Source organism: Photinus pyralis, unplaced genomic scaffold (assembly GCF_008802855.1).
Source record: "Photinus pyralis isolate 1611_PpyrPB1 unplaced genomic scaffold, Ppyr1.3 Ppyr1.4_LG1, whole genome shotgun sequence".
In the NCBI taxonomy this organism is placed as follows: Eukaryota; Metazoa; Arthropoda; class Insecta; order Coleoptera; family Lampyridae; genus Photinus; species Photinus pyralis.
The window spans coordinates 64,712,563-64,944,284 of NW_022170249.1; the positions used below are offsets into that span (position 1 = coordinate 64,712,563).

The 231,722-nt window shown below is 35.1% G+C and overlaps 2 protein-coding genes and 4 long non-coding RNA genes across 9 annotated transcripts; 3 read left to right on the forward strand and 3 right to left on the reverse strand.

The window, feature by feature from the left end:
* Nucleotides 1-15,512: 15,512 nt before the first annotated feature.
* LOC116158831 lies at nucleotides 15,513-15,992 on the reverse strand. The gene is made up of 2 exons (XR_004142846.1): nucleotides 15,853-15,992; nucleotides 15,513-15,800 (listed from the first exon to the last, which is right to left on the reverse strand). It is a non-coding gene; the product is annotated as an uncharacterized LOC116158831 (long non-coding RNA).
* Nucleotides 15,993-18,989: 2,997 nt separating this feature from the next.
* LOC116159867 lies at nucleotides 18,990-19,538 on the forward strand. The gene is made up of 2 exons (XR_004143075.1): nucleotides 18,990-19,138; nucleotides 19,190-19,538. It is a non-coding gene; the product is annotated as an uncharacterized LOC116159867 (long non-coding RNA).
* Nucleotides 19,539-38,189: 18,651 nt separating this feature from the next.
* On the reverse strand, nucleotides 38,190-148,837 carry LOC116182758. Of its 2 annotated transcripts, XR_004147610.1 has the most exons (5): nucleotides 148,708-148,837; nucleotides 85,370-85,422; nucleotides 69,707-69,797; nucleotides 52,638-52,724; nucleotides 38,190-38,267 (listed from the first exon to the last, which is right to left on the reverse strand). It is a non-coding gene; the product is annotated as an uncharacterized LOC116182758 (long non-coding RNA). The 2 variants fall into 2 exon arrangements; XR_004147608.1 differs by lacking the exon at nucleotides 69,707-69,797.
* On the forward strand, nucleotides 117,519-137,299 carry LOC116182746. Of its 3 annotated transcripts, none has more exons than XR_004147607.1 (6): nucleotides 117,519-117,824; nucleotides 132,093-132,197; nucleotides 132,278-132,485; nucleotides 132,594-132,709; nucleotides 132,808-133,299; nucleotides 133,350-137,299. It is a non-coding gene; the product is annotated as an uncharacterized LOC116182746 (long non-coding RNA). The 3 variants fall into 3 exon arrangements; XR_004147606.1 differs by lacking the exon at nucleotides 117,519-117,824 and adding an exon at nucleotides 123,647-123,758; XR_004147605.1 differs by lacking the exon at nucleotides 117,519-117,824 and adding an exon at nucleotides 124,297-124,429.
* Nucleotides 148,838-155,522: 6,685 nt separating the features above from the next.
* Nucleotides 155,523-196,815, reverse strand: LOC116159702 (cAMP-regulated phosphoprotein 21). The gene is made up of 15 exons (XM_031472747.1): nucleotides 196,686-196,815; nucleotides 196,506-196,637; nucleotides 161,712-161,801; nucleotides 161,554-161,662; nucleotides 160,841-161,504; nucleotides 160,656-160,797; nucleotides 160,254-160,608; nucleotides 160,082-160,207; nucleotides 159,885-160,035; nucleotides 159,565-159,836; nucleotides 159,062-159,514; nucleotides 158,157-159,014; nucleotides 157,570-157,711; nucleotides 157,397-157,520; nucleotides 155,523-157,288 (listed from the first exon to the last, which is right to left on the reverse strand). Exons 4-15 carry the CDS (start codon nucleotides 161,626-161,628, stop codon nucleotides 157,249-157,251), a joined length of 3,402 nt encoding a protein of 1,133 aa, XP_031328607.1. The 5' UTR covers nucleotides 161,629-161,662; nucleotides 161,712-161,801; nucleotides 196,506-196,637; nucleotides 196,686-196,815; the 3' UTR covers nucleotides 155,523-157,248.
* A 1,852-nt stretch (nucleotides 196,816-198,667) lies between these two features.
* Nucleotides 198,668-200,102, forward strand: LOC116159703 (high mobility group protein 20A-like). Its single transcript, XM_031472748.1, has 4 exons — nucleotides 198,668-199,030; nucleotides 199,078-199,340; nucleotides 199,388-199,700; nucleotides 199,752-200,102. The coding sequence occupies exons 1-4, from the start codon at nucleotides 198,844-198,846 to the stop codon at nucleotides 199,892-199,894; spliced, it is 906 nt and encodes a 301-aa protein (XP_031328608.1). The 5' UTR covers nucleotides 198,668-198,843; the 3' UTR covers nucleotides 199,895-200,102.
* The last annotated feature ends 31,620 nt before the right edge of the window (nucleotides 200,103-231,722 follow it).

Consider the following 231,722-nt stretch of genomic DNA (forward strand, 5'->3'; position numbering starts at 1 on the left):
CTTTGGCCATTAAAACGCATTCTTATCGCTAATAAATTACATGAACCTTTTAACAAAAGTAATAATAGTGCCAAATAATTTAAACAGAACTGTCCCTTAAATGATTTAACAAAGCAAAATTGATAACAAAATAAACGATAAATTGTCCTACATTTAACAATTCTAGGAATTAATCGCAGATACTAAATTATTATTTTATATTGAGCAAGCCGCAGATGCCACCCGTTAATCGTTTTTCTAAAGAATTTTCGAACTTACTTAAAAAGTCATTTTTTTCAAGAACCCACTTATGAGCTAAAAATCCTACTGCAAGGCATCGTAAGTACAGAATTCCTGAATATACGTGGTTTGCTTCGCTGACATGAACAAGGGGAGATTTAAAAATCCATTAGAATTCAGCATAGATTTTTTAAAAAATTAATAAAAACTAGGGCATCACATTTCCAATAGTGAAAATTGAATAATTATCAGAAATTTATTACAACTTTTCATGTGACTCTCTGCAAACAATGTTAGATACTTCATTTTGAAAATGCGAAAATGCTTCAAGTACTTCAACTATAAACTTTGGTATAGTAACATAAAGTTTGTGTTCAATATGATCGTATTAAAGTTTTATAGCCAAAGCTAACACGGTTCGAGTGTAACCCAGAGTTAAAAATTCAATAAATTGAAACGTTTCAGATTTAAAAACGTAGAGCAGAAACTGTCAATTTAGTTAAGGGTGGTTGAAATAGGAGATAAACTACTTTGTAGATAAATGACACGATATGTACATCTATAAATCATAGCATCTTCCTCAACGTGACGAAACCATTGTCGCTCTCGGGATTGATTAGTACACGTTGAACGGAATTTCCTATTACTTATCGTTTCCATTTTTCACAGATAGAGATTTTTATAGGAACAAAGAAACCGCTACTCTTAGGGCGACCTTTTATTTTATGTCCACTTAGAAAAAGAGAAAATACTTAAATTTCTGCGTTTATTTACACAGTCGTAATCTGAGATTTGGATTTACGCTTTTTATGAGCTTTTGTTGGGATTCTATGTTCGATCGGTGTCAACTAAAATCATCGGAAGCTCCCTCTAAAAATTAATTTTATGGAATTAATTTACTTTTCTCTTGAAGAACCGATCGGAAAATTACTTCGTGACAAAAATGGGGACGGAAGTATTGGCAATCCAATTAAAGTGGCATTTATTCAACCAGCCGTTTTCGATTTAAACGGTCTCCAGTTTATTTGTTCTTTATTGGAGTAAAATATGTGCTCCGTGAGTGATCGTTAAAGACAGCTGAAAATATAATTTTCTGATTGGGATCTAACATTTATGTGGTTTTAAAGCAATGGATATTTTCATTGCTGCAATAAAACAGACAGCAAAATCCATGGGTAATGTCGCAGAATCAGAGAGATGATAAGTTGGGATGTTCAAAAATAAAAGCCATGGAATTAAAATGAAATAAAGGGGAAGAATGTTAAAGCGAATACCGCTGGAGGAAGAAAATATACCATTAAAAACATTGCAATGGTAATTCAAGACTGTTATGAAAAATAAAATTAATGAGAGGACGAATAAACAAAACCCCAAGAAACGACGTGACTTCGAAGAAATTGAACATCCGCCTTATAGTCCAGATCTACCACCCAGTGACTATTTTTTGTTCCCGAATCTCAAAAAATGACTAAGGGGGCCAAAATTTAGGGACCATGACGAACTTGCGCAACTGTTGAGGGTCGTTTTGGGGAAAAACCAAATGAATTATTTACACTGGACTAAAGATGTTATTGAAACGGTATTATACCTGTATTCAAAAGCAAGAGAACTATCTTAAAACTTATTCAAACCTCTATTTCCATTGCTTCTTTTTCCTTTATCTTTCCTACACTTATTGGAATATTCACAAAACATTTTGTTGAAATATAAATCGGGTGTTTTGAAAGACCATTTATAAAAATACTAAAAAAATCCCTAAAGTTTATGCCCGAACTTTTTCTAATAACCGCAGCCGATATTCATAAACCGCGATTGTAAAAACTGCGTATAATGGATTTCGCGTAGGTAGAATACACCCTTCTTGTGGGCGAAACAGGGTTAACCGAGCAAAGTGATAATGGGATATTACACACTTTGTGTCTACTTTTAAACCAATTTCTGAAAACCGTTTAATTACACCTTTTAGCGGTTTTCTTAAAAGGAAAAACTTATCATGCAGTAACAGTATAATCTTCCCCCGATTTGAAATTATAAACGTAGTTCGTTCCATAATCAATAATAGCTCCCCTCAAACATTCACAAAATTACCCCACTTTTCTTAAATTTTAATGCTAAGTAAGTATAACGAATCGACAACAGAAACTTTAATTGAACTTCTCTGAAAGTTTGACTTCAACCCCATTATACGTATAACCGGATTTAGAAAGTTAAATTTCAATTACACTTTGTAACGAAAACCTTTACAAAATACGAAAGCCGAATTAAAAGTTACTTAAAAGGTTTTTCCATAACAACTTTACTATGTTAGTGAGTTTTTGAAAGAATCTTTTTATATAAAATGTGTATAACGGCGGATTAACACATCAACGGAGCTTCCCGTGAGAGCCTTTAGCTGATGAGTCCTGCATAAAAGTAAGGTGTATGGCACCATTGAGAATTCTTGGAAGATTACATTACGAAATTGAAATTGATTAAACGTATTTGGAAGTGTAGAAAGTGAAGGATGGATGCTTTCATATTGGCTTTGGTCGTAATCGAAAACAAATTGGAAAACTAAAATTTTATTACGCCCTAAAAATATTAATTTGAAATGTTCACCGCTGTAAGATATTCATTTTCGGTGTCGTGTTTCAGAAAAGTTTTAAATGGATACACCGCATTTGTTTAAAAAAACTTTGCTTTTATCTCAAATATTTTGTATTCTATTTTAAGGGCATCCTGGAACGTGACAAATACGAAAGCCGTAATTTAACAATGGGAAATAAAAACCAAAAAAGTTGGTAAAATTTCCCCTTTTTACAACATCTTTTAAGAGGGTCCGGTAAATCTCGTTAAAAAAAACAATAAACACATCAGTTTTCACTTTATGATTCATCTCCACTGGTCCAGATGATTCGCTGAATAGTTTCTATACGACACTGACGGCATGACGAGATGAAATGTATTCTGCAGTTTTACAGTAAATACTAAATTCTAAACAAGCTCCTGTTACACAAACCCCCCATTTATTTATTTTTTTTATGCGTTAGTATGCGACCACTATACAACCCAACAGACACTTACCTAACTAGCCCATATTCCACTATTTAGTTTTTTTTCTTTTTTAAATTCTCCCTCAGGGCTTTGATTTAAAACTTGAAACAGTCTATGGACCCAATCGAATTCCGTAAATTCAAATTAATCACTACTCATAACCATGGATAACCCTCGGATAATTATTAAAATATCGAAAAGGAAACAATTGAAACTAATGAATTTCAAGGGATGTCAGGGTATTTCAGGGGCTTTTAGAGACTTCTGGAAATTTCAAAAGGATTTTTGAGGATTTTATTCATAATAAAGAGGATCTCATACAAAATCCGAAAACAATTTCACGTGTTGGGTAGTACCGATTTTTCACAGTGGAAATGAAATCCCTATGTAGACAACCTTCCAAATACGTAAACGAATTATAAATGGTGTAAAAATGCTTGAGAAATTTTTTGTTGGGGGTGGAGCGAATTATTAAATTCTTTTTGGTTTCGACACTTGGTTACTATGAAATTTTATTCTTGTTAGTATAAATAATTTCATCGAGTACTGTAATAATATTATGAATGGTTTATGTGATTATAACTATAAATGTGGATATTATACAATGTGGATTGTAGATCCATATTAATGAAGGGAGGTAAATTTCAAATTTAATTACGGCTATTTCTATAGAGTAGAGCGCATTTCGAGGCTTACCACGCTTTCTTAGTGCTGTATATTGGATTAAAAGCAAAAACGTTCGTTTCGCAAGTGAGTAACAATTAAATTTACACATCTAAATAGAAGCAAAAACAAAAACGCTTTAAACCTAACAAAGGGTCGGTTAATATAATCAATTACTTAATGTCTCAAACACATCCTTGATGCTGTCCGTTTTTTTCCCTACTATTTTTAGGGTTGGCGCTCAGTTTTTATTATTGCAGTAGTCGATGGAGTTTTCTAATTTAGTAGTTTGACGTCACGGAACGACCTAGATTTTCCGTCCTTTTACCCCACTATCTACAATACACGAATGCTAGTGACGTCACTATTACGCCTCGCTTGTGCCGTGAAAAGGGGGTTGCGAAAACAGTGACGTCGCCCCGTTAGACAGAGTTCATTTCATCCTTCATTGCCCGTTTTCATTGTCAACTGTAATTGATAATGTTTTACGTATAGACAGCGTGCTCAATGAATGCTAAATGGAAAAGTGTTGTTTTGTATCAATTACTCGCCTGGAGTTTACAGGGGTTTCATACTGTTACAGTTTGTATCCAGTTGCGCTTTATTTTATTCTGAAAACTTACATTTTCGTAACGTGAATTGGAGGGTAAAGGGCCAATATTATAGTAGATCAATAGATGAATTTTAAACTAATTTGATCCGCATTTTCTCCCCCTCAATTTACATATTGTCTACTATTTATTTATTTTATTTATTTATTATCCCTCAACAGGCTTGCGCCTAATGCTTTTTAGAGGTGCACCTGATGAAGATCTTAAATTGTTCTATACTACTCCGGTATTTACTTTACGAATTAGGGAAACTACAGGAAAACCCGAGGGAAAACCTAATTCGGAGTAGCCACCTCGAAACTGTTCTAAGGAAATTCCCATGTCTGTCAGAGATGAAAAATTCTTACCTCAGCCCTGGTTCAACCTCCGACTATGTAGCTGCCACTGAGCTACGTTGTCGGTCACTATTGAGCCAATACACAAAATTCCATGAGGTTTTTTTACACTATTTTTTATAAATTTGACGAATGATTTGAGAAGAAGAAAACGGGTGAGGTGTAGGTGAGTTAAAGTCTGGAGTCACACAGGCAAACCCCGTTTTTCTTTTTTTTTCGGTTATATTTAGAAAACGGCGTGTCGGAGGACAAAAGTAAATGGAAACTGGCACACTTTCGTTCTACACATAAATAATTTTGGCAGAAATTTCCACTAATTTATCTTGAAACAGTATGATATCCATTTTAAGATTTTTAGTTAAGATTACTCTATTTAAGAAAACCTAGGTGCACCCTATTTTTTGCACAATCTTTGACTGCAATCCTTTTTTCATGTATATAATTTTCACCACAAAATCTCCGTTTCTTCGTATCGTTAGATCATTAGCACCATTGGTCTTTAATGTATGGCAATCAATCCTTCAGATTCTGACTAGTATTCATATTCTTCCGTTTCTTTGGACTTTTCAGTTTCCTTCTGTTATTAAAAATTCTTTGAAATTTTTCATCGGATACTTGTTTATTTTACTGTTGTAGGATTTTTCAATTTTTCGAATTCTTTAGATTCCTCCGGTTCTTTCTTTTCTTTATATGCCTCAGATTCTTTGGAGTCTTCAGTTGTTTTTCCATTTTTTTCGTTCCTTCAAATTCTTTGTAGTTAAGTAGTTTCTCGGATTCTTTCCATTCTTTGAATTCATATAGTTTTTTAGGTGCCTATTTTAGAATTTCTCAGATTTGTAACCAGATTTTCATGTTCAGTTATTTCAATTCCTTAGAGGCTTCAAATTCTGTAGATCCACGAGGCCCTTCAAATTCTTATTTCCTTTTATTTCACAAGTGTTTTAGATTCTATGGATTCTAATGTTTGTTCAAATTGATCTGATTAGATTATTTTTTGTGATTGGTATCGGCTGTCTTAGTTACCATGGATACAATAAGCAAAACAAAATCTCCTTGAATCCTTGGCCTACTATTTAAAAACCGTACAATTAAGGTTTTTATTTTTGGTACATGGCCAAAATAAAAAATATAGGTTGTCATACATCAATGTAATCAGGAAAAAGAATGCAAAATTTGACAGATATACAGGGTGTTGCATTTAAAAATTACCAACATTGGGTAAAAGCTCTCGAGTGTTCATCTAGAGCGAGAGAGTACGAGTACACAAGCGCGGTTGCTCAAGAGTGAAAAGCATAATTTTTTCCACAATCACACTCATTATAAAATTATAAAATAAATTTGACGTTTGCGAAACGTTTAATACTTACTATGATTTTCATACATTAATTTTCATAGCAACCGAAGGCATAGTAACCAATCAAAAATCACTAGTGATCATATGGCCGTTTTGCTCACGATAAACAGAGAGCAAAGCATGCTATTAATTAATGATTCTGGAAAAAAAATGTTAATTGACATTCATACATTTATATTTTGAATTCATCAAATGATCTTTTAATACACGCTTTCTTCGCGGCAAAAATTATAACAACACTGACAACCAAGCGATTATTTAAAGATAAAACGTCAAATGACAGTACCTGAAGCCAAACTAAGAATTAAAAAAATTGGCCTACTGCGTCACGATCGTGAACGCCATATACTTTCTTATTTCTTATGGATGCCATATTGATTTTCACGAAATAGAGACGTTCATAAGATGTAAGAAAGTATAATTTTCCATTTAAGGTGCTAACGGGATCCGTCCATTTCCGACCTCTTAAGGTAAGGAAACTTAGCCCCCATTAAATTACATTGTATCAATTCCACCGCTACGGATGAGCCACGAATTTAAACCACCCTGTACATATTGGAACCGGCACATAAGAAGGCGAATAGTGGGGATGCCTCTTCTTACGCGCCCGTACCGATACACAATTATTGCAGGCATTAGTACAAAGTAAGGGCAATAAAATTACCCACAGAAACGTATCTGATATTAATTTTGATTAATTGAAATTAAGTCGGCACTATTGCTAACTTTCTTAGTTGCATAGATAGAAAGACCGCGTAGTTACCAAAATTGTGTATTTTGATCTGAATGCAAATACGTAATTGTAAAATCAAAACAACATCGCATTTTGCAGATAATTACAAAAATGTAATGAAAATTAGTAGACCTCTTTTTTGTGAGGGTGCACTCAATGGGGAAAGATACCTCAATTTAATAACAGACGTTTTAGAGAACTTTTTGAATGATATTAACGATTGTAACTTGTAAGTTATTTGTATATTACTTACTTATTTCACTTGTTATTCTTGTTTTGTTAACATACCTACCGAGCTACTATAAAAAGTCCTATTTCCTATGAAATAATTGAAAAATCTTGGCTATTTGAAGTATTTTGGCTATGTTACAACACTATAGTATGGTTACATTAAGAACTGTTGTACCGAGTTTAGTAAGCTGTCATATGATGATAATATACAGGGTGTTTCATATTAAAAGTCTCGTTATTATCTGCAAAATGCAATGTTGTTTTGTTTTCGCGATTACACATTTGGATACAGTAGAAAGAAATACAAAATTTTAATAATTTAACTCTCTCTCTCTCTAACTCTACAACTAAGAAAGTTAGCAATAGTGTCGACTTATTTCAAACAGACAGACGTTCACATAAAAAATCGACCCTAAATGATTAATCCGAGGGGCAAAGCTGGTGGTATAACAAGTTTTGTATTTATTGTACAAGCGTTGATTGATAAATCAATGAATGGTACGAGATAGGTATAAAATTTTGTGCAAATGATTCCGGGAAGTTACAATATTAAGTTAGACCAGAACCGCCTAACTGAAGTAAATCCTTTGGTACATAGATTTAGCCCTTGCAATTAAAACGTTTGGCAAAGTTTGTTTGTGCATTACAAATCAGTATAATAGGTATAATTAGTACAAAATGAGTATAACATTATGGCACAGCAATTTGTATAATCTGTATATACTTGGGGTTGTGGCGTCCATTTGGTAGTGGTGCACTTGTGTCCACGGCAAGGTGTGGTCTAGCGTAATTAAGTGGGACAGTTTTACAGCAATTTGACGTTGCTACTTATTTCATTCAACTTTACACATTAGGCAGTTAGGAAATATTTCATTACATTCTGTAAAACAGGAGTTTTCAACAATAAATACTGAAAAGCGGGAGAATTCCATTGTGAGATATAAATAAGAATTGCACTATAGGGTATCAATACCCAACATATAAATTTTAAAAGCTTCGAATTTCTTTTCTACTTGCTAGACGTGGGTATATGAGAAGCAAAAAATATATTCCCAATGTTTATTGTATACGTACAGTTCGAATTTTGAAGGCACATACTATGCGCATTGAATAGATTGAATGAAACCTTTTTTTGGGTATTTGAAGGTATTCTCGTCCTTCTGATATCTTCCCTGTTCATCAACTGAAACGTGTTAGCGTAATATTCGGTATTGGATTATATCGTTGAGTGAACACTCAACGATTATATAGAATAATAAATGTTAGGGCGTTTGGTTACGGAGACAAAATGTTTGATAAAGTAGAATCCCATTTACCTATAGGAAAGCAATTTCATAACTGACAGCTGTGTTTGGAGACTTTCTATCACAAATCGGTATTGAAGTTGAAGTTGTATTCATTTGTTGGGTTGAAACAGTTTATTTAACAACAATTCAACAAAAAAGCACCACTTTAGTAGGTACTAGAAATTTAGATATAGATACGCAAGAAAATATTTCAATAGGCACATTACGTTACGTATCTAGTTAGCTAAATTTGCCATATTCTTTTATATGAACAAACAAACCTATTGCTGTTGCTTCGTTGTGCTACTAGAATAAACAGGGAATGGGCAAATTAGGATTAAATGCGCTTCCAATAACACTAAAGCACGGAAGGGTTGCTGATGTATGCACGGAAATAGTTTGTATATCAACATTTAGCATAACTGCAGGCGTCATCAATTTCAGCTCACGCCAATTTCCGACCTACCGCAATATAACAATAGAACATTTTTTAACTTTGTCAACTTGTTAGCGAATGGAGTTGGCCGCCCTCCAATAAACTTTTCTTTATCTGAATTCGGGTACTTTGTCACGCTGTAAATTTTAATTTAATTTAGAACGGACTAAAAGCTGCAGTAAATAAATTTTCAACATCTTTGTTATGTTAATAACATATTTTTTTGCTCAGTTGGTACGATTTATGCCCGTTAACGGAATAATGATTTACTAGAGATATTTTACCGCTTTTTTAAGTCCATTGTAATAATAAAGCTCCTTGCCCAATCTATCTTTTGACTTCCTAAATTAATGGTCTTCTAGTTTGCTTCAGAAACAAAAAAAAACCCTTTCCTTATAGGTGTGTTGTTAAACAAACAATTTTACATAAAGATGTTTCTCGGGCTAATCCAATTTCACCGTAAGTCCATATGAGGCCGATTCAACCCTTACGATGGATATAACTTCTGTTTTAGCTTTCTCTTCTGAAACATCGCTATTGTAATCGCAGTTTGCCCAGTGACAACCTTCTTTTCGCGAATGACGTCGAAATTTATTAAGTTTCCTACAATTTCATAGTGGGGACACTTTTGATAAAACGGAATGGGCACGGGTGTCACGTAATTTACGGGTGCCCCGATGGGCTCTATTTTTTTCGGATCATAATTTCACTCAGTATAAATTTAGTTGTATCTTGAAAGATCGCATCCTATAATTCCATTTATTTTAAATAAGTCCACCCACGTATCTATTGATGTTGTGCTTGAACTTTTAATCCCCTCTCAATCAATAAGTGAGATTCTTCGCGCCCACTACGGGAAAACGTATCAAAATTTGTTTCTTGTAAATATATTCCGCCAGAATTACGTTTTGAAAGTCGATAATAGATGGCAATGTATGAAAAACTGCAAATTTGTGTTGGACCTATCTCGGATTTCTACGTATGTATCTAAAAGCATACAGATACACCAATAGAACCTAGATTGCAATTGTCGTAGATGATTTCTATATTATTAATACGAGTTTCATATTATTTTCTTGGCAGATCTGGTATAATTCCTTGTTTGTTCTTCTTTCATAATACAGCCGTTGTTGTGCTTGCCAAGATAATATTTCGCGCTTTTTAAATTTGAATTTTTAAGTAGTTGGCGTAGTTATAAGGACACATCGATATGGTTGGTTGTTAAGTAAAATAAATGGATTTAAAACCAAAGTTAAGAATTTAAAAGTGGCGTCAGAAGTGAGATTTCAAACAGCACGTGACACGACCGTAAATTGCCTTTCTCCCGAGTTCCTAGAGGCTTTGCCAAACATGCCAATGCAATCCAGGCAGCAACAACCAACGTCATTCCACCTGGCACAAACCAGAATGGACCAGGTCTGTGCACCAACCGCCTGAATCCGTTTCAAACCAAATATCGATGATATCGGTCGGTCTGTCTGTCTGCCTGCCGGTTTGTATGTTTCTATTCTAATCGCGCATGCGTAAAAGTATCGAGTTGAACCAAATTTGGTACGTATGTTCTATAGACACTTTTACTAAGAACTGAAATACATCTAGTCAAACTATCGATTGCACAAAGCCGTTAGTTCCATTGTTCTACGTCTTATTGTTGCTGATAAAAAATAGGAAAGAGACTTGGAACTTTAAACGAAACACAGTTTGGGCGGTAGAGCGCGAGCTTAGTTCTGTGCATTATGGAATAAAAACAATTTGCGGTTTTAATGTAAGCCATTGCAGAATTCCAGCATATAAACTTTTCAGTACCTAATAAAAGTAATAACTGCCACGCAGCAGTAATACGAAAGCTCATTAGCGATATAACTTTAAAAACCGCTTAAGGGGTCTGTCTGCTTGTCGCGAAACGTGTCTTGAATTTGAAATACACGTCCACTGGAAATAAATTGCAATTAGTGTTAAGTTGCCACGCGACGTGAATGAGAAGCGGCTTTGTTGTTAATTACGATAAGATTAATTTATCCAACATAAAAAATAATGTTAACTCACCACCGTCGCCAAAGCTGCCCTTGTTTTTCTTTTGCGCGATTTAATTTATGAATTGAATTAGTGAAATAAAACGTTTACTCTGAAAGGAAAATAATTGGGGCATGTTAAATACCTACACGAATACACCAGAATGTGGCACTATGCTCACGAATTGACATATTAAGTATAGGTAAAAGTTAAGTTTCGGCGATCATTTATCCTGTAGGGAAATTTGCCAATTCGCGTTAAGTATAAATATTCCAGTATGAGGGCGAAACTTAGAAGGGCTAAATTGCTTTGGGGTAATGCTCACAAACAGAATTTCCTGTTTCCCTGAAGAAGTTGCATAAATAAAATGGAGGGTTAAGCGAACGCATCAGAAATTCTTTTAGTAGTCTCTACGCATATTTTAGCTTGTACTTACGGGTTTCAACGCAGATACCTTTATTTTTATTTCTAACTTAGATTGTGTGAAAAGAAGGGAGTAGAATTGAAACCCCTCTTCCTCCTAACAACAACAACAAATTTTATTTTATTTAAATATCTATGATCGATCCTTCTTTGATTTGTTTAGAAACAAAATAAGAGAAATGTTTACGTAGGAGCTTCGATATACTGATCTTTTCTTTGGCGCATTTTCCCAAGAAAGGATACCTAGTGGAAGTAGTTACCTTTGGACCCTTTGCTCACCTTAAGATTTTTCGCTACATTCATCTGGAATCCATCTGCAATTTCTTTATTTTTTAGAAAAGTTGTATTTGCTGTTCTTCCCGTTTAAAATGCACGTATAACACAGAAGCTTAAAATTCAATTCGAAAATGTTTTGTCTTTTACAAGAAACGACCAAATAATCGGACGGCACATTGTAAAAGGTAACGTTATATAGGTACTCTTTGGGAAACATAACATTTGTTCTAATAACATCGTAGTGGTTTCACTACTAAATTAATTTAAACGTCAGTAATCAGGATCCCCATGATGAGATGCGACAAATAAGCACCCTGTATAATTTCCTTTTAGACCGTTCTCCCAAAATCTACTAAAATAAAATCCATCGTAAACATGTAAGAAGTGCGGAAGAAAGTATTTTCTTCGCTTCTGCAAGTTTAAACTAATTGAGAAAGTGAGAAATGTTTTGCATTCAAAATGGTTTAAGTGGTGCTTTTAAGAATTCTGCTTTTGCACGCGTAAACATTACTCTTCACTTCTTTACAGCCTTCCCTTTTTCCGAAAGTAATTTAATTTTGGAAGCGTAATATGGTAATTCTTTTCTTGGTCGCTCTTGTGTAGTTTTCCTTTATTGCAAACCATCAGATAATTTCTGTGAAGTTCCATTTAGTTGTTACATAGTTTGGATACACAACATTTCATAATTAACGTATGCAATTGGATTTGAACGTTTTGGGATATATATACGACTGTATGTAATACCGTGCGGTCACTACGCCACCCACAAAACACCTAATGTCCAGCTAGCTCAACACAAATTAATTGAAACTTAGAATTTTATAATCAATACTGATTTAAAACTTTTCAATTTGGGTTTTTCATCGCAGAATTCTGAGGTTTGCCTCAGAATTTGGATATTATATTTCCCAAATTCAAATTTTTGAGTTTGACGCCAATACGTCGTCGTAATTTTGGTCTTTATTATTTACTTTTCTCATTAAAAATTATTCAATCCAAAATCAACCCCTCATCTTCATACTGTGAACTAGTAGTTGTAATAAGCCCAATCCCAATAATTCCAGTACCACGGTATTGGCTTATAAATACTGACCGGGGGTGGTGAGGTAACCACTTCGGTTTCGGATCCATCTTTGAATCTACTTGCCAACCCGGGATATTCGGCCCCTGAGAAATAACCCGAACGCTGCCCGCCTGTTAGGCTTAAAATCGCAAATAGAATAATGGTCGCCACCTAAAATATAGTTTTTTTTAATGCAAATTAGGAATAAGGTAACGTACCTTTTGCATTGTCAATCACACAGATGTTGATGATCTTAATGTGAACTAAATGGGGAAACTTGATGAACCGTAATGTAGTTGTTGTCATTAGGTAGAATTCACATTAATAATCTGGTTGAATTTGTCGAATTAAATAATTTTCCAGTAGTCTAATTTCCCAAGCGACTTTCAAGCGGTTTATTTCTTTCATTCAATTTGTTTTCCATTACGTTAGACACATAGAGAAAATGCCGATCTTTTGAATTACATTATACTACCGGGCAACTACCCGTGTAGGGTCGGAAAAGAATAACCCTACCGCAGACGACACTGCCTGTCGTACGAGGCGACTAAACAACTGCAAATCGGTCGGCCACATGCGGAATGGCCTGGTAGGTTTTGATTTGGAGTGAAAGTGTATTTCACATATTTATAAGGTTTGAAGTTTAAATGCCCTATAGATGATGTTTAGGACAACACAATCGAACAGTTCTTTTGAGTTACCTCTCTGGAGCTTGACATAGTAACGTTTGCCGACCTCTTACACTTACCTTGCTGGCATTCTCTTCCAAAATTTTTATTAAACGAAGCTAAGTGTAGGGCAGAAAACGATGGGGGTACATTGTTAGTCTACCGCAATAGAATTTAGATCGGACAATAAACGCATTTATAGAATAATTGCTTTCGAAATTTATAATTTATGTGTCAAAGTTTCAAAATCAAATCACCAAAAGTTTTATTATCCTCTATCGGTAAACCACAACTTGTGTAAGCGCCCATTGTCCCTGGCCTCTAGATCATGGTGCACAAAGGAAAGTTTCGAAGTTTTATGATATTTAAGCTGTATAGGAAAGTGGAGCGAGTAGGATGTGTATTTATTATTCTACGCTGACAAGAGGCGTAAAACTGCGGTAAGGTATTTGTAAATAGCTTCATGGGGCCAAACTCAAACTACGCAGCTTAGCGCAAATACATTTTTACATTTCACATTAATTCTTTTTATAAAGGAGCTGGTCAGACTTTCGCTGATCATTTTGAGTTTCTATAATAAATGCACTATATGGATTCTAACAGAGCGATCGATAAAAACCACTAATTTTAATTCATACTTTCGGTGAACCATTTGAGTATTTCAATACTACTCCCTCAACCTCTAAGTTGGCAGTGATAATTAGAAGTGGTTTCATTAGGTCTCGCTATTTGTTATGGTTTGAAGGGGGACTTCCAAAAGGAGCCCCTAATTGGTCAGTTGGAGCGCCAGCTACCGCTTTAGATTCGCGTAACATGTCGAAAAGAGAAAAAAATATCTATCAAATGAGCCTAATGGAAAGATGCACTGCCATTTAAAAAATTCAATTGTTTTTCGTTACTAATTTGTTTTCTGAAATAAAAACAACTGAATGCTGCCTTATTATAGAAAATAAAATGTTAAGCAACTTTCATATATAATAATTTTGTCTACATTTGATATTTACCGAGATACCTATATACTATATTCCATACATAATGGGCGGCACCCTGTATTTAATATAATGTAATATAATATAATATAATATAATTTGTTTCAAATGCTTATTCAACTAACGCGCGTAACTTATTACAGGCTAAAATCGCTTAGTTGGTTCTGGGAAAAAAATAATAACATTCGACAAACTAATTAAGTACCAATGTAAAAATACTGAAAAACAGAAATAATTCACTTTTTTCCAAAAACTCAGTTTCAATCTACCTTACGTATACGTTAAAAGCACGCCTTTTTCTAACCCCCCAGATTGGGTGCGCTATTGCAGGATAAGGGCTTTTTTTAAAATTGAATAGTCAAAGATCCGTTCTTTCTCTTCGTGAAGTTGGAGGTACCAACTGAAAATTTTGAATATCTCCCTTATACGGCTTGATTACAAAATTTGCATCATACGGCCAAAATTGGCACAAAATGATCACAAAATTATTGCGTGTCTATGGCTTTATGTGGCACCTCCAACTTTACGGGCCTCCATCCTTATATCTTTATATGTGTTGGGGTTGTATTGTATCTAGGAGAATTAAAAAACGAAACGCAAATAAATTGCGGAACATTTTGAGGATTGATTCCCTATACAGAATTGATTCCCACAAGTATTTGGCCCAGAGGGAACTTCCCCCCTCTTCAGCCGAGCATGTCCAGATTCCTAACGTCGAAATTGTTCGTATCGCGGATCCGCGAACGCGAAGAAGGGAATTTAAGGGTTTCTGCTTATTGTTGTAAAGGATTTCTACGATAAGAGATGTTTTGTACAGTTTTCGTTCACATTTTCAATTCTGGCGAGTTTGTGTAAATCACTTCTCTTGATTAGAGCGGCTCTATTCAATAAAATGAGGATAAACTGTCTGTTACAATTATTATAAAGTTCAAAGGGTGAAAAATTCAAGTGGAAACCGGGAAAAATTGTCTAGCAAACTTTAAAATTAATCGACTACTTCTCTCAAGCGGAATTGGTTGTCAAAACTTTTCATCGCACTTTATAATACAACAATGCTTCAGAAATATTCAATACAGTATCCGACGATTGTTAGATTTTCTCATATTGAATGAAACATTAATAAGAAACAAAAGGATGCTCTGAAAACTTCAAAGAATTCATAAGTTGTAGCTTCAACCCTTTAAATATTTTCATTTTTCCCAGCTCATAATCATTACCGGCAATTATTTATTAGGTATGTAATTGGTGATACATTGTTTAACTAATTCAGCAATATTTCGTATCCCAATAGCACCAGTAAGGCGTCGGTCTGTAGACACTATGGGGCGCCGCCGCCGGTTCAAAGTCAACCATAAAATCCTCTTTAAACCTACTCGCTAATTCGGGATAACCAACCGGTCCCGTAGCTGGTAAGTACCCAGGTCGTTGGGCGTAAACAATTAAAATTACGCACAGCATAAAAAATGTCTAAAAATTTCGTGTTAGTTGATATGAATTATTGTATAGTAAGTATACTTACCGAGGCTAACTTCATTTTAGAACTGAAATTATGTCACTAATTCGTAAATTGAGTCTATTTATTAATGAAAATTTAATATTCATGGGCTAAATTTGGAAATTTATCGCGGTTTAATTATTGTGGGAGGATTTCTGACCGAGATCGATCTACTGAAATAATCACGATGTTTCCAATTGTAAAAACGTGTTACCCACCAGTTTAATTACTATGGTAATTAACTCATACTAGTAAATAAGAAGTTTGCAGCGCATTCTTTCCGTAGTCCTTTCATCAAATCGACGTGAAACCGGGCTAAAAGTTTGCCTTCCTTAGTAAAAAAAAATTGATCTCGGGGATCTAGGAGTTAGTTTCCATGGGAAATCGTACTTAACTGGAAGTTCCAAAGGCGACTCGACAACAACTCATTTTTGATCGCCCGTACATAAAAGTCAAGAAAATGACATATTACTGGCAAGGAAATGTTGAAATACGAGTCCCTTTTGGGGCCGAGTACTTCAATTTTCGAGTCAAGTAGTGTTCTTTTACTGACGAGTTTTTTATTAAATTTTACCCAAAATTGTATTTTAATATAAAATTTCAATTTTCATGTAGAACTTTTGATTAATGTTAATCTGTCAGTGATAACATTACCAATCTGGCAGGTGCGGCCGGTAAAGTGACTGGCGGCAAGAAGGTCCTGGAAACTAAAATGTTCTGACATAAAGTAGGCATGTAAATAAAGGTTTCATAAAATAAAATCATATAAATAAATAAATAATCAATCGATTTGGCTTTATTGAAAGGTGTTACTGTTAAAATTTCATTGGTCGGTACATAAATAAGAAAGTTAAAGGTAAAAGTAATATGAAAAATTCAACAGAAATTCTGCATCGGCCGGGAATCGAATTCAGGCCGCCCTCGTATCAGCTACGACGACTATAGCATTTTAATTTGAATAGATATGGATTAAGTGATCACTTTTAGGGCAAAGGTAGATGAGGTCAAACAAATCCTTGTGCATTCTAATGAGATTTGTCAATCTTATTAAAAATGGGACGTAAGCAAAAAATAAAATGAAGTTCAGAACATAATACAATATTGTTTCCTTAGAAATGACGAGAGAACCTATGTTTCTATTTCGTACGTCTAAATTACATACCTACAGAGTTTTCAGAAGTTTTATAATGATTTCTATGGCTTTCGCTATGAAATAAAATTTTATATTATACACGACAATAAAGGGAAGCTAACCATATTTCACTTGACGGTTAAAACACCCCTTTGTGGTCTTGTATAATAAATAACTATTAATGAAGTTGAACCAAAATAAAAGAGCTTTATTAGCGCCTTTTAAAGGATTATACGCGTAGATTCGTTATTATCAGGTCAGGTTTGAACAATTCCTACCTACGCATTCTCTAAATGGTCTCACTCGTTTCAATTACGTTCCCTAAGAATGACGGGTAAATTTGATAATTATGTTTAATGAAGTTGAGCATAACTGAAATTTAATAGCCCTTTTTAAGGGATGCTATACGTGTAGATTTACCATTAATCAGAACATTTGAACAATTCTCACCTCAATATAAATATCCACTAAACGTTCTCGCTCGTCCCCATTACGTTTCCCCAAGAAGAGCGGATAAATTTGAAAATTATCTTTAATGAATTTGAGTTTAAATGAAAGAAGTTTATTGACGCCTTTTAGAGAATCCCCTCCTATGCTGAACTTCAAAATTGCAAAGCGGTCACTCGTTACAGTATGCAGTTGGAGTCCCCCATCATATCAGGAGATTAGGGGTTGAGTCTTTTACGTGGTTTATTTTGAACTCTAAGCATACAATTGTGATTCCTTGTTTTCTAAAATATATAGTTATTTACATAAAAGTCAGGAAAATGACACATTCCTGGCGAGGAAATATTGAAGTACGAGGTCCCTGTGGGGTTGAGGTAATTTTATTTTACTGACGAGTTTTGTACTAAATTTTAGGATTCAGGAAATTTTGGGTAAAAGATATTTGATATCATATTACAGTGAGGAGATGAGTTTTTTTACTGCAACTACAAATACAAATTAAAATATTATATGTGTATCTTTGTAGTGAATGAACGAATGCGATGCCAAAGCGAGTTTTCCTGCAATTTCATTATCCGAAGCGGTTGCGTTGTTTACGGGTAACTGTACACCCTCTAAACCTAAAGTCTATACGTAGTCAATTAAACAGGTACATACTAGTTTTGTAAAACGTAATTTTAATGAATAACCATTATGATTTAAAGTCTAGTTTTAATCTATGGAGCTATTTAAAGGTGAATGTGTTTGCAATTCATCAAACAAACAGAAGAGTTCAAGGTATAAGCCCAGCGAATAGCTAGCTCAGGTTTTGATTATTTCAATTCTTGTCCATTTATGAAGTTGATGACGTCATTAATTTTATAATTTATAACAGTTAAAGTCATTTGTTACAGTAAATCCCAAAGAGTAGATTGTAATTAGGGGTAATAAAATATTTGTTTTATGGGGTTTTAACAATTTTATGGGGCTATTGTAATGGGTAGTCTATAATGGCCAATGAGCAACCCTGTATAACAATATGCTTGCTTGTACAACCTACAAACATAAGTAATTCAAGAAATAAAAACATTTAGTGTATCACAAAAGTTGCAACCCTCACAGTTTCGATCTAAAGGTGGATTTTGGAAGCCTCCTTCGAGACCAAAATTTTGATATTGGTTTTTTCGTTCTTCTAACTGAAGATGTTGCATATATTCAAATCTGATTCAGTTACCGTTTTTACGGGAATTTTTCGAAATAAATACCCATTAGGTACGTGATGATTTGTGCGTCCGTTTGTCCGTCTGTTCCTTGAGAACGAAAAGAGACAGCGATGTCAAACCTGCGCCTATCGATTTCTGCGAGTTCAAGGATCAGTGCTAGTGCATATGAGCCGCATTAACTCATGTTTCCGGAATGCGATAGATTTGTTTAGCACAAACATGTGTAGGCAATTACAAAGCAATTATCGTGTTCCCAAAATGATTGAAAAGAGACCGATCGGTATGGAAAAGCAATCATTATCCGTTTCTCTTCAATTTAACAAGTGATTCACTAATCAAAACAAGAATATTTGTTGTTCCGATTTTAATTGATCCTTAATTTAATTCAAAACTCATTGGGAAAAGTAGAAAAACCCACCGAAATTCGTAGGAATTACCGATACACTTTGGTTTAGTAATTTACTCCCATTCAGTATAAATGAATATTTGATGTGTTACAATCATTAGATGTGAACAAGCCATCATAATGGTAAGTAAGTTTCCTCTATACAGATCAATAGTTTTATTAATAAATTTGTAGAGGACTACAGTACTTCTTTTGCTTCTGCTTAGTGTTGTAATTGCACAACGTCCGGGATATCTAGGCGGACTTCCCGCAGGTTATCCAGCCCTAGCTAGTCGATTTAAAGAAGAAAATTCCTCACCGGATCCAACTTCGTCTGCACCAATATCCCCTACACCAGCACCAGTATCGAATCCACCAGCGCCTCCCTCTGATGTAAAATTCTATTATAAACCAACAAACGTTCATTATCCTCATTGGTATCCTACAAAATACCATTACAAGGACGTAGAATATAATGATCAATTTATTTTCGATTAACCTATCTTTGTGTGTGTGTGTATTAATTAAAGAGTAAGTAAACGGCTTTGCTAGTCATTTTAGTAGAAACAAAGTGGTAATTGCTCAAGGTATTGATTAACAAATTTCCCGGCTAAAAACTTTATGTTTTGACATCAAAGCGTTAGATTTAGACATTTTATTACTCTGGGGGAAACTTCACGCTTAGAAAACTTTATTTTGCCGCGCAAATCTAATTAATCAAAAGAAAAACGTCTGATGGACTGCTACATAAATACCTATTTACCTGAGTGGCAGTATTTTTCCCGGTCTTTATCTGAGCGTAAAATAGTAATTTAAGGATATGCATGGCAAATGTCTCATCAATGCTGTATGCATTTAGCTTGGTCATTTCCGTCTCATTTTCTTCTGTGATACTGTATTATTGATCCTCATTTCTAATGGCAAGATAAATGCTATTTTTCCTGTAGTTGGTTTAAGCGGATTTTTTGATTTTACAATACTATTGTCATTGCAAAATTGCAAAATGTAATACTATGCACTTTTCAAAATAGTATCGTACTATTAATGAATTGGGAAATGTAATTTAATTTGGTTGTACACCTCTTAGTACATACTGATTGAATAATCACCCAATAATTAAGCAACACTTGGACACAAGGACACAAGAAACAATAGGAATAGTATCTATTGAGGATTTGCAACATACAACAGCCATGTATGGATACTTGACGAGATTTGCAGTAAAATAAAAACATTCGCTGCTGCATATATGCCAATAAGTATCTATTGATTTCAGTTTACATAATTTCCATTCAGAAGGGTATTTAGATAAACCGATCAGTTCTAGTTGGATGGATACATAACAATTTATACAGATAATTACGAAATATTCGCGACATAAAAAAATAATTAAAAAGCGTCTTTCACAAACATTGGCGTACTCGTGCAAATAGGTTTAATTTCATCCAGTAGGTATAGTCTTATTTTTACATGTGTTGTATTTTGTTTAAATTGATTAACTCAGCTCAGGGTAATTCAGCAAAGACAAGGGCATTTGTGACTTCTAGTAATGCATGTCCCGTTTGTACAGAATTCCATCGTATTTATAAATGTCCGAAATATCTTAGAAACGCCCTCGACAATGCATCATTTGACAAAGTAAAAATGCTGGTGGGCCTTCGCTATACCAATTAAATAATGATTCTCGCAAGACAAGACAAAAAATGACCCCTTCTTAGAGTCTTGTCTTGTTTCTTACATCTTCTTTCAAATTTATTTCTACCACTTCTTGTCTTGTTTCTTGCCTTTTCTTGCAAATTGTTGCAAGAACTTGGTCACTTCTTATTTTGTCTTGTCTTATTTTGCAAATTTCTTGCAAGTCTTGCGGTGTGTGACTGTTTGGTATAGGAACTTTTACTCATATTAGTAATGAAAGCCAAGCAACCCGTTTGCCACTAATTTAGCTAATCATTTTTTATTTAAAGTAATACTTCACAAATATTTTGCAAAATTTTACGATAGAATTGCAAAAAGTCAAAAATTCTAAATTTCTTTTTAATATTTTGTTAAAAAATGCTAAAAATTGTGAATAACACCATTGAATATTAAATTCAAACCCATAAATGTTGTGAGTTAGTTTGTGGAGAAGTTAAAATGTCAATCATTAATTTTGCAAAATATTACGCTAACCGAACGTGATCGCCCTGCCGTCTCTCACGTCACATTGGTAATGACTAATGTCTCCTGCCACAGCTCCTGCCATCACTTGTTGTTCTGCGGTCTTCATTGACATTGATATTAATGAAACGTTGTATATGAACATTTTATTTTTATTTTTTATTTTTAAGAGGGCGGGGTTTCTGCCAAGGCTGTTCCACCAACCCAACTCACTATACATTTACAAATATCCATATCCGAACCCGGATTCGAACCAAAGGCCCTTAGTACCGCATTCGTGCTTCCACGGCACTGCGCCACACAGGCCGAAATTTTATATTAAAAAGACGATTTAGGAAAAAATGTAAAACAAAACTTGCCAGTAAAGTGATATTACTTGACTCGGAAATTAAGAAGTGCAAGTAATGCAAGAAATTCCTGTCTTGCAGTGTGTTTTTTGTCTTGTCTTGCAAAACCATGCAAGAATAAAATCCACTTGCGCAAGACATGAGCCGGATTAAAAGTCATCTTTCCAAATGCGAACCGAGTGTCATAAAGTTCCCCTACTGGAAATCGCGTTGACTTTTCGTATCTTGTTCAATGATATTATTATATAACATTTGTTCGTGCTTCAGATCAAAAAAAGATGTTCACATTCAATATACCACTTCACAATTACTTTCAATAGATCACATAGAATTAAAGTAATGTTTAAGAAAACGCACGAGATTCAATCTATAAATTATAAATTATTACAGAATTTCTATTGTTTTCGTCCTTTATTATTAACGTGTGCGGAAAATTGTGACCTTATACTAGTTGTAAGTAGAATTTATAGTATTTTACATTATTAGCCAGGTAAGTGAGTTTTTACTGGCGATAGGAGAAGTTGACTAGCGAGCCGTTAGGCATTAATTTAATTAATTTAACATGTCAATCAAGTGCGTAGAAGTACAAGTCAAACAGGCCGTATTTTGTTCTGTCATTGAGATACTTTCAAAGAGTAATTTCGTTCGAATTTTTTCAAAATGTGATAATTTTAGGTATGCAATTTCTCTGGAAATGGCGGATGGTGGCAATTATTCATTTTAGAGAACTTGTCTAAACGTTTATTGAGCGAAATTTCGGGTTGTGTTTTCTAAAAGTGACAGCGTGACAGTTCTCATTATTGACTACTAGTTAATAATAAAAATTATTAACCACTTTGAACAAATGCCGAGAAAGCCTACTTTACAAGTGGAAAAAAGGTTAATAATCATGTCATCAGACGCTAGTAGTGAAAAAAATATCATGTTATGCATTTAACAGAGACTTCGCATTAATTCTGGCCAATGAAATTACTAGATTACTAACTTGTAAAATTTTTACAGGTCTGCTGTCAGTTTTACAAGTCTGCTGTCAGTTTTACAAGTCAGTAGCGTTTAAACATGACGTTTACCCGTTTGCGTTTTGTCTTGTTAATCAACGTTTACAACTGAGTAACAAATAATAGTACATTATATATCAAGGTAGAGAAGTACAGTATTATTGCCTGAGCACCAAGATTACATCTCGAGGCGCTTGCGCCGAGGGGGGTAAGGTGCGAAGGCAATAATAGACTTCTCTACCGTGGTATATATACTATTTTTTTCACTACTAGCACTTGAAATCCTCTAATTAACATATTATATTGATAAGAAAGTGAACGGTTGGACAGAATTTTTTGTTTCTTAATTTAACATGTCAATCAAGTACGTGGAAGTACAAGTCAAACAGGCCGTATTTTGTTCTGTCATTGAGATTTTTCAAAGAGTAATTTCGTTCGAATTTTTTCAAAATGTGATAATTTTAGGTATGTAATTTCTCTGGAAATTGCGAATGGTGGCAATTATTCGTTTTAGAGAACTTGTCTAAACGTTCATTGAGCGAAATTTCGGGTTGTGTTTTCTAAAAGTGACAGCGTGACAGTTCTCATTATTGACTACTAGTTAATAATAAAAAATTATTAACCACTTGGAACAAATGCCGAGAAAGCCTACTTTACAAGTGGAAAAAAGGTTAATAATCATGTCATCAGACGCTAGTAGTGAAAAATAGTACATTATATACCAAGGTAGAGAAGTCCACTATTATTGCCTGAGCACCAAGATTACATCTCGAGGCGCTTGCGCCAAGGGGTGTAAGGTGCGAAGGCAATAATAGACTTCTCTACCGTGGTATATATACTATTTTTTTCACTACTAGCACTTGAAATCCTCTACATTAACATATTATATTGATAAGAGAGTTAACGGTTGGACAGAATTGTTTGTTTCTTAATTTAACATGTCAGTCAAGTACGTGGAAGCACAAGTCAAACAGGCCGTATTTTGTTCTGTCATTGAGATTTTTCAAAGAGTAATTTCGTTCGAATTTTTCAAAATGTGATAATTTTAGGTATGTAATTTCTCTGGAAATTGCGAATGGTGGCAATTATTCGTTTTAGAGAACTTGTCTAAACGTTCATTGAGCGAAATTTCGGGTTGTGTTTTCTAAAAGTGACAGCGTGACAGTTCTCATTATTGACTACTAGTTAATAATAAAAAATTATTAACCACTTTGAACAAATGCCGAGAAAGGCTACTTTACAAGTGGAAAAAAGGTTAATAATCATGTCATCAGACGCTAGTAGTGAAAAAAATTATTTACCTTGTAGTAGGGTATTTTCGTACTCTTATTGGCTTGTACTCCAACACATCCAGTAAAGCGCTCGAACCATGTTTTACAAATTGTATGCGCAGTGTAGTTTTATCTTCAGCAGGTTCATTAAATTTGCCCATTTTCTTTGTTTACACGGAAGAGTAGGTAACAAATATTGTTGGTCACGTTTCGGTTATAGTAGCTTTAATTTATTATACAGGGCTTTCAGCGGAATTTTGATAAAGTGAATTAAAATGTGGCGGTTGTATAGAATACCTTAAAACTAACTAACTATATGTATGCGTTTACAACTATAATGTAACGTGTTAATGGCGTACAAAGTCTTTTGTCCATTGCATTATACCCGTACTTCAAGCACTTAGATATCTTCAGTGAAAATTTCTGGAAATATATTGTTACTCTTGGCAATTTATAGCAAACCGAGCCTTGTTCATAGAGCTATTGAGTGGAAACGTACGTTCTTAGAATTGAATGTTATTGTTATTACAGCAATACTAGCGAATGCGTTGTGTTGTAAAACTGAACATGAGTCCTTTAGAACATTAGAATTGTAATGTTCTGCTTAGGAAAACATCAGAACTGAGCAATTGGTGACTTTTCTGCAATTTTCGGGCATATCCCCTGAAAAATACCGTCGCACTTACATTGTTTTCATTTCTTTTATACGTAACATACATAAAACGCGAGAGGAGCAATAAGCTTTACTATAGTTAAACCGGATACACGTTCAAGGAAACGAATAAAACAGAAATAAACAGTGTTAATTTGATGAAAGCTACGCTATAACGATAATCCAATAATAGTGGTAGTTACGAAATTCCAAGATTACGTCTCAAACGAGGTAAAAGTGCAGGAGAGGCCAAACCTAATCTCGATTTTCATCTAACTTTGTGGTAGTCATCATATCTGATGTGAATTAATTGGCAGTGTTTCTCTGATGAATGTGACAGTGATAAATTTTGTAATAGTATCCCCCTCCACCCCTTTTTTTTTAATGAGAGGTCGGATTAAAGCAGTAGCAAAATTTATTTTGACCGTAATTAAAATTGCAACGTATTTTTAAGCTTAATTAACTTTTAATAATGTCATAAAAAACTCGTTACGTTATTTTGTGCCGTCGGCATCGGCAATTATTGGTTACAGCCATACTCATGTTTCCTATTTAATAAGCTTACTAGCTCATTATTTTAACCAGATGCCCGTAAAATTATGGCAATCATTATCCCCTTCTGTGATTTGTGGTAGGGATGTCGCTGGGACTAATTATTCATTTATCTTTATTTAAAGTTTAAAATAAAAAACTACAAAATCATTTACATGTATAACGTGCGTATATCAAATATTCAATAAGTATAACTGCCAAAAATTCACTTGCCTCCAAGCATTCGCTTCTAGCAGTAGATGTTAACGTTTAATTCGTGTAGTATCTTAGTTTCCCATGAGAGCTTTTCTCCTTTCCTCTCGCTTCCCTCTCCTCTCTCTCTCTCTCTCTCTCTCTCTGTAAGCCCAGGAAAAATGCTACCACTTTTCCACTCTTCTCTTCTAGTTCCTTTGCAAGCAGTTCATGTAGTCTCCTCCTCCTTCTAATTGCCATTTGTATATTCCCCAGTTCTTGCTTGCTCGCAAAATCAAAAAATGAAATGTATGGTTCCAATTTTTTTCATATTTATGGTTTTACTAGTAAATTCAACCTAATTTCAATTTTCGTGGCCACGGTCTTAGTGAATTACCCTTAACTTAGTGTCAATCCTCACAACAATTTATGGCACAATTCCTTATACTTCGTTGTATACTGTTTGCTTATACACAAATTACCTTAATAATAATAATACTTGATCAATAACTTTGAGCCAACTAATAACTTTAAAAGAGAAAATGATTTTTGCTATCAAATCCAATTCTTCAATTTTCTTTGATAATTTTCCACCAAATATAATTTAAGATGATTTTCGATCTTAAACATAAGCAGTTTTTAATTTTACACAAATATAATAATGGTACCTCATATAAAACTGTCCTTCGGCAGGTGACGATGTTGATACAAAGAATAGGCTCGAGACGGTTCTCCGGTGGTTGGGGAAAATTAAATAATAGAGCCGTAGATTCGAACTTTCCTACGGTGAAATCCGTCGGTAAATTTTCCGGTGAAGCAAATGTTCTCTGGGCGTAGTTTTTGAACGGTTAATCCTGTTTTTACCGGCAAACAAAATTGTTGGAGATTATAACAATTTTATGATTAGATACGAATTCCGATGACAAAGTTCGATCCCCTTTTTTTGTTACTGTTGCATACGCACCGAAATAACTTGGCATTGAACGTAAAGAATAACCTCTTTTTAGCGGAGAACAATGTAATACCGGCAGGTTTAATTGATTTGGCCTACACTGATGGATACGGCAATAATTTTTTTCGTTGAGGTCTAACTGCGGAAGTATTTTATCGTGTTTTCTTCATACAATAAACCTTTCTTTAGCATGGATAAAAAACCGAAACGTTCGAATTAATTGTTAGTTCATTTAACTGTAAACGCAAAAAACTTACATTTAATTTAAAACATAATTTGGTTTTCTGGTGCCCCGAAAAACGGTAACTATACAGGGTGTTTTTTTGGGAGCTTTAGTTAAAAGTTTCTGGGAAAGTAAAATAGGTAGGTTTTTGAAAATTTGTACTTAGGAGTTACTCTGAAGGCCGAATCGATGTAAAATATTTTCAAAATGGCCGCACTTCCGGAAACACCGGAAGGAGATAGTAACTTCGTTATTTTAAATGGCAACCCCTATTTTTTATTGCTTTTTTGGATTCTACGTGAAATTTCACTTCTTTTGATACCCATATGTCGATATCTACCATTTATGGTTTTTTAAGTTATTTTGACTTTAAGAAAAAAAATGGCGGATGCAGATGGTACCTTGATAATTGATTACTTGCAAACGGTTGTAGTCATGGCAACCTATTTTTATCAGTGCATAGAGACTGAATAGGGCTTTCTTTTAGTGCACTTAAAAAAAAGTTAAGTTGCGTACGACCGCCCCTATGGATATCCAAATTTATGAAACTTCAAAGACTAAAACTCAGTTTTTTTTAAAGGAATGACCATGTTCTTACTATTCCATGAGATAGAGAATCGAAATGGGCATATTTTGACAATACATGTTCCTATAGCTATCTTTAACAGTTTCTGACTTATTCCCATTTTATTGATTGACACTATTTTTTTAGGATTTTCTTTTTAGTAGTCGGCCATGATTCTATAACAATTGAATTTTAAACAAATCTAGTGACACTAATCCATCACCCACTGTTATAGGTTACCATAAGTTTTTCAAAAATCGAAAAATGACTCGCAGTGGTTTCACCTATTTTGGAATTTAATTGTTATTTATGGTGAAATGGGCAGAATCGCGGCGCGTGCTTTCCTTACATTCATTCGAAAACTGGAACGAAATTGTATGAATTTTGGAAATTTTGTACCCCTAATGCACTACAAACCGTTGAAGCCCAAGTGATACAAAGCTCTACTAGAGAATATTTAAGAAAATGAATTGAATTGCAAATGCAAGATTAACAAAATAAATTCAATGCAAAATATAAAAAACTTCGTTGAAACATTTTTGGTATGTAATTGTTGCTAGAACAGATATCGCATTACCTCTCTTAATTTCCAGACTTATACGTTGTTTAAGAAATTCAGTTGAACGACTCTGTTTAGATTTTTCAAATATTTTCTGTCCTATATCCTTATTAAATGAGTTATTTATTAATGAATTATTTAGACTAGAACTAGAATCAGTGGTATTAAAGAATCCATTCCTTGATTTGTTTAAAATTCGATTCTTATAAAATCATGGCCAACTACTAAAAAGAAAATGCGAAAAAAAATGGCATCAATTCCGAGATCAATTCAATGAAATGGGAATAAATCAGAAACTGTTAAAGATAGCTATAGGAACATGTAATATCAAAATATGCCAATTTCGATTCTCTATCTCATGCAATATTAAGAACATGGTCATTCCATTTAAAAAAAACTGAGTTTATGGACTTTGAAGTTTCTTCAATTTGGATCTCCATAGGTGCGGTTGTACGCAACTTAACTTTTTTTTAAGTACACTAAAAGAAAGCCCTATTCATTCTCTATGCACTGATAAAAATGGGTTGTCATGACTATACCTTTTTCAAGTAATCAATTATCACGGTACCATCTGCATCCGCCATTTTTTTTCTTAAAGTCAAAATAACTTAAAACCATAAATGGCAGATATCGACATATGGGTATCAAAAGAACTGAAATTTCACGTAGAATCCAAAAATGCAATAAAAAATAGGGGTTGCCATTTAAAATAACGAAGTTACTATCTACTTCCTGTGTTTCCGGAAGTGCGGCCATTTTGAAAATATTTTACATCGATTCGGCCTTCAGAGTAACACCTAAGTACAAATTTTCAAAATCCTACCTATTTTACTTTCCCAGAAACTTTTAACTAAAGCTCCCAAAAAAACACCCTGTATAGTAAAGCTAGAACGAAATTATTTCGCGACGAAACTACATGATTACCTCTTGGTAATTCCAAATGCAAATTCTTACTATGCACCAATTACTGGTCGCATCGGTGACTCAAACGCGAATTACCCCTACTTAATTAATTACTTATTAATTAACTCCTTTTTAAAGACGACTTCTAGTAAAAGGAAATAATTTTTTTGTTAAAAGCAAATCTGATCGGCGAAAACCCCGAAATGGATGAGCTTTAGGCTGTACCTTGTAACTACCCGCGCTCCGAGTTCTACTGAATTGGATCTTTAAAATGGGTACGATAAACTCTGCAGCAAAACCCGATCGAGATAAATTTACGCCTTATTATCTGCGAATGTTTGGGGCCAAGAATTTCCTAAAGAGGACAACGAGCTATATAAATCAAATGACGCAGAAAAGACGATCATTAATTCCACCAATTACCGACGGATTTTTACAATTCCCCCAGCCATACAATTTATTGGAAAATTTTACCCTTTACACTTTCTAAGAACGCCTAAACCGTTCCAACCCTTAGAAAATATAGTAATATAGACTGGTGTCGCTGTTTAGTATAAATGATTGGTTAAACCTTGAATTTGTATGTATTTCTGCAATTGTAATTTCCATTACCATTAGTCAGTGGTAATGCTTGTTCATGCAACTTCAGAAAAATTAGAAATTAAGGAAAGTGGTAAAGCCGTCAGTTGTATTCTGTTAATCACCTTTTGGAACTATTTGATAATGTTTATTGTGCTTCCACTAATTTTTTGTAGGGTACTCCATTTTACTCCCAAATTCATTAATTGCGTTACGCGAATTATGGAAAATTTCACAGTTTGTACAATCTTATACGAAAACGAATTGTTCTTGTTTTCCTGAGACATTCCGACAAAACGAGCAAAGAACGCCCCTTCCATGTATGCCGGTATTTCTACCCTCATATTATAAGATAACATGTTGAAGTTCGTTTTGGCCTTCCTTGCCAGCCATCTGTCGAACTCCACGCGAACGGCTTCTGAATATTTATCTAGCAGCGTGGAAAAACATTCAGCACAACTAACTACTTGCATCAAATACAATATTTGGATATGTGTCACCAACAATTTCAATCTTTAGCTAATTAGTAATCTTCCAAACTACTTTCAGGAAACAATAAATCAACTCGGCTTGCGGAACCGCATCGCGCATTTAAAATTACTGCGGAGCGAGTAAAGCGACAATTGCTATTACTCAAATTTTTACTCCGTTTCGAGCGTAATTTATCGGTCTCGAAGACACTTCGCTTATTAGATTCATTAAAGCGCGAGTTGCCTCTTTTACATTACAAACTGGGTTACTTGTTTTGTTAAAGGGAACAATGTACATTGGTACTCCTTTTAATTTATCAGTTACATCCCACAAGTGACATAATCTGATCATTTTGCTTTGCACAATGGAGGTAATACAGCGAAATTACCTGTCTTACCCTTATTTTGTACAACGTTACACGACTTACTAATGCGTGCGTAAATATGAGAGGGTGCAGAATAGGGGTTGGTTGACGAACGGATTATACAATTTTTGTTTGTTTGCCGGATTTTATGATGATAATGTCTCGAGGGTTACATTCCCAGGCAACACCTTTACGTTAAATAAACGATTTTAAAGCGCTTTGGATGGATAACTTTGGTATTAGTAGTAAGCGTTTCTTTGTAGACCAATTTTACACCCTACGACTTTTATTCTGCTTTCTCTAAAATACAAATAATAATTATCATCATTGTACATTTCCAAACTTGGTATTATGTATGTTACCTATAAACCATGGTGTATATTATACACCATGCTATAAACTCATAAGACGTATTACAACCGTTGAGAATATCTCGGCAAATAAAATAGCTACTTTTTTAATTTTTAACGAATGTGCCAAAAACCCCCACGGAGATTGTACGTAGAAATTAAATTCTAGTTCATGGAAGAGGGGCTTTTGATTCATATGTCCTTGCGTCATTTGAAAAATTGTATCACTAATTATTATCGTTATATACTACATAATTATATAATAATGCCAGGGATTTATACATTGGATGTCAATATCATGTGTACTGGGTAGTGCAGGCATTTGACAGATAGTCAATACAATTAGTTTTCTGCTCTTCTCCTTCCTCTTTTCCTTTTTGCCTGAACAGTTCCCTCGATTACTTCCTTCAACAAACAGTTCTTTCTTAGTACATGCCAATCCAGTTCACTTTCCTTCGCTTTATGATCTTTAACATACATCTTTCCTCTCCAATTCCACTTAATATTTCTACATTATTATTATTATCTTATCCGCCCAATTGATGGTCATCATTCCTCTCCATATCCAAATTTCAAAAATCTTCCAACTCTTCCTGATCTCTTTTCATTGCTGTCCAAGGGTCCATGTTTTACTACCGTACATTAGAACACTCCATATAAAACATTTAACCAATCTCTTTCTTTCGATCTTACTGCATAAAAAACTCCTCTTACTATTAAATGCTTGTTTTGCCATCGTTAACCTGGTCTTTTACATATAAAGTAAACGCAGTTGGTGTTAGAGCATTCCTGTTTAACTCCTTATATTTCTTCATCGTCATGATCACTTGCCGACATGTATCCCTGGATGACTAATACTGTTCTTGGGATCGCATTTACTTTCATTTCTATGAAACACTCCGCCTCCCGAATTTAATCATATTTCTCCTTTTCCTCTTGGATGCGTATATTTCTCCGCCCGGAAATCCGATTAAGAAGATTTTTACTTCCGGTATTAACTTTAATATGCATTTTTACCACCCGCACGTCAGTAAGGGAGGTATTGCATTGGGGTCGAAAATAACACTTTTTTTACGGAAATGCACGTTTTAGAGCACCAAGAATCCGAATCACACAAAATCTCTCATTTCTGGATAAACTTCTGAATCAATTGGAACCAAATTTGGTACACATATTCTTAGAAATAAACGTAACCCAAATTCCATTAGAGGCAAAGTTTAATAAAACTTAACACTGTCTGCAGACTGGGCAAAGTTTGAATTATCTTCAAACTCAATACGAGTGTCCCGGGTAGGATTGCATGGGTAACTTTCTTATTATTAAAGATAGAGCAATGGGGAATCTATTCTCGTTATTTTTATTTTATTTTAAACTGGACAAATTTACCCATCGTTCTCTCACAAGATTTCCATTCCCAAACCCGACTCGAAAGTTAGTCCCTTTTTTATGTAGCAAAGCATTTAACCCTTAAAATACAATTTCCCCCAAACCAACCCGATAATTCTCAAGTTACTTACTAATAAAAAATTATGTTCGTGCAACACCGAAGGGATGCAATTTTAGACTTGTGCTTAACTGTAGAAGGTATCTGCAAACCATTCGTCGTTCTTGTGTCACTATGCGATATTAATGTAAATTACCCTAATTTATTCTTTATGCACATTTCTTCCTTGCAGCGTTGAGGATAAGTCTACGGTCTACCTATAATATTCTCTTCAATGGTAAATATTCACTATTGTCGTAACAATTTTTGTTAAAAAGGCTATAGCAAAATTTTGCATGAAAGTGGTTCCTTTAACCTTAACTTATTCAGCATTTTCAAATAAAAGCTTCCGTATGAAAATTCGGAATTGAGACGGTAAATAGGTGACTACAATCAACGGATCTGATTTCCACTGCCATCATACACCAAGGGACTAATGTGTGCGCTCTAATTAACGTGCATATGCAGTTCCCCTTTGCTACCTTGCACGCTCATGGTTTAGTGGAGCGTGTTTAAACAGACTGCTAGAATTCCATATAATGTATAATTTTGTATACGTCTGTAGCATTGCAATCCCTGAAGTAAGTGTAATGATGATGATGTGTTAACGTGAACTCGGACCAAATTTACGGGAAGGTGGGTAGGTAAATTAATTAGACATGAAACACGGTCGAAGATATACAAACATAATTGACCTAATTAACCTATTATTTTCGAAACAACCAATTAAATTGAATACCATTAACAATTACAGTTTCATAAATGTGTAGGTGTGGGCTTTATTCAAACGTATACGGTCAATAATGGTGCAGGCTTTGTAAACGTACACATAACTATATATTGGATATTCAGCTCTGCGAAATCAATTTAAATTAACGTTTAACCGTTTGGAAACTTTCGAGCGTCCCGATCTACCTTACTCGTGTCAATGGTGTTGGAATAACTGTATTTGACAAAACGTCAAATTTCAACCAATCTTAGACCTTAATCCACTCGTTAACGCCAAGCGAGGTTCAAACTGCCTTTGCCGGCCCAAGGTCAACCTTCGCCCATCTGTTTACCGAGTGAAATGCATTTTTTAGCAATCTTGATTTGTAAAGAAACACATTGTAGATGGGTTGCTTAACCACGTATAACTGTATTCGTGACATACAGCTTTAAAGTCGAGCGGTAGAGCTCAAGTCTGAAGGAAACAGGAAGTACCTAAATTTAGTTTCAAACTCTTTTCCCAAAACTTCTGTGAATCAAACAGTGAAGGATTGAGCTTTTCCTCTTCTAATACAACTGTATTTAACAGAACCATGGCTTCAGACGACCAGTTAAGGTCAAACGAGATTTCCCATACCAAGGAAGCGGATGAATTAGTGGGTATAAAGAAACTCAAGCCTAAATGAGGTAAAAGTAACCATCTGGAAGACTGGAACTAGTTGTGGCTGTTGAACTTACATAGGCAAAACAAAAACATCAACCACAATAATATATAAAACCTCGAACGCGTTTCGACAGCAAGATTGTCATCATCAGCGAACAACTGAACAATGAAATACAAATACGACCATATTTCTGTGACAACGTCTTTCTATTGGTAACGCGATTGCAATACTGGGAATCATTCCACGTTCTATTGACTTTAGTTCTATTTTCTGATTTTATGTAAATGTTTATAGTTTCCTTAATTCCTATTATACAGGGTGAATCAGAGCACCCGTCCCAGGCTTTTATCTTGGAATAGAGACGCCTTAGAGTTTTAGGAAAAAAATTTTCATTACCAAAGCCTACCTGAAGAATTTAATGGTAGTAGTCTCTATTTCCGGAATTAACCGGAAGTAGGCGTAACAGCACTCAATTTCAGAATTTCAAATGGAACCCTAGGTCTTGTGTGGTATCGTTGGATAGGTATTTTGAAAACAAACAACTTTTGTAGGAAACATTTTTTTTTTGTAAAACGTGTTATTTACGAAATAAATATTAATTAATATGTTCAAAATGTCTTCCATTTTGATTGATGCAGTTTTGTAGCCGAAGTCGGACGTTGTCGACTGCCCTAAGCACCTCATTTTCATTGAGCAAACGGCATGCGTTTCGAATTCTTTCCTTCATATTCTCCCTCGTGGTTGGGCGCTGTTGATAAACAATATCTTTGACTCGTCCCCAGAGGAAGAAGTCAAGTGGTGTCAGGTCAGGGGAACGAGCTAGCCAAGGAAACGGACCTCCTCTTCCCATCCAGCGATTAGGAAAGAGACGATTGGCAGTTTGGCGAGATACTCTCGAAAAATGTGCTGGGCAACCGTCTTGTTGCAGCCACATCTTTGCACGTATTGCAATTGGGACGTTGTCTAGAAGGTCATAGAGGATGTTCTCCAGAAAATCGTTGTACACGGCCCCGTTTAAATGGCCGTCAAAGAAATGCGGACCAATAATTCGGCCTCCTAAAATGCCGCACCAGGTATTAAGACTCCAAACATTCTGGTTATCCACTTCACGTAGCCAATGCGGGTTTTCACGAGACCAATAGTGAGCGTTGTGAATATTAACATCGCCACTGCTTTTAAACGTTGCTTCATCGGTCCAGAGAATTTTGTGATGGAAGTTTTGGTTTTGGTTCAATAACCATTCGCAAAAATCTAACCGTCTCTGAAAATCTTGTCCTCCAAGTGCCTGATGTAAATTAACATGATATGGATATAATTTGTTGCCATTTAAAATCCTCCAAGCTGTCATTTGACTCATCCCAGCGTCGATTGCAAGTCTCCTGGTTGAAACGTGTGGGTCCAGAGCAACAGCGGCAAGGATATCAGGCGCTCTTTCATCCTGTACATACCGTCCGATGCGCCGATTCTTATTGTGTTTCGGTTGTACCAGTCATCTTAACTCGATCAGCGAGGCGTTGAAACACTTTCCTCGACTGAACGGGTCGCTGAGGGTATCGCTCAGCGTATAATCTCTCAGCTGCTCTATAATTTTGACGACACTCACCCAACACCATCAGCATATCGAAACCTTCGCGGTTTGAAAATACCATGTTGTTACAATAAAAAACCCTTTGCACATGTGTGTATGGAAGAAAAATTTAAACAAATAATGTAAATTTAACATTAAAATGCAGGTGTAAAGTTACTATTACCTGTCGTAATAATGACAAAAAACTACGTTGCTATTTACACAAAACAATATCTGTCTTACCTTTTCAAACAAAAACACTTGAATTAAATCGCAGTAGCCGGGAACAGCAGGAATCATTTGGTTTTAAGTCAGCTTTTTTATTTATTTATTTTTATTTCGTAAATAACATATTTATTAATTTTATTTCGTAAATAACACTTTTTACAAAAAAAAATGTTTCCTACAAAAGTTGTTTGTTTTCAAAATACCTATCCAACGATACCACACAAGACCTAGGGTTCCATTTGAAATTCTGAAGTTGAGTGCTGTTACGCCTACTTCCGGTTAATTCCGGAAATAGAGACTACTTCCATTAAATTCTTCAGGTAGGCTTTGGTAATGAAAATTTTTTTCCTAAAACTCTAAGGCGTCTCTATTCCAAGATAAAAGCCTGGGACGGGTGCTCTGATTCACCCTGTATAGTACGAATATTAAAAAATCAAATAACCAAACATCTGCAAAAGTGTATGGTACGAGAACAAAACGACAATAAAAAATTATTGGCGAATTAATGATTTTAGTTGAGTTATTTTTGATGATAGTCTGATGGCCTCTACTTCTTCATTGCGCTTATGGGCTACAATTATTTACTTATCACGCCATCAAATTGATTTACCTTCTGCTACAAAGTACTTTTCATCTTTTAGATAATAATTTCTTAATCATTCTTGACAATGACTAGTTTAAATCCGTTTTACTGCTTTATAAAATCTTTTGGAACACAGACTCTAGAAGATTCTATAAGCAATCTGATGTCTTCTCTAGCCGGCGCGGCATTTACTACAGCAATAGGATTCCTTTCCATCGCCTTTCAGTTCCCTCCCACGGCGGTTTAGGTACTTCTCAAAACTTTTGGTGTGGATTCCATAGCTTTGAGATGGCATAGGCACGCCACAGAATGTCAGATCTTTCCAAGACGTTTACATAATCTCTTATGCTCTGGAAACAATTTTAAAAGTTCTGGAAGGTTCTTAAAAGAGCCTGATTCAGAGCTCCATAGGCATTTTGCAGAGAGAGTCTATAAAGCAATTCCAAATCATCCTCCCTCTTAGGCCACTTTATTTCCTTTCAGATTTTTTAAAGGATTCCGGAGCTGTTTAGGTCCTGGTTAGCGCATTTAAAATACCTATTTTCTATTATGAATTTCTCATTAAATTCTAGGTACGTTTCTTCGGTGTATTTTGTAAGTTCTAATATACAGTGCTATTTTATTAAGAAGTAGACATAGGGATTTATGTGCATTGTTTTTTCCTATGTCTATTTTTAAATGACAAAATCTGAAGGGCGCCTCATTAATTAATTTGAGCATTGTTGCTTTGGCTTCCGTATTTTTATTTTCGTTCGTGTACGATGTATTCCACTGAAGGTTGATACCTATTGTCAATTGGTACAGTGCAGGTAACAGGTTAAAGAGCGTAAAAGATTTATTTTCTGTTAAACCAAAGCAACAATAATCAAACTAAATAATACAACAGCCAGATACTTATTTGTTTTAAACAGTTATTGTGGATGCATAAAATTAGGCACCCTTCAGAAGGATTATGTCATTTAAAAGTAGACAAAGGGAAAACAATACACATAAGTCCCTATGTCTACTTCGTAATAAATACCACTGTATGTTATCCAGCTCTGTTCATGTGTAAGTTACCGCCATTTGCTAGGGCATTTCTCTTTTTGACATACTTTGCCTAATTAGCGAGATATTTAGTTTCTTGAAAGTCGGCAGTTTTTAGATTTTTTAAATAACTAATAAGCGGATCAAAATTTTAAAATCGGCAAAGACAATTGCAAAATGAATCTCTTTCTTGACGAATCTTGTTACTACAATGGATCATATAGGTTATTCAATTATTCTAATGTTTTAAAGACAAAGAATTAAAAGTGAGTACTTAGGCATACAAAAACTATTCGCAACCTCTTTGCAAAAACTAAATTTCCATTAACCACATAAGAAAATTCTACTGTTGTTTGTCGTTTCTCTTATACCAACAATTAATTTCAACATTAACGCCACGTGTCCTTAAATAATGGAGAGGGAATTTTGTTTATATAGGTCTGCTTTCAAAACTGAAATTGGCATGACCCTTATTGTATTACCAATCAAATGCTACTTTGTATTTTATTTCGTTTTAATAATGAGCTCGACTAAATAACATGGAGTAACTTAATGCCCGTTATTGATTGTTTCCCTGTAATAATAAAATTTGGGATGTTATTCCTTAAAATTGTTACATTATTTACGGGTTATCATACCTTTAAGCAAACTGCAACATTAAATAGAATACTAGTAAAAATCATTTGAATTTTCCAAAGTTCAACTTGATTTGTAAACAGAAATGTAAAAAGTAAAATAAAATTTTACATACGACACTCTTAACACCGTGTTACAAAAATAACAAACACCCATAGCGAATATCAATCACTTCGAATGTAAAATAAATCGCGTCCATAAATAATGTCTACATTGTGCTTTTATACTTTTAAAAGAGGAATACACGTGTGCGACGTCCCTGGGATATTAAGAAACTTTCCCGTTTCACCGCCGGAGAGTGCAATGAAGAATGAGAAGTTTCCAACTTTAAAATAAACTTTCGTAAACTTACGCGTTCGACGATTTAGGTTTCTGTATTTGGAACAAAGACTCGAGAACTTCTCCTTTGATAAAATTAAGTGAGGCATCGGCGAACATGGAAAACAAATTTTAACTTCGTACCTGGGAATCCTGGGATGAATATTGTGATGTAATAGCCTATAAAAACAAACTGCGGTTTTAAGCACTCTGACAAAATGCCAGGTGGGTTGTGAGAAACAACGATCAGATCTGCTTTGGTCGCTTTGGGGAATTATAGCTTCATTCCGAGAACACGGCATTGTTTATATTATTTCTATGATTATAATACAGAAAGAATCTACGTACCACAGCTTTGCAGGAAAAATTGTTTCAGTTATGTTACGCGCTTTAGAAACCCAAGACACGAAATTAATTGTACAGAGTCAAGTCTGGAAAGCACAAATTGTTCTTCCCAGCAAGAGATAGTCACATGCCAATTAAAAAGACAAACATTTATTTCCAAGCATGTTAGTTGCTTCACGAAGTTTAATTTCCCACAGTCGACGGTCTCACAAAGTATTTTAGTTGCAGAGGAATCAGATGGCATTTTCATAAATTAGTCAATAATCGTATTAGCACTTGCCAAGTCACGCTGTGAAAATAGCCCTTTTAATGCTTTACAAGTGGTTTTTAGACATTCCAAAAATGGATATGTGAAGTATGTTTGCAGTAGTTTTCTTTAAATCATTCTGAAAACGAGCAGAAAGTACAATTTAAGTAACTCTGTCGTGGGAATGGAACATATATGCAAAGTATAAGTTTAGCTATATTTTCCGTATAAAATATGAGAATTATACTTTGAAAAGGAATGGAGAACATAACTTACCCCATCAGGATTGTTCTTATGGGGTGGACCAGAACCACAGAATTCTTCTAGAACCTCTTCTAGTTTTTTGGTAGAATCTGCAAAGAAAAAGAATATTTTAATTGATGGAATTTTTGTATCCGCATAATCGACAAAATGTAATTTTTGCTTTATCATTAACTTTTTACGCACTTATGTTACCCTATGTTTACTGAGAGAAAAAATTCGCACATCCGTCATTCGCCCAAAGGTTAAAAATTATCAGTCACAAGTGAGAGATTTGATTTGATTAACTTTTACACTCATAATTAGCCAGACCCGAAGAATGCGAACATTAAACAAAAATTGATACCGATGGATAAAAGCTAAAAACGCGTCTATGCACAAATACGTTTTCACTGTATAGTCAATATTCAGACAGAGAGCGTTAATATTTGCAAAGATAAAGCTAGTAAATACTCGATTGAGAAGTTAAATTAAACCAAAGCGTATTTACTGATACGTTAGATCTGCGGCACTTTAAACTTAGTCACATAAAGTTCATGTTGATATTGAAGTTTTGCATCTTCGTCGAATTATCCCAAAAAGTAAGCCATCTGTTCCGCTGGCTGGTGTAATTTTGAATTTCAAATACCTATTTTTCATGTGAGAGCACATTATGCAAGTACGTGATGCAGCATGAAGCTTTACAAATTTTCACGTTTTGTCTTCCCGCGAAAGTCCAACTTGGTCAGCGTAAAAATTGACAAATTAGTTAGCGCTTGGGTGCTTTAATTATTCAAATTCAATTTAAATTACGTGTGTTGTATTTTACATATTTGAGGTAAAAACAATACAAAGAAAATCCCGACAATAGAAAATGCGGGGTCGTTACTCGTAATCGTTACGGAAACGCTGCCATAATATAATGTAGAAAGTTTAAACGCGTCTAGACAAATATAAATTATGGTATACACTATACATGCATGTTATGTATGGAATCGTGGAAGCTTGCTATCGGCTCGTTTGCGTAACGGGAGCAACATCAAAATAGAAAAAAACTTCTTTCAACAAATAATGTTGTGTAAAGCTTCTTTATAAGGTCGTGTGTCTTTATAAAGCACTTCTAAAAATGAAGAAAGTTCAGTTACTTTGACCTCTATGTCAATCCATAGTCGTATTGTAATTTGCTTGACACTGAAGCTGTACGAAATCTACATATATCTTCAGACACGTTTTTTTTTGGTTTCAAGTTACCTGTCAATCTAAATTGTGGTAGTTTACGTTTACATTGTGACACGTCAAATTTAACAAATGTTTGCTACCGCTTCCATTATTTTATCGCGTTTTGCTACATTAGCGGATAAAAACAAATACAAATGAAACGTAAACAATATATCGAAGATGTAACATGTCATGGGAGGTTTACGACGATTTATCGAGTAGGGCCAAAAAAATTTCCCCCACAGGATCTCTAATAGTTATTTATGTATCAAGGGCATTAAGGCGATATTTATGCCGAGGGCGACAGAGCCCGAGGGCCTCTGGCCCGAGGGATTGTAAGTCGCCCGAGGGTTAAATATCGAGTAATGCCTGAGGTACATACAACATTTTATTTTTCATCGTTCCAAATAATGCATTTCCAATATACAAATGTAATGATTATTGTTAGTGCTTCATACAAATCAAGTAGCATCTTTTTTTATTACATAATTCCATCAATATATTTGACAGGCAGTTTGAGGGCATAATGAGAGGGCATAATGGATTGTCATCTCATTATGCCCTCGGGCGTCATAGACTGCTTTATATATCTCATATGACAGATATAATTGGCATATAATAGGCAAATGAAAAATAAATATATTTTTTTCTGTGACGGGAGAAACGCTTGACATTTTATCTCTGACAGGTAACAAAATGTCACTTTTTATGAAATTACTTTTTTCCCCGGGCAAAAGTTTCCAAGGCTGCTGCGATTTTTTATTCCATATGCCTATATCCGGTTCCTTTTGTTGAGATCTTTAATAATTAGACTACCATGAAAGAAGAAGGGTGTGAAGAACGTGAACGTGTGTACACCCCTCGCCTCCCTTCCCCTCCGTGTTCAAAATTATTACTTAGCATCACAAAAGGCAAAATTTGAAACCAATTAGTTGTCGCATGTAAAAGGTAAAAGTTATGCATGTTTTTTATTTTCAAAAATAGCTGTGTTAGGAGTAGTTAGTGCCATTGGCATATCACTTTTGCCTTTGTGATTGAAGTGACAGGCGGATCTTTACGAAAAATGTTGATTTGAATGGGAAAATCACACCGTCATCACGCTAAAATTGTTTAAATTAATTATCTCAGCGCCTTTATTTTGCCAGTGTTGTGACTAATTGCTCTGCAGTTAATATTTTTGTGGGAATTCTTTATATTTAACAGTCCCAACGCTAAATAACGATTTAACACTGCTAATCAACTTTTATTTTAATAACATTGACAACTTTAATTTCTCATCGATTTTCATCTCCTATTATTTCGTCGTCCTAGAAACAAGGATCATTAGTATAGCGGACTACCTGGTCGCCACAATACTCTCCCCCAGACGATGCCGAGGGAAACGAATTACTCGACCAAACCGGGATCGTCGAATTTCTTCAGGCTCCGTGCCTGGTGGCGGCAAGTCAAAAGTCACCCTGCGCTGGCTCTTAAGTAAAATTCTCGAATTCTGCTCGCTTGAATTTTCGTTCTTGGCCGCCACCGAAGGTGTCTGTTTTTTACCAAAATATAACTCGGGCCAAGACGCCAAAATAAAAGCCGGTTTGATAATTAAGTGTCTTATCTTTGCCTTTGTCGTTAGTGTTAACGCGAGGTATAATTTCGTAAGAGAATTTTTTTCTCTTTTTCTCTGTAATCCAGGTTAGAGTAAGTGATACCTAGGTAAATGAGAAATTCAATTTAGCGTTAGGCTTAAATTATCTAAAGCTATCGATTTCGGCCAATGACCATCATCAGGCTAAATTATTATATGCGAAAGCATTTTGGACTGTGTTTGAGGCAAAGTATATATTTAAATATATAAAATGAAATTACGGAGCAGGACATTTCGGTCTCGCCATTTTGGTCCCGCCATTTCGGTCCCGGTCATTTCGGTCCCGGCCGTTTCTGTCCCGGTCATTTCGGTCCTACAATTTATTTTTCTCCATCACCAGCACATTGTTTAATAAATAAATTGAACTTTTGCTTTATGCGAATTGTATTCAATGTAATTAATAATGATTTTATTCATACAGGTCACAACACAATGAGGCAGATCTTATAATTATCTCAAATTTCTAATAATAATCGTTAGTTAATTACCTGGACGCCATAAACAAATAAAAAATAAAATAAAGAAAATCATATGTTTTACAAAATACATTTTATTATTTGTAATATAATATTACATGGTCAATATAATAAACATGATGCCTCGGGCGTAAATAAACCGTTATATGACACATTACACTAGTTCATCAAAAAATTGTGAGCAATTCCTTGAAGGAGTTCGTTGTGTGTTCTATTATTTCTATCTTGCAGAATATTTAGTATTCTATTGTCAGCTTGTATATATTTTCTTCTTTTTGGAATTGGCCCGTCACCACGGATATACTCCTCAAATGTTTGGTCTCTTCCCGATTGAACTTTTTTAAGAGAGTCAATAAATTTCCAAAGCGTTGGGTGATCCATTCCCATTCGGCCTGTAGTGCTCTGTGCGCAGCTTCCACAATATTATTTGTCCTTGCATCGCCATTTAATGTTCTTTCAAAAACAGTCCATAATTTCTTTTGGAAAGGTTGGCTCTCTTCGATTTCCCCTTCGATTAGGGCGCCCAATGTAGTTGTCTTCGAACCAGTGTAATATTGGTTCAAGTTCTACTGGTGTTCACTCGCTGAGTTCCTCGAATGCGTCGTCAAGATTATCGATAGGCACAAATGCCAGAGCTACAATTTCCTAGCAGCTAAAGTGAAGTCTGCATCATTATTGTACTGCGCTGTCAATCCTTCCCCCGCTAACTTTTTTTTCATATTTTTCATCAAATGAAAAAGACATCCAAAAAAATTTGAATTTGGAAACGCAGACCGCATAGCATTTATTGCTGCCAGTTCGAAATCTGTGGAAATAGAATCTGGCAAAAAGTTTGGCCAAAAATTCTTAATAGCGTCCCACATTTTTTCATATGTTCTCTGCTGTTTATTGGGTAGCAAACAGTAGGCAACCGAAAACACAAAACCTCCTCGTTCAGCCATAATGACATATACCTGGCCAAACAATTGTGGAGCAATGCGAAATGTTCCATCCACATAAATTTTTTTCATTTCTTAAGACCAATTTCCATACGAAGATCTTCCAAAAATTAGAATGCGTTCATTGTCTCCTTCGCCCGAATCATGTAGAAGGAAGTTTTCAAATTGATCACGTTGAAATTCATATTGTGCATACTCGGGTGGGATAATGAGCGCAGCAAGATTATCAGGCTGGACAGGTGCTGCCCTCAGGATGTTTCGCCTTCTCTGAACAACTTTTTTTAACGCACATTTCGAAGGAAGTTGTCCTCTTGTTGCAACACCCACATCTTGTAAAGCTTCACTGATAATATTTGCCGGTGTGCTTTGGGTTGTTTCAGCATGCCTTTTAATAAGATTTTGAATTCTGACAGCTTCAATACCTCCAGGATTGGCCCCATGTGATTGTTCGTTCAACACTTTTCGCTGCCCACCTCCATTTGCATCTGTATGCAGTCGAGCCTTACAGTTCTCGGAAGTTCGTTTGTCACATCGCCAAAAACTTAATGTTCCATCACTACTTTTCTTATGAAATGAGAACAAGTGACCGTCATGAGCAATTTTTAAACCACCTCTCTGCGATAATAATTCTGCGATCATCACCAACTAACAGTTGTAACAGAAGTAATATGATTACACAACAAACCAAGAATTTATATCGTTTATTGTTACAAACAAATAATTTTGGTGACCAACACCTAATATGCTATAAAGCATAAGTTAATAGGAGAAAGGGTCAACAACAAATTAACAAGCTATTAACTATCACTTAGTGTGCAAGGTAATTAACTAACGATTATTATTAAAAATTTGGAATAATTATAACATCTGTCTCATTGTGTTGTGGCAGTGTGAATAAAGTCATTATTAATTACATTGAATACAATTCGCATTAAAGAAAAAGTTTTTATTTATTAAACAATGTACTGGTGATAGAGAAAAATAAATTGTAGGACCGAAATGACCGGGACCGAAACGGCCGGGACCGAAATGACCGGGACCGAAACGGCGGGACCAAAATGGCGGGACCAAAACGGCGGGACCGAAATGTCATGGACCCATGAAATTACCCTCGCATTTAGCATGTCAATGTTACGATCCCACACGCTCAATGAAATTTATAGGATTTGAAAAGTGAATACTTTTGCGGGACGTAGGTATATAATGTAAATTCCTGCATCCCGACCTAAAAAAGTTTGAAACTAACATATTACCAACAAAATGCGGGTAAAAGCCAATAAATGACAATATTTTTGCGTCAGAATTTAGTGTTGACATAATTTAGAACATCCAAACCGCGGAAATTTGTGGATACGCATGCGATTTTACCTAATAAACGATGAAAATTTGCATTGAATAATGTATCGACGTTAAAATACTCTCATAAGTTCCGTAATACCATTGAATAATATTCAGATTTATTATTCAATGGTAATACTAAAAAAAATATCCAGGAATATAAAAAATAAATAGCGAACAGTGAAAACATAAACAGACTTTTGTTTCGCCATCTTCTTTTGTTTGATCGTAATACTGCTAAATTCTGCTTTTGTTGTTGACTGCTGCAACTTTCCGATTTATCTTATTTTTCGGCTTGATCTTTTTTTGTCTGTGTATGAGCTGCGGAGAAAAAGAGAATATAATCCCACACGCCAGAGAAACAAAAATTTATCTCGGTATTTTAGCGTTACTTTCTATTTGCTTTTCTGAAAGGTAGATATGCAGATGAAATTCGAGGTTTTTTCACTTGGAAAAAGAGCCTTAATGAAATAAAACTTATTTATTTATCAACTCGTTCGTACAAAGAGGAAATGTATTTAAGCGTCAAATATTGAAATGGATCACCACAATAAAGCTCTCATTTGAAAATAAACGAAACGACCGTTGTGGTTGCAGAATACGAATATCCTCGTTGAAACTTCGAACTCTGGCATTTCGCTCGTACCAAAATGGTTTGCCCTACTTTTCTTACTAACTTGCATGCATTTATACCATATTTTACGATAGTGGCGCGTTTCCCTGAAACCTCTGTGCATCCGGTATTAATGTAATTAGTCGAATGGATTGGTCCAATCCAATACCTTTAGGGAATTATCTGATCGCTAATTCGCTACCATAACCGAGTTTGTGTAACTGTAGTCTTTTTGCAAAGAATCCAATAACGATGAGGGAATAAAAACAACGTCGGGGGTAGGTAATACGACCTAATTCTACTCTCGAAGTTTGCGCCAACTGTGTTTTTAAGCGGATATATTACTTTGCATGTTTACAACAGTCCGTAATATCCAAATACATTTTGGCAAAATAAATGGCCTGTGAATAGTGTAGCCCTGTACACGATACTGAATTTCACATTTATTTTTTTTTATTAAAGGCTGATATTTTAGAAAAAAGTAATCATAACAGCATTTTTGAAAAGTGGTGGAATGTGAAAAAACCAACATTTTCACAAAAAAACATCGACGATCACATCACGATTTATCGTGCCATAAAGACCCCATGACAGTAAAATAGAACATAACCAAAGCAAATTTGTACAATACCTGTATTAATATAAACTGTATAATTTAAGGTCTTGACAATCGATTCCCTTGTAGAAATACTCCTGGTCCTGGCCGATGTGGTTTGGTACCCTTAACAGGAAAAATCAAAACGGGGCCTTCCTCTTTAACATCATTTGTGCATAAGTTATAGATATACTTTGACATATTGAAATCGTACTTCAAAAGCAAATATTTTTCGTTCGCGGAAGAAGCGCTTTTTAGAGGTGCCTCTGCAGAAGGTCTTAAGTTGTTCTATACTACTCTGGTAGTGGTATTTACCTTACGAATTAAGAAAACTGCAGGAAAACCTAATTCGGAGTAGCCGGCAGAATGCTCGAAACTGGTCTAAGGTAATTTCCATCTCTGCCACAGATGGAAAACTCACCTCAACCCTGGTTCGAAAACCCGACCTCCGTATTTATAGTCCGACGCTCTACCACTGAACCATAAAGCCGATATGATGTAATTACAAACATATGCATGTTTTTCCATCAACATTTTCTGTTTTTAACGTTTATTGAAATATCTGCAAAACATCGTCGAAAAATGTTAACTTAAGACATTGAAGTAAAGCACTCAGGAATATACGCACACTCTTACCAACATAAAAATACCTCACATTTCGATGAAATGAACTGAACTTTTTATTAAAATTGTGGAAAATTACGAGCTTCTTCTGCCAATTTTTTTGTTGAAAACGCTTAATTAAGGTACCTGTCCTCCAACAGTTTTTCTTAATTTCATACTCGTAACTCGGGGTCCGCTATGTAACCCTTCTGGGGAACAAACTAAACTCTGAATCTTCCTCGGAATCTTCCGCTTTTTCACTAATTTCGTCTTTGGATGATGGCGCATCAATTTTCAGTTCTTCGGGAAAAAGGCAGTGTCAGGCTGTCCGTGGGTAAAGGCTGGCTCCGTTTGTCACTGAGACTTAGTGATTGTCATGGAGTATGGCAAATCGAACTGGAAACTGATGTCTTCTAAGTTCAAACGGTAGATCAGAGTCGCTTGAATCTAATGTATTTCAGGGCACGAATTGGAATCGTACAGTGACGCGGATTTTGCAAGTCACCCCCATACGAGACGGTCTGTCAGCGTCCTAGTTTTCAAATTTTGTGGAGGTGCTATCGTTTGGGCGAGCAGGAAGCCGAAGAGCGTTGCTCTATCTACCAGAGAGGCGAAATATGTGGCGTCCAGCGAAGCAGCTAAAGACATTGTGTGGCTAAACCCTCTTTTTAGAGAAATTGCGCCACTAACAACAGTGCCAACGCTTCGTGTGGGCAGCACACGTGCAATAAAACTCGCTCGAAACTCAAGTTTCCATAAGAGATCGAAACACGGAGTTCTTATTGCCATTAAATCATCGTATAAATCATTTCCTGTGACCGTATCACCTGGTTCTATTGTGGAGGAAATTTGGACAAAAATTGAATTTAAACATCAGTCAAGTTTTCTTGTTTGTTGCATTTATATACCACCAAACTCATCAATATCTGTTTATCAATCTCACATAAACTCTGTAAAATCATTTCAAAATCGATATCCAAACACCAAGTTTATCCTCCTGGGCGACTATAATCTGAACAATGTGAACTGGGACTATGACGTGGACGATGCTCGATTAATAGCTGTATGTAATTACAATAGAAATGCAGAGTTCTTATGTGACAATTTGAATCTTCTTGGTTTCCATCAAAACAATAATGTGATAAATAATGTAAATAACAATATACTTGATTTGATCTTCTCAACCTGTGATATATCGGTAACCAGATGTGATGATTATCATCTAGTTAACTGTGATTCCTATCATCCACCGCTCCAAGTCGTCATCTCTCTTGATAGACAATTCTATGAGGAGGCCTTAAGAACGGTTCCATCGTACATATTTGACTTTTCTAAAGCCCCCTACGCGGTAATTAATGATTCCATCTGCGCGGTAGATTGGACTTCCCTTTTTTTAAAGCGTGATGTGGAGTCAAGTGTAGATATTTTTTACTTTGTGATTTATGATATTTTAAATGTATATGTTCCTAAAATTAAGTGTTATACGTCGACTTACCCTCGTTGGTTCAACAAACAACTGCAATTCCTCATTAAGGAGAAAAAACTTGCCCACAAGCAATTTAAGCAATCCAGAAGTGATGACGACTACTCTATCTTCTCAAGTCTACGCAATCAGTGCCGCATATTGACCAAGCAGTGTTATGAGAATTTTATCAGATCTTGTGAAGAAAATATCATTGTCAATCCCAGATTGTTTTGGAAATTTCATCATAATCTAAATGGGTCATCTAACAGCTTACTATTAATGTTTAAGGACGGTAGGTATATCTCAGATCGACATGAAATTGCCAATCATTTCGCTAACCATTTCGCCAGTGCCTTTGTGGAAAGTATTCAATCTGGTAATTCGTTCGCCACACTTGACCAAATAGACTTGGTCGAATTTGTAGTTACGGCACAAGACATTCAAGATAGGCTTGCTAAAATGAATGTGAAGGGTAGTACCGGGCCGGATGGGCTCCCTCCAGTGTTTCTAAGGAGCTGTGCCACGCCACTGTTTTTACCATTATTTCATCTTTTTACATCTTCGTTGAAAGAAGGTGTTGTTCCGTCCAGATGGAAGAATTCGAAGATTGTGCCTGTTTATAAAAGCGGTCCCAAATCTGATTTCGGGAACTATAGACCCATTACAATTCAATCTGCAATACCAAAGCTACTTGAAGCAATCGTTGCCTCACAGTTCACCAAGGCCCTTGGTAACGTGTTATCAAGCAACCAACATGGTTTCATCAGCGGAAGATCGGTTGAAACAAATCTGTTCTCCTATCTAAATTACATCTTTGTTTCTCTGGAGAAAGGCAATGATGTACACTCGATTTATACCGATTTCTCGAAAGCCTTTGACAGAGTAAACCACAAAATATTGATCTTCAAATTAAGGAAGTATGGTGTGGGGGAAGCTGCGCTTAAATGGATCTACAATTACTTGAGTAGCCGTACAGCACAGGTCCTCATTGAAGATACCTGGTCAAATTTTTTCGTAATAAGATCAGGAGTACCACAAGGCTCTCATCTTGGTCCTCCACTGTTCCTGGCTTTCATTAACGATATTTCATCAGTATTTATATCTGAACATGCGCTTTTCGCCGACGATCTCAAGATATACAGGGCTATTGGTGGTATCAATGACACTGCAATGCTACAACAAGACTTGATGCAATTAGAACTCTGGGTGTTAAACAACGACTTGCAGCTTAATGTGAATAAATGTTCCACTATTGTTTTTCAAAAAAATACAGTCCTTCTGAGCCGAATTACTACCTTGGTGGTCAGTTATTAGATAGTGTCGACTCCATCAGAGAGTTAGGCATCATACTGGACAAGAAATTAAATTTTCACCTCCATTACGACCAAGTGACATCGAAGGCAAGTAAAATGCTTGGACTTCTTAAACGCCAGTGTAACGATTTCCGTAGTATAACAGCTCTAAGGACACTATACTTCTCGCTTGTGAGATCCCATTTGGACTACTGTTCCGTTATATGGTTTCCCACATCAATCGCCTACAGCGTATTCAATCGAGTTCTTTGCGCATGATGAAGTTCAAACTATCATTAAATGGGATACATATAGATTCGACTGAACATGTTGGAATATTCCTCGATATTCAACCTCTTAAACAAAGAAGGGCATTTCTTACTTTGACTTTCGGGTATAAATTACTGAATGGTCACCTAAACTCTGCTGATATTTTATCAAAAATTAACATCAGGGTTCCACAACGTTTCGTCCGTACCATGCCCCTACTGCAAACTAGGCACAATCGAACGCTGTATTTCCGGAACAGTCCATTGGATCGGATGGTTGGCCTAATCAATGAGTTCAGTGCGAGTATTGACTTTTTCAGTCCCACTATTTTCTCGTTTAAACGTAGTGTTACTATCGAGGCTAATATTAAATAACCATGTATTTGATATTTTAATGTGTTTTATAAGTTTGTTTCTTACTTTTTACTTTGTAAAACGCCTATGGCGTAAATAAAGTTATTATTATTATTATTATTATAACACATTGATGCGCGGGCGCATTTGGTTCAGGAACGAGTTCAAAATGATGAGATGAACAGTGTACACGTTGCAAATGAAGACCAAATTGCGGAGCCAATCGCAACAATTCCATTTCAACGACTTTGAGAAAAATTGGGAATTGTAAAATATTGTTAAAGTTTGAGGGGAAGTATTGAAGTAAAAAACGGCTGTTTTAACAAAAACGTTGCTCATATTGATGTTTAATCGCTGCTTTTGCCCAATTTAATATCATGAACAAAAATCTCTTATATACAGGGTGAATTTTTTCCGATGTTTAGTAAATCGTAAGAGATACAAAGTCGCTTAAATGGGCAAAGAATTGCAGAATTTTATGTAGATTAAGTTTCCCTTAAAGAGTTTCTTCTAATTGACAAATAACGAAGTTATGGTCAAAATACCGAAAAATGTCATTTTCGAAAATGCGCTGGCTTTGATCCATTTTCAAAGATATCAAAAAATAATTTTTAATAAACCCTTAGAGCTACAAAAAGCTCTGAAAGTGATACTTAACCTACATAAAATTCTGCAATTCTTTACTCTTTTAGGCGACTTTGTATCTCTTGCGGTGTACGGGATCTCCATACTAAACAGTAGAAAAAACTCGCCCTGTATATTGTACTCGTAATTCATCATTGCCTGTAGAACGAATATCAACATATTTAAATATCAATAGCTATAGACGCTTATCTAGGGTCCCTAGGCTGTACCCTAAGCTTCTTATCTCAGATAGATTTAGTTAACTTTTTTAACCCATAAAAATTATAGATTCAAAGCAATTACCTCGGACTTTGTTTAAGAGACCACCGAAAAAAATCAAACTTCCTAATGATGGTTTATAAAAGTATTTACCATTTAAGGCTTTATCCCGTGTATTACGGTGACAGGTGACAAAAACACTCAGTCTGCGCATGCTAATAAATGGCACAGTATTATACATTGTCAACATAATCAGGAACAAAGCTTCCACCAGTCAGAAACTGTAATGATTAAACAAATGCACTAGCAATTCACGTCTGATACACTAGGCAAATATATTTCCACTGTTTGTCTGAAATGGAGAGACGTCATCCTCGTTATGTATGTAATTATACACATTTAGTCGGCATTTAATTAACAAGAATGGTGTAAATGTGATTGAACAGTTTCGTGAAATTGCGCCGGATAGGAGGGTAAGGATTCTGCACGTGTCGGCCTCTGTCAAAATGCTAAATGTTCAAAGTCTTCAGTAAACCCATTACTCACATAATGTGATATACGCACGTTTCAGTATCTATACCTAACGGTTAACCTATCAAAAAATTGTTGTCCAACATATAGCCGATCAACATTTTTCATTCTTCTGCTTGAGGGATGGCGAAGTGGTACTACCTGACTGTTGGTTATATGCGTGTTATTTTTCAAGCTTTACACGTTCAAAGGAGTTGGATTGCCGATCCATTCATTTGTGGTTGTACGTTTCGCAAAATATTCAAAATCGACAATAAATAAGTTACCGAAAATCGCGAGGTAGGGAAATAGGTAGTTCGAAACAGGGAAAGAGGCACGTATCTGCAAAGCTCCGGAATAAGTATAAGGTATTTTATAATGTTAAACATAAAGACGGCTTTCCTGTTTCCCTTTGGAAATTAAAATAAAATACTTATAATGAGAAATGCTGAAAGGCAACTGCTTTGTTTTTCTAATCTTCTTCATTATTACTTGCCGGTGAGCGGAAAAGTCATATTGAATTTTGTTTCATACAAATAAGTTTGTACTGAAAATAACGACTTTGACGAAATAGTCAAAGATGTTGAACACGCATAAAATTCAATGTAGTAATTCCCAAAGAGATTAATGTTATGTTTACAATCTGTTTATTTGTCCTGTGTCATTCGAATTCATAGCTTTGACATAAAGTTAACCAAAAAAAAATCGTTTATCATTGAACCCATGCAAAATAAAATACGAAAAGAATTTCTTTGATCTATCGGCGATTAATAACAGTGGAGACAAATATATGTTCAATTGGCAACCATCCAAACGGATCAGCTGAGTTCTTTGAAATAAAATTCAATTGGAATGATATCCATACTAATATTAATTATATGGATTTTACAGGAGGTCATTAAACATTTTTTGCGTAAAAACTTACAATTTAATTTAGGGAAACACACAAAAAATAAATGTTGGGTGAGCAAATAAAAATGCTGTGTGCATTGATCCCAGGCCCAAAAAGGTTCAAGCACAAAACACTACAGCCCTAGCTAGCTCTTCAATTTTACCGTTTTCCCGGCACAGACCTTCACCCCTGTACAGAAGAATGCGATTGTATACTCCCTCAATTATTTTTTAACTCCCAGAAGACAGTGGTCGAGCTCAAAATCTTCAGATTCCAAATGAACTGTAATTAATTTTTGACTAACACTCAAAACGAACTTTGGGCACAAATTCAATAAAATTAATCATGATTTGAACATGAAACTTCTTTGGTCGTTCCTAATGAAAGGTCCGAATTAACACACAACTTGCGTCAAATTACACAGATTTTTATTTTAATTACAATGACACGAGAGAATCAAATGGAAAGTAACCATTACAAATACACTACCAGTTAAACTTAGAATTACTTACAGTTTTGGTTTTATGAATTTTAGGTTCCCTCTGTACGTTTCTTTAAACTGGCGCTTCTTCTGTAATCAGAGCAACGTTAATTTGGTTACTACCCCCGTGTCAAGTGTAATATTTCATATTGGATTGTGGACTGGTTTCAACCTCGGTTTCAACAAACAGATCAAGCATGTAAATTGGTTTATCCCGAAGACCTGGGCTCCTAGAGATTAGGAAATTTATTTGGAAATGTGCAAACACAACCCCTAAATGCAATCAAATTCCAAAAGTAAATGTTACATTTTTTACGAGAAGAAAAGGCGAGTTCATTTATTCATCAATGCTGTAATAAAATTCTCCTTTCTCTACAACTACAGGGTAAACTAATCTTTCATCCCCGATTCTACTGTAATTACTAAACGCATTAGTGAATAAATAAATCAAAACGGCTTACAAAATAGAGACGGCATGCCAACTCCGGTATTTTTATATCACACTAAATTGGATTTCATACTACATCAATTGTTGGGACAAATAATCTCGACGAGAGAGGTATCGATGATGATACTCTAAAATCTCCCTCATAAATCGCCCACACACTCCATCCCTTCACCCCAACAAAATGTAATTTCAAAGTCCGTACATAAAATAGTTTCCATTTTTACGACTATTCAACTTCCGAAGCGCATTGTTTTACTACACAAATTTGAGAATCACCCAGTCTAAAAAAATACAAGGATATCGTCAATTTGTCACACAATAACCTTTTTTCGTGTAGTGGTAAATGAAAACAAAACCATGCTGAAAACTCTTGCATTCTAAATCTCGGGCTATGATGTAATGATTAAGTGAAATATTAACCTAATAGAGTCTTTGAGCGTTTATTACTGTGTGGTAAAAAGTCGTGGCCCATTTATTTTGAGCGCATCAGAAAGATAATAAAAAATTATACTTACAAGAAGCAAAATCCTGTAGCTGCTCAAATTCTGCTGGTGATAGTTTATCCCATTGCAGAGCCATGTTGAATAAAACGCCGTCTTCGTCTGAAATAAAAAGATACAATAATCATTCTGCGGATGAGATTAATTATAATGCAAATTATTAAAATTATACATGCCGTTAATTTTTTTGCACCACCGAGCAATACATTTTTATATATTGTCATAAAAGCGGCGGATTTTATGTGAAAATCCTGACTTCCATTTTATGTCGAGCACAATTTATTGATGTAATAAAATATTCTGTAACCAATCTCCATAATATGTGCAATTATTTGTAATTTGAACGCGTATTAACATTGAAATTAGGCGGTTCCGAAAGCCAATATTTCAAAATGGGCGATAACGTTAACTACTCCTAGAGCTAGTCAATTATAATACGCTTGCAATTGAAAACTTAGGCGGAAATGGCTCGGAGAACGTCTAATTAGTATGTGACACTCGTTGATTAGTAATCTCCTTTAATTAAAATTGCTCCTTTGAGGAGATTATTATGTGGGAAAATTGAACGTATTTTAAATTAATTAAAGGACTTTAGTTAAGATGTGTGCAAATAAACATTTAAACAGATATCGCGACATGTCAATATTTGGCTATATTTTAAATTGCATAACCAGGCAAGTAACGTATCATCGGAGTTTGAAGGATGTTTACCGTTGACAACTGGATCGTCACATGGAGAATTCGGATGCAAAGATTTTCCACAGGCACATAACCTACTTGTTCATTGTGACATTTTAGAGTTGTATGTCCGAAACGTTCACATTTGTAACATCGCATTGGTTGCGGAACATACGGTCTCACTTTCAATGCATAAAAAGCCGCATTAATCACCCTTGGTAGTTGGGGTGGCATTGAATGTAAGTATCAGGTTAGGAGTATCAATGAAGGTACCTCCACCTTGGTCCTAATTCTCTTCACAACTACAACATTTTCTCTACTCAGTTCAACAACGCCGAGTAGCCGCTACGGTCGAGTGAGGCCTGCCCGCTCGGCCTCGTTCTCAACAGGCACTGGGGACCATCCGAACTCCTGCGCCATAAGGTTTGTTGTAAAATTCTTCTTCAAATTGAAAAAAAGATGGAAATTACCTTAGACCAGTTCCGAGCATTCTACCGGCTGCTCCGAATTAGGTTTTCCTGCAGTTTTCCTAATTCGTAAGGTAAATACCGGAGTAGTATAGACCAACTTAAGACCTTCTGCAGAGGCACCTCTAAATAGCATTATGCGGGTCACTCTGTAATTGGGCGCATGCCTGTTGAGGGCCCAAAACAAGAGAGGGATAAAATAAAATAAAAAAATAAAAATAAAATAAAATATATAAATACATAAGTCTCTGCATTTTTTTAAATCATTTGTTCCCAGCAAAATATTCTTTCCTGTAAGGGTGATTTAAGGGTAGTTATCTCCCTTCTGGCAGACCTGGGCCATGTACGCCTCATTGATGCCGGCCCGTGTGGCGCAGTTCAGTTGAAGCTGGATTGCGGTACTAAGGGTCCTTAGTTCGAATCCAGGTTCGGGTATGGATATTTATAAATGTACAGTGGGTTGGGTTGGAGTGGCTGAAACCCCGCCCGCTCAAAAATAAATAAATATACGGAATCTATGTATTTTTCTGCGAATTCTGATGCCTAATAATAATAATAACACTAAGTTGCACACGGAATACTAATTCAAAACTGACTATTATTTGCGTCTAGCTTTTTACAGTGTTCATTGCCGTATTCTTAAAAGAGGTAAATATTTAACCTTCTCGTCTTGCACAAGGGATTGAAGCCTGGATTGAAGTGTAATCCATTACGAAAAGGGTAACTTAATACACGCCCTGTTTGTGTATTGTGAATGAGTGACCGTTTTATATTTGGAGCTTTACGTTAATTAACGTGGAGCTAATACCTAGATTTTCCCTCTATGATATTATTACGGTAATTTGTTAATATCAATTACCTAAGTAGAGGATTACCGTAATAAATTTGCTACAGTAAAATTCGCTCTCCTAGATTAACTAATTATTTTTTAATTGGTTTCTATAAAATAGTTCTAGCTTAGATTAATGTAACACTGCAAGCATGCTTTAGCAAAATGCGTTTAAAAATTGTTATACAGAATTAACACTACATTCAATTTCTAAAGAGCGTCTTATAATTTTATCCAATAATTTCAATTTTTTTTAATAACCCCAAGATTGAAGTTACCAACCAAACTAAACTTACGGAGGAGCTTTGACTTTGATGAAATTGGATTTGCAATATTAATCTTCCACACCTTACTACCGAAATGTACCGCTTTACAGCTCTCTATGTTACCACTTTAAAGTTTCATTCTCTTAGTATGAACTAACTCAAGGATGTTTAGAAAAAAAGTCTCCTGTGGGGCCTTAGATGTGATAAAATAATCAGGGCGATTAGCAGGTGGATGGCTATACACGCAACACACTTAATTTGGTTACTTTGATAATAAATGACGAGGAAAAATGTGAGCTCTTAAAAGCTATCGTCACGCAACACGCTATTTTGTAATTTATACTGAAAGATTGAATTTCGTCCACGTTCAAGCAAGATCAAGAATAATTTCGTTACTGTTGCTCTGGGGGAATTTACGTGATTATGGACGAGTTTTCCGGAATATATTTCGAAAGTGACTCGACCGGTTTGGTATTGTTATTACGTTCGCATATTTTCATTTGCGGTCACCAAATGAAAAAATGTAGCGTTATATACTTGCAGACACCAGATTGCATAATATTTTGCCTTCGCGAGTATTTTTAGCACATTTTCCAAAAGCTTTCTTCGATGGAAGTGGAGGAAAATTTAATATTGTTGGATTTCAGGTCTTTTATGTCATTATTGGTCGATTTTAGATTCCCAGTGTTAATTGAAAACTAGTATAAAATTGCAAGACCGTACAGTTTGCATGGATCACGTGGACCTTTGTGAAGGGCCTAAATATTACAAGTAAAAAGGAGCATAACTGGACTTATAACTTTACAAATTTCAATCCTGCCAATTAAGTGAGTAAAATTAACCGTTGTTAATTAATTGTGTTGCAACAAACGTTATCAAATGAAGTGCGCCGTCGTTTAGAGGGGATCTTTTTGCACCTTTTGGCGTCAGCATGCAAAGTGGTACGTTGAATTTTCGCATTTTACCGTGCCGTTTAATTTCAAAAACTACTGGTGGCGCTCGAGATCCCGTACCGTTCCGCGAAGACTAGCGCACTATGTACTGAAGTTGCTTTTAAAGTAAAATCTAATAAATAATTTACTTTACCTAACGTACGCGTTCATTTGTTTTATTTTCATGTAGGATATCTAGATTAATGTTATTGATGTAATTATAATAAATTTTTTTGAAAAATGTTCTTATACTTATATCTATAGGTAAGGGTACTAACATTGATGTTACATCATCGAAAAGAGAAAAAAAAATTCTATCAAATGATGCCAATAAAAGGGTGCATTCCTACTTAAAAAGACATCAATTATTTTTCGTTACTCATTTGTTTTCTGAAATAAAAACAACTGAATCCTGCCTTATTATGGAAAATAAAATGTTAAACAACTTTCATATAGAAAATTGTTGTATACATTCGATATTTATCGAGATGTACTATATTCCATACATAATGGGCACCCTGTATAATAAAATTGTACGAAAAAAATTGAAATCATCTAGCAACCATCTACAGGGATGAAATTCGTAATTGAATTTAATAAATCTATTTAACATTTTCCAAAAGGTCATAGCTACATGTGCTATGTTTTTCTTTGCTAGAAGGATCTATGGTTAAAATTTCAAAAAAATGTCTCCGTAAGTAAAGTTGGCATTGCACAGTTTGCGTATGCGCATATCTGATTTTTACAAGCAGTCGTCAGAAGGGTGAAATCACCTCTTGAATTAAAAAAGTTCATTTATTTTATTTATTTATTATTATTAAAGAGAAATTCATTTATTTTTAAAATGACTTTAATAGGTTTGAATGAGTAGGCTACGTCGCTCTTTAACCATGAGGGTAGATAAAGTAATCAATTTAACCGTTAGGATAGATAAAGTAAAACAGATGATTGTGCAGTCTTATGACATCTATCATTGTTAATTCAAACGTCACGCGATATAAAATAACGTTTTTTCACTACTAGCGTCTGATGACATGATTATTAACCTTTTTTCCACTTGTAAAGTAGCCTTTCTCGGCATTTGTTCAAAGTGGTTAATAATGTGGATATTATTAACTAGTAGTCAATAATGAGAACTGTCACGCTGTCACTTTTAGAAAACACAACCCGAAATTTCGCTCAATAAACGTTTAGACAAGTTCTCTAAAATGAATAATTGCCATCATCCGCCATTTCCAGAGAAATTACATACCTAAAATTATCAGATTTTGAAAAAATTCGAACGAAATTACTCTTTGAAAATATCTCAATGACAGAACAAAATACGGCCTGTTTGACTTGTACTTCCACGTACTTGATTGACATGTTAAATTAATAAAAAAAATTCTATCCAACCACTTTCTTATCAATATAATATGTTAATTTAGAGGACTTCAAGTGCTAGTAGTGAAAAAAATAGTATATATACCACGATAGAGAAGTCTATTATTGCCTTCGCACCTTACACCCCTCGGCGCAAGCGCCTCGAGATGTAATCTTGGTGCTCAGGCAATAATACTGTACTTCTCTACCTTGATATATAATGTACTATTAGAACATATTACATTGCTGTTTTTATGGAAACGACCGCGCCGGAAAAACCTAAGCTTGCTATTTTTGAGGTATTAATTAAATTCAGAATTGTCAGAAGCTTTACAATGATTTATGTGGCTTCTGCTATAAAATAAAGTTTTGTATTATACACTACGATAAAGAGAAACTAACCATCTCCTGAAATTAATTCACTCAATGGTTAAAACATCCCTTTATCATTGTATATAATAAATAATTATTAGAACACTCACAAATTTATTTTAGACGGACGCGTTTCAATAGGTAAAGTAAACACGCTAGAAATTCAATTGCGCAGCTAATGTGTTTCTGCTATTGAATTATTCATTTACTTGAAGCTTTGCGTTTTACTTAATTCTCCTAGTTTATGGAATGTGGAGGTGCATTTTGTGGTAGTGAATCACAGTTGTATATAAAAAAATGAAACTTAAAGAAACATCGTTCAAACTCGGGGTTGTAGAAATATTATCTCTAGTCTCTTGTCATAACTTCAACGTCTATTATCCTTTATTTCACTTAGTAAGTGCCTTGCCTAAATTTATTCTTGTTTTTATTGCTACAAGTTCTTGCCCTTTTTATGCTTTAACATAAGTTCTCTGTAAAATTTGTAAGTTAAGGTTAAAAAGTACCTAGTTCTGATGTTTTCTGATCATTACTTAGTTAGTTCAACTCAACTTTTATTCGGGATTATAAGAAAGTCAGAACCAGAAAGGTCACTTTGCATGCTATGGGTGTATAAATCGTAAAAACTCAAAATCCATAGAAGAGTTTTATCTTTTTGTAAGTGAAGCGTTGCGACAAATTAGAAGTAATAAACATTTGAAGTTATAGCATCATTCGCAATAAAAGCAACTGTAAAACGAGAAATTGACGATATCAGGAAATGGTACCCACACCTTTGTAGATGGAAAATGTATTGCGCTACGTTTTGGGGCCGATAAAATAGCTTTATTTACTTAAAAGTTAAACGAACATTAAACCACAAGGTTAACGCGATCACATGTCACAGTCATATCGTTAATTAAGCGGGCGTAATCGTTACCTACGATGTAATTTTATACCAGTGATTCTTGAGGGTGTTGCGTGATAAAGTTTCATTATAGCAGCCCCTGAAATTTTCATACATACCTATCGTCGAAATTAATTAGTTTCTATTAGCGCCTGTTATACAGATTAATTCCTTACTATTAATTGTTGCAAGCAGTGGAATTATGTAATCGTCTCTGAAAGTAGTCAGTTATTTGACGTAGGTATACAGGGTGTTTTTTTGGGAGCTTTAGTTAAAAGTTTCTGGGAAAGTAAAATAGGTAGGTTTTTGAAAATTTGTACTTAGGAGTTACTCTGAAGGCCGAATCGATGTAAAATATTTTCAAAATGGCCGCACTTCCGGAAACACCGGAAGTATATAGTAACTTCGTTATTTTAAATGGCAACCCCTATTTTTTATTGCTTTTTTGGATTCTACGTGAAATTTCACTTCTTTTGATACCCATATGTCGATTTCTACCATTTATGGTTTTTAAGTTATTTTGACTTTAAGAAAAAAAATGGCGGATGCAGATGGTACCTTGATAATTGATTACTTGAAAACGGTTGTAGTCATGGCAACCTATTTTTATCAGTGCATAGAGAATGAATAGGGCTTTCTTTTAGTGCACTTAAAAAAAAGTTAAGTTGCGTACGACCGCCCCTATGGATATCCAAATTTATGAAACTTCAAAGACTAAAAACTCAGTTTTTTTTTAATGGAATGACCATGTTCTTACTATTCCATGAGATAGAGAATCGAAATGGGCATATTTTGACAATACATGTTCCTATAGCTATCTTTAACAGTTTCTGACTTATTCCCATTTTATTGAATTGACACTATTTTTTTAGGATTTTCTTTTTAGTAGTCGGCCATGATTCTATAACAATTGAATTTTAAACAAATCTAGTGACACTAATCCATCACCCACTGTTATAGGTTAACAAGTTTTTCAAAAATCGAAAAATGACTCGCAGTGGTTTCACCTATTTTGGAATTTAATTGTTATTTATGGTGAAATGGGCAGAATCGCGGCGCGTGCTTTCGGTACATTCAATTGTATGAATTTTGGAAATTTTGTACCCCTAATGCACTACAAACCGTTGAAGCACAAGTGATACAAAGCTCTACAAGAGAATATTTAAGAAAATGAATTGAATTGCAAATGCCTGATTAACAAAATAAATTCAATGCAAAATATAAAAAACTTCGTTGAAAATTTTTGGTATGGAATTGTTGCTAGAACAGATATCGTATTACCTCTCTTAATTTCCAGACTTATACGTTGTTTAAGAAATTCAGTTGAACGACTCTGTTTAGATTTTTCAAAAATTTTCTGTCCTATATCCTTATTAAGTGAGTTATTTATTAATGAATTATTTAGACTAGAACTAGAATCAGTGGTATTAAAGAATCCATTCCTTGATTTGTTTAAAATTCGATTGTTATAAAATCATGGCCAACTACTAAAAAGAAAATGCGAAAAAAAAATGGCATCAATTCCGAGATCAATTCAATGAAATGGGAATAAATCAGAAACTGTTAAAGATAGCTATAGGAACATGTAATATCAAAATATGCCAATTTCGATTCTCTATTTCATGCAATATTAAGAACATGGTCATTCCATTTAAAAAAACTGAGTTTATAGACTTTGAAGTTTCTTAAATTTGGATCTCCATAGGTGCGGTTGTACGCAACTTAACTTTTTTTTAAGTGCACTAAAAGAAAGCCCTATTCATTCTCTATGCACTGATAAAAATAGGTTGCCATGACTACAACCGTTTGCAAGTAATCAATTATCAAGGTACCATCTGCATCCGCCATTTTTTTTCACGTAGAATCCAAAAAAGCAATAAAAAATAGGGGTTGCCATTTAAAATAACGAAGTTACTATCTACTTCCGGTGTTTCCGGAAGTGCGGCCATTTTGAAAATATTTTACAGCGATTCGGCCTTCAGAGTAACTCCTAAGTACAAATTTTCAAAAACCTACCTATTTTACTTTCCCAGAAACTTTTAACTAAAGCTCCCAAAAAAACACCCTGTATAGTAAATGCCTGCTGCTTTATTTACAGCACAAAATGGGATTAATACATAAGCAGAAACCTACCCCCTTATTCTCGGCTACTTAATTTAGTTGCGAGAATTTTCTTTTGTCCCTATTTCCTTTACCGTGCTGCATTCTGTAAAATTTAGATTGTAATTGGAATTTTAACGCTCAAAGAATTTTTGGTTCCCTTGGTTAATTCAAAATCGGGTTGTTCCTATTTTTTTATCACTCATCCCTATCGTTTCACTAGAATTTGTCTGCAGTTCACAATTAAAACAAGTCGATAAGGACATAGGGTAAGAATTTCGCTTGAAAAACCACCTTACAGCATACTGTTGACACCACTGTATGAAGAACGTTAGGTTGTGTTAATTGCATATGCCGCAACTAAAGGATCCGAAGTAGCTGATGTTCAAAAATAAGTAATTGTGGACAAGGACCAATAGAGGAAAACGAATAATTTGTGTCCAATATCTAAAGTCCCTATCTACAATTAAACATTTTCTTGTAACCACAGCAAAACATTTACTATTTGCTGCACTTATTCACTGTTCAATGTTTTATCTATGGCAATTCCCTAATTGGTTTATTTATTAAATTCCTTTACCTACCACTCATCTCATTCCTATTCTGTACAGCCCTAGTACTTTCAGCTTTCTCCCTGCAAATTCGTTTACTTATAGTGAGATTTACATATTAAAAGGGAAATTTTAGCTTTTTCCCGTTCTCAACTTCCTAGTTCCGACCTGAAGTTCTTTCTAATTGAAATAATTAATTAATTTCGAGTTATTAGATGAAATTATGTTATGTTATATAAGGAAACATTCTTAGTGGAGAAACGGCCCCTTTTCCGTTTTTGACAAGGACAAATTATTATAGATTTTAGGTATGGAATACCCCCCAGCTCCACGAAGATTTTGTCCCAAACATCTTATGATATGTGTAAGGAAATGAACATTGAATTTTTCTATTTGTTATTGCGGAGTATCCCTACATGATTTTATTTTGTTTCCCAGTAGTGTTTCCTAAAATTTTCTTCAAACGTTCATCATTAATTTTATCTTCTGCCGTATCGGACCAAATTTGAGCAGTTCCTTTCGTTAAACGCCTAATCAAATGCTCATCTAATTTCTAATTACCTCTCTACTTTCTTTGCGCATTTGCATTATCATTTTTAGACTCGCATTAATTCCTTCTTCTTTAACAGTATCAAACGAGCCTTTCATCATTTCTGCTCTTTCTTCAGTTGACAAAGTTACAATCCCACATTCTTCTCTTCTACCCTCAATTGTTACACAAAAATTATTTATTTATTTATTTATTTATTATCTCTCTCTTATTCTGGGCCATCAACAGGCTTGCGCCCAATTACAGAGTGACCCGCATAATGCTTTTAATATCAATTAATATAAAATAATTGCCATTCAATAAAACCACCCAAAACAACACCTCAATTAAACTTGCTAACTTTTTTCTCTTTTTGTATAAATTCCCCTTTAAAATACACGCAAAAACACAAAACCCAATACCCACACCCCACGCTGTTGGATAGTAAATGTAATTGCCGTCGTTGGTCGCCCAAAATAATAATACATAAAAAAACACACTAAGATTATCATCCCACTATTCGTGACTGAAAATGACTCCAAAAGGCTACAGAAACTAGATTTACATAGCATTTTTTAAATATTTCACTAGGCTTATAGAAAATACAAGACTCTGGGACATACTGGGTTCGTAAACACACGTGAAAAAATTTAAAACCAAATCTAAATCTAAAATTAAAACCCAAGTTTCCCCAATGCTACCTAAACTAAATCTAGCCACAACAAAGTCAATGTTCATCAAACCCCATAGACTAAAATATTTAAAAAAAAACAATATAAGTTATTGGTATAGCTGCAATACTTACATTTATGGTTATTTTGTTGACAAAAAATGGAAAGTGAAATTAAACAAATTGAAAGTATATTTTTTTCTTCACATTAGGATACGAAGTTTTAAAGATTTCCCAATAAAATGAGTGAAAAATATCAATTTTATACCAGATCTCATTAAAAATTCATTTATTTACTTTCCATGTCTGTATAAAGCTGATACGACCATTTTTTGAAGACATACTTCTTCCGCTTCCCTAATACTAATATATAACAATTTTAGAATTAGGAACAAAAAATAGATTAGGAGACGGTTTCCAATAATTATATTTAATACTCCTTGAATCTTGGGATTCTTTTGGGGGAACCACATTGTCATTATGTAAACATCTTATACCCATTAAATTATCCCTCTTTTTGAACAAAATCCATCCACTTCTTACGCCTGTGGAGAGTTGTTCTGATAATGTATAGGTACTTATGTAATATTTCCTATATTCGATTCCAACAGAGCTTTTAATTATTTCGTCGGTAACTCCCATATTATAGAATAGGCACCATCGTATAATTTAACAATAATTGAGGAGGATATTGTTTCCTCTGCAGTTTCTTCACCAAAAATTCTGATATGTTTCCCAGAATTTGAATATTTTTTCGCAGAATTCTAAAATTTCTCAGAATCTTAAATTTGTTTAGCTTGACCCCAATATCCTAATTGAAAAATATAGCCTTATCTGTCTTCCATTTAGTTTTAAGGATTGTTAAAGATCGGTGTGATATTAGATATAGTACTTATTCACATTTTCCACAGATGTATGATCGAGAAGAAAATTATATGAATGGTTTAATTTTTCTTATTAGATATTATTTAACCAGTAATTAAATAATCATAAATAAAAAGACTGGAATTATATTAGTCGTATTTGTCACTAGTGGAAACCAATTTAAGAATTCGACAAATGTACCTCCACTTAAATTTCCACAAATTTTAAATTGAAATGGCATCTTTTTTCCGTATCATTGTCTGTTATTCATTTTTGAAGGAGCAATTTATCTTTCCCAGTTCTCAACCTTCCACCCTTATCTTGACGTGTTATTTGAATATTTGTTCATTTTTCGGCACTACACAGTGTTTTTTTTGTTAATAAATCATGAACGAGTCAAAGTGAATATCACTTTATCCGCCTACCATTGTTCCAATTATTGCTGCTTTGTAAAGAGTGACGTTCTGCGTTGATAAACCGTGCACAAAGCCTAGTATCGTAAATGTCAACCGAAGAGACTGACTTAAACCCGTCTTGTAGTTGAAGATTAAACTTGAGACGTGCTTCAGCTACGATAATTTGTAGAGGGAAAGTTGTAAATCATTAAAAACTTCGCTCATTAAGTGGAAATGTGGAAACACTTAAAGTACAGTTTGGAATTATATCGTCACGTACTAGTGTGGAAAATGAGCGATTACAGTCAGATGTTTTGAGAACGAAAAGGAACGTTCATAATGAAAATGAGGAATCGTCATAGAAACGAACGCGTTATTCCATATTATTGGAAATGTGTCGCAAACGAAGGTAATATGTGTGAAATTATCTATCGAGTTCACAGCGATTTCATGTGGAAAGAATAGGCTTAAAGATATGTCAGCCGTGGATATGTCAAGCGGGGGTGACTACTGTTGCGTCTAATTTGCTCTTTAAAGATTAATCAATTAATATACAAGATGCCCGAGTTTGATAGATTGTGCTTGTATTTTGTAATAATTCAATTCAATTATCCCAAATTGGATACTATGCAAAGCGAGCGCGTATTAATTATATTTTTCAATTTCCATTTTATCCGTTTCTTAATTCAATAGACCTTTTTAATTTATTCCCTTCCGCCGCTTGAGAGAAAAAATTAAGTATAAGGTATGTTCCCCAGGATGCTCGGTGAAGGAGCGGGCAAACAAAATTAAGCGACTGTCAACAGAAATGATTCATATTATCCGCAACCGCTTAAGGTTTTTAATTTAATGTCAATTGTCTTTAGTCCACGATCGCATCGATATTTCGAGTTCGCTTTTCTCTGTTTGCTATGTGAAATGTTAAATTCGTATTGATTTTCAAAATACAGGATGTATAACTGGGCGACAGAGGTAGAAAAAGAAAGTTATTGATGGTTGGAAATGTTTGATGAGGCATAGCTCCAACTGTTCTTCTTTAATTCTTTTCAACAATCACCTCGAACCAAGGGCTAAAGCCTAAAACAGTCTTTATAATTCTCTTTTATTTAATGTTCATACCCCACACCCATAGAACACAACGCTCCAAACTAAACATTGAGCAGATTTTTTCACACATCTAAATCCATGTTACTGTTAAGTATTGAAATTCTTTCTATTCCAAAACCACAATATTAAAAGGTGTATTTATTCCTCGGGTAAAAAGAATACAATTCTTCAAAAATGACTAACAGAATAATTATTTTATGTGTCAAATACATCCTTCAACAATTCCTACTGCTTAACCTTATTGTTACTTGATACTTTGGCATATGCCTGGTTAAGCAGTCTTTCTCAGAATTTAGTCAACTGTTAGTTCAAAATGGCAATTAACATTTTGACTTTTACACCACTCTCTTTCTCATATACGCCTAAGTACTTACTTCTTCCAATTTCTCTTGTTCTAGTCGTTTCAACATTTTATTCAATTTCCGCGGGTTTTCAGCAAATATGATCATCATCACCAAACCTGACTGACCTTACATTTCTGGCACCTATTTTTACTCCCCTATTCTTTTCTCAGCACTTCATCTATGTAGATATTAAATAAGATTAGTGATAGACAACATCCCTGCCTATCTCCTTTTCCTATTCCAAACCATTCAGTTATCTCCATCGCCTGCTTCGTGTACAAGTTGTTGATCATTCTTCTTTCTCTCCACACCCTTGTCCCTTAAAATGAAACAGTTTTTCGTATTTCACACAATCGAATGCCTTTTCTAAATCTACTGGGCACAGACTTACAGTTCTTCCTCGTTCTATATCTTTCTCCAATCGTTTTTACTACTGCTATTGCATCCCTGGCTTCCAAACCCCTACGGACTCCAACTGAGTTCTTCCTCCACTGCTCCCTCCATTGTCCTCCTCAACCTCCTTCCAACAACCGCATCAAAATCTTAGCAGTATGAGCTATCACACTAATAGTTCTGTATTCCTCGCATTTCTTTATTCTCTTCTTTGTCTGAAACGGTATCATAACCATTCTAAGAAAGTCTTCGAACCACACTCCACTCTATATTTATTCCTTCAGGTTTCTCATTTGCTTTGTATAGCATGTATAATTTACCAGATCCCATTCCTTTGCTTTTTTTGCGAGTTTAATTTTATATCTATCTATGCCAACTAAAGGACAAGTTCACTATTAATATCTTTAACAATTTTTATTCACTTAGTCTTAGTCTGTGAATATTATTACTTGTGAATTTTGGCAACTTTGTTCTAATTTAACCAAAATTGTACGCGAAATGCGTTAATAAACGTCTATGTGGAATTTTAAACAAACATAATTAATTAAACTTTGTACATCATACTTAAGTTGTTTGACCGTAATGTACAGTGCGAAACAGATTTTAAACACTATTTGATTTCAGAATGAACCGCTTCCTATAAAAAAAGCGACACTGTAAAACACCTTTAATTTAGACTTTTAACACCGGATTCTTTTTTCCTTATCTCCATTTCCAGGATTTAAGGTTCAAAAACTCCCCACTTACAGAGATATCCAGAAAAAAATGTTATAATGTTAGTATAATACAGGCTACATTATATACCGTGGTTTACTTCCTTGTGCTGCTATTTATCCTGATGATTAGACGAACAGAAATTACATTGAAATAGTATACCTACTCAACACAAAGCTTTCGTTATTTTATACTGTCATGGAAGAACACTGTTATGAATCCCCAGAATGACATACAAAAGATTTGGTTACAAATGAAAGCATTACCGTAAAAAATCGCAAAACGTTCTCAAATTTAGTAAGGTCTAACAGTCTAAATTGCGTTTCCTCAAATTTTAAACTTATGACATTTGTTACATTTTATGGAGCAAGGAAAAAATCTCAATTTGATGAAATGTTCAAACGAGGCGATGACACCGCTGCCTTCAACATCAATTTCGCCTTTGAACCTTTTTTAATTTGGTATATGTGTAACGTTTCCAAACTTTATTAAGAAATACAGCCTACATATAATTCAGTTCAAAGGTTTATTAAAATAATTTCCTTCGTGTTTGTAATTTACCAACTTTCGCTCTCAAAGGAAAAGTTACTAAGTTTGAAAAATTCCCCACTTCTTTTCTCACTTTTGTATTCTGAAGTTGTCTATTAGAAAAGTTATCCGTTTAATTAATGTTACCACATTACCATTATAATTACATGTCTTTTTATCAATTCTAATGTGATCAATAACTGCATAAATTACGGGAAAAAGTACATTTTTACTTGTAATGTTTAAAGAATTAGACCAATACTTTCAATAGAGATGTATTCCAAACCATTGTCTCAAGTAAATTATATTTAGATTTCAGTCTGTCAGCCTTCAGCACTTGTTTTATACCAAGTTTTCTCATTATTGTGCTACTCCCGTCAAGAATCACTAAGCAATGAAAGACGTTCCACTGTGACTTTAATTATTAAATTTAATTAGTTATTAATGTTATGTATTCAGTATAATTTCAAAGTGACCACTCTTTACTATACAAAGAAACTTTCTAATTAGATGCTTGGAATCACGTTGTTTACAGTCAGGTATATTGAACCAGGAATTTCAAAATCTACCCACATAGTGTTATATTACTTTGAGTGTTGGCAAAGGGAACGGAAACAAACGTGTTTTTCAAATAAACCGAGGACGTTTCGCTTGGATATGCTCCCTTTGTAAAAAGTCCCCTTATTAATTTTTTATTGAGAATAATAATAATAATAATAAATGTCTTTATTGTCAACCGAACAAACAGCAAATAAAAAACATTTCTTTGTTGATACATTTATGAGTGACAATAGGTGCAAGTTCAGGGACAGGCACAAGCGCCGCTCCTGGTCTTCCACTTGGACCAAAATCAGCAACGGGAAGGAAGAAAATAAAATTTACAATATAGATAGAAGAAAGAAAGAGGAAAGAAATAAAATCTACGATATAAATAGGATGGTTCACGAAACGTCCAGATTGCTAACAATTGATGCGAGATAGTGATAGTTAATGTGGCTTATTGAGATTGTAGTAGGTACTGTTTACTAGCAGATTTGAAAAGAGGTAAGGAGGAGATGTTCTTGATGTTATCTGGTGAAGAATTCCATAACTTACAAACATTATAAGAAAAAGACCTCTCAAACAGTGACGTTATGTGCCTAGGAGGCCTAAGATAAAACTTTTTTCTTACATTCAGATTATATACATCTGTGCGGTATGTTAAGCGTTCCGCCAAATATGGAGGGGTTTTATATTTAATCACTTTTTAAAATAAAGTGAGAGTACATGATGTACCCTTCGATTAGACATATTTAATCACTCACACCGCTTCAATAAATGTGAGACTTTATTGTACTTTATTGTAGTGATTCAAATCAAGTACTTAGCTTGATAATTTTCCAATTTTTCATATCCCTGCCTCAATAAGCACCGCCCATACAATGGCTTCTTATCTATAAAACACGGCCCGTCTTTACTTGGTACCAATTAAATAAAATTTAAAGTACTGAATCAATTTCCCACGTACTTCTCAACTACCCCGATTCCGTATTGCTCATCGAATGACCTCACGATTCTTCAGTGGTTTGGAGCCAATTAAGATCACCTACTAATAGTGACTGCGACATCCGACCTATTATGAAAACAATGCTCTATAAAAATTAAAAGACGCATAAAAGACAATATGAATATTTTGGAGGTGCAATTTTCGGAAGAGAATCTTCCGTGGGCGACTATACCGGAAACTTTTAAATGCCTTCTAGAGTGTTCGAAGACTCTAAAATTATGACCGCCCAAATTCCTCATCGACCTCCAGTTGAAATGTTTGCAGGAATATTCACTCAATCGCAGCATGAAGGATAATACATTTGAAAAACTGTGTATAATTAACACTGCTGTAGATTCTATTGCAAATAATTAAATCGCAAAATAATTCATATTGGAATTTTTATTTACCTGTTTTTCATTCTGCAGTTTAAAATTTAATAATCATATTCGGTAATTTAAATGCTACCGCAATGCATTTTATATTTTCTATTTTAAATACATTTCATGTATATGTATAGCAGGATTTAAATTACCGTGTTATGCACTCCCATATAAATGTGTAAATTTACAATTAGCTCCGCAGATCAATAAATAATTTAATTCTACGCTTCCGCAGTATCCTAGTCGTGTTCCATAGGGAGATACCTTGAAATCTTTTTAGGTCCTCGTAAATTACATAATATCCTTGGAGATACCTTGCAATTACTTGAGATCCCCTCACATATACCTCCAACTACCACACCAGTTGCTTCCTCGGAAATGAAACTTTCAACTTTAGCCGTTGTCAAAAGTTTTATTTTCAAATTTGAATGTTGTTCAACATAGAAAAATTTACACATATACCGCTTCATAGCGAACCTGAACGAAAGTATGCGCGGAATAAGAGCAATAAGAAAGTGTGCATTTTCGAAATAAACGTTAGTGAGACCGAGTTGTGAAGAGAGTTTTCGGCAGACGAGATTAGATTTTCACGGATTATTTGTTTGTGAGAATTTTATTTTCGCATAACTGCGATTATTCAGACAATTTCCGATTTTAATGTTAGTTTGCTTATAGTTTTTGTATCAAAACGAGTCGTGCTATTATACTGGTCATGGTAAATAGAACCTATTCAGTGTAATTTCATTTAACTTCTGGGTATAAACGGAATGGTTTATGAGTCAAAACGTGTGTACAAACTTTTAAGGCGATGAAACAACATGAAGGGCACTCATGTTCACAGCGCACAATACAACTACTACTAGCATTTACAAAATGTGCTCAGCATGCCATAAAATTCTCCGAGCTTTCCGTTGTTCAAAGTATACGCTCAACACACCTAGTACAAGCGCTCAACCAACATAACGTCGTACATTATTAATGAGGGTGCAGAAATTGTACGAAACGTCATTGCTAAAAAGTGACGTAGGTAAAAAACCTTGGCACAGATTTGCAATTCATCTACAATATTTACTACGTGTGCTGTCTACAAAGCTACTGAATTTTTAAATTGGTATACAGGAAAGCTGCCTCTACAGAGTAAATAGAAGATAAAGTTCTACCCTCTACTGAATTCATACAACCGACTTACTCGATACGGGCGATTTAATAGAGAGTCTCGATGTTTTGTGCGGATTTTCACCTTCTTTCTCCATTTTTCAGTCGCGCAAAACGGATTTCCCCTGAAAAGTTGTAAGGCACAAATTAATAGTTTCATACATGTCCAGTTCATCACATATGTAAAGGCGCCGCGAGGTATCGATTGTTATGTACAAATGTAGGGAGCACGTTACGATTCTGATTTTAATGTAACAAAATCGAGCAACTGTCTACATGAGTAAAGTAATGCCCAAAAACACATGCCGAAACACAAGAAGTACACGATACTAAAATTTAAAACGTACCTAATTAAAGAATTTCCGTGGGTAATACAGCGCATTAAAAAGTAATATGTCAAAAAGCTTCCGGAACTCCCACTTTTAAAAATGGGATAAATAAAGCTTATATAATAAGGATGATTTATTGATCGAGTGCGGATAGGAATGAAATGAAATCTAATTACGTCATTAATCATTTTAACCGATCCCTAGGGATCTTCGTACGACCAATTTGCGTATAAACATCCGCTCAATTCCCTAAACGTAATTATGTGTTCGAAGACAATCGGGATCAGCTCATATATAAGGTCAACCCTTAAGGAATGCAGTCGTAAATTACCCCTCGTGTTGACAACATAAGATTAGGGCGCGCATTATGAATAAGGCTACATATGAAATTATAGGTACGCTTAGGAAGCATTTATAAACCCGAATTAAATTCCCGGATGGGAGGTAGGAAACGGTGGATGATTAATATTACCGCAATTTCTGCTGCCATATAATATAATCATTCTCATTTTGTTCTGAACGGTATTCAAATGCAGTCGGTCTGCAATGCATTATTTCGAAATATATGAATGGTTTAATTTCCGACACTATTTTCCGTTCCCAATGTCGTTTTGTAAGAGTTACCACTAGACGTGTTTAGTCATGGTGGTAATACTACGGTCTAGTGAAGTTTATCAGGCAGAGAACCGACAATCTGAATACGTTGGTTTCCACAGAAATCTTAAATTTTGCGCTCTTTTTAAGTTGTACCACCCGCACGTTAGTAGGGAGGTATTGCATTGGGGTAACAATAACTCCCAACTTTTTTTACGGAAATACACGTTTTGAAGCACCAGGAATCCGAATCAAACAAAATCTCGATGATGTCGGTCTGTCTGTCGGTCCATCTGTACTCCCACTTCCTTTATCGCCATTATTTGTAGCCGGATTTAAAAAAATCAAGGTTTTTTAATTCAACAGTTTAATATCTACAACTTTTGTACAAAACCCTCGTTTGCGACTAAAATGTATATTATTTGTAAAACTCATACAATCACAGAAGCTTTTTTTGAAAGACATCTGGAAATGTTCAAAGGATCTTCAGAGGATATGAATATTTTAGTATATATAATGGAAAATCTCTTAGGGATCTCAGAGAAACTCTGAACTTTTGGGTCAGCTCTAAATAATCTTTAAAGAATAGATGTAGAATCTTCTAGGACAAAAACATTTTACTGTATTTTTGCAGAAAAAATTTCCTAAGAAATACCCGCAAAAATTGTGTGCAAATCTGCGAAGAATCTCTGACGAATACTCGAGAACCCCCTTCCATTAAAAATAACTCGCACAAATCTGTTAAAAAATATCTCAAACATTTAATAACATATAAAGAAAGAAACATGTTGCATTCAGCCTTCAGGTCAAATGCTGACGGTAAACTTGGCAAGATTATGATACCTTCAGCGTTCAGCGGACCCAGTCTTGAGTTCTAACCCTCATGTTCTACATATTTAAATCAATCAACAGTAAACAAAAAGATAGCGGCAAACAATTGTTTATAAAAATAATGGCGATGTTTATCGTACTCTTCCGTATATGCATACACAAAATCCAGAACTGTGAAATATCGTTATTGCCTCATTTCACATTTAGAGTGCTCGGCGATTTCCAATTCAGACCGCAGCAGCACTCGTAACAATGCAAATCTTAAAGCTAGACGCGATGCATGGTGCAAAAAAGGCAAGATAAAGTGCAGAATGCGCTTCGAATAGAAAATCGATTATTATCGGTGGCGGTTGGAAACCGGCCAAGCAGTTTATAAACTTGGTGCAGAAGAGCTAAGCTTTCAAAAGAGGCGAAAATACACAAGAACAGCAATTGTTTTAAATTACCTGCCAATTTATATAATTAGCTCGGCACGGTCGAGATATTCACTTGGGAACTGCAAGTATATTACGATGCTGGGCAAATTTTCACCGCAATACGCCGCAAAAGGAATGTTTAGAAATTAATAAAATTAGCGCGGTTGGTTTTCCACGTAAAATCTCCATATAACGTATTGACTTTGGTATTCGTATTTGGTGTTATAACTGAAAGGTAAATCTTTGTATGAATTATGAAAGCTTATTGATTTAAGTAATTCATCCAATAAAATACCCCATTCGCACCATTTTCAACGCAAACAAGAAAATGCTGATTTAGTGCTACCTACACCTTTTTTTTGGCTCTTGGTGATCAATGTCCATTAGCCAATAGAATTTCAACCCAGTTTCATTTTATCTCTGGCGGGAATTGCACTTTCAGGTGTCTCAGGTATAGGTATTTCTGTGCTTGGTGTTGATCGGACATTTAAAAGTTAAAAACTCCAGTGTAAAGCCCCACTAAATGATCTGGCTTATTGATTTTGTCGCTCTTTAAATATTAAATTTAAGGGTGTAAAAATCTTTAAAAATAGAAGGGTTGATTTAGCCCCGCTATTCTTGAGCCAAGTCTGCAATTCTGTGTTTGGGTATTATTGGAGAAGTATTGGACAAGTTTTCAGCGTGCCTCAAATATCTACCCAAAAATGTCTACCAGCTCTCAGATTATCTTGTTGCATTCAGAATTTGTATTGGTTAAACTGCTTCAAGCGATCTTGCTACATTTTCCCGTAATTCTTCCTCCGTTGTAGAAGGATATTTATAAATTTCATTTTTCAAAAAAACCCACAAAAAGAAATCCAATGCATCCCCATCCAATTATTAGATACGAGATCATTTTAATTTTATATTATCCAGCAAATCCATTGTGCTCTTTGGATATATCTGTTAGATGTAAGTGTGCCTCTAAAAATATAATATTTTAAATTATGTCACCATACATTAAACCCAAATTTTCCTTGGACTCGTATAGATATAGCAAAGAATACTTAACAATTACTCTTTTGATATAGTTAGGTGGGGTTTTCCAATAGCAGTTATTTGTCTATTAAAAATTCCAGCACTTGATATGTGTGCTTCATCACTCCAAATAATGACATCGCTAAAATTTTGGACCTCATTTCCCTTCCTAAGAAACCAATGAATCTTTGGGTTTTAAATATTGGTTCTTATAATACCTATTTGATTTGTATTTCTGCGTTTTAATATTAATGTTCTAGTCATCGAAACAACAATATATCTCTTGCCATTCTCCGTGAAGAAGCTTCGTAGTTTGCTTCTAAATTTCCTACAAAAAGAGTGCAGACAAATCTAACGGGAAATCAAAAATGAGTCGCCTTTGGAAGTTCAAGTTAAGTAGGGTTTCAACTTTTTAAAAAAAAAACAAACTACAGCTGTTTTTCACAGGCGACTGTGTTTTTTGTTTGTTTACTTTCAGACAATATGGATTAATAATTTAAACTTTTTTTAAATGTTCGAAATATTTTATATAACATTTAAATAAAATCAATTGATAATAAAAAAAAAATTAATAAACAAAATTTGATTGTAGAAAACTTATCACTGAAAATAAGTATGACATATACATTTTCGGAAAGTTCGTAAAACAAGGAATTTTAAACCATGGCCAAGTATAATTTCTATATAAAAAAATCAACTTTGAGTTACAGCGCAGTTACTAAAAGGACAAGAAACAATCGACTGGCGGCATTGACTTCTACGGTAAAAAGTGTCTGAATAATGCTCAAGCGATTTTGTTTCTTCTTATTTTGTTTATGTGTTGGGTGGGTTTCCTGTGCGTCTATCCCTATGCACTCTTCTGGGTTGGGGTTTAAAAGGGGAGTATTTTGCTTTCGGGGAGGGAGGTTTTAACGGGGCGGTAGTGAAGGTACTCTTGCTGAGCATACGTGATTGAATGATGTCGATCGGTCTGTCTGTCTCTACTCTCATATCCGGCTGAACCGATTGGAACCAAATTTGGTACACATATTCTAGACATAAAAGAGCAAAATTTCGCATGTGCTGGTGGTATCTATGCTAGTCACATCAAATTTTTTGAAATATGGGGAATTGATTATAGGGAATCTGGCAACTCATCCAACAAGAGCGCGTAAAGTTTATTACCATTCTGGTCAACTAAATAGAGCGGAAATGTTTGTTGAATCTACTTGTGACAGGAAAATTCTCTTTTTTCATTTTACTTAAAATCTAAGTATAATATTAAATGAGAACTTCCGCCAAATAATTTGTCTCATAATATGAAAGTGAGTATTTAAACTAGCGGTGACATGTCTAAATTACTCAGTTTCAAAATTTCGAGTTTCTCTAATAAGAAATTTATATAAGCAATTTAATATAAGTCCGCAACGTGCCTCGATAAAGACTAAGTCAACAAAAGATACAATGTAATTTATATCAAGAATGTAATACGATGTTATTAAGCTTCCGTTTTTAAACTCATCTTCCTCAATAATAACATAAAAATTGCAAACACGACCAACCTGTCTCATATTTACGAAGTTCTATTGATGAACTTCAATGGTAGTGGGTGTGTACACAATACGTAAATATCAAATCGACTTCGTTTGCCAAATATTCAATTCTGAGGTGGGCTAAGTATTTACTATTTCAATAAAACCAAATTTGAATTTGCAAAATTGAAAACCCGTACAAACTGCTCTAGCAAGCTTGGGGAAACCTGATGTTTACTTATCAAGATGGAACGTGGAAATGGAATTAAATTCACATTCAATAATGGTCTCAAATGATAAATTCGACTTTTGCCGTTTCCTTATTAATATGCCGTACAACTTATGCACGTTGGAGCAGGGTAGATATAATCATTTATTTAATATAAGGATATTATGATGATGTTTATATGCCCCGTTGAGGACGACAATCAAGCTTATAAAGCCTCAGGGGTGTAAACATCGAGTAATACCCGTACTACGTACACAAGGGCTTATGCTTTACTAAACACATTTTGATTTTGTTTCTATGGAATTTCCTAAGTTTCTGAAGCAAAGGCGGTTGTTTCTAAGTAAAGTTCCGAAAGATTACCTATTATACTAGGAAAATTGCAACATGAAGGATTTATAGGATAATTTCTAAATAAGCTTTATAAAGAAATTCTAGGTTCGAGAATCCTAAGACAATCGAATCATATCAAATGCCATAAGCAGATTTATGCACCTACCTGCTTTTATTAAGGGAATGTCTTAAGTGAGGGTTGATTTAAAACGTATAGCGATCGCTTGCTCGTTTCCGTAAAATCAAATGAACGAGATGTGTTAAAACTGGAGGGGATAAATGAATATTAGGTAAATAGTTATAGCTTTAAACGCGCTCAGAATATAGTGGTTAATAGTAAATAGGACTCAAATGAAATCTTGCGCCATTGCAGCTATATTTTTGCACGTCTTCCATATCCATATACTTAATCAAGTTTATAGTGTAGATTTATGTGTACAATTCCTAGGATTTACAAGAGATCTCATTCTTCAACGTTTCAACCCCTAGAATTTGACATTTTTGAGAAATTTATGCGTGCTAATCGGAGGTATCAATCGAAATTATTTAGAAAATGTCAATTTATATAACACAAATTTCTAATGGCTAAATAAAAATATCCGTATTTAACTAAACAATTTTCATCATATACAGGGTGACACTTTTAAAACTTTCAATGGGCGATATCGTTTTTTATAGGTATCACAAAATGGCCAAAACCGTTTCGGTAGAATCGAGGGGGAACCAAAATGGTCATATAAAGAAGGAACCAACTTCAACCTCGTACCCCCCGCCACCCCCATGCCTAAATTTTGAATTGTGACGTATCACTTGTGATACATCATTGGAAAGCTCTTAAAAAATGCTTTTCAGAAATACCATACACTGGTACATTTAAACTGCCCATTCACAATTTATTACACCAAAATTTGAACTCCGCAAATAAACAACTTTTATTTACTAAAATGTTCAAAATGTTCACCGTTTTGTTCTAAACAATATCACAAACGGTTTTCAAATTCATTTCTAACATTTTTAAACACTTCCCTGGAAAGTGAACGACACTCCCTGACTATCCGGTAGCGAAGATCATTTATGGAAGCTGGTTCAGTTTTGTACACAACCGATTTTAAATGACCCCAAAGAAAGAAATCCAATGGTGTCAGATCTGGAGATCGTGCTGGCCATTCTATAGGACCTCTTCGTCCTATCCACTGTCCCGGAAATTTCTCATCTAAAAATTCACGAACAGCCATAGAGTAATGAGGAGGAGCCCCATGTTGTTGAAAATGTATGAAATCTTCAATCAAATTCATGTTTCCGTCAATTGGATTTATTTGATTCTGTATTTCATGAGTGATGAGAGGCTCGACGGTATTTTGTAGCATGTTTAGGTAAGTATCTCCAGTTAAATTTCCTTCGATAAACAGAGGACCAATAATGCTATCACCTAAGATACCTGCCCAGACGTTAATTTTTTGGGGCCGTTGAGTATGCCCCTCGCGAAAAAGATGAGGATTTTTATCGTCCCAATACCGGCAGTTATGTTTGTTCACATTTCCATTTAAAAAGAATGTACATTCATCACTAAAACAAATGTTTTTCACCAGTTCCGGATTATTTTGAATATTCTCGGTCATTATTTCACAAAATTGGATTCTTCGATCGGAGTCGTCTTCGGTTAGTTCCTGTACAATCTGCATCTTATAAGGGTAGAATTTGTGCACCTTAAGAGTTCGTCGTACAGTTTCTCGGGAAAGTCCGGTCATAGTCGCTGCTTTTCGAATAGATGATGTTGGGTTTGCACCAAAATGACCAAAAACTTCATTCTGAGTAGCTTCATCCATTATTCTTGGTCCGTCTCTTTTCTTATTTTCCACTGACCCAGTTTCTTCAAATTTAGTCACTAACATTGCAACATAAGTGTGACTGACACGTCGTTTTGGGTGTCGGGCATTAAAAACAGCTGCTGTTCTAAATGCAGATCGCGCTTCAGAACCATAGATGAAAATAATTTCAACTCTTTCGGCTAACGTGTACACCATTATGAAATCTTTAGTTAAATTCAAAATTTGTAATTTTCTTGCCAAGAAATACTAAAAACGAGCCTAAAATAATAATAACCGATCAACAAATAAAGCAATAGAAAATTATTATTTACTAAAAATTGCAGTCATTGTTTTTCCAAAGCATCACTAGATCTAAGAAATTTTTTTTAATTTCAAACACTGACAAATTCATCAAATACTCAAATTACTCATTTTTATTACATAAATTGTGAATGGGCAGTTTAAATGCACCAGTGTTGGTATTTCTGAAAAGCATTTTTTAAGAGCTTTCCAATGATGTATCACAAGTGATACGTCACAATTCAAAATTTAGGCATGGGGGTGGCGGGGGGTACGAGGTTGAAGTTGGTTCCTTCTTTATACGACCATTTTGCTTCCCCCTCGATTCTACCGAAACGGTTTTGGCCATTTTGTGATACCTTTAATATAAAAAACGATATCGCCCATTGAAAGTTTTAAAAGTGTCACCCTGTATAGGCATAACGTAATCTATTTTTGGATCACATAGACAGGTACGTTATACGTATGCCACTAAATCGCTCTGAAATAGGATTTACCAATACCTTCCGTCGATTTATATATTTCCTTCGGCAATATTTTCGTATCCAAGAAAATTGCTTTTTAAGTTAAATCCGCTCCAGAGGGATGCATTTTGTTTAATCGGCATAAAGTATTGCTCTCTTGCTAATCGACGATTCGACTTGGGCGTCTTTGATCTACCTAAGGGTCTAATCTCGGGTCTAATTCTTTTCAACAGATTTAGCATATAGAATACAATTTAAAATAAATATACAAGGAAGGGTTAGTATTCCAAATTTTACATAAAGAAAACGGCATTCTTTCCTATAACCGATACCTCCTAAAGTTCTCAAAGCTGTAACACAATGTTGCAATAGAATAAAGTTTCTTCAAAAAATGTTGTTTTGAAGATCTATTCAGTGTTTCAGACAAAATTTCCACCCTATAATAAATGCCAGTTCAATGTGGCCAACGTCAAGTAAGTACCTACTCCTTAAATAATTTTGTTGGTAAGAATATGTAAGGTTGCCAACTAATAAATTGCCAGATTAATGAAAGAGTTTAAGGGAATTGCAATGGATCTTATTTCCAAGAATATCTTAGACTTTCAACGGATTTCTGCGCCTTTTAAGGATCTCTGTGGACTTTTTGTACAAAATTTAATTGTTTTCAATTGATTTAAGTGAAATCTTTTACAAAACAATTCAAAATAAGTGAACTGAATGCATGAAATTAAACAAATTAGCATCATGTATATATTAATAATTGTGTTCATTGTGTTTTGCTTTAAGTTCAAGCGATCCTTAGCTGTAATTGATCGCCCGGTATTTGCTATGAGAAAACAATGTATTTTCAAGAGTTTACAAGTAATTATAAAATGCAACCTTTTTCTAATACCGTTCAGGATAGTGCTAAAGATTCTTAAGCACAGATACAAATAAAAATGTCTCAAACTTGTGCAGTGACACAATCTTCCTCTAAAATATCTGAAATGTCTAAAAATAAACCCACAATAAATCCTGCTTAAAGATCAAGGTAGTGCGTAAGAATAGATTTATTTATGTTAGACAATGAAAGAAATCTTTTATGATTTCTACTAAAAATTCAATTAACTTTTACAGCAAAAATAACAACGGCCAAGAACGCACGCTCGGATTAAATCAAATTTCGTTTCTCTTGTTCTTATAAAATCAATTTTCTACTTCTATTACGTTAATGATAATTGGATAATCCGCAACCTTTTCGGACGAAATTTCACTCAACTGTATCGAGCTGACATTGGAAACAAATTTAGGCGAAAATGTCAGGGTTTTGTATTACATTTGCGGCTCCCGATTGACCCATTCTTAAAGTAGAAAGCTCTTAAGTAAGGAATTGGATCACGTCGTAACGAAATGATTTCACGATATTACCCGCGAAGCTTTTCCGTTTAAAGGTTTTATCGGGTAAATTAACGGGTTTAATTTATTTAGGTGTGCAGGACACGACTGTAAGCCAAGTGTGTAAATCATTGCGGATCTCCGAGTTTGAATAAATGCCATTTCTGCCGTCGCTAAAAGCTTTTTCAGCTGTAGCGCATAACGCTTCATGGATAAATTCGGATGAAACGAAAATGCGATTCTGTACGTGATCGAATAATTTACGGAAGCTTTCGAGCGTAATACGATGATGTTTATTGAAAATATTCAGTATCGGAAAATGTAGGTTTTCTACTGTTAAGAATGCTAGGAGGAGGTTAGCAAAAATTGCGGAGAGCCTTATAAGATGTGCAATTCAGCGTTTTAAGGCGTTGTATCAACAGAGGGAACATTGTCTTAAACCTCTCATAAAATTGTAAACCCGTCGCCTATGTTTTTCTAGCTTTTATAAAATAACGAGAAGTTTAACTGTTGTTTTTAAAAAAAAATATGTACCTTGCACTTATTGTGAGAGCAAGTCTTAAAAATGTCGAGTCTTGTCGTTCTCGTCTGAAATTGGTATTTCATATCATCGCTGTCAATTCTTCGCCACTTTTTAGGGAACATTTACTAGAAAGCTTTCAATTTTAAGAAAGGAGGAAAATGCGGTTCAGGCATTGAGTTTTCCATTGTGAAACCGTATGATTCGTATCATATTAGAGGTAAACATAATAACGCTAATAATAAAGAGCAAGAGATTAATTTTAATAATTTGTGCACAATTCCATTCATACAGTTTCTGCACACAATTCCAATATAAAACGGCATGTGTAATTCCACCCAGTTCCTTATAATTACACCTCAATTTCATTTATTTTCACCGCAACTTCATCAACTGGTAGTCCGTCCTAATACCGTAATTTCAGTAAAATTGGACGCAAACGGAAATATACATTTATTCGAGTTAACCCTGAAAACTAAATCAATTGAGTGTGCAAGGGGTGTTTTGTACGTGTGCCTATTTTCACAATTCTTAAGGGTCTTGGGACGTAGGGTCAAATGTTATCAACCGGCATTCGACGACAATTCTTTGTCTTAGCCCAACTTTATGTTGTCACACCTTGTACCCTGGACATGCTTAAATATGTTCTAGAAACTGCTCTGAAATTCAGAGAGTAACGCTACCAGCTACATTTCGTGTTTTCAGGCACATTATATATTCTAGAAGCTTCATAAGCTTAAGACGCGATTTGGTTGAGATGATATCTCAAGGAGCAGTGTGCAGTAACCAAGACTATGAATTGCCTTTTGTTGACGAGTTGGTTTTAGTCTCCTGGAAACGACCAGTATCTCCTGGATTATCTCTGTGCAGCGCAGATTCCCACGTGTCCACCCTTTTCTGAGCTGGTTTCCTATCAGTCCTCCAGCTAGACTTGTTGGTACTCCACAGTGGGGTTCCGGTCCAATTTCGGGATGTTTGGTGCCGGCTTCAGCGAGGTGATCAGTCTTCTACCGGCTATCCCCTCATGGCTTCGCACTCACACTGACGTAACACGATTATGCCTGAATATTCTTTCTTCTAGTGTTGTGTGGCATTCCATGAGCAGCTTGGAGGTCAAAGAGAAGGCTGCTAGAGCTGCCTCACTGTCCGAGCCCATTAGTAGCCCTTTGGCCTCAATAACCTCCTCGCATCTCGGCTTGAAATACTGTAGGAGCGGTTCCTAAGGCCATTGAAACAGCGTAATTCGGTCCTCTCCCAGCACAGCTCATTTAGGTCTTGTCGACCTCCATCGTGATGTGAGGCTTCTTCCAAGTTAGCCTCTTGTCCAGTATGACTCCTAAGTATTTGCATTCTGGAGTGTACTCCAGTTCTCGCGTGCCCAATTGTAGAAAGATAAGGGTTGGGTTGCGTTGAAATATTTATACAGGGTGGCACACAACGACATGAATTTTGATTTAAATTTATAAGTATTTCTACATACCCGTGTAGGGGCGGGGAAAGAATAACCCTACTGCAGTGACACTGCATGTCGTAAAAGGCGACTAATCAATTGTGGTCTAGCTAGCAATATATTCTTGGGAAAAGAAGTAATGATAATTAGTATTGGAAATATTATGATGCTGCTGGGTTCCCTAGCAACACAGTTCCGTATAAAAAGCGTTTATTGTAGACTAAAACCCTACATATATAATACGCATAAATGTTCGGCGGATGTATTCTGCTGTATCGGTGTAAGAATATTTATGCGTTTATTATTTGCCATTGATATAGATTTATATGCGTATATTAAGGTGTTATATACGTTTATAAAACGAATGCTAAAAAACGGTTATTTATATATACGTATTATCAACGTAGAAAGTGAACTCTATGGTTTATATATATGAATAAAAAATATGAAAAAAAATAATAAAATCGGTCTACACTAAAAACGTATATCATACTACCAATATCGAATCCTTTCAAAGCACATTAAAACCGTTTTTAAACGTAAAGTGTGTTTGCTGTTACATCACGAAAGTCTTCTAACTGAGTCATAAAAGTTAATTATACATTTTCAATTGTTAAGTAAAGACCGCAGATTTGAAGCTTTATTTCCCTGAAGACTCTAGAGGAGGGTCAAATCGACTATTGCACCAGATTTCAATATATGACCATATTTTGATTTTGTAAAGTTAAATTTTTCTCGAGAAAAGTGTAACTGTCGGTTAAGACATTAACATTACTGAACACGGTAAAATATCGCAGTATAAAGTACGTTTAAATTCACGTGTTCAAGGGTACCAAACTCTTTTTGTAAGCCCAGTTACAGGGTCTTAGTACATTAAACTACCATACACGAATTAGACCACCCACAAAATTGAAATGTACTATATCGAAAGCTTCGTCGGATAAAATATTACGAGTGTTCAAAAAGCATATGCGTGTTCTTTTAGAAAACACCCACCATATTATCCATTATTTTCATGGATCTCTATAAGAAAATTTTTTTCCGGCCCCATTCTATCAGAAAAATGTTTCTCCGGGTCGATCTGAGACAATTTTCTCTTCGAGCCTCAAAAAAGGGCAGTGTAATTAATACCTTCCTTTTTTACCAAAAATCGACTACACCAAAATTTCTCGGGAAAACAGTTTTTCTTATTTTTTGGGCGTAAAATCCAAAACAATTCGTACTTATTCGATTAGACTTCTCATTCAAAAGTTATAGACTAGAAACCTATTTCGAAAGAAAATTCAAAGGGCTTTAACTTTTGATCTAGTGGCCCAATCTTGGAACTGTTTGAAATTATGGATTCTACAGGCCCCATTCTATCGGAAAAATTTTTTTCCGGATCGATCTGAGACAATTTTCTCTTCGAGCCGCAAAAAAAGGCAGTGTAATACCTTCCTTTTTTACCAAAAATCGACTATACCAAAATTTCTCGGGAAAACACTTTTTCTTATTAATTTTTGGGCGTAGAATCCAAAACAATTCGTACTTTTTCGATTAGACTTCTCATTCAAAAGTTATAGACTAGAAACCAATTTCGAAAGAAAATTCAAAGGGCTGTAACTTTTGATCTAGTGGCCCAATCTTGGAACTGTTTGAAATTATGGATTCTACAGGCCCCATTCTATCAGAAAAATTTTTTTCCGGGTCGATCTGAGAGAATTTTCTCTTCGAGCCTCAAAAAAAGGCAGTGTAATACCTTCCTTTTTTTACCAAAAATCGATTACATCAAAATTTCTCGGGAAAACAGTTTTTCTTATTAATTTTTGGGCGTAGAATCCAAAACAATTCGTACATTTTCGATTAGACTTCTCATTCAAAAGTTACAGACTAGAAACCTATTTCGAAAGAAAATTCAAAGGCCTGTAACTTTTGAACTAGTAGCCCAATCTTGGAACTGTTTGAAATTATGGATTCTACAGGCCCCATTCTATCAGAAAAATTTTTTTCCGGGTCGATCTGAGAGAATTTTCTCTTCGAGCCTCAAAAAAAGGCTTCCTTTTTTTACCAAAAATCGATTACATCAAAATTTCTCGGGAAAACACTTTTTCTTATTAATTTTGGTGCGTAGAATCCAAAACAATTCGTACTTTTTCGATCAGACTTCTCAATCAAAAGTTATAGACTAGAAACCAATTTCGAAAGAAAATTCAAAGGGCTGTAACTTTTGAACTATAGTAGCCCAATCTTGGAACTGTTTGAAATTATGGATTCTACAGGAGGGGATTCATTCCATAATCTTTAATGGGTAAAGATAGCCGTGATTTTTCGAAATCGAACTTTAAAAAAATCGAATTGAATTCAGAACTAAGTAGGTATACATTCGGTCAAGCCGTTCATTTTTCTCAGTCATCTTCACAGCTTTCAAATAGCATCCGCTAGATCTCCTCCCAAAGGCAAAGGTTAGATACACTCTGATTACCATTACAAATCGGAGAGATTCTTTGTAATAAAATTGGATCTATTGGGTAGCCACCGAGGCGGATGCGCAAATTGCAAAAGAGCTCAAATTTGTAAATGAATACGTGCTTGACGCATATAAGATTAGTTCCCATATAGGAAAGCGTGGCACATGTAGAAAATTTGGTCTTCGATAATGGGCAACTCTTTACTATCCTTAAAGCTGCCAAAGATCTTGTTCACAGGTAATCCTATTAATATTCCGGCAGAGATAAAAAAGGAAACGCGAAAAAAAAATGTATAACGAGGGTGTTCGGGCATTTTTTTTTTAGTTTGCGGCTTACCTTTCTAGGGGCTAAATTACAATAACGCCAGTAAAGGCAAACCTTTCATACTTCCTTTAGTAAAAAGAAAAGTGTTTAATCAGCAAATGGTTTAAACCTTTCAAGTCTTTGTTTTTAAACGTAGTACTTGACCCATAAAATCCTTTGAGGTTTACACAAACGAGGAGATTTGGATGAACTGGACCAACGTTAGTTTTTTTTTGTAGAGTATGCAACCTAAGCGAAATGGGGGGAATGCATCAATTAAAAATAGGCAGGGAAGCGTAATAATCATATCATATCCGCTACTGGCAATTAAAAACAAACGTGTAATTCCGCTTGTTTTAGATTTACCGAGCTGCAATTTTGTTGATTGGTTTCAGGAAGATGAAACTGGATAAACGCAAACCCGGAAAGTCGATTCGCTCTTTCGTTATTTAAATTCTCGTTTCGACGCGTACTTATTTCGCGTTAATAAAACTGACAGAGGAATTAATTAGGCAAAGAGAGAAAAAATTATGGTAAATTCGACGCTTTCTAAGGCTTAAGTGTTTACGCTTTTAATGGAAAGCTTTTATTTAGCACAAAGTTATAATGGGTCGTTGAGAAGAGTATTTAAAAAGAAGTGATTGATGATACCGGCTCATTTTATCTTAGAAATTAAATGGATTTTCGGAAAAAGAATTTTGATGGAAAATCTTTGTATTATATTATGTATTTGTAGAGATCATTCTACTTTTGGCCCAATTCAATCTGTTCTAGGGCTGGTTTTTCAATTGATAGATGTGAACGCATTTGTTTACATAGATAAAGTAACTGCCAGATAGGTTAACTAACGATTAGTTCTGATTTTTCAATATGTTGTTAGGACCCCTACCAGTAGTGTATCTTTTAGCAGTTTTGAAAGATTTGTGCTTACTTGGCAGCACTCGAAAAACCGCGTAATTTTCCCACTTGTTTTAGTTTTTTCTATACACGTCTAGACTGTGGGCTTTCGAACCCCATATCGAGCTAAATACTCATTTAACGGAAAAAGTTAATGGGAAAAGATGTGCGAAATGTAAGTAATTTTAAGCATTATTTAAGCACATAAGGACGTCTGTGTTTCTAACAAGAAATCTAACGCGGTCTCAGGCATCCTGGTGTTTTGCCAATAAAAACAAAGGTATGATTTCGTTGGTTAACAAGAAACCTTTTTTCCTATTGGCTATTGCTTAATGATCAATGATACTGAACTTGTGGTGGGTTTATACAATCATCATTCATCACCATCATTAGGTACTAATGATCGTAATGATTGTATAAATAAACCATGACAGATACTAAGATAATGATTGTATAAACCGTCCATAAATGGATAGGTTTCACCAATCTATAATGGAGCTATGAAGTTTTCATCTCAAAGTAAAAATATTTCGAGCAAACCGACAGAAACGATCATAAGAAAAACACATTTCCGTATTTATATTGCAACAAAATTCTACTATAGCAACCAACTTTTCCAGCTTTCATGTTTGAAAATTCATTTCCTGCGCAAATCGATCTTTTTAATACCTGCACCTTTCGCAATTACAGGTCGGCCAAGGGTGGCTGATGTTTTAGATTTAATATAGTTGGAATGTTTTGTTTGCCGTATATTAAGTTGGAAAATATAAAAGGAATGCGCTATATACCGAATTCGTACGGTCTTATATCGAAAGTCGTCCAAAAAAATTTCAATATCGTGCAAATGCTTTCAAGTATAAAAATCTAGTTAACTTACCCCGGGTAGTTTAACTTCTTTTAAATCATCTTTGACTGCTACGGTCGGATTTTCTGTAAAATAAAGATGAGAAACTGTTTATTAAGTATAGAGAAGGTCACGTTAGATTGATATAAATTGTTACATTAGATTAAGGCGAATAGAATCAGAGGAAATTGTTTGAATAGCACAAACTCGTTTGTCTTCATTCTTTTGACATTTATTTACATGCAGGACATTTTTAAAGGAAAAACTTGACTTGTTTTTAAGAAAGCGCTTTGAGAAAGCTTATCAGGTGCAGTAACCCGAAACTAAACATGTTTTAATTAAAAAACAAATTGCTTCTTCACGTTCTTTTCACCATCCTACATCACCAATTAGTCAAAATCGAGTATGTAAGTACTTATATTGTCACTAAAGAAAACGTTTATAATACTATCATGTTTTTTTTTCCAAATGGTTCAGTTGCTGGACCCCAACACCTCAAGGATTTGATTGGATATTCTATTGGGGAAACTGGACAGCAGTTTAGTTTATAAAGAAACTTGCCTCAAAACTGAACATTTGTGGTTAGAAGGTTCATGTGAAGAAGTTCTTGGAGACTTAAAAACAATCATTTGTGAATTCAAAAATACTGGTGCATGGTCTGAATTTTTCCAAATGTGAATTATACTTCTGCAAAATATACCCAATGAACAGATTAGTCGCTTTTATTGAAGAAACAATTCCTTCACTTTCGTCCAAAATTATGTAAAAATTTTCATCTCTGGCAATAATCTATGTAATGTAAACCCACAGATGACTATTTTTCTTTCTTCGTAACTGTTTATGGATACCAAAACTTAATTATTTTTAAGATGTTGTCCATTCTGTTATCCGATTTCGTGGAATCAAGCTGTTTCTTTACGGGGTTTAGGAATTTGTTTTGTATCTGATCTGATCTCTATTTTAGACCCTCGCGATTGCTAATATGTACAACGTGCCCATTTCCGTATAAACCAGTTTTTTTTAAAGAAAACAGAGTTAGCGGTTGCGATTTTAAACACATACACTATTAATTTATGACGTGGGGCATAAACAGAATTCGGTTACGAGACTACAGCAATAATAAAGGCGAAAAAATTACGTTCCTAATCATTTATGTTGTTCTTAAGGAATGGATATTTAAGGAAAGCATTCGGGAGGTAGTCAAACATGCCCGTTGATCAAGGAAAGAGATGTAGAAATTTGCAACTTAAGCGGGCAACTTACTTAGTTAAAAAGAAAGTACAAGGTAGTCGTTTAATGAGGGAAGTTACTTAAAAGGTACAAGATTGACGAATTTGAATCGTAAAATTGAAATGTGAAATGTAGCCAGGCAGTTGTTAATTATATACAGTTCGAATCCATAGGAATCATCGGAATACTGCAAAGGTAATATTTCATTTATATATTGAATAATTGAATTGAATGTTTAATTTAATATCACCTTTGTTTATAATTCGATAAACATAGTGTGTTAATTGCATGGGGTTCAGATGCCAAATGATTAATTAAACAACTGGAAGCTAGTATTAAAAAAATCTGGCCAGCCCTATTATAATCGCTTGCATTATAAACTAATGATTTAATATAGGTACTATCTCACTTTTCCGCAATGATTATTATACGAAGACAAGTACAAACTTAAATTTGTTTATACACTGAAGAGTTTATTTAGATATGTATATATCCTACTGCAGGATGCACTGTTTGTTTCGATTATGGAAACATCGTATAGTAGAACACAAATTGGTTTAACGTTGAGTTGATCATTTATAGTATAATATATGTAAATTTAAAAAATTTCTGCACAATAATGAGAAAACTTGCTGCGGAAAATCATTTTCAAGAAGCAACCAGTTGAAACTTTATCTATCTCATCTCGAGAACTTAGGTACTTTAACGGGAATAAATTGATCATATAACACGAGCTAGCGTAATTATATTAGACTCGTTTATATGGTAAGTTTTAGTGATCACTTAACTAGAAAGTTAAAGGAAAAACGTAACTGTTGAAACAAGTGTTCATTAATATGGTATATTATATTATAGTCGATGGCATTCATTTACAATTCCATCAGCTTGTAATGGTTTACAAAATAAAACTCATCCATAAACATAAAATGGCAGTTACATTAAGTTAAACACAATCATCGTAGACTTTTAGTCAAATTGCTATTCAGTACAAAATTAAGTTATGCCATTAGAACTTATTAAGACATTTAACATTCTACCAAAAATACCGGGTACATCCTCAACAGCAATTGGCAAGGGGATAAGAAAACCTCGAGGAAAACCTTTATAGGTAGTCTATTGATTTTATTTTTTCATGTGAAACATTATTTAGAATTCTTAAGTAGTGTCTTATTCGATACACTTTTGAAAATCTTGAAGAGCGACCCTATTAAAAATAAAAATCTATGTAGAGAAATAGATTGCCAGACAGAACCTCTCTAGACATCTTTTGAGAGGTCATGTGGAATCCCAAAGTGACTCCAGATATTTCGTTTGGTGCGTTAAACACGAGCCTTTCACTAGTATTTTTTGAATTACTTGCTGACGTTTCGTTTTTGGAGAACCATCATCAACTTCATTTTTTAAATACGGCCCTGATATTCCGATATCATATTCTTAGGTCCTTCCTATTCTGAATTCAATGATTCAATGGTTTGGATTTTTTTTTCGGTACGTTGGGAATTCCATCTCTCATTGGGGTGCATGTACTAATATAACTCAGTGTTGTCTCTCCAAAATTTAATTTTTTTAGGGCTAGGACTAAGAACATTCTTATTAAGGATCTGTACAAAGATTTTTTTAAGTAAATCATTAGCTAGGACAATAATTAACGGTTATATTATTATCTACGTATTTAATAAATGCAATGCGTGAATTGATACAACAGTTTCATAGAAAAAACAAATTAAATTATGTAACAGAAGATATAAAAATTAAAATACAACGAGCAAAGAATTTGAATAAAATAATATCTAAATTTAGAGTAAATTTTGGAAAAGTTCCATTATTTTCTAAACACAGAGAGCATCTTCTCAACGGCGATTCTAACGTCCTACTCAGCAGGAGTAATGCTACCAATACTTCCAGAACTAACTCCCGCAGTTCTTCTTCCGTTGCAAATCTCTGATGCGGCATCAAACGCCTCTTCGCGCTATATCCTTATAGCTGTAGAGAAGGAATTACCCTTCATGGTTCTCTAATGAAAGGTCTCAACAAAAGGAATTAGTTTCTACCAACCATGCCCCTCCTCCTCGACCTGTTATCGTATCGGGTATATTCCCTTATACCTCAAGAACGGATTGTCGGAAGAGGGTACTCATAAAGGGCGATTGAGACGTCTGCAAGAAATATATCCATTGGTGATGTCAAAACAAAAGCTATTTCGGTTAAAAAAATGCGCTTTATTTGCATCACACTTGTGCACAATTTATTTATACTTGTTATTTCATGCTTTAGTCACGTGTATATTGTGAAAGGAGGAGATTAACAAAAATCGTTTTAGGCACATACCTAACTTTTCGCATTTCCTGGTTTTTCTGGTTTTTTTGTTTTGTTTAGATTGAAAATGTTGAAAATGCAAGAACCACAAGGATTACAGTTTCTCCAACTAATATGCATATACCTACCCAAAATCACAAAAAGAAAATTACAAAGACTTACACATCCTACATACACGATTCGAAACTAGAACCGGGGTAGAGCAGAACTCCGAGATTTTCCGTCTCATTTGTATAATAAAAGGGAATTCAATCTGTTCATTATATAGGATTTTAGTTGTAAACCCTCCTATTTACTACAACAGCGATGTAAGTTGTTCCCGAGGAAATTAATCCTTTTGATTGAACTTGAGACCATTCTCCTTGTTTTTGCGTTAATGAATCACTTGACACCTCTACGAAAATGGCCAATTAATATACTTTTATAATCACCAATCAGTGTACAACGAAAATCTTAGCACAGTTTCAAAAGTGGATGTATTAGATGAAATGTATAAAGCATTTTTTTCTTGTATAGTGTGGTACATTTGACTTGTGCCGAACAATTGTGAGATAGAGAATATTGAGTATGCCCTTTCGGGTTTTGTAAATATTTTTCCAAAATTGAAAGTAAATGAAAAAAACCTCGACGAAATTTGGTATTTAGTGATAATTCCACATGAAAATCCCGATTGTGAAATTAGTTTCTAAAACGACTTTTTTAAATGTTACTTTACGTCCAAAGGTCGTTCAATTTTTTTAATTATGGTAGTCTGATTCATTTTATCCAACATTACCTTTTCGCATTTCAGATCATCTACGAATCACGTCTCCATTTTCATTGTAAAAGACCACGAATTATTTAATTTAGTCGAAATCAATTTTTTTTCTTACGTCCGTTTCAGATAATCTTATAATTCCCGAAAAAAAAAAATATAAAAAAAACTTCCTTTAGAAATGAGAATTTGTCAAAATTCGACAGTCAACTGCAATTAAGAAACCAGTGACGTGGTTAATTCGTGTGTTCTAGATTTTACTTGCAATGCATATATAATCTGTTCTAAAACAGGTAATTAATTTGTGAGTTTAAATAATTACCTACAGTCAGTACCTCAAAACACCAAGTTACAGCCGGTCCAAATAAATCAATATTTTAGTGAAATTTGCTAAAATTTTAGGTAGATTCATAAAATGCATAGAATAGAATTACGCTTTCCATCATATATAGGTGATTCCTACTTATGCAGGGTTAAAGTCTGCAAAACTTCCCCTTTATAATTTTATAGACAATTATATCTACGAATAAAGATGCCCCATATCGCTTTTGCATGCAAATCCGAATTTAATTTAATCCATCTCCTAAGATTGAGTATAAACCTTCGAATAATCAGGGTTTCTCCGAGGATGTAGGTAACGGGCGATTTTTATTAATTCACTTTCCTGCTCTCGTGTTTTCAGTTAACAGATCGCAATGTTTTATTCAAAAAGGGAATGGAAGCAAATGTTATGAATAAATTGTGTAGGTACCTACTGCACTCGTAAAAAAAAGAGTACCCGCACTTAACCGTGTACGTTTGTGGCCGAACATAGAGTTTATTTATACAGGGCCTTTTCTACTGCATCATCAAACATTTCTTGGGAAATACTTTAATTCGTTTAATGAAAACAGTATTAATTTCATTAGAGACGAATTGTCAACTGAATCCATTCATACAAGGAATCGCTCGAACAGACAATGGAGGCACAGGAAGTTGTATCGCTACAGCTTCCTCAAAACTGAGCAGAGCTACAATTACATGCTGGAAAATCTCTTCCTAAATTTAATCTAAACCGATCTAGTGGTCTGGAAGAAGATATTAGGGGAAACTGTACATTTCCCATTAACGAATAACTACTGAATTACGTCCAATTTATTAGATTACTTAATTCCAACACAAACGACTATTGTTATAATAAATATTTACTGAGACTTTATATAAAATGAACGGAAAAACACGAGTAACATAACATGTATTGGTTTCCTGGGAAATTAAATAAAGTAATATAATCACTACCAGTTATATAACGTATACGCGATTCTCTGCATTTGAAGCCGGCTGATCAATACTTTGGCTTTTTGAAGAAGTTTCGGATGTGGCAATCATATAGGGAGCATGGACCAGTAATTAACACGAATAACTGGCCATACTGTGTACTTTATTTTCTGTAAAGAGGGATGTACTGCCTTTGCTATCAGAAATGTGCGGTCCCCATGACCCCACATTATAATAATTATTAATTGACCTAGATTGGGGCTTTTTAATTTTAGGTAATTTATAGGCCTCAACCAAATTGACGCAAGTGTAGTTGAACAGAATTGGAAAACAGGGCGGAAAAGCGTTTTTCATGGACGCTTTTGACTAGGAAGGAGAAAGATATGGAGAATGAGTAAATAGATAACAATTTAAACGCCAGTTATATGGGAAGACAAGAAGTAGGGTAAGAATAGAAGAGAAGAAAGAATCTGGAGTGTTCTGGACAATAAAAGGACTGCGAGGCTGGAGATTTCCACTTATGAATACAATATATGAAAAAAATATTAAGACAAGGGCAAAGAACATATGAAGGAAATGATTGGAAGAATAGAGCGATACTGTGAAATAAGGAATGGAATTAAATGCCGAAAATGGTGAATTGGTGAAAGAAGAATGCTTGTCAACCAGGATGAACACAAAACCAAAATGGTGGGAACAATAAAAAAAATATTATGAAACAAACGGGTACGGATGGGCAGAGGTCGAAAGGAGGAGAGAAATATGGAAAAGGCTGTAAGAAGAACTTTAACCTCTGGACATGCTTATTTAGATTCCAGGATATGACCATTGAATGTAGAATTTAATGTTTTAATTTGTTGTGCCGTATTTCACCGGGTGAGAGTAAAAAAAAAACAAGATACCAGTTTTGTAACCGTTCCCGTGGAAATTATTTTGCAGGATCCTAAAACTCTCGTCATTCGAAAAATGCGGGAACATTACCATTTTATAATTTCAGTTCCGTTTATTAATTATTAGCCCTTTTTTATTCGTAATGTAAATTTAAAACCAGAATTGAATTATTTATTACCGTACCGTTTAATTTTAAGGTATGCGTTTTATTACCGTTTTGACAAGGGGGTGTCTTTCCTTTGTTTCGTTTTTCAGTAGCTATAGAGAAAATTAATTTTTACTTCCGCCAACCCAGGAGCAAGGAAGCAACTCCTGGTGGCGCGCGAGACAGCAACACTTACTCCGCCGAGATTAATAAAAGGTTAATCAAAAGTAAATGCTTATTACTTTTAATTATTATAATGCTAATTAAAATTTATCATTTGATCCCACTAATCTCTACTGTTTCATTCTAAATACCGTTTTGCGTTGGCATCACCGAAAAGTTTGCCACACTTGTATACTTGACAACTTTTGAGGTCGCTTTTTAGGTGGTGTCATGGTTTTCCATCATTTGTGGGGGATTTTTTTTGCCAACGATGGTTTTTTTGCTGAACCGGTGGAGCAAAGGTGCGCAAAGTTTTTTTCAAAATAATTAACAAAATGTTAATGGAAATTAACGCAGGATGCGCGGGAATTTGGAGAGTTATTCTTTTTTGTTTCTTGAACATTTTAAAATGTAAGATCTGTGTGCTGCATTTATTTGATTTCGTGTTGATATATTACACATTCGTTTTGCGTAATCGATTACAAAAATTTAAACCATGTGAAGATACTACCATTTTGTGGTGGCAAGGTAGCGAGAATTATGAATCATAAGCTCCAATACAAACGTCACACTCGCAATTTAATTAAAACTGCAGAGCAATATTGTATTTTATGGTCTAGAAACGTTTAAGTACGTCTTTAAAACTGACATATATGACTTTTGAGTGCAATTATTGCTATTTAATACAGGTCTCTTCGGATAAAGCAAGCGGCAAAGGGCGACAGTTTTATGATAAATAGGTGCAACATTATTGTACCGACGAGGTGGACTAAATGTTGTACATTTGCAACTGAGTTAACTGGTTGACTAACTTTTATAGAGTACTTTAAAGCTGATATGTCTCGGTTGTGCCTTGTACTGGAACAACATCGTATATGCACATGAGCGTTTTAATGTTTTATCTTCCAAATCGGTATATAAGCAATCATTTTTGCATCTTTGCATTCAATATAAATATAGCATGCAAACATTCTCAATTTTTTAATGCAAGGTGTAACGAATCCAGGATTTCAAAAATACAATTTCGAAAGGAAATTACCACACGTCTCTCTTTCTCTCTCTTTTTCAGGCTTTTGAAATAGCGAGACGTACCGAACCATCATCACTTACTCAGCGGTTGCGAATCTCTCCTTTATTAAATGATTAACCGATTCTCGACTAGCTGTAAATATGTTTTACTTTTTTTTAAATTGACTTAAAAATCGGCACTTTTTGAAAAGTGACTACTTGCAAAATTAAAAATAAGTACAATACGCTGTAAAATGACAAAATGCGTGCAATTAAAAAAAATTAATGTTGATCTCGGCAGTCGGATGACTCTTCAGAAATGGGACACTTTTTTACCTGCCATGCGATCTAACACTAACGTTAAACTTAACGTGTATATTATCTGTACAAATTCAGATAATTTTTCCAAAAATTTCTTTCCGGATTAAGTTTCGACAAAATTGTTTTCACTAGTTTTCCCGTTACTCAAATGCTGAAGTAGCAACCTATATACATGAACTACCCCGTCGTGAATTACGAAAATGTAAAAAAAGCTTAATTTGGACCGACCAGGGTTGCTACTTTCGTGGAACACTAACGAATGCCTTACAAAATTTCTCTCTACTATCCCTCTCTTAATTTCCTTTAACTCATTAACACCTACAAAATTGCGACTTATCGATGGACATCGTTAATTCGTTTGCTTAATTCCCGCTCTACGAATGAAATAAGAGTCAGGGCAATAAATCACATCCCACGTATTTTTTAAATATGCAAATTATACAAATTTCGCGCCACCGAGTGACCTCACGCTTATGTAGTGTTTTGAAAAGTATGGCTAATATTACGATATCAACCTTAGTCTTTAGTTCATGTTAGTGCGACATCTCCATCTCCAAAGCTCTACAGAAGTTAAAAAACACAGAAAATGCGATTTTCATTTCCATTTCCATTTACTTTTGGAATTCCACCAGTCAAATAAATCTATGGAAAATCGGCCCTCTAAATTTCGACACTGTGTAAATTGTCTAGACTTCTCTAACCCTCAAATTCTCAAAAAGTTTGTTATACTGACACTTTATCACCGTCTTGAGGAGAGTTTTTAACTTTCTGAAGGGCAAGATCAATAATCAGGACTGACATTTTGGAAAAGAGTTACCATTCTTGTTATATTTCGGGAGTTATGCCATTTGTTAGTGAGCTAAAAAATTCCATCCACAGTCCGTCGATTTGCAAGAATCATGGGACAATTTCCCACATATAACAAAAATTGAAAACGCTCTGAGAGTCGCCCACTGTGAATAAGTCTAAGCTACATATTTTTCATTCACACAAATGTACAAATCAACTGTCCCCATATAACTGTAGATAATAATTTCTGATCCAATGCTTTCTGCAAAATATCCTGTAAGTAATGGATTAAGGGATATGTTTTTAATCATTTTATTTAGATTTTGAGAAATGTTTGTATTTTTACATCTTGAAAAAGTGTAGGTATATTTATTAGCCTAGTATCACATTATCAATAAGGCTTTGTTTTCAAAACACAACATATATATGCTATACGTTTTGATACTGCATTTATAAACATAGCCTTTTCGAGCAAATTTGCAATTCTACATCATATGAAAATCGAACATGCATACAAGTAGGTATTACGTGAAAGTATAATTTTAAGCATACTGTTTATAAGAATATGAAGCCATGTGAAACCATTATTATCACTCATTCATGTAATTGGCTTCGCCAATTCGTCATCCGGCATTATTATTATTGGGCGGAACAAATCAGCACGGGAATAAAAGCTAAATATAATGTGACAAAAATATACAAATGTAGAAACTAAAAACTTGCTGTATTATAATTATTTGCAAAAATATTTGAACGATGAATCTATCCGTCAATGACCGATATAAGGTAAACAATAATAAAAAAATTTCAATTTCGGCTTATGACGTCAATTAGAATCGCATTATTTATATCAGGAACTGTAAATCAAATTTTATAGCTCATTTGACGAATTTTAGTATTCGGAAAACATACACAAAGACGCTTCATTTCCACCTAATTATGAGCGGGTTGAATTTTCCATCCAGCGTAACTTTTCCGCAACCAAAGATTTTTCAAATGAAATCGTTGGTTATTAAAAGGGGATTACTTCCACTCTGCTTTACAACTTAATGAAATTTGGCGTCTCCAGATAAAAGAAATTTAAATACATCTAAATTAATTATAACTTGTCGGAATGGGAGACAATATTATTTTCATGTCTTTTCATCTAAATTTCCATTCGTTAGGCGAAATTGACTTTTGAATAACTCTAAACTCGAATAACCTTGCGCAAATCGTCGGCTTTTAATAATTAACTTTTTATTGGGATAAACAATCCAATATGTGAAATCTTTGAAGTCTTTTTTTCCAGTTTTCTCTTCAAATTTATTTCTACGCAATTCTAATTAACTTTTCCCTTTGTACAATTTTACCGCCGTGTGCATTGCGAATCGGCGAAAGCCGCAATATGTAATGTACAAACGGCACGTTCGCTGTAGTCGGTCTTCATAAAAATAAAAAAGCGGCATTTATGCTCAATGTCGAATAAATTAGAGAAAACGCGATGTTTCAGTGGAATAATTACTTTTTATCTTTTTTAAAGCCACGCTGTAATACATAATAACAAAAATGGCAATTAGTTTAATTTTTAATTTACTTCCCCTTTTCTCTTGCTGTGAGCATCCAAAATGAAACAAGATGCTTGTCTCTGGTTTCGGTGCAAATATTGAATACGGCCGGAGACTAATTCACTGGGTGAACCTAAGTGTGACAAGTCCTAATCTTTTCTAGGATTTTTCATCAATCAGTGGGAAACCACAAAGAATAATGCACCCTGCTTAATTGGGGTTAGGCTACTACATATCACTTATTAGAAACCTCGTTTTCTTTCAATTCAAATCGAATTTCTGTTCAAATCGAGTTTTCTCTGGAACTACTGATCGGATTTGAAAAATAAAAACTGCTCAAAACAGAAATTCGTTTGGAACTATCTAACGTTTAACACCCGTTCCCATTGACAATTTTTGGGGTGCAATTCGCTCACTTCTCAGGATTAAAGTTATGGAAGTAGTATTACTTAATTAGAGTGTCCCCTTCAAAACTAAAATTGACTTGTTCGAGCGTTTCTGGCAAAACTGTCTTTAAGTGGGCAAAAATTGACTGTTTTCAGTGGGCAACCCTGTATAACATTACCTTCTTGTGACTATACATCTGCTAAAGTGCCTCTATAGTTGAATGGAACAATTGCATCTCAGAGTTAGGGGGTCTATAAATCATATCTATTAAATCTATAAAGCACACCAAGAACCAATGTCAAATTTTTAAGAATAGTTTAACCCGTAAGTGCCCAATACATTTTGCAAAGTACGCAAAATTCGACCAGATATATCTTACTTAATGCGTCTTAACTAAATTGAATAAATTACACAATTACAAAACAATTCTAGAATGGAAAAACAACTACGGAAAAAATACAAATTCAAATGAAATACACCATTTCCGTGCTTATGCGTAAATAGCTCCCCCCCCCCCCCCAATTTACTTTTATAAATTGAACTATTTCTCATGTACAGGGTATGCAGTCACTATTTTTGGTCCGATAGAACGTCTACATGACCTTGCTTACACATTATTTACATGCCTAAAGAATTTGGAAGTTGATATCAGAAAATCTCAAGTTATTCTGAAATGTGGAGACACGGAAAAATTGCGAAAATATCTTCTGTAGTGCAATCTAAAAATTAGAATGCAAAAACACAAAAAAAACATTTGATCCTTTGGTGAAAAATGTTCCTTTAAGCAACACACGAGTTTCTTATTAATTAAAAAATTTAAGTTGCGAGCAAGATTAGTGTACTGTAATTTTTATTATAAAAGTCTCTTGCTGCAAAAGCAAAAGATGTGCCTAGATATTTCGAATAGCAGTTAGAAGTTACAGATATAGTGTAAGTAAAAAGGATGTACAGATTACCACAACGTATCTTTTTAACCTAACTAATTTATGTAAAGAATATATCCTGTAACGGTAGTTCCCATAAAGTGGTGTGGATTTTTCAATTTCTTTCGTTTGAGTAATTTTAATCCGGTTTTTTTATTGGAACGTAAACTTCGGTTCTGGTTTCAACCCTGTGTGGAAACGGGAAAAGAATATTTCCACTGCAGAAGTCTACTGCATGCGGTAAGAGTCCGCTAATCAAAGGCATCGCTCCGCTCCTTTCATCCTGCTTGTATATCTGTCCAAGAGCGAATCAATCCCAAAAATCTCCCCGTAATGATCCCCACTATCCTTTCTCATTAATCAACTTCTTGTCCATGAAATACGGCCATCTATATTTACTGTTTCGTTTTCTTCATTTTGTAGTATCAATAATTAAATAAAAATTAAGGTAAGTACTAAATCAATTTCTCGCACAACCGAATAACCTCGCGCTTATTCAGTAGTTTGGAATAGTTACTGCGACATCTCGACTACAGACCAGAAAAAACTCTTGGTTGTGGTTGATCCATGCTCAAAATGGGGTGATGAACCATGAATGACTCAATTCCTCAAAAAAAATTAAATGATGACATCAATGAGTTTTTCAGATTTCAAACAATGTTAGTAATAATTGTATAGGCGGTTTCCGCTTGGCCCTCAGCTGGCCGTGTGTGTTAATGTTTGTTTAAAATTTACCCTCTTCACCATGGCCCGTTAACTAAAAATTTTTGAAAATTTAATTTAAATAACTTAATTTTACTTATAATAATTCAAATTTCAATGTATCGTCAAAACTTCAACATGTATCGTCAAGGCTTCAACAATTTTTCAACATTTTTCTCACCGTACTTATAATTTGTTACCTGAAGATGATTAACAATCGAAACATGTCGTAACATTTCACAATATATCTGTCTGTCAACAATTAAATATCCATGGGGAAGGGTTTGAGGAATTGAGTCGTTTATTTCATTCATGGTCGACTACAGACAGTAAAAGACACAGAAAAGATGATCTCCAATTCCACCAAATGCTTACCAATTTAAATTTAATCTTACAATTACACGAGTCATATAATTTATTGGAAAATCGAGCTTCCACATTTCAGCACCCTGTAATTTTCTATGATATGTAATGCCTAAACTGCCCTAGCCCTTGAATCTCCAAAAATTTCAGTTTTACCTACCTCTATAAAATTCGACAATATAAATCCAAGTTTAGATTTATTAGATGTATTTTTATTGAAACTACGATAATCCACCCCATATATTACTACGCACAAACTGGGCATAATCATATCAAAAAACAATTAAACAGCATATATCTTTTTTATCTAGAAGTCGAAATTGGATTACACTTCATATTATGAATGTAGCTATAATTCAAATACGCAAATTAAATCTGCGAAATAAATCAAGCTAGGTACACAAACCACGTTCTCATCGAGGAGTATTCGTAATGGAAAATAAATTACATTGAATTCAGTAATCAGTATTATTGTTTCGGTTCCGCCAAAGAATTACACGTGTAGAAATAGTTACAGGCACCCACATACGTTTCCTAATTAGTACGCATTGACACTGCGAGTGAGATTTTGGGGGAAGAGCTACAATTAGAATAATTGTATACATGCAAAATTAATGACCAATTCTGAAATTAATGCAATTAAACGGTTCCGATAGTGCAGCATTTTGCTTGGATATACATACAAACTTTTAGGGTTGGTTTCTGTGTCAGAGACTGTAACGCAAAATATTCTCGGTGCATTCTGGGTAACTTATTGTTTAATAACTAACTAGGATAAAGTGACACAAAATAATAAGTACCTAAGGGTTTTCGTTGTGGGCGTAAAATGTGTAGAATCTCCAAAACTTTAATAAAACCATTATCCCCGAAGAGCAAAAAATGCATATTCGGTAACGAACGACGCAATTAAGGCATAATGGCACCGGGTTAATTGCTTAGGTTTAATTTTAAGATTCCAGATCTTCCATATTTTGTACTTAACGATAAATTCCCAGCGCAGTTGCCGTCGGAGGACATTATTCGTCAGAATTGACCGGAAGGAAACCAATTAGCAGTTTTTCATATTGAAGTAAACTGAAAGTGAAGTATTTATTAACGCTGGTGCTGGTGGCCTTTATTTGATGTCGTCGTCCTGACTAGGACTTTATGTGCAAATTATTCGCATCCAAAATTCGTAACAGTGTTGGTTAAACACGCCCAGAAAATTATTTCTATGTGTGGGTATCAGGATATACAGGGTGTATCTTTTCGAGCGATAAAACTTTTCACTACATGACTCCCCATTATTATTAACGAGCTCCTAGCGAGTTTATAATTTTGTTGTGTCTGTCTGTCCGTCCGTCCGTTAGCACGATAACTCATAATCGAATGGACCGATTACGATGAAATTTTGCAGGTGGATTCTTTATCAAATTTATAGATCGGAGTTCGTGAATTGGCAATGTATCCCAAAAAATAAAGTAGGCCCTTTTGACATCTCCGTTAGTTATGAACCGAATTGCATGAAATTCAATATGCACATAGCTTTAGCCATATAAAACACAATTCCAAAAGTTGAACCTAATCGATCAGCATTCACAGTGCCCTTTGCGCATCTCGATCATTTACAGACCGAATTGCAAACTTTCTTATTTATGAAGGTATTTAATAAAAAATAAATGAAATTTCATACATAGCCACTTGGAATAAATGCAAATTTAACGCCAGTTTCAAAATTCGGTTTTGCGCATGCGCAGTGCCAACTTTCTTATTTATGGAGGGATTTAAATAAAATTTGATACATAGCCACTTGGAATAAAAGTAAATTTAACGCCAGTTTCAAAATTTCGTTTTGCGCATGCGCAGTGCCAACTTTCTGATTTATAGGGGGATTTAAATGAAATTTGGTACATAACCACTTGGAATAAAAGAAAATTTAACATCAGTTTGAAAATTTGGTTTTGCGCATGCGCAGCTTATTTATGGAGGCATTCAAATGAAATTTCATACATATACACTTTAAATAAAAGCAAAACTAACATCAGGTTTAAAATTTGGTTTTGCACATGCTATAGCCATACCCAGGAGATCGTTTGCTATATTTGTTTAATTTATTTTTACTCAGAAAATGTTGCGGAATCCCGTAGTGAAGAGTTTTATATCGCTCGAAAAGATACACCCAGTCAAATTTCGAACCTATAATTAATAAACAGTCAAAATTTCATTTGTCACACCAACTCAGCACGTCGAAACAATAACTTTTACCAGTTTGATTTTTTGTTACTTAGGTATAATAAATCCTATTTCACCGCCTAAATGCTGTCATTATTTTATGTATTGCCCCATCCCTGATCTAGTGCGTGTAGAGAACATTTTTTACGGAGTGTGGTAGTTTGTGGAACGGGCCGCAGATGAGCGTAACACGAGCGTAAAAAGGTATTCACGCCAGTGGTGCGCACTATACTTTTTCTACCACCATGTAGATGTGTCCTTGTAAGTACGAATCTCAAAAATTCAAAAACGTCGCCGATTCGAACCATCGACGCGTCGGACGTTGCAATTTATCTCAAACGACACGTTACAAAAGGTTTCGTCGAAATACGACGCCCACTTCGAAAGTTATTCGAAAAAATTAAAAACGAAAAAATGTTCATACTATCCCCTTCCTTCGAAAAAATCGAAAAAAAAATTGTCAAAAACCGTCGCTTTTTCGATGTCATCTTATGCGTTTGGGCGCGGAGATTGCAAAAACGAAAAAAATTCTCATAAATAAATAAAAAACTTAGGAATTTTATAATTGAATTGAAGGAAATTTCTATCTTTTTAGTTAAAGATTCTTCTACGTGGGCATCTGCCACTGTCAGCCGTCGTGTTTTTTTAGTGTTAGGAGATCTCCTCAATATAGTAAAGACGCAGATGTCCCGTAAATTCGGTGGAATTGGGCAGTTTCAAAAATGTGACAACTTCTGAAGAGACTTTTCCTACCTATTTATACCAATCACTTGCCGGGTACATTTCCCTCGTTGATAGTTAATGAAGAATTTATTTCTGCGTATAAGCCTTGGGAGGAAGAGCCACATATTTGTGATATATGTCCACGTGTTCAGTAATATTAAATTTTCTATTAGTCTTGTTGTCAATAAGTGACTCGACAAAGAATGTTCCCACATTTTCGAAGTCGCTTATTTTTAATTTATAGAGCTCCAGCTACCCCAAACAACAAAACAACCTAAAAATTTAAAGATTAGTATTTTGCAATATGAATACAAATTGACTTATTTTGGTTAATAAATATTTTTCGTCAGGTGTCTATTTGGGAAGAATACGTGTTCTTTCTCCAAAACGCGTGATTTTTTATAAATGTCTTTCGTTTTTTCGTTTTACGAAAGCGCGAACTGTCGGATAATCACCAATTTATAAATCACCCGCAATTGTAATATTTGTTTTATTTTATTTATGATATCTTCAAATTTACTAATCATATCTTCCTCTCGATTTGCGCCAGGTGGTAGATAAACAGAAACGACATACAATTTAGAAATACCTTTAAAGTTCTTATCTACTGTTGGAATTGTAATTGAATTATTTTAAAGTTCCTCGATTAAAGTTGGGGTTACTGCTAAACTTTGAATCAATTACAATACATGATTTGAATGTTTCATTTTCGGCCCAAATGGATGTTTTAACTATACCAAACCATAAAGAAAATCCCACAATTTCCATCATTCCAACATTTAGTCCCTGAATTAAACATATATTTATTTTTATTTTTCTATATCAAATACCAAGTTGTTAGTAGCCGCCTTGCCTTTCCTTAAATTTACCTACTAATCCAAATTTGATAAAGTTTTTACCCATAGTTAATTCTATTATTGATGTGCAAATTTCATGATCGGGATTTAAAATTGCATTATTCTTAAATAGATTGTATTTTTCCTGCATCTACCACAAGTTTCTTCCGTTTCCTTGCAGTGTTTCGGTCCGGTTTCCCAACATTTATAGCACATCATAAGTGAGAGATGGTCCTCTACTGTTGATGTCAACTGCATCCCAAACATATCTCTTCTTACAATTATTCTTCAGAACGCACCTGAAAAATAATTTCTACAAAGGAATTTGAGTCCTTTCCTCCTATTCAAAATTGTTCCCTTATGATTTCTTTTCCAAATTCGCCGATTGTTGTAACCAAATCCCCATTACATACTGCTTAATCTCATATTTGGGCATATATTTATACTACCGGTGCTGTTGTTATGCTATTTTCTTTGAATTGATTAATCTCTCTATTCTTTTTAGCACAAGATTTTCTTAATTCCCCAATTTGATCGATAAGTCACCCATTTTAATTTAAACGTGAAGTTTCGATTTGTTCCCAGTTAAATATATGTACTAGTTTATCATAATATTTACCTTCCCCATTTAAACCTTTGTTTATTATGCTCGAAATTTTAACTTTTGATCTAAATCTTAATGTAGTTTTAATGAGTCACCACCGCTCAACAAGCCAATTATCAAACAACCCTCGTAAGATGAATATTTCTTGTTTGTTTGAACTTAATGGTAGGTGTGCGTTATTTTAATTTCCCCTCTAGCAAAAAATAGAAAAATTTGATCAAAGGCCGCAGATATCTTTAGATTTGCTGAAATAAACCTTAATCCTCTCCTAAAGGGATAACTACACAGCGAATACATGGAAAATGGAATGAGCAAATATCGGGAAGGATACAAAAAAAATGACCGAACGTTTACTTCTTCTACCTATACTCATTTAGATTAGCTTACGGTTCGAAAAAACTTTAATCGTTTTCTGGAAGAAATTGCTGAACCGCAAAAATAAATAACTATCGTGGAAATTATTGTGCTTGAACATTGGGTTTCTCCCACTTTAGTAAGTTAATTGCCGCAGTCGAAGTCGTAAGTTAATGTGAAACCATTTTTACGGACCCTCCGAAGTAACTTCAAACTCCTAGCAGTACACTAATATTTCAAATCTCTCCTTTTTGCCACTGCTCAATTTAAACCTGGGCGTTCGCCTTCGAACGCTACTTTCCATAATCAACCAATTATATTAGGAAAAAACACGATTCGCTGATATTTGACATTCATTATTGCTTTTATATCCCTTGTTCGTGCGGGCCTGTATTCAATCTACGTCGCTGTACCACGTCACCACCGTTTACATTGAATTTACATTATTTATCTTGCTTCACTTTGTAGGTATAACGAATCTAATTTCAATGATCCAAAACTGTCAAGATATGCAGGTTTATTTAGTACGTGAATAACGATTTTTCCGCGTATGGAAATAGGTTCGCTTAACTGTGGAAAGCTAAAGATGAAAAGAGCGTGTTTTGAAATGCAATTTCTTGATGTCGACAGCCTCAAATAAATCGTTCGGTTCGCTTTTTTGCTTTTTCATTTCTCAAGCGCACATAAAACTTCTTCGTGTCTAATCCGCTCCTCGCACCCTACCGCGATTAGAAAAAAAAACTACTTCGTTGTGATGGACACTTTAGCGTATTGTTTTATTTCAAATATATTGATCTAATTTGTTCTGATTATAACAAAATTCATGTTTCTTGAAATGGGCGTCGGTTGGAAGAAAAACCAGATGGCCAACGTAATTTGTCCTATATTTACAGGGAGTTCTAGTTATTAATAATTTTTGAAATGATACAAAAATAAATTAATTCGAGGATATTTTTAATGCTATTAGACGCACACTTTCACTCTATGGTTCGGAAGTAACGTTTTGATTGGATTATGTAAAACTTACACAGGTTTAAATCTGCGCACATTCTTCCGTATGTTTATGTACGCGTACACGGATACAACAAAACCGCCTTGGCTATTATTAAAGATGAGAGAAACATAAATTAGATAAATTTTGTTTTGCAAAACTTAATTTATATATTTAATATACCTAAATCAGTAAGCGAACCAGAGAAAATGCGTCACGATCAGGCTGGCGTTCCGATTTCAGGAAAACAATCTACGAGAGCAGTGTTTTCAGACTGCGAGTAGAAGAGCGCCACCAAAGCATTCTTTTCCGGTTTAATTCCCGAAATTAATTTAATTCGCGGGGTCAATCACGGTCAATTCAATTGATTCGAGGTTTCGCTCACGCGTTTTCTGTGACTTAGTTGATAGTTTCTGGAAATTGTCAAACTAATTTATTTTTCGCTCTAACCCAGTAAACATAAAAACGTTAAATTAACGTTCAAATTGAGTAAAACATGCGCGTTATTTTCTGGTGAAACGATGTAGTGTAATTCACGTTCAAATGTCCATCAAATTTATGTGAAGTGACTCGTAATTAATAACGAAATTTTAACGTCGCAGAGAAATGTAGTGTATGTGTATATGATAAAGTCGTCTGCAATATTCACGTCACGTAACAAACAATGGATTATAATCGCGTTAAAAAATGTTAAACACTGGTGAAACTGAAACGTTGTTTATGTATCATTTTATTTTAAATGTTTTGCTAACATTTTCGGAATAACGTCACTTTAACCGTTATTTGAGATCGAATAATTTGTGAACATTAACAACCCATACGTTTGAGTAATCGTTCGTATCTTATAATTTTTGTTACATCTTTTATACGTTTCCACAAAACGATAATGATACGTAAGATCTAAGTGTCGAAATTCACTTATAGGTAGTAAATCAATTAACCGTCTATCCCATTGAAACGTTATTTTAACGTAAATATTTGGGAAAAACAATACGTTGCCTTCAAAGTGTGTATTTTCGTATTTGCAAAAACACGTAAAAAAAATGAGGTGGAAAACTTTCTGTTGAATTAAACGATAATTATACGTAAAAGATAGGGTAAATGTTATACGTTTGTTAAAAGGTTCCACAATACTTAAATTGTACCTGAAATAATGGTGAATTAGTTTTATTTAGAACCTACTGATTCTTTAAACATTGAAACCTATGAAACATGTGTAGAAACTAGCCCTCTAAGGGAACACCCTGTATACTCCCCAATACAGAAATAATTAAACTTCAAAAAAATAAACCTTATTTAAAGGCCCCCATTACAATTTTGAAGTTCCATTGCCTATCTCCCTTTTCGTAATATAGTAAAAATTTGCAAGGCTAAATTGCCCTTCAAAAATTCGCCACCAATAAAACTCTCCTCCAGATAAATTCGTTTCTGAGGACCTTCTCCCATAAGAAAATTCGCTCCTGAGAATACTCGCCCCGGAAAAATTTACCCCTGGAAGATTCGTCCTTGGATTATTAACCGCCGCCAGAAAAATCTTACAAGGAAAACTCAACCCCAAAAATTGATCTAAAGCCTAATTTACATTTGGCAAGTTTACTGGCCGAAAGTACTTTCTGCCAGTAAACTTGCTACCCTATTTCTATTTAACTGGCACTTTCCGCGCATTTACACGTGGCAAGTTTACTGGCCGACAGTACTTTCCGCCAGTAAACTTGCCAAATGTAAATTAGGCTTAAAGAAAATTACCTGTTGTAGTATGTGCAATGTTCTCAATTCTAAGGTTTGGTTCGGATTTTGCGATAAAAAATCGCACGCGTAAACTCGAAACCGAAAAACTCGCTTCTGCGTAAATGCCCCTCTAAAAACTCGGCCTCAGGAATAGTCGCATTCAAGAACGCTCGTCCGTTGGAATATAATCTTGCCCTTATATTAATGTACCTACCCATTTCTTAAATTCGCCTCCGAAAATTCTGCGTCAGCTGCACTTACTTGGAGACGAGTATTCCTGGGGTGAATTTTCGAAAGCCTTGTCGCATAAATAGAAGGGGACTTGAGGATAGAGTACACATCCGTTACTTCACTTGCCAGAGCTCTTCGACGGTCGATCTTGAAAGTAAGTTCATTCCTGACGAAGGTTCATTCCTGCGGGGGTGAACTTTTCCATGGTTAGTATCCTGGAGGCAACTTTGGGGTGGGGGAGGCGAATATGGTGACCTGGAGACGAGTTTTATTTAGGACAGATGTTCCGTGGAGGCGAAATTGTACGTCGTTCTCTTAACCCAAAACTTAAAATTTAAAATTCATTCCTATTAAAACTAGGTTCAGAAAAATATCATAAAAATGCGTACCGGAAATAAACGGTGCAACCGCGAAAGCATGGCCGCACCGAAACGAAGTTATTAGATTGAAAAGTAATTTTCATTTTGTTTGTATGAAGGTTTGTGTCCTTCGTTTTGTTTGTTATTCCGCCGATTGTGTCCACATCATTGACCGCACTTGCTCTAATTTATTGTGCTCGTCACAACCGTAATGGGAGTGATACCAGATGCTGAAGGTTTTTACTTCACTGCAAAATCGAATGGAAGCTTCGATTTGCGGCAGTTTCATTCGAACGAAGTCATGTCTTTTGTTTTCCTGAATATAATAATAAAAGGGTGGCGTTCGAAAATACATAAAATTTCGGGTCTGTTACACATCCCGCTTTATTTTTGCGTATGCTCTCGATAGAAGTGGGTTGGTATAGCATAAACTTATCGAGAGCGGAAAATTTAAGAAAAGGAAAATGTACACCTTAAACGCTATGCATGCCTGCTCAAGTATATTTAGAAAGAAACTTGTGGAATCTGCATCACGTAATGCTTGCAAACCACGGGTGCAGTTAAAACTAAATATATGTGAAATTACATCCTGTAGCAAAATAGCTTGTGTATGTAGCCTAACGCAATTGGATAAAGATTATTCGTATCTTCCTGGCCCTTTTTCCTATACTTAAAAATCCCCTTCAGTCGTAAATGTGGCTGAATCCCAAATACAAGGCTTTTTAGACGTCATCGTTATTAACAGATAAAATCCAAATACAGTAAAATAATGACTTATTTTTAACCAGAATGCTTTTTTCTCAATAATATTAAACCCTGAACTCATTTCAATGTGCTGGAAGTAAATAATGTGCACATATGGTTACCGGCGTTACTGGGTAGTATAATTCACATAATATTAAAATATACAGGGTGGAAATTTTGTCACGGAATCTTTCAAGCAACATTTTTTTAATGAAGATTTGTATGGCTAAAATTTAATTTGCTACCAATCCACGTATTTTAAAATAATTGAAGGCAGTGGCGTATGTCTGCAGAGTTAAGGAGAACATGTCTATTTTTTTATTATATTAATAATATTTATTTTATTATAATAATAAGTTGTGCTTTACTGCAATAAACGAAAATTGTGACAATAGTGCTGCAATTGTTGAAGAAGAGGATGAGTTATGAGGATGCCGTTGATAAAATGAATAAAGAAATATTATTAATGTGATTAAATCGTAAAGATCTCTCTAAGATACAAATAACAGGCCGAATTCAGAAAAAGGAGTACAGGCTGATGTAATCGAAACCGTACCGTAAGGCAATTACCTACGCGTTATGTAAACTATAAATGTTACGGACGACATTAGAACTAGGTAATTAGCAAATAAACGAACCGCAATCAAATGCATACAATTTACCTGTGTCATAATCCAAAATTTCACAATAAACGTTAATTGCGGTTATGTGGAGAATCACAAGGATTATTCAAAGCCAGGAAGGAATTTAATTAATGTTATGGTGGTATGTATTTAATGCATAGGTATACGATAACGCCATTTGCCTCTAGAGAGGCGCTGAAAGAACGGGATCTAATAGATGAGCTTTAATCCACTACACAAAAGCACGTAAGCTTAGCTTAGCCTCCCTTAGAAAAACACTGCTGTAAATCACTTTAACGCTTTTGGGGTGTTGATAAAAGAAAATTTCTTTCGTATCCATGACGACGGTAAAAGGAATGTAAATGTAATCTAATCTTAGTAATTAGGAACTAAATTTACTATGCACGACGAAAGGTAAAGCACATTACCTTACTGGGACTGGGTCTGCTGAGACTCACCCTCATTTCACAAAAACTAGAAAAAATAAACTGGGAAAGCGACTTCTATCGCACATTTCTAACCAAAGGAACAGGTGTACGCGCGTGTTTGTGTACCTACTGATAAACGTTATCTATTGTCTCATGCACATCTGTTTAAAAATGTACAGCCACTGACAAAATTAATGATCCTTTAATATTGTGACAACGCCCACGTGCCATATCCGATGCAGAATCTTGCGAATGGATTACAATAACATACTGAATTCTTTAATTGAAAAACGTATATATCGTATATGAAATCGCCGTGAGACAATTCAAGTGTTTAAGAATCGTTAACTTTGTCAGTTCACGTGAAAATAATGCGGATATGAGAGATAATAAATTTATTTCTATATTTCATATCTGACTTACTAGTACAGTTCGCTAAATTCACTGAAAACAATCAATGCCAGATCATGATGGAAGGTTGAGTATATTGACAAAATAAAATAAATCCTAATTCAACCCCTTACAGCTAACGACACTGAACCCATTTGTAGAAAAACCTCAGATGGAAAAAAAACTACTGCTAAATGAGTTCACACGTAATCCATTTTTATAGAATACAGTGTGGCTTCAATCAGCCAATCTACACAAAATTTTAAGATTTTTTTACGAATTTCCATCCCATATTTTTTACACAATTAGTCCAGTAAAATTAGACAAAATAAGGGCCAAACCCGGAAATTTGAAAAAAACAAGCTGAAAATTGGCAGACATGTTCAGGATAGTACCAGAACCAATTTCCGAAAAGTCCCAAAAGATCCCGGTTGGGGAACGGACACCATCTTGAAAAACCTACCCCTAAACTCGATTTCTCGAGTTTTGAGCAAAACCAATGAACCAATGGTCTGATTCTCGTTGGTAAGGTGTCAAAATGTTTGTTTTAATGTGTATTTGGAGTAAAAACATAATTCCGCACATAAAGAAGCGCTTGGAAATTCGAGCTTTTTAGGAAAATCACCCCCAACCTGGATTTTTCACGTTTTCGGCATTTGTTGCTGTTTTGTTTGCGCAAACCTAGGATTGGTTGGCCGCAGTCCTCCACCTTTTCCTATCCTGCGCTAATCTTTTCAGTTCTACATAACTACCCTTGCCTACGTCCCTAACTATTTGCTCTATGTATTTAAGTCTCCGTGGTCCTACCCCTCTCTTGCCCTCGGCCCTCCTTCTATAGCTAGTAGTGCTATTCCTCCGTGTCTTAGCACGTTCGTTATCATTCTATCTCGTCTTCTCGGTAAGGTTTTCCATATTTCCCTATTTCCTGTACTAGCTCCAAGACTGCTTCGTTTGTTACCCTATCCATCCAGCTAATCCTCATTCTATCCTACTTTTGCCTGCCTATCGTCCGGGTTTCGCACCTGTATGACCTACACTCCATTTGTACGTCTTTTCCTAATTCCTATATTTATCTCGGATCTTAGCAGGTCCCACTTTTATGCCAATGCTTTTTTAGCCTGCGCTATCCTGGATAACGATTATCTTGTGTAACCTTACTATCTAAATAGCAAAAAGAGCGGTTATCTTAGAAAGTGTTTATGTAATACAGAAACTGGTTTCCTCATCGGCAGCTAAAAGGGCGCTAGAACTTAAATCACCTTCTGTTTATTCCTAAAAAAAATAAATAAATCTGGAAGCTACGGTTTCTTAGTAACGAAACACCCAAATTTATATCACGTTTCGATACCGTGCGTTCAGGTGTAAGGGTTACTTTTGTAAGAGTATATCGGTGTCTGATTTTTACTCATAGTATAGATTTTCGTCATTGTGTTGTCGTTCGGTCTCGGAATGTTTCCACTTTAAAACCTGTGTATGGATTGATTATTTTCACGCCGTTTTTTTAAGTTATGTGCGAATAATTGAAAGGATTCCTCTCATTTACATTAATTGTAAAATGCATTTAAATATTTTTTACGTACAACTTAACCTGACTGCAAATAATAATGAAAAATATAATGAATAAAATAGTGTTCATTTAGTTAGTACTCTCAAAATCTTGTTCTGAACTCTGAAGGTTTTTTTTAACAGAAATTTTGACATTCAGATAGAGAACGTCAAGAAGAACGATTAGAAACATCAATACTAATTATCCGAAGCTTTATTTAACAACAATAGCCGGAAAAGAGAGAAACCCATGATGGGGGTGGTTTTTTGAAAACGGTCACATTTGAAAGGGCATCGTATTATACGGAATAATTATTTCACTCAAATCAAAAATCAAAACAACCATTTTGACACCTTGACGACGAAATTTGGACCATCCGTTCATTTGTTATGCTCAGAAATCGGAAAATCTAATTTAGGGATAGTTTTTTCAAGATGGCGTCCGTTCCCCAACTGGGATCTTTTGGGACTTTTCAGGATTTAGTTCTAGCACTATCCTCACCATGTATGCCAATTTTCAGCTTGTTTTTTCAAATTTCTGGGTCAATGTCTACTTTTACTGGACTAAATTTCTTAAAGAGAACCGATCGTTATTTTTATACAAATCAAGAAAAATTGCAGTACTTTGCGTATAGCGCTATCTGGACACGATGGTTTCCGTTATGGTACAAATTTGCACAGTTTTCCTAGAGATGGTACCTTCGGAATGGACATTACCCTGAAGTACTACCGCCAAGGTTTTCTTGAATTTTAATAAGGACTACCTTTTCGTACGCAAATGATTGGGTAATGAACTTTATAGTCTGCTGACAAAACGCTATCTACTCTCATAATTTAAGTTATTATTAGCACACATAAAAAGCCAAACAAATTGCAACGTTATACTCCGAAACTGGGTACTTTCGCTTTCGAACTATGGTTTTTGATTAATCGGTACTCAACTCTCATTTATGCGCCGGAAAAGTCCGTTAGTACTGTTATAGATTTTTGACAGTTCTGATGACGAATTTACACTTACACTATCTTTACGGGGACAGTTTATGACTATGAAACACTGCTTTAATATGCCTTTTGGCCGCAAAGTGAACTTGCGTGCGTTATTACTAAAGCGATTTGTATATATCGTAATTTATTTTTAAAAAAAATGTACCATGTACAGCGGTTTCGCAGTTTTCCAAGTTCGAATACCTGCAGCCCTTCAAACTTTGTGTCTCTTAACTCAATTCCATTTTCATTACCCTGAGTATCCAAAAGTTATGTGTAACAAGATTAGCTGTTACTCTTGCCAATGTGCTTAAATGCAATTCTTCATAGAAATATTTCACATGTTGTAATGTTGGGAAAACATATAATTGGTTACAGTTAGAATAGGTATTGTTGATGAATAAAAAATAGAGGTTCTCTAAAAGATAAGCCCTCTTCAATCTGCTAAAGAGATCTCTTTTACCATCTCAACTCTGTTAACACCGAGATTAAACTGAAACGGTAGTGTACTCGCGACAATTTTCACTATTTTATTAATCTTGTAAGTAGTGAAAACGTTTGAAGAAGTCATACACTTTTAATGTACTTATTGTGTGCAGCAAGTAAACGTGAAGTGACGACGTCTTTTTCGTACATTAAGTTACTTCAGTTAGTATTAGTTTGTTTAACTTTGTTATCCGCAAGGGAGCTCATTTCTAGTTTAATCTGTCCTAAATGTAGGACTAACCGCGATCCCGAGCTTAGCAAACTTCAGAGATTCATTATTAATTCCAATCGATTTACATGTTTTCTTATTGAATCGTTTAATTACTTAGCCTACGATCCGAAAATGAAATGTCCTTTTTGAAATGAATATCAAATAACTAAATGAAATTCAAATCCTTCTCCTAGTTTTAAAGATATGACTTGTTGAAGTACCAGGATTAAAATTTTATCATTTACGTTCAGGAAGTACAAAGTTTGGAATATTATCGCTTTTTAATTTACTCAAGTTAAACATTTGTTTTACTTTGTTTGAAATGGTTGAAGGACTAGTCAAATACATTGAAAAAGTGTAGTTTTTATTGTGGGTTCTTCTAGAAGTGACTTTATTTTCTTACCATGGATAGAAGTATTCAACATAGCATTAGCTATCTAATCGCAAACACGTCACCCTGTCAAATTTCGTTTTCATTTTCCTTTGGTTAAACGGTCGGAAATAGATGGTTCCCATTAGCACCTTCTCTGGGCAGTTTTTTCCGGAGAATCTGGATTTGTACATATACATATTTATTTCCTTCTTTTTGCATTAGGTAGTCATAGTTCTAGCACTTCAACAAACAAAAATATTGACGATTAATGTTCGCAGACTGTGCAATGTCAACTTTCTTACTTATTGATATATTTTTTTGTAATTTAAACCACGGAAACTTGTAGTAAAGGCAAACATAACGCATGTAGTAAGAATCAGATATGCGCAATGCTAACTTTCTTATTTGGAGAGACATTTTTTTTGTAATTTTAACCACAGATGCTTCTAGTAAGGACAAACATATCGCATATTGTGAAAATCAGAGGTGCGCATGCGCAAACTACGCAATGTCCACTTTCTGATTTTCACATAGCGCATATAGGCATGGACTTTTGAAAAGTACTGATCAATGTATGGAAAAGGCGCTTAAGTTACTCGCGTTAGGACGAAGTCCTTTTCTATTTTTTATTTTTATATGGGCGCTTTGTACGGAATCCCGTTTATCCTTTTTAAGTTCCACGATCCTTTATACTTCTGTTCCTGTTTTATCTCTTCCACTTTTTTGTATTGTGTTATTAGTTGCATTGTCATTTTCTCTTGCTAGTAATTTTTTAGTGTTGTTCAGTTCTTACGCACTGGCACGCTAACCTGTTCAGTTCACGTTTAATCAACTTATGTTGGTGTCTTTCCATATTATGTTGTAATTGTTTCTTAGATTTTTCTCTTCTTTATCAACCATCTGTGTTCTAATTTTTGTTTTTCTTTTTGTTATTCGTTTTTCTTTGTCTTTAATTTAACTTTTGTTTGATGTGTTTTCCAACTCTTCCTTTCACTTCTCGTTTTGGATGTTACAAGTCGCAAACCCTTTTCGCATTCCCCCTTTTATAAAATATCCGGCATCAATAATAGTTAATAGACCGCGTATATATCTCAGGTTTCAGTAGTGCCAATTAAAGGTATTTAATTGGAAGATCGAGGAACAGGGAACAAAGATAAATGGAAATGTTTAATACTAGAATCGGAGACTTTAGTGCTGGGTAAGAGGCAGGAGGTAAAACTAACGGTAATTTCCTTCGAGCTTTAGTTATAAATAAAATGAAGTTTGATTTGTTGCAGAAAGCTTGGTTGACAGAAAATCGATTCTAAGGGAGCTAATGGAAAAGGTAAAAATAGATTTAGCAAACATTTCTATAATACGCATCTATTAACGGAATTTAAAAGGTTGTAAACGCATTAAAGCCGTTACGGTATCACGCGCGAGTAAGGGATAAAGTGGGTTTTATGCAAAATAAAGGGCAAATGTGACTTTTCGTGCCATAAATAAATCTAAAGGGCGTCTTCCTGAAATTGGGAATATATTTTACAATGAAGCATATACGCTTTGAAGTTTTCTTAAGGAAATTGATATTAAATAATCCTACAGATTATCTCAAATATTTTTTAGACGAGTTCATGCGATCTTGGAAATATTTGGGGTTCACAAACCACAAAAAAAGTTAAATTGACATCGCAAATCCTTTATTTTTCGTTTTTAATCAAATTTTCTCAGCTTTAATATTTTATAAATATAAATGCATGTTTATACATAAGTGGCAGCGTGAATGAGCGCTAATACAATTGGTTGCATTTTCCAGAATCGTTTGACTTTATTACATTGAAACTTACGAAATCAGGTAATAAATTGTTGAAATTTCCATATTTAAATTTTAAGTTTGTCACCTTTTGAAAGGCAGATTTCAATACAATGGAGCAACACGCTTTTGTTGAGGATCTGATTTAAATCAATTTCTTTCAATCGTTCTTTTTCCTGACGGATTTAATTCAACGCGTTGACAGATTCCAAATAAGATGTAATGTACCTACGCCGAAAGTGTTAAAAACATAAAAGAAAGATCGAGATATCCCATTTAACAACCTAATTGAGAAGACCTGCCAAATGTTTATATCGGCGGCGTTATAGTCGATTGTGTTTGTTCAGCAAGAGTTGAATGAAAATGGAATCCTCTCAAGTGAAAATCATTTGTTTCTGAAATCTGTTCGCGCTAAAGAATTCTCTATAACGATGGAGGGAAACGTTTTACATTTACACCTTGTGAATCAAACAATGACGACATGGTGTTTCAAAGCTTTATGATAATAGACCTTTGTAAAATGATCTTTACGTTTCCTTTATTTAATTTGAACAAGAAACACAATCAGAACCTAATGCCTAGTTTATAAACACTTTCATGAACTTAATGTAATAATATTGATTTACAATCTTTGAAAACGGTTAGGGGTTGACTGATAGCTTGATGTAGGCGTTATCTATGTAGAAAGTTAATGTTTTAGAAACGTTAATGGGTGCTGAGTGGGAGATCTTTTCCTAAAAAGGATATTCTATGCCTAATCAAAACCCAACGCGTTTCTACAAACTGAGACGGAATGTAATAAGCGTTAACATTACAAACAAGGGGTGCAAACACCATCATTATCATCAGTCGGTAAGGGGTGCCTGTTGACAATCGCAAATAGTATTTTCATCATGTTTCAGTGGGAATCAATTTATGTTTTTCCATTTCCGTCTTAAGCGCTATCGGTATGTAACAATAAAACATTAAAAAAAATGTTGTGGGAAACACTTGTATATGTAGTTAAGCTGTTCGTTTAGCCGTGTTAATCAACTAAATGGAAGATTGGATCAGCAATTGTTCGACTGAATCGGTTTTCGATTTCGCTACATTACCATGATAAGAAACACGATTTAGTACACGATATGGCAGTAAAAACCAGTAAGAAACCTTCGAATTTTTTGAATGTTCGTCGATTTATTTGCTTGAGTGAAGCTCCTATCCTTCAAAATATACTCACTAACGATAGGCGCTTATTATTTTTTTGAGTCATTACCACCCCTTATTTTTGAAAACTAATAACACTAATAACAGATCCAAAGTTTAAATAAATTAAATAAAGTTTGTTTGATACTCTGATACTCAGCGCGTTCGAGACAAGGGTGTCACTTCAATATCTGTTTTATTTGGCGAGATGCGAAAAATGTGTCAGTTATAATTTTATATCCGATCGCATATTGAATTCCGATGTCACTTCCGGTTTAACCGAAACATGGTACAGCTTTCGTTTTTTGAGATATTTGAATAAAGCAATTCATTTGGTGTACGACAGCATAATATATGCGTAAGGTTGATATACAAAAAAATGGAGAAATTCGGGATTCAATATATTCAAGAAAACTAATGAAATCTAGCATGCCGTGTGCTGTCAGGATGCGCGGTGTCTATTGTATCACACGAGGAGATCGTGTCGCACAAAAGTAAATCTTCAAAACGAAACGTTGATCAAGTTGATGTAGGTCTTTTCTATGTGATATTGCACACGGCATGCTAGATTTCTTAAACTTGCTAAATATTGAATAACGAATTTCTCAATCACATGCATATTTTATGATGTCGTACAGCAAATTGATTGCTCTTTCCAAATATCTTAAAAAACATGGGCATTGCATTTCAAAAACAAGAGTTGCATCGATCTCCGCTTAAACGGAAGCGATCTGATAGATCACATATAAAATTATATTTGATAAATTGTTTGTATCTCACCAAATAAAACAGCTGTCTCTAACGCACTGTATACGAGTATACGGTCGTGATCTAATTGTTCGTAAGCCATAGAGAAAAAGGTGAATAATTCGTTCGTAGGGCAAGGAAAAATGCGTAATAGTAATTAATCAACAACAGGGTTGGCTTTGTTTTTCCGGATGGGTCAATTAAGGACGCGTAATTAATTGATTAAATAATTAATTTTTGTTGTTTTTGTAACCCTCTAAAGCTGAGATGTAGTTCATTATTAATATTATGAAACTGTGGCAGTACGAAAAAGTTCAATTTTCAGTTTAGTTTGAGTTGAGCAATCTCAGCGTTCTCGGTTATACCATTGCATTTCAAGTGAAAAAGTCGTGCGTCATTAAAAAGACTCACGTATTTAATAGGGGAACGTCGGGAGAAATGGAACGTTGGGCAAAATGAAAAACGACTCGCATATTTCTGTGGTAATTGTAAGGGGTGTGTTTGCTTGGCTTTTAAAATAGCTGCTGATCACTAATCTGAGTTTGCGTAGTGACGTTGGAATTTGAAGAGGTATGAATTTAAGCTCTCTGTTTATTGTTCATAATATTCATCTCCATTTTTGATACGCGCAAGTAATTAATGCGATGTATAGGGTGGTTCAAATTCGTGACTCACCATTGGAATCTCCGTAACGGTGAGAGATACGGCGTAGGTTAAATGGAGTTGACCTTTTTTGTGACTAAAACTACTCATTTGTAATTTTTGAGAAATCTAAAATAACTGAGAAAAAATGAAAATGTCAAATTTTCCACTCTGACTCTGTTATTATCACATTTCCATAACACGCTAGATGTAAAAGCTACAGGCGACCACTTTCTTACTTCTTACGGACTCCGTATTGGGTTTTTAATTTTGCGGAATGAGATAGAGGACAAAAAAGAAACATAATTACGTGCCACATTGTATACTTTTACATTAGTGTAAAAGAAAAATTTCAAAATCTAATCCAATGGATGAATGTAAACATTTGTTTTTGAAATTTGTCTTGTACACTAATATAAAAGTATACAGTGTGACACGTCATTATTTTGGTGAGCCACGAATTCGAACCACCCTGTACAGCAAAACGGCTATCAAGCCCTCTGCAATAACACAAAAATGACATATTTTCCATTGTACCCCATAGAAAAATATTAAACCAAGATAGTTGTGTGATCTAACAGTTGCATTCCCAATGAAAGTAATGTACCAGAAGGAAATTCTTTGAAAATTGACGAATTATAAAGTAAAGTTGCGCAACGGAAAAATGAAATTAGTTTTTTGTTTTGCCCCAAAGCACTTCTCATTCTGTCCCGCACGAGGGGCAAAATGAAACAAAAATTGACATTATGAGTGAACATCTTTTAATTTTTTTGTTATTCCAATGCCTAAAGTATGTTTTTGTTATTCATATAGGAAAACTTGGTCTTTTCCAGTGTCTCGGTTATCTAAATTTTCAATTCAAATTCGAAATCTAACAATTGGTAACCGTAACGTAAGGTAGTCGGGACTCAAATAATGGAATAATGTACTACATTTAGTTGTGTTGTCGTTATTCAAACAACTAAGTGTAACTATGGAATAAAAAATTATAGAAGTTACGGATAGTTGAGTTTATGTTTATGCGCAATCGCATTTTTGTTTATTCTATGTATGGGAAATTTCATTCGTTGTAATGATGTTGAATAAAGCACCAGTATTCATGCAGTTTTGCGATATTTTGATCTGTGATTGAAAAGCACGAAACCATCACACAGAAAAAAATACACCGTGACTCAAATAGCCAAAATCACAGTTCGATATTGAATTTGTTTTATACGCATTAAACGTGTTCCAATATTTTAAAGCATATGGTAACGCATGCTATTCATTTCGATACAAAATTCGTGAACACGCTGAAATTTGTATATCTGCCTATAGACATGTAAAGGAGGGGAAGGTAATAACGTCCGAAGGTTTTAATTCAATTTGTGTTTGTTAATAAATTCGTGACCGTGTTCGTGTAGTGCCCGTATCGTATACCGTTTTCAATCAATTATTCTGGCAGTACTTTGTGACTGAACTGATTTTGGAAACAGTGAAAAAGAATTTTTATAGCCGATTAAAAAGGTATGGAATGTTTACTGTTTGAACACTTTATTGCGTCTCCATTCCCCGGTTTTGGGTAGATCAAAAGTCTTAAATAAAACATACGCTAGCGGTTTTAAACTAAGTGAAGTAGTTACATGATCGCTTCTTGATTGTTACCACCATAGGCAAAATTTCGGAAAACGTGATCTCTTCCATTTGTTTCACGTTTCAAATCGTACTTATCATAACCGTGAGTCATGAACAAGACCACTTTTTGGAATTTTCAGTACACCTTATAATTGTATTCCTAATTAAAGTAGAAACAAAGCCATCAAGGTTGAAGATACCACATTATAATAAATATCGTTCCATCGATCTAAACGAAAGCCTTTTTCATTGAAAGTTGCTTAGGGGATATATAGCATTGTTGACACGATAATATTTGAACACCTCTTGATATGCCCTTATTATTTTCCACTTTACGATTCATGTTTAATTGAGGTTTAGTAGTAAAAACACTCTTCCTAGTTTCTCGCACATTATACCAATCATATTCATTTCATATCTGCTTCAGTACTTCTGAAATAGCTTTCAACTAATCAATGGGATATTATTTGAAATACCGGATATCAACCTTTAACTATATCGCAAATTATTTGCACACATTACGCAAGCAACTAATTTGCCAACCTGGCCACTAATAATTTATTGTTATCACGCTTACCAACCCTAGATAATAACAAAAAAATTTGCATACGTGCACTTTACTGTTTTGGAAATAATTTTTAAACTTTTAACCGTTTTTCTAAGGTAAAAGTAAAGAGAACAGGCAGGTCCTATTTAAAAATTAAGAATGGGTGACTGATTTTGTCTATAAAATCTCTTAAATACGCGTATGTATATTGTCATTTTGGAAGTAATTTTTAAAGATATAGTTTTTCAATTGTCCTTTAAAACTGTTGGGAAGTAGCGACAATAAAATTTATACACACTTCTCAATATTGTAGAGGTAATGTTTAAACTTATTTTATTAGGTTAAGTTATATAGGGAATGGTATAATTCCATTTAGAGTTTTGGATACTAATTACCTATTTCAAATATTGTGATTCACGTTGAGATTTCACTTATCGACTCCTAAACAATACCAAAACTGTACATTGTGCTTCATTTTTTGGATACAATGTCCAAATTTATTAGACTCTCTGAAGTAAATGGAATGGAAACGGTCAAATTCTATCTTAACGTTGTCTGCTATACGCAGATTCTATTTTACCGCCTCCACTCCTCTCTATCCATAGCCTTTCTTCCTCTTTATCTCCTTGTACCCTCCACGACTCTTTCGATCACGTCCTTCCCTTTATACAAAGATCTTCCTTCTCCTATTGTTTCTAGTACCTGATGTTCTTTCTTAATCCTGTCAGACCACTTTATTCCAAGAACTCTTCTCCACATCCACATCCCCTTTTTTCTTATGCCCATCAATTCTTCCCATAAAACACAATCAAATGCCTTTACCAGCTCAACAAAACAGAAACCTAGATTCCTTCCTTTTTCCATATATATTTCACCTATTGTTCTTACACATCCAATCGCATCTTGTTCCCAGTCATCTTGTAGATCCGAATTGCTCTTCTTGTGCATTATTCTGAATTCCATTATCGTTTCGAACCTTCTATTAGTTCTATTTAACACACTCAACAATATTTGCGTTGCATGTTTTACAAGGCTGATTGTTCTATGCACTTCCTTGTTCCCTTCTTTTCAGCCAGAGGTATCATCAGAATCTTCAGGATTCCCCCGATTCATATAAATAAAATAACATAGAGATATTTAATTCGTTCACTCCTTTTCATTCCTTCTTCCTGAAGATATCTTAATATATTGGAATTCCATGTAGCCCCATCCCCATCCGATTTCATACTTTTCATTGCTCTTTCCACTGCGGTAAGCATACTACTGGCTCTATATTATCGCAACAGACTGATTCTTCTGTTTCCAGTTCCAGTTACCTTGGTTTTTCATGCGTTTTATAGACATCTACCATCTTCTTTCAGTACTTTTCCATTCCTATCTTCCACCTCATTACTACAACCAGCTCTCTATCTTCATCAGTTTCTTTTCTCAACTCCGTGTTTAGCCTAAAAAATTATCTTCCTCCTCGTTCGGTATCGATGTTTTTGTACCTTCTTCTCTCTTCCATCTTTACTATCATTTTGTGCTTTATTCAAGGCTTCTTTTCTTACATCCAATTTCTCTTCAGCTGCTTTCATTATTCTCGATGATTCGATTTCAGTTACATGTTCCTTAACTTTAGACGGGACTTTATGTTCAGCTATCAATTTCCTTACTTCATCCTTATCCATAAACTTGCTCTTTTCTTCCTTTCCGTACTCTTTTCTTGATTTTAAGCCTCATTGTGATGTCTGCCATAAGCGGAACATGGTCACTATAAATATCGGTGTCTGGTATCTTTCTTCTACAGGTGCAAAATCTATTTGCTTTCAGTCTCCAGGGGATTTTTAGGTGTACAGTCTTCTTTTGTGGTTACTGAACCATGTGCTGGTAACTATCATTTTTGTTTCTTTGCAGAAATCTACAAGTCTATCGTTTCCTGCATTTCTCTTTCCAAGTCCATACATGCAAACCGCATTCCCATTTCCCGCCACTCATTCCAGTCGCCCATTACGATTTTACAACAACCACTTCCTTCTTCCTCGAATTATATTTTCTATCCTTGCGTGTTCTTCTGATGATCAGTGGTTGGCATGTACCTACAATTGAATCACTAGACTTTAGACCTATCACTCTATCACAGTCATAAATCAGTACCTGGAAAGTTCCACGCTGACAAGAAATCCCATCCCGTTTTCCCTCCTTCTTTGCCACTGTCAAAGAACTTTGCATCATCACAATTTTCCTCTCCCTTGTCTATCCCATCTCGTTTCACTTACTCACATCAAATTCAGTCCAGTTTTTAATCATCTCTCGCCGTAGATTGTCAATCTTTTCCTTCTTTAGTAGATTTTTGACGTTCCAAGTTCTCATCCTCAATTTACCTTTTTCCTTCCATCCATAAGTATTTCTTTTCATTTTTGTCTGACATTTACCAAAAGATATCGTGAGATCATAATGCAGTGGCTTCCTATAAAATTCTCCATTATTTAAATATTGCGAATTTTTTAGTGAAAACAAGTTAGTAGAAATTGGTAGATTAAAAGAACGAATATTCCATGTAGAAACCAAAAATGCAATAAAAAATAGGGGTTGCTATTTAAAATAACAAAGTTGCTAGCTACTTTCCACATTCCTTGGGTAGCGCCGCAAGTTTAAAAATAGTTTTCATTGCTCCAGCTTTCAGTGCAACCACAAATTTTCAAATACTTCCATAGTGAAAATATTAGAACTACACTATAATACTTGCAAATGGCGATGAAATTATTCCACTAAATTAACGAGGTGTCTTGCATTATTGTAGCCGTCGGATCAAATTAATTCACATTCACATTGTAGTTCTATGAAGGAGAAATGATTTTAAATTAGCCTTACGTCCTTTAAAGCTCATAAACTCAGATCTTGCAACTCGTTTCAGAAAGTAAGTCCTTTTCTTCTAGTATGCATAACTTGATTAAGATTAACATTGTTGCACAAATTCCAAACTTTGAGGGGCGAGATTCTACATTTTAAAAGGCCTTAAATTTAATATAGGAGGATACAAAAAAGCACATTTATAAAATTTGTCTACCCTGAAGGCAGATAAAGACAAGGGAAAATTAATGTCCATAAGTTATCTCACGTTGGTGATGGATCTACTATAGGTATCAACAGCATCTAATGCGGTCATACATCTTTTCATGTCTTATATCTTCAAATTTGTCTACGTTCGATTGACGTTCGAAAATGCTGTTAGTGGCATAGACAAAGTGCGAACTCAAAATTGAATATTTTAGAAACTAAAAATAAAATTGCACCCCAGGGGCGGAAAACCTTTAAAACGACGAGCATCTTGCCGATTATGCCGTTCAATATTTTTGAGCTTGTGGTCGGTCATTACGTTTTCGATCATTGGAAAATGGTTTTAAACATAAATCCTTAAAATTTGAAAGAAAATTTGATCGGTTTTTCATCTGCAACTCCCTTTCTTTTTCGATAGCAGCCGCAGGCCCATAGAAAAGCCGTCTTGTAGGGAATTGCAAGAACTACAAATGAATTAAATTTCCGTAAAGCTCTTGGTTTTAAAAAGGTTCGTTTTGAAAGAGCTTAATGCAAACGCCAACTTTGAACGGCCATACATTTTCAGTAGAATAATCTAAATTTTAATGGTTTTCATATAGGGTAGACCATTAGTACAGGGGTGGAATATTATGGGTTTATTAACGCACATATTTAAAATTCACTGTCGAGGCATATTGAAGGACTCAGGGCGACAACCTAAAAATATGTTCAGCAAAAGTGCAATTGCACGACAGGGTGATTGATATCAAAGTTGTATTTTTTTAACTACCATCCCCTGTATAGTATTGCATTTCCGATTCCGTGGTAAATTTTAGTGTGATTATGTATAAACATGATATCTAAAATGAGTCGTTCAGCTGAAATTCGTCATTTTTCCAAAAAGTAGATGTCCAGTCAAAATTGAAATTGAAATCATAAAATTTAAAAGGCCGTACAGAGGATTTGAGGAGAATTTGAAAATCGAAAAACCCTATGATTTATTAAAATTAATTATTGAATTACAATAATAGGTATGTAAAAAATAAATCCCGACACGCTTATATCGTTAGAGGATAAACTTTGTAGTTCCCTTTAAAAAAATCAAGTTACCTTTGATTGAAATTTTGAAAATTGACGATGTGATTTGTTTTAACACAAAAAAAGTGCACAAACAAAGCTCAAACGATCACAGGAAAAAACATAAAATTTTTGTATTTGAAATAACACTGCATCAAAGCCTTCCAGAGAGGTACCTAGTTCATCATTGTTGGTATGAAACGAGGTATGAAATCATCCCAAGGAATTGCAAAGAAAGCCACCTAAACATAAATTACCTTTCGAAAAAGTATTTGACTAAAAAAAATGAACAAGAATTACTAGATATAAATTAATTAGTTAGACACTGTTTTGTATTTTAGGGAAACGGCGAAGACCTTATTCTTTGAAAATCATTTGGAAAGAGCTACATTTCGTTTTCACGCTTGCTTGTGCAATTACTAGAGAATGCAATACCGCGATTGCGGGATCCCGTGGGATTTGCGGGACTGAGGAATTTGTCGACCAAGGGGACGACTCTGTTTACTTTGTTAATGAAACTGATAACGGCGAATTATTTTTTAAATAATTCTTAAACTTTTTTCGTTAAAAATGTACTATGATTTTTGAGGCACTTTAGAAGACTTTTTGTGCTTTACAGGTAAGGTTTTTTTGAGTTCTAAGTTAGGCCGAAGGTACTTTTTTGTTAAATATTGTGATAATTAGCGACTTATTTTAATACAGAAGTTAACCGCACAGAATCGCTTATTTGCCAATTTATTTAAAGTTTTGCGAGATCCCGCAAATACCGGGATCCCGCGGGATTAACGTCTAACAATCCCGCAAATACCGGGATTGAGATTTTGCTGCGGGATTGCATTCCCTAGCAATTACTAATCGAAAAAGTTAAATTTTCATCTTAGATCAAGTTGATAAATCTCTGTTTTCCGAAAACGTTGAAAAATATTCATATTCGAATAGATAGTAGCGCGTCATTGAAATGATTCACGTATTTAACAAATTTCGTACCTACACTACAAGTAATATTGAAAACAGGTTCAGGTGATAACGTTTTTAACTATACATACATCAAAATAACTCAGTTTCTTAATAACATCGGAGTTGAGTTGAGTGATGTGTTTTGTGCCATAATTTCTACTGTTTCAGCTTAGTAATTTAGGATTTCACAATGTTCATGGAAAGGGTGGTACCTATAAAGCGAAAGGGTATGTACATTGAATGTTTAAAATCTTCACAGGGTTGTTACAACAGCGATGCAAATTTTGAAAAATTCCTTTGCGCAATTATTGCTGTTAAGCTGACACCCATGAAAGAAAATCGCTAGGGTTCTATTAAAATATTGGTCAATCTTGGGCAATTGGCTATATTCCACATTTACCTAAATTTTCGATTCAATCTCGAAAGTACTTTAATTTTGAAACTGACCTCTTGTCAATTACACAACTTATTTGGAATACATGTAGAAAGAGATATGAATTGGTGTTCATATTCAATCAAAATAAACGCTAGTTTCTAGGCGTTGATGGAAATCATTTGAAACCGTGGTTCAAATGGGCACAAATTACAGTTCGATATCGAATTTGTATTATTAGTAAATAGCGAACGCATTCCTTTATCTTAAAACATATGGTAAAATTTCGATACAAAATTCGTACACGTGTTAAAATTTGTAGACGCGTACCTAGACTGGTAGAGCAGGGGAAGGTAATAACGTCCAAAGGTTTAATTCAGTTTGTTAATAAATTCGTGACCGTGCTCTGTAATGCCCGTATCGTATACTGTTTTGAACCAATTAATTATTCTAGCAGTGCCAGTATTTTGTGAGTGAATCGATTTTGGATACAGTAAAGAGACAGTTTAATAGCCGATTAAAAAGGTATGGTGCACCCCCTTGTTTTTATTGCATCTCAATCATTTACCATTGTGCTGACTTATTCCCTGTTTTGGCGTAGACGTCAGTCCACCTACTTATATCATCAATTCTTGCGCGTTACCATCGACCAAATTTCGTAAAACGCAGCCTTTTCGATTTCTTCACGTTTCCACCTTTACTTCGGAAAAATTGACGAGTGTAAAGATTGAAACTTTCCCAAAGTAAAGATTGAAACGTGGAAAAATCCAAAAGGCTGCGTTTTACGAAATATTTTCGTTTGTGGTTACGCGCAATCTTTACCTACAGCATTTAAATCAGGCATCACTATCGTGCTTTATCATACGGTGAGTCATGAACAAGACTTTTGAAGTTATTTGACCACGTTTACATACTTATCTGGTGTTTGGATACCAATAATTCAAATATTGTAATTGATGCCTTGATGTTTCAAGAGTTGCAATTCATATTCAACTTACACAATAAAACCTATAGGCAAAAGTAACAAAATTTGAACAAATTAGGTTCATTTTTTTGGAAATAACTTTTAGGCCTAGTGATCGGGGTAAAAATTCCTTTCCAATTGAAAGTTGAAAGTCTTATAAACGGTGAAATTTGTACACCTCTTAAACCCATGAATTGTGCTCTTTTTATAGCGTTTCCACAAAAATAGAAAACCGCGCTGTTGTGGCCACATTGTTCGTCCGCCTGCCCGTCCATACGGCTGTGTCGCTACTAAATGTTTATCTTAATAGCTATTATCTTACTTTTTTCGAAAATTCTAACAGAAGATGGTACTTTCCTAGCTCAAACCTTTAAAAAATGTGAACTATAGATGGGTGCGCATCTACAGAAATTATTTTTGAATGTACCATTTTTACGGTGTCAATACACAGCTGATTTTTTTAAATGGAATATGCCTTGTATATTTTTAGCTGATTCGATGTCATTTTTAACCTCTGCATGGAAACCTATTCACTATTTGGTCTTTGACGATGTTGCGAAATTATTAATTTTTCTCCAAATAATTCTCTATAAGCCACCCCCCACTTTGATCAATCGTAGCGACCTTGATTTTAAAGTTAAAGAATACATTTGACCAATAATGTGAATTTGTATAAAAGGCAACACTTTGGTAATGAGAAAGTTGAATTTAGTGATACAAGGTGTTCATAAAAAATAGTAACACTTCCAAATTTCAAAGTGTCATAATGATTTTTTTTTCAACTGTGGAACTACCACAATTTTATTTCTCTATTTGATCATCTTTTGTGTGCTTTTCAATTTTTAGCTTCCTAGCATGTGCTAGGTAGCTATTGCGATAGCCGTTTTTTGAACATTTCAAAATTTCATCAAATGTCGACGTTTTAGACCATTTTAAGCAACTTTGAAAGAATAAAATTTTTTTCCGTCTGTATGTACGTACGTACGTACGTTTGTTGGCAATTTTCTGAGAAAACGGCTCGACGGATTTTGCTGAAATTTTGTATATATATGTTTTAGGCATACCGAACAGAAAAATAACGGGCCGGATTTTTGAAAAGAAATTTTGGAGCGCCGTAACGGCATTGAACTTTTTTTTTCAAATAGCAACCTAAAATTTTTATTCTATTATTTGGAAGACCTTATTTTCCTGTGTACAACCTACAAAAAATTGGGCCGGGTTATATTATCAAAATACGGAGAAAAAAATTGTCAAAGTCACAAAATTGTGTTGCATATGTGCAAAACGCAACGATCTTGTTTCTAAAGCAATTTAAACGAAATTTCTATGGTAAGTCCCTTTAATAAAAGCAAACAAAATTCATGCGCAAAAATCGTGTTGCGCATGCGCAGAAATGCAATTTTTTTATTTATGGAACAATTAAAACGAAATTTGGATGGTAGGTCCTCCTAATAAAAGAAAACAAAATGCATGCGCAAAAAAATCGAGTTGCGCATGTGCAACATCCAACTTTCTTATTTATGGAGCAATTTTAACGAAAATTGGATGGTAGGTCCCTCTAATAAAAGCAAACAAAATGCATGCGTAAAAAATGCACCTTTCTTATTTTTTCCGTCTGTAAGTGCGTACATATGTTGGCAATTTTTGGTTTCAGCTAGGAAGCTATTCTGTCAAGAATTTGACATTTGGTTTTATAAGAAGTTGTTCTGCGCCTAAACGCCGTAGTTTTTAGGTTATACAATATTTTTCACAAAAATAGTTACACATTAATTAATTACATGTTTATGAACAGGAGTAGGCCGTGATAATAAAAACCAAAGAATGCCAGACAGCCTAAACAAGTGCCATAACTTTATGATTTGCTGCAAGTGTACTCCTTATTTCGTAGTAAAATAAGATTATTTACAAATTCAGGGCTTGATAAACGGGAAACCATCCAAGCTAGTCGCAATAAATTTTAGTGTTATTAATTTAACATTTCTTAAAGAACATTATGAATTTTATTTCCAAAGTGGAATGATTGTTTCTTATAGAGTTAATTTTGTGATTATCGTGATCACTTGAAATGAGGCGATATACAAGGGTCCGTGAAGTTGGAGTGTCGACTTGAAAGGAATTAAGTTCCAAGTATCTCATAATTTTGTACTCATTTTGTGCTAATTTGTGCTGCCAATTTAAAATTTTGTGCTCATCAGGTTAATGAGTAATTCAACTTTTTCTGATGACACTACAACTTCACGCTTGAGTGTCAACATCGATATTTTCAAAATTTTCTTTTGCTATAATTTTGTGCTCATTTTGTGCTAATTTGTGCTGCTAATTTAAAATTTTGTGCTCATCAGGTTAATGAGTAATTCAACTTTCTCTGATGACACTCCAACTTCACGCTTGAGTGTCAACATCGATATTTTCAAAATTTTCTTTTACTATAATTTTGTGCTCATTTGTGCTGCTAATTTAAAATTTTGTGCTCATCAGGTTAATGAGTAATTCAAATTTTTCTGAAGATACTCACTGTAGTGTCAGTTAGTTGGATATTGCCATCGCCGTTTTTTTGGAAAAAATTTCATCAAATGTCGACATTTTAGATCATTTTAAGCAACTTCTAAATAATAAAATTTTTCTTTCTTTCTTCCTGCCTGTGGTCCAATTTCGATGGGATTAAATGGGTAATTTTCTTATTAGCGCAGATAAACGAAAACGGTTTTAGTACTCGTGTCCTTATTTTTTATGCTTATTCCATTACCTTTGCCGGAAATAAGCTGCCGTCTTTGTTTTTTCACTAGAGAGAAAAAGTGAAAAATGTTGAAGCTAGAACGAAATGGCTTTAGCATTATTCAAGCAGTTTTTAATGTAGATAACCAATGTCGTCAGTCGTTTCTTTCTAGACCTTTTAATAACCAACTTTTTATTTATTTATTATTGTCTTTATTTTATAGTGGGCGGAGTGTTAGCTAATTAGCTACTCTTTCCACAAAAAAACTTTTGTTATTATCTTTCAGGCAAGATGTATTAATAAGCAAAATTTATTGTAAAAAGCTTATTCTTGAAAATAAGTAGGTATGATGTATTATACATTTTAGGAAAGCTCAAAAATCAACTTTGAGTTACAACGCAGTTACTAAAAGAATTAGAAACAAACAAATCGTACAAAAGAAATAGGGCTGAATTTGTGTTTATGAACTTATAACATTAATCCGAATTATAATGGAATTTTGTGATAAAATGGTTACCCAATTTTCGTGTATAATTAGTCGTAATGACAATTATCAGGCTGAAGAACGGAATGAAGCCTGTGAATGCGGTATCTGTTTGCACAGCTTGCAATCTGTTTTATTTTAATAGATTTACTATTCTTAAATGTTTTCTATTTTTTTAATGGTAGAACCTAGATTTTAGCGCATTTTTAAACTTATGTTGGAAGGCGCAATTATGACCACTTTCTCCGTCGGTCCATGCGAGGGCGCCACTGCTCCTACAGTTTTCAATATATTTAGTTCGTTCTTCTTGAATTCGGTAGCTCTGTTACCTCATGACGATAAATGTGCGCATTCGCAATACCAATTTTCTTATTTATTAATATATTTTGCTGAAATTTTTACCACCTTTATAGTAAAGGCAAACATATTGCATATGGTAAAAATCAGGTGTGCGCATGCGCAGACTGCACAATGCCCGCATCCTTTTTTTATAGATATTTTTTGGAAAATTTAACCACATTCTAGTAAAGGCAAACGTCCCATATTAGATATGCGCATGCGCAAACCGCCCAATACTAACTTCCTTATTTTTAATTATAGATGCTTCTAATAACGAAAAACATAGGTCACATAACAATGGACTATGGAAGTCCCGAATAATGCATGAAAAATGCTCGCAATTTACTCGCCTTAGGCCAAACCTCTTTACTTTTAACTTTTATGTCCACAGTAAGGTGCCTTTTGCGGCTTCGCTCTCTTTTTTTTATTACTCTCCCTTGAGCTACATCCAGGGGTGTATTTCCCACAAGGCGGACTAGTTGCGCGCCTAGAGCGGCAAATTCTAGGGGCGGTAAATTTTGGAGGAAACATTTTGAGTATTCACCAGTTTTGGTTTTGTTTAGCAAGAAGCATGAAGCGTAGAGACCACAAATTTAAATATCTGATTGTTTGTTGATGAGCGGTAAATACGGCAACCAGGAATAAAACAAGGAAAGGAGTATGTAGCGTTCTTTTCTTACCAATTGATATTCCAAATTTATATTCCTTATATACTTCGAATTTTACTCGTTGATTGTTGAGTGAGAAATAGCAAAGAGGCGCAACTATATGTAAAATTGCGATTCATATTCCCGAAGCTTCCCGTGCCCACAGTCCACAGTGAGAGGGGTGTGAGTGTGTTAGACGTGCGACTCTGATGCTTAAAGGCCACCCAACAACACAAACCGATTGAAAACCAATGAAACAGCGTTGGACTATAATTCCGGAGGTCGGGTGTTCGAACCTGGATTGAGGTGAATTTTTCATCTGTGGCAGATACCTTAGACCAGTTGCGAGCATTCTGCCGGCTACTCTGAATGACGTTTTTCTGCAGTTTTCCTAATTCGTAAGGTAAATACCGGAGTAGTATAAAACAACTTAATACCTTCTCTGCAGAGGCACCTCTAAAAAGCACTATGCGGGTCACTCTGTAATTGGGCGTAAGCCTGTTGAGGGCCCAGAACAAGAGAGGAATAGTAAATAAATAAATAAACGCTGCTACATCTGCGGAAATCGATTATTCTTTACCAAATTGCCGATGTACTGAAGCATCTTGCAATAAGCCTCATCTAAATTAATCGAGTTGCACCTCTCTTTATATTTCTCACCCCATCTAGGTATTCCCTCTGTAAACCCGTTTAGTTTAGATGCCAGTCATTTCTATAGTATATTTGTTATTACCATAGTTCTTTGGTTCGCCACTAGAGGTCGTGATCTTCTTTTTTTCTACATACGCATGTCCTATACTTCTTCCTTTCAGAGACGATCTGGATCTGGGTTAATTGCGTGCAAATTTTTCTCGATACGCCATTACTTTTTACTTGACTTTGTGTCAATCTGTTTTGGCTGTGAACATATTTCTATTGAGTGTTTTTTCTCTATTTCTGATGTGCTGTGGCTGTGCTCCATTGAATACGCTTTGCAAGTAATTAGTGTGAGGTATGTACTTCAGCATTTTTCTTAATACGTTTTTTAGGGTTTTATCTTCCCTCAAGGTTCGCTCAAACTTCTCTCTTAACTTCTTATCATTTTCTCTTCTGGATTACTTTTACGTTATTCTCTACCTGGATATTCCTTACGCAGAACGTGGATGACATCGCAATTTTACCCATAGAACAACAATTTACCTGGACCCGCCATCTTAGCGAAATTGACATTGGCAACGTCACGTGAGACGACATTACATAACCTACTTCGAACATTTACACCTGGAGATGTACGTAATTGTTCATTACTAACTGCAAGTATTTGCGAAACCTTTTGGAGAATATTAGCTTTCTATCTTTACACCATCATATTCTTTTTCTATGAATATCTTTAAGTACAATTCTTTCGGTGTATATTATGGGTTTCCAACTTAGACAATACAGTACATGGACTGCTAATTAGCAGTACAAATTAGCACAAAATGAGCACAAAATTATAGTAAAAAAAATTTTGAAAATATCGATGTTGACACTCAAGCGTGAAGTTGGAGTGTCGTCAGAGAAAGTTGAATTACTCATTAACCTGATGAGCACAAAATTTTAAATTAGAAGCACAAATTAGCACAAAATGAGCACAAAATTATAGTACAAGAAAATTTTGAAAATATCAATGTTGACACTCCAGCGTGAAGTTGGAGTGTCATCAGAAAAAGTTGAATTACTCATTAAGCTGATGAGAACAAAATTTTAAATTAGCAGCACAAATTAGCACAAAATGAGCACAAAATTATGAGATACATGGGACTTAATTCCTTTCAAGTCGACACTCCAACTTCACGGATCCGATATACAAACATTCAAATTGTACTATGGTTGTACTACTGTAGCAATAACAAAACTTCGATAAAATCAGTAAAACAATTAGATTAATTTAAGAAGAGTAGTTCGGCTACTTTTTTGTAAAACGATTCTTATTGAATCATGGCTCAGTGATAAAAAGAAGCTCTTCAGTAATTGTGCTAAAGAAGTAACAAGAATTTTGGTTAAATATGAATTTGCAATAACTATTGTTAAACATATATACGATTGGCTTTCATTTTTAGCGATAATTTAACGCCTCCAAAGCCATAACCCAATTTATATACAGCACAAATTGAATTTTTTCCAAAACCAAATTCCATATTGTCCCCTCATTTTTCAAATTTAACGTTTTTTCTATTGAATGTTTGCGCTTGGTTCGCACATGTTTGCGACCCGAACGCCTTTGTATGTGTCCCCGCCGTTTTCCAATTAGTCCGAATGCAAAATGCCATACTGTTTCCCCAATTCGTATAGTTCCCCCGATCAAATTTAATTTTAAGAACGATAATTACGTTCGTCCTTTGAAGGATGATTCACGCTAATTATCGATACATACTGAGAAGATCTCTTGAAACTTATTGATACCTATAGTCACTGCCATTCGGCGCTATCCAAGTTTATCGTGTTTTTTGCAGGCTGGCTACTTCATTTCTATGTTCAGTTACAACTTTCTACCGCTCTTTTTAGATTGGTATATAAGACTGAACTATACAAACCGAAAAGACTTCGATGAAAAAAGATTAGCTTTGCATTTTCAAAACCGAGAACTTTGACAAATTCCTGAGAACTCTGTATGAAAAGGTATAAAGCATATTTTTTATCTAGTCATAGGTACCTATATCGTGGTCGTAGAGCTACTACAAAAGGTAATTCATTTTTGTGAAACTGATCATTTGCTAAACAGTCTAAGCGTATAGTGTAAATTATATTATATATATTACAAATTCAATGTACATTTGAAAATATGACAAAAAAACTAGAGCACACTCCACTTAAAATATCGAACGGAGAATTCGCACTTCGGTAAAACAGAATGTAGTCTAAAACTGAGATTATTTTAACTGGATCAAGCTCATTGGATTACCGTTATATACCACTTTGGAATAATAAATTCACATTAGTTTCCCATTCAATTATCACCAAATATATAACGTGGCACTAAATCTGAAAATCAATTACCTATGTAAATTATGTTACAGGAGTTCGGATAAACAAGACGAAAAACCACACGCCCAACCTACTGCGGACGATTTAGATCTTGCAAATGTTCTCAGGACTAAACGGAGAAAAATTACATTGTTAAGGTAAGGCATTTCATTGCACTGCTTTTAATTTTTGCGTCATGCCATCATGATGAAGAAATGTCAACGTGATTATGTTACAGAATGTCAAATAGTACGTACAGTATGTACAATTGTACACGCAGTATTTATTTCACTCAAACAACCTACTTTGAATGATTTTGATTACTAGATTTTGAAGATTACTCGAATTTTGAGGGATACAGAAGGGCGTCATCTCAACGTTTGATGGACGACTGTTATATTTTGAAAAAGACACCATCCAAATGAAAATAAATTTGCGCCAATGAGGTAGTTAGGTTATTTTTTCCTTGCGATGCGCGCTCTTAAATTGCATTTTTTTTAAATTTTTTTGCATCGTATATCACGATGGAGACGTCTGCATGATTTATGTTACAGAATCTGGAAGAGCACTCCACGCAGCTGATCTACCGCTCTTTTAGTCTTTGATGGACGGCTATTATTTTTGGAAAATAGGCCCAGAGCACCAAATAAAAAAAATTTGCATCTTTGAGGTAATTAAGCTAATTTTTTCTGGTCACGCACTCTATTAATTGCATTTTTGTGGCATCCTCCATCACGATGGAAACTGCCCACGTGATTTATGTTACAGAGTGCCGAAGAGTGTAGGTACTACGCGCGCGATGACTTAATGGGCACTTTTCGTTTGTATAAAACTAATTGGGTTTTTCTTTGTGTTTTTTTTTTGTAAATATACTCTCCCTCACGGTGGGAATGAGTGGACGTGACTGTGTTACCTACAGAATTTGGAGGAGTACACTACATAGAGGGTGCACCGCTTTCTCAGGGTTCTATCCACAACTGCTATATTTTGGAAATGATGTCCGCACGACCAATTGGGGACAATATGCATAGTTGAGGTAGTAAACTAATTTCTTCTTACCACGCGCCCATTTAATTGCACTTTGTTAAATTTTGGGGTACCCTCCATCACCATGGAGACGAGCCGACATGCTCTACGCTACAGAATTTTGAGGAGCATCCTACGCTTAGGGATACCGCTACCTCATCTGCTTTTGATGAACGACTACCATTTTTTGAAAAGCATACCTCTTCCAAAATGGACACCAGTTTCATCTTTGAGGTAGTTAAGCTAATTTTTTCGTATATGTGCCGACGTGGTTTACTTTACAGAATTTCCAGGAGTACTCAACGCTATTCGCTCAATCAGCTTAGCTAGAATGTTTGTTGGAATTTGGAAGAAGATGGCTATCCCATGTCCACGTTTGGGACACTTGTTATATCTAATTGGTTGGAGGTTACCTGAAAACCTCGTCCAAATAAAGACAAATTAAAATAAATTAAAGGCTCTTCTTTATATACCCTACCTACCCTTTTATTTGTACCTATTTCATTTATATTCCAGCGCACTCACGCTGGAGATGAGTTATTGTGATTATGTTTCAGAATGTTCAACGGCACTACTACGAGACCGTAGTCTTCTGTGGATGATTTGAAGATGTCCCCAGTTTTAAAGAGAACAATTTTCATCGTAAAGGTATTTTAGCTAATGTGACCCTCTTGAATTATTCCTACGCATTATTTATCACTGTGCGCCACTCTCCCATACTAATGTGAATATGTTTCAGATGCTGAGTACCTACACCCAATGTTCAGTCGTTGTTCTAATAAAGGTAAAGGTATGCATTGCAGAATTTCATCCGTCTTAATGGCTGTATTGCAACCGCTTTCCCATTTTCCTTTTGTTGTTGTACGACGTATGTGAAGTTTCGTTCTGTTGAAATAAATTTTAGTGGAGGAAATCTTTCACACAACATCGGTAAATGCGCGAGTAAATTAATAAACAGGTAATAGTACTGTGTATACACTTTTTGGACATACCATTTCATTGAAATATAATTTACTTGTGGTAAATTGCGTGTAAAGTATTTTTCCTTCAATTCGCCCCGAACTCGGAAATTAAAGTACCCGGCCCCTTCAATATTTCCTCGCCAGTAATGTATCATTTTCCTGATTGTTATGTAAATAAATATAATTGAGTTACCATTAATTTTATTTCTATACGTGCTCTTTTTTACGGTGGAGATGAGTGGACATGATTATGTTACAGAGTTTGGGGGAATACAGTACGCAGAAGCCATCTCCGCCTTTGATGGACGACTGCTATATTTTGAAGAAGATGCCTCCACAACTACCTATGAAAAAAATTGCACTTTTTTTAAATTTTACTGCACTGGCTATCACGATGAAGACGTGTCGGCTTGATTTATGTTACAGGAATTTTGAGGGACACTACGCAGCTGGTATACCCCTCTTTTAGTCTTTGATGGACGGCTATTATTTCTGAAAAATAGGCCCCTAGCACCAAATTAAAAAAATTTGCATCTGTGAGGTAGGTTTTCTTGTCACGCAATCTTTTAATTGCATTTGTGCGACATCCTCCGTCACGAGGGAGACTGCCGACGTGATTTATGTTACAGAGTGCCGAAGTGTATACTACGCGCGCGATGATTGCTGAGGGTAATATCCGTGAAAATGCCATTTAATGGACACTGTTCCTTTGTTTTAAAATAATTGGGTTTAAAAAACAGCATCAGCTGACAGCCCGCCCAAATAAAAAATTAAAAAGCTTATAATAATTTAATTAAAGAACCCTATTCCCTTCATATACTCTTCAGCGTGTCCATTTTGTAAATATACGCACTCTTCAATCATGTTGGGAAGTGGTCTGACTATGTTACAGAATTTCGAGAACTAGGTACACCACGCAGGAGGCGCACCCGATCTCTCGTCATTCTATGGACGACTGCTATATTTTGTAAATGAGTGCCCCACGACCAAAGGGACAAAAATTACATCTTTGAGGTAGTTAAGCTCATTTTTGATTGTCATGTGCCCTTTTAATCGTACTTTGTTAATTTTTGCGGCACCCTCCATCACGGTGGGGACGTGCCAATGTGATTTATGTTACAGGATTTTGAGGAGCACACTACGCAGCGAATATAGAGCTCCCTTAGTCTTTGATGGATGACTGCTATTTTTGAAAAATATGCACCGACCACCAAATGAAAAAAATTGCGTCTATGAGGTAGTCGAGTTAATTTTCTTTTACAATACATTCTTAGATACCTACCACTGTTCTTAATCCATCACGCTGGGGACGTGCCGGGGTGATTTATGTTACAGAATTTCGAGGAGTACCATACGCAGCGGGAATGCCGCTAAACTCACCCTTTGTTGGACCACTACTACATTTGGAAAAGATTCCCCTAGGTGCAAGTACTACATGAACGGTTAGAGAAAATGTGCATCGTTGAGGTTAATTTTGAACGTATTTTTTTTCAAGAATGCGCTAAAAATTAACGTAACTACCTCATATTATATTCGTTATGGCTGGCTGGCTGTCCGGCAGAGAATTTTTTCTTGCCATGCGTCCTTTTGATTGTACTTTTTATTAATTTTGCGCCACCCTCCATCACGATAGAGACGTGCGGGCGTGATTTATGTTACAGAATTTCGAGGAGCGCCCTACGCAGCGAGAATACCGCTCGATTAGCCTTTAATGGACGACTGCTACATGTTGAACAACAACGCCTCCAAGGACAAATGGAAAGAAATGCATCGTTAGGGTGGTTAACCTAATTTCATCATGTCGTGTGCTCTTTTAATTGCAATTTTTTTAAACTTTGTGGTACCCTCCGATCTCCATCATGGTGGAGGATGTACCGACATGATTTATGTTACAGAGTGCCGAAGTGTATACCACGCGCAGTAGTTCACTCAATTAGCACACTTTGGATGATTGCTGAATTTTGAATAAGGAATAAGATGACTCCGTCAGGATACCATGCACACTTGCTCTTTGTACAAAACTAATTGGGTTTAAAGAACCGGCCTAAGCTGAAAGCCCTCGCAAATAAAAAATTAAAAAGATTATAATTACGAGTATTTAATTAAAGAAACCTCTTCCCTTCATATACTTTTATTGTATCTCTTTCCCAAATATGCGTACTGACTATGTTACAGAATTTCGAGGAGTACACTATACAGAGGGTGGTCAGCATTCTATGGACTACTGCCCACTATCAAATGGAAAATTTTTGATTCGTTGCGGTAGTTAAACTAATATCTTCTTGTTATGGACCCTTTTAATTGCACCCTATTAAATCTTACAGCACTCCCCATTATATTATTTATGTTACAGGACGAGTTACAGGATTTGAGGAGCACACTATGCAGAGGGATAGCCTTTGATGAACGACTGCTATTTTGAGGAGCACCGTACGCAACTGGTACACCGCCCTTCTAGTCTGTGACGGGCAGCTGTTATTTGAAAATACCTACCACCAAATGAAAAAAAAAACCTGCAGCTTTTATGTCATTTTTTCATGTAACGCGCTCTTTTAATTGCTTTTTTTAAATTTTGCAGCACCGTCTATCACGATGGAGTCGTGCCGACCTGATTTATGTTACCGAGTGCCAAAGTGTATACCACGCGGAGTATTTCACGCAATTGACCTACCTTCGATGAATGCTGAATTTTGTATAAGAATATAAGATTCTAATTGGGTTTAAAAAAATCCCGCGCAAATAAAAAATTAAAAAGATTATAATAAAGAACCCTCTTCCCTTCATATACCTACTTCTCATTATGTCTCTAGTTAGTAAATTTACCCACTTGTGGACGTGACTATGTTACAGAATTTCAAGAAGTACACTACGCAGAGGATGCACCGGGCTCTCAGAATTCCATGGACGACTACTGTAATTTGGAAATGATTCTCACACGACCAAATGGATAAAACGCGCATCTTTGAGATAGTTAAGCCAAAATTTTTCATGTGCCCTTTTAATTGCACTTTTTTTAAATTTTGTGGCACCTTCCATCGCGATGGAGACGGGTCAGCATGATTTATGTTACAGAATTACGAGGAGCACCTTACGCTTGCTTACCCTTTGATGGAGGACTGCTACATTTAAAAAACGCCCCCAAGACCAAATGGAAAGAAATGCATAGTTGGGGTAGTTATTTCTTCCTTTTAAATGCATTTTTTTTAATTTTACGGCACCATCCATCACGGCTAGGACGTGCCGGGGTGATATATTACAGAATTTCGTGGAGCATCATACGCAGCGAGTAGACTGCTTTGATGAACGACTACTACGTTTTGAAAAAGATTCGTCCTTATGACCGGTTGGAGAAAATTTGGATCTTTGAGGTAGTTTTTAATTTTGGGGCATGTTACTGAATTTTGAGGAGCATACTACACATAGGGCTATCCGGCTACCGTTATCTCTGCTTTTGATAGAAGACTCCCATTTTTTGTGAAGTATAATCCTAATGAACAAAATTTGCATCCTTGAGGTACTTAGGCTAATTTTTTCTTATACATACCATTTCATTGAAATATAATTTACTTGTGGTAAATTACGTTTCTTGCATTGACCACTAAAGTGATGTCTTCGTTCAAAGAAGTTAACTTGAAAATGATCTATTTCTTTGTCCACAAACGCTGCTGAAAACAAAACGCACTCGAATTTTTTCCTTTCCTTGTGTTAGTATAATAACATAACTTCAAATATTTTTGAAAGCGACGTTGATGGCGTGGCATTTGGTACCTACTTACACGTTTTTTAACATGAGAATTTTCACACTAGTGCAGACGGATAATTAACGGAAGTTGATGTAACAGTTTTACTATTGCTCAGATATACTTCTTTACGTATATCTGTAATATATAGCTGAGCTTTTTGTATTTGTTTTTCACTAGCAACCTTGAATTTAATTTAATTACAAGTAATTGTACAATAACGTATTGTTTCTGTGCTGTTAAAAAAGTATAATAGAAACGAGAGCCGCTTTCTCAATGCACTATCACTATGGTGAAATTTCATGGGATATCCTTGATGTAATATGGCGCCCATATTGAATTTTACCTTTATATTTTTAGGCTCATCTGTGTGTTTTGTTATTAGTTAACGTTATCATTCGGTGGTGTGTAAAAATTGATATCTCGTAACTCTTTTTCGTGTAGCAACGTCAGAAGCTCTACTAAATTAAAATTGTCCATGAATTATATAACGAAATATAATGTTTTATAGACTAAAGTGTATGTTAAATGCTAGTAACTGGGTTACTTGTACTTAAAAATGAGATTTGCGAAATAGTTTAATATGGGAAGAACTGAGTGCGTTTTTTCTAGATAATGAAATGTTTTATTTGTTATCTAATTTAATGTTCTTCTGTTGCTTGATTTTGCATAATACGGCGCAAGAGCAAGAGTGTAAATTTCAAAGTGCGTTTCACATTCCTCTTTAAGTTTCCGCAAGTAATCCTTTCTTTTTTCCTCCGAAATTATAAAGTTCTTCTCAAACTTTTCCCACTGTCTCTTCAAATGTGCTCCTATTCTCTTAAGCTTTACCAAAGAGTATACCCAGTTTGTTGTTTGTTTGGCGTCGCTCATCAAGTCTTTCTTCAGCTTCACAGGATTTATCAACTTCTCTTTAAACCTTCGTCCAGCTCGGTTTGAGCGTGAGGGCCTTTGGTTCCATCTTTAATAGCGACCCTGTATTAATGATGTATAATATATAGAGTCGTTAAATTTAACACAAAACCTTTCCCTTACTAATTTATATTTAAATTAGTATTGTGAAGGTTTTGTGTTTAATTTAACGACACTTTTCTACGTCAACCCCATTTTAAGGTCATCACATCATGGATATTTCCGATTCTTTAATGATTTATGTTACAGAATTTCAAGAAGAACCCTACGCAACGCCTGTATCGATTGCTTAGCCTTTGATGGACGACTGGTGCACTTTGAAAAAAAACGCCGTTACAGAATTTGAGAAGCACACTATACAGAGGGATTCCGCTATCTCCGCCTTTGATGGATTTGCATAGATAAAGTATTTATTATTATTATTATGGTCGGTGTTTCTTGTGAGATTATTTTTATTATTATTATTATTATTATTATATTTAGATGATAATAGCATGAGGCAAGCCTATTTATGCTATTTTGTTTAAGCTAATTTCTATCGGTTACGAACGTACAATTAGTTAACAATATTAATCTTTTCTAAATTCTTGTTATCAAGACGATTCTTAAATTGGTACACATTTATTGAATTTACGATGTGTTCGTCTAGTGCATTCCACTGGTCGAACATGCGGTTAGTTAAAAATTTTTGCCTTTGCGTAGTTCTGAAGGGTTCCTTTTGCAATCTAGTGTCCGCGTAAGCGGGTATCTTCACGAAATTTCAGGAAGTCTAATTTGTTAGCGGGAAATAGGTCGTGAGTTAGTCGGTAAATCTGAATCAAGTCCGCTCTATCTTGTCTGAGACATTGTTCAGGCAACTTCAGTATACTTAATCTGTCACTGTACGAAATTAAGTTAAAATGTTTAGGCCATCGGGAAACTGCGTGCATAACTCGCTCTAACAACTTAATATCTTTGGCCAAATATGGTCTCCAAACTGAGACAGCATACTCCAAATGGGGTCTAATATACGTCACAAACAGCTTTGCACATAGTTCTGGCGACGGTATAAGAAATACTTTCCTCAACATAAAACGTGGCAAAAGACTTTTTAAAAACTTTAGCGCATGCTCGTCCCAAGTTAATTTATTATTTATTGTGACTCCTAAATCGTTTTGGCATTGAACTTCATTGATCAGTATATTTATCCAAGCAGTAAGAAAATTTGGGATTATGATGTCCTATTCGCAGCACCACACATTTTCCACCGTTCAAAGGCAAGTCCCACGAGTTGCACCAGTCAACTACAGCATTAAGGCGACTTGGATTTTATTTCCGCTTCCAAGGAGTTACCAAATATTTTGATATCGTCAGCATAGGCCACATGGCTGCATTTCAAGTTCAAAAGTAAGTCCGACGTATACAAGATAAAAAAAAGGTCCAAGGACAGAGCCTTGAGGGATACCACTAACGACCTCAGTTCTGTTTGATACAACGTTACCGACTTTGACTACAAATGAACGATCAGACAGGAAAGCTTTAATCCACTGTAAGACATTTCCATTAATTCTAAAACTCACCAACTTATGTAACAATAATTCGTGAGAGACCCTGTCGAACGCCTTACTGAAATCTAAATAAATGATATCAATAGAGGCTCCAGAATCGCTAAGTTTGGTCCACTGGTTAATCGAAGATATTAACTTGAACTAATCTTTCTTGCATGTGCCCTTTTACTTGCACTTTTTTTTTACATAATTTCGAAAAAAGCATTATTACCAACTAAACGGTTTGCAGATTTAACTGCAAGAAATTGTATAATTTATTTATTATCCCTCTTGTTTTGGACCCTCAACAAGCTTACACCCAATTACAAAGTGACTCGCACAATGCTGTTTAGAGGTGCCCCTGCAGAAGGTTTTAATTTGATCTATACTACTCCGGTATTTATCTTACGAACCCTACTAAATTTTACGGCGGCACCCCCCATCACAGTGGGGGGACCGGGGACGTGCCGAGGTGATTTATGTTACAGGACAAGTGACGGGATTTGAGGAGCACACTATGCAGAGGGATACCGTTATCTCAGCATTGGATGAACGACTGCTGTCCTTACCACCAAATCCAAAAGATTTTCATAGATGAGGTAGTACTTAAACTAATTTTTTCTTGGATGCGCCCTATTAATTGCAATTTTTTACTTGTGTGGCACCCTCCATCACTGTGGAGATATGGTGACGTGATTTACTTTACAGAACTCAAAGCATGCATAAGTAAGGTATTACTTAAACTCATGTTTTCCTTGCATGCCCTCTTTTATTTGCACTTTTTTACTTGTGTACTTAATTCAGCCTCAATCAGCCTGCTGGATTTTGAAGAAGGTTGAACGTTCGGGACACTTTTTATATCATTGATTTAAAAAAGCAGCCTCGGCTGAAAACCCGTCCAAATAAACAATAAACTTCCCTTTATTTGCATTTCATTTATAATCTCGCGCATTCTGCATAACGCTGGAAATGAGTCATTGTGATTCTGTTGCAGATTCTTCAAGAGCAATAATACTACGCGACCGTAGTCTTCTGTGGATAATTTGAAGATGCCCTCAGGAATAACAGAACAATTTTCATCGTAAAGGTATTTTGGCAAATGTGTCCCTCTTGCAATATTGCTAATCTTTATTTATCAATGTGTGCCACTCTCCCCTAGTAATGTGGTTATGTTTCAGATGCTGGGTATTGGTATAGTAGGTGCAATATACCCTACATCCAACGCTCAGTCAAGTCTGCTTGAAGAAGACGCTCCGGTACTAAACACGAAAGGTATGCATTCCAGAATTTCATCAGTTTTAATGGATGTACTGCAATTTATTTATTTTTTAATTTGAATAAATGTAAGAGTATCTAAGCTATTTTGTATTATCCCCTGTTTCCTTTTATAATTCTCCTCCTGAAGAGAAAGCCGAAATGGCTTTTTTAAAAATAAATTTCTGTTCTAGTACCTTATCGGCAACAATGTTTATTATGGAAGTTAAAACTTTGCAGTGGTTGTTGTATGAAATGCATGTGAAGTTTCACTCTGTTGAGGTAAATAGCTCACAAAATTGGTAAATACACGAGTTTAGATATACACTTTTTACACATAGGTACTATTTCGTTGAAATATAAGTGACATTTCGTGTAAAGTAGGTATTTTTCCTGCAATTTACCTCGAAAGTGATATCTTCCTTCAAAAAAGTCCGCTTGGAAATTATCTATTCCGCTTATTCGTCCACACACGCTGCCGAAAACAAAACGTACTCTTATTTCTTGCTTTTCATTTATTAGTATAATAGAATAACGTATTACCTGAGTTTATAGCTATTATGCTGACTAGTCCGCCATTTTGGAGCCCACTGACAATTAACGCTTGCATGTTCTGCATGTATTGTCTTCTCATTAAAAAAAATCATTGATTTCTTTAATGTTCATTAATACATAAAGGTATTTAAGGTAGATTTTACACATTAGCCAGTCTTTCTGTGCACATATTTGGACTGTCAACTCCAAAATGACAAACGACTCTGCTAGCTACCTTAATCAAGTACTGTACCTAAGTGTCTTTCAAATATTTTTTGAAGTGACTTGATGGTATAGCATTTGGTACACTTTTTTTCATGCGTTTAGCATGAGAAACTAGGGCAGATGGAGACGATTTAGCTGAGCTTTTTCTTTTTTACATTACTAACTGTTAAAAACGGTTTGCAAGTTTAACTGCAAGCAATTGTACAATCACATATTGTTTATGTATATTTTATGTTGTACTGTACCTCCACGGCCAAATGGAAAAAAATTTGAATCGTTGAGTTGTGCGCCCTTTTACGGCACGCTCCATCACGGGGGGACGTGACGAGGTAATTTATGTTACAGAATTTTAGGAGCATACTCTGCAGAGGGGTTGAGAGGATTTTTTTACTTGTGTGGCACCTTTCATCGCCGTGGAGATGTGTCCATGTGAGTTTCAACCCAGCGATATTTCGCTCAATCAGCCTAGTTTGAATGTTTGCTGGATTTTGAAGAAGATGACTCTACGGAAACTTTTTTATATCTCGGCCGAATACTGAAACCCATCCAAATAAAGAATAAAACAAATTAAAATAAATTAAAGGCTCATCTTTATTCACCTACCTTTTTATTTGCATTTCATTAATAATCACGCGCACTCTCCGTAACGCTGGAGACGAGTAATTATGATTATGTTTCAGAATTTGCATGGACGCGACCGTAATCTTCCGTAGATAATTTGAAGATATCTTCAGGATTAACAGAATAATTTTCATCGTAAAGGTATTTTAGCTTATGTGTCCCTCTTGAAATATCCCTACGCTATGCCTCTCTCCCATACTAATGCAGGTAATTATGTTTTAGATGCTGAAAACCCCACACCCAACGCTCAGTCTGCTTGAAGAAGATGCTCCAGTAGATACATTACAGAATTTCTTCGGTTTTAATGGCTGTACTAATTTGTTTCCTATAATTTGAGAGCCTCTAAGACATTTTTTATCCCCTTTTTCCTTTTATATTTTTCCATCTTCCTTGCATCTTTAAAAATAAAATGCTTTATAATTCCAGTATCTTTTTATCGGCAATAGTGTTTATTATAGAAGTTGAAACTTTGCAGCGATTATTGTGTGACGTAAGTGAAGTTTCATTCGGTTGAAATAAATTTTCGCTACATGCGAGAAAAGCTTTCCCACCCAATTGGTAAACGCGCGATGAAATTAATAAACAGCTAAGAGTACTGTATACCCTTTTTAAAAAATATTTCGTTGAAATATAATCGACTTACGGTAAATTGGGGGGTAAAGTATTTTTCCTGCAATTCAATTCGAAAGTGATATCTTCCTTCAAAGAAGTCCGCTTGAAAATTACCTATTTCCTTCATTTGTCCACAAACGCTGCCGAAAACAAAACTCACTCATAATGCTTTCAATTTATTAAGGATTCTCAGATCCTTTATAGTTTTGTATTGTCGTCAGTCCGTCCGTGTGCGCTGTAATTCTTTTTAGCAGCCGACCGACCGACCGTACAGCCAAAGTGAATATATAAGCGCTACTTTTTCTTAAAATGGTTTGCAGCTTTAACTGCAAAAAATTGTACAATATAATTTTGTCCTGTGCTGTACAGGAAGTATATCGACTCCTTTCATAATAGAAACGAGAGACCCTTTTCTCAATCCACTATGGTGAACTTTCATGGGATAATACATGAATCTTGATGTAATATGGCGCCTATGTTGAAGGCCATTAATAAATTATAACTTTATATTTTTAGGCTCATCTGTGTGTTTTGTAATTAGTTCAATTTACCGTTCGGTCGTGTGTAAAAATTGAGTAACTCGCAACTTAGGAAAAATTGCAGAAGCTCTACTAAAATAAGATGTTAATTCTTGAAATACGATTTAACAGATGAAAGTGCAAATTATAACAGTTTATTTTAAATTGAATGCTGGTCACTGAGACTTGCAACTTTACAAATATAGCTTAGTATGAGAAGAAGTTTTCTTCCAGATAACGAAATGTTTCATTTCTTCATTTCTAGTTCTGTTGCGGTTCTACTGTGTTCCACTTTGTGGACTGTATTAATTTACATTGACTTTATATCTTATTAAACTATAATAGACTAGTAGCTATTGACTATATAAGACGATAAAGGGATATTTTAACCATTGAGTGAATTAACTTTCACGAGATGGTTAGTTTTCTTTTATCATCGTATATAATTCAAAACTATTTTATAGCAGAAGTCATATAAATCATTGTAAACCTTCTGACAATTCTGAATTTAATTATTTAGACTTAAAAAATAGCAAGTTTAGGTTCTGCCGTCGCGGTCAATTCCATAGAAAAAGCATTGTCATATTTCTGAACTGAATTTTATATCGTGCTCCGCGTCAGATTTGAAATAAGATTTACAGATGTCATAGAATGGATACATAATCATCTTTATACTTTTATCTACATTGCCGGTATTTCCTCACTTATGATGTATCCAAGTAGTGTATTTTGCAATACCATCCCATTTGTGCGTAATTTAATGGTACCCGTGACCAAAATTTGGAAAAATGTTATTTTTTCAAGTATTGAAAAATGAACGTTCATATTGTGGTCACGATACCGATACAAGAATATATATCTGCGTTTATTGCAGTTGTTCTCTGATGCGAATTTTCTGACACTACCAATAGTTAAGTTTTCATTATCAGTTTTTCCATCTATTCTTTTAGCCAATTCAACCGTTGCAAAATAACTCTCGGAATAAAAGTCTACCAAACCTCTAGCCAACAAAAATTCCCCATTTTTAGCCAATAGTAATGGCATTTTTCTGTTTTCTGCTAATTAAGCCTATACTGTTTTTATACCTTCGACCTCATTTACTGAGGTATTTTCAAAATGCAACAGTGTATTATTTGAGAAGGGTTATTAATTTAAACGAAAATCTACAATTTCCAAAATTATTTGTTCAAGCAAATTTTATATCAATTATTGTCTTCTATCAATTTCTTCTTTCAAAAACAGTGACATACTTAAATTTCGTGTAATTGTAAATTTTATGCCTTACTTCACTAAAAAAGTTACACTTTAATTCCGTTTTTCGCTCGGTTTTTCGTTTATTATTTTTTGCCTGCTAAACAGTAACATTAGATAATTTCTGTTGTTTTGTTTGTGACTCAGATATGCCATCGGACGAAGACACTGATTAAAGAGCCATAGCTCTATTTTCCAAAAAGCTTAAGATAGTATGATCTCTATAACCAATTTTCAAATTGATATGCTCGTAAACAAGATCCGTAATTTCCACATTCTGTCTTTCTAAAATATAGCTCTCTATTCTACTCAAATACAATTTTGATTGATGTCTTTTTTATTTCAACTGTTTGGGATCCATGTTTCTTTAATTTATAATATTGCCAACAGTTGCAAATTGACAGGAATTAAATAAATGGAACTCACTGGGATGAAATCGACCAGTAAAGTATTGCGTGCAGTGAGAGGCCTTCAAAACAATAATTGTTTGATTGACTGCGATGCCTTTAAATCGAATCGCCCTACACGTTGGTAAATTTTCGGCGTCACCCGTCCAATGTAACACGTAAATTCGGCTTGAAGGACCAAATGTTGCGGTTCTACTCTTCTGTTTAGTGGACTGTATTAATTTACATTGATTTCATATTTTATTAAAGTATAATAGAAAATATAAACATATTGGCGTGAACCGACACTTGTCACACACGTCGCAGTCGTCTGAAAACTACCCTGTATTAACATTAATAAGTCGGATGGTGGGATTTTGTCCCTAACAAGTTCCTATGTATCCTAGACTCCCGATTAAGTCAAACTGCTATGTTTTTATCATATTATACTCAAATTCCCTTCATGTTCCTTTTAAGGTTCTTTCAATTTACTCGTATGCCGCTCTTAAGATCCTCAAATATTTCCAGGAATATTTCAGAGATTATACTCTCAAGCTCCTTCTAAGTTTCTGTGGCGTGCTTCACAGTTTCCTTTCAAGCTCTCGTCAAGTTTTTCTTCATATCGTCTCAGGTTCTCCTCCAATTCCCAGGTTTCCATCAAGCTATAGCCATTCTGCAAGATTTAAAAAATTTCTGAGCCTTCAAGATTAATACTCTGATTATACTTACGACTTAATTTCAAATTTGTAGGGTCAGGTTTTAATTTAAAATTTAAGTTCGAATCTTTTAAACCGCGAGCCTAGGTTTCTGTTCCCAGTTCGAAGTTGAAAAACAAGGGTATATGATTCTTTTTCGAGCTTGAATTTTAAAATATTAACCTAAATTCAAACCTAAGTGTACAGTCTGAAACTTGAACCTCAACGTTATTTGAAATTTCAAGTTTAACGGAGTTGATGTTAGCTTAAAATTAAACAATTGCTGACATTTAATAAAAATGCAACGTTAGGGTAGTTAAACTAATTCTATCTTGTCATGCGCTCTTTTAATTGCAATTTTTTTTACATTTTGTTTCCTTTTCCAGGTTCGAATTTTTTAGGCTAACTCACGAGCCAAGGTTTCTGTTACGAAGTTGAAAAATAAGAATATGATGAAGCTTGAATTTTAATATATAAACCTGACCTCGAACCTAAGGTACATTCTGAAACTTCAACCTCAAAATGATCAAAGTTATTTGTTTCAAGCTTAAAACTGGAGTTCATCGTAGTTTAAAATTAAACAATTAGTGGTATTCAATGAATGGATTTATTATATAAAATATCATGTTTAGCTATAACAGGGGCTTTTAATATGTGCGATGTAGTTCTCCATACTTGGAACGTTATTGTGAAGTATTTATTCGGTTTATTCGGCAGAATAATTATGCCATCATCAGGTAGTGCCTCATGAGACATAACACGTAGGTAGTCAATATGAACATGAAGGACAGTACTTTATTAAAACCAATTTCGTTTTCGTCCTACTTTTATCCACTACTTTCATTTCCATTGCTATGTAAAATCTTCATGTTCATATTGCTACCTACTTTTTATGTCTCATGACGCACGGCCTGATGATGACATATCTATTTTGCCGAAATCGATTGCCAATGAGAAATATTAAATATAACGTTACCACCTATAATGCGTTACTTTCTTAAGCTTTAATCTTTTAAGGGAAAATACCATACGACAATGGATTTTTTTCAAAAAAAATTCTTGTTGCATTCCTCGTTCAATTTTCAAAATAGCTCTCTCTTCATTCGAGTGTATAAATCTGCCTATATTACTAACATTAAAAAAAATAACTTGTTGCTAATGCTTGCACGAATTGCGTCAGTCCGAGTGCTATAGCGATCTCGGCAATCAAATTTCGTTTTTTTTTTTCATTTCCGTTATTATAAACTGGATTTGATTAATTTAATTAATCACGAGTTGAAGTCCAGTCCACACATAAACGTTTTAGCTAATCGCACAAGTGAGGCGGATTTTTTACTGTTTATTTTATTTGGTCAAAATTATGAACAGCGAATTAAACTCATCAGTGTGGTAAATGTACCTAATTAATTAATAGACGATCTAGCTTCAATGTGGTTCGATTTCGTCAATACCCAGAGATGTAAAGTTAATGATGACAGTGTTTAATTAATGTGCGTGTGAAGATCATACCTAATAACAACCAGAAATATTCCCAAAATAATTAGCACAAGGTGCGAAATGAGGGGAGCACCCAAATTTGCACTATCATTGCATTTCGATGTAATTGTAGCGCAAAGATTGGGCAGGTATTTATTACCTATCAATTACTGTCACAAATGCGTGTAAATAAACGAGAAGTGCCAACTGTATCGGGGAGGACATGCGACAAAATAAACGAGGTACCAATAGATTACAAGCTAGCGCAATGCGGTATACAACTTCATTTATCTTTCTTTTCCGTTTTGAACTAATCACGAAACCGTACGGCGGTTTTCCGTAACCAAATTAAAGCAGTTGGGAAGATTTTTTACTCGAAAAAAGCGTCAAGTCAAGCCGCTTTGAGCATGTGGCGCATACCTAGTCCAAAAAAATTAAAAGCGCGCGTAACTTTTAATTAATTCAAATTGAGGAAGTAAAAACTTCCCGCGAATTACTCTAGTTAATTTCGCCATTAATTTCAATTATATTAGAAATGCTCCCATTTGCTCGTGTTATAAATTCAAATGTAAAGTCTTACAGTTTAACAGTAAGTTATGAGGTCAAGAGCGACTTTAATTAAGAGTTTTAGTCATCTCCTTACGTCAAAAATGATCAAAAGATTACATCCAGATTTATTCTTTAAAAAAATGTAACGGCGGCGCTTATTGAGTACGTAAATAAACAAACATCCAGTAAAGATAAAGTAATTAAGCGCGCGCGCTAAATCTTAAACAATTAATGGCATCAATTTGTTTACGCTTCATCCAAAAAGAAGAGCGCTGGCATAAATAACCGCTAAAAAAGTGCATTATCATTAAGTTTCCTTACAGGTGGTTCCATTGGATGAGCTTTCCCAAAAATGAGTTTGGAAAACATTTAACCACTTACCTTTTACATCGTTTGTTCGTTCTCCATGTATGACACTTTAATGTAAACACAACGAAATTTAAAAATATCCCGCGAGTATTCTCGACACGGACTTTAAAATAACTGAGAACATAAGCCGAACTTGCAAACAAACGCGAATTGCTAGACGCAACGCAACGCAGGAAGGATTGAAGCGGAGCTCTCGTTTCCATGGCGACTGCTGGGATCCTAACTACGAAAATTATTAGAGACATCTTTTGGTGAATTATTAAACAAAGGCATCCTTTTAAGTTCCCTTCAGGTTCGTTGTTAATAATAAATCTGACACAATTCGCAAAAATGCGTGAAAACTCTTTCGGAAATGCAAATTATAACAAGCGAGGAAAATTGCTGAGAGCTTTAGCGAGCTTAACTTCCTCTTTACTTCGTCACGTTCATTAACTAGCCATTTTTCTAATTTTGCAACCATTTCAGCTTTAGAAATTTGTTCCTTCAAATTGAGAACGTTCAAATCGATTCATATGAACTACTTCAGTACACTCGATAGAAGTGTTTTCGATTTGGCTGCAGTAGTTCAACGATTATGTATGCCATTGTCCAATCAAAATGGCATAGATTTTACATTGGAAAGTAGCTATATAAATAAAGGCAAAATAAATAAATAAAATAAACTATACAGAGAGACCGTGGTAAATAGCCTGGGTATCCAGATCCACAATACATATGAAAAGTTTCAATTTATATCACGCGAAAACTATGGATCGCGGTTTTGAAAAATAATCCTACGCGGAAAGTTACTTTCTGATAAAATATCCAATAGGTACTATTTTGAATTTCATTTCAACATCATTTTTGATCTTTCTCTATCAATGTGGAAAACTTTCATAGTTTAATCTTTCCCATATCTTCTATAAATAATGACTAATGAGATATATGAACACATTTGATTATATGATCTTCATTTTTTTAATAAAGGGACCATTATTATCACATTTTCTAAACAACATTTCAGTCAGCACATATTACTTTAATAATTTAACCCCAAAAAAAAGTTACGCATGTCCCACTCGATTTGGGCCACACTGTAATTGAGCAAACCGAGGACTATGAATTATATACATTTTATAAGTACTTATATTAACCAAGATCACACTTGGAATTACATGGTATCGTTTTTTACAACTCATAATACGCAATAGTTTTTTTAATTAGCGCGAAAACGAGATACCTAGGTAAAACAGAAATCGACTTTTTTTGTTTAAAAGTTGATAGCTTCATGATTATGAATAATATTTAAAAAACTGCAAGGCAAAATTAGAAATAATTTTTATAACCACATCATTGTTAACTAAAGCATTTTTTGCTCTTTTCTATGATATTGGCGAGGATTGATGTTTTTTTTGTAAAACAAACATACCATCCCCAATATTATTGAAAAAAACGTAAAATACGCTAACAACGATGATATGAAATACTGCCACGATTAAAAAGATAATTACGCTACTGCGCTAGCCAAGTATACCCATTTGCCTTGAACATGTAAACCCTTTTGAATGTGGACTGTACGTGTTTTATGTTTAGTTCAAAATACCAACGCAAAAATCGAAACCTTCGGGAAAAGTTGTAGAATCTTTTTTAAAGAACTTGAATGAGCCTTTGCCACTTTAGAGCCCTTTGCATAAAAACTACGATTTATAACAAAAATAAACCCGATTTTGTGACCTAAAGAGTAGCAGGAACACCTCTGTCATAACCACCCCACTTGCAATAGAACTGTTACCCTTACCCACAATTTATTAAGGACCCGAGAAGGAGAAGACCTTCTTGAAATCGTGTGCGCACGTAGTTCTCGAACAAAAGGTTAAGGGCTATAAGTTTCTCTTGGTCCAAGTCCGTTTGAAGTTGGGGTCAATAGGTCACATCGTACCAAAGTTACATGAATCAACCTCAAAGTTAACAACTGATTGGGTTAGGTCCTTCGATATTCATCATACATCGCTTTATTCATCAAGGATCCTCAGATCGTTTATAGTTTCTTATAACACCCTAGTTAAGATCTTCGGAAACTTTTTATAGTAATTAATTTTTGTCCGTCCATTTATCGGTCTGTGTGCACTATAACTCCTTTTAGAAGTTGCCAATCGTGTTGAAATTGGATGTACGGGTACTTTGTACATTGAGACAGGACGCTAATGATTTTCAAGCTGACTCAACAGGAACAAAAGTTAGAGGACTTCGAGTGAATCAGGAACAGGAAAAATCGTTATTCATGCACTAATATCGTTGGGAAAAAACTAAGAGCATTATCTTAATGCTGCATACATGAATTTGATACATTTTTGTTGACCATATGTATTTTCCTTCAGCTTACAACTTTTTAAAACGAAAGGCTTGCTAGAAAATAGTGTTTGTATAGACCCCGCTAGACCTTGCAAGGGAGTTGTTGATATAAAAGTAACCCATTTTTTACAGTAATGTATGGATAATCCGAATAGAAAGGAGCCGGAACCCGTTCGGATTACCCATGTTTCCGGATTATAGAATTCATATTAAATGATATCTATAATTCGAACACGTTCCATTTATAGATACATGTTCATAATGGCTGGTCAAGGTTATTGTGATAAATTTGAGATGCATTTTCTTTTAAAACGTAGGGGAAGTGGTACTTTTGCCATCAGGAGGGGTTGTATAAAATTTTTTCCTTCCTTTAAAAATTTATGTCATGAACATTGAGATCATGGGTTGGAAAGCTTTCACAATTCCAAATTCAAGTGTAAAGAGTAATTTTTGGTACATTTTGGTCTAAAACTCTTGAACAAGACAACAGCGAAGAATTTATTGAATTGTGATACATCGAGTCATAGGGAATAATCTAGCCACAGTGTCCACAGTTTTGCCTGTTCTCGATTCACTCGAATACCTATAACTTTTGTTCCTGTTGAGCTTCCTGAAAATCAATAGCGTCCTAGCAAAGTACCCGTACACCAAATTTCAACACGATTGGAGAAGAATTATAACACACACGGACGGACAAACGGATGGACGAACAAAAATTAAAAGCTATTATTAAACGTATTTGGGGATCTTTTAACTAAGAGTGATCGCGAACACAGACGAAAGTGCGAACATAACGACGGACAACCATACAAAGCTATAATGGACTGACATTGCCAAATTTTCAGCTCATAACTCAAAAACGAAGTTGACCATGTTTATTAAGGCTTCGGAATTTGTACAATAAAGTATCGCAGGCAGCAAATGATTTCTCCTTAGTACAATAGTATACATATTACATTATAATGGAGCTAAAATGATACGTTTTACGGCGAGTCAGTGTTTGATGACCGAGAAATGAGTTGAGAAATGTCACGTATTATTGACGTAGATATTCTTTTATAGTCTATAAAGGTACTTGTCGTTAGCATACAGTGTCTTTATAAACTTATGCTGATCAGGGGTTGACATATACAATACACTATGCGATCAAAAATGAATTGCTGTCGAGTGTCTGAGTCACCTTTCGAATTTTTGTTTACATGCGGAATCGTACTGAACTTGATCTTCCACAGGCGACTCGACAGGAAACTCATTTTTCATCCGCCGTTACATAAAACCACATGCCCTTAACCAGTGGAAATTGCAGTGCAGGCATTTTGCTAGGTGGTATCTAATGAAATGAAAAACTATCACATTATTCATCCAAAATAACTGTAAATTTCTATCTTTCAAATTTTAAGGTAATCTACAAATAATTTTTTATCGTTTCGTCATATTACTAAATAAACTAAATACTTTTGAAGAGGTTTGGATATGGTTTAATAAGATCAGCAAATGAGCTACAGTTTTGATTCGTCTATTATGAAGTGTGTAATTTTTGTGGTTTATAGTAGGTACTTACCAGTATTTTTGTTTTCTTGTTTGATTTTGTTTACAAGATTTAGATGCACATACAAATATAACCCTTTCCCATTTTAAAAAATACGAAGAAGCAAATTGAATTTTTCGTAACAAATCGTCTATTGCTTAAAGCATCTACGTGCCAAGTACGCATGAAGAATATAGAATCTTCTCGTTACAAAAATTACAATTTTTTTAAGAACATTCGCTGTGCACGAGATTATGTCTAGATTTTTTATTCAATGGTCTAGTCTAGTGTACGAGGACTCTAATTATATATATACTACAGAAAGATTAAGTTACATGGCTGATTTTTTGTGTAAAGTATCCTTCGTTATACCTGCCAGCGAGATCCCATGGCTTAACGCTGGGAGGGGCGGTCAAATATGTCAAAATTTGAATAAAACTTCCGACTTTTCCACCATATTTACCTCCTGTGCCGTTATTTTGAACCGAGCGCAAAAAGTGCATGAGACCCTTTTAAACCTATTGACATCCTCAAAAACCCTGAAAATGGTAACGGGCCGAAACCAAAATAGGATGTTTGCGATTCCCCATGCCAACATTATATACATTCCAAATTTCAACAAAATCGGTTCAGGCGTTCTTTAGTTATCGTGTTCACAGGAAATGAACCACATGCATTCAGTTTAAAAGGACTGTAGCAAAATAATTGTTGTAATCACACAAAAACTACAAAAGAGTTCAGTTTTTGTGTGCGTTTCTTAACTTTTGAGAAATTTAATTTGCACTTTGCTCGAAAAGTAAGTACCATAGCTAAAAATTTTAAAAACAAAAAAAGATGTGTCTTGCGTCAGGCTCAAAATGAAGGCGCCAGAGTTTTATTAAAATTTGACATATTTGATCACCCCTCCCAGCCCTCAACTAGGAATTTAATTTATTTAATATAAGTTCAATTAGAAGTATATAACTGCTCAATCTGCTCTTAGTTCACTTCATTGCATGTTTAAAGTTTCCAATTGCCCGTGGACGAGTTAGTCGTATCTTATATCGTATCACTATTACATATTTTCAAAACCGGCGACAATGTTCGGTTATAAGAAAAGTGTTTAGAACGTATCGTAGAGTAATAAATTTTGCAATGTGCAGTTACGTTTAAAAAAATTAATGCCGACATCTGACCTCCTATACAAACCACTCTGTATGTAAAGTTTTTAGTGCGCAAGTGAAACTAGTAATAGGTAAACGTGATAAGTAGAAGATTTATCCGGGACATAAAAATTGAAATTATGCATGAATTTGGTCCTTTGTAACAAATTTGTAAAAATGTGGCATTTGTTGATAGAATAGTATACCCCGGTCGTATACCCTCAAATAAAACCCTGATCTGTCTATAGCTTTGATGATACTGCGAGTGCGATGAACACATTTTTGGGGGTAAAATACCCTATTGAATTTGTAAATTAAATTAAATACCGTTGCATAAACCTAAAATCTTCTAAGAAAACATATTCTACAGTGCAACTTGTCTCGAAAATAACAAAAAATCGAATTAAATGAGCCGTAAAAACTACACTAGGTAATCCATTTAGTACAGCGTTTTCCAGTTGTTTCGTCCCACTCAACAAAAATCATTTGTTTGCGCTTCAGAAAACGACAGAACTACGGTTTTCAGGATATCATCCGAGGCAAATTTGCTACCCTTGAGGTATTTTTTTAGATGTTTGAACAAAAAGAAGTCGCATGTTGCTGTTATTTATGGGTATATTCGCTGGAGAAAGATTGTAGACTTGCTAATGACTTTTATTCTAACGATTGATAAATTAACAACCCACAAAAACAGCTTACGTTCTAAATTAGAAATAGGCTTTGCACACTGTGATCATTACCTGGCCCTAATAAATCAAATCTTGTTCGTGTGTTTGACTTAAAAATTATTTGTGACGGCGATAATCCTGATGTAAGTATCTACAGATGTGTTCGGTGTATTCCTGTATTTAAATAAAAAATTTGCTAATTTAATTTGAAAAAATGGTTTCGAAATCAACGACCTCTTCTGAAATCCAACTCTTTTTTACTGTTTGTGTCCCCTTTCAGTACAGCCATTATACTTTGCGGATGGTACGATGGAGATTCGATACAATTGATTCCATTTGCATGACAAAAGGATATCAACTCACTAAAGGACAATTATCTAATAAAAGTCCGAAAACACTGAACACTTCTTTTAACCGTAATGTATAGTTTCTTTAGCTGAAGTACCTGCATCCATCAGCTTTACCTCAAGCCATTTAGATTTTGAATCCACCAAAATTAAACCAAAAGGATAACCAAATTTATAAAAAATATCTTATGGACTCTTTGAAAATTATTAATTCTGTGACTGGTGACTGAAGACTGCGCCTACACCAGAGGCACTAGCGTCACAAATTAAGTATAAAGGATAAGAAGGGTTATAATTCGTCAACACTATCCGATGTAGATATACGTAATCAATGTTATACTCCATCCAAACGCTACATCACAGTTTTTATCCTAATTAAAATTAACATCTTTTTTACATAATTCGTCAAGACATAGGGCAAAATTTGCCATAATAAATAATAATTGAGCAGACCTAAATATGCCTTAAGTTGTGGACTCTTCTTTATACGTATATGTATTTTATTCGTCAACACTATCCGATGTAGATATACGTAATCAATGTTATACTCCATCCAAACGCTACATCCTCTGGGAGGAAAAGTGACACTTGAATCCCTTCAATGAAAGACAATACACGTTGATTTCGTTCACGTACAAAAACTTGTTCGGTTTCAATAACATAATTAAACGCAAACGTATTCCATTAGCCATTATAAGCCAATTAACTTACAGTTTGTGGCAATTATTCTCTTATATTATTAGTGTCATGATTTAATTCACCTTTTTGTGCAATAAAGAGAGAGTTTTGGCTTTACTTTATTAAATAACTTCATTTTTACAAGTGTTTGAGGCACATCTGAACAGAAAAATATTGAAGTACAGATATTAGTGAAAGAAATCTATTTGAAGTATATGGAAAGAATAATAACAATAGCTATTTATTTGTTTCTACACATTAATACTATTTTTAAAATATTCCATCTTTTAATTGCTCAGGAAAATAATTTATTGGAAATCTGGTAGACTTTTTTTATAATCCCTACCTAAGTATCTCGACTAATTACGTTTACAATTATGGCACCGTTCAGTTTCATTTATTATAATATCAGACTTCCAATAAGAAAGGAATAAGTACACTCATGTAGTAACATTTTTGAAGATTTTACATATTCACAACTAGTTTTTTTAATTGACACCAAAATCTAGAAAAATTAAGTGTTACATGTAAAATCTTGATACGCAACATATTTTCCAGAAATGGAGGGAATTGTTAACAGACGGTGAGGTACACAGTCATTATTTTGCTTAAACAGATAAATTTATCCATCCACACAGTAAAATAAATCATAAGTCAAAACATTTATTTGATAAAATTTAGAATTATTAACGCCATTTTAGACTTACGTAATTTCAAAACTACAGTAAAACTGCCATCATAATCACATAAGAACATCTTAATAATAGTTTTTTTTTCTTTTAGATCAACATATTTTGTTTTGCTTAACAAAATGTGTACATCCAAAAAAATGGACCCTTTTATTGGTAAACTCCTTCAAATACACTTCAGATTGTCTTTTGTCAAAGGTCCAAAATCTGTTGAAACTGTCCCCATTCTCCTAATCTGTGGTTAAAATTATCCGTAACGTTCCAATAAATTAAAAAAGCGTCTTTTTTTTATAAAAATTGTATACAGACGGTATAAAAAGTAGTCACTAAAATTTGTGCGGAATTTTATATAACATTTATAAACATAACCATTTTGAGCAAATTTAAAATGCTAGCGTTTACAATTCTACATCGCTTAAAAAATGGAACATACATAATTATATCAAAGGCAAACCTTTTATGTTCATTTGACCAAAATTAAAATAGGCGATCTTCAAACCATAATTAACACAATGAACTCTCTCAACTGAACCCTTCTAAGAAATCATGAGGACTCCTCTCAGATGGGGTGATCGTGCTCCTACAAAATTTAAATATCACCAAACTCCTGTTTAGATAATTGAATAAGCTTTCAAATGATGCATCACATGACCCCCATTACTAAAAACTAATTTTTTAGAAGGTATAACTTGAAAATGTAGTTAAACTGATGTGTTCCATACATACTTATTTTCATGTTTTAAAAATTGATATATAGAGAGATGCAGGGAACATCCTGTATTTTGAAAAAAATTGAAGTTATATTGACGTACCTATGTAATAAACACTAATTTCGTGTAGTATGCTGCGACATCAAAAACTATCATCCCTTTTTTCAAGAAGTTCAGAGTTCACCATTTTATTATTTAGACTTTTGGTCACAAAGATTGATAAATTGTATTGTAAGTAGAGCCTTTGATATAATTCAGATGCATAAACAATCTAAAAATAATTAACAGTAGATTGTAACAAATAAATACCGGCAGATAATTTATTATGTTATTTGCGTTTCCAAATTTTTACATAACTAAAAATTAAAGGAACCTCTTACCTTGCGAGTGATTTTAACATTATTTACAATATCAATTATACAGATCGTTGTATAACTCAAAAATTATACTTTCTCGAATCCTACTTGCCGCTTGGAGGGAGACCCGACATTTTATTTCCCCTTTGAAATAGATAAGAATAAAATAAAATATTTATTTTTTTTAAACAAGTGTATACAATGTAAATAAAGCTCTAACAATTTTATTCCCGCATAACGTACTATACCCACCTTGACTTTCTATTTTTATGGGTTTTATTTTCGCCAGTGTGATGGCCTAAATTTTGAGGTCGTATCGGAGCCTGCTGTCTGCAAGCGACTGGTGGGCCTCGAGCTTGTATCATTCTATTATCATCTGCAATTGAAATTTTACACTTTCATTTGGTTTCATATAGAACACTTACTTTGTATAACGTAAGGCGGCATCCCTTGGTACATTGAAGGAGGTAACGAAAATCTTTGACGATCCATATGCGAAATATCACTAGCCGGAGTTGGAGATCTACTACTTCTGTTTATAGGTGGACTAGCACGGACATTACTCATCTGAAAATAATGACTAGAAAACATACTTATGTTGCAAACGTTAATTATACTTCACAGCTTAAAAGTGCGTCTCTATTCGTAGATTAGTAAAGTCTTGTTTGGTCCATCAAATTTAATCTCAAATTGTTAAAAGCATTACAAAACAATAAAAAACTGAAGAGATTTGGCGAAAGCAATTTGGAAACCGTGTCCATGAAAACAATCATTAAAAAATTGGCAATACCGCAGTCCGCTGTAATATCATCAGTACTCTGTTCCTTATCAGTGAGTGTCTCATAAAAAAAAAAAGAAATAACAAGCACCATTTGCATAGCATCTAATTTTTTAATACTCTGCTATTACTTTCCTACCAAAGCTTGTTTGTCTTGGGGGGAAAGGGAGGGATATTGTCACAAATCTTTATTAAGATGTCTCCTAGTGCAAGAAATCAAAATTGGCTACCTACCTGTCTGAGAACCATAGGTGGCATAAAGTTTGGACCATATCCAAAAGCAGCATTTTGCGTGGGAGGTGTCTCGGGAGGCGTTCGGTACGAGGCAGTGGTAGGATTGCTGCAGTAGCCGGCGACGACCGTAGTTGCGGGCGAACTGGTTCCAGTACTGCTTTGACTTGAACATGAAACGAAATTCTTGGGAGTGCTAAATTTATTGCCCTTAAGTGCACAACTTTTCATATTTCTAATGTCGAACGATGCCTGATTCATGTGCGGCGACATTGGCATGTTTTGATTCGAATTGTGCTGACCGATGCTTAACTGATTAATACTATGCGTTAGTTGATTAAAATTTTGTTGCGAAGAAATACACTGATCATGCATCTGTCCGGGGTAAACTGTGGAGGAGTTGCTTGGTGTCGGGGGATTTTGCGGGTAAGGGGCGCTCTGAACTGGGACCATCATGTTGGAATAAACCGGGGATTGGGTGTACATAATGCTGTGACTTGGATAAACGATTTGGTTCGGTGGGGTCGGTTGTTGTGTGGAATATACCACTTGAACCGGCTGGTGAGAGTAAATGGGTACTAATTCGGAATTCTGAGGATTTTGAGGGGGAAGCGGAGGAGGTTGAGGAGGACAGTAGCCCGAAGAAAAGCTTGGAGGTAAATAAGAACCGGGTTGGGCGTGGGTGGGGACAGCAAATCTTTGAGGTGGTGGAGGTTGGTTAGATTGCTGAGGATTTGGATATACTACAGATTGCTGATGCCAATATGGAGAAGCGGATGGGTATGACAAGGACTGTGGTGCCGAATTCCCAGAATCAGTTATGAAATAGCCCCCAGACACTTCAGGCATTTGCGGAGGATCCTAAGAAAGATGACGTCAATTTCAAAACTACCCAAGTGTATACTTACGATGCGACCATCGTATTGTGCAGGTACAGGAACACCGTATGAAGCGTAGACTATATATGGCGGCTGATAAACTTGTAGCGAGGAGTCCGTGGAAGGCATACTTGCATAGTTGTTACCATACATAGGATATTGTTGAACCGGAACGTTAGGCACACTTTCGCTTGATGACGACAATTGCATACTTCTGCTGTGTTGCAAAGGTGGGGTAAATGGTAGACTAGGGCTTGTTGCGCTATTGGTTACATTGATTTTTTTATTAAGCGAAGGAGAGGATCTTGACCTTTGTTTCTTAGGTGATGTAACACACTCCTTAGAACACTTTTGAGGCAGTGACGTTTTGTGCGGTGATTGTGGTGGTCTTGAGCTTCCTCCGTTTGCGTGGAAACCTGGAGGTGGATCTTGGGGATCGTAATGGTAAATCGATCCGTCCACATTTTTCACAGGTTTCCCAGTCTAAAAACGTATATTACACCAAATAAGTGTAGAACAGTGATTTTATTTACCTGAGGATTTATTATAATGCTGCCTTTTGGAACATTGTGGATGTCTGTAACGGCCCATACCAGCTGTGATTCATTAAGGCCCTTTTCGGTGATAGGTGTCAGTAATTCATTTGTGCCGGCACTCGAGTTGCTATTAGTTGAATCCTGCCTGTCTCCAGGAAGATTTGGTGTGGACGTAGGTGATGGAGTGACAGATTCCGAAATTTGAGATTGAGATTTGTAACCAGAACTTGAAGGACTTAAACGCCAAGAGACAGTACTTGCTCCAGAATCTAGAAACGCGAAGCATAAATTGGGCATATTTGCTATAAATGTTGCACCTTGTTTTGTAAGCAATCTCGGTCCAGCGCTGTGCGTCGACAGAACACTATCACCTCTAGTTAGCACCGAAACGCCACCATATCCACCAAAGCTGTAACTTTTAGCGACGCATGGACGTGGCATATCGCTACTTGTTTCAACAGACTGCACCTAAAATAGTTCATTATTTGCCATAAATAAACATTTAAAGGTTTACTTTTAACAAACGTGGGGCAGATTTGTCAGTGTGAAGCAGTCGAAATCGAGACGAGCAGTCACTCTCTGTACTAGACCAAGGAATTTCTGACCACTCGAATTCTTCGGCAGAGCTGAACTCTTGCATCTGAAACTTTGCATAGAACTAACCGGTTCAAAAAAGTCCCATATACCTCTCGATTAAATATTCGCCTCCTCGCTCTTTCGTATTCTTCCTCGCGTTCCTCAAAACTTTTGCTTCGTCTATTCTCTAAACTAAATTGCCTATCGGGTGATTTGAAATGATAATCTTCAATACTGTTTGAATCACGTTTAAGTATAGATCTGCGCGGTTCTTCCACAAATACTATATCCTCTTTAACATATTCTTTAAATGCAATATCCGGTATCCTAGTACACTTTGTTTTATTTACCACTACACATTTCCCTGACGATTCGATATTGTGATCCATACCAAAGTATGCCGCGCAACGATGGACTAACATACGTTGATAACTGGACATTGGTGGAAACTTATAATGACTTTTTCTGAAACGAGTCTAAATTAATTCTGCGCAAAATAAAAAGCAATTTACATTTTATCTTTGGCAAGACTGACTAGCTCCTGTTCGATTCTTAGCATTAAAGCGCGATCCTTCGCATTTCGATTCAAAGTTTCTGCAATAAATTGTTCCAGATCTACCCCAGTGGTGTCAGTGTACTGCTCAGAGCTGCTATCTAAAGAAACACATTAATATAGGAATAATCGAGTTGCCAGTACCTCTACTTAAGCACGGTGAATTTGATGAACTACCCTCAAAGCTACCCTGTGATGAACTTTGTTGTCGCAATTTTCCCCTGGTAGCTCTACTCACAGTTAACGTGTTTGAACTACTGACAACATTATTATTGATATTACTACTTAAGTTATTGTTTATATTTCTATCGTGGTTTTTCAAACATTTGGTGCATGTTTGATTTGTGCATTCACACGTATTCCTATTTCTTCTATGACTAGCTTCGTCGGTGCCCTTACACGAAAGGCCACCTTCGCATACGTGGACCTTCTCCTGGCCGTTGTGCCTGTAATTTTTCGGACTACTACTACCGCAACCTTCTTCCAAAAATTCTCCGTGGTGAGTGCAAAATTTGGTAGCGTCGGTGTTTTCGGATAAATACGAACAGACATTTTGCGGCGAGGATCGAGATACCGGAGAAGCAACTAATGTTGATGTGGGAGAGCGAGATGGCGAATTACCCCTACTTATTGAAGGACTTAATACTACAACGGGTTTGGTGAGAGGTGGAGGAGGTGAATGGGCTGGGGATGAACTGGGTGACGCTATTAGTTGAATGCATGGAGATATGACTGGTGGATCACGTGGAGGAGATGCTTCCTCTCGCATTGCGTGACTACGCACTAAGACCTTTAGTTTGGAATTAGTCTGAAAAAACAATGCGTCAGGAATAAAGCGAATAGGCCTTGTAATTTACCCGTCCTCGAGATTGAGGGGCTGACGTTTGCCCTTCAGATTCTAGTTCCATTGTAATTAAATCTCTATGTTGCATCTCTCGTTAAGTATGACCCATTAATTGTGGATAACTGAAACGGACAAGATAAGTCACACTTACCCAACAGCGCAGTTACTCACTAGTACGAATCCGATTTGTGTTCCATGAGACAATAAATTGTATTACCAAAACGTAAGAAAATCCTATCGAATGGAAGCCCTTGGCATAGTCTGCAATAAACGTGAAAATTAATAAACGAAAAATGGACAGCAAAGTTATAATGCGCGCGCTATGGGAGCATCTGAAGGGAATAAAAACATCAAAGTCGCATTATAAATAGGGACCCTATAATTAGGCAGACAGTAAAATTTTGAATTTTCAAGATTACAACCTATTTTATTGGCTTTTATTTTTATAAACATTTCACTCAGTATTCGCTGGGAATCTAAAGCCAAGTGAACACAATTCGTAGTCAATCCGTCTTTACAAACAATTAATATATGTATTTGCTCGAATGCCAAATAATCGTTGACGTACTCTTATACTCTAATTATACAATCTAAAAACGTCCAATGCGTCAGTATTAAAAATCAAATTTGCATTCTGTAATGATTGTGTAATGGAAAACAAAAAGATCATTACGTTACAAAATAAAGCACAACCATGGGCTTTCTCATATTTTGCATCGTTCAAAGTTAATGTCAGCGAAAGCACAGAAGGGAGGATATCGATCGGGCACAGTGTCCTAATTCGCTCGCAATTCGGCGAACTTTGCAATTGAGAAATGACGAAGGGTTCCTTTCTAACTTAAAGCTTATCTGAATGGAGCGTTTTAACCCATTGTAGAGTAATTTTATCATCACAGTAAGCTGTTCCAAAAGGGAGTTACACCAAATTTACGTTTTAAACTCCATAGCTTCAAAATCTAAAATACAATTTATCAAGATTTCTGTAGGCTGTAACTGCGGAAAAACAGAGCAAAAACCCATTTTGGTTACAGTTTCTTCGACTGTCCTCAAATTCGCGTCATTTCCTGGATTACAATATTTACAATTCTTCATTGATGAAATCATAAAGACGTGGGCGGCTCAAGGAAATACCTGATAAGTGGCCAAAAAAAATATCCGTGGCTACTACAATATTTACACAAAATACTGACGTAAATAGATCGTCCATTTCACACTTTGAATGAATGGTAACCTCGAGTCGGCGTTTTGCCTTTACATCTGCGTTGCAAAACGAAAACACAACTAATGTATAACTGTCGATAAATAAAACTATTAAAATTATAAATAAATTGGGGGATAAAGCGGACGATCATAAATTTTTTTTCTGTGGTAAATTAATAGATACATCGTACTAGTGTTAGTGAAGCAATAGTTTTGGCAAATGTCCAAACCCATGATTGCTGTAAATATTTAATAAGTAATATAGAACACATACACACAATGACGAAAACGGCTGCAGGGGTATTACGTAACTACCTCTCTTACCGTTCCAAGTTTTTTCACTTGGTGTATACGTACACTTCCTAATTATTTCGTTGGCACAGTGTAATGGAAACAATAATTGAAACGTTTCAAACGCGGACATATTGACATTTACAGAAGAATGATTGTTTTTAGAACCGCCTTTTTAATGCAGTTTTTTGTTCAGGAAATTGTTCCCTCAAAATAAAACAAAAAACCAAGATTTTAAGTCATGCGTGTTTAATAAAAAGAGTACTTTCGCACGAAATAAAAAACATCAAAGCTTTCTAAACAAATCATTGGTCCAAGATGGTTCGTATGAGAACTACATCTCCAAAAATTATAATTTCCGCATTACCGTCATATATCATACCTACCTACAGAAAACTTGCAGTGTTGGGGCACAACAAAATGAGATTAAAATTGCACAACTCAACAATCACTCTACAATGTGGAAAAATCGCAATGATTTTGGTGAAATCAAAGAAATCTACTTTCATTTTGTAACAAACTTCGATTTCTTTCGAATGTTTCTCTGATTTTACAATCCGAGAACAATATTTGATCGAGTGCACACTCCAAAAATTTCTATTCGAGAGACCTTTACTTTATGTCGTAACAGAGCCAAGCGAAATGCTTTAAATTAACACCAATAACTTTTGAAAGCTGTAACATACTTTTTGAACTAGTCAAACCGATAGTCTTCAGAAAATTCAAAAATAAAGCCGGTTACAGCTTTCACGATCCCGTAATGTAGTAATTTCTTCTAACCTCCACGCCCTCCCTTAAAAAAACTCACTTCCAGTTAATTCCCTCCCATTCAATGAGAGTACTAACGGGTACGATAGCTTGCCACCTATTCCCAATATTCGCGAAAACTCACTTTCAAGAAAAGTTCATCTTGAGAATCCAATGCTGCATTACGTTAATTTTCAGTTCGCTTTCGGAATTAATAAGGCTCTCCTTAGAAATAGAAGGGAACTCAAAATTCCGTTGACCCTTTTTTCGTTTTTTCCTCAATATCTCGAGAACTATCAACATCACCACTTGTATTTTCAAAATGAAAGTTCATTAAATCTCCTACAGAAAACATAAAACGTTTTTTCTAGCATTAACCATTTGGGAGATATATATTTATAAGCAGGCGACCGAGCCTGCCTTGCCCTGTCTTGCATGAGCAAAATATCATGTTCAATATAAAGTCAGGGGCGGTACAGTCCAAGGTGCGGATCGATTCCAGCGCTGACAACACATCTTTCCAACCCTATTCCTTCGGATTCGCTTCCAGAACTGGATCTGGTGGTGAACCCCAAATGGTTAAGGTTCTTAGAAGAAACTGTTTATATGTTTTTTGCATGGAATTTATTGAACTTTGAACATTGAACATTGAAGGACAAATGGTCGTGAACGGATTTTCCGGAAAAAGTTTCATCTGAGGGACATGGTCCACAGACTAAAACTACAAAAATGAGCAACTTCACTCAGGTTTAATCAGACTTTAATCATATTCAGTGAGATTACCTGACTATTATTTATAGTTCGGTGCTTCTAATCAGGACAAACGTAGCGTCCATGTCAAAAACGAAGCGCAGAAAGCATTTGTTCAATTTGCGTAAAGATCAAATATGAAAAATAGGGGAAATCAAAAACATAGATATTTGCGTGGGTAGAAATAAGCGTATCTTCATCACCCCAAACGACTTTATTTATGGCATTGGTCCTTTCAGTTCTGACTGAAATTGGATATATTCGTATTCCACCCTCTCAAACCGTAGTTTAGGCAACTCTATTCTATTTGCGTTTTTAGCGCATTTCCACAAAAATAAAAAATGTCCGCCCGTCTGTCCCTATACAGCTGTGTCGCTACTGTATCTTAAGGCCTATTGGTTCTACTTTTTCCGCTACTCGGTTTGTTATGCTGTCGAGGCTTCCAACAAAAAAGGGATTTCTCTGCATTTATTATTAAAAAAATATAATTATACACTTTTGCCGTTTATTGTGCCTATAAATTTTATACGCTAAAATATTTCGTGCAAAATCAAATTGAAATGACGTGTCAAATAATGCACAGTACTAATTTTAATTTAATGAATTTAATTGGTGAACTTCTGAATTTTTTGAAAGAAGTAATGAATGAATTAAATGCACATAAAAAATACACATATTTTGCAATCCCTGCAACCATCGAAAACGATAACCGTACAATCTATAAAGCCATATGTAAAACACAAAATAATAACCCTTATTCACACGGAATCACTTGCTCCACTCGCTCACAAGCTCGCTCTTGTCTCAAACGTAAACTTTCTGAATAATAAGCGTCGCAACATGCTTGTAATACTATCACGGGCGATGCGAGACATTTTTTTATTCGAATTAACAAAACACTTGCGCACTATTAAGTAAGTACCGTATCGACAGTATCCGCGACTTTACCTGAATCTACCGATTGCGGTCGATTTTATGTTGTCGTACAGCAAATTGATTGCTCTTTTCAAATATCTTAAAAACATAGGCATTGCATTTAAAAAACAAAAGTTGTATCGATTTCCGGAAATGTCAGTATGCGATCGGATAGATCGTAATGTCTCATCTAAAACTATATTCGACAAATTTTTCATATATCTCGCCAAATGAAAGAGATATTCAGGTGACCCTCTTATCTGGAACGCACTGTATATAGCATTTTTTTAATAACCACAAGAACAAAAAATGTATAGAAGCATATTTTATTTTCTAATTCAATAATTTTTACGATAATACCACTTTCTACACATCACTCCATTTGAAATATCCAATCCGAGATCCAATCATTCCATTTGAAAAATCCCATTTCTCTGGTTTAGAGTGCATGTTTCATTCCCTAACCGTTGTCGCAGGAACAATAATTTTCAGTACTTCCTCTTGGCCCCTTTTATTTTGTACACAAAGCTGTATGTAGATTATTTTTTTATTTGGTCACCCGGTATATCCAACAGTGAACACCCACAACCAAGAATCATATTATTAACTTTAAAACGAAGTTAGGAAAGACATGCATTGATGCAGAATGAAATTAGTTCAAGATTTCATTCTCATCTTAATTCGAATAGTTCTTTCCATTGGATCTATCATGGTTAAGTGTAGGGAAAACGTATCACCGAGGGGTCTGGGGGGTGTGGATACCCATTAGGTACGGACTATCAAAAAAGTGGTGCGAGTGAACATGTTTAGGGTAAACGTGCTACGGGGAAGGGGGGGGGGGTACCCCCAACACACGATGATATGATAGTTCTGCTCTCGGTCCTGGTTCTAGGGAAGAATTCAATGTTCATTTCCCTACAATATTATCATAAGACCTTCGTATACTAGGGATCATTCCAAACCCCCCAGACCCTCCGGTTCTACATTCTTCCGAAAATGTTCACTTACATTTACACATCAATTTTTGGAAAGGGACTAGCGAATGTAACCCCTGCCTGTGAGGTATGGAATAGGAACAGAAGAATGACCGGTTCTTTATGAGAGACTATCGCATTCAATGTTCATTGTTCTACAATTATCATAATGGCCTTTGTATTTTTTCGAAAATTTCCGTTGTTTTTGGTAGTTTTGTACGGTGCGTTATTTGAGGGGTTTGGTTTGGTTCATTTTCTTGCAACATTGACCACGTAACGTATTTTGATGGATCACATTTTTGAAATTGGTACAGGTATTTGAAAATAAGTTATTATTAATTCAAAATTCTCAAGAATATACTTACCACACTTTTCCTTATCGAGATAGACGAATGCGCCAGATTTTGCAACAACTAAAAGCAGAGGGATTTTAGTTGTTAATGTTAAATGCTAAATAGAGATTATATGCGAAATTTGAGCATAATGGAGACACGTAAAATGATCAAAATAATTATCAAAGGAAATTTAAGCGAAACTCCAATACTACTTGGCATTATGACTTCAGTACGAAAAGATTTCCAGGGGGCAGAAACTTGACAAAGACTTACACCAACAATGTACCCCAAACTTTTACCGTAAATTACTTCTCGGAAAGTATTTGCTCTAGGATTGCTATGTAAGAAGTATAGATGCAAAAAATCAGTAATTTATTCTAGAGCTACCTGCTAGAGCTGAACAAAATTTTAATTTCTCGTCCATTAAACCTTTTGAGCAAGAAATATGAAATTTTCTATCCCAACCCCAAGAGATCGTACGTGAAGTGAAAAGTAGGTCACAAATAGAGGGTTAAATTTGATTTAATGCACCGATGATTGTCCACAATTACAATCTAAAGTAATGGAAAGCCTCTCCGGCGAAAATAGAAATTATCGCGTTTGCTTTATTTCTCGTAACAAAATTTACGAAGCGCGTAACTTTTGCTAGGATATCTGGAGCTTAAATCGGTAAAATTATGCAAATTACTGCCACAAAATTCATACCCATGTGCGAATATAAAGGTAAACGTCCTCTTGACACAACAAAACTGTAGCATAGAAAGAAAATCGGCACTAACGCGCAAAATATATACGGCATTTCATCTATCAGCAACCACCGACGAAACCATGTTGCGCCACCACAACCCCACGAGCGTGTACATTACTTCGCTTGTTAACCTGTTTAAATATCTCTCCCACCCACAATGAACTTGACTTCCAGCAACCCTTAGTCGATACCTATTAGGATCGATTTGCGACAAAGAAATGTTTTCATTCGTTTTACTTTCCCTCTCTCTGCAATGTGTTTCTGGGAACAGATTTGGCTTATTCATCGAATCACAATTCGGACATTGTTACATAATGATCCCCAAACATTCCTACATGCATAGTTTATGATGAACTTATTGACAGAAGTGGCAGAAAATGAAATTGGGTCACAATATTTTTCGCGTACCGATCAACTTTTTGAAATTTCGAGCTTTTGTTATTGGCTTAATTTACTGGTTCACTTTTCAATATTTTCAAAGCATGATTGAATAAAAATGACGATGTTTTCCTCCAGTAAAGTTTTCAATCCACTCCAGAGAAGTCGTGAAACGTAAAGGATTAAATTCCCTAAAATTTCCAAAAACCTCCCAATGGTTGACAAGTATCGCATAGTTCTCTGAAAGAAGTTTAAATAAAATTTTATAATAAAAACCTCCTGTGGAAAACGTAATGAATTTATAGGACAAATGGAATTGAGTGCACCATTGTACGTTATAAACTCGCTCTGAATCATATGAACAAGAGTAAAAGAAAATGGAAACATAATTCCTGCTTTTCGGCTCGCGAGTAGAAATTTTATGCAACTGCTGAATTCTTTATGCTAAGTTGGTAATTAGTTTATGACCACAGAAAAAAAGGATTTCGTGTTAGAATTTTGCCTCGCAATTATTCATACTGGGAGTCGTGGAAGCCACGCAAAGAGATTTGTTAAGTTCATCGATTAGAACGGCATCCAGAGTAGGTATAAATGTATAATTTGGTTAGGTCTCACGTCTCTGGAATTTATTGATCAATACATCAACATTTCTAACAAATGAAACACAATTTCCTGACTAATACAAGAAAAATGTGCATTTTCAATTTGAGTTTGACGTTTCGAAACGGGAGATTTGTGTTAATTGGTTGAGCCGAGTATTCACTCGAACGCCAGTTTTCATGATATTGTTCAAATTCAATTAAGATTTATTGCACTTTTTATGCAGCCGGTGTATATGCAATTATTTATAAATTGGCCTGTTTCCAGCGCAGCTTTTAGAAATTAAAAAAAAAAAACATAACACTAATCCATAGATTTTAATTTGGGTTTTTGGGGGAATCTTTCGAAAGAAATTTTTATGTTATGGTTTGTCCATCAGACCGTCTATTCCTCGTCAAACGAAAAGATGCAGCGATGTCGCCAATCGATTTCTACGAATTCAAGGATTAGTGTAAATATGAGCCGGATTAAAAGTCGTGTTTCCGAATGAGAGCTGTGTGTCAAAAAATTGTCCTACTGAAAATCGTATCTTGTATTTTATAATGTAATCGTATTATCCCCTTATTGTCGAGCTTAAAACACAGGAAGTTTTTTTGCATAAAATAGGCATGGAATCCCTATATTATAATTATAACAGCGGAGTTAATTTGGAGGTGTAAAGAATGTCTTTCCGCATTTTTTTGAAAAGCAAAGCTGTACAAAAATGCGGCGGAGTTTTTCGAAGGAATAACGCGTCTGCTATTTACAAATATTCGAGCGTGCCATTTGATATTCTACAATACTCACACGACCCTTGCCCACCATTAGAACCTACTTCCAGCCTAATATTCTAGGCAGCACCGTACTGTCTTACCATAAACGCTTTTAGGGGACACCCTGCAGCTCATCTCGGTACCATGCTAATCGTGACACCCTTTAGACACCCCTTTACTCTTATTGATGGTCTGTTCTGTTATGATTCATCAAAGTCCCCTTTTATTGGTGTCTTCTTGGCATCACTGTATACTAGTTTCTTCGGCCTATTGCAGCCTTTATTTAGTGTTCGCTGTAATTGTGTTTTAAAGCCAATGCAATTTGCTCTGCTATTGGTGGCTCTATGATGCTTTTCTAGGTCCAACCCGATAGATACACTTGGTTCTATCAAAGCGTTTTAAGCACCACTCTGCCGCTTTTCGTGGTCCCCCCTCTGCTCCACTGAGTAACATAAAGATGCACACACTAATCAAAAGTTCATAGGTGCCATTGTCCTCTTTGTGGCGCTCACAAAAGCTTTCAGATGGGATTAGAAATGTTCTAATTTCCTATTATTTTGTTCATTCGAAACGAAATCGAGTATTTTGGCTCAATGCAAGCTGAAATTCGATTCAGTCAAAATCCATGAGGGTAGAAAGAGTTTGTTTTTCAAGTGGCCCTCGAGCATTGCGTTTATTCAGAGCTCGATAAACGGCAAATAAATCATCGAATGCGAGATAATTACTAAAACAGAGGCAAGCACTTTTTGTAGAGCATCGCTTACGGCATTAATTGAGTTTTCCATGCGTTTATTTCTGGAAGCTTGTCTTCGGATCGACAAGCTGGTCTATTTTTGACTCCGTTCGGGACTAATATAATAAAAATCCGGCGATGTTAGAACGATTTTGTAGCGGTAAACTTGTATAAAATATAATAGCTCATTTATTTGACGATAAGGATCGTAAGGTACTTAGGTCGGGGGTAGAGGTAGGTGGTAGTATAAAATTTTATTGTAACGTACTTGGATTTCAAGGAAAAAGGGTTACCTGATGTCCTTTAGGGTGGCGTGTTCGCCGTGTATCATTTTCCGAGCAGCGTTACCTTAAATTTGCTTTTTATTATTTCTTTTGCAGTTTTATTAAAGAAAGGAGAACAAAGGGTTGCATTTCGCGAAAGCAAAAATGAAATGCACAAATTGCTTTATTAAAGGTTAGGTTTGATAATGTGCAACATGTAATCTCGGGGGTTCAACGTCAACCAATTAAATGGGGACACAATGAGCTATTTAGAACAGAAACAAAAGCTTCACGCTAAATGAAGTGGCGCAAATTGGAACAATGAAATAAATTTGCCGTTGCATTCTAAAACGAAATAATGAACATTCATTGCTCCTCATTTACTGCGGAAATGGCAAAGTCCCAATTATTTTATCTCCCTGTCTTTTATTTCTGAGATTTACAACTTAATAATTTCCAACACGGTTCATTTTTTAAGTTGTCAAAAATGTTGCATGAACTTACACTATCAAAAAATGCGACTTTGAGCAATATCTACGATGCCTAGGTGCATGTGTATGGCGAGATGCCTAGGCGTTATGAGACTCTCAAATGTTTATAAATTAAATGAAGAGCTAAAATCAAAATCTGCATTTGAAGTTGCAACTCGCAACGGTTTCCAAGGTTTCCATGTGGGGCATTTGAAACCGAACTGGGACGGTGACGGCCCAGAATTTTTGAACCTTTTAGGATTTTCGTTAATACGTGTAACCATGCGGAATATAAACAATTACACCTACTCGCATACTTAAGCCAAAAAATTCATCAAACACTCAAAAAAATACGCCGATTTGCATTACTTACTTCAGCCTATACATCCAAAATAATAGTAAAAGTAGTAAATAATTAAAAAAAAAACTTAAAACATTTATGTAGGTAGCTCTCCGCAAACTGCACACTTAGCAACTGCGTGCGGGAGTTACGCTCGGTTAACAACGTAATCGATATACTTCGGTAAAATGACTCAACAATCGATAAGCAAATCATAACGTATTGTATTAATTGGATATACGCGATGCACATTAATTTCAGGGAAACAAAACAGTACTATTTCGAGCAAAATTTTCGAATTTTCTAGATACTTTACATTGCGAAATTTCTTCGGGTTTCCAGCGCGTTGAATCATCTGGAGAAATTTTTTGCAATTGTAAAAGATTTCGAAAATGTTAAATCAAAAATGAAATTTATACTTAATAGCATTCTATACAACAGCTTTAAACTTGTAGGTGCTAATTGGAATTGGAACCCGAGCATTGTGACAAAATGTTTCTTTATAAAATCATACATTACATTCTGTTTATTTTGTTAACACAATAATTTAAGAGAAAATTATTCAAATTTTGGGCAATGGATAGCTTAGCTCTGTCGCTTGGATGTTCTTAAAAGGAACGGGAGCAATATAAGGCACACTTATGTACAATTTGCATACAAAACGCATTACCCAGATGCCCCAAACGTCAATTCCATAATGCGTAAATGACAATACGATCAAAGTCGTTGTTCATGCACTAAATTTGGTTGAGAAAATATACAAACGCATTAACTTGAAGTCCAAGAACAATATTTGAATTGCATGCATTTTTGATGCCATGTTTATACCAATTTAATTGGGAAATGCAACTGAATTAGCGACCTTTTTTAACCTCCATTAACTTAGTCCCATCACCAACCGTAAAAAAAATCCAACACATTCTAAAAATTAGTGCTAATTTGTTACCGTATTCAAAATTTTGTTTCTCAAATAAAACGGCCGTTTTTAAAAAAATTAGTGGGTAGGCCAGCTTAATATAAACTGGATCTACCCCATAAAAAAAAGATTGCGTGCAAAAAATCGGGCGAATGTCAAGCAGAAATTTGTTGCTATTTTGTTGCTGTAAAGTAACAATAACTATGACATGCAATTCGCAAAGAAAAGTGGTTTATTCTTGTACCGAAGGTTATTACATTATACATTAAGGGTTACTCGAGGGGTTACTTATAAAGGGCCACACCATTAAATGATTTGAGTTACAAAAGGATTCGTTAGAAGATCAATAACTATTATATTAAAGATTTTAAAAAAATTTAAACAAAAGTAATGTTTGCTCTCTGACAGCGCTACAATAATATTCGCCATGCGCACGTCAACCGACTGGAACGCACAATTCAAATTCAATCATCTAAATATTTTGTTTCTAAAGTACTTATTACCTACAATTGTTCATTCCATTGTATTTAACAATAATTAATGCAAAACTGAATTTGTTGCTAACTATAAACAGTAAAAAATATGTGAGAATGACACCGTGACGTATACGTGACTTTTTGGATATTTTTAAAGGCAGATATTTACGAGATTTTTACAACTTAGTTTCGGCGAATCTAATAAATACTTAATCCCTTTCTGTCAATCAGCATTTATCCTACTTTACCATTCCCAAGAATTTTGAACGTAGTTTTACAACCCAACTTGTCCTTTTCCGAATCGTTGCACTGTATTTTATAACTTTCCCAGAATTGCACCTTATATTGTCCCTGTTTATCCCAATGAACATTTTTCATTGGTTGTTACTAAAATTATTCATTGCACTGTAGTATCAATTTTAAGGCAGTATACAAATATGCAATGAACAATTGTAAGTAATAACAACTTGAGCAACAAATTATTTGTGCACATTGTAAGGGAAAATACTCTCGGTCTACGTGTGGTGTCATTCTCGCCTATTTTTTATTATTTATAGTTACCAACAAAGTCGCTTTTGCATTAATTATTATTAAATGCAATGCAATGAACAATTGTAGGTAATACTACTTTAGAAACAAAATATTTTGTGCGTTCCAGTCGGCTGACGTACGCATGGCGGATATTGTTGTAGCGCTGCCAGAGAGCAAACATTACTTTTGTTTAAATTTTCTTAAAATCTTTAATATAATAGTTCTTTCTAACGAATGCTTTTGTAACTCAAATCATTTAATGGTGTTGGCCCTTTATAAATAACCCTTAATGGATAATGTAATATAATAACCTTCGGTACAAGAATAAACCACTTTTCTTTGCGAATTGCATGTCATAGTTATTGTTACTCTACAGCAACAAATTTCTGCGTGACATTCGCCCGATTTTTTGCACGCAATCTTTTTTTTTTGGGTTTGTCCAGTTTATATTAAGCTGGCCCCACCCACTATTTTTTTTAAAAACGGCCGTTTTCTTTTAGCAACAAAATTTTGAATACGGCAACAAATTAGCACATATTTAGCACTAATTCTTAGAATAAGTTAGATTTTTTTTAAGGTTGGTGGAGGGGCCAAGTTAATGGAGGTTCTTTTTTTACCATCTTTAGAGCGTCTTCCTTCATTGTTCACGGCCATTTTTACTCCTTTTCTTTGTTCGTTTAACTGTACTTCATTTATCCATGCACGCCTTTATCAGGACCATTCTTTTTGCATTTACGTACTTTTGCTTCAGTCACGCTTTTATGCGCATTCCTCCTTCTTTCACATCTTCGCGCCTACTTCTGATACCCTGCACACTCTCTTTTTTCCCCGTCCTGTTTCCTTTAATCCTCCTTCAAATCCTCTTGGTGATCTTCTTTTACGCACTACTCATGCGTCTGTCATAGCTACCTACTACCCGTTCTTTTTGCACTATCCGAATACTTCACGATTTTGTCACGCCCTCTTCCTCTCTTTCTGATTGTTTTTCTTCACGGTTCCCTTCCGCTTCCTTTCATCACGTCCCTTTCCTTAAAAGTTCTTTACTTCAAGTTCGTGTTCTTACTTGCATATATTGCTACGTAGGTACAGAAAATTACGGTTGGTTGATAGGTAATACAAAATAAAATTTAGGTTTTGGTTATACCGTGTAAACGTATGATGTGGACGCGAGGGGTTGGTAACGACTTTTAGGGGACAAAAATTTCCTTCATTGCCTACAAATTAGCACAATTTCCCTTAATTTCTCCAACATTTTCTCTAGATTACCTCAGAATTTCCTCTTATTTCCGCAGAATTTCCTCTAATTTCGTCCATTTCCTACATATTTCCTCGAAATTTCCTATACGAAGGACAAGAATTTCCCTTACTTCTTTTAGAGGACGAACATGTTCTTTATAGCCTAAAAATTCCCATCATTTTCCGTAATTTTCCCCAACATTTCTAGCATTGCCTTAAAATTTCCCCAAATGTACACAAAATATCTCTGAGTTAACGTGAAATGAGATAGAATAAGATAATGCTGAAGAGGAAATTTGGAAAAAAAGAAATAAGATATGCCTGCTAGATTTCTCTTCTCTTTAATGTTTGCTATACAAGCAAATTGATTTGTGTTTTAGTCTCAGTCTTAATATCGACGTCGAAGTGGTAAATATCGACATCCGCGCTCGTATTATAAAAGATAAATATCTATTAATTTTTATAAATCAATCTATTTAAAGACCGTTATAAATTTAGTTTATCGTTAGTAGTCTTAGTTCCTGCGAACATTAATAATTAATTTTTACAAATAAATCACGTAAAAATCAAGCAAGAAAAATCTTGACGATTAGTGTGCACACATGCGCAAAGTTGGAATTTTAACCACAGATTCGTCTAGTAAATACAAGCATATCGCATATTGTAATAATCAGACGTACGCATGCGCAAACCACGCAATTTAGACTTTGTTACTTATAGATATTTTTTTGAAATTTGAGCTAAAGATTCACAAGGATCTAATGAGGCACTTTCCGTTGCCTATCAGATTTAACGACTTTTACTTTTTTGCAGAAGATGTCAAATTAAGTCATCCAATACGGTCAGTGTAAGGTTGTCTGTAAGTATTTCGATCTCTTATTCGCTCATTAATTACTGTAGTCTGTCTGGTCAGCTTTTTGAATTGGTACGTTACCAAAACAAGCATGATGTCATTTTTTACAAAAATTATCCGATTTAATACAATTTAGGCTTCGATCAACGAGTAACTCGCAACTGAAAATTTTGGTCTTCGCTTTTCCCGTTTGTGTTATTTCCAAATATTTATTCTGACATTAGTTTTCGTGTTCGGTGATGACGTACTCTCGTTTGCATTCACATGCCTCTTCCCTTTAGACTGTCAACGGTCCCGTCGAAATCGACATGCGAACATTTCCATTTTCATAACAAATTATCAACATCAGCAATCTATCACCGCTGGTTCTTGGTGTTTACTCAAAAAAAAAAGATGTAATCTGGATACAGTTAGCAAGTAATGATATTTCAGCTTTACGACATCCTTTGTACTTTATTTATCATAATACGATCTACAAAAAAATTGCGCGCACATAAAAGGCGATCGTTAAAGGAAACAAATTGCCAAAATGTTAATGTGGGAGTTGCGTCGGTGAATTTTGTATATACGCATACATACTTTAATGTCAGGGGTGAAAATATACAATTAATTGTACGATATAACATTTTCAACACGTTTCAAGCCCCAACTTTATATTATTATTGATTGTTAGTTCACGTATCAGAATGGTATAAATAGAAAATTCCCCAGCTTCCTGGTGTAATATGCATCGAACGGCACGAACTGGAAAAATTACAAAGAAAATTTATGTCTCATAAAGTTCAGTTTCAGAAAAATGAAATTTATTTCACTGCATATAGTTCTTGGAACTAAATGGTTCATTTACTCGACTTCAAAACTCAAAATGGCCAAAAGAATGTCTTCTTTAAGACGATCAACAAGATTATTTGGTAGGTAGGCCCTAAAACGAAAGGAGCCGTTTCGTTTAATTCTGAATTCGGCCGTTTCTAATTGAATGTAATGGAGAACACTGTGGGCTTTTGACATGAAAATAAAACACTCTCTAAAGCAATCAAGTTTGCAATAGACAGGTGAAATAAATTTAAAAGGACATACAATACCTTTCAATCGGTGCTGCCTTGATCTCAATAATGCTTTTCTATATAGGTCACATGATTAGAAAAGTCATTGTCGTCATAGATCTTTTCTAAATAGTTTCTAGAAAATGGGACGTGAGCTTTTCATTTTGAAGTTTCCGTGAAACTCGAATATTACTAGTTTGCGTCATGAACGTAAATAAAATGCCGTGGTTTGAACAAATTAAGAATACAATAAAATTAATGCACCTTCTCAGAAGAAATCGATTTTATTCAATGAAATAAGCAATTTGTATTTGGTGAGCTGGTAATGATTTCAGAAAAATCTAGATTAAAAAAAAATTTCTTAATACGGACCTTATTTTACTTTGTCATTCAGCAGTTTAGTGTTCTGTCTCTGCCGTCGAAAATCTATTATCGGTTGCTAGCCCAAATGAATGGTCAGGTGTTCACAGGCAAATTTCAGTTCAACTAGAGTTCATCATACTGCAAAATCATAAAATTAATGATCATGACCGAATGTTTTTGTATTCCATACTGTTATTACAGATTTATCTTTTTATACTGTGAGGATATTTCGTACTACATTTAACTTTTGAATTTAATGAATTGTAACTAATGAGTAATTTTACGAACTATTTATCGTGCACGCTTACAGAGTAACAAATAACACTGTGGAATTAATGGAAATTAGCATAGATTAACGATATTAACATCATCATGTTCTGGGCTCGATTTTTTACTTGGTCCCGTTAGACGCACATTTAATTAGGAATAAAGCAAATCAAAATTGATTATTTTACTTAGTGTTCTGTATGCCGCAGACGAGTCGCGTATTTCCTACTACGAATCCGAGATCCAATTTGAATTGAAGATTCAAGTTCATACATAGTTCAGACCATAGTAGCGAAACAAGCAATAATTACTACGGAATTCAAATTTAGTCACATTCCTATAGAAACAGGTATTAAAACTATTATTAAATAACATTAGTCAATAATAAAATCATTCCAAAAACCAATTTTTATTTATTTAGGTTTTATTTATCAACGCGACGCCGCCGTTTCCAGTGCTCAGGTCATGTTTAGACGGTCAAAAAGGCACTGAAAATTGCTGACAATTGAAAAGCTACCGACCAAAATCGTTATTCTTTTAGAAAAAAGGTGTTAGCCATCTCTACTTACTAATTTTTACATTATACGTCAAAATTGGACAAATATTGTGTTGTGCATAATCAGACAGCTTTTGACAAACGTTTCACTTATTTCCCTTTAATGCGGGTGCTTTAAAATCCAACTTCATTAACGTGTCCGCAGGAAGGAATCTAATGAGCCCAAATCAGGCAATACTAATATGGGACATGCAATCCGTTCATCAATTTCGTTTATTTTATACCACTTCGCGCGCAACCCGAAAGCTGTATTTTGTTTCGCAAACACATTTAACCCAATTTCAGCCTTCAAAAGGAGGAACAGACCCCTCACGCGTTATTTTCGGGTGTTTCCCCTTCACCTTGCTCAAAGAGGATTTTGCATCTTTTCATTTCTTTATTTAACCCCTTAATAAAGACTACTATTATTAAATAAACGGCTTTAGCCTTGCGTTAGACTGACTGTTTAAAGAGCGTGGTCAATGTTATCGAGTGTAAAATATTTTCAATAGGTTTTTGGATAGTTTAAAAATATCCTTGACTTTTCACAGTGTCATCTTAATACTCAAAGAATTTAAAGTTCTTTACTGTGATAAAAAGTAACATTTTTGGTGACAGGAGACTATGGAATAAATAATAATTGAAAGAAGTCGTCATAAAAAACCTAACTAAAAGAGGTGAATCTAAGTGGATAGCACAAACGAGTCCCACACGTGAATTCAGAAGGAAAGGTCAAAGTTCGACTTCTAGAGAAGCCAATTAGCAATCCGGTCCATTCCTGTCAAAGAAATTAACCTGATCGTCATAATTAACGATGAACAAGCGAAACGAAACAGAAGATGAGGTTCTGATAGCCCCCCAACGTCGGGAAATCCAACAAACTACAGAGTTTTCAAAATGTCCGTCAAATGTCTAGCATACCAAATCAAGAAGCCACTTCAAGAAGTTACCAGAAGAAGTTGTCCGTTGTCCACAGTATCAAAGAAAGCACAGTTGTAATTGGTTATCATTCATCGCGCTCTTCGGGAAAGAGTTCAAGGGCTAGATCAGCAACAATATCTCAACGCTTACAGAAGAGATCGATGGAAGAAAAGCGACAACCTCAAGACTTAATTTTCGAGTTTAAACAATCAACTGCAAATAAGGTAACAGTAGACGATTCCAGTTCAAATACCAAATCAAGTCAAAACGCTAACAGAACAGGAGAAATTTCCGACCTATCAAAGGTAAACCAGTGGCACTTGATTTCCACTTAAGCTCAACATAGCTGATGATGGAACTGGGCCAAGTAAACCAGTAGACTTCGAAAATTATCGTTGGATAGATGGGTCAGATTTCCCCATCAAAGAAGATGAATGGCAGGACAAAATTTGCCATTAAAAATGCAGGACCTCCACCACCAAATCTAACATCAAAGACAAATAATTTTCGCGAACCCTTAAGTCATATTCACGTGTTAATATTACAAATGTCCAAACTCTATTTTAAACGGTTAAAAATACTACAATATGCGACTTTTTTTGTTAAGTAGGGGTGGCTCGACTTAGTTTTATTGCTCAATCAATCAGCTATATTGGTCGCCAGCTTGGCAAATTTTTTTACAATTACAAACATATAACAAAATAAAACTTTCCCTTCTTTTCTTTAAAATTCACATCATCCACTTCTTACCTCCTCACACCCCACCCAGTACCACACTCTTACTTCTCCCTGTCGTTTCACCTTCGTACTGTTCCATAAGGTGTGTTCTATGTCCTCTTATTCCTCTCCGCATATTCTACATTCCCTTTCATATTATTTCCGCATTTGAATTTCACTATTATTTTAATATTTTTTCTTCCTTCCTATAAATATTTATACTTGTTTTTCTCTTATAGTTCTTCCCACATTCCTTTTGCGTTCATCATACTTTCACCAATTCGCTTTGTCTATTGCCTCGAATTTTACAGCCCTGTGCCACAACGCTATCCTTAACCCTTAACTTCTTCCAGTTCCCCCCATTCCTTCCACCTGATATCTCCGAACTGTACGTGAGCACCTCTCTCACATATTGCATCAAAAGGTACTTTCTTGTTCTACAATCATTCTTGAACTCCCCCTAACCAAAATTCTCCCCACCCGTCTCATCGCCACCATCTCCGCTTTCCTTAATTCTCTTATCTCCGCATTTGTCCCATTGTTCCTTTGCGTTGGTACCCAAAATATGTAATTTCTTTAATCTCTTCTATTATTTCCTCCCTCCACTTCCATTCTACCTCTCTTTTTCTTTCACCCCCTTCCCAAATCTCATCATCTTCGACTTCTACACGTAGCTCCATTCCTCAATACCTTTCCACTCTTCCCATTCGTGCCTTAGCCCTTTACATGTGCAAAACACTTCAGACCCCTTCTATTCTTATCCTCAATCTAGTTTCTTCATAGTTCCTTGATCCTGTCCTTCTTGTCAATTGTCTCACCTTCCATCACTTTCAATACTTCTTTCCTTTTCACTATGACAAACGTTGCCTTTTAAAAGTCCATGAAAAACGCTAACACCATTCCGGCCTTTTTTCCAATTCCTTTTCCAACAATCTGTGTAATAAATGTATAAAATCGAAGCTGAAGCCCATCAACGTTTCCTTTAACATCCTTTTCTCATTCATTTCCCTTTCTAGTGTTTCGGTCAGTGTTACTGCATAGATTCTACACGCCGGAGTCCTTATAATACTCCCCACACAATCTTTGTTCCCTCTTTTGAAGATAGGCACTATTACTCCTTTTTCCGTTCTTCGAGTAAACCCCCTCCTTTCCATACCTTGTTTACTATATTTCTCATCCTCCTTTCCTTGACCCTCTGTGGCGAAAGTGGAAGTCTCATTACCTATCTAGTCTCTCCCTGCCACACTTTCCCTTTCTACAGTGCTTTCAATTGCTGCTCGATCACTTCTCTTTTATCTCATCTGTCAACCTCCTCTCTTCCTACCTCTTCCATAGCCTCCTCTTTCCCCTGGTTTCCTTGTAAATAGTAACGTGACAAAAACGTGTTCTAATTATATTTCCCTCACACTTGTTCTATTTTTCTTTTTTCCTCTGTTTACCCACCTTCCAAAAATCGTTTTCTGTTTTTATTTCCCTGATTGGTTCTCCGCATTCTTTCTGTTTCTCCATCTTTTGTCTTTTGTACTGTTTTTTCTGTTCCCTCGCCTCTCCTCTATTTCGCCTCTTCTTTCTTTCTGCATCATTTCTCTATGTCTATTTCTCTCTTCTGTGCACTCCCTGTCTCACCACTCATCACCCCCTCCCCCTCTTCAGTTTTTGTTTCCACGTTATTGCTTTTCTCTTCGTGTTTGCGTCTTTTTATTATTATATTATTATATTATTATCCGAGTTTATTCTTGTTCCTACCTTAAATTCATCTATTTCTTACAGTATTTTTTCATTTACTATTGTGTAATCAATCATCGACATTCATCTTCCTCCCGTGGATGTGAATTTGCCGTCCCTATCTCCTTCCATACTTCCGTTTGCAATTCTCCAACCGCTCTTTTTTGATAATTCCAGTAACACCTCTCCCTCTTAGTTTGTTGCACCCTCTATCTTGTGTTCCTCTACCTAACTCTACCCATTTTTTCCTCAACCCACAATCACAAAAAGCCATTCTACTAACCTAATTCATCTGAGCTACGCAGGTTGACTCCTATATTTCAAAACATATTATTAAGCTTCTAGCGAGTTTATAATTTTGCGTTGTCTGTCCGCCCCTCCGTTAGCACAAGATCTCGATAACCAATAGACCGATTATGATGAAATTTTGTAGATGGATTCTTTATCAAATTTGTAGATCGGAGTTCGTGAATTGGCAATGTAGCCCAAAAAATAAGGGCCCTTTTGACATTTCTGATAGTTATTAACCGAATGGCATGAAAATCAATATGGACATACCTCTAGTCGTAGGTATAATACGCAATTTCAAAAGTTGAGGCTAATCGATTCAACATTCAGAGTGCCCTTTTCGTATCTCGACCATTTATGAACTAATTGCAAACTTTTTATTGACGAAAGCATTTAAATAAAATTTGATACTTTAGCACATAAAAGAAAATGTAGCCCCAGTTTAAAAATTTGGTTTTGCGCATGCTATAGCCCAGAAGCTCGTTTGCTATATTTGTTTACACGTTTATTTTAATGTTGCCATTATCCATTTTTATTTCGTTTTTCTCTTTTCTTCTGCTATTTGTCTGTAACCTCCTCCACCCTCTTAATTCATAAAAAATGTGCCAAGTAAATAAAAAATATAAGAAGCCAAAAAGGATCACATTTCAGATATTGTTTTAATGAATATTCCTCGAAATTTTTCAAGTTCACGTTATAACTCTACGTTTATTCTCCAAATTTCAAGTTGTACGTCGAAGTAAATGTTAAAAGTTTTGTTATACATGAAGTTTTAAAACTACGATTGGAAGGTGGTGCTTATATTACGAAATACGAAGCTCTGAAAAAGCAATCTTTATGGTTTCAAAAGTTCACGAAACTTCAAATTTCGAGTCGTGTAAGTCCCAAATCTTTTTTAATCGACCCCAATCCCTAAAGGGGTTCCTTTACATCAGCTTTTACTTTGCGGGATTTCTAACAACCGACGAAACAATATTGATAGAAGTTTATTACATGTAATGATTATTGTTCTTAGAGGCTAAAGTAAGATTTTTGACTAAATTCGGTTGCAATGTGGTTTGCATGTTTATTGCTAACTCCACGTAAGTAAAAATTATGTTCAGTAACAAAATTAATGTTTCGAGTTGAAAACAAGTTAAGAGTCAATGTGATTTGTTAATCTTTCTTTAAGCAACCCTCTCATTGTGATAAAACTATTCATAGGGGTGTTATTGATTATTTCGCCGCGCTTTATTTGCTTTTCTGCCATTTCAAGTACCGACAAATACGAAATTCGTGTTCACAAATTACCGTAATGACGCAAACTTGTCCAGTTGAGTGGCAACTTTGACATTAGTGACCAACTTTTTAAAAGCTGTGGAAAAATTACGGCAATTATTTCGTAATTTCGTTGTAGTAGCGTGTCCATAATCTATGAGCGTCACTTCCTTTGGGGGTGTGAAATCGCGTACGGAACCCCTCGCCGATTACCTTGAAAGTTCGACCTTGATCTACAAAGGATTGCGTGCCTAAAATCACAATTCATTTTCAATATCATGACTGACGCGGATTAACTGTGATAGTTTTCCAAAATTGGCAGGACGAAAAAATGTATTTGCAATTTTATACCTACGTTCACATTTTATTGGCTAACTGTCATCTTTCGTTATGGGAAAATCGCCTAATGTTCCCGAACGTTCTCAAATCGCGTGCTTCGGTTTAATAAAATTTAAAGGAAAATTTCACGAATGGCAAAGGTAGCGGAGGAGATTAATGTAGGCACTGCACTTTAATGATGTTATTTGAAAGTCCTTGAGGAAATGTCAGTCCGAAGGATACACAATGGGGGGTCGCTGAAGTTTATACATGGGGGGTTGCAACCGAACCCTGATCTGTTTCGGATTCGATCATTAAAAAGGCGACCTTGAGAACACTCGGAACAGCCTTTATGAGTCATCATCTCGATTCGCGATTGTTACGGCTTCCGCACTTTACGTGTTACCTACTGGATTTCTCATTAAACAATTGCAAAGGTATTAATTAATTTTTTGATAATGCCATAAATTTTACGTTCGATAAAGCTGCTGGGAACAATGGCGTGCATATCTCATTATAACGCTCGTATTCGTGTTAATTATAGGTTTGATAAACTAAAGTTGCCCCGTGCACTGATCGGTGAACGTATCCAGGGGTGGATTATTATGTTGTTTCCTGAAGGTCTCTCTAGATTGACATTGTAGTTTTCCAGGCAAAAAGGCACCTCGCAGTAAATAGGCGAGCATTTCGAGTATGAAATCGAAAACCTGAGACACCATATTGATCTTCCATTCAGTTCAATTGTGCTATAGATAACTATATTTAACAAACCATGTTTTTTAAGATTTTGACTTGCGAAAAATTTTAGTGACAAAAAGGAGTAAGGCAAACATTTTTCCAAATAAACCGATACAACGGAATTTCGAAGGATCCACAGTATTACCCCTGGTATTACCATAACTTTTTTAACGACCATTTATTTTAATCTTTCAATTTCCATCCCTATCAAATTTCTGTCTTGGGCATCGAAAAAATGCTCTTGGCCTTCCAACGCTCTCGGTGCAAGAATAACGATTTTGACATGTTTTGATCAAAATGCATATGGTCGATAACAATGTATCAAATTAATGTCTTGGGCATTGAGTTAAGGTCTTAGTCATTTTCCCATCAATCTTGGTCCATGAGTAACGATTTTGATACAGTTTTTCAAGTGTTTTAAAAGTGCAAACACCGTTCCAAAGTTTCGTTTAATTTAAAAAAAATGGAGTGTATCCGGCAAATTTCATGAAATTCGAATCACTTTTGATTATCCGGCATTGGAATTCTTTTTGGTATTTTTAAAATCTTATTTTTCGCCCAAAATTCATCGAAATTAGAATTCTTTTTCGCGCGCTCGTTTTGTGGTGAACCTTGTTTAAATTCAGGAAACCCGAGAGCAAACCCATGTGTGCATCAAACAGGATCTCCTCAAAAGAAATAGCAAATTTGAGACCAGTGAATCTACAAATAAAAACAATACAGATGATCGCAATAGGGCTGCACCCCTGCTGCGAACACCTTCTTAAAAACATGCATTTTTATTAATAACTTGAGAACGCTTATACCTATACCTTGTACACACCATTTTCATGTTTGATACACGTTCATTTCAGTTGGTGGTCTATGTTTCACAATTCCCTTATCAAAATCGGTTCATAGGGCGCGCTGCCATTAACACTGTCTAATATCTGTATCGCCGTCTTAAAGACATTTACCGTCCAATGTTCATTTTTGTTCTAAATAGAACCTTTTAAAGCTAAAGTGAAAGTTTTTCTGGGCACATCTGAAAATTACGAGGAAAATTACGTTGAGCCTACGCGAATATCGCAAGAACTGTATGAGATGAGTGAGTATTCTTCTCCGGCAAACCGCTTTCGAAATATTCGCTCGTAAAGTTTTGACGTCTGACATCGCCAATAGATATATTTCTTGCAGCCGTTCAAATCGTTGTTTGCGAGTCCCCTTCTCCGAGAATCCGCTCTTTAGATATAAGGAATTATATCCGATCACGATAAGGGGTCGAGGAGGAAAACTATGGTTGGTAAAAAATAATTCCATTCATTGAAACCTTTCATTAGAAGACCAAGTAGGCAGGTATACCCCCCCCCCCCCCTCATTGCCAAAGGCATGCGTATGCAACACCTAAGACGCATGTAAAAGTGATGCATGTTTTAGTTTTAAAAACAGCATCTCAGGAAATAACGAATGTCCCCCCAAGACAGCGAAATTTGTTGGCCGTCTAGCACACCTTCCTCACCATTACCCTAATAGTAATTCAAAACTGCAGAAGTGGGTCCGAACGAACGGGCGGACAAAACGCCGACAACAGCACATCCTTTTAAATTAAAAAAAATGTGCTAAACACTAAGTGCACTCCCTCCATAAGTTGTCCAAATGCCTTTAAACGCTCTCATGATCAAATAGGCCGTTGCCAAATTATAAAACGCGAAAGGGAAGGGGGGGGCACTGACCTTATTCTTAATGGTATTCTAATGAAAGGTCTCAACAAAAGAAATTCACTTCTACCAACAATATACCTCCTCAGCCCCTTATCGTCAATAAAACACACACTCTGGTCCCTTTACTATTACAAATTCTTAACCATTTTTTTTTGTTTTTGAAAGTTTTGAAAAAGTCGGATTTTTCGATTTTATGAACTTTTTATTCTGTCATTAATATTTGATGTAGAGCAAAGCGAATGTCACTTTGGTTTTTAAGGTGGCCTTGTTAATTTTTTAAGACGACGTTTTGTCTTTGCGGAATCACCGTCAACATCATTTTTTTAAATACGAATATTCCGATATTATATTCTTAAAACCCTTTTTATTTATTTATTTATTTATTTAACCAGAAACCATACAGCGAGCCATACAGAATAAAAATTCCAATTACATGGCACTGGGGCTCTGAACAAATATTAGGAATTAAGATCTAATTTGATTTATTATTGAATTTAGGGGATCGTGAAAAAAGTCGATATCATTTATTGTGAATGGTTATGGTTTAATTGCGGTTTAACCTTTTTTTCGGACTTGATTGAAAAAAATCCTATTACGGACATGTCCAAGGATTTTTTTAAATAAATAATTAGCTAAGACAATTAACTGTATCTACTTATTACGCGCGTAAAAATTACCCTCTGTGTTAATTCCCTTTCTCTCCGTTCCCGTGGGAATTTCGGTTAAGTGCTTTCAGAGTACACCTTAGCACCTTCAAAGACATATACGTTCTAAATGTCAAATCCCTATCTACCGCAGTTTCAACTATAAAACATAAAATCCAGTTTTTCCCTGTCCTGTAAGAATTTCGGCAACTTCTCCTAGAGCACCCATACGCATTCCAAATTTCAGCTTTTTGCGCCCTGTAGTTTCGGCTGTGCGATGTCTGTCAGCAACACAAGAGTCTGTTTCAAATGAAGTCTGCTAACTGCACTATTGCTAATTTTCTTAGTTCTAGAGTTAGAAAGACGGTTACATTACCAAAATTGTGTATTTCTGACTTTTTATCTACTGAAATCAAATATGTGAATTAAAAAAAAAAAAACCAATATCGCATTTTCACGACAATAACAAAAATGTGACCTTTTTATATGGAACGCCCGGTATATTCTTACATTATATGACAGATTATTAAATTCTCCGCAAAAGTTCTTAATGCAATGATTTAGCCTCGGGTTTAGCCATGGAAAACGTTGAAAATTGACAGTTTTTTTGTTACTTTGACACACCAAATTTGCTTCCAATTGAACAAACTTCCTCTCAAATTAATTTCATTTTCACTTTTTAAATTTCTTTTTCAATCATATCAAGGTCTCAAGTTTTATTTAAACATTCGTCAAGTCCTTCTAATTCCCTTCACGTTCCCCCCAAGCATAACTCAATTTACTTGTTAAGGGCCTCTTAAGTCCATCTGAAGTTCTCATATCTAGTTTTTCTTAGATTCTCAAAGCAAAAGTTCATTCCATACTCTTTTCAAGTTCTTTTCAAATCGTTCTCCTCGAATTCCCTTCATAGTCCCATCTAAACTTGTCTCTCATAAGTAGCACGGTCAAGTTCCTCCTCATGTTTTCTTCAACTTACCTCCCCCGATTCCGTTCAAATACTCAAACTCTCCTTAAATTCAATTCATACTCACTCGAAGCTTCACAATTTCCTCATAAGCTGTTATCAAGCTTTTCTCAAGTACCTCAAGTTCTTATTTCCCATTAAATTACTCCCAATTCCCTAACATTCTCGATAAAACTCATTGTTCCTCTCCAGTTCCAGTTTTGCTTTCTTTAATTTCCCCCTCAAAGTCCTTCTCACATTCTGGTCATGTTCATTTTCAGCTTCTCTCAATTAAGACACTCTTGAGATTCGGAAGCTGTTCTCAAGTTATCATCAAGTGCCTTGTATTAATTATAATCTTGAACTTCGTTTTATAATTTTTCCAACACAGAAAGAGCTACCCAAACATGGGTAAAAATACATCGATTTTTGCATTTTGAAAAATTATTTATTAAGTTCATTCATTAGGTATCCAAAGAGGAGTAGATAATTGCTGGATGAAATCTCAGAATGAGGTAAATCACGTTTGAAATACTAAATAAATTATAAATCAAATCTGCCCTTCCGAAATTGTACAAAACGAAGCAATAGGCTGAGCACACTAAACCAGTCTATTGAAAGAAATTCTCCATTTTAACGTTATTCCTGTAATATTAAAATAAAACTATTGGATCCTTTCAATGAGAATTTCCTGCCGGAAGAACACGTCTATTACTCATTTTACTTACGAAATCTAAAAGGTTTTCACAATCGATACCTACTATTGGAAATAATGAGTGAACTTTTCTCCATCTTTGTGTCAACCCATTTCCGGGCCATTTTTCCCTACATCGAATTTATAAATTGCTCCGATAACTTCTAAAAGCTCGACGTGCGATGAAAACAGCGAAAGGACATGCGTTTGACCCATATTTCCAGTAGCTGCTCGGAAGATTTTTCGGGCCGAGGGAAACGAGAGCGCAATGTGTATTGCCGGGCAACGCTCGGATGAGGTGACTAACCTATCTCAAGCTCAACTGTACGAGTTGGTGAATACTTTCTGGGTCAGATCAATTCTAAACTAACTTTATTCCATTACCTCTTCGTTTAGTGCCTCATTTTCCTAAATAGCCGCCCATTTTTATCTTCGATCTAACTGTGGACTCTGGCCGTTGCTAATTTGTGAATTGTGAACAGTCGACTGAAGATGCATATAATCGGCACGAAACGCTCAGCAATTGTAGTTATTCATTTCATTTGGGAAATTGGAGAAAATCCTCTTAAGCTGTTGAAATAATCGCGTCTCGATTCGAGAGAAGTTGTCAACCTCACCCAAACAGTTTACTTCCCGCAAAATCCTGGTTCGAGAAATGGGTCACATCTACGGTTGACGACCTTTCACCCAATTCAGATCATATCCCGGCTCGCGATTCGCTAACTCCCTGCTCTAATCAATATCTTATGCCCTAAATTGTAATACCTTCCCTTTTAGCTTCTTATACGGGTCAGAAAAGCAAATAAATTTCGTCGCGCCCCTTACAATTGCATTTGTAAAGTAAGTACAACTATTGGCCCATTTTCGTTTTGCGACATTAATGGCTCATTCAGAAACTAGTCCTATCCGCCTATGCAAACATGTCATTTGTAAAAGTAAATTCATTATAAACGATTTCGTGCTGGTCGGACATTAGGTATGGATACAATTTGATTTGTCTCAGCTAATTATCCTAAAGTAAACTTTTTATGACCGATTATCACCATTTCTTTCACTTTAGCTACGGTTTGGACTTTTAAAGAAAAGAAAATACGTCAGTTTGAATATCTCATCTAGTACGTAAGACTTTCTTTATTTTTTAAGTATACAGGGTGAGCCATTAGTCCTTGAATGGAAGATTGTGGGTTTATTAACGTATACATTTAAAATTCATTGGCGGGGCATCTTGAAAGACTCTTAAGGCTACAACCTACAAATATTGATACTTGATAGTTTGATTACTACTGTGTTCGTGATGCTTATTTTCTTTGATTTGTTTGGTCTTTACTATGTGGTCGGTCTGTGATACAGAGTTTCCTCTCCTCTATGTTGTCAGCACCGTTTTGGATTTGGTGAATGTTTTCCACCCTCAGTCCGTGCAGATGTACCATGTTCCTAAGCTCGCTACCATTCCCGTTGCCTTGCTCGTGCTTGAGCATTTTGCCTATCGTTTGTTCCTCTCTTTCCGTTCCGTCTAGTCTGCCCATAAGGCTACAACCTACAAATATTTTCAATGAAATTTCTATACAGGGCGATTTATAATTAAGTTGCGTTTTTTGAAATAGAACCCCCTGTATATTATTGCACATTTTGCTTCCTTGATCAACTTTAGTGTGACTTTATGTACAACATATGATATCTAAAATGAATCGTTTAGCCGCAATTCGTCATTTTTTCAAAAAGGTGATGTCCAATCAACATTGAATATCGCGGGTATCATAAAACTATAGAAGTCGTGAACGAGCAGTGTTAATAATCATCCACAATCTTCCATTCACGCCCTAATTGCCCGCCATGGATTATCTTAATAGTATCTGAACAAGTAACAAAATAAGAATGCGTTTCCTCAAATAATCTTTATGGGCATTTCCGAAGTAAACAATTTCCCTCACATTCCCAAAATTTCCTAACCATTTGCGGCATTTCCATAGCATTTCAGCACCAATACTTTCAATTTTAAACAATTCTATTCCTCGAAATTGCTGCACATTTCCACTACATATTTGAAATGAAAATGATATTTATGACAGTTTCCACACCACATTTTCATTTTTAATATATCCAGATAACCTCCAAAATTGTCTGCATTTTCAAAACGAGAAGATAGCTCACAAAAACAAACTACACGTCTTTTTTACTGCGAATTTAGATCGAAAAGTAGATGATACCGGCAGAGTTGGACTGGGTCACTGGGTCAACTGGGTCACCTGGGTCACTAAATTAAACTGGGTCGCTGGGTCACGTCATTCATTTCAGTTAAACCCAGTGACCCAGTTTGACCCAGTGACCCAACTTGGCCCAGTTTGACCCAGTGACCCAGTTTGACCCAGCGACCCAATTTCACCCGGAGACCCAATTCGACCCAGTAACCTAGTTTGATCGAATAACGCAGTTAAGTCAGTGCCCTCGGTTCAAGTGTACAGATTATGAAATAAATGAAATGCTGGTTTGTTGAAAATAATACTCGATTGCTTGACAACTGCCATTTCTGTGATGTTTGCTTCAATACTGCCGTAAAAAACTTTCCATGTCCCGAATTGTATTAGAATAATGTTATTTCTAAACAGTTCCCTCCTTCGTTTCTTTGCTTCAGGGCTTACCAGTTTGCTTATAGGTGTTCATTCACATTTAATTTTCTTCTACTAGTTAGCTTAATCCAAATAAATCTTTTCTCTAAATACTTTCATTGACTACTTGACTACAAACTATAAACAAATGCATTTGATTTTTTAGGTATTAGTTCTCTTGAATGAAATTGGGCTAAGTGCTTGTTGGCGAATATTATTGAAGAAGTTTTTTTTTAAATTAAAAGTTACTTGAAATTGTTTTGGATGATACCTAACAATAATTTAATTACTGGGCCACCGGGTCAAGACGGGTCACTGAGTAAAGCTGGGTCAAGATGGGTCACTGGGTCAAGCTGGGTCACCGGGTCAAGCTGGGCTACACGGTCAAACTGGGTCACCGGGTCAAGCTGGGTCACCGGGTCAAGCTGGGTCACCGGGTCAAGCTGGGTCACCGGGTCAAGCTGGGTCACCGGGTCAACTGGGTCACCGGGTCACCGGGTCAGTAAACTAACTGGGTCACCGGGTCACTCTATGCTTGACCCAGTCCAACTCTGGATACCGGGTGCGCGTTATTCTTGATGCAATTTTAAGCGGGATTGGACCATTATTTTCTTTTTAACGTAACTTTCAATGTGAAGACAATGGTCACAACTTCTTATGGTCGGAAAGTCGTACAGAGCCTACCACTAATAGAACCCATCAGGTGAGTTCCGCTGAAATCACATTTAACGCATCTTATTAGAAACATTTTTGGGATCTCTGAAATATTAGAAATTTGTTTAGAATCCTTTTGGAAAATATTTCCAAGTAACTTCCTAGATGAATTGCTGAGATCTCAGCAACTACAATGGCTAGTGACTTCAAATTTTCACTAAAAACTTTCTGCTATCGTGTAGATGTGCAGGCTCTAGTCTATTTTGAGTTAGATTACTTGTGAGATCGATGATTTAAGAAAATAATTTCGATATGGTTTTCGGAGGTGCTATAATTTTACCGTTAGATAGCGCTACCAGTATAAAAACTTAATTATTTACTTTGTGATTTGTTTTACAAAATAACAAATAAAGACGTACCCTCAATTGAAATTAAAATAAAATTAATTATTTAACGCAGCCAAAATTACTCGTGAGATCGATAATTTTAAACTTCGCTAACAAAATACTGACCTGTATTACCAAAAATGCGCTTTAATCATGCATATGCTGATTTACAACTTGTTTTTTTAAACATTTCAGGCATTTCTAGAAAAGGAATCTTGAAAACCTCTTTGAAGTTTGTTTATTTCTTACAAATTTAATTTGATAACTCCAGGTAAAGACAGGATAGGCATCTTAGAAACCTTCTTTGAGTATTGTAAGGGTAGCTTTAGGTTTGGATTTATTTTTTCGATTATTGAATTTTTTTGGAGATTCAAGGGCTTCAGAGTGCCGAAATTTAGAGAGCCGATTTTCAAATAAAATGGCTAGTGCATAAATCTGTCGAAGATTATCCTTTCTGCGTCTTTCTTTCAAAAAATTCCCCCAAAAAAGTGCCTTTTAGAATTATAGCTCGAGATCTGAGAGTTTTGCATGTCTAATTACCTAACAAAAATAAATAACAATGTATAGGGTGCTATCAAAAAAGTAATATAGACGTGATGTGCTTTTTTAGGTCAAACTTAAAATGGCACGATCAAAATTCCAAAATATTCGCTTGCTCGATAGAAGCGAGAGAAAATCAAAAGTGCCAGATGAGCGTTACATAGAAGATGAGGTGATATTCCAACAAGACGGGGCTCATCCTCATTTTGCACAGAATGTTACGACAGTTCTTGGACCTTATGTGTTCCCTGGTATGTAGATGGGTTGGACGTAGAGGTGCTATCGAATGGTCAGATATGTCGCCGTTAGATTTTTTTCTTGTAGGTCCATTTGAAATCTAAAATTTATCCAACCCAACCTATATGGAAGTTGGTGGTCATTTCAAACACTTAATAAAGTGATAACTAATTTTTTTGTAATTTTGAGTAATTGTTAGTGTTACGAAGTTGGCTCTGCAAATTCATTAAAATCAAGTTTTCTCTAGATTTAAAAACCAAAAACAGTGCTGGAAACAGACTTAAAATGTGTATATAGAACTATTGTGTGAAATCGTTTTAATTTAGATTTGTGATCGAGCGTTTTAAATTACAATTGAGGCATCCGTTTTCTTGTACTTCTCTAAATGCCAAATTAATTATTAAAAAAGGACCGCATTTGGCAAAGGAAAATGTGCACCAACTACAGCAAAGTTCCTCCCCCTCATTATTACACATTTACGAGCGTTTCCAGAAAAGAGGCTTTCCTGAACGTGTATCACTTTCGTTTCCGCGAATTCATAACGCGACCAACGCCGTCCGTGAATCGATTGACCCAAAAAGTTTTATCTGCTCTAAAACAGCATTATAGCACCTACATTGTGCTGTGGAATATGGGATACTCTCCATTTTCTTTGTAAAAGTTTGCTTTTCGAGAAATGAGCAACAAGTGCATTTAACAGTTTCTCTGTAAGCGCTCCTCAAGCTAAAAGGCACTCTTATTAAAAATGTTACAGTGGGTTACGAGCATTTGACCTATATTAAACAAAAATTCACGGAATTCTAAGACTGGGCACTTCACAAATATTTTCCATTCCAACCTCTGATGGGCATGAGTACGTGAATATTCTGACGTACGATCATTTTTCAGATTTTAATTACCCTAAACCAACGAAAGTGAAGGGCGAATAGGCAGAAATATGTTTTCTCAATATCAACAGAACTTTACTCAAATTGTCTTCCACAGAAATTCGTTATACCTACATCACACTAAACAAGCGCGAATTTTCGAATTAGTCGTGTAATTTTGCTTATTGCACGGTATTTAAAGCAGAAAATTGCTCGAATGACAAAAATTGAATCTATGACTTGCAAAATAAATTCGATTTACAGTTTATACACTGCAATTTAATTTATTGGGTGTCAGGGGTGAAATCTCGGGTGAAATATATCTCAAGCTCCGAGATACCCTCGGAGATATCTACTCTAAACGTTTCTTCAGGTATTTTTGATCATTGCTTCATTCTTCACTGCCAGCCAGATGCCGAATTAAATAACAATTGTTGGCCATTCAATAATTTTAAATTAGGATAGTTCGATGCCCGCATTGTTGGCAACCCCTTTTGCGCCCTCCCAGGGTAGTAAAGTATACTCTGCGATGGTTTTCGCCCAAACAGAATCCATCTAGCTACGTTTGTTTCTGAGATACAGGGTGAAAGCGAACAGTTTCACTCTTTGGGATCTTACTACCCATATAAGATAGAAACTGCCTATTTTAGATATTTTTACGTAGAATCCAGTAGCGTATTAAAAAAATGTTGGACCACCATTTCGAAAATTTGACCCAAGTTGGTATCTTTTAACTTTTAACACCCTGCATATCTTAACGTCATCTTTGTTCATTCTTTTTCCTGAGTACATTGATGTATTATAACCTAGCTATATATGTTTTTTAAATGTTAGACGTGAAAATCAAACATTATTTTACTGTGTTCAAATAGTAGGCCATGGAATCGTGAGTGTTTTGTTTATTGTATCAATGGTAACTACGGCAATCGATACCAATAAAAAAATGGCTAACGGTAGAAACATGCGATTTCAAAATTTTGGAAAATATGACGTTAAGATATACAGGGTGTTGCATTTAAAAATACCAACTTTAAGTCAAATTTCAGAAACGGCGGGCCAAAAAATGTTTTTGACAATTTTTAGAGAAATCAAAATTAATTTTGCCCTGCTAACCTATTGTTCATAAATCTTAGGTAATTGCACAGAAAACCTCAACTGAAAACAGTACTTATCAGCAAAAGACGATCAACGAATACATTAACACTTAAATCTTAAAATCAGTTTTCCCTTTCGACTTGATGGAAAGTAATTCATAGAATGACGCGGAGGATTTTCTTGATATTTTAGTAAAATGCGAGGTAAAATGTAGCTGTTTCTTAATTCAGTGTTTCAATATCAGCTTCCGTTGTACTCAACCGTTTTCGGAAAATGCTGTTCTGAAAGATCACGGCCAATTTCTAGAGAGCACCGGAAAAAGTTCAAATTCCCAAAGGATTAATGTAGGTACCTACCTTGCGTCGTACCTTGTTCCAAATTCAATTTGCATGGTGCTTACAAGAAACTCGCAAAAAAATTGTAATGATGGAAGATGCGAAGAAAATTACAAAAATTTTGTTTAAGCCCTTATGGCCCTTTTAACCTTTTGACACCCAGAAAATGCAAAATTGATTGTTGTAAAACATATTTTACCTTCAGTCTCTACACGTTTCACGGTGTTAGGTAAATGCTGACCACCGAACCATTTAAAAGTGTATTGCTGATCGACCATCGTCCACCCCCGAGATCCAGCCCACAATTTTCGGGTTTAAGATGTGTTGGAATTTTTTTGTGCGCATCTCCCCATGCACTTGCAATGTACCTTCGTCCTTCGAAGAGGTTCTGCCAATTTCGAGGTGCAAGAAATTTTTTTTGAAAAGTTCATCTACGTCGTTAACCTTATAGGCTTTGAGAAATTACGCGAATCCTCCAGCAGGCCAGTAATGTAAATTATACTGATTGCAAATAGAAAAATAAAGACAAAAAAAGTAACAGCATGCGCAAGCGAAACGGCTTCATAAACACAGCCGCTAATTAAAGGATTTTTGGATGCATACGCGCAGATAAGCGAGAATGGTGCACTTCTCATTAAATTCTTTGGCAATGTTCAGTTCAGAAAATTCAATCAATCAATGGTTTAATTTCAAAATTGAGGATGGGGAGGCTACACTTTTATGTGTATTTATGGGGTAGCTCGTCAAGCCCGTAAACGAAATGAATCGACAAAACAAACATATTTAGTGTGTCACAAACCTCAACCTTAAATTTTGGATGAATGTCAGACAAAAGCGATTTAAAAAATCCCTTTCGCTTTTGTGTGCATGTATGTGGTAGCTTGGAATCCTGTATACAAAATCAATCGAAAAAACAAAAATATTTAATGCTCGATTTAATGTAAGTATCACAAACTAGGTAACAGGTAACCTTGGCAATAGACGAATATCTTTATGATTATGAACAATTTCCACAATAATAACAAATATGGCCGATACTCGGGGCGATATATCGCCATCGGTCGATACGACGACGACGATACAGGACCTCGGGTATCAGTCAATTACCCGATTTTTCGAAACTGGATTTTCCAAAAAAGACTAGAGCACAATGAGGATGAATCCTGAAGAAGTTACATTCGTTCATTTTCGAATGGTCCATTTTCCTCGGACAACTTCTTGATAATATTACACGCGAAGTTACACCTCTATGCTTGGTAGAAAGGAATACAACCTAAAAAAACATAAAAGATACTTCCGAATATAAGAATCAAGATATAAAATACAAAAAGTGTAGAATCATATAACTTTACAAAGTTGTAAAAGGAAATCGGATCGAAAATACGGCGCCTACCTAACAAGTTTGTTATATTTAGGGCTTTTCTTTCACACATGTCTAGTCAGCGAAAAACTGAAAGAATCTAAATATTTTAAGGTTTTATTAGCGACCTAAAACCAGTACCAGGTTTTTTTTGGGGGTAGGTAAGTGGGATACAACTCAAAACAAGATATTTTCAGTACGTGGATTTTTTGACACTCTGCTCGCATTCAGAAACCAGACTTTTTATCAGGCTCATATTCAATAATGTTGAACTTGTAGAAATCTATTGGCGAAGGTTTGACATCGCTGTCTCTTTTGGTTCTCGAGTTAGACAAACAGACAGCCGAATTGAAATTTTTGTAGGACACAAACCACCCGTGGACTAAACTACTATCTCTCAACTAATCTTGTACATTATGGTGATTTTTCTTGTACATAAAAATTTAGAGCAACGACATACGTTATTTTTGTGGGAGAGAGTTGATACAAGAAAGTTTCATTTGTTTTGTTCATAGCTCGGTTCATACTTCTTGAAGTGATCTTATGATGGTTGAAATAGTACAAAATGTCACGTTAATTGTCTCTAATTTGTTACCAAACGTGCATTTCTAAGACAATTATGTAAATACAAGTACCCACCAATTCGGAGCAAACAATGAGCAAGTAGGTACTCACACTTTGGTAGGGCGAGCCGCGAGAGTCACGAGTGTCAATTTACGCACGCCACTGTGTACAGCACAGCTACCTAATGAATAGGTGTAAATGTAGGCCAAGTCAAGTCATTGTTTGTAAACATTATTAAAATACGCGGAGGCAAGGCGTGCGAATTTCAATTTTAAGCGTATCATGGGCGAAAGTTTTTTTTTAATTTCGATGTCGTTTTGGGCTGCATTAAATAATCAATAAAGCGACTGCTATGCAGACAATGCACATCGAGGCACATTCGATAAATATGCGAACTTGACCTTCACGAAAATGTGCTCAACACAAACCACCTCCCTTTTTGAGGCCATCGCTAAATCTTGTGAGAAGATTTGCGTGAAAAACAAAAACCAAATAAAATCGATAGGTACGCGGAGGCATTGGAAATTTAATACAAATTAATAAAATGAAAATAGATTATAAAGTAAGCAGTTGCCAAGACAAAAATCTACAACACTTCGTATTCCAAATTCCTAACCTAACTGTCAAAGTCACAAAGTGAGAACTGTAACTTAAGACTCACCTGCACGTCGTTGCCTCTAATGCTGTATAGGTAAATCATTCTCCTCGACACATCGGATATTAATTGCCAATTACATAATTTTGTTAATGAAAAACCGAAAATTTACAAGCCCATTCGTGCACTAGGAGATTCCTAAAATTCACGTGTCGTTAAATACAAATAACTTTCCGATATCTTTACGGGATAATTACGAGTGAGAGTAGGTAATTTGCTTTATTAAAAAAAATTACCTTACAAACACCTAAATTTAACCGCACAATGTACACCAATAATGTTAGGGCAAAGAAGTTTTATTAAAAAAAAGTGATTGCCAATTTATCTCCTAGTTGGCAGCACTCTCTCAATCGAAGATTTTCTTGCAACAACACCTGAGCTACCTGTTGAGGCAGAGGGAAACGAGAAACATTACCTAAACGCGTTGTACAAGGTATAGACAATAATATGTGTATTCCTCATGATTGGATATATTTTATTATATGGTTTTCGTTTTAAATCAAAATGTTATAGAGTTAGGGATTTTAAGGATCTTATGTTGGTGGGATGTTACCAACGCAGTGGGTACGACTGCACAGGGTGTTCAACGACGGACTGAATCGATTATTATTCAGTTTGAATCAATTTAGAGCTTTTAGAAGGTTTATGCATCGTTAGAACATTTAATTCGCCACCTAGTGTGTTATCCTCTCCAAAACGTTTCATTGACGTCCTTCGCAGATCTGCAGATAGGCACTTAAGTGTTTGAGAGGCCTATGAGTCTTTAAGGGTATTTCCATTGAATTTATGGTATTTCATTCCTGAACCTTAAACCCATTGCAAGCTATAATAGTGTATCCGAGTGCGCTTAGGATTTTTAACTGTTAAAAGCATCCTAGAGCAGTTTTACAGGAGATTTCTTCCATCCTGGGCATAGGTCCTTGAGCTTTTATCGTTCACCCTACTTGAGATCTCTTAGACTTTCAACATTTAAATGTGATGTACAATTGTTTGATACCTAATCACAAATCATTATCAATTGAAATAAAAATGGTTCTCTTTTGCCGAATCAAAATTAGACATTTTACTGCAAGTCTTCATTCTATTTATTTCTGCTATTATGATTATATGTAAGTGCAAATAGCTACATCTAACCTCATGTAATTTGATGTAAGACTATAAGCATAAGAGATTGTTGTATCATATTGGTCATATTTTTGGACATACACAGCATATCAAACCATAGAAAATGGCATGAACATTAACTAGATTTACTAGTACTACAATATCAGGTCTGTTGTGTAAAAATATATTTTCTTATAGGGCCAACATACTATACTCTTATTCTAGACATTGTTGCAAGAAACATTTAAAACGGCTATATACAATACATATGTCTTTTATAACACGAGGTCAACTCATATAATGTCCAACATATGAAAATATTGGAAGTAGTGGAGTGTTATCCACCAATCGGCCTACGAAGAAATTCAACAAGTGCCATGTCACGCGGAATTAAAGTACTTCTTCTTGCATGTAAACAGCATGCATATGCGTCCTCAAAATATTGTGTAACAAAAGCCTCGGCAGCCTCCTGCAGAGCATCCAGGGCCAGTTTTTGAACACGGATCGCTTCTGGCGTACAGTTGCCTATTATTTCGTGAATCACTCTCATAAAGGTGGTACGGGGAAGCAACAGTGAGGTATCCGTTTGTAAATTTCTAATCTCTCGAAGTATTTTAACACTAACTTTGAAAGCCTTTGAACCGACAAGCATTAATTGGGTGGGTCGTTTTTTTGATTTCTTTTTTGGAGAAGCTGGAGTAGACCTAGTACTTACACTCTTGGAGACAGATTGACGCATTGATGTTTTGCTCTTCATTGTATGTAAGCTAAAAAAGAATCGTATTATTTTTTCGTTTAATTACCTGAATTTTCTTATACTTTTGTAATTATCAAGTTCAATACCACTTTTTTATTGTGACTGTATTTAACGATTGCAACACTTTCAATTTTCAAAAAGTTAACCACAAAAAATGGTTAACGTATTTGGCTGTGGTGCAAGTACCGCCTACGGCATTCAATGAAGACGTATGTGTCTGTGGTAGCACAAGCACGAACATATCTAGAGGCTTGTTTAAAAAATATGGGTGCCCTATGGATTTTTTCCAATTTTTGCGGGTATAAAACCTTTTCCCGATGGTTAACAATCGCGGATGAAATTTGTAAATTGTAATTATTGTTTTATTAAGTGCGTATAACAATAGTGAAGTGTGGCATCACTGTTTCTTATTTTGACATTCGTTGACAAACTTTGGCGATTCCCAGAATTGGGCGAAAAGGGCACAGAATTTAATTTAATTAAATGGAAACTACGGAGGAAAAGCCGTCGACCGATGGTAGTAAAAGCAAAGTTAGCGGATCTAGCGACGAAAAAGACGAGAAAGCTCCAGACAGTTCTGAAAACAACAGTTCACAAAAGCTGAAAACAAACAAGCCTAAGAAAAGGAAGAAGCCCAAAGATGTGACGGCCCCTCGACAGCCACTGACGGGTATGAGATGTTTGTGTAATTTTCCTTCTACACTTTCCATGCTTCAGGTTATGTTCGTTACTTAAATGATCGACGTGAAAGTGTCCGAGCGGCAAATCCCAACCTGCCTTTTGCCGAAATCACTCGTCTCCTCGCAAGCGAGTGGACTAATCTTCCAGCTGACAAAAAGCAATCTTATTTAGATGCCGCTGTACTTGACAAAGAACGTTACACCAAAGAGTACAATGCGTACAAGCAAACACAGGCCTATAAAAGCTACACAAAGCAAGTTAGCGAAAAGAAGCTAAAGGAGAATAAGGATGAGCTTAAGGTGAATTGTACTATAATTATTCTTGATCTAAAAATAATCATTCACAGGCCGTAACTGTACCTAAAGAATCTCACAGCAACGAAATAGACATGGGAAACTTCGACATTCCAATATTCACTGAAGAGTTTCTTGATCATAACAAAACTCGAGATGCCGAACTCAGACAGTTGAAAAAATCGAACACGGACTACGAGCAGCAAAACTCACGTTTGCAAAAGCACATCGAAGATGTTAAAGGGGCGATAGAAAAACTGGAAGTGGAAATTTTACAGCAAAGAAAAAACAATAAATCCCTACAGCAACATTTGGATCATCTGAGATCTACCCTCACATCTGGATTTGCCAACATCAAATTACCAGGTTTTCCACGTTTATTGTTTGTAATTGAAGATTGTTGATTTAATGTTATAGGGACCGACGAAGTTCCGACATTGCAGACGATTGACACATACATGGGTAGTTTGCATACAATTTTGTTAGAGAATAGCAGTCAGGATGCTCAATTTTTGCAAATGGTTAGAGGTATTGTGGCTCGGTTAGAGTTTAATGGATGACAACCAGATTCTGCCAACAAATCCATTGTTGCAGAAAGGCGTAAGAAGAAAGCAAAAAAATGAACAATCATATGTTCCTCTAAAATTTCGATTAGGCTCTTTACATGGCAGCATGCCAATCTAATCTACTATAACACTTTATAGTTACTTGTTAACTTTCATTATTTATTATACTTTTTTTTAATAAATTCTTTTTATTTACATATAATCTGTGTGTCTGTTCAAATTTGCCAACAGAATTTGAATCATTTACTTTTCCATGCTTGAATAGCATGTTGTGTATATAGTTGGTATTGAATTGTCTATACCTAGAGCATACTAATTGATAACCATCTTATAGCTGTTCTACAGAAAAATTAAAATTTTTATTCACAAAATTCTCTTTTCCTTTTTAACTTTATTATGGTCTGCATGCACCGACAAATTTAGTCGAGGCTTAGCTTAAGCGTAGCTTATAATTCATGGCAACGATTATTGCGATAATGGTTGCCATGGATTTTAAGCTAAGCTCTGCTTAAATTTGTTGGTGCATACGGCCATTACCGAATCAAAAACTTGGGGTAGAATGTAAGGTGGTAAACCGTCACGTTTACCAAAATTGTAGATTGAAATCCTTACACCCCAAATGAGTGAAAGCATTCGCTAAATACTTATTTATTCATAATATTTACACATTTATATACAATTAATTTACCTTCCAGTTTTTTAGGTTCGAACATAAATAAATAAAATTATTACTAAAAAATTTATTAATTATAGAAAATAATACACAAAATACATTTTTCTTTTGCATAAACATATTTTTTAGATTTAATTGTATTAGTCACTAAAATATTTCATATTTGTTTAGTATTACGGATACATTGGTAGAAATTTGTGGGTAGCTCTAAAATAAAAGTAAGAATTTGGATTTTTCGCTTTTGAAATTACTTGCAAATTCTACAACTCTGAACGTACCTACTTCCGAAGTCAAAATTTTATTATTATTCATCAAGTCGATCAAAAAGCAGTCACCGGAAGCGGATATGACGTGTAGAGCAACAATATAAAACGCATTTTCCTTTCACAAAGCCCAACGTGTCTCGTCTACGTCTACCTACAAGACAGAGAACCGAAAAATACCGGTCCCTTGGCACTAACAATAACGATACCGGTATATCGGTTCCGGTTATCAGAACTTCTTAAATAACGGTTCCGGTTCCAAGTGAGAGGCCTATAAATGCAATCGGTTCCGGTTCTTTTCGGTTCCGGTTTCAATCCCTGCTAAGGGTTACATTTCTTAAATATTTCTTTTTAACGGAAATTGGGAATCCAAAGGACGGAGTTATTACGTTCACGCATGCATGCATGTATGAACCTGTTCCCTTCCTGAGCTTGAGAAGAGCTTTCATGCCGCCCATTATTAACCCCAAAGTAAACCCCAGGTACCTACTCATTTTTAACGAGGCTGTGACAACCTTGAGGATGAAAACGGCACCTTCGTGTTTGTAAGTTAGTGCCCATACCACTAACTTACCGCCTCTTCGAATTTCTGGTGCCTTGGAAGTTGGAGATGCAAAAATTGTTTAAAATCGGAAAGATCATACCCAAAAAAGGAATGCTGTTAATCCTATCTAAACTGTGGAATAACAAAGTACGCAACCTTGTGTGAGGTTTCACAAATCAAACGTTCAGACGGACGTACAAACGGAAGTCACGCAACTATTCTTCATCACAACTGCACTAGAAATCCATATAAGTATTTATTAATCTCAAATAACGTACCCTATGTAACGAATGTCGACGAAAGAGGTTGCAAGTAAAAGTCTCATTTGTGTCAACAATAAACGTTTTATTTGCGCGTGTTTACTGGATTTGGACGTAATAGACAAATTTCTCATATCATTTGACATTTATCCAATCTTCCTATTCTTATATATTTTCCATCATTTATTTTTCTTTGCAGTGACGGTGATCGCATTTTGTATAATGTATTTGTATAAAAGATTCTCAGGATCAAGTTAAGAAAAATGCAATTCGATATTTTATAGGAGATTTTAGGGTTTGGCGACGGTGAGAAAGGTGTTTGAATTTGAATTATGATTGACGTTACTAATAGAGCGAAGATAAATCTGTTTTTTTGTGCATTGTAACTTTCCATCCTTACTATACACCTACGCGTTACAGTGGAGTTGTAATTCATTATTCCATAAATATTCGTTAGCTATACAATTTAAATTTTTTACAGATAATATAGGTACTAGGGTATGTTCTGGTGTTTTTTTTCTATCTACGCCTCTAGGAGTAGGTACATCTCAGAACAGAGTAAATTAATGTTACTAGTTTTGTTTGCGAGTGTAGCAGTTGGAAATGTCCAAGGATAGCAAGAGAAGCAACTTATTTCTAAACTTATTCGTTATTTTGAATGAACGAGAAAGAGAGTTGCAGATGCATTAAATATTATAGCCTGCGAACAGTGACTTCTATTTCACACGTTTCTAAATTGGTCAAACCTCTAAAAAGATCAAAAAAACAAGGCAATGAAAGAAACCCGTTAGCGATGTTGATGGTTTCATACAAGTTGCGATTCCATGTATGTACGACATCATTACCATACATGCCCCGATATTCAGAATTTTATAATCATGGCGGTATAATATGTTACATCTTATATACATATTTGGTTTGCGCATAATAAAATTAAAAAAATTGCTTATTTTAATTTTAATTTTAAAAAAAGCTATTTTATAGACGAGCTAACGGGTTGTGTTCGTCTCCATTCATACTTCATAAGGATTAAGTCAAAATATAAAAATAAAGTTGATTGTGATTTCTCCGAAACCAAAAGTTGTATTGAAGATCTCGCAACTGTGTCTTGGAAAGCTTAGAAAGTGGCATTGCGAAAGTGTTTTTAATTTTTGTATATCTATTATTCAAATAACATCATACAAAATTAGAAACAAAATTGTCAAATCTCTATTTTTCTATCATGTCTTCGGAAGTAATCGGATTGGTTTTTTTTTAAGAATGGTGATAACTCTTTAATTATCTTTTCTCTAATTTGACTATCGCCGTCTGTGGACTCTAGGAAAGTGCTTAACGCCCTTTCATATTACTAAAAACACTCTAAAAACATGATAGAATCAGTACTTCCACATCGCAATTATACTAAAGGGATTAGTAATTTTTCGCTCCAATTTCCTTTACACATTTTTTTTAAACTATTAAACAAAAAATCGGTTGTTATCGGTTCAGTAGGTACTCCTCCATGATGTGACCTTTTCCCGTAGAACGAACGCTGTAATTAGTTTTTGACCATTTCCAAAATGTTAATATAAATACGTATATGCTTTAAATCCAAACCTATTAAAATTTCCCATCTGCTATAAAATAAACAATTTTTTTCCGCAAATGAATAATTCTAAATGATCTTTTGTAACGACACCTTACACCAATCTAACGTTATATACTCTTTGCTTACAACTAGGCTGTCATCGAAGAAAATTGACCTTTTCCCAGAACGCCATGTAGTTTTCAATTTTTAAGAACTTTAGAATAAGGTCCATGCAATAAAAAAGAAAGCTCTTGTAAGAGGGGCCGCTATTAACTTTTTGTAACGCTACGTCACGTTTATAAGGTCGGGAATAACCCTGACAAACATTCTTTGCTCGTAATTATTTGATTTCTCGTAGTTTAATTAAAATTAACGTAAGATACAAATATAGCTACACAACGAGCTTTGTAACTTGCAGATACACTATCATCATCGACGGAGCTAACTGAAATTATTTTTGTATTTGAAGTTTTTAGCCCATAGTCGAGTAAAATTAGAGTAATATTTGCTCAAACCTAGAATAAATTCGGGACAAGCAACCGATGTCCGTAATTAGTAGTACCAATAATGCTCTTCAACATATTAAAAGTCCCCATGTCTCCGAGGTGCGGAACATCCTGAAAACTGAGCCGCCATCTTGGATTTCCATGTTTTTTGCTAATAACTTTGTTATTATTATTTTTTCGGAAAAGTTAGGAAAGGGAATTTGTGAAGCTTTAAAATACGAATCCAATGCTTCTTTATTTCTCGAAATCGATTGGAAACTAATGGAGTTATGATTTTTTTATTGTATCAATAATCGCACTATACACGAATAACTACGCGAATAATTGGATTTATCCGATAGGCGAAATTCATTGGAACTTTATAGACAAAGAAAATTATTCTTTATCGATTCAACAATTTTCAGTCCAAATTTTAGTTTACCGCCCCCTCCTGGGGCAATATTTTCAAATAACTACCGAATGTTACTTTTACAATCATCATCAATAAAGTGGTCCAAGAAAGCGACAAGCAGAACTTGAGTCGAACTGATTAAAAAGCTGCAGATCTCGTGGTCTGGGATACATATTTTATATGAATTTGAATCGGATGATGTGTCAAGCTTCGTGGTTTATTCGTATGCCAGCGGATGTAGCGACAGACCTAGGATGTCTGTCGCTCCCTCTATAATTAATGAAATTGATGCAACTTGCAAACAATAAGTGATGCCGAGATTTTCACCGAATTCTAACGTAGCTGTAAACACAGCCCAGGATTAAGGGGGAGGGCTTTGGGGGCTACAGCCCCAGGCCCCGCGCCTTAAGGGCCCCAGTCTAAGGACGTACCATTTATGATTTATACAGATTTTGTCTCTCTTTTTTTCAAGCGGTTTTCTAGTAGGTATGTCATAATACGAGTATATTAATGTTTGTTTTGCTATTCTGAAAAATCTGTAGAATAAGGGTGGGGGGGGGGGTATATCACACATTTCTCTGCTCATGTCTGGCGGAGGGGGGAGTGTTGCACTGTCGTATAGTATACACAGCGAATGCTGTATAGTGCGATTATTGATACAATAAAAAAATCATAACTCCCTTAGTTTTCAATCGATTTCGAGAAATGAAGAAGCATTGGATTCGTATTTTAAAGCTTCACAAATTCCTTTTCCAAACTTTTTCCGATAAAAATAATAATAACAAAGTTATTAGCAAAAAACATGAAAATCCAAGATGGCGGCTCAATTTTCAGGATGTTCCGCACCTCGGAGATATGGGGACTTTTAGTATGTTAAAGAGCATTATTGGTACTACTAATTTCGGGCATCGCTTGCTTGTCCCGAATTTGTTCTAGGTTGAACTCTAATTTTACTCGACTACCACTGGCACAGATTGTTCTCACTTTTCCCCAATGAGTATACCCTCCGACAAGCACGAGGGTGCACTTTTTGTTGAGGACATAAAAATACAGTCTCGATTTCATATCAAAATTTGACTAACAATGAAAAATAGCATATTTATTTTATATTTGTTGTACTTTAGTTCAATATTATTCTCTGTACCGTTCCATTGCATTGATCCCACAAGGTCCTAGGGACAACGTCGAATATTTCTTCAACCTTTCCTCTATCGCCACACTGTGTTGCCGTTTATCCGTCCATCCCTCCAGCGAGCTAACTGTTTCACTATCAGTTCTCTGTCTGTTATAATTACGGCGTCGGGATATGACGACCCCATCGCCCATCACCTATTGGTGGTGCAACCAGTCACGTCGTTTGTTAGGCAAATTGTACACTTTTGTGACATAATTGCAGGATCTTCGATGCTTCTGCCATTCTCATGGATATATGTACAAAGATTTGGTCACTAAGGGAGAGGAGGAACTTAAAAAAGAGTTCCTTCAGTGGTATACGTGTGCGCTCAAAATCACGCTCTCTGGAAAGTTTGTTACGGTTTAGTTACATCTACAAGGGTTGAAAGCCCCACTTGCATGAAATAAAATGTTATTCTGTACGCTACTGGTAAAAATTTTACTGTAACAATTAATTTTTTGTAACAAATTCATTAAATCCACGACTAGCTCAGTAATACGTAAACTATTAATGACTACTCTTGCCCTGCGGAAAGTTGGTTATTTCTACTTTTTATCTGAACATCAAAACCTGTTGCTCTAGCTTGATCACTCTCAAATAAATACTAAAATATTCATGTAGGTAAATTGGCTAGTTTGAATATATTGGTGAAAATAAAATCGCTCTAACTCCACTTTTCTTTACTATAATTCATTCACGTTCCAAATCTAATTAATTACCTAGTCTTTTAACGTATTTTCCTGAAAGTCCGTCCGTCCGTCCATCTGTCCGTCCGTCACACATACTCATTCTACACGACTGAACCGATTTGGGCGATATGGGGCTTATTTCAAAGGGCTTGGTACAAGGGTTCCGTTCATACCGATGAAATTCGGTTTAACGCATGTAGGTATACAATGATAACTTTTTTTATTTATGCAGGTATTTAAATGAAACTTTATAATATGTACATACTACGAATATAAGTAAAATTAACGACGTTTTCAAAATATTGCATTTACTGCTTAGTCCTGAACGCTACGTCCGAAAACAACCCTATAAGTAATTGAGATTTGTACGAAATAGCATGTAGTTTAATTTTTAATTGCCAAGTGAGTTAGGAAAAGAAGATTTTTCCGAGCATTGTGGTTATTTCATTTTTTCAATAGGTACTAGGTCACGAGATTTTGTTATTCGGCAAAAATTATTTTAAAGGTACCACTATGACCTTTGGTGCACACTATAAAATGTTTCACCACTTAACGCTAGACGGCTATAGACCATTAAATACGGATCTGAATTTAGTAGTCGTTTAAATATGGAACCCTTCGAAAGCCATTTGATATTTATTTTGAAATCCAGTTAAGACATTTTCAATGTATATGGACATGTCACAAGTTAATTAGAATGGGTAATTCGTACACTACACTTCAATGTGGTCGACGTGTGTGTTCGTTAATTTTGTTATAAAGTGACGGCGGTTAAGTTTGTCTTTGGCAGGGTTGTACTTTAATGAGTAACTTTGAGATAGAGAGGTTTTGTTAAATTTTCATCGTAAGAATAACAAACTTTAACATTACCGTGAGCAATAGAGGATACACAAAGGGCCAAAGTTCTCATAAGAGCAACAAACATTACGCGTGGGTATATTAAGCAAACATGATATACCTACCGATAACTAATAACAATTCCGCTTCTCTCATAATTAGGTTAAAGCTGTTCTGTTAAAAATATTAAACTGTGCAATACTCTCAGTTTTCTGGCAAATCTTCGACATGTAGAGATATGGAACATGGAAGTTTGTACGCAATTTTAGGGCATTTTCCAGCTCATGGCCACTTTATCCGTCCGCCCGTCCATTCGAGGCCTTAATTACTCCTACAGTTTTCAAGATATTTACTTCTTTCTTTTTGCATTCTGTAGCTTATAGCTCTGGCACCTCAAAGGCAAGTATATCGCATAATGTAAAAATCAGATGTGCGCATATGTCAACTTTCTTATTTGTACCTATACATTTTTTTTTGAAGTTTTAACCAAGGATACTTCTAGTAAAGGCAAACATATCGCATATTTTATAAACATCTAGTGTGCGTAAGCGCAGCCTGCGCAATACTAAGTTTCTCATTTATAAAAATATTTATGCCACTAGTAGTCCGTTACATGACCTTTTAGGAAGTATTGCCAATTCATGGAAAATGCGTTAAAATTACTGGCCTTAAAATAATTTTTTACGACTTTTTTGCCCTAATGTGCAACAGAGTATACGTTATCCACAACTGTTGCCTATACCTTTCTATTATATAACAGCCTGAAAATAATGGTAGCATAAGAAGCTATATAGTATTTAATATGCACTTGACTATTAGTCTATTTTAGAATGTAGGTAGTTTTCGCGCTAATCCGAAACAATTTCAAATTTTCACTTTTTTCGTGAAATGCCAAAGTTTTTTTTACCTTACGTCAGAAAAATGGAAATTTTCGAAAAGACAAAAACCTGTTTCTTTACTAAACCGGGTGCGTAAAATACAGAAATGAATTTTGACCATTAAGAACCGAAAAATAGCAAAAAAACGCCTTAATGACTCATAGTTGACAAGACCTTCCCTTCTAGCTTTTGAGGTCATAATATTTATCTATCTAAATCGTATTAGTGGAATGATCTCTATTTATTGATCTATCAAATCCATATTTCGTTTCGGTAAATTAAGCACTGCTCTTAATTTCGTTCTAAAAAAAGAGATTTCATTGACTTCGTCAAGAAGTAGTGCATTGACAAGAATCTGAAGCTCAACGACTCAAAAACCGCAATTATGCCGTTTTCATTTAAAGCTAATATATCACCTGCAGAAATGCCCTTCTTGGGATTCACTGTCGACTCATAGTTGAATTTTAATGACCATTGCAACACTGTAATTGTAAAATTGCACAAAATTTTAATGACCATTGCAACACTGTAATTGTAAAATTGCACAAAGTTTTTTTGTTTCTCATTCGAATACTAAAAAATAATGTTTGCAAGTGGAGAAGGACATTCAGAGTGCAAAGGAAAAATTCGTTGTCGGGGCACATTTAAGGATTTTAAGACTACAACCTAAAAATATTTTCAAAGAAATTGCAATTGTTACACAGGATGGTTTATATCGTTGCATTTTTTTTTATATAGAACCCCTTGTATATTATTGCATATTTTGATTCTTTGGGCAATTTTAGTGTAACTTTATGTATTAGGTAGACATGAGTCGTTTAGCCGTAAGTCGTCATTTTTTCAAAAAGTAGATGACCAGTAAAAATTGAACCATAAAACCTAGAATGCCGAGATTCTGCAGTGTTAATATTTATTTATTTATGATTTAGAAACAGATGGATACACAGAAGTAGCGCGGTTTTTCTTTCTTTTATGCAAGGGTATTATTTTGCTAGCATTGAATGTAGAATGGTAGGTACTGTTTCATATATTAAGATAATCTGAAAATAAATTGACACTTAAATTTTAGGACACAAACTTCCTGGGAATAATTTGCCATCCTATGCAAGCTTCAGTTATGTTGAAACCACACTCAAAGGCACACCAACATTTAAATTAATTTATGCCTTTACTTAATTTTACACTTGCCACAAGCCATTATAGCATGTAATGAACTAATGAATTAAAGAAAAGCATAACTCCCCCGCGATGAACATTTTAGATTTTATTTCATGTTGTTAAGCCCTATAGAATTCTTTCAAGTTGCCTGAAAATAGGTTTACTATAAGATAAAGTAATTACCTAATTTTGACTGTGAAATGTAGAATGTTACTGTACATAATTCAATAAATGGAATAAATCTCGCCACTTTAATTTCCGCGTTTAAAAATGTTTATTTACAAATTTTAAAAGTCGCTAAAGAGAGCGTGCAGGCTCACCTTCCCTTATGTAGCATCTCAATATTCAAGAGATCCTGAAAAAATGAATTCGTTAGAACAGTGCTGCCGAAAACAAAACGCACGCGTACTTTTACTTTCTCATAAAGTAAAAAAAAATGTTTCCACTTTGTTTGTCCATTTTAGCATACATCGATTTACAAAGGAGACCTTTCGCATTCGACCTTTCAACAAAAAAAATCCTACAGACATTCCTTATCACTTATGATAGTCCAATATTCGACCAACTTAATTGAATTTTTGAACGTTCATTTATTCAATCACAACGTACTGAAATTAAAAAACACTGAAATACTGAGTAAATACGTGTATTGTCCTAAACTACCTACCTTACGGAAAGTCTATATGAAATTGAACAATCTTTCGAACACCCAAAAATCGTTTGTGACATGCATCCACTCTCTACTTAGGTTTATTTGACCGCACGCTGTCCAACATTATTATTTGATTATTAAATACTTTCCATTGTCTCAAAATGCCTTTAGTCGCGTAACAAGTTTACAGATAGAGCTCTGCGACGACGAATCGAACACTGATTATTAATTTGCTGATTGGTATGTCCATACTTTATTAGTATGTAGTTAGTGCTCTATTTTTTGCTCATATCTAGTAAACTGTGGATTCTTTTCAAAAAACAAAAGCATATCTTAAATAAGCTGGACAACTCTTTCCTCATTTAACCGAATCTGTATATGTCTTATGGTTTCCAAGATGATCCCAATGCTTAAAATGAAAAAAACTCACCCTGTATGTACATTCATAAAATTCTTGTGACATGGTTTTGTACTCATTTTGTACTAATTTGTATCGTAAGCATCAAATTGTGTGCCAGTAAGTTTGAACCATTGGGATCCAATCTATATTGGATTCGCCTAAATTTTGCGCCAAATTATGCACTAATTTTTCTCGTTATAAGCAAATTTATGTACGTACGTCATTTTGACCCTTTTTTTCAATTTTTATTTACTTATTTGTTTATTTATTTATTATCCCTCTCTTGTTCTGGGCCCTCAACAGGCTTGTGCCCAATTACAGAGTGACCTGCAGGAAAACCTAATTCGGAGTAGCCGGCGGAATGCTCGAAACTGGTCCAAGGAAATTCCCATCTCTGTCACAGATAAAAAATTCTTACCTCAGTTCAGGTTCACCCGACCTCCGGCTTTATAGTCCAACGCTCCGCCATTGAACCACGAAGTCGGTTAGGTATCTGTCATAATTAATGGATAGGTTCCATTTCTTGAACCATGTACTAAAAATGTGCTGGCATCTTGTAGTTCCGAGTCATTTAAAGCATTCATCTTTATTTCATTATGACTGTGATATAATGAAATATATTCATTTTTTAACATTACAAATAACTACATTATTTGACTTTGACTTTGATAACCACACTCACTTTTACGATGTCTAAATCACAAAAAACAAATGTTAATAGTAAAATGTTGAATTGAAGTTGATTCGTTTTATTTTACATGAAACAAATATTATAATAAACATGATATTTTTCTTTATTCTGTGTATCTCGCATATTTGAAATACCTTTCGCTCGAATCCTTTCATTTTACTTTTCACATTTTATTATGTATTCAAATGACCGTCCACTAAGAACAACAAAGGAAATGCCTGGGCGATTTTCAAAGCATTAACGCTTACTTTACCTTAATGTAAATTACATGAACAATAATAATATCTTTGGTTTACCTCTTTTGTTATCAATTTTGGAAAGCTACATCTATCAATAAAGTAAAAGGAACAATACTGAAATAAATAAATTTACCGAAAAGCTCAAAATTATCGTATAATTTGCGAAAGTGCAAAATTTCATTTGTTTGATTGGTGACGTTGGGGTCATCTTCACAACTAGATCCTATAAATGCTAAACAACCTGTCAAAAACAGTAATACCACAAGAGCACTGAAGTGATCCCTTTTATAGATACTTGTTAATTAATAATTATGCAGTAACAGTCTTTAATTTTAACAGGAACTTTCAAATAGAAATAACGAATGCGTACGCGCATTGTAACTTCGTAAATGAATGTTTTTTATGACGCCGATTTATATTAGACTCTCGTTATTAGGTACTAGTATGCGTAACGTGCTCTTTTTCCGAGAAACCCAGTTGTTTTAACAAGATACAAGTCGCTAGCTTAAGATATTAACTTTCTAGTATGCCTGATTGTTTACGTTGTTGTTAAGGAATGGATACTTGTAAAGAAAGCGTTCGGGAGGTAGTTAAGCATATCAGTTTATAGGGGAAAGATGTAGAAGTGTGCGATTAGACATTATATTCAGTGCGAATCCACTATAGTAATAATTCACTACAAGGTAAATTCTACTCAATGACATGAATTAATAGAATTAGAGATCCATAATATAAATCTGCGCGCGGTTTGATATAAATAAATGCAACAGATGGGGGCGATGGACAGGACTTAATAAACTAAAGTTAGAAGTTACAAATTAGTGCATGTGCTTTATTATTAATCAAAACTAAGCCGCGCGAAACTATGCGTTCGGCTGTCAATTATTTGATATTAGACATGGAATTAAGTTTACTAATTACGCAAACTGCTAGTAATTTGTATTAACTTAACTGAAAGGATTAAGTAATTCCTCCTCTTTTAATTTTATCGCTTCATGAATAGAATTAAGTGTTCCAAAGAAAGTTACACTGGTTTTAGCTTGGTTTTAAATTGTTTACTACGGCTGATAGTAAGGTCAAATAGTGCCTTATTTGGGGACTTTATAAGAAGCAGACCTACTCTGAACTCCGCCTAATAAAGACATTGTCATTCTGTCAGTGGGACCAATAAAGTCTCCAACTTGGTTCTGTGAACCACTGTTCGTTTTAACCCCTAATACCAGTCCGCGTTCCCGTAGCTAATGGGTCCTGAGTATCCATTGTTGTGTTTGCTCGTTAAACCAAAATTAAAAGGGCCCCAGTCAACGAAAAAGATGTGAGGATGTGCTCCCTCCCGGCTTAATACTTATCGGGAAACAGAACATGGCATACAAGTCAAAATGGCATACTAAGCAAATATTTTATTTTTTATTATAGTTTGGCCCAAAAGATGGAGTTTCTCCAAAACGAAAGGCCCACAAATCGGCACAAAACTATGATATAGGTTTCAATTCGATCTGATTGCAAATGATGCGACGTTAAGTTGGCACCCCCTTTAGAAATTTTGAATTACTTCGAAAGACAACACAACCTGAGTATTGGCGAACAAATCGGCACAAAATGAACACAAAACAATGGCATAGTGTCATGTGGATACGAGAATGATGTTGTCCAGTATTAAATTGGACCCCCAACGGAAAATTTTGATTTTCTCATAAACGGGAAGCGCACAAAATTTCGGGATTGGCGCACAAAATGAGCACAATATGTTGGATATGAGACAAATTGGGGTGCTAATTTAATCCACCTGACCAAGACACTTATGGCAAGAGCTTGATGATCACAAGCGTCGGATCGATCATTTATAATTCTGAGTACCTGTAATGAAACTTTTTGAGTTTTCCGTGATAGATAAAATTCAATTTATGTACAGGGTGTCCTATTAATAAAGGTCACACTCACAGGTCATATATATGGAACCGCTAATTGCAGAACTTGGGGAAAAAGATTTTGTTAACAAAAGTGGGTAAAACAAATCTCTGGAAATTAGATATGGCCTGCAACCTTTATTAATGGGACACCCTGTAGGCTTGAAACCACGAACATGATTTGTAATAACCCTGTATATTGACATTTTACATTTGAATGTTCGACTTAAAAGTCCCTGAAAGGAAAAAAAATGTTTATTAACTTTGAAAATTTTGGGAATTAAATTGAGGTCGCATCTCGTTGTCATGAACTTTGGGCCTGATTGTCTCGGTCCGGATTTTAATGCCATTGCAGATCCTTTAGAATGTGCCGTTTGGCAGAGAGCACCAATTACTTACTTACTGCACAATAGATCTCAACTTTCGCACAGTCTAGTCGTACTTTTTTCTGGAATAAGAGGATGTAGCATTAACTTTATGAACTGTCGAACTCTCCCGCCACTATCGTTTATCGATATTTTGTAAAACGGAACAAGAGGTTGTGCCTCTTTCCACATATCATTCTTGATTTAGACGTTGAATGAAAATAAAGGGGTGGTCTCTCTCCCTGCGTACGATGCGCTAAAAGTCTGAAAAAACCGCAAATAAATTGCAAACTGTTAGCCATCCACTAAGAAAGTGTATGAAACTCATTCGATTTACAAAAAATTACAATTAATAGGAATCATTTAAATTATCTTTAGCAAAATTTGCATAGTAAAAGCTTTTGACGCAAAATCAGAAAGCAACCTACTCGCGGCCGTTTCCCCTTTATAAACAGGGCAAGCGCCAATTTTAAACACTTCCATCGTACCTGTTGAGCAGCTCAGATTTTAAGAAAACTTTGTGAGTCCGTTTAAAAATAAATATCAATCGTCAAGAGGCAATAAAATATCGTGAAAAGTGAGTGTTGAATCCATCGCGATTTCCTCATTAGGTAAGTTAACTTTCTAGGTGCGAATTATTCCCCTTTAGTGTTCTAGGAGAAAAAAATTGTATTACTAAATGACGGGTGCATTAATATCACGAAAATTGAATGAAGAGGGTGCGCGTAGGTGCGGTTTAAAAAAAACATGCAAACTGAGGGCGATTTTGTACACCCCATGCAATCTAAGACTCGAAAATGTAATATAATCATGTAATAAATGGGGAAGTGTGAGTAAAGTGCTATTTGTAATTAATTACTAGTATAAAATTAGTTTTACAAATTACTATCGTTTAATAAGAAATTTAGGTGCGGAATTAAATACGTAATCCAGTTGGACACCGCTGCGGGTTGAAATGTTTTATCTTGTAATTGAGCGAGGGTGCATATGTTTCCGAATATTTACCGTAAACCAAAAGTCCATTAGAGCCCTTCATATAACTTTATACAATTACTTCCATTAACATTTAATAAAATGTGAAAGTCTCATTGAAATATTTTGAAAATTTTTTGGGTGAGTAACAAACATTACAATTTTCATCTAATTTTAAAATGAAAATGGCCAAATCCCCAACATTTGCACACAATTTAATTCGTTAGCAGATCACGTTTATATATTCGCAAAAATATTTTAGATTACCAAATACATTCGCATTCGTTTCAGTTTCTCAAAAATGAAGCGGTCATAAGAAAAGCTGTGCGTTATTCTGCTTCTCTTCCCATTGACAAAGTTCTAAATTCTAAACAATTTTCAATGAACGTTATTGTGACATCTCAATTTTAAGTTGTGTTACTTTTCCTGGTCCATCCCTAAATAAATAGGGTTAAGGTTATACAAATAGCTATATAGCATAATCATATTCTACTCAATTATTCTGTTTATTTTAACCCCTTTTTACTATTAAATTCATCTACATCTACAGTTACTATATGGTTTCCGTCGAAATAATTAATGTATAATTTAAAAATATCAATTGTGAGTCAGTTTCAGTTTAGTCTTTTGACATCTTCATCAGTGAATTCTTAATTTTCAAAAGAAACTAATTTCAGTTTATTTAAAAGCAAAGCATATGTTTCAAGTTCTTCTACTCTTCTGGAGATCTCAAGAGGTGAACAAACGTCAATGTTTTTGTAGAAACATCATACATATTTTTGACATGTTTAGGGCATAAATAAAAAAAGCCGGCATATGTTTTTATGTTTTATAAACGTCGCGCAAGCTTCCAACCATGGGTGGACCCGTTGAGAGTTTTTTCAATCCAGGAGAGGACAAACAGCATTCTATTGAACACAATTGTGGTTTAGAATGTTATGGTTGATATAACTGTTGAGAAGCAGCAAGCAACACAAGAAGAGTATTTGCCTTTTCTCTAATGGCCACTACATCAGTCTTCTTATGTTCTAGCGCTGTCCGATATTTCACCACAATATCCATTAGGTTGTAGCAATCGGCGCTGAATAGCACCCCCTTGCCTTTGCCGGTCATTTTTGTGCACAGAGCAAATGCGGGACACACAGTCAAACAAAACACCTTTAGAGAGTGTTAATGCTTTAGGAGCTCGGCGTTTTTTTAAAATGCTTTTAATGCTTTTAATGCCTTTGAAGGTTCTTAAAGGCTCATTAAGACTATCGAAAGCTCAATTATTAAAAAAGGAGGGTACCGCAAGAATTGTAAAAGCTTGTGGAAGGTTTTTGGGGACTTTTAAAGCTTTGGAAGCATATGACCACTTACGACTCTTACAAATCTTTAAAGACACATAAAAACTCTACAACTTTCTTAAAAGAAGGGGCTGTTGACTCTTTAAATCCACCAAATTCATTTAAAGACACATAAAAGAGGTATTCAACACTCTTAAATATTATGAAAGGTGTTATACGCCTGTTATTGGATCTAAGGTCTATTAACAGGCAGTGGAGGACAGATAGACAACATTTGGCTACTCAAAAAAACTCAATACCCATAAAGATTAATAAAGCATTTTAAAGGTTCTTAAAGTATGTTACAATTTCAAAAATCGTCTAGAAGACTTAAGCATTTCTTGGAGACCTTTGAGTGCTTCTTTACCCTTAAAAGTCCTTTAATGATATCAAATGTTCAGTACAGTTTAGAAAACTCTAGAAAAGCCTTGAACAATTTTAAAGCGCGTGTCTTTTCAAGCTTGTACATCAGGCTCTTACCGACTCCTGCAAATTTTTAAAAACTCTTGAAAAGACTTTAATGGTTTTTAAATAATTGTGAGAGTTCTCACGGGTTCTTTAAACCCTTAAAAATGTCGAAATACCGCTTCATTACAGGTGCTTCAATCCAACCTTAATGGCTTCAAAGATTTCAAAGCAATAAAGGCCATAAGGATCTGACAGATGAGAATTTAAAAATGCATCGATCAGTGGTGTAGCATTACATTAATATTATGTGAAACTAAAAAATAAAATGTAATCAGTAAATGATGAATCGAAAGTTAAGCCATAATGCCATTTCTGTTGGCACAAAGAGATAGGAATCCAATACCAGGTCATTAGGAACATTTACTTTATTCTCACCTGCAACAGTAAATCCCCCAACGATTATATCTATTTGCTCTTTTAAGAGAGGCGCTCAAAAATTGCAATTACTTGTACATAAATCCCGTAATTCCAGTACAAAATTTAATTTGAAAAAAGTAATTCCAATCAGGAGGGAGGGGGGCTGAATCCAAGTAGACTCGGTGACCCCATAATACATTTTAGATTCCAAGCGATTTAAACGACCTCTAAAATTGGGTACTTGCGATATGGAAAGGTCCTAAATAACTCATTAATTGGATACAATTCTTAAATTAATTCACAATAGTGGGAGAAGGGCGGCTACCAGCGTAGTGAAGAACTCGAACTATATATATAACGATATAACGATTTAAAATCAATTTTACTAAGAAAGTAACTTAAATTCCACAAAAAATCAAATATTCATGGTTTTGTAAGGAATTTTCATCCCCTATAAAATATATAGAAGGCGTCCTAATAAATTATCGCCGGAAGACGGAATATGCGTCATTTACTCCTCGTCCCAAAAATTTGTGGGAGTTCGAAATAACAGTTTTGAAGTTTTGTCTAACCTTGTATGTGGGAGCCGATGTCAGCATCCCCTATATCTTGGTCATTGCATTGTACTATTGAGGAAAATTCCTTTATGGTTTTTCCTCTATGCTTGTACCTATAGTTAGTACTAAATAAAAAAATTAAAAAAGGTTTTCGCCTTAAAGCGAGTAACTTTAGCGCATTTTCCATGAATTGATCAGTACTTCCCGAATAGCCATGTAACAGACTATTTATGTGTATAAAGGAAAATAAGTTATGGCATAAATATTCGTATAAATAAGAAACTTAGCATTGCGCAAACCTGCTACTTCAAATATATGATATGTTTATAAAATGTTGTCAACAAATATCTCTATAGAACGAACTAAATATCTTGAAAAATAGAAATAATCTTCATGAACAATTTTCTCAACATCAACCAACGTTTTAGATAGATTATATCATAATGGTTTTTAATGGCCTTTAAATCGAATGTACAGAGTGGCTAATAAAGATGGAACCAAAGCGCTCATGTGAACACGGTTGAAAATATCGGTTTGAAAGTTTTTTACCATCATTACGAATATACAATAGGAAAAATACGGTTACGGAAAACTAACTATTTATTAGAGCGAAATTGTGAATAATACTACAAGATATCTTTTTTCCACTACATTTTTATCAATTTTAGTTTATTACAAATTTGTATTACATCCTCTTTCTAAAATTTTTAATCGATAAACAATCTACAAAACAGTTTTCGAATTATTTGGATAATTAGTTTTCAACCCATACGCGACAAACATTTTCTTTTCATGCTAGAATATGCACAAACACATCTTATTTAAGTCCTAAAACTTTCAAACCGATATCTCCAACCGTTTTTACACCAGCAGCGCTTTGGTTCCACCTTTATTAGCCACTCTGTACACTGCCAGGAAAGAGTTTGTCGTTTTCACACTAAATCGATCGATAGAAAGCGATAAAGTGTACAAACACGTCCTTAATCAACATAAAGCAAACATTTCCTCATTTTTTATAAACTTCCCGACAATAAAGTGTGTTACAAAAGTCGAAAACGTGTTACGTGCATAAATGCACGAGGCAACAGTCTGAACGCAAGAACGAAGGAGTTACAAGGGTAGAATCTGTAACAACCACTGTGTACTTTCTCTATAATTTTCTGTTTAATTTGTTAGTTAGCAGTAATTAAGTTTAGATATGGCAATTAGCACCACTTTAGCAGCATTAGAACTAATTTTCACGTTTCATCAGATTACTTTCAATTTGTTTCTTTGTAATTTTTTACATTTTCATTTTATAATAAACCGATACAACGAAATATCGAAGGATCCTCAGTATTACAATAACTTTTAACGATAATTTATTTTAATGTTACAAAATACATCAAATTCATGTCTTGGCCATTGAGATAATGCTCTTAATCTTGTTTTGATCAAAATCCATGTGGTCGCCAAAAATAGATCAAATTCATGTTTTGATCATTGAGATAATGCTCTTGGTCTTTTTCCCAACGTTCTTGGTGCATAAATAACGATTTTGACATGTTTTGATCAAAATTCATGTGGTCGCCAAAAATAGATCAAATTCATGTCTTGAGCATTGAGATAATGCCCCTAGTCTTTTTCTCGACGATCTTGGTGCATAAATAACGATTTTGATTATTTTGATCAAAACCCATATGGCAATAATTTAACATTTTTGAATCACACACATGCGGTTATCAAATGTGCACGTGATGTACTCTTGCTGCATCAAGATAATGCGTTTGAAACCTTTTAAAACTCTAAATTCATGTATAAAGTGTACTTTTTGCTACATTTTGCTCTAAAACTTTCGACCTATACCACAGAGAAGAGTTATATTAAAGTATTACACATCTAAGAGTCATAGGGAATAATCTAGCGGAAGTCCCAACCCGATACATGACCTAGGGAATGAAATATGTTGATTTCTATTATATTGAGCCCGTAGTTTTTCCTGTTCCCGATTCACTCGAAGTCCTATAACTTTTGTTCCTATTGAACCAGCTTCCTGAAAATCAATAGCGTCCGTCCTTAATGTCCAAAGAACCCGTACACCAACTCAATCGGCCACTTTTAAAAAGAGTTAGAGCGCACACGGACGGACGGACGGACGGACGGACGGACGGACGGACGACAATACAAAACTATAAAGGATCTGAGGATCCTTAATAAACAAAATAAGGTACAAATTTGCCCTGAGTAATGGGTAAAATACGCCATTTTAGTTAGTGTTATTAGCAGATTATACTTTTAAGTTAATGCTAGCATTAACATTTTTAATTATGTGGTTAGTGGTACATTTTAGGATGTTTTAAGTGACTTGCTACCGTGAGTTATAGTTATACTCGTTAAAACTTTTAACATAAAATGTTAATTCTCTTTATTAACCATGATGCCCTGCAAAAGTATTTCATTATTATATGACCAATTACGTGTAACAAAAAATGTTGAACTTTTTTTGCCAATTCAATGTTTAGTTTAACATCAAACTGCCGGCTAGAATCCTTGAAGGTAAATACGAGGACGAGGTGAACATTTACTCACAAATATTTATTCCATAATTGAATCTGTTTTAAGGGTTCGGGTAGGTACTAAGAATTGCTAAATATGCGCAAATATTTTGGGTTTTGGAATGTAGACCAAAACGTACGGTTTGTGCATACATTTCCTTGACGAATGGAAATTGTGATGTTTTAACGCTAATATGCATAAGTATAAACTCCTTTCAAGAAGTGGCTAGACTGAACATTATACAGAACACAGATTAGGGGTCAATAATTTGCAAACATGTTGCATGAAATAACATATACAGGGTGTCCATTGTTGAGTTATATGGAAACTAATGTCTGTGCTAATGCGAATAGATTTCTGAAATGTATGTACATAAGGGTTATTCAAAGAGGTCGTTTTAAACAAAAGCAAATTGACTCCCACTTCCTTATTTTGAGTAGGATGCCCTTAATCTATACAAACCAAATTTTTAGAAAACTTATCGTTCACAGAATAAACTGCGGTTTTTAAGACAATTAAGGCATGCCGTTTTTTCAGGATTTGTTTAAATAAGGCCTAAGACCTTATACGTTGCAACTTTTCTAAAAATTTTTGCACTATAGGATTCATTTCAAATTCCGCAGTTCTGATAATGCGAAAATTTAATTTCTTAAAATCGATACCCCTTTTTATCTTCACCATTCATTTCTACAGTAGAAAACAAGGGTATAGACTGTAATACCATCCCTCTATCCAAAATGAACGGTTTGTACTTATAGAAAATGAAACGAAACAAACATTTATGAAGCTATTGTAAATTGATCAATCGATTTAAAGTGACGTCTAACTATAGTGGAAAAGCTAACAAAGGCGCGGAGAACATCGCGTGGGAAGGGTCCTTTAGAATAAATTTAGGTATCAGAAAAACATGCATTTCCTTACCCTCGATCTTATGCGCTCCTGATACAAGTTTCGGAAAAAAGTCAATCTATAGAATATAGAAGATAGTATTCGATTGTCAGGAGAACATATCACTCCTGTAAACGTCTCCATCTGCTTACACCTTGATTTTCTTCGCTACTGATGCAGCGCGTTCTTGGAAAATATCATATTGTTTACCAAGGGCGAGAAGCGAGTTGTTTCTGAAAAGTCGGAAGTTTTGCGGAAATTCCGACGTGTCAGCGAATCTCATTCGTCCATGGTGAAAACAATTTTTTTCAAATATTACTTTACACAGATGTATTTACACGGTCGCCATTAAAGATGGAACCAAAGCTCTCACGTTCAAACCGTTTAGGATACCTATAGATATGACAATTGGAAATTTGGAACGCTTTCATTTGAAATTATTTCACATGTTTTGAGGTTAAAAATGTTTTTTGAAACATGATTTTTAAGTGCGACCACTGACCGTCTTGATTTTTTTAAATAGAAACATATGTCATGTGACACGTCATTAGAAAGCTTATTTTTTCTATTTCTTACTACCTTCATTAATGGAGAAACAACTCTGTCTTTCTAATGACGTATCACATAATCTATTCACATTAAAAAAATTCAAAAATTTTTTAACCTCAAAATATGTGAAATAATTTCAAATGGAAGCGTTCTAATTTTCCTGTTAATATCTCAAACGGTTTGAGAGTGAGAGTTTAGTGTCAGGAGAACATACCAATTCTGTAAGAGTCTATTAATGACGCATCTGCTTACACCTCGACCTTTAGGTACACTCTTGGTTTAGCAAGTTTCGGGAAAAAAAATTTTTTATGCAAAGTATGGAAGCAAGTACTGTGCGATTAAAAATGAGTTGCTGTCGAGTCACCTTTGGAACTTTTGTTTACATGGGAAATCGTATTTAACTTGAACTTCCAAAGGCGACTCGACAGCAACTCATTTTTGATCGCCTGTTAGTTGTCAATTAATTGGCTTTCATCTGTATCTGCCTACATATTGTCTTTTTAGCGCATTTTCCAAAAGGAAAATCAACGGTATTATCTGCACTTTGTGCGTCTGTCTGTCCGTGTGTCCGTCTGTCTGTCCGTCTGTCTATCCGTCTGTATCACTACACTACGTCCTCCAGTTTAAGCTTTTTCGTTGTGGTTTCTTTCTTATACGATGTAGCACATCCCTGAGACCAGAACAAAAAGATTTTTTGGATTAGTCATTTCCTTCCCGAGTTATTACTGATTCTGTGTGGGCTTTCGTCGTGACCACGTTTTTAACTTAACTTTTAGCAATGGGATTTATTCTGGACTCTACCTGCTCTGCAAAATATAAGCCTGTTAGAGTGTGACTGAGCCCCATCAGTATGAATAAGAAAATCCATAGGGGCTTTTGACCCGTTACGTTTATAATACAGCAAGTTTTACGAAAATGTATGTTGCATGGTGGAGCCATCCACGAACTGATTCTTGCTTGCTGCATCTAAATGTGGGTTCTATACTGCTGTAACCCTTTCATTTCGGGCCACATACAAAACACCTCATACCCAACTATCTGAAATTTCTCCCAGTACACATCCGCACCCCCGCACAAAAAAATTCAACTCTTACTTTAAAGTCCTGATTCCAAGCAAACAATTTTCAAGATCAAGCTCCTTAACCTCCAAAAAGATCAAGCTCCCATTCCTCTTCTAAACCTAAACTACTCTTCTGTCACAGTTTATTCCATTATTTTCTTGATCCTTCTATGTAACATTCTCAACACTTTTTGGTATGAATTTGCAGTTTGATTAATGAATGGGTATTTGAGAAGTGAAAGGAAAAATCAGATGGGCACTTAACATTTAAAATCAAAATACAAAATCGAATTAACGATGGAAAGGGACCGAAAACTATTTATAGCGTATATCCCATACGTCTTAAACAGCAGCGTAGCGTGAAAAATAGGAGCTTATACCTTATACGCACACCTATTTCTAAGGATCAATTTGTGGCGAATTTGCTGATATTTTATCTAAAAGGTTCCTTAAATATTCCGTTAGACTTTGAAAATCAACGTTTTAGCTAGCATTAAATATTACCAAGCTAATGAGACGAAGGAGACACTCCAGTTTTCCACATACCGATCTGATAAATTACCTACTCAAAACAATTACCTCACATAACTCCCACACTTTAGATTTTCAAAATTACCCTTTGCATCTTTCCGCTAAGAATAAACTTCGTTATGCGATATGCTTTTACCTTTTGTGGGAGAAAAGTCGAATTGAATCCTTTCGAAACAATACTGTTTTACGCTTTGTTATCTTTTTCATAATGAGATTTATGAATCAACTCAAATGAAAAGACACATTTCATTCGTTCTAAAATGGTGGCTCCGAGGTGTAAATTTAAAAATAGACATTCAAAGTGCAACACCACGGTGTATAAATGTCACCCTTCACAATAAAATCGACCACATTTTTAGGTGTCAGTTTCGTTCGTCAATCGAGATCTTAATCAGCTTTTGTGATTTACGAGAGGTTCATAATCTATTAATTTCAAATTATTTCACAACGAAAGAGCAGAAAACAATGGAAAATAGAAAACTGATAATCCCTTACGCTGAAGATGTCTACATCTGTTATTTGTACCACAGATTTTGTAGTTAATCTGTGTTTGTCTTTGTACTCGTACTATAATTATAATATACTTATAACAACTTTTGATGATGCCGAAAACCACTTTCAAGTTTTAGGCATTTTTGTGTATATTGGTTACTTCAGACACTGTTTTTTGCATGATTATTTCATGTCGCTGATAAAATATGGTACCTATTTTAACAGTGACAGAAAAATAAACCGCGAACAGTTTTGTATAAGCTAAACCCTCCTCGCATGGATGAAAAATCCATTCTCATTATTTTTGTGCGTTCTCGACTCGAAGTATATTTTAGACAAACAAGTAGGAAGTGCTAGTGCGATCCTTAATTTATTTAAAAGGTTAAATATAAAAGAATTCAAGGATTATCTCGTGACAGAGGCTAGTTGAAACATTTGCGTGACATGTGAAATATGTGTCTAATTTGCATGCATCCAGTACAAAGTCTAGTTAGGCACTTTTCAAATGGAAAATTAAGAGGAAAGATTTTCGTGATGACACCTTCATTTCAATCAAGTTAGGAAGGTGCTTCCGAGAACACCTAATTGATCAAGGAATCGCGGAATAAAGTTATTCTTGTATGACTCTCAAATCGGAAATTTTCCACATCAGTCTAGTGCACTTTAATTAATGATGAGCATTAAAGCATGTTTGTTTAATTTTTGGGTTATCCTTGGCTTGAACCCGGTTCGTTTCTATTGCTCGAGTTAGGATTCTCGAGAAATATCTGGTCAGTAATGATGAAGGAAAATCGACTTTGTTCAATATCTCGGAAACTATGGAAGCTCGAACTCCAAACCGGATATTCTGAAAACGAATTCTTCCCTAGTCTCGTGGGCTACTATAAATAATATAAATTTTTCTTACCGCCGATTGTCCTTTCTCTCGTAGTTTCGTTGCCCATGTACACACTTTTGATTTTCAAAAACTATGCGGGTCGCACAAAGGGTTCGAATAAAAACACAATTAATTGATTCACAATTTATTCCAAAACACAATGAAAATTAAAGCAAAATTCCTGAAAAACAAAGACGCTTACAAACAGTGGCGGTTTCTTAATGAGCACATGCACCCCCACAAGTCATTTTAAAAAAACGAAAACAATTCTATTTATGTATTTAACATTCTTGCAAGTTTGTATCCCGCTGTAAAAATAGTTCACTTATCTTATCTGAAATGCAAAACCTTAAGAAGAAATATTCCGCCTTCGCGTGCAGTGCTCAATTAGCTACGATCTCTGATTCGTTCAAACGCTACGTCGCCTCTCCCCGTGTGCCCCGCGAGAGTCCAAGTTGTAAACTTTAGTAAGAGCGCAATGTAATTGTGATCAGTATTCGCCGGGCTACGAAGTAGGGCTGTTGATTGTTTCGGTTTTAAAAGTAACATCACGAATACCGGATAATTGTGACAATGGCGGAAGTTTGCGACGTTACCGTTCAGTATTTAAAGACAATTAAATTTAATTTACTAAAATTGGAAGATAAAATTAAAATAAAATATGCGGGTCGGCCAAAACTGAGTTTGGAAATAACGAAAATCAATAAAGGAAAAAGTCGGGATTTTAACGAATTGGTTATTGAAGAATTTATCAAAAAGAAGGATAGACGACTTCAATTCCAATATTATAAAACGTGTTTGTGAAATTTAGACACTATAACAATAATACTACAAACAATAAAAACATTAAGTGCTTGGCGAGGTACCTACTCAACAGGTGAGTTTTTTTTTAATTTGTAACTCAATAAGCTTTTTTATGCCAGTTAATAGGCCCAAAAAACTAAGTGTTGTGTTGATACCCAAAAAATTTACCCGTGGCTCCATTTTTTTCCCTTTTTTTTAATTGTGCACCCCCAAGACATACTACTACGCGCCGCCACTGCTTACAAAGCTGGTTTTACATAATACCCCGTACGCAGACGGTCAATAATTAAAAATTGGACAATCTTAAAATTACTTACAGTTTTTTTCTCATTTAATAATCCCCAAATCTGGTCCTGAACATGTTCGTAATAAACTGGCGCACTTAACTCAACCCAAACGCTGACAGCTTTAGGACTTTACTTTTCATTAACACACAAACTTGATGATTAACGAACTGAATAAGATGACACACAATTGTGGGTGACTGCTCGGACCATATAACTTATAAATATAATTTATAAAGAACAAGAGAACCTCAATAGAAGGCCTCACTTTTTTCCGTAAATCGGGACAACTTCTCACACCTTTTAACAACTCCAGTCTATTGTACAGGAATATTATGAACATGACGAACTGCGCCTTTAATCAATCAAATCGGGCGGACAGTCCGAATAAATGGATTAAAGAGACGTACCCAACTTTCCAACCCTCACGAACCAGCTATCTTTTTTCGTTCTCTACCCTATTTAAAAGTACACCACTTCAATTTTCAAATAAACTCCTTCCTCCGTTATTTACAAAAAATGTGCCAATTAATTAATATTCAACAAAATCAGTAATTCGAAGGACTTTACACTAGGACAAGCAAAATTTTAAACCACGGGTTATCCTTACAATCGTCGGGGTATAAACGTGACGTTAAATTAAAAAAAATATTTTGACTAAAACTTGTAAATATCTGTTGCAGACAAAGCCTCGGTGACTTCAAAAACTTGTTTGCAAAGCAACGGTAGCTAACATCCGTAAACCAGTTAATATAAAGGATATAAAATGTAGTTAAACTAATACAAATGAATTCTCGGAGTCACACAAAAATAATCGTAGGTAATGTAGCTCAAATCGGGTCTCGATAAGTATATTGTTCAGCAAAGACACAGGTAGTGTAAGTAAAATCAGAGATATCAAAGCAATTTACACAAGTTATGTTCTCCAAACGGTTCGCTAATACAATTCACGAACAATTATCAAAGTGTAGGTAGATAATAATTGGTAGAATTGAAGTAGAATTTTCCCAGTCGGTAATGTAGAAACTCATTCATCGATGGACGCGCCAAAACCAATCGTTCTGAAGAAATAGTACAGGCATCTCATGCAATTTCTAATGAATTTAAAATCTTTCTCTCTTTCTATCAGTTATCTTTTCTGTATCGTTCGTTTGTGTATTTTGAGATGAGATGAACTGTATAAAATTAAACTCTGTTTTGTCCAAAAAACCAATTCTGTAGTGATTCTTTACTTGACCGAAATTAAAAATGAGATTAGAGAAGTGTCTATACTCAACTACTCGTAAGTTCCAAAAACCCTACGCTATCTGTCAAGTAGTACAGTGACAAAAACATAATGCCTATCCTGCAACTTCAATCATACTCTCCCGATTTAACCTTCCAACGACATGCAGCACTGCTTCACACAGTAGAAAATTCAAATAGAGGAGTTTGGGGATAGTGACCTAGATAGGGACCTCAAAGGGCAAAACCGTTTTAATTTTTACAATAAAACCGTTTTATAACCTCAGCCCTGCTAACTATTGGTACATAACTCCCTCAATGAACTTTTGTTATTTAGGTAACCTAACCATACAATTTACATACGCATTTGATAAATTCAACATAAAGTTCTACATTGCAATTTTCATTTGCTCTGGTTAGAAAAACAGATTCAAATTTAACATCAACGCAAACTTATCTGTGTCCTTTTTTAAGAAATTTCGTACTTACAGCCAATTCGTTTAACAAATTGTTGTAGTATCAGTCTGTGCATATCCCGAAGAACATGCTTTGCTTTTTAAGTTTTGAGTCAATTAATAAAAACGCTTGAACAAACACATTAATACAAAATCAATTTAAAATTTTTAACGTCGCTGGAATATTAAGTTTTATGCAAATTTTTCAACGTATCCGTTCCAGTGGCTCTTAAAATTTGCGGAAATGAAATTTAATTAATTACATTTTTGAATGAAATATTATCAACTGTGGTGAGATGTGTACCGCTCGGTTTAGGCACGATAAGGCAACGCAATTTCCATCTTATTCAGATCCCGCAATGGACGGAACTGAAATGTGATCGACTTTTAAACCTAAACGCAAATTTGTTCTTCTTTAATTAATTTATTTTTCGCTGTTTTTTGACACCTACTTGAAGTATTTTGCTCAGAAAGAATAAAATAGTTAAATCCATGATAATAGACTAATCCCCTGTCGACATACGTTAATCCCACACTTCACCATTTGTAAATTCTTATCATGGCGTCCTAAAACTGTGTAATCAAATCTCTAGACACATAAATCTAAGAGTTGAAATGGGGCAATTAGCATATAGTGGTACGAAATTCGGTAACGTAAAAGAGGGCTGAGAGGAGAAATCTAAGGGCACAAAAAAAGATGAGAGATAATTCACACGAGCCCATTTTTTGCTTTATTAATAGAAGGTAAAGTCTGCTTTTGTAAACTTGGTTTCTTTGCCTGTAGATAACAATAACAACTGCTTTTCGTTTAGGTGAATTTACAATACAAAATTATACCAAACTTTGCTGTACTGTCTATAACACAGTCCATAGAAAATTATATGCATAACTTTATAAAAGTACCTATGGAAAAATAGCGGGTGTTTCATTAATTACAGCGGGTTCAATTAAGTTTTCTCAAAAATGATGGTATTTCTGCTGTTTTATTTCAATAAGACAATTTTAGTACCTTGTCTGTTCTTCCCCCTTGTCCTGAGTTAGTGCAATATTGTAGGAGTTTTAATTTCTAATTTACCTCAAGTGGAGTCGGAACGTGCGTAGTTTAAAGTTTATGCCATTATGATTTAGCAATATCGCAAATGGCAATCAAGTTAGTATTTCCCCTTCACTGTCATGTGTTGTTTCAGTGAGAGAATGAGCGGTATTTCACAAAATTGATGATTCTGTTCTATAGGAAAATTGGAAAACATCTTAAGAAAATTGCAACAGTCTGCAGCGATAAAAAGTAACTGTAAAAGTTTCTCGCACAATTTCGTATGATTTACTTGAATATTTCTCTTGAATCAATATTTTTAGCTAATACGAGATAAACAGAGGAAGATTATCATGCGCCCTATAGTCTATAATTTTGGTGCCCTCTCTCCTTTCACCACTTTTGGTATAACTATAAAAATTGTATTCTGATATTGTCTCAGTATATTAACATTGAAACAAATATACGTAGGTAATCGTGCGTCTTGTTTACTTTTAATGCATGTCATAGTTCTACACCTTAATTTCTTCTTTAAAGTCCATCTCATCCCCCTAAAATTATCCTTTCCTCATATAGGGGCTAGGACATCCACACTCTGCACGAGTTTTCCGGAAGTCCCCTCAAACCGAGAGCTGAATTCTGCCAAAGTTCTTCTTGAGATTCCATCACGTTTTTCTTTAGCTTCCCCCTAATTGCCATCAAATTCCTTTAAAGGTCCCATCAAAAGTTCGAGTTCGGGTTCGGGGATAGAATTGGCCACTCTCGTCTTGAAGGGAGTAAAAGGCATTTTTGTCACAATTTACATTTAAAAGGTTGCGTTTCTGTCACATATAAATTTTGCTTATTTTACCGTGCAGAAAAAACAAAAATTGGTATTTATAACCACTATACGACTTTAAAAGCTTCAATCTCCCTAGTGGCGCAAGCTTAGTAACTAAATAAAGGCAAATTTTAATTTCAAAATTATATCATAAAGTGTATGTAAAACGACGGCTAAAAAGTTAAATAATGTGGCGCTAGATGCTTGCGTTAAAGAATTAATTGAAACTGGAAACAGTACAACTAAAGGGAATTTTTTACTCCTTGAAAACTTTACACCTCGCCCATTTATCTTAATAACAGAAACAAGTAGCCTTTTTATGAGAAGGAATTAGGAAAGAAAATTTTAATCCAAACTGAAAAATCGCTATATTTATTCAAAACATGAAGGTAAAGGTAAGTATTTCGTTAAACAAATATGAGGTTTCTTGGGAGTTTAATGTATCGCACTCTCCTTTTCAGAGCTTAAATTTTAAATTAAACAAGTGCCGTAGTTTCCCCGATGACATGAATGAGAAGGTTTCCTTGAAACTTCGTGCTTTTAACAGTAATTGAGTATCTATACACCTAAGTGCATCCATCCACCTTCATAAACCTTATAAACTAACACTAATCGACTCCCGCGTATTTACATTTTTTTTTAATAAAACGACATATAATACCTTCTCAAAAAGACTTAATGAAAACCGAAACTTTTCACTTTCATTCCAAAAATTCCCTAATGAAAATGTGGATCTAAATTTTACCGTCCGGCTAAAACAAGTATTGAAGTCAAAATTTATTACCAACCTATTACATAACTGCACCCCCGAGAACAAAAATACGAACATGAAGTATTTGAGTAATTTTCTTGCATGTTATATTAATGAAAACAGTGAAGAATGGGCGAGAGGTTGATCTAGTAGAATTGTGCTGATGTTCAATTGTAAATTCATTGTGTGGAAAAAAATTCAACTCTCATTTCGCGTGTTGCCCAGATAATTATTGTCACCATTTCTCTTTTAACCATAAAAAACTTACACTTCGATTCCATTATTGTAGATAATCCGTCCGAGTTAATGTAATCCAGAGAGCCTGATACATATATTGATGAAGTTTCGAAAATAATCCGACGGCACAAATAAAAAAAGTCTAAATACCTTTAAAATTAAATTTTATGATGAGCTTTACCTTTTATCTCCTACAACTTCAGACTACAACAGAGCTGGTTGAATTTCATTGGACTGTCAGTCTAAATCAACCCTCTTACAAACGAGTTTAATATCGCAGAATTGTCATGAATAATAAACCGCGACCAACCCCCTGAGCTTAGCAGAGGCGTTTTGTGTTTCTTTATTTCAATTTGATCTTTGAACAGGGGCGGGAAAAACTTTTAATCTCGGCAAAACTTTGTTTTTAAACCGCAAGGGTAGATATGAAGTGAAGCAGATGATTGTGCATTCGAATGACATCTGTCATTCTTATTTTAAATGGATGCGGAGCACGATATAAAATGACGTTCAAAACATATGACTATGTTGTTTCTATGGAAACGACCGCGGCGGCAAAACCTAAGCTTGCTATTTTTGACGTCTAATTTAAATTGTCAGAAGCTTTATAATGATTTATATGGCTGCTTAACGTCGTGTGACATTTCTAAGGTTTTTCCCTGAATCCGTACAAAGAACTACAATTTGGTACATTTACTAAATAAAATGTCAATTTGTTTGCGAAAATGGCATTATTCCCTACTGATCAATAATGAAATCATTAACTACTCTTTGGAGGCGTATTTTATAAGTGGAAACAAAGATTAATAATCAGGTTATCCTATGTTAGCAAAGAAAGAACGAATTGAGAAATTAAGTCATAAAAGTGTAAAAGGATGTAATACATTTATCAGGTCGTTATTGCGTCATTATTACAAAGAGTTAATTGGTCTGTTTGAATAGGATTAAAAATATCGAACATTTCTTTAGAAACAGATCGCGATTTTATACATTTTTTATAAAGCAATTAAAAGCTGTTTGATCAAAGATTGTTACAACCGACGCAATTTCGATATTCTGATAATGTTATATTCTTCTATTGTGAGTGACGAGAGTATGTTGGGAAATCTTTTAAACGATTTTAGGATGATTCGCCCCCGAAAATTCGCCCCGGTAAATTCGCCCCTGAAAATTCGCCCCCGGAATATTCGCCCCGAAGAAAACTCGCCCCCAAGTAAATTCGCCCCCGGACTATTCGCCCCAGAAAGATTCGCCCCGAAAAATTCGCCCCCAAGAAAACTCGCCCCCAAGTAAATTCGCCTCCGGACTATTCGCCTCCGTAAGATTCGCCCCGGAAAATTCGCCCCCGGCAAATTCGCCCCCGACAAATTCGCCCCCGGTGATTCCGTTCCCGTAGGATTCGCCCCATAAGATTTATTAATCCTTGGAGGTAACAAGGCCAGCAGTTCATAAAATGAATGTTGTTTAATTTTAATTTTTTTTGTAATAACTGTGTATATAAAGGGGGTAGAATAATAGCACTCAAATAGCTGTTAACTAAAATATGAATAGGTAATTAAGATAAGGTTGAATAAAGTAAATACAAAAATCTGAAAATCAAACTGACAACAGCAAAAAAGGAACTCTTATAGCATCAGTAATCCGTACTGTCATTTTTATACTTACATAATAATAGGACATTTTAAAACTTTTATGGCATTTGCACATTTTTTACCAAAATTCTCAAATTTAAGGCTGATCCGACGGGCTGAATTTGGAACGAGTACAAGAGTACCGTATAGCAGACTAATTACTACTTCACTTCACTACTAATTACTACTTCACTAATAAATATATAACTTTTTTTTATATTTTAAAGAAATGGGATGATGTTTCGAGTTAGATTTTTTTAGAATATTTTAATTATGATTTGATACTTCAGCAAACTTCATCAATGTTGGTTTTTTTCAACACAAATTTACATCAAATCTGAGCCAATTTTCAAATGTAAGTCTAAAGAAAGAATCATCCTTTGTTTATACATTGATGCCAAAAACATTTCAATACATCCATAAATGGCTGAGTAATTAGATTCCTTTGTAAACGCAATTTGTTGTAAAATGTATTGTAAACATACGGTTGACGTTGAACCGTTGAGAGACGAATAGACGATTGAATATGAACAATTTCGAGTTGTCAGTCTCGCCGTATTGAGTTCCAAATATCGTAATTTTTGCAATATTTATTTAATTAATTTAAACCAACCTATTACTTCCGAGGGTTAATAAATGTTATGGGGCGAATGCTACGGAGGCGAATTTGTCGGGGCGAATATTCCGGGGGCGAATTTGTCGGGGCGAATATTCCGGGGGCGAATTTGTCGGGGGGAATATTCCGGGGGCGAATTTACTTGGGGCGAATATTCCGGGG

What these genes read in the sequence shown, in the direction of transcription:
- LOC116159702 (XM_031472747.1), bottom strand. Translation starts at nt 161,628, where the DNA reads ATGCAACATAGAGATTTAATTACAATGGAACTAGAATCTGAAGGGCAA. An exon ending in CACCTATGGTTCTCAGACAG is followed by an intron (nt 157,712 to 158,156) that starts GTAGGTAGCCAA and finishes CATTATTTTCAG; the next exon opens with ATGAGTAATGTCCGTGCTAG. An exon ending in GCCGCCTTACGTTATACAAA is followed by an intron (nt 157,521 to 157,569) that starts GTAAGTGTTCTA and finishes TTTCAATTGCAG; the next exon opens with ATGATAATAGAATGATACAA.
- LOC116159703 (XM_031472748.1), top strand. Translation starts at nt 198,844, where the DNA reads ATGGAAACTACGGAGGAAAAGCCGTCGACCGATGGTAGTAAAAGCAAA. An exon ending in CCCTCGACAGCCACTGACGG is followed by an intron (nt 199,031 to 199,077) that starts GTATGAGATGTT and finishes TCCATGCTTCAG; the next exon opens with GTTATGTTCGTTACTTAAAT. An exon ending in AGAATAAGGATGAGCTTAAG is followed by an intron (nt 199,341 to 199,387) that starts GTGAATTGTACT and finishes AATCATTCACAG; the next exon opens with GCCGTAACTGTACCTAAAGA.